This window comes from Microcaecilia unicolor, chromosome 1 (assembly GCF_901765095.1).
Source record: "Microcaecilia unicolor chromosome 1, aMicUni1.1, whole genome shotgun sequence".
In the NCBI taxonomy this organism is placed as follows: Eukaryota; Metazoa; Chordata; class Amphibia; order Gymnophiona; family Siphonopidae; genus Microcaecilia; species Microcaecilia unicolor.
The window spans coordinates 242,613,532-242,859,897 of NC_044031.1; the positions used below are offsets into that span (position 1 = coordinate 242,613,532).

At 43.9% G+C, this 246,366-nt stretch overlaps 3 protein-coding genes across 3 annotated transcripts; 2 read left to right on the forward strand and 1 right to left on the reverse strand.

Annotated features, from left to right (window-relative positions):
• Positions 1 to 72,365: 72,365 nt before the first annotated feature.
• On the reverse strand, positions 72,366 to 85,614 carry SEC61B (SEC61 translocon beta subunit). Its single transcript, XM_030205151.1, has 5 exons — positions 85,562 to 85,614; positions 85,209 to 85,395; positions 84,838 to 84,941; positions 83,780 to 83,881; positions 72,366 to 72,876 (listed from the first exon to the last, which is right to left on the reverse strand). Exons 2-5 carry the CDS (start codon positions 85,209 to 85,211, stop codon positions 72,789 to 72,791), a joined length of 297 nt encoding a protein of 98 aa, XP_030061011.1. The 5' UTR covers positions 85,212 to 85,395; positions 85,562 to 85,614; the 3' UTR covers positions 72,366 to 72,788.
• Positions 85,615 to 85,626: 12 nt separating this feature from the next.
• ALG2 (ALG2 alpha-1,3/1,6-mannosyltransferase) lies at positions 85,627 to 91,043 on the forward strand. Its single transcript, XM_030205150.1, has 2 exons — positions 85,627 to 86,028; positions 90,125 to 91,043. Exons 1-2 carry the CDS (start codon positions 85,720 to 85,722, stop codon positions 91,025 to 91,027), a joined length of 1,212 nt encoding a protein of 403 aa, XP_030061010.1. The 5' UTR covers positions 85,627 to 85,719; the 3' UTR covers positions 91,028 to 91,043.
• Positions 91,044 to 130,906: 39,863 nt separating this feature from the next.
• On the forward strand, positions 130,907 to 240,838 carry LOC115474417 (reversion-inducing cysteine-rich protein with Kazal motifs-like). The gene is made up of 7 exons (XM_030209907.1): positions 130,907 to 130,967; positions 145,429 to 145,490; positions 173,601 to 173,675; positions 199,772 to 199,808; positions 220,198 to 220,283; positions 233,431 to 233,478; positions 240,746 to 240,838. The coding sequence occupies exons 1-7, from the start codon at positions 130,907 to 130,909 to the stop codon at positions 240,836 to 240,838; spliced, it is 462 nt and encodes a 153-aa protein (XP_030065767.1).
• The last annotated feature ends 5,528 nt before the right edge of the window (positions 240,839 to 246,366 follow it).

Consider the following 246,366-nt stretch of genomic DNA (forward strand, 5'->3'; position numbering starts at 1 on the left):
AGGGCTAATACTAATCGAACCCCTTCCCATCCCCCCACCCCCCCCCCCACCTATCCACGATACTGACCCATTATCCAATTATCCTCTCATACCCTTCTACCCGAGAACCATCCAATTTTATAGTTGGGAGCCTCAAATTCTTCTAGTTGGAGCCAGCTATTGAAGGAGAACTAGTCAAAGCAGTGAGTTTGTTAAGAACATAGCTTCTTGCTTTAGGAGATATCACCTGAAGGTATCTCCTCCAGGTCAGGTAAAAATTATTTTGGGTTTTAAAGTTAAGCAAGGAGTCTTGGAGTTCCATCAAAAGCAAAGCATGAAAACGATTTCGCCATTGCCAATAAGAGGGACCGTGATCTAAGATCCAGTTCATTAAGATACATTTCATACCCACCAAGAAAGCCTTATGGACGAGTGCACTCTGGTGATTCGTGTTTCCCTCAATCGGGGGAAGACAACCCAGCAAAATACATTGAGGTAACATTCGGACCCGATGTCCCCCGATACTACCCATAAACCTAGTTATCCTGACCCAAAACGCTCTAATAGCCCCGCACTTCCAAAAGGCGTGGAAAAAGTCATTTTGGGACCCTCCACATCGCCTGCAAGCTGCCGACTCTAAATATCCCATGTGATATAGTCTAGATTGGGAGGTGTAAGCACGGTAAGTAACTCTGATCTGACATTCCCGCAGCTCTACACTTCGTGTCCATTTCAAAACTCCCCTCAACCCCTTCAGTAGGTCCCGAGACGAAATTGGTGCTTGTATATCTCCCGCCCATCTGGTTGCCAACAAGCCCAGGTCTCTTTGCGGTCTGGTCATAATCAGTCTCTTATATAACATGGAGATGGAAACAGGATCTCCCGACGGCATCTCTAACAGGGCATCCAATTTGGTGGTCAAATCAACACCCAATGCCCTGCGCGTAAGAGAAGTCACATAGTGTCGTATCTGTTCATATGCGAAACGGTTACCCCAGTCTAATGAATTTAACCCAAGGTCTTCCATGGACTTCATCTCGCCATTTGGTCCCAACACATGGTGCAGGAACAGTATCCCCCCCTCACCCCAGGACCTCACCACTTGGTTATCCATGCCCGGACGAAATGCCTCATTGCCCTGCAGGGGGAGCAAGCTACTACATCTGCAGTCGAAAGACCAGATCTTCGCCAAATCTTTCCATACTCTTCTTAAGGGCTCTATCAAGACACTAGACCGTATGTATGTGGGCAGATCTTTCATCCTTATCTTTTAATAGAGCATTTCTCTCCCAAGCCCAGCTATAACATCATTTAGACAAATTAGCAGTCTGCGCTGCTGTTGTCTGTATTTCATCTTCACAAACTTGCATCTCAGCCTCTGTACTATCTGGTTTCTGGACTCTTTCAACTAGTCTCTGCATTTGCAATGGAGTGTGCTCTAAAGCATGCTTCAGGTTTTGTTCCTCTAAAACACCTACTCATCACTTTGTCTACAACAATGCATGATGTTTTAATTCCAAATCACTCTGCAGTTTGTCAGGCAGTGACTGTGCATACAATAAAGCCTCTTGAAGCCTGTCATTAAATATGGAATTGGCCACAAATTTCAATGAAAGCATGAAGAATGTTATCCAGAGCTAGTAAATATGCATGATCTGGCAGATCACCATAATCAGATGTAATGGCACAGGTTAATATTTCCAGGTACATCTCTGCATCCCCAGGCTGACAGCATTCTAGATAGCCAATGCAAAACCAACCCTTCCAGCCTCTGTCATGGGCCATAAATCTGAACCTTCCAATATAGAAATCAAACAGCTTCCTAAGTAGCAAACAGAGCACATAAATCCCTGTGAGCTCAATCATATGTGGGGAATAATGAGGAAATGGCAGTGCTGGGGGGAAAAAATCTCCTACCCCTGGGACTGAGTCCCTGCTCTCCACTAGAAGTAAGGAAATAAATACCAAGTGCATGCACAGGGCTTTTATTATGAAAAGAAAAACAGTAGACTATCAAGCTTATTTTCAAAGCACTTAGCCTCCCAAAGTTCCATAGAAACCTATGGAACTTAGCCTCCCAAAGTGCTTTGAAAATTTGCCTCTTAGGCAATTATATATATATATATACACACACACACACATACAGAGATAGATAGATAGATAGATAGATAGATAGGCCGCCTCTGGTTCTCGAATGTAGTAGCCAAAAACGTAAGGGAAAGGAGGAGATTAGCCTTGATATAAGATAACTCAGAATGAAGAAGACAGACGAGAATACCTGGATAAGCTAAGAGAAGCTGGAAAAGCTATCAGGAAAGCGAAGAGGCAAATGGAAGAAAAGATAGCTAATACTGTAAAATTGGGGGATAAGACTTTTTCAGATATGTAAGCAACAGAAGGAAATGCCAAAATAGCATTTTGAGGCTCAAAGCAGAAGGGGAGGAATACGTGGAAGCTGATAAGGAAAAAGCTGAACCGCTTAACAATTATTTCTGTTCTGTATTCACAAATGAAAGGCCGGGGGTAGGACCGCAGAAAAAAAATGCGAAAGAGGATGGATGTATGATAGACCAAGACCTGTTCTCGGAGGACAGTGTTCATGAGGAGCTAGCTAAACTAAAAGTAGACAAAGCAATGGGGCCTGATGGGATTCATCCGAGGGTGGTCAAGGAACTCGGAGAAGTTCTGGTGGCTCCGCTGATTGACCTCTTCAATGCTTCCTTAGAGTCTGGTGTGGTCTTGGAGGACTAGAGAAGGGCAAATGTGGTCCCTTTGCAGGAGGATGGGAATTACAGACCTGTCAGTCTGACCTTGGTGGTGAGTAAACTAATGGAAACGCTTCTAAAGCAAAGAATTGTGAGATTTTCCAAACTGAACGGAATACAGGACCTGAGGCAGCATGGCTTCACTAGAGGCAGGTCAGATGAATCTGATTGATTTTTTCGACTGGGTGACCAAACAGTTGGATGTACGAGGGGCTCTGGATGGGCTAACAGTAGGCGCTGGTAGATTGCGACCTCTCATGCAGAGACTTCCACTGTACTAAGAGATTCTCTTACAAAATTCATATACAACACTAGAACATTATGAAATCAAAACTGAAATTAAGCCAAAATCCAAGACAGTAAAGGAAATCAAATTCCCAAAACACAGACAAAACATCTAAAAATAGAAAGGTCTTGCTGCTAGGGGACTCCATTTTCCAAGGCATTAAATTGGGAACAGAATCCATGGGCCCTGACAAAGTAGTATGCCTTCCAGGTTCTTCAGCTAGAAGGAATGCAAACCAAATACTGAGTGTGACCAGAGAAGAGAGAAAAGATTCTAGGGTTGATGTTGTAGTCTACTTGGGAACAAAGAACCTGGCCATGGATAGAATACCTGTAGGCTTTCCAGAAGCTAGGAGAGAGGTTGAGGTCCTTGATAATGACTGTAGCTTTTTCTGAAATACTGCCTGCTTATGGAAAGGATGAGGAAAGACTACATGATACAGAGAACTTCAATAGGTGGCTCAAAATGTGCCAAAAACAGGGTTTTAGACACATAGGAGGATGGGGCAATATATGGAAAAACTAAAGGCTATTTTGTAATGATGGCTACATCTTTCTGTGGCAGGATAAAGAATCCTTAGTGAGAAATACGGTCAGTACATTTCTAGGCATTTAAACTAGAAAATGGGAATGCTAAAACAGAAGTAGGTGAACTCAGGAAGTTATCCCCACCAAAACCATAAGCAGAGAAGCACTGGAGAAAAGATTAATATAAACCATTTCCGTAGCTCACCTATTAGCAAGAAAGTAGATGGGGAGACTAGGCAGAAAGATAAACATAGGATGAGAGAGACAACATGTAACTAGAAAGCTATGAGCACAAAAATTTGCTGTCTGTGCAACAAAGTTCATGATCTGCAAGCCCTGATGTTAAAGGCAGACTTGGATATTGTTTCTATCACAGAGATGTGGTTCAATGACTCCGACGAATGGGATGCAAACATACCAGGCTGTACTCTATTTAAGAAAAACAGAGATGGCGGAAAGGCAGAGGAGTAGCTTTATATGTGAAAAACAATATTAACACGGCTGAAATGTAGGGGGCCTGGGAATAGGAAGAGGCAATATGAATCATCCTAGAAAGAGAAGATGGAACCTCCATAGATAGTAACATAGTAGACGACGGCAGAAAAAGACCTGCATGGTCCATCCAGTCTGCCCAACAAGATAAACTCATATGTGCTACTTTTTTTGTATACCCTACTTTGATTTGTACCTGTCCTCTTCAGGGCACAGACCGTATAAGTCTGCCCAGCACTATCCCCACCTCCCAACCACCAGCCCCTCCTCCCACCACCGGCTCTGCCACCCAATCTCGGCTAAGCTCCTGAGGATCCATTCCTTCTGAACAGGATTCCTTTATGTTTATCCCATGCATGTTTGAATTCCGTTACCGTTTTCATTTCCACCACCTCCCACGGGAGGGCATTCCAAGCATCCACTACTCTCTCTGTGAAAAAATACTTCCTGACATTTTTCTTCAGTCTGCCCCCCTTCAATCTCATTTCATGTCCTCTCGTTCTACCGCCTTCGCATCTCCGGAAAAGGTTCGTTTGCGGATTAATACCTTTCAAATATTTGAACATCTGTATCATATCACCCCTGTTTCTCCTTTCCTCCAGAGTATACATGTTTAGGTCCGCAAGTCTCTCCTCATACAAGTCTCTCCATCCACACAAATGTTGTCTACAGACCTCTAAGACAAAGAAAGAAGTTGGATAAAGACTTGATCATAGATATCCAAAAGTTGGGAATGAAGAGAAAGGAAGTTCTGTCCTATCTAGATTGTAAGCTCTTTGAGCAGGGACTGTCTTTTTTGTGTATGGTGTACAGTGCTGCGTATGCCTTGTAGCTCTATAGAAATGATAATTAGTAGTAGTAGAAGTGTTGCTGGGAGATTTCAACCTGCCAAATGCAGATTGGAAGGTCCCATCTGTGGAACTGGAAAGAAATAGAGGGATTGTGAATGCTTTTCAAAGTGCACTGCTCGGACAAATGGTGTTGGAACCCTTGAGGGAAAGGGTTTGACGCTAGTTCTTTTGCTCATAAATGGAGATGGTGTGTACAACGTCCGAATGGATGCTTACCTGATCAATAGTGATTATCATAAGTACATAAGTATTGTCATACTGGGACAGACCAAAGGTCCATCAAGCCCAGCATCCTGTTTCCAACAGTAGTCAATCCAGATCACATTATATGATTTGATGTAGGAGCTAAAGTGGAGTGCAGACATACACATACAGCTCAAAATCCTGGATTGTATCATTCTGACTGAAGAAAGAGCTGATGAGATAGAAGGATATATGAATGATGGAGAATCTGTGGTTCGAGCTAAAAGGAGCTATAAAATCAGCAACATCTTTATGTAAGTGAAACTCACCTTGTGGGTGGGTTTTCAAGAGAAATAAGGAGAAAGAGAAGAAATCTGGGTAAGGTGCTTTTAAAACACAAACAGGTTAATTTTTTCTGAGGTGAACTGTCAGTTTGCTTACTTTAGTAGAGCTGCCTAAGAATGTGCTGAACTTTGTTAAATTTTGCAGGAAGGGGGATGGGTCCCACAGCTCTGGCTACATGCAACTGGGGACAATTAGGTGTATGGGAGCATTTCCACACACATTGAGGGAATTAATTAACTGAACGAAATAAATCTTGTGGGTCAAACTATGCCTACACACTGTATGGAGAGAGCTGAATCAGAATGAGGGAATTGAAAACCTGCTCCCCATGAGTTTAGGGGAGAGGGAGATTGTTGGCACATTGAGAATTCACTGAGAAAGATCATGCCTTTGGAGGGTATTTGTTTCATGCTGAACTATCTCTGATGGTTCTGGCTGGGAGATAGCCCTATAGTGGGGAAATCCTGCTACTGGTAGTTACAGAGTCTTATTAAGTGTTGGAAACTCTGAACTCAAGCAGGGAGAGTGCCTTTAGAGGCTCTCTTGAAGACAAGAAGAGCAAAAGCCCTTAGAAGCTTTGCTCAAGGCACGAGAAGTCTTTGGATGCACCTCAGGTCAAAAGCAAATGGTCTGCTGGGGCACTATTGGTGCCTAGGGCCAAGAAGAGCAGAGGAAGCCCTTTAGCAGGGAACCCTGGAACTGGCCTATGGGAGATTTTCGTGGCAAAAAGAACGCTGGACCCATGTGGGGAAAAGGGGGGTAATGCTGGACCTATGAGGGGGAGGGGCAGTGCTGGACTCGCAAGGGGGGAGGGATGGAACTGAGGGGGGGGCAGTGCTGGAGGGAGGGAGGGAGGGAGGGAAGGATGGAACAGAGGGGGTAGCGCTGGAGTGAGGACTGGAACTGAGAGGGGCAGTGCTAGAGGGAGAGCTGGAGTTGAAGGGGGCAGTGCTGAAGGGAGGGCTGGAGCTGAAGGGGACAGATATAGGGAGGGCTGGAACTGAGTGAGGGGCAGCGCTGAAGGGAGGGAGGGCTGGAGCTGAAGGGAACAGAGGCAGCGCTGGAGGGAAGGAAGGGAAGGTGAGATGCTGCATGTGGATAGTATATGGATACAGAGGGGGCAATGCCAGACATTGGAGGGGGTATATGGACACAGAGGGACAATGCTAGACATGGGGGAGTAGGAACATAAATGGGAGATTTTGGACTTGGGGGGCATAGGGACACACAAGTGATGGCTGGACACAGGGGGAGGGGATAGGGACATGGTGATGATGAATGCGGGGAGATGGTCACAGGGGAGATCCTGGACAGCGAAGAATAGGGGACATAGAGAAGGGAGATGCTGAACATGAGGAAGGATAGGTACACAGACATGGAAGATGGATGGTGAGCATGGAGAAAGAAAAAATTTCAAATGGGCAGGAATCCCTGGCGAGTGAGTTGAGAAGGCAGAAGGAGCTTAGCCGAGATTGGGTGGCAGAGCCAGCCGGTGGTGGGAGGCGAGGATAGTGCTGGGCAGACTTATACGGTCTGTGCCAGAGCCAGTGGTGGGAGGCGGGGCTGGTGGTTGGGAGGCGGGGATAGTGCTGGACAGACTTATACGGTCTGTGCCCTGAAGAGGACAGGTACAAATCAAAGTAGGGTATACACAAAAAGTAGCACATACGAGTTTGTCTTGTTGGGCAGACTGGATGGACCATGCAGGTCTTTTTCTGCCGTCATTTACTATGTTATGTTACTATGAAACAGAAACCAGAGCCTGGGACCAACATGGTTTGAAAAATAAAATGACCAGACAACAAAGATAGAAAAGAAATTTATTTTCTATTTTGTGATTAGAACATGTCAGATTTGAAATGTGTATCCTGCCAGAGCTGGTGTTAGACGTGGCTAGGGCCCAGGCAGAAATTTGGGAGGGGACCCCAAAACCCACTACCAAGCCATGCCCTCTTGAGCTTCCAGCAGGCTTAGGGCTCTCTCTGTCCAGGGGGCAGTTGTCCTAGTTGCATTCGCCTAATACCATCCCTGGCATATGTGATCTTTATATTTTGCACAGTAAAGGAGGAAATGCATCTCTCTCTATTTCTTTGGTGTGGCTTCTTGGGATTTTGGTTTAATACATGTTTATCATTTTTGGTCAGCTATTATATATTTGGCATTTGTGATCAGTGTGTGTGACCGAGTTATTCTGTTAGCATGAATTTTCTATGTAGTATTCCGTGGTAATTTGGCTTGTTCAGTTTTCCCAATAGTGGAAGGGATATTTGTGAGCTGCAGGGGATGGGGACTGGGACAAACGTTGTCCTTGCATCATTCTCTAGTTTAAGCCTCTGAAATAATTCAACTTGTTCAGTTTCTCAATAGGCATATTGATATTCTAGGTCTGACTGCAATATTTATTATGTTGCATTATCCTAGGTAGGGTCCTTGTTGTGTTACTTCTGTAAGTTAGTGGTATTATGATAAAGTAGGTTAACTCTGTAGGCTTTGTATTATAAATACAGTACAGAATATGCTTGGGACTGGAAAGGATCTATGTTTTTATTGAGATTACACCAAAATCAACTTTTTTTGTATGGCAAGTTCCTAGGGAAATACCCCTTTTCTGCTTTGCATTCATTCTTTGATAAAGAGCTATGGGGATTTCTGTGGATGCAAAATATATGTTTAAATTGCTCTTGAAAGTCCAGTGTGCAGTATTAAGGGTTGGTATTTTTATATTAGATTTCTTAAGCTACATATTTAAACTGCTACTTCAAAAGTATATACCTGTTTTATTAATACAGCTTATTAAGGTGTTTATATTTATTATAAAGCAAAGTTGAAGGATATATACCATTGTGGTAATTATTTTGCAGGATACTGTGATGTGTGTTGAGATGTTGACCAGACTCAACTCTACTTTAATGGCAAAGTTTAACTTATGGGATAATGCAAATTTATTTTGAAAATGTTATTGTTTCCAAAGGGTTCCTTTTACAAAGCCACAGTAGTGATTCCCATGCGACAAATGCAACAAAGCTCATAGGAATTGAATGGGCTTCGTCGCTTTTGCTGCACCAGGAATCACTACTGTGGTTTTGTAAAAGGAGCACAAAGTTTACATAAGTATGTATGGGGTTTATGTTTGGTACAGAGAGTAGGGTTAAATGGGTAGTATTCACAATGGAGAAGGGTAGTTAGTGGGGTTCCTCAGGGGTCTGTGCTAGGACCACTGCTTTTTAATATATTTATAAATGATTTAGAGATGGGAGTAACTAGCGAGGTAATTAAATTTGCTGATGACACAAAGTTATTCAAAGTCGTTAACTCGCGACAGGATTGTGAAAAATTACAGAAGGACCTTACGAGACTAGGAGACTGGGCGGCTAGATGGCAGATGACGTTTAATGTGAGCAAGTGCAAGGTGATGCATGTGGGAAAAAAGAACCCGAATTATAGCTACGTCATGCAAGGTTCCACGTTAGGAGTTACAGACCAAGAAAGGGATCTGGGTGTCGTCGTCGATAATACACTGAAACCTTCTGCTCAGTGTGCTGCTGCGGCTCGGAAAGCGAATAGAATGTTGGATATTATTAGGAAAGGTATGGAAAACAGGTGTGAGGATGTTATAATGCCGTTATATCGCTCCATGGTGCGACCGCACCTTGAGTATTGTGTTCAATTCTGGTCACCACATCTCAAGAAAGATATAGTGGAACTGGAAAAGGTGCAGCGAAGGGCGACTAAAATGATAGCGGGGATGGGACGACTTCCCTATGAAGAAAGACTAAGGAGGCTAGGGCTTTTCAGCTTGGAGAAGAGACGGCTGAGGGGAGACATGATAGAGGTATATAAAATAATGAGTGGAGTGGAACAGGTGGATGTGAAGTGTCTGTTCACGCTTTTCAAAAATACTAGGACTAGGGGTCATGTGATGAAACTACAGTGTAGTAAATTTAAAACAAATCGGAGAAAATGTTTCTTCACCCAACGCGTAATTAAACTCTGGAATTCGTTGCCAGAGAACATGGTGAAGGCGGTTAGCTTGGCAGAGTTTAAAAAGGGGTTAGACGGTTTCCTAAAGGACAAGTCCATAAACCGCTACTAAATGGACTTGGGAAAAATCCACAATTCCAGGAATAACATGTATAGAATGTTTGTACATTTGGGAAGCTTGCCAGGTGCCCTTGGCCTGGATTGGCCGCTGTTGTGGATAGGATGCTGGGCTCGATGGACCCTTGGTCTTTTCAGTGTGGCATTACTTATGTACTTACTTAGACATCTGTCATCAAGTGCACACTAAGGCATTATTTAGAAGTATACCAAGCACTACTCACACCTATATGCCTAGTGCCCCCTCATGTTAAGTCTGCCCCCCCCCCCAAAAAAAAATGTCAAGTCTGGCTACGCCACTGGCTTCATGTATTCAAAAGCTTGTCATTCCCTTATGAATCATAGTTGAGTGTCACTGTTATTGCAGGTAATTGAAATATCTGAGAATCTGAATAAAGATCATAAACAGTTCTAGAGGTACATCATAGAACAAATATACCTTGAATTTTAATAATTTCTGTTCTGTCAGTTACTGTAAACATTTTTGTCCACAAAGAGGGATGTATATATGCAATTAATGGAGGTTTATAAAGTCTTTTACAGTACCTGCAACAGCCAAGCAGAGAGCTGGTTACCAAGGGGACTAACAATCCTATATAAACCTTCAGTTTGCATTAGAGTACTTATAAAAGGAAAGACTTTATCATGCTTCTCTGTTATCTAACAAAAGACAGTTTTGCTTCTATCCATTCTTTCTCTCTGATGGAAACCTATTTATCCTGTCAAATTTAAAGAAGTGGTAGTCAGCATTTTATATGATACACAATTAACATATGTCACGTCTAACATCTGTTACACTCAGACACCTTTATAACGATGATTAACAATACTGAGATAATTTCTAGAATACTATAATGTTGGTTACCATGTCACTGGAGTAGAGGAGAAGCCTAGTGATTAGAGCATGGGGCTTGACATCTATGGGGTGCCTTGTTCAAATTCCACTGCTTCTCCTTGTGATATAGTTACTTAACCCTCTATTGTCTCGAGTATAAAAATGAGATTGTGAGCCTTCCAGGGACATAGGAATATCTAGTATACCTGAATGTACCTGACCTTGAGCTACTACTGAAAAAGATGTGAGCAAAATCCAAATTAATAATAACTATTAAGTGCAATGAAAGCCAATGAACATAAAAAAGATACGTGGAGGGGCATAATCGAACGCGAACGCCCATCTCCATGGGCGCCTATCTTCGAGGACGGGTCTGTGAAGGGGCAGGCCAGACCGTATTTTCGAAAAAGATGGGCGTCCATCTTTTGTTTCAATAATACGGTTTCTGCCAGGCAAATGCATCGGATTTGGGCGGATTTGAGCTGGGCGGTATCAGTTTTCAGCGATAATGGAAACTGAAGGCGCCCAGCTCAAAAACGAACAAATCCAAGCCATTTGGTCATGGGAGGGGCCAGGATTCGCAGTGCACTGGTCCCCCTCACATGCGAGGACACCAACTGGGCACCCTAGGGGGCACTTGTAACAATTAAAAAAAAATTAAAATACCTCCCAAGTCCATAGCTCCCTGAAGTCCACTGCACCCACTAACAACTGCTCCAGGGACCTGCATACTGCTGCCATGGAGCTGGGTATGACATTTGAGGCTAGCATACAGGCTGGAAAAAAAGTTTTTAAAGTTCTTTTTTTTTTGGTGGGAGGGAGTTAGTGACCACTGGGGGAGTCAGGGGAGGTCATCCCCGATTCCCTCAGGTGGTCATCTGGGCAGTTGGGCCACTTTTTGGGGACTTGTTCGTGAAAAAAAAGGGTCCAGAAAAAGTGACCCAAATTATCGCTTCTGGCGCCCTTCTTTTTTCCATTATCGGCCAAGCACGCCCATCTCTCCTCAGCCGATAAACATGCCCCCGTCCCGCATTCACCACGCCTCCGACACCCCCCGTCAACTTTGTTCATTCCCGCAACAGACTGCAGTTGGAGGCGCCCAAAATCGGCTTTCGATTATACCGATTTGGGCGCCCACGGGAGAAAGGCGCCCATCTCCTGATTTGGGTCGAAATATGGGCATCTTTCTGTTTCGAAAATAAGCTGGATAGTTTACTAATTTTAAGTTGCAGCATATTGATCACAAATAATATATACAGGGCATCTCTACTTCTGGCAGCTCCAGAAGTGATGTCATCACCCACCCACTGACTTTCCCCACAGTCCGACTTCTCTCCCCTTCCTTTTCCCTTCCCAGCCAGCGATCCAGCAACTCTCCTGGCTTCTCAAACATCCCCCCTCCTGGGTAGTATACCTTTTAAAAATTGTTTTTGCTTGTAGAGGCTGCCAGCAGTGAGCAGCACTTCATACAGGCTGCTCATGCTGTCCTCACTGCCATCTCTGATGGAACTTCCTTTTCCTGCATAGGCAAGAAGCATCAAAGAGAGAATGCTGTGGGGAGGGCACGAGCAGTGCAAATGAAGCGCTGCTCACTGCCAGCAGCCTCTACAAGCAAAAACTACTTTTTAAACGTACACTCAGGTGGGGGGGGGGAGGTGGGTGTTTGAAAGGCCAGTTGGAGAGGGGATCGCCAGCTGGGGAGGGAACAGGAAGAACAAATAGTGGACCTTGGGAGGGAGAGGAGACATGTTGCACCATTGGGGGTGGGAAGGGAGAGAAGGAGACATGCTAGACCATTTTAGGAAGTGGGGAGAGAAGGAGTCATACTGGATCTTGGGGGCAAAGAGGAGACATACTAGGCCATGGGGAATGGGGAGAGGGGAGAGGAAATCCAATATGCACACAGAAGAAACAAGTCCTCGCAGTCTAGACAGCACTCAGGAAAACAGCGAAGATGACTCAAAAATGAACAGACGATACTTCAAAAAAGTCTATGAATTTATTATACAACAGCCAAGACTCGACACAGCTGTGTTTCGGCCAATAAGGCCTGCCTCAGGAGTCTCCTGGATTGTTGGCAGTAAAATTCTCACAGAGATTAGACTGTATTATCCAATTAAAATTGGGGGGTGAAGCTGAAATGTTGGATAGGAGAAATGGGAGACAAGAGGAGGGAAGAAACAATGGGATTCTAGATGTGAAGTGGAAGATACTGACTATGAGGAGAATGGGGGAAGTGCTGACTATGAGGTGGGAAAGAGAATGGGAGGGGAAATGTTGATTATGGGGGAAGGAGAAGAATGGAAGGTGACATTCTGACTATGGGGGAAGGAGAAGAACGGGAGGGGGAGATGCTGACTATGGGAGGAGGAGAAGAATAGGAGAGGGGAGTGATCTTGACAGGGTGAAGGAGAAGAAAGGGATAGAGAGGGGATGCTAACTATGGGAGGAAGGAGAAGAATGGGAGAGGAGGCTGACTATGGGGAGAAGGAGAGAAAGAAGGAGAAGCACTGTTGGAAGAAAGGAGAGAAGCTGTACTGTTGTGGGGAAGGGACAGGAAGATGCTAGGCTACAAAGGGGGGAAGGAGAGAGAGAAGATGTTTGGATACAAGAGTGGAGGGTGGAGGGAGTGAGAAGATGGGCTATAAGGGTGGGGGTGGAAACCAATGGGGGGCTGTCAAAGAGATAGAGTGAGGATGATTGAGTACAGAGGGTAGAAATGCGGTAATGGGGAGTGAGTGACAGAAAGGAATAGGAGGCTAGGAAGGAGAGAGTGCAGAAATGGGAGAGCTAAGGACAGAGTAGGAGATGGAAAGTAGATAGGTAAGTGAAAAGTAAAGAGATGGAGAACTGGGGGGTGAAAAAGAGGGTGAAATCTGAGTAGACAGAAAGGTAGAAAAGAAAGGGAGGAAAGATCTATATGTCAGAGACAGACGTGAGGGAATAGAAGACAGGAGGAGTGATGAGAAAGGACAAATGGACAGTAGCCACTGGAAAGAGTTAACAGAAGACAGACAGGAAAGCAGAAACTCACTGGCACCAACATGATTGGAGAAATAAAATGCCCAGACAGCAAAGGAAGAAAAAAACTGGTTTTATTCTGAATTTATGAACTGCAATGTTAATGTTGGGAAATGTGCATCGTGGATATCCTTGTATTATGTTCAGTACAAGAGAAAACACATTTTTCTCTTCCCAGTGTTGTGGTAAATGTCAATTTTGACTTCTTGGGGCTACCAGTTCAATTTTGTTTTCATATTTCTATTTCTAATTTGTGATCTGTTTTTGGTGAGGGTCTATCTGTGCACCAATGTTTTAAAATGATTGGTGGTGTCAGACACAATGGGCCCAATATTCAGACTGCGGGAGGCAGCCTACATTAGTGCTGCAATTGGCGCTGATCCCGGATATTCAATGCCAGGCCATTTCCGGTGACCAGCATTGAATATCTGGAGTTCTTTTGACCAGCTCAAACTTAACAGGCTAAGTAAATATTCAGCACTGGCCAGTTAAGTTTATAGTGGCCAAAGATGGGACTGCTATTTAGACGATTTGGCTACTAAACTTAGCTGGCCAGTGCTTGAATATTCACGGATAGCCAGGTGTTTCACGTGAAATAGCCTGTTAGCTGCTATGCGCTAACTGCAAATATTCAGCTGCGGTAACCAGCTATCTTCCACTGAATATTAGCGGTTAGCTGGCTAAATGCAATTTAACCAGCCAGGAGCCATTCCTGGCTGGTTAAATAGCGCTGAATATTGGCCGGAATACAAATAACCCCTTCCTGGACACAGTGAAGGAGCTTGCTCAATATTGAGGGTACTCAGCACCCGCTGGATCCACACAGCTGGCTATTATGTGGTTGTTTTGCCTGTGACCAAGGTGCAGTATTCTGTCTGCGTGTATTTTGTGTAGAGATCCATAGCAGTCCTACTTGTTCTGTTTTACCAGTAGTAGGTGTATTGACGTTCTAGGGTCTAGTGTTATATTTGTAGCTCTGCCTATTCATAGGTAGGGTCTTGCTGTTTGAATCATAGGAAGTAGTGCTACTGTTCTATGACAGGTTTGCTACACGTATGTTGAGTTGAGATTTTTTTCAGGTTTTGTATTTCACAATGTGCTTGGCAGTGGAGAGATTTAATCCCTGTTTAATAAGCCGCGCTAGCGACTGTTAGTTAGGTAATGCCAACACAGCCCATTCACTTTGAAACGGAGGAGGTTATGTTGCTAATGCTCAGATGACATGAGAATTATAATATTTGTTGTATGTTGACTTCCAAGGAGAAATGTCTTGTCTGTTGTTGGGGGGAGGTTGGATTTTTGTGGATGCAGAGCATGTTTACATTTAATTCATATGTTTACAATATTAACAATATTTCTTTTTGTTTTCATTTTTCATGTATGTAGATATCATTATCATTAAATCAGTCCTGGATTATGCATTTACTTTAAATGTCTATGTGTTTGCAGAGAAAGATTACATTAATAAATGACAGAATGTTTTATAATACTGTGTGGTATTGCTCTATCCCCACACAGCTACTCCTTCATATCACTAGGCTGCCAAAACCTTTTGGGGAGAACACTGGGGTATCAAATGTGTAAATGTTGAGAAAAATACTGATTAGTCCAAGATTTTGTTCATAAGGTTGCAAAATTGTACTACTATTGGTGTTATTCTTTAAAAAAAATTTTGAATTAAATATATGTCTTTTCCAAGTATATGTACATATCAGCTTCCTTTCTATCCGCAAATGAAGTATCGTGTGTGTAGAAGTAAGCAGGGCCGCCAAGGGGGGGGGGGGGGGGGGGCAAAATTCCCTGGGCCTGACCTTCAAGAGGGGGCCCCGGCTCAGGCCCGGTGCCAGCAAGCTTCTTCCGGGTCTGTCCTCTCCTGATCCTACATGCCACCCAGGACCCAGATGATTGCATTAACACAATATCGTGTTAATACAATCATCTGGGTCCCGACTTCCGGCACGGACAGGAACAGTGCAGGAGAGGACAGAGCAAGGGAGCAGACAGAAAGGTGCGGGGGCGGTGGCCCAAGTGTGGGGGGATGGGGGCGGCATGGGAGGGGGGTGCATGCATGTGCGCACAGGTCCAGTCCTGCCCCGAGCCCGGCTGTGTCTCTCGGCGGCCCTGGGAGTAAGTTCACATCCAGTCCTGGCCCCACCCCCAGTTCCACTTCACTTTTGTTTACAAATCAAGTCCTGATTATATATGTTGTTTGCTGATGTTTCAACATAAAGTTCTAGACATCGCAGCTAATTTTCAGGAGAAACAGACTAAATAAATGGAAGGTAGACTAAAAACATCTTTTATTTACTGTTATATAAAACACTGGCACTGTGTTAGAAAAATTACTGTCTACTGTGTTGTCCTGGTTTATCAGCCAGAATGCAGGACTACCAGTTTCAGCATTCCAAAGCATGTGTGTGACATTTAAATGAGAATCCATGCCCACAGCCCCCCCCCCCCCTTCTACAACAGCTTGAGGTGAGATTCTATAGCAACGTTTATAAAATGTTGTAACATATCTTTGTTTATTTGTATAGCTTTCCATATTGAATCATGAATATTTTTATCAAGCAAAATAGCATTCAGCAATTTTCTGACTTCTATGTGTTCATATAATATTTTTTTAAGTTATTTGCATGGGGGAACGGATCTTGATGACTGGTGCAGAGAAAGAAGAATGAGGGATCAGCATGGGGATGGAGAACAAAAGAAGAGAGCATCTCGGTGTAACCCTTGCTTACCTGGTGAACATTGGGATGGAGTACTTTTAGCAAATTGAAGAGTTGCAGGGAGGTCAGAGCCAGGACCAGCAAAAGCTGGGAGGCCAATTGGCACAGTAATCCAGTCACTCGGCACTCTCCTATCATCCCATAAGTCAGTTCAGGCCAGAAGTTGCAGTTCTGAACCCAAAATTTTACTTAAACAGGTGATGCAGTAAAAACCATGGGACAATTTCTCAGCATTAACTATTTAGTATTATAATAAAGTAATTTGAACAAGTACCGTGCTAGTAGTTTCCTTATGAACATTATGCCTCCGTTTAGTTTCTTGGTAAAAGTACCTTACAGCTTTAATTTCTCTGGAACCTTCCTGAGCCTTCAGGTATAAAGCCCTTGTAGGTTGTCCCTTCCCCAGTGAGCACATTGTTACTGGGATTCTCTGTCCTGTTGTTTCACCTCTGGGGGGGGGACCTTCTTCTGGTCAACTCTTGTTTCATCAGTCTTGTTCTTGTTATTCTTTCTCCCTCTCCTATATCAGGATTATGGTGGAGAGCTGGTTCCCGTTTCCAGAATCCTCCCTGTGAAGATTCATCAGCTATATAGGCTCTGCTAGGAGCACTCCAAGGGCTGCTTTAACCAGCTATCACCCCCCAGCCCTTGGGGCCAGCAGCATAGCTTCCTTAGCCCCCTGCCAGCCAAATATGGCATACGGGTGTGGAGCTGCTATCTAGGTCACATCGCTGACGGCTCTACTAGTTCTGTGCTTTAAAAGAAGGAAGTCCACTTCAGAAGGGGCGGTACTGCAGAACCATCAGCTATGGAACCCAAACAGCAGCTCCACACTTTTATACTGCTTTTTAACTTCTTTCTTTCTTTCTTTGCTGGAAGCAGCAGGGCTGGTTGAGGGTGGGGATGGGGGTTAAGGAAGCTGCTGGAGCAGGAGAAGGGAGGGGAGGAAAGATCCTGGACCAGAATGCAAAGATGCCAATGGTGGCCCATCCTAAAAAGTGAGATTGAAGGCCAATGAGTGAGTTTTTTTTTCTCCTGATGCATTTGGGGTATAAATTTGGCAGTGGTGAAGGAACTGAGGCCTAAAGAAGGGCTTCTGGCTACTTTTATTGACAAGTAATGCTTTCACATGAACCTAAAAATGGATTTCTATATCATGGAATGTTACATATTGTAGCTGCTGAGCCTCAAAGGGCCCTGCAAGCTTTACCATAACCTGTGGCAAAATACCTCAAGCTCATAGCCCACCCCTGAGCTCACAGTCAATTAAACTAACCTCATCTCCAAAGTTCTAAACAATGGAGAGGAATGAAAACTAAAAGGATTTTGAGACCCAGTAACCAGACAGATGGTAAGGCTTAGTTACTTTTTATTTAAAACCCAACCTGGGATATCTACTATAATAAAACTCACCCTCAACATTCTGAAGACAACGTTCTAAAGTCACTCAGTCACTCCCTGAAGGGTTCATGGATTCATGGTGGTGAAGCCATAACACTGACCATGTCTCTCTGCCCCGCCCTCGCATGACAGACCAATCAGAAAAAACACCCTCAACATTCTGAAACACAAAGGACCATCACAAAACCGTTCCCAGGCAACGCTAGGCGACATAACACGGACCTATCAGAGGAAACTACGTGGCAATAAGGGAGGAGCATTCACCAGCAGAACGGCTCATTATCTGTGTAGCACCACCGCTTGAACGAGAGAAAAATATTCCTGCTGCGGGTATGTGCAAAAATAGACCGGGGGGGGGGGGGGAGAAATTTTTAAATGCCTAATGCTGGTACTGAAGAGTGCTGGAGGGCCTATAGCACAGACTATATTTGGGTTCGCTTGACGTGGAGTCGGTGGAGCCAGAGAACAGCGTGCCCCTCACCATCTGGGATGTGGGCGAACAGGACAAGCTGCAGCCCAGCTGAAAGGATTACCCGCGACCCAGCCAGCAGCAAACAGCAACCAAGGAAGGGGGAGGAGTAGGGAAACACGTGGAGCGTGTTTCCCTACTCCTTCCCTGCTTAGGAATCGCAGGAGACTGGCTGCCAAACTAACGAAACAACCGCACACCGACGCACCACCTCCATCATTCGAAAGGCATCCACTCTTTCTTCAACAGAAATGCAAACTAATAATACAAAACAAACAAAGAATACCCGGTTTCTCACGCGGCTGCAGGTAACTCCCCACCCCCTTCCTCTTTCCCTTTTGCCGAAGCGGCCAAGGACGTGCCCAACCATCCCCAGCCTCAGGCAAGCCATCTCCCACCTCGGAGATTCCCCGAGCACCCGGAAAAAGATGGCACTGCTTCCCGCAGCGCATAAATGTTCCAGCATTCCCCTGCAGCCGGCCTGAAATGGACCGAACATACCGGATCACCCCCTGATGGCCCGAGACCGTGCCCTTCTCCCTTCTGCCAACTTAAAACAACCATCCCCGTCCTCAGGCAAGCCGTCTCCCACCTCCAGGATGCCCAGAACCCCAGCCCAATGGAAAAAGATGGCGCTGCTTCCCACAGCACATTTCTCTTCCAGCGTTCCCCTACAGCAGCCCTGAAACGGCCAAAAAATACCGACAGACCAAGAACTTGCTCCTCTACCTTCCACCCATCTAAAACAACACTGCTGCCTCAGCACAACACAAAAAAAAAACCCCGGAAAAAACAATCCACCACTCAGCAAAGGCTGACCCCCCTACAACCACATTTACATTTCACCAACAGAAAGACCCCCCCTCCACAAACCTCCTTGACAGACAAAGCCACACACACACAATACAACAGAAACACACCCTCAAAGCCACACACCAATCCATCCCACTTTGCTAGCACAGCACAGCACATCCCCCAACCCCCCAAGCAAAAAACAAAACAAAAAAAAGACACACATCAACAACCTGCACACACACCCCAACCTCACACGCTCACACTCACACACACACACACACACACACACACACACACACACACACACACACAAAATAACTCTGTGACACATACACACAGAAAAAAAAAGCCACATGCTAGCGCCCGTTTCATTGGTTTTGGAAACGGGCCTTTTTTTACTAGTAGAAAATATGTTCCGGTTAACAAAGTTGGTTCTTTTGTTGCATAAACATATATTCAAACATTTCTTTGGGTAGACCAATTTAACCAGCAGTTTAAATTTCTTTAACAGGTACAGTAATACTGCTCTGGAACGACAGTGAAATCAGTATTGACCAAGTTATCTTACTTTTTTTTCTTTTACTCTATAGCTATACATTTCTTTTGTAGTGTGTATCTTAAGAATTTATTCTTTGTGATCTATTTTATGTTTTTCAGGTGCAGACACCTAGAACCAGTCCCCAGAAAAGGTAAGTTAGACTAAACCCAGTGACTTCTCAATGTCCTTTCCTTTGCTGTATGTGGAGGTGCAGACTTATCTTTTCTTTGGTCTCTCTTTGTGGTTCTTTTCTTCACCTTGCTTGACCATTGGCGTTCAGGTTATTTTCTTCCAGCTTTGGAACCTACTTCCTTTCACTTTAAAGCAAATCAATAAGAGAAACCTTTGTCCTGTCTAACACCAGGAACAGCCCTAGCTAGTGCATAGGGATTACTGGGGCTTTCTAGCTTAGAAAAGAAATGTTAATTTTACAACCCTAAATAATTCTCCTATACTTTTCACTGTATAACCTAACTAATGAAGGACACTCTTTATTGAACACTGTTCTCACACTGCCCACAGTAACTAGGTCTTTCCAAAAGGGTGCAAGCTCCCACACTGTCATGCTAGCAAGCCATACATAATACACAAGCTGTTTTACTTCAGGCCAAAGCTTAGGCCTTGAAGGCTAGTTTCCTTTGGGACTTAACTGGGGCTAATCTACTTAAATAAACCTGTTTCACAGTCACACAATCGTTTTCCCGCCTTCAGTCCTAATTACAAAACTTTCAGACAGCATATAGGTAATAAGAAATCGGTTTTCAGATTTTTCTAAAACAAATCCCACACCTTTCAATTCCAACTCACTTTACCTTCACTTAGTACTTAAGCCTTTGGAGAAAACTAACTTTCAAACACTTGTTGGCTCAGAAATCTATCACACTGTCAGAGCTCTCTCATACATGTCTTCACTCTTTGATGTCTTCAGCTCCTCTCCCCAATGGCAAAAATAGCTATGTGAGGACCGGCGGGGTGGGGGGGGGGGGGGGGCGGAAGAGTAAGGCATTTGATATACTGTCTTTCTGACGTACAACCAAAGCAGTTTACATACTTATATACAGGTACTTGTACATTATTGGAGAGCACATTAAAAGGGAATTTTATTATTTATTTATTTTAGATTTTGCTCACACCCTTTTCAGTAGTAGCTCAAGATAAGGTACATTCAGGTACACTGGATATTGCTCTGTCCCAGGAGGGCTCACAATCTAAGTTTGTACCTGAGGCAATGGAGGGTTAAGTGATTTGCCCAAGATCATAAGGAATAGCAGTGGGATTTGAACTGGCCACCTCTGGATTGCAAGACCAGTGCTCTAACCACTAGGCTACTCCTCCTCTAACCTTAAATTCAGAACGATATCCCAATCAATTTTTGCTTTTTGAATATACTGTTCCTCAATGTGGTTATACTCAATGGTGGGGGACTGGATATTTAAATAGTTGCAAGAAAACCATCTTCCATATGATGAGAATAGCCGTACTGTGTCAGACCAATGGTCCATCTAGCCCAGTATCCTGTTTCCTACAGTGGCCAATCCAGGTCACAAGTACCTGGCAGAAACCCCAAATAGAAGCCCAAATAGAAGCAAGATTCCAGAATCCCAAAGAGTAACAAGATTCCATGCTACCAATTACTGATCTATTCTCACAGAGCCTTCTTCTATGAGTTAGTACACTGAGCCCCACTCTACCTATATCTGTGTGAGGACTGCATGGAGGTTCCGATGAGGGTCAGCACAACAGTACACTGATTTACTCATGTTCCTAACAGTGAGAATGGCAAAGTAAGAATTTAAAGAATGTCCCTTCATAGATTCCATCAAATGTTTGAACAAAACGAGGAAACTGAACTTGTTTTTTCTTCAGACTATTTTTTCCCACTATTTCTGCTTTAATAACTGGAAAAGAACATTGAAGGAAAGAACTGCAGTTCTGACCATGATATGAGTGAAATTCAGATATTTATTCAGTCAATTTAAAGAGCATATTGAAGGTTTCAAGATTCCATATAACTATATTAATCATACTAACCAAAACCAAGTCATGTAAGGAAGAATCTGACCAACTGATTCCTTTTTTCATGATGAAGATCCCTGATGTGGCTGCGCTGACTATGGACCCCTTAGAGTACATAGAACCTAAACAAAAATACAGACAGAGTATTTTGGAAACCTGTTCTCAAGGGCTCTTAGTCTGCAAAATTCTAGAGCTACATAAATGACCAAGTATCTTACACAACTCAGCTCAGGATATTTTTAGTTTGTGTTTGTATATTGCAAAAAGACATTTTGGCTCAGCTTGACTAGAAACCCTTGGTGAACAGTCTTCAGAAGTAACACTGACGTGAAGTTTCAGTCACTATAGACCCCTGCTTCCTAGTATTTTCTCCCTTGGTAAAAGATTTACAAGATTCTATGATGATCTAATACCAAATCAATACAAAGGCAAAGACAAAAAAGACACACCATATTTTTCCCCAAAAAAATCAAGAAAAGAAAAACCACAAAAGAAAACCATTAGAATTTGTAAGTTTTTTAGCTAATGACAGTTTCACACTTACAGTCTGACTTATCTCCACCACCTCTAAAATCTTCAGTGCTGCTCAGCTGGGTACTGAGCCATGCTAACAAAGGGCTTCTTTTACAAAGCTGTGCTAGTGATTCCCATTCAGTAAATGAGAGGAAGCCCATAGGAACTGAGTGGGCTTCCTCTCATTTGCCACACTGAGATCGGCCCAAAGACAAGTATTGCAAGCTGCTACTTTATCCATTGCAGCAGTCTTGTGCAGCTCTGAATCTACTTATCTCTCCATGTACTTAGGGGGTCTTTTACTAAGGCATGCTCATGTTTTTAGCGTGCGCTAAAATTGGGCGCAAGCTAAACGTTAGAGAAGCCCATAGGAATGCATTGGTGTCTCTAGCGTTTAGCGAGTGCCCAATTTTAGCACGTGCTAAAAATGTGAGTGCGCCTTAGTAAAAGGGAATAGGTTAGTAACTTTACTATTAAGAACAAAACCTATTCCCTTGAGTCATGAATGAAAATCTTGAGAGTCACAATAGATTATTTCCTCACCCTTGAAAACCAAGTTGCTAAGTTGACCTCGAGTGTCTTTCACTCACTTTGGAAGCTAAAGAGATTGAGGATATTTTTCTCTAAATCTGTCTTTCGTACTTTGGTTCAATCCCTTGTCCTCACCAAATTCAACTATTGCAATTCCATCTATGCTGGACTTAAAGGTGGTCTTCTCAAAAAATTACAAACAGCTCAAAATACGATGGTGAGGATTAGTTATAATTAAAAACATTTTATCCATGTTAAGTTTTAGTTTGAAATTAGAAGCCCATGAAGCCATAAGTTTTATCCCTAGACTAATCATGTGAGTTATGTCAAGTAATTCCTTAGAGAAAGGGATATAAATGGTGACATCATCAGCATATATGTATGTTGAAAGACCATATTTTTCTAAAAGATGACCAAGAGGTATCATCATAATGTTAAACAAGTTGGGGGAAAGAGAGGAACCCTGAGGGATGCCACAGCCAGGAGACCAAGTGGAAGACTTGACTTGATACGACCTAGATCTTAAGAAGCCAGAAAACCATTTCAGGACAACTCCAGAGATTCCGTAGTAGTCAAGAATATTTAAAAGAATATTATGATCAACAGTATCAAAGGCACTGGATAGATCAAATTGAAGTATTAATATTTTGTTGCCAAAACTTAATTCTCTTCTAAAGTTAGCTAAGAGGGTAGTAAGCACAGTTTCTGTACTGTAAGAGGGCCTAAAGCCAGACTGTGTACTAAAATGGCATGAAGCTGGAGATACTCTGTAAGTTGGCAAATGACAAGTCCGTCCATTACTTTAACAAGAAGAGGAATTGAGGCTACTGGTCTATAGTTGGGAACTAAACTTAGGCTAGTTTGGGTATTTTGGGATATAGGAGTCAAAATAATATTGCCATTGTCAAAAGGAAAGAAACCTTGAGACAACATCAAAGTAAGGTTCACGTGTAAATGATGTAAGAATAAATCAGGAGCTGACTTGAGGAGATAAGTAGGGCACACATCAAGCAGATAATGTGAATTTGCGTAACGTGTGATTGACCTCACCAGTAGTGATTGGGTAAAAAATGGACCAGATTCTATCTGCTTGAGAATGAGGCAGTAAAGGATCATGTAAATAGAGGAAATAGTCTATAGGTGAAGGGGTTTGTTAAGTTCTAGTCTGATTTTAGCTATTTTCTATTTAAAATAAGCAGCCCAATGGTCAGCAATAGGTGTGGGATCAGTTGAATTGGTTGTTAGTTGAGTGTCCAATAAACTATTAACTAATGAGTAAAGTTTCCTTGGGTTGACTACTGTGTCACCAATGAATTTGGAATAGTAGAAAGTTTTCGCTTTGGAGATCATATCTTTGTAGATTTTCAAAATTTGTTTCCAAGTGATCCATTGTTCAGTGGATTTGTCCTTAGCCCAAATTCTCTCCTGTCTCCTGCATTTACGTTTCATTTGTAAAAGATCATCATTGAACCAAGGAGATAATCTCTTCACATGAGTTTAGACAGTTACAGATGCAATAACATCAAGGACTGCTTTACAAGTATCCAAGTATTACAAGTATTTACAAGTATTCCATTGTTGAATGAAATTCAGGGAAGGGTTTGAGGTAAGTAATGTACAGAATGATTCATTGGACCAGAATTTTAAAAAGTCAATTTTACCTCTAGTTTTAAAGGAATGTAACAAATTTTGGTATTTGGAATGACAATTAATTTCCTTCCAGTGCAATTTTAAAAAGAGGCTACTGTGATCTGACCAAGGTATTGGGGTCCAGTGAAAATCTGAGATTGAAAAAGTAGTTGGGTCTGTAAATTTCATTGCTAATATATCTAATTGACGACATTTAACATGAGAGGACATTCCGTTGAAAAGTGAGAATTGCCAAACATTAAGGAATTTTTTGGTGTATTGGTTGGTAATGTTTTCAAGATGTAAATTAACATCTCCAACCATAATAATATTATCATTATTAATATATGCATTGGAGATGAATTTGGTAAGATCAGTCTCAACTAAGTTCCAACAATTAGGAGGACAATATAACATTAGAAGGCAGATAGGTTTAAATAAAGAATCGCAAGATACAGAACAAGTAGCAATTTCCAGATTAGGAGATTGGAATTAAGAGATCGTTTTTACCTCCAATAAAGATTTATAGATGATAGCTAAACACCTCCCCCTTTTTTTTTTAGCTCTAGGGAAATGAAGAAAGGAATAAGTAGGTGGGCAAACATCTAGAATAATAGGATCATCTGTTGCATGTAGCCAAGTTTCAGAGATTGTAACAAAGTCAAATTGAGGATCAATTATTTAATCTTTAATAATTAAGCTTTGTTAACAACCAATCGAGCATTGACATAACCCCCAGACAGAAAAAAATAAAAACAAGTAAAGTTGCTCAACAGTGGGACTTTAATCAAGTGGCATTTATAACAAAAGGTTTTGGAGCCTTTTTTAATATGATGTTTAGTAGAAGGCACAATGTTCGGATCATTGTGATTCAAATAGCTAGGAGCAAAACCAGAGGCATTCCTTTGGTGATAAGTTGGTAACCAATAAGGATAATAATATCTTGTAGAATATATTACTGGGATAGCAAAATAGGAATCAAACCCATTAGTAGAATGAATTAAGTGTCTAGATAGAATGAGAAAAGAAATTAAACAATATAGCAGGACTCATAGCACTCTTTAAGGAATACTTTGAAACAAGCACTCAACGTCTGTGCGAAAGCAAATATGTGATAAGCATAATGAAAACAAAATTTAAAAAAAAGGCAGTTGTGATTTTATTATTCAGCTAGAATAATGATAACAGACCTAAAGGGTGAGAATATAGAGAAATAGCAATGATGAGAGGCCTCCAAACATCCCTTTGGCACGACGCCTCAAGGTGGGTGGTTACTATGGCCACCTCCTGCTGATGCCAGCAACTGCTCCCACTATGGAAGCAGGAGTGATGGGAAACAGCTGTGAGTTCAGTCAGCGAAACTGCAGCAATTTTAAAGCCCTACAGAGTGTGCAGGGAAGAAGCAAACCCAAATTTCTCCATTCAAATTTCACAGCACAGGGAGGATTCTGACGCCTCAGAGGTGGGCTAGTTTCTATGGCCACCTCCTGCTGATGTCAGCAACTGCTTCCGCTATGGAAGCAGGAATGACAGGAAACAGTTATGAGTTCAGTCAGTGAAACTGCGATTTTAAAGCCCTAGAGAATGTGCAGGGAAGAAGTGAATCAAAATTGCTCAGTTCAGATTTCACAGCACAGGGAGGATTCATACCCAGACAGTAAAACTCATAAGTACATAAGTATTGCCATACTGGGACACACCAAAGGTCCATCAAGCCCAATATCCTGTTTCCAACAGTGGCCAATCCAGGTCACAAATAGCTGGCAAGAGCCCAAAAAAGTACAAAACATTTTATGCTGCTGTGTAATTCCGTCCCTTAGCCCCCAAGGGAGGAAAAACACTCCCAGCCTCGTGGACTGGAAAATAAGAGGTACAATCAGACTTAGCTAGAGGCGCACCAGTACAATCTTTATTATGGTATATCACTAAGCCAAAAAATACAAAGTAGTTGTACTCTCTGGAGCAGGTTGTCAGTCAGCCACGCCAGAGGCGAATCCTGAATTACAAAGACTGCTCAGCTCACACTGTCCCGGACATTACATATATTCTGTCATAAGTTTCGTTTTCCCAGAAATCATGTGATTTCTCCCAAACTAGAATCAGAAAGTAGCCTATGCCATATATGGATATTCCTGTATTATATCACTCTCTCCTGATGTGTTTGCACATGAACAGTCGGTGGCCATTGGCTAATTAGCTATCAGTTCTGCGTGCACAGCCAGAACAATACCCTTGTGTCCTCTCTCTGTCTACCTCCCCAAATGAAACATTCTGGACATGTTAGGCTCAAAGTGTCCTCAGCCTGTCAGCAACTGCCAAGGTTACCTTATATGAAAGGCATGATCTCAGCTCCTGAGAAAAGCACTGTATGTTACAAAGATGCTAACTTGTGAGGCCTTAGTACAGGCCTTAGCCCTTAGTAATAGGCCTAACATTGGAAGGAATATACACTGCTTATCCCAGAAATAAGCAGTGGATTTTCCCCAAGTCTGTTTTAATAATGGTCTATGGACTTTTCCTTTAGGAAGCCGTCCAAACTTTTTTAAAACCCCGCTAAGCTAACCGCCTTTACCACATTCTCTGGCAACAAATTCCAGACTTTAATTACACGTTGAGTGAAGAAACTTTTCTCCATTTTAAATGTATTACTTTATAGCTTCATTGAATGCCCCCTACTCCTAGTATTTTTGGAAAGAGTAAACAGACGCTTCATATCTACCCTTTCCACTCCACTCATTATTTTATAGACCTCTATCATATCTGATATGGCCAGCTTGTTTGTACTTGTAACTGGTTGTTAACTAGTAATTTCATTTTTGGTGTTATTTGTTGTTATAACTTACCTCATAGGAAATTATTGGTAGTGTTATCTTCTGGGGAAAGGAGGCAGTAAGGATGGTTATTCAGAGATCTATGAGCTAGGCGCACCATAAGTTCCGGTGAGTTATGTGATGGAGCCATATACATCACACCCAAACATCTGCCCTGATTATAGGGCTGTAGAGGTTTTAACCACGAAGACTATTGCTTTTTAATTACTTTATATTTTTTCAAATCCTTCCTATTTTAAACTTACACTTAAACTATCTTTCTCTGCAACAATGATTCATAATTCAAAAATAAACTCTATGTTTAGATGTGTTAAAATATGTGCTTTATGGCAGACTTGTAATCATTTTCCATCTGTTGGACAGAATCTGTTTTAGAATGCGACTGACAGGGAAATAGCATCATGAGATTATATGGTTTCATAATGATTTAGAATTGTGTGACTTGTCTCTGTACTATCGTTGCCACCAATGGAAGGTTGGTACAAATGATGTCATCTGCCAGGTTCAACCTCTGACTTTAAAAGCAAAGCTAGCTGAGACTTGTAGTGAGAAGAAAAAAATGTTCATGGAGCGTACCTGCCTTGGCTTGTTCCGTTATGTTACACTGGGACTTCTATTCCACCTTTGCCTCTTAGTTCAGAGCAGATTACATCCAAAGAGACCAGATCAAAATATCCAGGAAATTATAATGCAAACAGATAACAACTAACAACTCATACTGATCATAAACAATACATCCCTATGAATTAGAAATTGAAGACAGAAGACCAACATCCTGAAACCAAATAGTTTTCATCTTTTTCCTAAATACTACGTAAAGATGACAAGTTCTCAGTGATAGAGGTAAAGAATTCCACAATGTGGCCATCTGATAATGTAACTAAGAGTAACATATGTGGAGGGGCATTTTCGAAAGAAACGTCTAAGTCAGAATTTGGACATTTTACAAAGACGACCAAATTCTGAAGCGGGGAGGTCATTTTTTAAAAAGATGGACGTCCATCTTTTGTGTTCGAAAATACTATGGACGTCCTTTGATTTGGACGTTTTGCGATTTGGACGTCTTTGATTTTCGGACATTTTCGAAACAAAAACATCCAAGTCTAAAATGTCCAAATTCAAGCCATTTGGACGTGGGAGGAGCCAGCATTTTTAGTATACTGGTCCCCCTGACATGCTAGGACAGCAATCAGGCACCCTAGGGAGCACTGCAGTGGACTTCATAAAATGCTCCCAGGTACACAGCTCCCTTACCTTGTCTGCAGAGCCCCCCCAAAACCCACTACCCCCAACTGTACACCACTACCATAGCCCTTACGGGTGAAGGGGGCACCTGTCTGAAGTCCACTAAACTACTCCAGGGACCTGCATGCTGCTGTCATGGACCTGAATATGGCATCTGAGGCTGGCATAGAGGCTGGCAAGTAAAGTTCTTCAACACACTTTTTGGGGGTGGGAGGGGGTTAGTGACCACTGGGGGAGTAAGGGGAAGTCATCCCTGATTCCCTCCAGTGGTCATTGGTCATTTGGGTCACCTTTTTGTGCCTTATTCGTAACAAAAACAGGTCTTGCTAAAAACGTCCAAGTTTTAGTGCTGGACGTTTTTGCTTTGTTCCATTATGGCTCAAAGATGTCCATGTCTTAGGAACGCCCAAGTCCCGCCTTGAATACACCTCCAATATGCCCGCTTGAGATTTGGACATCCATCCGACAGACTTCTGAGAAAGATGTCCATAATGCGGTTTCGATTATACCAATTTGGACGTTTCTGTGAGATGGACATCCAAATGCCGATTTATGTCACTTTTTGGACATCCATCTCTTTCGAAAATGAGCCCAATAGTAACATAGTAAATGACGGCAGATAAAGACCTGTATGGTCCATCCAGTCTGCCCAACAAAATAAATTTATTTTACATGGTATGTGATACTTTATATGTATACCCAAGTTTGATTTTTCTTTGCCTTTCTCAGGGCACAGACCATAAAAGTAAAGATGCTTAATCAATTTTAAATTAATTGTGTCTGAAAAATGCAATAAAAGTTGGTTTTGTGTAATGTACTTAATCATAGTACCTGTAAGAGTGTGGCCATATCTGCCATATAGAAAGGAGCTTCCCCAAATAAAATCTTAAAAATTTGTCTCTGTACCATCTTTACTGCCAATGGAAAGTTGACATCTATGATGTCATTTACTGGTTTCAACCTCTGACTTTAAAAATAAACCTAGCTGTGGTGTATAGTCACAGAGTGTGGGCAAAGGGTTGAGGCCCAAGGGGCATGCATCTCTGGAGCCCCTCTAGAACCCTAATGTAGAATGACAGTTTTGTGACCTGTGACTATAGTAAGCTTTATTTGCATACTAGTATAAAAGGCCCGTTTCAGAAAGAAATGAAACGGGCGCTAGGCAGGTTTTCCTCGTAGTGTGTATGTTTGAGTGAGTGTGTGTGTGTGAGAGTGACTGTGTGAGAGAGAGAGTGACTGTGCTATTGTGTGTCACATAGAGATTGAGATGGGGTGCTTGTGTATCTGTGAGTGAGAGAGACAGAGTTTTCTCAGAGATACAGTTTGTTTGACAGAGAGTCTGGTTTTCCCCCTTCTCCCTTCCCTCCCCATCCTACCTTTCCCTTCCGTTGACCTCCCCCCTCCTTTTCCTCCCTCCCTCTACTGAGTGAGTTAGTGTGAGCCCCTCCCCTCTCGCAGGGTCCCACCCCCATCTCTCTGGTGTGAGGACCCCCTCTCTGCCTCCTTTTCCCTCTGTTAAGCATTTCTGTCTTCCTTCCCTGACTTCCTCCTCCTCCATGCTTGCGTTATTGCAAGAGATCGGGCAGGTTTTCCATTCCGAAATACCGAGGGGGAGGGTTCCGGGATCTCCTCCAAGTCCTCTGTCGTCGCCGCTGTGTGTACCGCCCCGCCCTTGACGTCATTGTGTTGTGACGCGAGGGCGGAGCTACATTTCCCTTTTTTTGTTGTTGCCTCGCCGGTACTCCTCCGTCGGGAGTTTAGACTCCGTTTGTTTCTGTTTTTTGAAGCGCGATTCTTTTATGGCGATTGACCCGCCCTCGACATCATGACGTTTAGACGTGCTGGATGTCTTGACGTTTGGACGCGAGGGCAGAGCTTACAGAGATGGAGCCTGAGCTTCAGAGGTTACAAACTCTTCACTGAAGCCACAGAGTCAGCTTCAGAACGTTGAGGTTGGTTTTTATTATATAGGATTTCTGTAGTGATATGGATAAAAGAAGCCATAAGAGTAAGAATTCTTGTTAGTGTGACAGCAGGCCTTAAGGATTAACATGTTGTTTTAGTGAGTGGTAGAGATGTTTCCTCATACCCAGAAATAGGGACAAGTCACTTAATCCCTATGGATTGAAATTCCATATTAAAGGGGGAAAGGATAGTGATAGGGGTGTACTGCCATCCACCTGGCCAGGATGAACAGACAGGTTACTTCCTGTTCCGGGGCAGAGGGAGCATGGAACGAGCAAAGCAGACAGGCGCACGGCACCCCCCCCCCCCCAGCAGGTAAAAATGCACCTGGGGGGGTGTCCTTTCGCCGGGGGGAGGTGTGTCCTTTTGCTGGGGGGAGGTGGCCTTTCGCTGGGGGTGGGGGGTCATGCTGCACCCGGGGGGGTTGTCCTTTCGCCGGGGGGGGGCGCTGCACCCGGGGGGGGGGGGCGCATCGGCAATCTGCCCTGGGTGACAGCCACCCTAGGAACGCCACTGGTTGGGGGGATCAGGAGGGAGGAAAGAACAGTGAGAGATGCATGCCACTACTTGGAAGTTATGTGGGTGCTGGCCAATATTTAGTGCCAACACCTGCATAGCTAAGTAAATAAAGCTAAGACAGCCTTTTGTGTGGTCCCATCTGGTCTCTTAGCTAGGCAGACAGGGGCACTGCATAATTAACTCCTGGCTTCTTCCCAACTCCCCTCCTGTACCACCCCTCCAGTACCTGCTTTTGACATGGCCAAGTAGTGCAAATATTCAGCAGCACCGTTTATGTTTTATATTTAGTAGAGGGGCTTGATGTACCACATTTCTGTGCAGTATTTAAACAGCAAAATCTGAAAAATCTACACGGACGTGAAGACTTTTACAAGTGATTGTACCCTAAGTAAATGAGATCCAAAGTGTCTCAGTTTAATATGTGAAATCTAACACAAACCGTAAGAAAAGTACACAAAGTTACAGCATTTTCATCTGACAATAGTGGTAGTAGTGAGAAAATATAGGCCCTAGTTAAAGTTGTCTTTAAAAAAGGCATTTCACTATGTCTTAGCTGATTAGATCAGTGCACAAAGGAACAGTGTTTGTCTGTAACAAGCAGGATGTAAAGTCAGCCATAAATGAAGAAGTGTTGAGAGATGTAAAACAGAGACCTTACCATGAACTGTAAAAGAGAAACACCAAAGTTCAGAACTGTTGCTACATAGAACTCTAGCAGACAGACGGCTATCAGCCAATGAGAAAACTTATGGGCAGACTTAAATGTAACTATAAAGTCTGTGGAATCTTATAGAAGTGTGCATGTGTGAGTGAGCTCCAAGTTAGAGCAGAACACACACACCCTCGCGAGAATGATTTGAATAATAAATGGCTTAATTAAGCTTTGATTCATCAATCTGATTTTATGAGTCCTGTTTTTATATAGGTTCTCAGGTTATCTGGGGGCTATTTATAACAGATGGGGCCTCTCCTCCGGGATAAAATCATCAGAGATGCCGGTGCTGGCTGTTGAGAAAGGGAAAAGACGCCTCCCATTGAATCTTTCAATGGTTTCCTGAGTTAGTAGCCAGTGCTGCTGTCATATCCTGACTGATAACCCGTTTGATTGATTGATCAATCAAGATAAGGATCTAGGAGCATATCGATCGATCAGCCATGAAAATCTATGCATAGACTAAGGTAAGGAAATTTGACTATTTAAAATGCTTACTTTGGTGGCTGAGGTATTGGGAGTACTTTTTGGGTACTTACAAGGGAAATAGGCTAGCCAGCAATAACGGAAGGCAGGTGGAATTTTTGCCTTCAGATATCCCCCCCCCCCCCCCCCCCAAGTAGTCTGAAAGAAAGGGAGGGGGAAATGAATCTTGTACCAGGGAAGGAAATGAGTCACTACTGCTGTTTTGAATGGTCAAAACAGAGGATTATATATGGGCACAGCTGGTAAAAGTTCTCTTTATGGAAGAGGAAGGAGCTGTGATGAGAACTGCAGCTTTAAAGTTAAACTGTTCTGCAGGAGGGAGGGGGACACAGGGAGAAATGTACCGGCAGGGCAGAGCGGGAATACCCTATTTAGGGTGAGTGGGGAAAATGAGCAACCTAAATTGACAGAGCTTAGAAACTTGATAATAGCAAGAATAAAAGAAAGAGAGTAGAGAAAGGGTGGGGTGAAAGGAGGATTCTTAGAGATGCAAATCCCCAGTGGATGGCCTCCGGATGGATCTGAGTGTGTTGAGCTACCCGCCTAACAGGAGTTAGATTACAAGTACAGATTTAATAGCACAATTAGGTCTTGGAATGTGAGTCAGAGATAGACAAATAGCTTAGTGAAATGAGACATGTTATTGCAGGAGGTCAAAAGAGAAGGGATTTGGAAGAGAGATTAAAAAACTTCCTCCATTAAAAGTTAAACTGAAGCAGGAGAGTCAATTGATATGCCAAAGGAAATACCCTATTCCTTTTAAGGGAAGACAGGGTTTGCAACCAGTGATAGAACAATTAATAAAGGATAAGTCCCGGTTCTTAAAACCAGACGGAATATATAGGTTAGGGCAGGTTTTTGAGCAGATTCTGGAAAGGTTTAAGTTGTAACCTGAAGCCGCTGTTCTCCAGTATGTAGAAGACATTGAATACAGGAAAGAAAGAAAAATAGAGTGAAAGGAGTCACTGAGAATTTGCTGAATTCTCTGGGAAAGCAGGGGTCTGAGAGAGACCAAAATAAAATTACAATATATGGAAAAAGAGGTGAATTATCTGGGATATTTAATAAGTGAAGGACAGGGGCAAATAAATCCAGAAAGAATACAAGGACTCGTGGGTAGTCCCACTGATAGATTAAGATGGGATGCAGAGGAGAAAGAATGAATAAAATGCTTAAGGGAAGAGTTAATTCATGTCCCTGTGTTAGCCCTGCCATGCCTGGAAAAACCTTTTCACTTGTTTGTGTCAGTAAATGATGGGGTGGCTTTGGGGATTCTCACACAGATATGGGGAGGGAAGAAATACCTGGTAGAATATCTCTAAAAAAATGCTAACTGATTCTAGGTTGTTAAAGTATGAAGCCATATTAATGGAAAGGATGATTTAGTCCTGACTGCAGAGAATTGGGTCAATCTGGCTTCCTTCTTATTAAAAAGGGAACGTGGGGATCAGGATATATGGCATGACTGTTTAGACAGCATGGAATATCAGACAAAAATTGGTCAAGATTTAAGGGATATGCCCTTGTTCACAGGGAGACAATTGTTTGTGGAGGGATCTTTGTGGTCTTGGAGGAATAAAGGCATAGTGGATATACAGTAATAGATGGAAATGCTTAGGAAGTATTGGAAGCAGAAAGACTGCCCAATTCATGGTCGGTTCAGACCTGTGAGCTGTATGCCTTGAGTTAGGCATGATTTATTCTGTGGAAACAGAGGGGAAATATCTATGCTGATTCCCAATATGCCTTTGGGGTGATATATACTTTTGGGAAAATATGGAAAGACAGGGGATTAATTATAAGTAGGGAAAAGGTGGTGCATGAGAAACTAATGACAAGAATTTGCTGCTGCTGATGGAAATTGCAGTGGTGTATGTCTGGGGCATTAGGAATTATCTACCCCAGAAGCTAGGGGAGACTGGTTAGCCGAGGAAGTGGCTAAGGAGGCAGTGTTCTAGGAACAGCCCACAAAAATGTGTGTTTTATCCAGCTAGGAGCTGTACAGGCAGAGAAAGGAGGATGGCTTTGGCCTGAGGGCGGGCACATGTGTGATGCAGTACTAAGAAGATATGGAGACTTGGGAGTATATTGTGGTTAAAACAAATTTGTGAAAGACGTGAGATATATATTAGAAAATACAAAATACTCAGTTCTACATCTGTGCAGATGATGTGCAGCTACTCATAGCCACTGAACCTGGCTTACCTACAGCCTTGAATAAACTGATTACTTGTCTAACAAACTTTGCCTGAACCCAGGTAAAACCGAGCTTCGCTGGGTCCCTAACACAAGTGGATACATACCTGACATCAAAATCCCTTTGGGGAAGTATGAACTCCTTCTCAAATCACAAGTCAGGAACCTTGGAATACAGTTAGATTCAAAACTTACTATGATTCCCCAAATCCAAGCAACCTTCAAGAGCTGCTTCTACTATTTGCGACAGCTACGCTGCCTCTCTCTTTACATCGAGAAGGTAAATCTTATCCCAGTTGTGCATGCCATGGTAACATCAAGACTGGATTACTGCAATGCACTATACAATGGTCTGACTACAAAGGGCCTGCACCAGCTCCAGTTGATTCAGAATGCAGCAGCAAAACTCATAGAAGGTTGCAAGCGACGTGATCACATCACACCATTTTTGCAAAAACTTCATTGGCTACTAGTACAATACAGGGCTAAATTTAAAACTCTATGTCTGATCTTCAAGGCCCTGAAAGGAAATGGCCCCGAGTATCTGAAGAATAGGATGATCCTCCACACACTGCCAAGGACACTTAGGTCCTCCCAAGGACATTCACTAACTACACTCGCTCCAAACAACATTACATGATGTGATACCTGCAAGCGAGCCTTCTCCGGAGTAGCCCCCACACTATGGAATGCATTGCCTGAAAGGCTCCGCTTAACACAAGACTATATCTACTTCAGAAAGCATGTGAAAGCTTGGCTCTTCAACCAAACCTTTAATGGAAGAAGTAACTAACTTGTTAGTCTCACTCACACACACACACACACACACACACACACACAAGGATTGACTCGGGCTGCACATACTGCAGCGGAACATGTTTATCCACTCTTACCCTAGCTGAGATGATATTTAACCATCTCTCTGACCTCATGTGCAACTTTCTTCAAATCAGTCACCTTACTTTCTAATTCTTCCTACTTTCTTACTCATCTACAGTGGGGGAAATAAGTATTTGATCCCTTGCTGATTTTGTAAGTTTGCCCACTGACAAAGACATGAGCAGCCCATAATTGAAGGGTAGGTTATTGGTAACAGTGAGAGATAGCACATCACAAATTAAATCCGGAAAATCACATTGTGGAAAGTATATGAATTTATTTGCATTCTGCAGAGGGAAATAAGTATTTGATCCCCCACCAACCAGTAAGAGATCTGGCCCCTACAGACCAGGTAGATGCTCCAAATCAACTCGTTACCTGCATGACAGACAGCTGTCGGCAATGGTCACCTGTATGAAAGACACCTGTGCACAGACTCAGTGAATCAGTCAGACTCTAACCTCTACAAAATGGCCAAGAGCAAGGAGCTGTCTAAGGATGTCAGGGACAAGATCATACACCTGCACAAGGCTGGAATGGGCTACAAAACCATCAGTAAGACGCTGGGCGAGAAGGAGACAACTGTTGGTGCCATAGTAAGAAAATGGAAGAAGTACAAAATGACTGTCAATCGACAAAGATCTGGGGCTCCACGCAAAATCTCACCTCGTGGGGTATCCTTGATCATGAGGAAGGTTAGAAATCAGCCTACAACTACAAGGGGGGAACTTGTCAATGATCTCAAGGCAGCTGGGACCACTGTCACCACGAAAACCATTGGTAACACATTACGACATAACGGATTGCAATCCTGCAGTGCCCGCAAGTCCCCCTGCTCCGGAAGGCACATGTGACGGCCCGTCTGAAGTTTGCCAGTGAACACCTGGATGATGCCGAGAGTGATTGGGAGAAGGTGCTGTGGTCAGATGAGACAAAAATTGAGCTCTTTGGCATGAACTCAACTCGCCGTGTTTGGAGGAAGAGAAATGCTGCCTATGACCCAAAGAACACCGTCCCCACTGTCAAGCATGGAGGTGGAAATGTTATGTTTTGGGGGTGTTTCTCTGCTAAGGGCACAGGACTACTTCACCGCATCAATGGGAGAATGGATGGGGCCATGTACCGTACAATTCTGAGTGACAACCTCCTTCCCTCCGCCAGGGCCTTAAAAATGGGTCATGGCTGGGTCTTCCAGCACGACAATGACCCAAAACATACAGCCAAGGCAACAAAGGAGTGGCTCAGGAAGAAGCACATTAGGGTCATGGAGTGGCCTAGCCAGTCACCAGACCTTAATCCCATTGAAAACTTATGGAGGGAGCTGAAGCTGCGAGTTGCCAAGCGACAGCCCAGAACTCTTAATGATTTAGAGATGATCTGCAAAGAAGAGTGGACCAAAATTCCTCCTGACATGTGTGCAAACCTCATCATCAACTACAGAAGACGTCTGACCGCTGTGCTTGCCAACAAGGGTTTTGCCACCAAGTATTAGGTCTTGTTTGCCAGAGGGATTAAATACTTTTTTCCCTCTGCAGAATGCAAATAAATTCATATACTTTCCACAATGTGATTTTCCGGATTTAATTTGTGATGTGCTATCTCTCACTGTTACCAATAACCTACCCTTCAATTATGGGCTGCTCATGTCTTTGTCAGTGGGCAAACTTACAAAATCAGCAAGGGATCAAATACTTATTTCCCCCACTGTATATGTTACAACTTTGCCTTACCCTTCACTACCAATTATAATGTTCTATTACGTATTGTGTTGTCATTGCAAGTAGTATACCATGCCATATTTTGTATTGTTACTTACATATTTTTACTGCTGTAATTGCCTATTGCTCATGTTTGATCTATTCTTACTGTACACTGCCTTGAGTGAATTCCTTCAAAAAGGCGGTAAATAAATCCTAATAAATAAATAAGAAAGTGCTCAGAAAAGCTATCCCTGGGGGAAGGGAACCAGGGCTTTGACCGTTTCAAAGTATGCAGGTGTATTTTACAGAACTACCCCTGGTGCAGAGATTAAAATGTTTACTGGTAATTGGGAATCATCTGACAAGCTGAGGAGAGGCGATTCCAAGGGCTTCAGCCACTGCACAAGGGGTATTTAAAGATACTTTGGGAATAAATAATTCATATATATGGGTTGGTGGAAAATATAGATTCAGACCAAGGGAATCATTTTACTTGCAAGGTTTTGCAGGGAGTGATGGAGGGTCTCGGAATTACCTGGCACTTCCATACCCCGTGGCACCCACCCTGTTCTGGGAAGGTGGAAAGAATGAATCAAACATTGAAAAAGCAGATTTCCAAATTGATGTTAGAAACCAAATTGCCCTGGACGAAGGGCTTATCAATTGCAGTACTAGAAAATTGGGACTGCACTCAAAAGGGACTTGGGAACTTCCCCCTCTGAAATGTTGTTTGGGGTTACCTTATATGGGGGAAAGGGGGGGGTTACCCACATTTAAAACCAACAATTTGTATTTAAAGAATTATATACTGGCACAAGTTTCTTCTTAATCTCGTTTAAGGAAAAAGTGTTACTGGTCCATACTCTACCACTTGAGTTTGCTGGCCGTAAGATCCAGCTGGGAGAGGGGGTCCTGGTCAAGTCCTGGAAAGAGTCAAAGCTACAGCCCTCCTGAGAAAGTTATTATTAAGCCTGGCTGACAACTGAAACTGAAGTCATGATCATAGAGAAGGGATGGACACACTACACCAGCATAAAGGGACCAGTGAAGGCACCTGCAAATCCCTCCAGGTGGACAATGGTAAATACAGAGGATTCTTTTAAGATAAAGATTAAAAGAGAGACTGAAAATGCTGCATGAGCAATTCCTATGAGAAACATGTTTTGAGCTGGAATCCAGGCTCTGATGACAATCCTGCCTAGGATCCTGTGACTAGACTTTGTAGACTGTGTGAACCACTAATAGACACTTGGACTGTGGGGCCAGGGACATTCTTTATGAGGGAAGGGGGCATATTCTATGGGTATGCTGAAATAAGGGTTGAACAAAGGGACATATGGCTATACCGACCTAATAAGGGGAATTGGTAACATTTTGGTTCATTACATATGAAATAGCGGGAGGGGGCAACTGTGGTACTCTTAGAAAAAGGAGAATACCTGTTTAGGTTTGTTAAGATTAGGAAACTGTCTTGCTTAGCATAGGGGCTATAACCATCTCTCTCCTTTGAACAAAGTGCAATATATCTGTTCCAAAATGCAGATAGAAAAGATAGAAATAGTCTTGTTGCAATGTATAAGATTGGTTTTGTTCTGTTGCTTACATAAGAAAAGATTTTGAGACCTAAAGGGGATGGAGGAGATGATTTGGAAGTGGTTACCTTTAACTAGTCCATAGTCAAATGTGTCCCACCTGAGTGGTCTCAGCTTTTCCTTATGGGTAAGCCTGATACTGATGTTAATGGGTCATTTTAATGCTTATAGGATCACACTCCCCAAAGTCAGTTCATCCCTTTCAGAATCTGCCTGTGAAGTTTACAATAAAGATAACAGAAACCCAGGGGCGTAGCCAGACAGCAGATTTTGGGTGGGCCTAGGCAAGAAGTGGGTGGGCACCAAATGTTCTCTCCCCCACCCCCACATCAAAAAAAAATATCTCAGCTGGTGGGAAAATGCTCCTCTCCAGTCTTCACCTTGGTAGTCTGCAGCAGGCATGCGCTGAAAACTGAGCATTCGAAGGTGCCAGTATTGTGGAGAGCAGCATTTTCATTACCATGTGCTACTGTTGGATGGGCCTGAGCCCTAAGTGGGTGGGCCCCGGCCCACCTGTGGCTACGCCACTGCAGAAACCACTAAACCTCATATAGTGAGGCTTGATGTGTGCAGCTTACTTAATTGTGGGGATTTAAAAGCACAGAGAAAATATAGCAGGAAAATCAAGTATATGTGTCTGAATGCACCATGTATGACTTGGTATGTGTTGTGGACTGCACAGACACAGGGGGGTGGACTGCTACACCTAGTGGGGTAAATGTGACAATAGCTAAGCCCAGAATTTGCATTCTTAACCTTGCAGTCTGACTGTAAGGATAAGGAGAGTGATGCTGTTTTTATGACACTCACGGGTACAGAGGGGAAAGAAGAGATTGAGGGTAAGACATATAATAAGGAGATACATAATACTCTGTTTGGGATGGGTAGATGTATTAGGAGATCCAGTAGTATGCTGCTTAAAGATTGTGGTGGACAAGAAGGTTCAGGATATCCTACTTGTAACAAATTTGCCTAGGATATAGCCCCACCTCTAAATGATCCCAAGGTGGTGTAAGCAAATAGGGGTAAAGGATTTGGGACGAACATTGAGAAAGAAGATAAGGGGGGGGGGGGGGCGGAATAAATGCCTGGGTTGAATGGGTCAAATTTACAGAGGCCGGTTGAAATAAAACTGATTGCTGTGCATGTGCCTCAGGCAGACATATGACTGGAATCACCCCTTTTCCTTTGGGGTGGAATTCAAATCTCAATACCATGAAGTGTATGTTGGCTTTGTTTCAGGAGGAAGGAGCATGGGGAAATGACTCCTGTAAATCCCTAGCACTGTTATTTCTGGCACTAAGCCTAGGAGATGTGCGCTAGGCACTAAGCCTAGGAGATGGGGGGAAGGGGCGACCAGGCAGGTTAATATGACTGGGAAGCAGGCTAGGGGAAACTGTTCAAACCTGAAAATAGCCAAAGCAGATGTGTGGTGATATTGTGGGGGGAATTCTCAGGCCTACTTGGCAGACTGGAGAGGCACATGTGCATTGGCACAATTGGCTATACCATTCACTCTGGAATTGGAAGAAGGGCCCAAGTTACATAATAGACAGAAGAGAAGTGCCTCTTTTGATGATAGAATTTATATAGACAGTATATGGGTTCTTAGGGGTGTACCAGATGAGTTCAAGGCTAGGAATCAGATAGCTGCAGGATTTGAATCTGCCTTCTTTTGGTGGTCAGCAGTCAACAAGAATGTGGATTGGATAAACTATAGATATTACAACTAGCAAAGAGTCATAGGATGTTAACTGAAAGAAGGGGGGGGGGGGCTGTGTGATGTTGAAAAGGGGAATGTTGTACTTTTGTACCCAATAACAGCTCCTGAGGAGACAATCACTGAAGTCTTCTTATGACTTACAACCCTAGCAGATGAGTTGGCAGACAACTCAGGTATAGATAGTTCCTTAACAGGATGGTTAGATATATGGTTTGGAAAATGGAAGAACAGTGCAGCATCTCTGTTCACACCTCTGATAGTATTGACAGGAGTTTTAGTGGGATTAGGATGCTGTGCAATCCCATGTGTTAGAGGGTTGACACAGAAGTTGATTCAGACAGCAATTTCAAAGAAAATGCCATCCTACTCAGAGAATGTAATGCTCTTAAAAGAACTGAGGGTTAATGAAGAGTGTGCAAATATGCTAACCAGATTGAAAGAGACTTGTGGGGGGGGGGGGGATTGTAGGTGAAAATGTGATAGAGTTTAAAGAAAAAGGGGGAGGAATTGTAAGAAATGTACAAAAAGATATAGCATCTTCATGTGACAATAGTGACAAAATATAGGCCCTAGTTAAAGTTGTCTTTAAAAAAGGCATTTCACTATGTCTTAGCTGATTAGATCAGTGCACAAAGGAACAGTGTTTGTCTGTAACAAGCAGGATGTAAAGTCAGCCATAAATGAAGAAGTGTTGAGAGATGTAAAACAGAGACCTTACCATGAACTGTAAAAGAGAAACACCAAAGTTCAGAACTGTTGCTACATAGAACTCTAGCAGATAGATGGCTATCAGCCAATGAGAAAACTTAGGGGCAGACTTAAATGTAACTATAAAGTCTATGGAATATTATAAAAATATATATATGTGTGTGTGTGTGTTAGAGCGGAACACACACACCCTCACAAGAATGATTTGAATAATAAATGGCTTAATTAAGCTTTGATTCATCAATCTGATTTTATGAGTCCTATTTTTATATAGGTTCTCAGGTTATCTGGGGGCTATTTATAAAAAACTTAGAAGAAAAAGAAACCATTAATTAGAAAATATCAAAAAAAGGAAAAATAGTAATGCAGTGTAGGGCTTTCCAATGCTGTTCCATTGATCTCACAATATTTGGGTTTTCAGGATATTCACAATGACTACATATGAGAGAAATCTGCCTATGTTAGTGACCTAGGGGCCTATTTACAAAAGAGGTCAATATTCAAAAGGGTTTAGCTGGGCAGGAAAGGCTCTTGCTTGGTTAAGTACCACTGAATATCAGTGATTGGCTTGCTCAGCAGGGTTTAACTGGGCAGAAGCCTCTCCCGCCTAGGTATTCCTTTTGAATATTGACCCCTATGCTTATAAATTTATGCTTGCTTTTATTTGCCTAGACTCATGAGCTTAATTTATGATCTTAGTGCTAAAAAAAACAACGTAAAGCTTGTAACTTTTTTCCCCACACTAAACCCACCTCTATTGCCACCATCTTAAGCTATTAAATTTAGAAGTTTAATGACATTTTTAGGCTTTCAGCCCTAGTGAATTTTCAAAAGGGTCAATTTAAGAGCGTAACACTCCAACCCCCTTGTTTACTAAAATGCACTAGCAGCTTCTGGTGCACTAATGCCGACAGCTGTGTTGGCATTGCCGCACAGCTTAGTAAACGGGGGTTGGAGTGTTATGGGCTGTGTCGGTATTGCTTAGTAAACAGGAGGGCAAGATAGGAGCAAAAATCCTTTGAATATCGGTCCTTTGTAAACATTACAATATTGCTGTTGAGAATGGACCTTCAAATGACATAGCTGGACAAGGTTGCAAAATTAAGGTAAGCACTTTATTAATCCAAAACTGAGGCCTGTTACTTCACAGGGTTAGGAAAACAAAGGTGAAAGTCCCTTAGGTTCAGATGAAAAAGTCATGACATGGGCCTGTGACTGACAGGGCCCAAACTACAGTCTGTATGGTCCATCTTTCTCTCTGAGGGTTGCCAATCATGGTCTGGCTCCAGCCAGACCTCAAGAACAAGATTTCACAAATTGTCCAAATGAAAGTTTGGCTTATCTCAGACAGGTCTTAGTAGCTAGACATAGGAAGTGAAAGTGTATGCTGGGGATTCACTTCTTCCTTCCTTGAGCCTCCTCAAACCTCACTCTGGCCAGGGCCGTGCCTAGGGTCTCTGGCGCCCCCCTGCAGACTATCAGTTGGCGCCCCCCCTGCAGACTATCAGTTGACGGCGGCGGCGCCCCCCCCCCCCCCCATGAAAATGATCGCTCACCACTTGCCACACTGACAGAAATTGTCAGCAATATTCTTAGAAACAAATTGCTATACATTGCAAAATAAGATAGCAGATGTAAATTCTCAAAGTGGACATATTCCAAACACTAAAATGAAAATAAAATGATTTTTTTCTACCTTTGTTGTCTGGTGACTTTCTTTTTCTGATCATGCTGGCCCAGTATCTGATTCTGCTGCTATCTGTCCTCTTAACTCCGTTTCCAGGGCTTCCTTTCCATTTATTTCTTTCCTTTCCTCCTTTCTTCTTCATTTCTGGTCCTCAGCTTCTGCCTATTTTCTTCATCCATGTGCAGTTTTTCTCCTCTCTTCCTTTTCCCTCATTTCATCTCCTTCATCTTTCTTCCCTCCCCTCTATGTCCAGCAATTTCTCCTCTCTCCCTGAGCCCTGCCCTCCCATCCATGCTCCTCTGTCCCCTGCCCCCTCCATTCATCCTTTTCCAGCAATTCCTCTCTCTCCCTGAGCCCTGCTCTCCCATTCCATGCCCATCCATGCTCCTCTGTCCCCTGCCCCCTCCATTCATCCTTTTCCAGCAATTCCCCTCTCTCCCTGAGCCCTGCCCTCCCAATCCATGCCCATCCATGCTCCTCTGTCCCCTGCCCCCTCCATTCATCCTTTTCCAGCAATTCCCCTCTCTCCCTTCCATGACCCCCCCCCCCTCGCATCCATGCTGTCGTCTCTCCCCTGCCCTCCCGCTCCCATTGTTCAACTGCCCGCCCTCTTCTCTCCCCCCAACATCCCTTTTCTTTTTTTTTCTTTTTAAATTTACCTCCGTGGCGGTTCCGGCAGCGCAGCATCAGTGAAGGAGGCGGCAAATGACGTCAGAAGAAGACGGAACACAGCGAAGAGAAGGCTAGCGACGTCAGGAGCGCAGCCTCCTTCATTGACGCTGCGCTGCCAGAACCGCCACAGAGGTACATTTAAAAAGGAAAAAAAAAAAGAAAAGGGATGTTGGGGGGAGGGCGAGCGAGGTGAGCATGGTGCGGCGGCGCCCCCCTACCATGCTTACCTCGCTTACCGTGTTGGCACGGCCCTGACTCTGGCTGTGCCTTTTATACTTCCTGGTTCCTTCCTTTCGGCTTCACCCTTCCCATCTCACTCCCCCCCCCCCCCCCCCGGGCGGGACTACTGATTTTAAGGTGGTTCAGACTAACTAAGGGACTATCTTTAAGGGTGAGGGGCAGTGTTCTATGACCCCCCCCCCCTCACAGGTCCATATTCATTATGTCACTTTATTCAGCTTTAATATTGATTATACACATTTATTCTGATTAATTTACCATTTATGCACATTTATTTAGATCTGCTTATCATTCTGCTTTTGGTTCACATCACCCTTGTTATGTTGGATTAGCATTATACACTACTCACATATAGTTTTATACACTACCTTAGAAGTCTTTATCAATAGGATCTTTTTCCATTATTTCATTTATAAAAGTGCAATTCCGCTCTCCATTTACATTCAATCCAGGTATTCTTTATTTTTTACTATGTGTTTAACCTTGTGATACAGTTTTCTTTATGTTTTTCTTTATGTTCTTTTAAAATCATAAGTGGTTGTCAAATTGGTAGAACTTTTATATGGGTTTACGTTTTAAGAAAGTTCACAAAGTATGTTTTATGAGGTTCTATTTTTGATTGAAAAAATTGAAACTTTGTTGTTGTTTTTTTATATTACTTGGGGCTGGTATGTTTGTATCTTATATGGGTTGCCATTTTCTGTATATACAATGAATGGATTTCAGGAATGGCTTATATGTACTGTTCTACTAATGGACCTCTATATAACTGTGTTCTTTATGTATTTCCATGATGGGAATGATAGATACAGTGGGGGAAATAAGTATTTGATCCCTTGCTGATTTTGTAAGTTTGCCCACTGACAAAGACATGAGCAGCCCATAATTGAAGGGTAGGTTATTGGTAACAGTGAGAGATAGCACATCACAAATTAAATCCGGAAAATCACATTGTGGAAAGTATATGAATTTATTTGCATTCTGCAGAGGGAAATAAGTATTTAATCCCTCTGGCAAACAAGACCTAATACTTGGTGGCAAAACCCTTGTTGGCAAGCACAGCGGTCAGACGTCTTCTGTAGTTGATGATGAGGTTTGCACACATGTCAGGAGGAATTTTGGTCCACTCCTCTTTGCAGATCATCTCTAAATCATTAAGAGTTCTGGGCTGTCGCTTGGCAACTCGCAGCTTCAGCTCCCTCCATAAGTTTTCAATGGGATTAAGGTCTGGTGACTGGCTAGGCCACTCCATGACCCTAATGTGCTTCTTCCTGAGCCACTCCTTTGTTGCCTTGGCTGTATGTTTTGGGTCATTGTCATGCTGGAAGACCCAGCCACGACCCATTTTTAAGGCCCTGGCGGAGGGAAGGAGGTTGTCACTCAGAATTGTACGGTACATGGCCCCATCCATTCTCCCATTGATGCGGTGAAGTAGTCCTGTGCCCTTAGCAGAGAAACACCCCCAAAACATAACATTTCCACCTTCATGCTTGACAGTGGGGACGGTGTTCTTTGGGTCATAGGCAGCATTTCTCTTCCTCCAAACATGGCGAGTTGAGTTCATGCCAAAGAGCTCAATTTTTGTCTCATCTGACCACAGCACCTTCTCCCAATCACTCTCGGCATCATCCAGGTGTTCACTGGCAAACTTCAGACGGGCCGTCACATGTGCCTTCCGGAGCAGGGGGACCTTGCGGGCACTGCAGGATTGCAATCCGTTATGTCGTAATGTGTTACCAATGGTTTTCGTGGTGACAGTGGTCCCAGCTGCCTTGAGATCATTGACAAGTTCCCCCCTTGTAGTTGTAGGCTGATTTCTAACCTTCCTCATGATCAAGGATACCCCACGAGGTGAGATTTTGCGTGGAGCCCCAGATCTTTGTCGATTGACAGTCATTTTGTACTTCTTCCATTTTCTTACTATGGCACCAACAGTTGTCTCCTTCTCGCCCAGCGTCTTACTGATGGTTTTGTAGCCCATTCCAGCCTTGTGCAGGTGTATGATCTTGTCCCTGACATCCTTAGACAGCTCCTTGCTCTTGGCCATTTTGTAGAGGTTAGAGTCTGACTGATTCACTGAGTCTGTGGACAGGTGTCTTTCATACAGGTGACCATTGCCGACAGCTGTCTGTCATGCAGGTAACGAGTTGATTTGGAGCATCTACCTGGTCTGTAGGGGCCAGATCTCTTACTGGTTGGTGGGGGATCAAATACTTATTTCCCTCTGCAGAATGCAAATAAATTCATATACTTTCCACAATGTGATTTTCCGGATTTAATTTGTGATGTGCTATCTCTCACTGTTACCAATAACCTACCCTTCAATTATGGGCTGCTCATGTCTTTGTCAGTGGGCAAACTTACAAAATCAGCAAGGGATCAAATACTTATTTCCCCCACTGTATATGTCTGCCCTTTAATGAGGTTCTTAAATGATTTTGTGCTATATTATTTTCTCGAGGGTTATGTAATATGTAAATATAAAAAATTTGTATTTATTGTTTACATAAATGCTTATGTTGTCTTTGTCTTGTCTTTCCTTTTTAAATTGTGTACATTTCTTTTATGGTTATCTTATTTGATGTATGATTATTTAATTATTTTGATTATTTTTAACTTTTTGCTTTTGATTGGTCTATGAGTATTTGTTTTAATATTTTCTATGGTGTGTTGTGAATTGAGGGGTCCCGAGCCCCCCAAGAAGGCTGGAGTGACCTTAAATCTGACTCCATCTCTAAATAGCACTAGTACTGGGGTAATCAAGGAGTTGTGAAGTTCTAAAAGGAATTGCCACTAAGGGAGACGTTAGGTCTAAGGAAAAGGTACCAGCCTTATGACAAACTGGATTTATGTCACAGGTTATACAATGCAGTGAAACCCTGATACAGCAAAAGCATTTATACTTACAGCCTCTGATCATAAAGTGAAGTCCACAAATCATCATTTGGAATGAGGAGTTTATTTGCCAAGGTACAAGTCAAATCAGTAATTGACAACAGGCACGTACAATCAATTAGTTATAGGAATATAATAATCCAGCTGCAAACAGGTGTTAATTAGTTCCTAATCTTTTATAATTTCTTTTACCAATTAAAGGTTTTACAAGGGAAAGCAATTAGGTAATTTGTCATTTCTGCTGGACACATTGGTTTCCCTTGGAGAGAGAGAGTGCCAACCCTTCTCTCTCGCTTAAACCAGGAAATACCCTGATTTTTATAGGTGCCCTCAGGATATGGATAATATGACAGTAGATATACCTGATTGGATCTATGCTAATGTCATGGTTGTCATGGTTGTCACTGATTGGCTCATGCTAATGAGTAGCTTCTATCTTGCTAACATGGTTTTGTCTTTAGCTCGCTTGACCACAAATCTTAAGCAAGACCCTGCATCCAGCTACACCTTTCCTTTCTCACACCATGGCTGACCACAATCCTGCTCACAGGAAAGTCTCATTTCTCAACTTGTTTTTCTAACTTACATTACAGAAAATTCCACTCTGTAACAGATACGGCTTCCATTTTGTGCTGAAATCCTCCATTTTGTTTCCATATCGATTGACCAAACTTTTCCTAATTTAGCTTATTTAGGTCTCAATCTGGGCTACAAACTAGGCCATACTTTTCCAGTAAGCTCCCAGTTATGTCAGCCATCAGATTTCTGACTCAGCCAAGGTCTGTAATGGCCTGAGCTCTATGACTGGGCCCGCCACCATTCCAGTGGGGGGGGTCTCTGGCTGTACCATAATTATACAGGTGTCATTTATTATATATGGTTTTGTTTTAGACCCCTGATGCAGGCCTAGTGGCTGAAATATAGCCCGTATCGAGTTGTTGATCTTGGGAACAAAAGAACTGTTAACATAGAACACCATCTTGTGTTGGTTTGTCACCTTAGCTGAATGTGCTGTGTTCTTATGAACCCAAGAAGGCTTGTTCTTCTGTGGTTTTGTCTGTTCCTGAGGATACATCAGCATCATGAAGCCATTGTCAGCCATAACTGATATTCGGCAAGCTGAATATGACTGCTATATTGGACATGTAATCCCATGATAATGGGAGTTCAGCCAAAACTATAGGAATTAGCTGATGATGTCAATTTGGATAAGACAATGCAGCCAATAATCACAGCTCTGACAAAAGGAATTGCTTCAAGGTTTGGTCCAGTATTTGAAGATGACTACCATATTCTTGTTTTAAAAAGTTCAAGTTAAGATATCTACTAGAACAAAAATAGCACGAGAAGACACAGCTGCTCATTTGTGATGTGGCTGCAACAGAGACTGAAGTCAGAACTAATGATGTAGTTCCATTTTCATTTACACAGGAAGTGCAGTCACCCTCCAAGGAAAAGACTGCTACTGGAGGTGAAGACTTCTTGAATTTTCTGTCAGCTGCCAAAATCAACCTTCCAGCAGCAAAATCTGGAACAAAGGAAGAGGTTGAGCATTACCTGAAATGTTCAGACATTTCCACAAACAGCTTGCTTTTATTTCCAAAAGTGGCAAAAGCTTTTATCAAGTTCAGTGCTGCAGCTCCCAGCAATAGAACAGTTATTTAGCTGCTCAGGACAAATTTTATTGCCACAACAATGCTTTCTTAGTGACAATAACTTTATGAAACTAGTTTTTCTGCAGTATACAATGAAGTCTAAAAAATGACAAATCCCTGATTTCACCGGTAAAACATATGATAACAGAACAAAGAACCAAGAAAACGTACTAATACAATAACCACTAAAGATAAAAATGAGAGGAACTCCCTCAGAAAAATAAGCAACCACGTGGTAGTCTTACCACTATTGGGTGAAGTATACCACGTCATTCATGGAGAGCTCACTCTCTTAGTGATATTGTACCAATGTGCTGCATGTGCAATAGTGCCCTTAAATCTACTTTTTCATTATGCACTTTGATTCGTCACTGAAGCCAGCTTGTTTTACAGACCAGCAGCTATTTTAGCCCGCCGCGAGTAATTGTGGATTTTTGAATTACAAACAGTGACCCCGTTAGGACTTAATGAAAGCACAGAATGGAATTCAGTCATTGGATGGATTTTTGTGTGAATATTACCTTTATTGTACATCATGAGAAAGCATTTAATAATTGTTTTCTTCTACAAATATTCTTTTAACAGTTTTTCAGAACACTGTTTAGTAACATGCCTATGTCTTTTATGAGTTTTTGTCAAATTTATGACAGACTTTTACATTGCTGTTCTAATAAAGTTCTTTTCTATAGTGATGTCACTTGATTATCAACGCCTGAAGAGTTTCCGCCTCCACGGAGCCTTTATTAGTACTAGAGCAGACGAGCTTTTCATTTAAGCTGGCGACAATCCATGGGAGAGAGACAGCCCTAACCCAAGTCCCTGAGGAAAGTTGATCTGAAACCTGTGGCATCAGGCAAATTCTTATATCCAGGGGAGAGCAGTCTTTCAGCAGCAGTAATAATGGACAGTAATTACCTTCATGGAGCCCTTAGCGTCTGGAGACGCCGGTTCATAAGATACGTGCAGAGTTTATTTTTGTTTAATCTGGTCTGTAAAACAAGCTGGCTTCAATGACAAATCAAAGTGCATAGTGGTCTAGTATATTCTGAAGTGACATATTGAGAATTCTGAGAATTTAAACATAAAGCAGAGTAATCATAAGGGGCCCGATATTCAGCCAGCGGTGGGCAGTACATTTGCTGTCTGCTGCCAGCTTTAAAACCAGATATTCAATGCCGGTCCATTTCCGGTGACCGGCATGGAATATCCGGGTTTATTTGGTTGCTATAAAGTTAATCGGCTGTGCCGATATTCAGCACTAGCCAATTAAAATTTTAGCAGTCAAAGATTGGCCTGCTATTTAAGCGACTTATTTTGACCGGTCAACATAGCCAGTTTGGAGCTGAATATCCATGCCTAACTGGCTATGATGCTCAATATAGACGTTTAGCCAGTTATCTCCTGCTGAATATCCATGGCTAGGTGCTTAAGCGCTATTTAACCAGCCAGGAGCCAGTCCATAGTCTGGTATTGAGACGGACATGGGGGAAGCCATTTGTATCATGAATGTTGCTACTAATTGGGTTTCTGCCAGGTACTTGTGACCTGAATTGGCCACTGTTGGAAGTAGGATACTGGGTTAAATGAACCATTGGAAAGATAGGAAGCAGAGAGTAGGATTGCGTGGCCAGTATTCTAAGTGGAGGAGGGTAGTTAGTGGGGTCCCGCAGGGGTCTGTGCTGGGTCCGTTGCTTTTTAATGTATTTATAAATGACCTAGAGATGGGAATAACTAGTGAGGTAATTAAATTCGCCGATGACACAAAATTATTCAGGGTCGTCAAGTCGCAGGAGGAATGTGAACGATTACAGGAGGACCTTGCGAGACTGGGAGATTGGGCGTGCAAGTGGCAGATGAAGTTCAATGTTGACAAGTGCAAAGTGATGCATGTGGGTAAGAGGAACCCGAATTATAGCTACGTCTTGCAAGGTTCCGCGTTAGGAGTTACGGATCAAGAAAGGGATCTGGGTGTCGTCGTCGATGATACGCTGAAACCTTCTGCTCAGTGTGCTGCTGCGGCTAGGAAAGCGAATAGAATGTTGGGTGTTATTAGGAAGGGTATGGAGTCCAGGTGTGCGGATGTTATAATGCCGTTGTATCGCTCCATGGTGCGACCGCACCTGGAATATTGTGTTCAGTACTGGTCTCCGTATCTCAAAAAAGATATAGTAGAATTGGAAAAGGTACAGCGAAGGGCGACGAAAATGATAGTGGGGATGGGACGACTTTCCTATGAAGAGAGGCTGAGAAGGCTAGGGCTTTTTAGCTTGGAGAAGAGACGGCTGAGGGGAGATATGATAGAAGTGTATAAAATAATGAGTGGAATGGATCGGGTGGATGTGAAGCGACTGTTCACGCTATCCAAAAATACTAGGACTAGAGGGCATGAGTTGAAGCTACAGTGTGGTAAATTTAAAACGAATCGGAGAAAATTTTTCTTCACCCAACGTGTAATTAGACTCTGGAATTCGTTGCCGGAGAACGTGGTACGGGCGGTTAGCTTGACGGAGTTTAAAAAGGGGTTAGATAGATTCCTAAAGGACAAGTCCATAGACCGCTATTAAATGGACTTGGAAAAATTCCGCATTTTTAGGTATAACTTGACTGGAATGTTTTTACGTTTGGGGAGCGTGCCAGGTGCCCTTGACCTGGATTGGCCACTGTCGGTGACAGGATGCTGGGCTAGATGGACCTTTGGTCTTTCCCAGTATGGCACTACTTATGTACTTATGTACTTATGACCCAGTATAGCTGTTCTTATGCATTTGTATTTTGAAGTAGCAGTTTAAATATTATTCAGTATGCATCACCATGCACAGCAAAGTAATCATGCCTTTTTTTTGTTACTCTGATAAAACAGTGAAACACTGATATATTTTCATTTATATGTGCATATATTAAATATAGAGTGGGCTGTAGTTCTTTAGCTCTCTTTTCATTTCCATGTGACGCACATGGTCTATAATAAGCTTCTTTTACTTGGAGCCTCTGAGCTTTGTAAATTGTACGCTGAATCCTACTCTATAAGCATCCTTTCCACATGTATAGAATACTATTTTTAACTATTGTTCTACTTGGAGGAGGGGACAGGGAGCTCACCATGTCATTTAAAAAAAAACTGCTCTCAGGCATCAAGCAATTCATGCTTGTTTGTTTACTATGTCTGTGCCAACCTTGATTTTTTTTGTTTTTTTGTTAATCTAAGATGGATTAAAATCTCCAACACTCAACACATGCAACAAGCTCTTTTATATAATGCAACAAACTGCAACATGGCTAGAAATTTCATGTGTAAAGGGGAAAAGAATGCTGGTGGGGATATATTACCATCTGCCTGGCCAAAATGAATAGACAGATGATGTGCACACATCTAGTAGCACTATATAAATGATAAGTAGTAGTAGTGGAAGTAGCATGCTAATATATTTGGCAACAATTACCTCAATATTGACTGGATAAATGTCACAACTGCAAATTCTAGGAAGGTAAAGTTCCTAGAGGAGCAGTCTAGTGGTTGGAACACTAGGGTGGGGGGAGGGAGGAAGTGGCATCTCCCCTATGGATGGTCTCTGTAGTGTGAAGCTCCTAGGGGACAATGCAAGATATATGCTATAACTCCCTTTTTGCATCCCGGTCTTAAAAAATAGTGGATACCCTGTGATAGAGTGACATGTCCACTAGACAAAATCTGGAAAGCTACAAGTTTACGAGCGGCAAGACAGGGGCAGGAGCCCCATAGTTGCCAAGCACCAACGCGGGCCCTAAAATGGCAGCTGTGATGGATCATGTGAGTGCTGTAACCCTGAGAGAAGGATCTCATGATGAAGCAAGTCGCAATGCTCCTTCAAGCCTCTCAGGGGATCTTTATTAAAGTTCTCACGCAGCTCAAGGTAGAGGTACAAACAGAATTTGGCAGAAATTAAACAAGAGATTTCAGATCTCAGCCAGCGGCAGAGTAAGGTTAAATCTAAGGTGGATGCTGTAGCTGATGCCTTGGTTAATACCCAACACAAACTGGCAACCATGGAAAAAGTTGAAATTAAGTTGTGGGAGCAATTGGAAGATCTAGAAAAACGCTCGGTGGTACAGTATGATAATTCGCAGTATTCATGAAGAAAAAGCTTTTAAGGACTGCCAGGCAGTGGCGCAAGACATATACCAGGACTTACTGCAGCAAGCCTGCAGGTCCAGAGATCAGATTTTACCCATGCCTATTGAGAAAGCACATAGAGCTTTACGGAGACCAGTAGAGAATAAGTCCCAGGAAGAAATGTTTCAGTTTGCAAGAAAATGGAATAATCTCCAGTGGAAAGGAGATAAAATTGAATTGTATCAAGAACTGTCCCCGGTTATGTTGCAATGGCGCAAGGATATGCATGGTGTTACCAGATCTGCAATCGGCGGGATATCACTACAAAATGGATGTGTTGTTCCCCTTCGCTTTTGGTTACTGTTGGTGTACTGCAAAGAAAGCTAAAACCTCAGCTGAAGTGTGCGTAGCCTTGTTGGGTATGCACACAGAGAATCTTCCTGAAGAGGCTAGAGCAAAGACATGGCCCCCGGACAATGCAAGTTTGCCACCTTTGTGGCAGTTAATACGTAAATGGAAAGGAGGCACTGAAGATTAACAAGTGACTCTGCAACATTCTAATGAGTCTACTGGATTCAGAACTGGATATTTGCGCCTGTGGACTATAAAATATGGGTATAGCTAGGGGTGGAGCATGTCCATAGTCTATTTTACAGTGTGGGTAGGGATCTATGGATGTGTGTATGAAGAGGGGATGAATGGATGTTAGTTGGGTGATGCATGATTGGTAGGATAGTGGGGGGGGGGGGGATTAGGGTAATGTGTGGGATATACCATTGCAGTTGCTTAGTAGTAGAAGTTAACTACATCTTGTTTTTGCCCTGACCAATGCTCAGGTATCAGGGAGTGGGTAGCAAGGGGATTCTAGGGGGACATTGTACAAAAGGATAAAAGTAAAATAAAGGAATATAATTGCAAAATGGTATGCTATAATGTTAAAGGCCTTAATTTACCTCACAATCATGGCCTGCTGTTTAAAGAGTTACAAAGATTGAATTGCGATATAGCCTTGATTCAAGAGACACATTTGATCAGAAAAACAGAGAGACTGCCATGGGATAAAAAATATTCTCAGATGTTTTTCAGTTCCAATACTGCAGGAGTGGCCATTCTTCTTGGGAAAAATTTTCCGTTCAAGGTGCAAGCGGTTGAGCAGGACTCTGAGGGGCGGATTTTGTTCATTAACGGTGAGATTGGGGAAGAGACGTTATCCCTCATTAATATTTATTCAATCATCGATGTTGGAAAGATCTAAGTATGTTTTTGCAAAGTAAAGTTGAGGGTCACTTGACTTGATCATGGGACGAGATTTCAATTTCGGATAGACATCCCAAAGAAGGTGAGATTGGGGAAGAGAAGTTATCCCTCATTAATATTTATGCAATAATTCAGATGTTGGAAAGATCTAAGTACATTTTTGGAAAGTAAAATTGAGGGTCACTTGATCATGGGATGAGATTTCAATTTGGTGCTTGACCCGATTTGGGATAGATATCCCAAAGAAGCTGATAGTGCGAAGTACTCACATAAACACTTAGGGGCTGATATTGAGACTGCAGAAGGAAGCCCAGCTAACTCCCACGGTTGACGGTCAGCCTGGATATTCAATACCAGGCAGTTTCCAGTGATTGACATTGAATATCCAGTTTATTTGTGGACAGTTTAAACTTAACCAGCTAAGTTAATATTCAGAGATAGCCAGTTAAGTTTAAACCAGCCAAAGATATTCCAACTATTTACATGATCCGGTGTGACCACTTGCAGTAGCTGGGTATGTGCTGAATATTCGGGGATAGCCTGCTATATTGTGTGATATGGCCAGTTATCTCCTGGCCTCTAACTTGGAATATTCAGCTGGGGATAGCCGATTATCACCAACTGAATATTGCCGGATAGCCAGTTAAATGCCATTTAACCGACCAGGAGTCGTTCCCTTTTGTGCAGGTTAACGGCTCCTGAAGAGACCATCTGGTGAAATGCAGAATTGTGTCAAGTTGTTTTGAAAGACATTTACATTTGTTGGAACATTGAACTGCGTGGCATGGAGAACCAAGTAACTGCACAGTTTGAGTGCAGTGTTGACGCTATTTGTAGGTTTACTTTTAGTCAATAAAGAACTAAATGCTTTTGTGCGCGCAAGTTGGGATTGACAGGAGGTCCTTCACACAGGAGAATGAGAGACTTCAAGATCCAAGGGATTGTTTTATTTCATCACTAGTAAATAAGGCCAGTTTCTGACACAAATGAAATGGGTGCTAGCAAGGTTTTCCTCGGAGTGTGTATGTTTGAGAGAGTGTGTGTGAGAGTGACTGTGTGAGAGAGTGCTTCCACTCCACAGCTCCTCAGTACCTCTCCGCTCTCATCTCTCCCTACACTCCTCCCCGTGAACTCCGTTTGCTGGATAAATATCTCCTGTCGTCCCCCTTCTCCCCCACTGCTAACTCCAGGCTCCGTTCCTTCTATCTCACTGCTCCCTATGCCTGGAATAGACTCCCTGAGCTGGTACGTCAGGCTCAGTCTCTGGCTGTCTTCAAATCTAGGCTTAAAGCCCACCTCTTTGCTACTGCTTTTGACTCCTAACCATGACTCTCTTACTCAGTACCCTCACTTATTGCCCTATCCTTTATCCTCACCTCTTTATTCCCCTACCCTTAATTGTTCTGTCTGTCTCATGTCTTATCTAGATTGTAAGCTCTTTGAGCAGGGACTGTCTTTTTTTGTGTATGGTGTGCAGCGCTGCATATGCCTTGTAGCGCTATAGAAATGATAAGTAGTAGTAGTAGAGAGAGAATGAATGTGCGAGAGTGTGTGTGTGACAGAGAGAGAGTGAGTCTGGGTGCGAGTGTGTGTGTGAGAATGAGAGTGTGTGTGAATGCGTATGTGAGACACAGTGATTGTGAGAGTGAGTGTGTTTCACACAGATACACTGTGTGAGAGAGAGAGAGTGTGTGTGACACAGAGTGAGAGACTATTATGTGTGCGATACACAGACTCTGTGAAAGCGAGTGTGTGAGACCGAGAGTGTGTGGCACATAGAGAGTGAATGTGATACAGTGTGAGACATAGTGTGACTGTATGAGAGTGAGAGAGAGAAAGACACTGACTGTGAGAGTCTGTGTGTGTGACAGAGATACCTCCCCCCTCCCTCTGTGGTCTCAGCACCTCCTCCTCTGGTCTCAGGATCCCCTCCCCCCTCTCAGGTCTGAGGACCCCCTCCTCCCCTCTGTAGCAGAAGGTGGATTTTGAGCATGGCTTAGTTATTGTTTTGTTGGGGAGTGTGTGAGTTGCATGAGCAATCAGTGCTGCCATTTTGGTGTTGGGGGTTTGACGGGGGGACGGTACAGTTCCACATAATTGTATGTGTTTCTGTTGTTTGTGGAGGGATTGGGGAGTCAGAGGGTGTGTGTGGGTGATTGAGGTACATAGGTGTGTGTGTGAGTGAGAGAGTTGCTGTCTGTGCATGGCACAGTGTATGTGTGTGTGTGTGTGTCATAGGAGCCAACTTTTCAAAATTATTGAGGGTGCTAAGCCCAATGAAAATAACCCCTCCCTGGACACATACAAGGAATTTTCTCAATATTGGGGGTGCACAAGCACCCACAGCACCCACAGAGTCGTGTGTGTGTGTGTGTGTGTGTGTGTGTGTGAGATGTAGATTTTGCATTTGACAGTTTTGGGTATGAGGCCGTTTGTGAGGAAGGTGGCGACTGGATTTTGGGTGGGGGCGGGGTGAGTCACATGGGGCCTGTAGGTGTGTGCGGGTGTGTGAGAGAGATGTTGAACTTCTCTGTTAGACTTTCTGTATTGAGGAGGTTGGGGGAGGGAGTGTGTGTCTGTGAGTGAGAAAGAGAGATGCTGTGTGTCCATGGCAGTGTGTGTATGTTGGTGTGGGGGGTTGTGAGTTTGGTTGTGTGTATGGGTATGAGTGGCAGAAGCTGATTTTGCATATTAGATGTTGTGTATTTATTTGGGAGGGAGGGAGTCTGGTGGAGCTGGGTAACTTGTCTGCTTTTGCTCTGGGGTCTGGCATTGCAACTCAGCCTCTCCTCCTTTATAGCAAGACTTTTTTTTTTTTCATTTAAAAAGAAGGGGGCGGGGTGGGAAGAAGACACTATCAGCTCCTATACTTGCTTGACACCCATGGTGTAATATTGTAGTTGCTGTATACTACACAGAGGGAACACTGTTAAAGCAAAGTCCCTGGATGTAATTTTTTTTTCCATTCTGTACAGTTAGCAACACCTAATGATGGCTGCACTTAGGCTCCCGAAACTAAGCTGCAACCTGCTGTGCTCTCTCGGGGATGCTGCCTGGCACTTTACTTGCAACGCCGTTGTCGCCCCGGGAGACAGAACCAAGGTCATGTGCGCACTGTTGTTAGTGATGAGGACCGGCATCCGGTAACTTCTGTTTCAACACCACCTCCAACCACTCCTGCTTGCTGCGAAGCTCCGCCTTTCCTAGGCATCTCATTGGTAGCTCTCTGACCACCGAAGTTGCTGGTGGGCCTCTAAGTGGGCTGTGGCGAAGTCACTTTCGAGATCTCACAAAGAAGGGCGGAGTGGGGAGGCGGTCGGTGGTGGGCTCTGACTCCGGTTTGGCCCGCGGTGGCGAAATCTTGGGGCTTGGTTCTACAGATTCCTGGGGAGCTATGTGGTAGCCCCACGATTGGCTTACATTAATGAGGGTGCCTGCTGGAAGCGGCTGCCCTGGGGCTGGCGCACAGGGAGGCTGCGGCTGAGACCAGAGCGACGGCAATACCGAGGGAGGGTGAGACGCTGTATCTATAGGTGGCCAGCAGAGTAAATATATAGGGAGCTATACCTATAAGGTTTAAGGAGAGAGTGGTCTATGTATTCTGAGACACAGAGAGAAATGTAGTCCTCCCTTCTTTCTTGCAGGTCGTTCTCGTAGGTCCGCAATGCGTCTGACGTAACGTTTCGTCGCTTAGCAACGGGTGAGTGATGCGATTCGGTGAGTGTCAGTGCTCCGCTCTCGACGTCATCACGTTGTGACGCGAGGGCGGGGCAGACACTCATGGGCAAACAGCGATCTACACAACTACAAATTTAGAACGTTTGAACTTTTGGAGGCTTCATTAGAACGTTGGAGGTGCATTTTATATAGAGAGATAAACACAACAAAGTCACATAGAAAAAGGGTAGCTGGGATTATGTGCAGATCATATTTATTCTTCTATTTGTAGTTTCAGAATGTTTCCTAAACTGGCTGTCACTGCCTGGGATCCTTACAATATGTGCTTTCATAAATCAGCCCCTGCATGTGACCTTCTCTCTCCAATTACTGGAGGCCTGGCGGATGCCCTAATCCCAGGCACTGATCCATTGGTCCCTCTCCTCTGCCCTTTGCCTTCTGTGTATGCCTGTTCCCCCTTCCCCCGCCTTTCATGTCTATAGAGAAAGACAAGGCTCCATCTGTGCCTTAGCTCTGCAAGCAATTTCTGCTTCTTTTTCTTCTCTCTCTCTCTCTCTCTCTACAATAAGATTGGCTTTTCATCATGTCAGACATTTACCACTGTTTAGTAGCTATTCAGCAGTCTTTCTGGTCTGAAGGTCTTGAACTGAAGCAATTCACAGACTCATCCTGATTCCTGCCTAAGCAGAACTCCTCTGGTTCAACTACACCTTCATGCAGTTACTGCCTGCTTGTTTATTTGCATTAAGGAACTGTTGGAAACTAAGGGGTCCTTTCACTAAGCCATGTAAGCGTCTACGCGTGCCCAGCACGCGACAAAATGGAGTTACCGCCCGACTACCACGTGGCTCTTGCGGTACTTTCATTTTTGGCATGCGTCCGATACGTGTGTCTGGAAAATATTTTTTATTTTTGGGTGTGCGTAACGGACGCTCACCAAGCGGCAATTGGCGCACGTAGGTCACTATCGCCTAGTTACTGTGTGAGTCTTTACTGCTAGGTCAATGGCTGGCGGTAAGGTCTCAGACCCAAAATGGACACGCAGCAATTTTGATTTTGCTGCATGTCCATTTTTGGCAAAAAAAGGCCTTTTTTACAGGTGTGCTGAAAAATGGATTGGCGCGCGCCCAAAACCTGTGCCTACACTACCGCAAGCCATTTTTCAGTGCACCTTAGTAAAAGGACCCCTAAGGGGTGAGGGGGAGATGCTCAAAACTCAATACCACCAGAACAATGCTAATGACATGCAAATTTAGGCGCATTGTTAGCGTTGAGCATTAGGGACCTCTGCTGGAGGATTGTGCCTGGCCATGCAATCAAAAGCTGTGCGTTAAGCATGCCCAGAATGCCAGAGGGGGAGAAGGATGAAGAAGTGCCAGTTGCCTAGCGTCCTGGTAAGGAAGAGCGACCCGACCCAGGCCTGAATAGTTGTAAGGGCTGAAATGCTTTAATGTTTTCATCAGTCACTACTGTAGGATAGTGTGATTGGTAATATGTCCTCCCAGCACCCGGTCCCAGAGCCTCTATCAACAGCATCACGGCTGAAATAAGCTTGCACAGCCCATGATACATACAGCAATGAGCAAAGACGGCAGCTAACCCAAATTGTGCAGAGTACCTCTATTCCATCCTCATCTGCTCTTTCACTGATTAAAGCAGTACACTATAAATCCACCTATCCAGAGGTAGAGAGAATCAAAGACAGCATGCAGACCTTCAGTCTCCCTATTCCTCTCCATGGCTGGGACAACCCTAATGCCAACTATGAGCTGGCTTAGGGTTTTCCACGGCAAGAGCACCCTTGTTTGGCATACTGGCCACTGAGCACTGGAAAGGAATGGGGAGCGACCTGATTAGCATGCATTTCCATGCTCATTGTGCCGGGAGCTGGCGAGCTTGTTGATTCACACGCTTGCTGGCTCTCAGCATATAGCGCAAGCAACTGCGGGCGCTAGTCCAGTGATTGGCCTCTAGCACTCGCATTTGCTTCTGAGCATCGGGGCCTGAGAGTTTGAGCCTTCTCCTGATGAATGTTGAAGTGGTTTAACTCACTGTTCAATACTGTATTGGAGGACAGTGTGGGAACAAAACATAGCTGCTCTGAATTATAATAAAACTCTTATTTATTGGACTCTCCAAAAATGTTCAATTATATATATAAAGTGATAAGAAAACAGTGAGGCAAGTAGTCTATAAGAACAATGTAAAATAGTTACGAAAACTATTAAAAAGCTTCAAAGGATTGATAATTCTTCTCTGAGTTTTGCACTCTCTTCTAATCTCATTCATCTTTCACATCTATGTAGCAAACTGGACAGATGCTACACCCCTCACATTTCTGTAAGTGCTGTTTTCTCAGGATGGTTAGTAGCCTCTCACCTCTTTATCAGTTCTTCCAGGCAGTATTCTAGCTTTAAGGTATATTTATTTCTTTATACATCAAACATAATGATAAACCCTGCAATTTACTCCTCTTCCTCTCTTTGATTGCCAAATAAGTTTTCTGTGCTCCAATCATACTTCTCTCTCTGGCCTAGATGCTCAAAACTTTGGTGCTGTACGAAACAGCGCCGGAAGATATCGCCTCAACAGCGCCAAGGAATTACTTCCTAATGTTCGATGCTAATAGTATGCAAATGATATACACGCTATTAGCTTCGAACATTAAGAAGTAAAGCAGGAAGTTGGTGCCTGGTGCAAGCGCTGAAGAGTGGAAGAAGCGCTAACAGTGTTCAGGAGTTCAAAGGTGGGCTCAGTACTACCAATGCTCTTAAGCTAATGGACCTGAGTCATTAGAAACTGCTTTTCTTAATCAACTGTTGAAGAGATTTCACAGAGCCAGGGAGTCTAACACAGCATGATCTTATTATGTTGCCACTTTCTCAGAAGTCACAGATCAGGCTCGCACAGCTGCTCTGTCCCTGCTCACTGGTGCTGTTGGTCACGGCGCAGCAGGAACAGCAGATGTCCAGCACCCGTACAGTAAAACACCCTAATGCCAGCTCCGAGCTGGAGTACGGTTTACTGCCAGCTAAAGAAGGAGAAAGAAAGAGAAAAGAAAAAGAAGCTGAAGTCGGATAACGTTTTCAACAAGTGCACACCATGTATTCTACACAGATGGACTGAGTAAAGGAACACTTTAAAGCTTCCATTTGAGGGGAAAAGAAACTGCGTCTGAGCATCAGGGGGAATAGGAAATGAGCATATTTGCATGTGTTTGTTTACATTATCATGCTACTTGCACTGCTCCTGGGCGAGCTCGTTATTCCTCGTGGCAGGCAAATGCCGGTGCTAGTCTAGCGCTAATGACCTATAACATCCGTGTTTGCTTCTGAGCATTGGGGCCTATGTTCATACAGTGCTCTCATTGTTTTAGATCAGGCAGACCAGGTTACACTGAAAGGCTTGGGCCACACCTTCTATCTCTTTCAGGGTCTCAGCACTCACCAGATACACTGCTGCCCAGATTCCACATCCTTTCTCAATAGGGGCAGAAACAGAAGTTGATTTAGGGGGGCCCAAGGGTGGACTAAGGCAGCCAAGCATTTCCTCTCAGTCTCCACCCCTCCCCCCGCAGCCGTTGCCGCATGCCTTCTCCACTGCCATTGCCACACCCCTCCACCCGATCATACTTTTGCTGGCAGGGATGCTCAAGCCCCACCAGCTGAGGTTTCACCACCACTAGATCCCTGCCCCTGCTGTCTGAGAAGCAGGGAAGCAGGCAGGCTGCTCCAGCCTCTGACGCCAGCATTTCTGTGCATGCTCAGTTCTAATACATGAACTGAGCATGCGTGGAAGTGCCAGCATCAGCCGCAAGAGCACCCTGCCATCTTCCGGCTGCTCAGGCATCATGTGCAGTGCTCCTGCAGGGAAGCTCTTCGACTGGTGGGACTTGAACACCCCCGCCATCCATGTATTGGATGCCACAGTGTTGGAGTGGGCCTGAGCCCAAATGGGGGGGGGGGGGCAGGCCCCCAGGGCCCCTCCCATGGCTATGCCACTGTTTCCCAGTAAGGACTGTATTCTGAAGGCAGCTTCATTCTGTTTGTCTCAGTGTCTAAGGATCAGATCTCCCAGACGATCTAGCCTTCCTCCTTTCTGTGGCACTCTGTTCCTCCTCAGGGAACAGCTGTGAATTAGACTGTCCTCTCTCCCCATTCATTAAGTACCAGATGACAACTGTAGATCAGAATGGCAACCTCTGTGCTTTCTTCTTTCCTCTTAGCCCCTAGAGCAGGGAGCCAAAATTCAGTTGGGCCCCACAATGGGGTAATCAACATACGGTACTTCTATATTTATCTACCCTTGCTTGAACCCCCTCTGGGGAGGAAGACAAGGCTCCAACCAGCACTCAGACTTTTATACTTTCCTCCAGAAGCTAATCTTAATTCTTTTGGGCTACTGTCCTTGAACAGATCACCCCTTATTCAGATTTGAGTTAAACCTTTCTGGCAGGGCCGTGCCGATGCAGTAAGTGGGGTAAGCAAGGCCACTTTGCCCTCCATTGCCCTAGGTATAATATATAACTTAGATTGTGAGCTCATTAGGAACAGTGCAAAGTACCTGTAATAGAAATTGTAAACTGAGTGGAGGGGCATTTTTGATAGTGCATCTAAGTCAGACTTTGGACGTTTTGCACTAAACGTCCAAAATCCAAATAGAAAATACATCCATTTTCGAAAAAAGAAAAACATCTATCTTTTTTTTTTTTCCGAAAATACCATTTCGAACAAGGTATTGTGCTTTCGTGCATTTATCTTTTTAGGACATTTTCAAAAAAAACCAAAATGCACAAAATCAAGCTATTGGGATGTAGGAGGGGCAGCATTTTTAGCAGACTGGTCCCCCAGATATCGCAGGAGAGCAATGGGGCACCCTAGAGGGCACTTCTGTGCACTTCATGAAAATGGTTCCAGGTGTACATCTCACCTTTGCTCCCTTATCTTGTTCCCTGAGCCCACCAAAACCCACCCAAAATACAATTTCCCCCACTACACTAGCCCTTGTGGGTAAAGTGAGCACCTAAATGTGGGTACAGTAGGGTTTTGGTGACTTTGGGAGGGGTCACAGTTTCCACCACAAGTGTGATAGGTAGAGGGAGATAGGGACCTGGGTCCCAGGGCCGTGCCGATGCGGTAAGCGGGGTAAGCGCCGCAGGGGGGCGCCCACCTCTGGAGGGCGCCGCCACGGTGCTTACTCTCGCCCCGCGCCGCCGAGGCCTTTAAATCTTGGTCGCAGCAGCATCAGTGAAAGCGCTGCCGACGTCTCCCTTCCCTTGCACTCATTGGTTCCCTCAGTGTCCCGCCTTCTTCTGACGTCAGAAGAAGGCGGACACTGAGGGAACCAAGAGCGCGAAGGGAAGGTAGACGTCGGCAGCGCTCCGCTTTCACTGACGCTGCTGCGACCTCTTCATTGCCGTTGCGTCGTCCCACCCCCCACTTCACGTGATTCGCGAACCGCGCTGCCGCTTAGCACTGCTTAAAAAAAAAATTTACACGTCAGCAGGAACAGGCTGCTTCAGCCAATCCCAGGAGCCTTCCTTCAGCCCTCAGGGGCGGAATACGCTGAAGGAAGGCCCCTGGGATTGGCTGAAGCAGCCTGTTCCTGCTGACGTGTAATTTTTTTTTTTTAAAGCAGTGCTAAGCGGTTCGCGAATCGCGTGAAGGGAGAAGACAATTTGCTGGAAATGGAGGGGAGGGGAGAGAGAGGAGGATTGCTGGCTATGGATGGAGGAGGGAAGGGCAGAGAGGGACAAGGATGGACATGGGGGCCCAGGGAGAGGACAAATTGCTGGAAATGGAGGGGAGGGGAGGAGGATTGCTGGCTATGGATGGAGGAGGGAAGGGCAGAGAGGGACAAAGATGGACATGGGGGCCCAGGGAGAGGACAATTTGCTGGAAATGGAGGGAAGACAGGAGGATTGCTGGCTATGGATGGAGGAGGGAAGGGCAGAGAGGGCCCAGGGATGGACAAATTGCTGGAAATGGAGGGGAGGGGAGGAGGATTGCTGGCTATGGATGGAGGAGGAGGGAAGGGCAGAGAGGGACAAGGATGGACATGGGGGCCCAGGGAGAGGACAATTTGCTGGAAATGGAGGGGAGGGGAGAGGAGGATTGCTGGCTATGGATGGAGGAGGGAAGGGCAGAGAGGGACAAGGATGGACGTGGATGGGAGGACAGGACCCAGGGAGAGAGAAGAAATTGCTGGAAATGGATATAGAGCAAGAAATGAAGAAGAAAGGAGGAAAGTAAAGAAATAAATGGAAAGGAAGCCCTGGAAATGGAGTTAAGAGGACAGATAGCAGCAGAATCAGATACTGGCCAGCATGATCGGAAAAAGAAAGTCACCAGACAACAAAGGTAGAAAAAAAATCATTTTATTTTCATTTTAACGTTTGGAATATGTCTACTTTGAGAATTTACATCTGCTATCTTATTTTGCAATGTATAGCAATTTGTTTCTAAGAATATTGCTGACAATTCCTGTCAGTGTAGCAAGTGGTGAGCGATCATTTTCACCGGGGGGGGGGGGGCGTGATCATTTTCACTGGGGGGGGGGGGGCGCCAACTGATAGTCTGCAGGGGGGTGCCAGAGACCCTAGGCACGGCCCTGCTGGGTCCCCCATGGAGTACTGCACTGACCACTACACTACTCCAGGGACCTGCATGCCGCTCTCAGTGGTAAGTGACTTTAACATCTGAGGCTATCATAGAAGCTGGTAAGTCATATTTTTATTCACTTCTTTGGGGGATGGGAGGGGATCAGTGACCACTGAAGGAGTATTGGGAGGGTCATCCATGATTTCTTCCAGTGATCATCTAGTCATTTAGAGAACCTTTTTGTGCCTTATTCGTTCTGAAAACAGGTCTAGACCAAAACATCTTGGTTGTAGTCCTGGACATTTTGTTACATTATGGCTGTAAAACATTCAAGTGTTAGGCACACCCTAATCCTGCCTTCGAAATGCCCCCAAAACGCCCCCCCCCCCCATACACCCCCTTGTGATTTGGACGCACTGCTAACGAATTGCATAGATAAACGTCTGCAAAATAGTTTTCAAAAATACCGATTTGGACATTTTGAGAAGAAAAACATCCAAATAGTGCTTTATGACATTTTTGGGGGCATTTTGCTCTTTCGAAAATAAGCCTCATAGTCACCTCAGGGATCATTTGCAGTATATCAAGTGAAATAAATAAATATACAAGATGTGATTTTGCTAGCACCAGATCCCAGCTTGAGGAAGTCACCAGTATCCAAGTACCAGCTATTGCTAACAGTGCTGCAGTGGACACCAACCCCGAAATTATATGAATGGTGCTGAACATTGTGCATGAAATTTGATTGAGCAAATTAGCAACGATAATTGAGTGCTAATGATCAATTATTGGCACTAATTGATATTAATTGAAATTTACATGTGCATTTTTAATTGCGTGGTCTGTGTGTAAATTTTGCATATGGCTCCAAAAAAGGGGTACAGCCATGGGAAGGTCATGGGTCGATCAGGGCATTCCTACAATTTATGTGTGCTGTTATAGAATAGAGGGGATCCACACCTTATTTAGACGCAAGAATTTACACCAGGGCTTACTTGGTATAAATCCTTGCATCTAAAGTTAAGCACTGATCTCAGTGCTAAATGTATCCTATAAACAGTGCTGATCTTTCAGCGTCATAAAATAGCAGCGTGTTGTGATAAACACAGGACTGCCCTACACTGAGGAGGCCGCCAGAGGGCGCTGTCCTAGGGAAAAGACTGGAAAATGCCCTGATCTGGTCACTAGAGGGAGCCAAAAGGGGTACACCAATGGAATGGCCTGAAGGGACAGCTAGGGGGTGCTCATGGTAAAGGACCTGCCCTGCCCTGAAGAGGCCACCAGGGGGAACTCTCAGAATAGGAGATGGAAAAGTGGAGAGAGTTCTGGTCCTGGACCTTTCTGGAACCAGGGGGAGGGGCCTAAAGAGGTGGGGAGGATTATTAACCACCCTATAAACAGCACCCTCCAAGAAGAGAAAGGAAGGGAGGAGATGGGGACCTGGGAAGCCTGACGCCTGCTGGAGGAGATGCCCTGGAAGTGGAGAGAGAAAGATCCCTCTAAAAACCAAGAAGGTACTTACTTGGTATGCCTTTTGGTAGTAATGGAACTGTGTATTATTGGAAGTTGAATGATATGCTGGAAAGAAGTTGTTCCCCACAACACTGGAGCAGGGTGCTAATAAAGGGAATTTGCATCTGGTATAGAGTGAATTTGCATATTGATGAAAGCTGAGAAACCAGGGTTATATTCCCAAAAAGGGTGACAGGGGGCCCATCATGGGTACCGGAAAAGTGACCTGTTACCAGAGGATACAGCAGGGAGGCATGTCCACGAACTGGTGGTAAATGAGGGAGTCACCCTGAGTTAAGGGGAAGTCCAAACATTGAGACTGAGTTTACAGGCTGCCATAGAGGAGCCTTGTCTCTGGGCCTTTCTCAGAAGCAAAGTGCTAGTGCGCCCTTGCAGAGGGCTTGTGATGATGGACAGGAGCTACAAGAGGGCCCTCAGCACATGAGAGTACCCCTGGGGGATTACAGTGTTATTTTTTCAGCACCAATTTTCAACACTATTTATAGAATTTAGCCCTGTGTGTATATATGTACTCTTTAAAACATGCAAAACTTACAATATTTACATTTTTTGAAATAGACCAGCAGGAAATAATTTTAACTACAGTATATAAAAATGTTTGCTTGCACACACACTAAAGTTTGAATCTCAAAAAAATGATTATTAAACTTAATGAGGGCCTTCTCACATATCTATTAACTATTTCTTTCAAGCACATTAAAATCTAAGCTAGAACAGAGACAAAACTGCCTGACAAGCTAATTCTATGAATAATGCAGCTAATTATCAGCTGCTTTTCTCATTTTATTGGTAACAATCTGATCACATACAATAAACTCATACTCTGTTACCTAGGATACAAGGTGATTCTAATTTCAAACTTGCTTGAAAGTGGCAAATGAGCAAACTTAATTTTAACTAGAACAAGAACAACCACATGCAAATCAGAAGTAAAATTCAATTTACATTGTTCACAGTTTTCAGTCTTTGTTTGCATTTCACACAAAAAATAGCAAGTAGCATTTTGACTGAACAATGTACCTTGATAAAACATGTATATTTGAGGTTCTTTATGCATCAGAAACTAAAGAAATAAGCAATCTATGCCCACCACAATAGGAAAAATAAAAAAGCAGATCATGGAATAACACAAGTGATGCCATCTGATGATAGCTGTTCCAACCATCATCCATGGGCCATCAGTACAACTATGGTCTTCATAATTCTCATATCACTGAGGTCAAAAAAACAAAAGTATTTTATTTTTCTTATATAGTAAAATAGTATTAAAAGTAGATGAGAGAAATAGATGACAGCATAAAAAGACCAATCAACCCATCAAATGAGTCCACATTGCAAGGGCACATCCCAGCTACCAGCCACAGAATCTTGACTACTTGTAAGATATCATTCCTGTCCAATACCCAACAATCTACACAAGTATTAAAAATAGTAAGGCTATTGCTGGAACATCTGGTTTCCTAAGTCCCTTCAGTTTTGCTGTACAGTATACCACTACATGCCAACATCAACCAAGTTGATTTCTATTTAATTTAATTTTCTTATATACTACCTGCAAGCTATTAAAGCAGTGTACATTTAGGTACAGTGTGTGTGTGTCTGTGTGTGTTGGGGAGGGGGGTTCTGTCGCTGGAGGGCTCACAATCTGAGTTTGTACCTGAGGCAAAGGAGGGTTAAGGGCTCATTTTACTAAGGTGCGCTAACAGATTTAGCATACGCTAAATGCTAAAGCCTGCTGTTATAACTATTAGTCTACTCCTCCACTGCTGATACTTTCTGAGAAGCTGTAACCTCCAGGATCCACCTAGGCTACCATGGTATCCCCTCTGCTGCAATCGTGTAATCGGCTTCCTCTAAGAGCCAGAATATCGTTTCAGGTTCTGTGTTTTGTTCATAAACTGATATATACGGTCTTGCTCCTCTTTTTTTAATCTTTGCAAGTGAAGCATAAAAAAGGAAGAAAGAATGAAGAAAAAGCAGGCATTATGAACGAATAAACAAAGCTGAAATGCATTCTTAAAAAAACAGAAAGGTGATATATACTATGATGAAAGAAAGACATTGTGGATGTGTAGTCAAAATGGCTGCTGTGTCAAGTCCTCTTGGTGTATGTCCAATAAATACCATCTAAAGAGTATTCCGTGTCTCCCTTGTTGTTTTTGGAAGTGCCATCCCTGCCCTACTCTTGAGTTGTTTTTGCCACACTACTAGGGCTAGCTGTTCCTTCACCTGTTGTGGGTGTTTTCCTCTGCTGCTACGCATTTGGGAACATAGCCTTCCAACTCTAGGAAGATGTTCTCAGCTACAGCTACAACGATGATTACTTAAACCATCTCATGCAAGACTTCAACCTACACTGATGAAGAAGACGCCTAAACCAAGGAATTTATCGTAGACAAATGGACGGTCATTGTTGAAATTAAAAAGAATATTGTTAAAGTTTAAGGGACTTTGACAATAGCTTCAGAACTTATTACAAGAAGAGTGCTGGGCAGACTTCTACGGACTGTGCCCTGAGAATGGCAAGGGCAAATCATATAAAGTATCACATACCATGTAAAATGAGTTTATCATGTTGGGCAGACTGGATGGACCATACAGGTCTTTATATGCAGTCATTTACTGTTACTATGTTGATCCATACAGTCATTTCTCATGTTATCCGGATGATCCACTTTGGCATGACCCTTCATCTCCTTCTCATAAGCAGTCATGTCATTATTCTGAACCAAATGATCCAAGGCTAAGATTAGATCTCCATGCTTAAGTGGTTCCCTTTTGGATCACACACATTGTTGCATGACGTTTCTCTCCCTGCTCCTCCAACTGTGCATGCAGTTTTACAGATGAGTCCTTTATCTGCATAGAATTGAGAACTACATTCCATCCAGATTCTGTGATTCATGAAGTAGGCATTTTCTGACAAAACAATTTTTTTTTCTTTTTGATGGATATTTGAGTCCATTTGTTTGCTCCTGTGTCTCTTCACCTTTGGATGGATGTTTATGCTAGCTCATTATTGGCTTTTGCGTAAATTTTTAAGAAATGTTTTTTAGCCACAATCTTGGATCCTCAGGGTTTTCTTTATTGTGGAAGGTTTCTGGTCCGCCCCTGCTCGTTTGTTTTTTAGTTTCTTCTCTTCTGAGTTTAATAAGTTGACTTTCCATGTTGTGTGGGAGAGGGGGAAGGAAAGGGAGAGGAGAGGAGAAAATATTCTGGAGCAGGGGGCTGAAGGGAAGGAAAGCTGCAGAAGAGGAGAAAATATTGTGGGGCAGGGGGATGGGCGGGCGAGGGAAGGTAGAGGAGAGGAGAAAATATTATAGGGCAGGGATTGGAGAGGAAGTGAAGGTACAGAAGAGTAGAGGAGAAAATATTCAGAGGCAGGGGGATGGGAGGGGAAGGAAAGCTGGAGAAGAAAATATTTTGGGGCCGGGGGAGGAAAAGGCAGGACAAAGAATGTTACTGGGGAGGAAAGGAGAATGAATTTCTTGGGAGGAGGGAACAGTAAAGCAGAGGAAGATGCTGTATCACATTGAGGGGGAGATTATTACAGAGCAGAGGGATGGATGTTGCTATGCCGAATGGAGGTGGTAGGGGTGATGTTTCCATTCTGATCTGTTTCCTCACCTAATCCTTGAGACACTGATCAATCCAGTTTTCTGGATATCCACAGTGAGTACACATGAGAGGTTTGCATGCATTGCCTTTGTTATAAAATATGCAAACCTCCCATGTACATTCATGATAGATGTCCAGGAAACCAGAATGAGTAGCAGTGCTGAATGTATGGACTGTGTAGATACCACATTGGTATTTTCTTCTCCCCCACCCCTTTCTCTCTTCAGTCTTCCATGTCATTTGATTCGCTCTGCCACAGATGATCCAACCGAGTAAAACATTCCAGTTTTTTTATTTTATTTATATGTAGTTTTGTAGTTTACTTGTGCAGCTCATATCCCCAGATTGGCCCCAAGGTAGTGGGCAGGGCAGGATTGGGAGCATGGACTATTGCTGCTATTTGGGTTTTTGCCAGGTACTTGTGACCTGGCTTGGCCACTGTTTGGATAATTTCCTAAAAGAAAAGTCCATAAGCCATTATTAAGATGCACTTGGAGAAAATCCACTGCTTATTTCTAGGATAAGCAGCATAACATGTATTGTACTGTTCTGGGATCTTGCCAAGTACTTGTAACCTGGATTGGCAACTATTGGAAACAGGATTCTGGGCTTGATGGACCTTTGATCTTTCCCAGTTTGGCAATGCTTATGTTCTTATGTAAAATTCCACTCTGACATCACTTAGCTTTGAAGAAATGCATCAGAAGACACAATACACTGCTGTACAAAATTTTCACTTACCACTTCCTAGCTCAAGTCCACAAACCCCTACAAAGGGCCCCCTTGATTTGCATAGCTGCTTCAATAGGAGGAACAAAATACTTTCGCAATGCTTCAAGATGGTGACAAAACAGCTTAAGAACACCAACATACACCTCTTGGACTCATCTGCAATTTGGAAATCCAACATAATTCACAATGTCGCAAAAGCTTAGAAATATCTCCCCTCCGGTTGTTCATGACAACATGATCAATCCCCACGCATCAGAAAGCCATAAACTAATGATAATATTCCACACAATGTTTGACCATGGGGCTGTCATCTTTTAAAAAAGTAATACAAATGTTTATGTTCTGCCAGTTTAGTTTTTAAAGCATGTTTAGTCTGTCCTATAACAAGTTACAAGGACATCAAATCATATAGATGACACTTTTTGGCTGACATGTAATAGAACATACCTGAATTTTGCTCTGAACCATAGGCCACTACTGTTTTTTCAGTCTAGGAAAAGCTGGTGACAGTAAACCCCTTACAGCAGCGTTTTTCAACTGGTGTGCCGGGGGAGTTTGGGAATCCCCGTGACACTGCCTGGCCTGATTTCCCCCCCCCCCTCCCCCCTCATGCTAAAACTTTCTCCCTCCCTCTTCTTCCAATGCCTGTGGTGCTTCAAACATTTCTCCAGCAGCAATCAATACATACTGGTTGCAGCTGGCACTGGAACCTTTCCTCTGCCTGTTCCGCTCCCTGCTAATGCAATTTCTTGTTTATGAAGGGGCTTGAAGGGGCTGGGACGTGCAGAAAAAAGGTTCCAGCACCAGCTGTCTTGATCGCTGCAGCAGCAAAGAGAAACATTTGAAATGCCACAGGCATGGGAAGAAGCTGATGTGTGTAGACCGTCCGGGGGGTGGGGGTGGGGGGCGGGCATCAGGAGAGCTGTTGTCTTAACACTCGGGGAGGAAGGAGCAAGGAGACAGGTTAGAAGTGCCATGGGGCTATGCAGGGGAGGAAGAGCTGCTGGATTTGCAGGGTGAGGTCAGGAGAGATGCTAGACTGGAAAGAAGGGGGCAAAAGAAAATCTGGATCTGCAGGGGAGGAGGAGAAGATGAGCTTTTGGGGGGGGGGGGGGGGCGGGGGAGGGGAGATACCAAGCTAGCCAGAATTGTGAATAACTACCAGGGGGCAACTGGGGAGATGCAAAACTACCCAGAGGGGGAGATGAGATGCCAGTGGGGAGAGATGTGGGACTGTGGTCTGTGGGAGATGGAAGGAAGAGGGGGGCATGCTGGGTTGAGAAAAAGAAGCTGATGGGGAGGGATAGGGACACAGAAGGGAAATAGTGGGCATGGAGAAGCATAGGAACAGGGACAGAGGGTCAATGCTGGATAGAGGGTAGGACAAAAGGACCAATGCGGAACTTGGGGGAGGGGTGGTTACGAATACAGAGGAGTGATGCTGAAAGGGGGGGGGTAGGGATACAGATTGGAGATGTTGGGAAGGGGAAGTGAGATGCTGAACATGGGGGCAGGATATGGAAGAGGTGGAAAACATATAGGTAAGGATAGAGAAGAGGGGAGCAAGGCTGAACATGAAGGGAATAGAATGACACAAGATGTATTTAAGGAGGCAGAGAAATTGAAGAAAGCTAAATATGAAATATCAGTGCCAAACAAACACAGGGCAAGTGGTGAGAAAATAAATTGCAATTGGAAAAGAGGCCCTAGAAACCAGAGTCAAGAGCACAGGCGAGGAAAACAGAACCAAAGACTGGGAGCAAGATGATTGAAATAATAAATCACCAGACTACAAAGGTAGGAAAAATGATATTTTCAGTTTATATTAGTGCTGTAATGTATTTCAGTAGCATATTTAAATGAAATAACTTCTGAATGTTACATGTATGGGTGGGGATGGAATGGATCTTAGCAGGGACAGGCAGGTATGGGTTAGATTACAGTGGTGTGCCTCGACAATGTCTTGTAAGTGTACCACGAGATGAAAAAGGTTGAAAATCACTGCCTTTTAAAAAAAGTCTATGACTCTCCTCAGTGTAGTTGAGGCTTCTGTTTGATTTAAAATTCTAGTTAGCATAATAAATACACTGCATCCTGTTAACAGTGCCTTAGAAGCATTGGACTAAAACCTTAAATGGTACATAGTGTATTAGAGCCCATAACTGGTGACACCTGACCCCATCACTTTAAATCCCCAAAAGACTTGGCTGTGGTATTTATTTGTGCACTTGCACTGGTTGAAATAGGGCCGACTACTTGTATGTTACATGATGCACCACTGTCCTCTTGAATTCATTCAACCACTGCTTCTCCTTTCTCAGTTTGTTTTTGCAGGATTAATGCCTTCAAAAAGGCAGGAAAATATTAGAGTAATAATCTAATGAATTACATAAGTACATAAGTATTGGCATACTGGGACAGACCAAAGGTCCATCAAGCCCAGCATCCTATTTCAACAGTGGCCAATCTAGGTCACAAGTAACTGGCAAGACCCCAAAACAGTACAATACATTTTATGCTGCTTATCCTAGAAATAAGCAGTGGAATTTCTTCAAGTTCATTTTAAGTCTGTGAACTTTCCTTTAGGAAGCCATCCAAACCTTTTTTTTAAACCCCACTAAGCTAACTGCTTTTATTGCCAGAGTTTAATTACATGTTGAGTGAAGAAACTTTTTTCTCCAATTCATTTGCTACTTTGTAGCTTCATTGTGCGCCCCCTAGTCCTAGTATTTTTGGAAAGAGTAAGAAAGCAACAAAGAACTAATGAACTAAACTAACTTCATAACATTAATAAAGCAATAAAGAGTGGAATTTGAGAAAGTCCCAGTCTCATGTTTTTTTTAGCCTGTTCTAGAAATACATGACAAATGGACATCCAAGTGCTAGCTATGAACATCCATTGTACAAACTGAAACATCCAAACTATGAACTGCTGTCCACTCAAGAGCTGGATTTTGAGGTGATATGCTACACCATTAGGGAGCGGGGAGATGCTGCACTGTTGGGATAATCAAGCCATTAAAATGTTATAATAAATGGTGTGCTGCCCTAGTTTCTAGGTTATAAGAAGAAAACCATTAAAGTCACATACAACCATCCACAATTTCTATACCTAAGAAAATGAACCATGACACATTCACACAATTCAAGGTTGGTATGAAAGTCTGAAATTTTTATTATCACATAACGTAACATTTTTAATGGTACTAGAGGCGATATTCATCTACAGCAATATAAAGCTGTGATTGAAAAGTTTTACATGGCAACAGGGTGAAAGCCACCACACTTTTCTCAATAAAAGAACAGGTAAACAATTTCCAAATACTATACTGGGGGGAAAAATACATACAATAGCTGCATGAAAATCAAGTTTCAAAACGCAGATTTTTATAAAATGATCTAAAAGGAAACTTTAGTTAGGACAGAGCCAAAAGAAAACCTGGATCTTGAATAGCGAAGTTTTGTCCATATTTTACAACTATTTAAGTTTCATGTCACAGGAAATATCATTTGAAGTCCAAATATTTGGTCCATGACGACTGCTCAGGTTCAGACTAAAAGTTGGGAGGTTGTCTACGATCGAGTGTACTTGCCCCATATGTGCAGCATAAATACAGAAGCAATGAACAGCAGGCTCATAACCAATACTGGAACAGGGCCCCTAGAAATAAGAATGTAATTATAAAGTTTGCTCCTATAAAGAAACAAGCTAATTCAGTTTAGTTTGAAATACAGGAACATGCCACACAGGTCCGGGAGGGATAACAGTTGAGATCTTAGGTAATCACACCAAGCATTTTAGAAGGTTCCCTATTATTGGTTCAAATGTATGAATTCTGCGCTTCAATAATTAGTAATCATAATCATTTGCAAATTTATGTATTACAGAAAAAAAGCTAAACATTATGGAAATGTTTACTAACACTACTTTCTGGAATTATTTACAAAATGAAACAAAAGTAAATGCTGTCTCCTACCATCTGTCTGTAACCTTGTTTTAACTGTCACACCAAAAATTGCTGGCTAGATATTAGATCACAAGAATGGGAAGGTAGTACTGCACTATCAAATCTAAGTTAGTTTTTTTGGAGAGAGTAGTAGGAGTGGAAGAAGTGGATTGCCTTATGCTTGGGTCCATTTTGTTTCAGGCACATGAAAAGAGCAGATTATGAACACTAGATTTTTTTTTTTTAATTTAAATTTTTTTTTATATACCATCTGCAAGCCAGAACCCTATCAAAGCAGTGTACATTCAAGTACAGTAGGTATTTCTGTTCCTGAAGGCAGTGGACGGTTAAGTAACTTTCCCGAGATCACAAGGAGATGCAATGGGATTTGAACGGGCTCCCCCCCCCCTTTTTTTTTAAATATATAGATACACGATGTTGCATTCGGTCTCATTTACCGTGAAATTTTACTTAATCTGCAAACTCACTGCAGAACTGTAGGTTCTGTAAGGGGATGCTCTCAGGTTTTTTTTAAACAGTTGATTATACCAAGTTATGAAAAGAATCCTGTATTGCTCTTTTGAATGTGTACCTGAGTGTGGTGTTCTGCAGGATTCACCCCTTTTCCCCATACTATTTAAGTTGCTGATGGCTAAATGACTACTGGTACAATCATTAACATTATCCGAATTCGATTATTGTAATGCCATATATGCTGGCTGTAAGGAGTACAACAGCTTAAAACACTGCAGCCAGGTTCATATACAAAATCTTTCGTTTTGAAAGTGCCTTCACTTTACTAATCAAATTATACTGGCTTTCCATCAAAACAAGAATCACCTTCAAATTATGCACCTTTATCTTTCAAATCCTAAATGGCACAGCTCCAGACTATATGGTACTATTAATAAACTTACTTCAAAGAAACACTACATAACTATATAGTTTGAGGCAAGAAACTATCTCAGACTACACCTCCCAAATTACAAAAACGTGATCTACAAAACTGTCCACTCTGTAGACTTCACTTACCTAGGAACCAAATGGAACTCCTTACCATCCAAAATAAGAAATATACAGGAATATACTAGATTCTGCAAAATCCTCAAATTGTTCCTATTCAAACAAACCCTCACAAAGAACAACCATATCTCAAATAATTAATTACTACCTGAATTGGTTATTACTCTATTTACCATTAAACGTTCTCTTTGCTTCATGTACAATTTCTCATTCATAATAGATTTTGTAAATGTTAAACATCCTTAGCTATCCTAGTATGTTTATGATACTGTACTGTAAAATTGGATTATTACAATAAATTACTCTCTTATGCATTATTCTTTATGTATCCTATATTGTTTATTGTAAGCCACACTGAACTAAAAGTTGTTTGGGATAAAGTGGGATACAAATTTCATATCAAACATATAAACGGCAAGTGACCGACTCACCTGCAAATGCGCAGTAAAGTCACTCAGAACGCTAAGAGTGTAGAAGTCCAAGCCCTGCCTCCACCAGCAATACAGCCCAATAGGAAGGAGGACATGGGCGTGAAAATCGGAGGAGGAGGAGGAGGGAGCAGGGAGGGAAGGAGGGGGCGGAACTGAAGAAAACAGGCTGGGGGGAGGGCAGGGGAGAGAGCAGGGTTGGTGGACCCGGGGGGGGGGGGGGGGGGGGGGGCATAGGAAAACAAAAAACTAGCCCGTTGTTACGGGCTTAACGGCTAGTATATATATATATATATATATATATACTGTATATATATATATATATATATATATATATACTGTATATATATATATATATATGCAGTTGTGACAATTACTATACCTTTTGATACATTACTATCTTCCATCTCTCAGGTTTAACAGAGGAAAGTACTAATATTATCTATAGTTGGGCAACTGCTTTTAAACGGAAACTTAATAGTGACAGTCTATTTTTAGTACTGGGGAATTCTTACAAACTGTGCCCAGAAACTTCTATTGTGATTTATGGTATCTTAGCAATTAGAAAAACAGCAAAAGATTCTGGATGTCACCTTTTTGACGAGAATTTAACTTGGAACCTCAAATTAATTCACTGATGAATGAAAGCTTTTAATACATACAGAAATTAAGACAGATTAGGTCCTTTTTCAATCAGTCAGTGTATAGGCTACTGGTTCAATCTTTAGTTTTGTCCTGACTACTGCAACATTCTGTATGTGGGATTAAATGAGGGTCTTCTTAGACGACTTCAAAACACTACCGAACACTGCAGCACACCTAATTTATCTACGTATGTGTCTGCTTCTCCACTCTCGAGAAAGCTTCACTGGCTTCCAGTTAGGTACTTAAAACTCTTTTTTGTTTGTAATCTAGTTAAATGTTTTAAATTGATTTCTAACAGTTTGTCCTGACTTGTGCACCACATAACTTTCAGGGGCCATTACATTTTGCTGCACTACTATACTGCAATGTAAATCCTTTAGATTTGTTCCACTGAAAGTAAAACAAATAGCCTGGATCAAAGATTCCTTTAATTTTAATCCTAGCATAAAAGTGAAAACTTTCTTTATACAATTAAAAGCAATGGTGCCTCCAGCTCAAAAGTTAAACTTGCTGTGGTTAAGACAAAAATGTTAGTCAAACAAGGGAGAGGATCCACTGATCTATAAAACTATGCAACTTTATAGAGATTTTTTTTTACTTTCTGGAATAAAAAGCCTGAACCTATATTATCATCAAAACCACCTTCATTGCCAGCTGCCTGTTCTACATACAAGTTTTTCAGATCCTCACTGCACCATTTGCACTGGATTCTAATAAGAACCAGCCCTACAGCAGCCTGAAATTCATAGTGGAGTCAGCTTTCAAAAAGGGAACCAATGGTTTAAAATTTGTGTTCTCACCTGTTAATTTCCATTCCTCGAGTCCTGCTAGACCAGTTCAGACCTATGGGTTATGTCCCCTTACTAGCAGATGGGGCAGAAACAAAGATTCTGATTAAATCAATGTAACAGGTGGTGCAGCCAGGCATATTCCAGTATACTAATGCCAGCGCCACTCAGGGAAACTAAAACAAAGAGGAAAAAAATCCAAGAGAGCCAAACTGAACCCAGAACAAAGGCACCATACAGCTACCTCTATGCATTTGGCAGGATAATCACTAGATGCACTTGCTAATGACAAGCTGGATTCACTGTCTGTGATATTTGTTTTTGATTTTTTAATTAAGACAGGTTCATCACACACAGAGCCGGTAGTGGGAGGCGGGGGTAGTGCTGGGCAGACTTATACGGTCTGTGCCCTGAAAAAGACAGGTTCAAATCAAGGTAAGGTATACACAAAAAATGGCACATGTGAGTTTATCTTGTTGGGCAGACTGGGTGGACCGTGCAGGTCTTTTTCTGCCGTCATCTACTATGTTACTATCCTATATAATAAAACGCACCTCCAACATTCTGAAGCTGACTGCATGACTGAGGCATTCCTGCTCTCTGTATCTATCTCCTGAATTAACATCATGTACTTCCTGGTTCGTCACAAGCAGAAGTGACCAACCACACGAGGTTTCTCGGCTTCAGAATGTTGGAGGTGCATTCTATTAAATAGGATTGATCAGTTCCTTGAAGCACAGCCAGAGCTCAGCGTCCTGCACAGTAACGCTCAGACACCAGAGAGGCGGGGGGAGATATCTCTGTCACACACACACTCTCTCACAGTCAGTCTTTCTCTCTCTCACTCTCACACTGTCTCTCACACACTCTATGTCTCACACTGTATCACATTCACTCTCTATGTGTCACATAGAGGCATATTTTCAAAGCACTTAGCCTTCCAAAGTTCTATAGAAACCTATGGAACTTTGGGAGGCTAAGTGCTTTGAAAATATGCCTAATAGTCACTCACACACCCTCTTGGTCTCATACACTCAGTCTCACAGAGAGTCTGTGTCTCACACACACTGTATCTGTGTGAAACACACTCTCTCTCACACTGTGTCTCACATACGCACTTGCACACTCTCATTCTCACACACACACACTCTCTCTCTCTCACACAGACACACTCGCACCCAGACTCTCTCTCTCACTCTCTCTCTCTCACACACACACACTCGCACATTCACTCTCTCTCTCACACACAGTCACTCTCTCATACACTCTCTCAAACATACACTCTCCGAGGAAAACCTTGCTAGCGCCCGTTTCATTTGTGTCAGAAACGGGCCTTTTTTTACTAGTGTTATATGATATGGATCTAGATTGTCTCTAGACCTATGTTTTCAGTGTGATGATCACAGAGTCAATTTGAAGACTTATTAATAAAAGATTTCCAGCCGTTTTCATCCACTCCGCTATTGTTTTTTTCTGCTTGGTTGCCTGATGTGGAGTGTGGACTCTTGTTTGTTTTTTCCTGCCGTACCATGATAAAGATGGACTATACTACCAAAGGTACCATGCCACCTAAACCAAACATCAAGCTTGTAATGTTTGTCAAAAGAATGGAGGAAGACCATGTTGCGATTCTGCAAAATGTTTTCTGAAATAACTGCCCTTGTAGTTTGTAAGCCTTAAGGCTGACTCAATTTATCTAGTACACAACTGATGAGCGAGGCCTCTTGTCCATTACAAGGTCCATAAGACAAAAAGATTTTTTTTTTTTTGGAATGTCATAAGACAACTTCCAAGTAGAGCAGTATTCTGCAAACATCCAGCTTACAAAACGTCTGAGATAATCAAAGAGCAGAGAAACAGGTGCAAATTAAGAAAAGCGGGGGGGGGGGGGGGGGGGGGGGGGGGTGGGCGCAAGGACAACAGTAAACACCAAATAGGTCTTACAAGGTAATACCTGCAGCTCTGAAATCTTTCTAGCCAAACAGCCACAAGGAAAACCACTTAACAGATTTTACAGAGGCCTGCTGAACAGGTTCAAAATGGGGGTCCAGTAAAGGCCACTACTGCCTGAAGCAGGGGTCAAATCAACTGCCCACAATAGAAAAGTAAATAAAAGTAAGAGGAAAAGGTCACTTTGGTTCTCAAAATTAGTAGCTCAAAAGGTAGGGGAAAAGAGGTTAGCCTTCATAAATTACAAGACAACACAGAAAGAGGAAGACAGGCAAATGCTAATGGAAGCTGGAAAAAGTAGTCAGGAAAGCAAAGATGCAAATGGAAGAAAAATAACCAATACAGTAAAATAAGCGACTGGCACTTTCTCTTAAGTTGAATTGTCAGATTCAAGCATGAAGGACAGGAATATGTAGAACCTGATAAGGATAAAGCTGAACTGATTAACAAATATTTCTATTCTGTGTTTACAGATGAATGGCCAAGATTAGGACTGCAGAGAACAAATGCTAACAAGAAAGGATGTGTAGTAGACCTGGACCAATTCTCAGGAGACTGTTCGTGAGGAGCTAGATATACTAGAAGTAGACAAGCCTATGGGGCCCGATAGGATACATCTGGGGATACTCAAAGAATCTGGAAGAGTTCAGGAAGCTCCGCTGTCTGACCTTTAACGCTTTAGTCTGGAGTGGTGCTAAAGGAATGGAGTGGAGAAGGGCAGAGATGTTTTTTCTCCACAAAAGAAAAAAAAAAAAAAAGAAGATTGGGAATTACAAGCCTGTTAATCCGACATCTATGGTGGGTAAATTAATATAAATCCAGGCCCCCCTCACCTGTCCTCCTCCTATCCATGCAAACGATTCCGCGATGTCTCCAATCTTGCCTCTATTCCCCTCCTCCCCCCCTCTTCCCTCCCCTTCTCATGTGCCTTGTGGAATGCCCACTCGGTCTGCAACAAACTGCCCTTCACCCACGATCTCTTCATCTCTCGTTCCCTTCAACTGCTCGCCCTAACTGAAACCTGGCTCTACCCTGACGACTCTGCCTCAGTCCCGGCCCTTTGTCATGGAGGCTCTCTCTTCTCCCACACTCCCCGCCCAGATGGCCGCGGTGGAGGTGTCGGGCTACTTCTCTCGCTCTCCTGTAGTTTTCAACCCCTCCTCCTACCGCAGTCTCACTGCTTCTCGTCCTTTGAAGCTCACTCCATCCGGCTATTCTACCCATTACCACTCAGAGTTGCAGTCATCTACCGCTCCCCTGATAAGCCCCTCTCTTCATTCCTTACTGACTTCGACGCTTGGCTCACCGTCTTTCTTGATCCCGCATCTCCATCCCTCATTCTTGGTGATTTTAACATCCACGTTGACAACCCATCCAACTCCTACGCTTCTAAATTCCTCACTCTGATATCCTCCTTTAACCTCCGACTATGCTCTACCACCCCTACTCACCGTGATGGCCATTGTCTCGACCTCGTTCTCTTCTCTTCCTGCTCACCTTCCAATTTCTGCACCTCAGTCCTTCCTATCATCACCTAATCACCCTCACACTTCATCACCCTCCCCCTCAACCTCGCCCAACTATAACCACTGCCTTCAGGAATCTCCAAGCTGTTGACCCCCCTATCCTGTCCTCTCACATCTCCAATCTCTTCCCTTCCATTTCATCTTCTGAATCTGTCGACATGGCTGGTCTCTACCTACAATGAAATTCTCTCCACTGCTCTGGATACCCTAGCACCATCTGTCTCTAGCCCCATTAAGCGCATTAATCCTCAGCCCTGGTTAACCCCTTGCATCCGTTACCTTCGCTCCTGCACCCGATCTGCTGAACGACTCTGGAGGAAATCTCGCACCCTGTCAGAATTCACCCATTACAAATTCATGCTATCCTCCTTCCAGTCCTCCCTATTCCTTGCCAAACAAGAATATTATTCCCAATTAACCAATTCTCTTGGCTCCAACCCCCGTCGCCTCTTCGCCACCCTCAACTCCCTACTTAAAGTGCCCTCCGCTCCCACCCCCCCTCACTCTCTCCTCAAACACTAGCTGACTACTTCCGCGATAAAGTGCAGAAGATAAACCTTGAATTCACTTCCAAGCCTTCTCCTCCCTGTGACTTCTTAACCCACTCCCTCAACCAACCTAACCTGGCCTCCTTCTCCTCCTTCCCTGAGATCACCGAAGAGGAAACTGCTCGCCTTCTTTCTTCCTCTAACTGCACCACCTGTTCCTCTGACCCCATTCCCACCAATCTGCTTACCAACATCTCCCCTACAGTTAACCCCTCAATCTGTCACATCCTCAACCTCTCTCTCTCCACTGCTACTGTCCCCGACACCTTCAAGCACGCTGTAGTCACACCACTTCTCAAAAAACCAACACTTGACCCCACCTGTCCCTCCAATTACCGCTCCATCTCCCTTCTACCCTTCCTCTCCAAATTACTTGAACGCACTGTCCAGCCGCTGCCTTGATTTCCTCTCCTCTCAGGCCGTCCTTGATCCGCTTCAATCCGGCTTCCGCCCACTACACTCGACAGAAACAGCACTCTCCAAAGTCTGCAATGACCTGTTCCTGGCCAAATCCAAAGGTCACTATTCCATCATCTTCCTCGACCTATCTGCCGCCTTCGACACTGTCAATCATAATTTACTTCTTGACACACTGTCCTCATTCGGGTTCCAGGGCTCCGTCCTCTCCTGGTTCTCCTCGTATCTTTCCCAACGCACCTTCAGAGTATTTTCTAATGGCTCTTCTTCCACCCCCGTCCCGCTCTCTGTTGGGGTTCCTCAAGGATCTGTCCTTGGACTGCTTCTTTTCTCGATATACACCTCTTCCCTGGGTTCGCTGATCTCATCACATGGTTTCCAGTACCATCTCTATGCCGATGACACCCAGCTTTACCTCTCCACTCCCGACATCACAGTCGAAACCCAGGCCAAAGTTTCGGCCTGCCTCTCAGACATCGCTGCCTGGATGTCCAACTGGCATCTGAAACTGAACATGGCAAAGACTGAGCTCCTTGTCTTTCCACCCAAACCCTCCTCTTCCCCCACTTTCCGTCTCTGTTGACAACGCCCTCATCCTCCCCGTCTCTTCAGCCCGCAATCTCGGAGTCATTTTCGACTCCTCCCTCTCCTTCTCTGCCCATATCCAACAGACAGCCAAGACCTGTCGCTTCTTCCTCTATAATATTAGCAAAATTCGCCCATTCCTCTCTGAACAGACCACCCGAACCCTCGTCCACTTGCTCGTTACCTCTCGTCTTGACTATTGCAACCTTCTCCTCGCTGGTCTCCCGCTTAGCCACCTATCCCCCCTTCAATCTATCCAAAATTCCGCCGCACGTCTTATCTACCGCGTGAACCGATACTCTCATATCACCCCTCTCCTCAAGTCGCTTCACTGGCTCCCGATCCGCTACCGTATACAATTCAAGCTTCTCCTATTGACCTTCAAGTGCACTCAATCTGCAGCCCCCCATTACCTCTCTACCCTCCTCTCCCCGTATGTTCCCACCCGTAACCTCCGCTCTCTGGACAAATCACTCCTATCTGTACCCTTCTCCACCACCGCTAACTCCAGACTCCGCCCCTTCTGCCTCGCATCACCTTATGCCTGGAACAGACTTCCCGAGCCCATACGCCATGCGCCCTCCCTGCCCATTTTCAAGTCCTTACTCAAAGCCCACCTCTTCTCCCTTGCTTTTGGTGCCTAACCACCTTCCCCATTCATGATACCTACACTGACTACTTAGTTTGTTACCTTTAGATTGTAAGCTCTCTTGAGCAGGGACTGTCCTTCCCCATGTTTAAACTTGTACAGCGCTGCATAACCCTGACAGCGCTATGGAAATGCTAAGTAGTAGTAGTATAAATGCTTCTAAAGCGGAGGACTGTGAAGGTTCTGGAATCAAGTGGACTGCAAGAGCCAAGGCAGCATGGTATTACTAGAGACACGTTTTGTCAGACAAATCTAATTAGAGTGGATGACAAAACAGTTGGATTTAAGGGGAGCGCTAGATGTCACAGGCTTTGCAAAAATCTAAGTCTACCACATGGCTCCACATAGGCAACTGATAAATAAACTAAAGTGACCAACTGGGTTAGAAACTGGTTAGGTGGAAAGAGACAACGGGTAATGGTAAATGGAATTTGCTGTAAAGAAAAGGATGTTATCAGTGGTGTACCACAGGGATCAGTCCTTGGGCAGACTCTCTAACATCACTGAGTGCTATTTCAGAAGGGTTGTCTGGTAAGGTTTGCTTCTTTATAGAAGATAGCAAACTAATAGGGTAGACATCCTAGAGAGTGTAGATGACATGAGGAACTAGCGAAGACTGAAGAATGGTCCAGAAATTGGCAACTAAGATTCAATGCTAAAAATACATAAAATCAGGGTCATACACTTGCACTGCAAAACTCCAAGGGAGTAGTATAAGGGGTGAAGTACTTCTGTGTATGAAAGAATGGGACTTGGGGGCGACTGTATCTGACAATCTTAAGGTGACCAAACAGGTAGAAAAGGTGACAGCCAAACCCAGAAGGATACTCAAAGGGTTTTGGGAAAGGAATGGCCAAGAGAGGCGATAGTGGCCTTGTATAAATCTCTGGTGAGGCCCCATTTAGAATACTGTGTGCAATTCTGGAGATCGCACATTCAAAAAGATAAACATGATCGAAATGGTCCAGAACACGGCTACAAAACTGGTCAGTGGTCTCTATCATAAAGCGTACAGGGACAGACTTATAATCCTCAACATTTATACTCTGGAAGAAAGGCAGGAGAGAGGGGGTATGATAGAGACAATTAAATATCTCCGTGGCATTAATGCACAGGAGGCAGTCTATTTCAATTGAAAGAAACTCCAACTCTGGAATGAGAGGCATAGTATTAAGTTAAAAGGTTGTAGGCTCAGTTCTAATCTAAGGTGGTGGATACTACCTGAATTCAAGAAAGTGCAAGACAAGCAAATGGGATCTCTTAGAGGAAAAGATAGTGGATGGTCAAACTGGATGGGCCATTTGGCCTTTATCTGCCATCATGTTTCTATGTTTATTAGAAATTATTTTTATAGTTTTATTAAATTTCCTATACGAGTTTTAGTTTTCTGTGTTAAGTTTGAATGCTATTGCTCAGATTACCTGTTGACTAATTTTCCCAGTTGTTTTATCTTGGCTCTTGTCATCTTGATGTTTATGACAAAGGGCCTTAATCAAGTGAATCATCATACATTATATTTGTATATCTGTTTCCAGCACCAAAGATATGCACTTTAAGTTCTTAAACTATTCGACAACCTTATTCATTTCTGCAGGTTACACACAACGATTTGGTTGTTTGACTTACATATATACCCCCAGATTACATATAGCGTGACCAAAATTGTGTGCACAAATCCGGTATTCTTCTTAATTTGCACATGCAATTTAATTACTTAAGCCCATCATCACCAATTGCCACTTAGGCAATTATTGATACTAATTGGCATTAATTAGAATTTACATGCACAACTTGCTAGGCATATTTTGTAAAGTGGCATGCATAAATTCTAATGCATGGTGCCAAAAAGGGGACATGGCCATGGGCGTGGAATGGGCGGACTGTGGGCATTCAGAAAATCTACACACATTATAGAATACACCTGCTCTGCACATCAGGCACAAGTATTTGCAACAAGTTTTACTTGGCGTAAATGGACTCGTCTAGATTTTGGCGCAAGCATGGCTGCTAGGTATATTTTATAAATGATGCCCAAGTCTAGGCATCAAAATTACTTACACTTTCAATCCTGGTGAATCTTCTGTGTAAAATCTCCACATTCCACCAGTACCCGCTGAAGTAGTACGACCTGCACTCCTTGTTCCACTGCTAACATTTTTCCTATTAAAACAAGGAAAGTAAAGTCACGAGCACTGGAGAAAATAGGGTTTCAACTTTTAGTTGATAAAATGTGCTAATAGAACACTCACCATAGCTCTTCCAATGGTTCTGAACCCTGTCCATAGGACACACCTAGCCAGTTAGGTTTTCAGGATATCCACAATGAATACACATTAGATATTTGCATTCACTACCACCACCATATGCAAAATCTCTCATGCATATTCATTGTGGATATCCTGAAAACCTGACTGGCTGGGTTGAGAGCTAACTCCTCTATGCAGAAGAATTATTTTCTGTTTTACACTTTGATCCTTTCAAAACAATTCCTAACATTATATCTGCTGCCTGTTAGGCCTACTGCTAGTGTGCCCTAAGCAACGGGTGTGGGGGGGGGGGGGGGGACTGTAGAGGAAGACCTTAAACAGAAAGAGAAAACCAGAAATAACCCTAATGGAAGACAAAAATGAAGAAAGAAAGAACTCAACAAGGACTGGGATGAAACAAGAATAAATATGAGGATAGGAAATGAAAAAGGTAGTTGACGAGAAGACAGCCATGGAGGAGAACCTAGAGGACAGAGAAGGAAACAGGCGACAGACAAAACCAGCAAATTTATGAAATTCAATTAAATGTATTATTCTATTTGCCTAGCCAGATGTGAAAATAAAGAGTAAACGTGCTTTCTCTCAATTCATGAAAATATAATGTTTGCTATATAGACATGAATTATACACGCTGTGACCACTCTACAATAAGCTAAATTCTTGGAGAACACACGTCTACATAAGCAAATGCATATGACCTGGAAATTGTTCAGCATCCCCGATCATTTTAGATAGCTCTTATAAACATCCCAGAACTTTAAAGAGGAGCGAGGGGATGTCCAGATTTGTTACAAATACCACCAAAACCTGTGCTCGATTTCTTTCCCCCAGGGAAGAACTCCCTCTTACCTTTGGCGGACGGTGGATCCGCCGGCGGCCGCCGCGCGGGACACCACTTTGCTGGGAGATCGACTGGAGACGCCCACGTTCGTGGCGCTGGCAGCAGGACCCGGCTGGAATGAAACACGTAAGCAGAAACTCAGCAACACGTTAGAATTAACCGAACACAACCAAGCAACAGCATTTTCCCAAGAGCAAAATTAGAACACACTGCGATCTCCCTCCCCCCCCCTTTAAAAAAAATCTTTTTAGCAAATTACATATTCAACTCAGGAATTACATCCATTCTATTTTCCCCTTTTAAAACATAACGGGGAAATAAAAACCTTCCAGACAAGAAGAAGCAAAGGAACCCTGAACCCAGACCGACAACTACTTACCATTACGAACAGCAGTTAAAAGTCAACACAGAAGACAGAAATAAATGTGCACACTCTACACACTTCCCGTTAGAAGAACCCAAAGAAATTGCACAGCTGTTTCCCCACAGTACAGACTCGCTCCTCCCCCTCCTCACTGTAGCGCGCTGTAGGACCTCAAACTCGCTGGAGCCTGTCCAAGAATTGCCTGATTAAGAAAATCAAAAACAGTACATAAGCTATATTTAAAAAAACAGTGAATACTATAGACGAAGTACATGTTTAAAAGAATATGTACAACTAAACTTTGGTTAAAAACGTGTAGAATTGTGAAAAGAATAAGATTAAAACCACTCAAAGAAACACACAGCCACCTTAATAAGATCAAGCTACACCTCCTTGATCAAGCCGGTGACGTGGCGTCTTCGGTGTCCCTATGCGTCATTTCCTTGAGAGGCAGGACTGGAAGGAATTATGCGTGCCATAATACTACGATAGCGGAAGCGATGTGCATCTCGTTTCCGTATTCGGGATGGCACCCCCCAAAGTACTATTTTTGCACCCAGATTTAGGTCTGGGTGGCGCAGAACGATTAGTGCTGGATGCGGCGTTGGCATTACAGGCCCGAGGCTGCGATGTGCAGATCTGGACCACGCATTATGACCCTGATCGCTGCTTCGCCGACTCGCAAGATCTGCCTGTGATGTGTGCGGGTGACTGGCTCCCCCGAACGGTGTTGGGCTTCGGCGCTGCATTGTGCGCCTACCTGCGTATGATCTACTTGGTGCTCTACGTTCTCTTTCTCAGCGGCGCCGAATTCGATGTGGTGTTCTGTGACCAGGTGAGGAGGGAGTGTGGCTTCACAGTGGGAAATGGGACTTCTATACCGCCTTTCTGTGGGTTTTCCAACTACATTCAAAGCGGTTTACATATTATATACAGGTACTTATTTGTAGCTGGGACAATGGAGGGTTAAGTGACTTGCCCAGAGTCACAAGGCGCTGCAGTGGGAATCGAACCCAGTTCCGGGTAGTTAAGATTGAATGGGTGCTAGCGGAAAAATTGAGATAGATCCCTATAACACCATACGAGATCTTCTTCAGTGCTCCGGGGGGGGGGGGGGGTAGAAATTGAGGGGTATTGGGATAGAATGTGTGTGACTTTGGGGACACGCACCACCCCCTTCCCCGGCATCTCTTCTTCTCTTAGTTACCATCCCATAGTCTGACTGCCCCCCCCCCCCCAACACCGTGTCCAGCACCATTCCCTATCTCTGAGCCACTCTCCACCATGGTGTCTAGCATCTCTTTGCCCTCTCAAAATCCCCCCATCCTCCCCTTTCCACCCCCCCCCCCCCCCCCCCCCCGTGGTCTCCTGCACTTATCACCACCTTTCTTGACCCCACCCCCACAACATGTTTAGTACCTTACCTCACTTCCTTCCCCAGGGGTGGTGATACCCCAACCAGCATAGCAGCAAGGCTGGCTGGCACAGGGCCTTGAGTATTTGTACATGCTCAAGGCATGCCAGCTTCCTCTCTAGGGAGCAAGCAGACCTTGAGCATACTCAAGGCCCCACGCCCACCAGCCTCGATGCTTTTGGTGTTGTGTAGGTTTGGTATTGCCATCGCAGGGAAGGCTGAGTGAAGGAGTATTTGGAGTGGTGCCATGACACCCATCGCTCCCCTCGATCTGAGCTCTTTGGTATGTGGAAATAGGAACTACAAGTAAATTGATTACATTTGTAACTGACACAAAACTATTCAAAGTTGTTAAAACACATGTGGGCTGTGAAAAAAATTTGCAGGGAGGTCTTAGGAATTTGAAAGACTGGTCATCCAAATGGCAGATGAAATTTATTGTGGCCAAATGCAAAGTGATGCACATTGGGAGGAAGAATCTGAATCACGGTTACCTGATCCTAGGGTCCACATTGGGAATTAGTACCCTAGAAAAAGATCTAGGTGTCGTTGTAGACAATATGTGGAAATTTTCTGCCCAATGTATGTCAGTGACCAAAAAAGTAAACAGGATTTTATTTTATTTTTGTTTTGTTTTTTTGTTACATTTGTACCCCGCGCTTTCCCACTCATGGCAGGCTCAATACGGCTTAATATTGTATACAGGTTCTTATTTGTACCTGGGGCAATGGAGGGTTAAGTGACTTGCCCAGAGTCACAAGGAGCTGCCTGTGCCTGAAGTGGGAATCGAACTCAGTTCCTCAGTTCCCCAGGACCAAAGTCCACCACCCACTGGATGCTAGGAATTCTTATGAGAGGGATGATAAATAAGACCAAGAATACAACAATGTCTCTGTGTCGCACCATGGTACGACCTCACCTTGAGTATTGTGTTCAATTCTGGTTGCTGTATCTCGGTAAAGATATAGTGGAATTAGAAAAGGTTTAAAGAGTGACCAAAATGATAAAGGGGATGGAACTCCTCTCATATGAAGAATGGCTTAAAGAGGGTAGGGCTCTTCAGTTTGACTGAGGAGGAGATATATGATTTGAAGGTCTACAAAATCCTGAGTGGTGTAGAATGAGTAGAAGTGAATCAATTTTTTTTTACTCCTTCAAAAAGTACAAAGACTCTGAAATCGAATCCATGACAGAATGTAGCCAACTGAGACAAAATCTAGCCGCATAAGAACTATAAACAGAAGCTTGAAATGTCAAAGCGGCCACCTCAAAGGCATGTTTTAAAGAGGCCTCGAGCCGTCTGTCTTGCATATCCAAATGCCACACCACCTTCCACTGGAAGAGTAGTCTTCTTAGTGACCGCCGTCACCAGGGCATCCACCCTAGGTAGAGCAAACTGCTCTAAACGGTCCGCTGAAACCGGATACAGCCTGGCCATAGCCCTGGCTACTTTCAGCCCCCATCCGGATCTGCCCACTGGGCCGAAATCAACTCTTCAATAGCTTCATGTACCGGAAAGGCCTTAGAAGGTCGTTTAGTACTAGCCATCTTGGGGTTGACTGCCTGAGAAGCTGCAACCTCAGGGTCCTACATTCAGGGCTTCCAGCACCTGAGAGATAAAGGAGGACAACTCCTCCTTATGGAAAATCCTCACGGCAGAAGAGTCCTCCAGTTGGTCAGTGAGGACACCGTCCTCCACGTCCTCTACCCCGTCTGCGAGAGAGCCACTACAGAGGAAGCTGCAGGCGACCGTATGCAGGACCCCTCCTCAGACCCCAAGAAAGCCTAGGCTTTTTAAGGGAGGAGAAATCCTCTGGGGGAAAACCCAAAATCTCTTGGTTACCCCCAGACCCCCTGAGAGAATCAAAGGCCGAAGCTGTCACAGCCGCGTGGGGGGGAGCAAGGCCCTTTTCAACAAAAATGCCTGATGGAGTAGCAAAATAAACTCTGGCGAAAACCCCTCCCCCGCAATGGAGGAGGTCGCAGCCATGGCACCTGCACCACCGCCCATAGTGCCTGACAGCCCCCCCAACTCCCCTACCAGCGGAGAAGAAGCTTTGCCCAAAACCACTACCGGAGCTGGTTCCGCGACCAATCACAAAATGGACGGGAAAGCATGCTCTCGGGGGGGGGGGGGAGGGGGTTACCACTCCGTCGAGTCCCGCAAAATCAGCGCACCGCTGAACACCGTTTCCCACATCGGGAACAGTGTTTTACCGCCTCCGCTGCCATTGCCTGTCCCCGACTTACCCCGGACTGGGAATGCGCGGGAACTGACAGCAGAGCTGAAGAAAAAAACTCTCTGACTTAACTTCGAGGCAGGCTCAGACAAGCAGGCAACAGAAAACAGGACTTGGACAGCAGTAACACAAACCTGCTCTCAGCAAAAACACACTTCTGTGTTTCTCTTTTAAATAAATTCTATGGTTCTCTTTTTTTTTTTTTTTTTTGTAGTGAGGAGGCAGAAACAGGGAAGGAAAGGAACAGCAAAAGCCTGTTCAGAGGGAATTTGAGGTGCAGCAGGGACCCAGCAACTGTGTATGCTGCCAAAGGGGACACTACCAGTCCGCCACCCCCGCCTCAAACTGGCCACCGGCCCAGGAGCACCCTCAGAGGCCTTGGGCCCAGGAGCTGAAAATAAGCTGTCCACCACCTGCTGAGATAGAGACATACTAACTGAGGAAGGAGCTGACCGTCTGGCATCACTGCCTTTAGTTTGTTTGTCTCTATTTCCACCTGCTGGTAGGCAGACTTAACCCACTAGTTCCTGGATTCATCTGTTCAAGTGACAAGGAATGAGGGTTTTTTTGTTTTGTTTTTTTAAGATGTGGCTGTACTTGCTTTGAAAGTGGTTTTGAAAGTTTTTTTTTTTTTCAATAGCTTTCTATAGTCCTGTATAAGTTCTTCAGTCAGTTTCCTATTGTATATGTTGTCTTAGAGCTATTTGTATGTCCATAATCATTACAGAGCTTCCTTTATCTGCAGGTTTGATGACAATGTTTTGCTTATTTTGTAGTTTTTTTTTTAATGACAGGTTGTACAGAATTTTCTTTTGTTTGCTGCAAAATTGTGATTTCACTCTGTCTCTGAAACTTTCTGTGTAGTTGTCTAGTTTATTGTTTTGTCCATCGTGTGGGGGTGAAATACGTGTCCTTTTGTTTAAGGATGTATTCTAGTCTTTTGGGAGTCTCTCTTTTGTAGAAATATACTTTCAAGCTCAGTTTCCTAAAGAAATTTTCTAGGCTTGAGTATAATTGAATATGATCTAGTTTGCTAGAAGGACAAAAAGTCCTTTTTGACAGTACAGAGGTATCGTGCTATGATAATTGGTAGTTCAAGAGGTTTACTGTCCCCATTTGATTTGCACTTTCATCAGTGTGGTCAGTGGGAGTTTGCCTGCAGGGCATCTGCTGACTTTCATGATCATTGATTTTCATGTTATTTCTTGATACTGAAGCTTTAAAGATGATGATTATTCCATATAAATAGTAAGATGATTTTTTTTCATGTTTCCTAGGTATCTGCTTGTATTCCCTTTCTTAAACTAGCAAGAAATCCCAAGAAAGTCCTGTTCTACTGCCACTTTCCAGACTTGCTCCTCACCCAAAGACAGTCTACCCTTAAAAGGATCTACAGAGCCCCGATAGACTGGTTGGAAGAGAAGACCACAGGCTTGGCAGACTGCATTGTTGTCAACAGCTGTTTCACCGCAAAAACCTTCAAGAACACATTCACATCTTTGTCTCACATCAAACCAGATGTCCTTTATCCCTCTTTAAATTTCAGCACTTTCGACACAACAGTTGATGCAAATCTGGATGGTTTAGTTCCCAAGAAAAGAACGCTAAAATTTCTTTCAATCAATCGATATGAAAGGAAGAAAAATCTGATCCTCGCTCTAGAGGCTTTGCATGATCTGCAGGAAAGACTTTGCACTCATGAGTGGGAGAAGGTTCATTTAATTTTAGCTGGTGGGTATGACCAAAGGGTTTTGGAGAATGTGGAATACTATGAAGAATTGAACACTATTGCAAAGAAGCTTGACATTCAAGATCATGTGACTTTCCTTAGGTCTTTTACAGATGAAGAAAAGATTTTCCTTCTTTGCAGTTGTGTATGTGTGCTTTACACACCAAGCAATGAGCACTTTGGCATAGTGCCATTGGAGGCTATGTACTTGCGTTGCCCAGTTATTGCAGTGAATTCAGGTGGTCCTTTGGAGACAGTTGTTGATGATGTTACAGGGTTTCTATGTGATCCTACCCCTGCACAGTTTTCTGAAGCCATGGAGAAATTTGTAAAAGACCTATCTTTAAAGAACTCAATGGGAATGAAGGGACGAACCAGAGTTAAAGAAACATTTTCAACAGAAGCATTTTCAAACCAGCTTTACCAGTGCATTTGTAGATTAAGCCAATAAAAATTGCATGTCTTTCGTCTCGGGGATTTTTTTCTATATTATCATTTTATGATTCTTGTCCAGATTGATGCCATTGGTAAATTGTTCATCAAAACTGAAGCAGTTGCTTTTTAACCTGACATAATCTAAAACTACATATTGTTTAGTATCTTCCATTCATGGATAACCTGTGCTAAATCTTTTTGTAGTTACAGTAACATTCTAGAATAACCAGAGGATTTTGTAATATAGTATTTATATTTCTATAAGTTATTTTTTTATTTTTTTTATTCATTTCAATAATCAACTTTACAACCGCAGATTATATTGATCACAATAACACAAATTTGTTCATACTTAATAATATGCGCACAATAGTCTTCCTGTGTTAAATTCAACTGTATCCCTCCCCCCTCCCCTCACCCCCTGATTCGCTAATGTGGGGAATCTGAAATATTGCGCAAGGAAGTCCACTGCTCATACCGTTCCCATGTTTTGTTGTGAACAATCAACTGTCCCTGTCGTAGTGCAGTGAGTTTTGACATCAGAGAAATACAGTCCAACTTGTTTAAAATTGCCCGCTGGTCTGGGAGAGTGGGTTGCTTCTATTTCGCTGCCAGGACCAGTTTACTCACCACAAACAACTGTGCAGCGAACCAGTGTGTTGACACCTCCTACATCTGGAGGTCTAGCATGTAGTAGGCAGTATTCCAACTTCTGGGGATAGCGTATTTCAGTGATCTCCCACAGCAGATTCAATACATTCTTCCAATACTGCTGTGCATGGCTACAGGTCCACCAGATATGTGCCATGTCTCCTATCTGACCACACTGACGCCAGCATAGGTCAGAACCTGATTTGAACATTGTAACTAAGCGTTTTGGAGTATAATACCAACTATAAAGCATTTTGTGTCCATTCTCTACTAGCGCGTTGGACACTGATAGCTGAAGCAATGATCTGAATATCTTATTCCATTGGGAAGGAGTATGTGTCGCCCCTATGGCCTTTTCCCATTTGGATAAGTAATACTCGACTGGATTTCCATATTGTAACAACGCTCTATATATTCTTGATATACCCCCTCGGCCTCCCCCTCCCATCATTCCTTTTTCTAAGTCTGTTTCTGATAGGCGAAGATCCCCCTGTGCCCTTCAAGTAAGAAAATCCTTAACCTGATAGTATTGAAAGGCCTGTAGGGGAGACAGCCCATATTCTTGACATAATAATTCCAGCTTTACTGCTGCATTGTCTTCCCACATCTGTCCTAGCGTGCACAGTCCCATTCCCTCCCATGCCCTATAAGCCGCATCTTGGAGCCCCGGACCAAAATCAGGGCAAAGCAAACATACATGTGTTAAAATACTTCCGCCCAGGGTAGAATTTCTCTCTTAATTTAGTCCAGGTTCCCAAAGGCCCTTGGATCAGTGGGGGGCTTCTCCTTGTGATCTCCGCTAACATCTGTTTGGGAAGCCATGGGATAGCCTCCTTGTAACCAGGTTGCTAGGATTCTAAGGTGTGCTGCGTGATAGTATGTCTGAAGGGAAGGAACCCTCATACCTCCCCGCTCCCTGTCCTGGTACATTACTTCTCTACGTACCTGTGGGGGTCTTTTTTCCAGATAAAAGAAAAGATTTTGCCCTGTATCCTTTGTACAAATTTATTCGGTAATGTTATTGGTAGGGGCATAAACAGATAAAGAATCTTGGGGAGGAGCACCATTTTTACTGCATTTATCCTCCCCATCCAAGATAGGGTCAAGCCCTCCCATCTATGGAGATCCTTAATTAGCCGCCTTGTCACTTCGGGAAAGTTCACCTGGAACAGTTCTTCAATTCGCAGAGGGATGTTAACCCCCAGGTACCTAATATATCAGGGCGCCCACCTAAACAAGAAGGAGGACTGGAGAAAAGTCCTTTGTTGGTCGGGGATGTTTACAGCCAGAGCCTCTGACTTGTCAAAATTGATTTTAAAGCCTGACATTACCCCATAGGCCTTCAGCTCCTCCTGCACCAGGGGAAACGAGACCAAGGGTTCCCTCAACAGAAGCAAGATATCATCTGCAAAAAGGAGAACCCAAGTCTCCCGTCCCCCCAGTCTCGGGCCTCAGATCCCCGGATGCTGCCGAATTTTTACTGCTAGGGGTTCCATGATTATTGCGAACAGCAAAGGGGAGAGTGCACAGCCCTGTCTTGTCCCTCTATGTAGGCGAAATGGTTGGGACATAGTGCCATTGATCCCTACCGTGGCCGACGGTTCCTTGTATATCAGGTGAAGCCAGTGCACAAAGTGGGCGGAAATACCCATCTTCTCTAGCACTGCAAAAAGGAATGGCCAGCTAACGCGGTCGAAAGGCTTTTCCGCGTCAAACGAGAGGATACATAATGGGATTTTGGTTTCCTGTACATGGGATACCATCTGGAGAGCTCGGCGGATGTTGTCAAACGTCTGCCTCCCCTGGACAAAGCCCGCCTGATCCTCATGCACCAGAGACGAGCGGTACCTTTGCAGCTGGCCCGCTAATATCTTCGTAAAGATTTTATAGTCAACTCCCAAAAGAGATATGGGTCTATAGGAGCCGCACTGTTGGGGATCTTTTGCCCTGCTTGTGTATGAGCGTAATAGTAGCCAAGTTCCAAGTAGGGGGAAGCTCCAGACTCTTCAAGAGAGTTGAAAACCCTCATCAACAGTGGGGCCAAGTGTTTACCAAAAACTCTGTAGAACCGATTAGTAAATCCATCCGCTCCCGGAGCTTTACCCGCTGGTAGCTCCTTAATTGCCTGAGTTATTTCTTCTAGTGCAAATGGGGCCGATAGATACTTATTCGCACTCTCGGACAGAGAAGGGAGGTCTATATCATCTAAGTAGTTCTGTATCCCCGTCAGCGTTGGCTTGGATTCCGGGGTATATAACATCTCATAGAACTCTTTAAATGCTAGCTGTATGTTTTCTGAGTCCGAGTGGTTCCTCCCTCCTCTGTCTTGTATGCTCGTGATCATGTTTCGACTGTGTCTTTGCTTTAGTTTGTAGGCTAACAGTCTACTGGCCTTATTTCCAAATTCAAAGTGGGACTGACAGACCTGTTGTAACTTCTTAGCCAGGTCCGCCAGTTCTAGGTCGCTCAGCTGGTGCCAGAGCTTTTGGGCCTGGTCTTGTAAGGTTACGGTTGATCGGGCCCCATCACTATGTAGCTGTGCTTCTACCCGTTCTAGTTCTGCCCGTAATTTAGCTTCAGCCGCCGAACGCACTTTCCGATTGTGGGCTTTCAACGCTATGATATGGCCACGCATAACTGCTTTAAGTCCCTCCCACAGCACCGTAGGTGTTACCTCCCCGTTGTCATTAAATTGAACATATTCTTTAAGATGGAGTTCTAGGGCAGCTACATTAGACGGGTCCCGTAGGAGCCCATCGTCCAGCCTCCACCTACGCGTCTCTTTTCTGGGATTTGGGGGGGGGGGGTCAACTGGAGAAGGACCGATGAATGATCCGACCCAGTGCACGGTATTATCTGAATGCAATCCACCTGATTATTAAGCGAGCTATCCCCCAACCAGAAGTCTATTCTAGAAAAGGAGCTGTGGCTAGAACTATGCGTATAGCTTCGTGTGGTTGAGTGTCTGCACCTCCACATATCTATTAATTGCCACTGTGTCATAAATTCCTGCAGTCTGCATCTATCTCTCTTGGCATTGTCTAGAGGCAGCTGTAGCGTGAGGTTAAAATCCCCCCCCCCCCCCCCCAAAAAAAATCAACAATGAGCCCTCTAGATGCTGTCCAGATCCTCTATAAATTCTCTTTGATTTGTATTTGGCCCATATACATTCATCACCGTGTATGTCTGTCCTGCTAAAGAGAATACCACTAATATGTATCTTCCTCCTTTGTCCCTTATCATCTTAAGAATATTCCACGGTTTGGACCCGTTAAACATTATCATGACTCCCCTACTTGTGGTATTATCTACATTGGAAGCAAAGTATATCTGGGGAAAATTTTTGTGGCAACAGAGATATTCATGCTTAGGCTTAAAGTGCGTCTCCTGTATCAGGGCCACAGGGTCTCCTGTATCAGCTCGCGATAAAGGAGCTATCTCTTACGAGGGATGTTCAGACCTCTGGCATTTAAAAGCAACAGTGTTATGTCAGACATCATACATTATATGGATCCCTCTCTGCTGCTGTCCTCCTTGTCTATACCTGGCTCTCCCTGTTTTCATTTCCCCTGAGTGAGCTAAGACCCCCCCCCCCCCTTCCCTCCTGTATTCCTCCCTTATCCCCAGTTCTTGTTTCCCATAATCTGGTTTACCCATTCCCCCTCCCATTATTTTCCCCACCCCCCCTCTTTTACCCCTCGTAAATATTTTAGACTCCCCACTTCTTTAACCGGGGCGAGTCTTTAGAGGAAGTGTCGACCAGCTAGTCGCCCCGGCGACAACCCGCGGGTCAATATAGGTGCATATTTCTTATCTGATTTCTCCCTTCCTTACATCACTTAGGCTGAGTTCACCTCTCTTACATTTTCTAACCAACATTAAACATAACTTTCAACCATCATATTTGTATGCAGCTAGTGTCCGCCTAGCTGCCATGGATCCTGAGCTTATTAAGTGTAAGTCTCCATCTGAGCCCTAATGTAACATCAAAGTCATTCAGATAGTCTTAGGGATCACCTCTTACATCCGGCTGTTTCTTGCTCTCCCGCCCTCATGTGATTCGCGTTGCTGATTGTTGCCACTGTAATCTCTTAGGGCCCTTGCCCACTCGTTGCCATTTTGGCGGGTCTGCCCGAGTCAGACCCTGTGGCTCTGCTTTTGCGGGGTCTGGCGCTGCTAATACTCCTTCCTCTGGCAGTACCATTCTTGCTTCTGCTATGGTTCTGATCAGCTACTGCTTACCGTAAAAAGCAAGGGCAAACGGATGGCACCACCTGTAGCGAATTCCCAACTCTTGTAAGCGCCAGGTAACCGGTTTCAGTTCGGCCCGCCGTTTCAGCACGGCCATCGCTAAATCCTGGTAAATCTCCACCCCATAGGAGTTCCATTGAAAATGGGGGTTTTGGCGGGCTGCTTTCATAACTTGTTCTTTCAGCTTATAGTCCCGAAAGCATGCCACTATATCTTTTGGCAGATTTGTGTGTGGAGACCCCAGTGCTCTATGAGCTCTCTCCAGTTGGACCGCTCCCGGCTCCAGTACCGTGCCTTGGGCGGCAAGCAGCTCGCTTACAAGCTTTTGAATTATCTCCTCACTGTTTTGGTACTCTGGCGTATCGGGGAGACCTCTAAAGTGTAAGTTACATTGTCGGCTTCGATTCTCCAGGTCCTCCACCTTTTTGAGGACCTGCTGTTGACTGACCTGAAGCTTCCCTATTTGATGGTCCAGCGTGTCTAGCGCTCCGAGTCGGTTTCCATACGTGTTTCCGTCTCTTCCAGACGGAATCCCAGCTCCTTCAGCTCGCCACTCAAGTCTGCTCCCATTGCCGCCAGGTCTCCTCTCAGCGCTTTCAGATCAGTTCTGATTTCTTGCAGCCAGTCTCCAGTCCACTGGACCCACCGTCCCAATTTCTCCTGGGTCTGCCAACTCGGGTGAGGGGACCGCGGTCTTTTGCGGCTCCCCCTTCCCTGCTGTCGCATCTCTGTCGCCATCTTAGTTTTTCCTCTCGGCTTGTTTCCAGCTGAGAAAGCAAACTGAGACAAGTCCATCGCACTCTGCCTGCTTGTCATCTGGTGCTAGCGATCCCCTTCGCTCACGCTGTACGCTGTTTATTATTGTGGCGATGAGGGCTTGCTTAAGTTGGGGGTTTTTTAGCTTTTCTTGCGGGTCGCCTGGAGCTCCATTGCCATTTCGTCCACTGACGTCACTTCCCGATCTATATTTCTATAAGTTGAGGAACAATACGAGTTTGCGGTGTAGCGGATGGTAAAATAATATAAAATTGAAGTGATACTCAGAATAATTTAGTTAATTCCTGAAGTTTTCATATCTCTTTATTCTTCCTTGTAACAACCTTTGATTGCTGTCATCTTTTTGTTTCTCTTGTAGCAGTAAATTGGCTAAGAGCTCTCCTTTTTTATTGATAACCTCAGGGCTTTTTCAAATAGTTTGTTGCTGATGGAAAAATGTAGCAGGGAAATTTACCATTGATCCCCAACTGAAGTGGTATTTTTTTTTATTTTTTCAGTTTTTTTAAAATGTTCAAAGCCATAACCAGCAGTCTACTATGTGTTCATATTTCAATCTTTAATTCCATCTAATAGTCCCCACAACATGAGGGACAGACAATCATTTGTAAATTATATTTAGGGAGAATAATAGGAGTTTACCAGGTAAAATAATCAGTTTTAAAGTTTTTGACTTGATGGCTGGTTACATTTTGCCAAGACAGCTCAGTTAACTGCTTAAAATGAGGAGGGCTGAAAGGCATGCCAGGAGCATAGTTAAGATTAAACTAGATAATGCCAATATTTAACCCCATTATTTAGCGCTATCTGGTTAACGAGATTAAGTTGTCAGACCACAGAAACAGCAGGCATAAACAATATATGATTTGTTATCCAGTTCTAGTCAGCAGTGCTGATTTAACAGGATATCTGTTTTAAATATCTAGTTAAAGTTAAGTAGTTATCTTAAACCAGATGTATAGGGTTACCATATGGCTCCAGAAAAAGGAGGACGGATTGAGCCAGCCGGGTTTTACTTCCATTGCGAAAGCAATGGAAGTAAAACCCGGCTGGCTCAATCCGTCCTCCTTTTTCTGGAGCCATATGGTAACCCTACAGATGTAGTACTATTGAATTAGTTCACTTACAAATTTATAACCTGTCTTTTCCTCCAAAATAATGTAAAGGGCAGTTTACTTAGTAAACACCCATCAAAGACAAATCCATATAACACAAAAAATAAAATCAAATTATCATAGCTCTGCAGCTTCTACCATGCTTTTCTTAACGCTAAAGCCTGTAGTTCCAAGGTTAAATGAGAGTCCAAGATTACTTCTAAAATACCTCAACAATGGTCGTACAACTTCAAGAGTGAAATCTTTGCTGGCGTAACCTTTGTCCCCACCCAGAGAATTTGGTGTTTCCTGTATTCAGTTGTAATTATTATTTTCAAACCCCTCTTTCAAGGACTGCAGGCAGTTATTTAAGTTGTTCACTACTGTTGTTAAATTCTGCCTGACCTATTGGGATAAAAGAATAACAGGCTCATTTTCGAAAGAGATGGACATCCATCTTTTGACATAAATCGGCACTTGGACGTTCATCTCTCAGAGAAGTCCAAATTGGTATAATCGAAACCCGATTTTGGACATATCTAACGGAAGTCCGTCGCAAGGACGTCCAAATCTCAAGGGGGCGTATCGGAGGGGTGGTGGAGGCGGGACTTGGGCGTTCCTAAGACTTGGATGTCTTTGAGCCATAATGGAAAATAGAAAAGATGTCCATGACTAAAACTTGGACACTTTCACCAGGACCTGTTTTTATTACGAATAAGGCACAAAAAGGTGCCCAAAATGACCACCAGAGGGAATCGGGGATGACCTACCCTTACCCAGTGGTCACTAACCCCCTCCCACCCTCAAAAAACATCATTAAAATATTGATTGACAGCCTCAGATGTCATACTCTGGTCCATGACAGTGCATGCAGGTCACTGGAGTAGTTTCATAGTAGATGCAGTGCACTTCAAACAGGTGGTCCCAGGCCCATACACTCAATGGCTAAACATAAACATTGAGAAAACCTACAGAAGGAAAGTGCAAGAGAGACTGGGACCAGCTCATTTAGAAAAGTTAAATGCTCAGACAATAAAGGTAGAAAAGAGGATTGGGATGTGTCTGATTTGGGAAATGTACATCTATTCTTTTTGTATTTTGCAATTCTGTTTCTTTTTTTTTATTGCTATTGCACTGCTTCTAGAGTCTGACATTTTTGGGAGTCTCCATTTCAGTTTTTGTTTGCATGTCTTTGTGAGTGATATGGCTGAATGGTTATTGCTCTTTTTCCCCTTTCTACCCCCCCCCCCCTTTTTTTAAATTCCATCTGCTCTTTTAATTCTTCTCTTCTTATATTTTGGGACAGGCGATTTAATAGGTCTGTGCCTGTTCCACTTCATAATTTCTCTTAGCCTGCTCTGCTCCTCACTGCCCCTTGATCCAGCCTTTTGTTTAACTCCACAGCTCAGCAGGTTGCAGTGTAGCCCTCCCTAGCCAGATCCCCTTCTATATAGGTTTGGCTCGGTCAAACTTCACAGGTCCCGTATGGCTCACTTTCCTTTGTAGGTGAGAGTTCTTTTCAGTAGAAAATTTAACTCCTCTCTTACAGGCCAATGCTCAAACCTGCTGCAGTAAGACAACAGCACCGAAACCATACCACCGGAGCACTGAAACCTAGCTCACCAGTGCTCAAAGGAAATGATATTCAAATTATATGCATGCTGTAAAAGTGAAAACCAGGAGGGGGTGAATTAATTCAGTGTAAATGTTTAGGTCTTTTTACCACCTCTCCAAATCTTCATATACCAGTTACCCATAATTTGTAGAGATAAAAGACCAAGGCTGCCACTTATGAGAAAAGTAATTTATTTACTATCCCTTCCCAAATTAGCATGTACCAGCCATCCACAATTTTGGGCATAAAAGAAACCAGGGCTATGTGCATATGAGAAAGTCAATTGTTTATTTACTTATCAAAATACAGATATATAAAGGTACAGATATAATCAAATAGTTTCTCATGGGAGAACAGCCGCTGCTATACATAAGTATTCTCTGCCTGCTGACTCTCCGAAGTAATTCTGTGCTTCAACTGTTTATATATCCTTTATTTTAAACAATGCCCCACATATTTTTAACAGATCATCTTCCCCAGAGATCATTCTGCCTTCCCTCAACATCATCTGTCTCCCTTCAAGTTGCTAGACCACATTTTCTTGTTTATTGTAATTCCTCTTTTCCCATGTCTGCTTGCACTCAGGAATGTCTTATCAGATCATGAGTCTCTGGCTCACATGCTTATCAGTTTTTGCCCTTTGGCCCTGTTCCATGATGCATGATCTGTGCTCATTATTTACAGGGGGACTTGCTTGGCACACGCGCAAAGGAGTTTTGCAGTAAGGTGAGCTCCATGAGATGCTTATATTTAAATGCAGGAAACAGACACCAATGTGTGCTTTCACTTTTGGGGTTTACTCTGACTCGCACACATTTGTTTCTCATTACCAGCGCTTAGGGGTTTGTACTGGCTTTCTTTTGCTTCCAAATTATATAAAAAGCAGATTTTAAAGAAAGAATCATGAGCAATCCTCTCTTCAAACACCCTAACACCTGCTCCGAGCTGGCATTATTTTTGTTTTAGTGGTAAGGTGGTTTTGTTTTGTGCACTGTGCTCTGAACATTGGGAGTGAATAGGAAATGACCTCATTAACATCTGTTTGACTGGATTAGCACTACAGCCCCTGAGCATGCCTTCACAAATGTGGGTGCTAGTCCAGGCTAACGGCCTCTAGAGGCTAACTGGTTAGTCACTAAATAAGTAAAGGTGAACACGTTCACAAGTGTATCACACTAATATATATTATATCTATGAATACTGCCATATCATCTCATTACATAAAATGTAAGTAAACTGCTATAGCAAAAATCTAGCCACATCAGTAAATGTAATGGGACAAAGTACAGAATACATAAATGAACAAGCTTAAACTTAACACCATAAGTAATGTTAATGTCCATGTCAAAATGGTAACCCTAAATTTAAATCCAAGACACCCCAGTGGTATGCACATCAATTAGGCAAATAAAGAAATGATGCAATTTCATTTAATATCAGCAACCAAGTACACTAGTTACTCATCAGGACAATATCCCCTAGACGGAAATGTAAGTCCACAAGAGAAGTGCGGTGAATAACTTGTTTGTATTTTCTTGTAGCTGGAGCTGACAGCATCTTGATCCAGAGCACCGTAATGAAATGAATAATACATTGGATAAGTGTAGTACGCTGCAGAATGTCCTTATCTGGTGCATCAAAATAGTGACTGGCAAACTGTATGTTGGGTCTCTAGATAAAACAGTACAACAATATGACAGTCTCCCTCTGTCTCTCTCCCTCCCCCTTCCCTCTTCAGCAGTCATAAGTTTAAGTTCTGTGTTGTTATCTCAAACAAAGCAACTCTTGTGATTGGTGGTTGAAACGATTATTGCTGCCAAAAGATCCATTTAGGGTGACAGTGTCCATATGGTATCCACAGCACAAAGTCTCTGAAACACAGCATAACAGATGCCCATCTGGAATCTGCCCAATCTGGCTAAAGAATTTGCACTGATAATAGCTGCCTGAAGGCACCAAGTCTTAACAGCCAGATTGATCCAGTTCACAGCAGGAATAAAGTCAGTAGCATAGGGCCTTCTCGCACCTTTAAGCAATGCAGTTCCAACATTTAGTTGACACAGGCAGTATGCAAAACTCTCACACACAAACAGGATTGCAGGCCTGCATTGTCAGGAATCCATGATGATTTATAGGTTCAGCTGAGAATGGGTTCTGTACCCAGATTCCCACACAAAAGTTAACCAGGCCATTTATTTATGTTTATTCCATACTTGATATACTGCCTTGCTGTAGATATGCCCCACTTCTACATCCTGTGAGCAATAATAGGGGAATGATATTTTTTGTGAAGAAGAAGAAAATGTTACTCTCCCTTTCCCCTCAATTGCATCTTTGACCATAGCCCCTCTCAATATCACAACTGCCAAGGGAAAGCAATTTTTTAAAGATAAAATTTCAGCTCATGGCAACTCATGCTACCACAGCTTCTTCCCCTTCCCTTCTTATTGTCCCACTGGACTACTCCACACCAATGGTTTGAATTCCCCTACCAGCAGAGATGAAAATAGAGATACTGAAATATTCCGATGATATGGCTACCTCCAGCAGATGATATAGGTCTGGTCTGGTGCAGCAGGTTCCTTGATCTGGCCTGACTTCTCAACAAAAAGAACATGAGCCCTCACAATCGCAAAATGCATCCAACATAGCAAAGGTGACAATGAAATAGAAGCTAGATAGTGTTCAGATGTTAACAGTTTTGTAAAGCATCCAAAGACCCAACACAAGTTGTGTTTTGGTCACAAAGGCCCACCCAGGAGTCTAAAAATATAACAGGCTAATGTCAATACATAAATCAATAAATGAATCTCAACTTAATTAAAAATGACATCTCCATACAATATTCATTGATTAAAAAATAGTTAATGAAATTACTATGCAAATAAACCCATCTAAATGAATAAAACCATGACATATAAATATTGCTAAATTCATAAAAACATGATAAAGTACTAATACAGGTGTATATGAATAAATATATATTGAAACCATGACATGGAACACTACTAAATACATCAAAACATGATAAATCTCTAAAAAGCAATTAGAAGTATTCAGGAGAAGTTATATCCTTATCAATCTAGTAGTCAAATGGGATGTGGAAAAATGTCACTTCTTCTATAATCATCTCTAATATGGTCATATCCACAGCAGATAAAAGCATATAGTAGAGATAGGACTTAGCACTAATACAGATACATATAATAAAATTAATTACCTGTAGGATTTCAATAAACATGCTAGCTTTACAAATAAACATAAATAATATCACATCTAAAGAGAAGAAATATCATAGACAAAATTGAGTACTATATATATATATGGTGTTCAAAAGTATCATCTTAGTAAATTAAAAAAAAAAAAAACTACAAGAGGGAGGCACAAAAAATAATAATAAAGAACTATAGTGTGAATATACTGCACTGTGCAAATGACCATCATCTTTCAAAAAGTCACAGGAAAGTTAAAAGGCAGCGCAACACTCCAAAATATATATATATATATAGTACTCGCCCCAGTGAGGGAAGCTAGAAGGTCAGCAGATACACAGAACACTAAACTAAGAGTGCATAAGTAGCTCAAAATCAGTGGATAATCAATATATCAATTAAACCTAGTGGTTCTATGAAAAAGATAACAGCTGTGTGTTTATACGGAGCATATTCATGAAGAAAAGCGGCGGAAAACCCGCTTAAAGACATACAAAGTAAAACTCACTGAATCTGGACATAAAATGGAAACATCTTAAAAAGGAAAAAGGAAAATGTTGGGAAAAGTGGTTTACCTCATGTACAATGAGAATTCTGGCTTACAGCAGTCGTGTTCTCATTTGAACAAAGTAAACAAATACACATCTTACTTCTCAAGACACAGGTCAGGGTCTGCAGGCTTGAGATTTAATTCATGGGTTGGTAGTTCCTGGGGTTTAGACCACAGTCCTTACCCAGCAGAGCAGTGATTTTCAACCTTTTCATCTCGTGGCACACTTACAAGATGCAAACATTGTTGAGGCACATCACCGTAATCTAACCCATATCCCTTGCTAAAATCCATTCTATCCCCACCCATACCTGTAACCTTCAGAAGTAATTTATTTCATTTAAATATGCTACTGAAATACTTTACAGCACTAATATACCTGTTACTTGGAGACTGAAACAAGATAGACTGTTACAGATTCCTACACAGACACCAAATGCCAGCAGAATCATTTATAGAACATGACTCTCACCTGATATAAAATACAAACTGCAAAAAAAAAACATGCAAACTGAAAGCAGAGAAAACAGGACTCTGCATGTTGTGCAACACTAGCGAAACAAAGCCCCTGCCCTCCCATCACCTCCCCTCCCCTTACTTACTATCTACTGCCCTGGTGGTCGAGTGACCTCTTCGGGGCAGGAAAGAGTCCCCTCTTTCATGCCCAGAGCTCTGTCCTTGCCCTGCATCCTGTTGCTGTGACAGTCTCAGGATTCAAAATGGCCGCCGAGAGTTGAAGTCTCACAAGGCCACTTTAACTCTCGGTGGCCATTTTGAATCCCGAGACCGTCACAGCAACAGGATACAGGGCAAGGGCAGCGCTCCGGACAGGAAAGAGGAGGCTCTTTCCTGCCCCAAAGAGGTCACTAGACCACCAGGGCAGTAGATAGTAAGGGAAGGGGAGGGGAGACTAGGATAGGTCCGCCGCCCGCCCGCCCGTTTGTCCAGAAATCCGGACACAACGGGCGGACTGGCAAAACCTGTCCGGACGCCTGGACATGTCCTGAAAAAGAGGACATGTCCGGGTAAATCCAGACATATGGTAACCCTAAGCTCGAGTTATCTGCAGCAGGGTCCATAGGGATAAAATGGGCCCTGCTGCAGATAACTCGAGTTTTCCCTTCCCTTCATGTGCAGCCTGTCTCCCCTTTTCCCTTCCCTTCATGTGCAGCCTGTCACCCCTTTTCCCTTCCCTTCATCTGCATCCTGTCTCCCCTCTTTCCTTCATCTGCATCCTGTCTCCCTTTTTCCCATCCCTTCATGTGCACTCTGTCTCCCCTTTTCCTTTCCCTTCATGTGCACTCTGTCTCCCCTTTTCCTTTCCCTTCATGTGCAGCCTGTCTCCCCTTATCCCTTCCCTTCATGTGCAGCCTGCCTCCCCTTTTCTCTTCCCACCCTTCATATGCAGCCTGTCTCCCCTTTTCTCTTCCCTTCATGTGCAGCCTGTCTCCCCTTTTCCCTTCATGTGCACTCTGTCTCCCCTTTTCCTTTCCCTTCATGTGCAGCCTGTCTCCCCTTATCCCTTCCCCTCACGTGCAGCCTGCCTCCCCTTTTCTCTTCCCACCCTTCATATGCAGCCTGTCTCCCCTTTTCCTTTCCCTTCATGTGCAGCCTGTCTCCTCTTTCCTTCCCTATACAAGCAGCATGTGTCCGCTCCTCTCTTCCCTTAGTAAGCGCATGGACTTAGTAACCTATGTAACTTTGTAAGTCTATGTGCTTTGAAAATGAGCCTCTTGATCACCTGAATATGTATGCCTAGAGGAAAGGACCGATACAGGAGATATGACATAGATGTTTAAATACTTTAAAAATATTAATGTACAAACAAATCTTTTCCAGAGACGGAGACACAGTAGATCCAGAGGACATAAATTGGGGTTGCAGGTTGGTAGACATAAGAGTAACGTCAGGAAATAGTTTTTCATGGACAGGGTGGTGGATACCTAGAATGCCCTCCCAGTGGAGATAGTGGATACAAAAACAGTAACAGATTTTTAAAATGCATGGGATAAACACAGAGGCTCCCTATACAGAAAGTGAATAGAATCAAAACTAAATTGAGCAGTGCTTAGATGGAAATTCTAGTCTTTCGAAAGTAAGGCCACTGCTGGTCAGATTTCTATGGTCTCTGTCCTGAAAATAATAAAGACACATCAGGATAAAGTATGTGTATTTTTTTATCAGATTCATATTTTATGCTATGGGTGCAGGTGATGTGTATTTTGGTGGGGAGGGGAAGATCTCTTATGCCTGTCATGAAGAGACTGCATCTTCACTTCACCAACCAAATGATGAAAGAGCAGACGCTCATCATCAAAGTGCCATCAAAGATACAGAACTACAGATCATCAATGACAACTTGGCACCACCTAGGAACTTTGATACAAGACTTCCCTGGAAGACAAAAGAATGTCTTCAGTAGAGCCATCTCTGAACGAATGAGCCACACCACAAAGAGATGAGGACACCATGGACCATTGTCCACTCCAGAGACTCAAAAACTTTTCTCTTTCCTTTATGCTTATTTGTGTTGTCTGTCTCTTGGTTCAGCTCCTACAAGACTGCAAGAGAGGAGTCACCAGAGCAACAGTAAATCAAAGACAAGATGTTGCCAAGTTTAAAATCCAACAATGAATGGACTTTTGTATGCTTGTAATGTTTATAATTTTGAGAAGTTAAATAGCGGTATCTAGCGAAACCAGGTGGGGTGTGTCTGCCCCCATGTTCATGGAGGTGGTACAGTGATGTATATATTTAATATGAGTATTGTATTTTATTGCACTGTGTATTAAGATTCTTTTTCCTATAGTTTGCAGTATCCTATGGTTGACTCCTTGTGAGCTCTCCGTATTGGTTCATAGTTCTGAGCTGGTGTCAGCCCTCCCTCTCTGCCTCTGTGGGCTGTGTGAGAGAGCCCAGTCTTGCTAGTATGTCTTGGTGATCAGCAGCTGTTCTAGGAGCTGATCCCAAGTCATTCCCATTTTATTTACCCTGAGTTTCTTCCCCTTATTTCCTTTGAGAGTTACAGTTTTTCCTCTCAGCTGGGCTGAGGATCTGGTCAACTTGTTGCTGTTGAGGTGGCTAAGTGGTGCAGACTCTATGCAGAAGGCAACAATTCTGTCTAAGCAACTGAACAGTTAAGTTAGATTTTCTTTGTTTATTATGAGTACTACAATAAAGAAGATTTGCTCAAGAATCTACTGATAAAGCTCCTACTTGGGGATGGTTTAAGCCAGGGACCTAGCTACAGGGGCCTGGGCCCCCGCAAATTATGTCCGGGCCCCTGGTTTGGCTGGTGGGGGTCCGCAACCCCTGCCAGCCAAAGCCTTCTTCAGTGCCGTCTCCGGCGCAGCCGCATTCCTGCCCTGCTCTTCTTGCTCCTCCTGTCCTGTGCACGCTGATGCTCCTTTATGTGAAACGGAGCAGCATCAGCGTGCACAGGACAGGAGGAGCAAGAAAAGCAGGGCAGGAACATGGCTGCGCTGGAGATGGCACTGAAGAAGGCTTTGGCTGGCGGGGGTTGGGGACCCCCACCAGCAAAGGTATTTGCGAGGCGAGGGGAGTGCAAAGAGGCGAGGGGGTGAAAGGAAGTGCAAGAGGAGGCGCGAGGCAGTGGCAGGGGGGAGGTGAGGCGAAGCGAGGTGTGGTGGTGGGGGGGGGGGGTGGCAGCGGGGCGGCACTCAAAATGTGCCCCCAACCTCGGTCTCTGGCCCCCTGCCACCGTAAGGTCTGGCTACACCCCTGGTTTAAGCTGGCTGTTTAAGCTACACTCAGTGGTGTGCTGGTAAATGTTTAACAACAGGCTCTCTTCCCGGTCCCCCTCTGCGCCTCCCCCCCCCAAATTGCAGAGCTGGCTATAGCCGGAGAGAGAGCCTGGGGAGGGGGTGGCAATGCATTACTCCAGGAAAAAAAAATGAAATGATCCTAGGTTCCAATCTAATTCATGTTTAATGTGCGATAAAATGCCATAAATAAGTAAATAAATATAAACTTTTAATGTTGAGCACCTAATTCTCAAAGTGAACATATTCCAAACACTATAAAGAAAATAAAATGATTTTTTTCTACCTTTGTTGTCTGGTGACTGTTTTTCTGATCATGCTGGCCCAGTATCCGATTCTGCTGCTATCTGTCCTCTTAACTCTGTTTCCAGGGCTTCCTTTCCATTTATTTCTCGGCGGCCATTTTTAAAGCGCGAACCGGCAGCGCCAGCGGGGGAGAGTCAGCGCTGGCAGCGGGCAGGGAAGACTGCCTGCCCCGAAGAATTAGAAGAGTCAGGTCAGTGACGTGAGGGACCGGATCGGGAGGGAGGGAGGAGAGCCGGCTCGCACGTTTCAACAACCGGCTCGCAAAAGCCGAGCAAAGTTAACAACCGGCTCTTGCGAGCCGGTGCAAGCTGGCTCCAGCACACCACTGGCTACACTATACGTTGCCTAGAACAGCACAGTTACCCACTATGCTTACTGAATTATGTTAATTTCTGGGAATATACAACTATTCTTGCCACTTAATAGATCAGTATTCTGAGATCAGGTTGGGTGAGGGGGGCTCTGGGCGGCAGATGGGGTCCTGCTAAAAGCAGAAAAAGTCAGGATCAGATCCTTTCCAGTTAGTGATGTCTATCTTGTATACCATTTCTGATAACAGTAATGATAGATGTTTTGATAACATTTCAGAAAGTGATTGGCTGAAGAAATCACAGGAATGTCTTTGATATCATTCAAGATGCATTTCTTAGAACACTGGATCCAATAAGACCAGTAGTTGAGCTTTTGATGTCATTCTTGGTGCTTTTCCTGGAATTCAGGGCTCTGACCAGTCTTGTGACATTAGTTCTAAGGACTTTCTTAGAAATCAGGCTCCAATGAGGGATTGTAACGACCCAAAATTACTTTGTACTGTATCAGCTGATATCAGGGCACAGGTCTCATTCAGTCATGCCTGGACATGTCCTTAATTACAACACCAGTCTTTGAACTGTCTCTGTTTTGTAAAGCATCAGGCTCTACAGAATTGTTGACTTCCTTCAGGTATCCCACAGGTGTACTCAGTCTAAACTTTGTGATATGGCAGCAGGGGCTTTTACCCCTACAAGAGAATCTTGTTTCTTAGAATCCTCTGTGATTTATAAGCCACACTGAACTTATCCACCCCCCACCCCACCTGCCAAAAGTCTCTCAAAAATGAAAAATTATATATAGGATATGTGCAGGACTAGGGAACACCCCACAGAAGCACACTTACATTTTATCTAATTTATTAACTATCAAACTACAAACTCGCCCTTGAACAGATTGGATATATTTATCCCAGATCTCTGTTTTAAAGTACTAACAGCATCTTAAAGCTCCGACAACATAAGCACATGCAACCTAGTTCTCCAATGCCAATAGGACAGTAGATCAGTTTAAAGCCCACATTGAAAGTTAACCTTAAGCCCTAATACACTAGGCTCCTGAGGAAATGAATGTTCATCCATCTCCTTGACCCCTAAACAATACCAGTTGTCCCAAAAGAACACCCAAGAGGGATACCCTTATTGGTTGCCCAATTATAGTGGCCATATACTGAATGATCTTTCACCAATATATTATTTTTCGATACTCCCATAAAGCTTGGATCAAATTATTTTCTGCTGCCTCACATTTCAGACACACTGGAAAAGGCACTCTGCCAACCTTATAGGCTTGCCAGTACATAAAATAAGAAGCCCTGTGGATTACTCCAGCAAATCAGCACTCAGGATACCATTGGGGATCCCCTTGACAAAATCCATAATTTGTATCTGGGCTCCTGGCACCTCCAGTTCAACACTCCATTTCTACTGTAAGATGGTATAATCCCTCAAGGGTTTAATTTTTTGTTAGAGCCTTATAAAGGTGGGAAGTGGACAATCTCTCTTCATTTTTCTCCTCTAGAAACTTGCACAGTGCCAACCCAAGTGGGTATTCAAGCCATTCTTATCCAGCAAGTGCACAATAGTGGGGGACTTGAAGGTAAGCCAGATAGTCCCCTCAGGTTGCCCGAGTGACTGCCCGTAGGGTGTCATAACTCTTAAGTTTTCCAACAGCATCCGTTAAATGTTCAACCAGATGTACCCCACTATTAGACAAATGTGCTGTAACTATCATGGGTTTTTTTAAAGCCACAAAGCTAATATCTTAGATTTATCTTTTCAATAAAGCAAAATGAAAGAAATACAGATGCATATGACAGCAATAGTAAAAAAAAGTAGGGCTGCATTTCGATTAAAATTTTTATCGTGATTACTTGCATGTTGTTCTTTTTTTCCCCCACTGCTGCTCCTTGTGACTCTGGGCAAGTCACTTAACTCTCCATTGCCCAGAGTCACAAGGAGCTGCACTGGGAAAATAAATAAATAACATGCCTTTAATTGTGTGATTAATTGCAAGCAGCCCTAAAAAAAATAATGCATAAAAATAATGAAAACATAAGAAATACAACCTACAAATTGAAAAATTACAAATTAAAGAATGTAAAACAGCATGCAGAATAGCTATAAACAGCCTTACAGATTTCACAGCCTACTTCAGAAAAGCAAGCCTATAAAAAAGACCCGCAAAACAAGTCAAAAGATCATGTGAAACATAGATTAATGTCATAATAGGTTTAAGTAGTATCACCCCGAGTCACGGAAATAGGTTTTCTAAGAGTAAATATGATTAGAACAGTTCACATCCAGTTTCAATGCTTATGAACTTATAATACATAGCATCAGTGGTGTGCTGGAGCGGGCTCTCACAGGCTCGCGAGAGCCGTTTGTTAAGTTTTTAAGAATTTTGGGAGCCGGTTGTTAAAGTAGGCCTCCCCATGGCTACTTTAACAACTGGCTCCCAAAATGTGGGCTTGGGCTCCATCCTGAATTCTCTTTTACTTTGCTGGCAGTGATGCTGGCCCCACTAGCCAAGTAAACAGACTGCTGCTGCTCCCTGCTCCTTGTTTCTGACTCTGAGCATCAGGCTGGGACTTTTCATGCAAGCACAAGAAGGTTCCATCATGCTGCTCAAAGCCAGAAACAAGCAGCAGAGAATGGTGGCAGTCCATTTATTGGCTGGTGGGGCTCGGCAAAGGTATGCCTAGCGTGCCCGCACAAGGGAGGGGAGAGAGAGGCATGTATTTCCCCCCCCCCCCCAAAACAAAATTTCAGGGCCAGCTATGCCCGGAGAGAGAGCCTGTTAAAAATTTACCAGCACACCCCTGCATAGCATGCATGGATTAATTTCAATAACAGTACTGTTTAAAATCACAGGAGTCCCAACCCAAGCACTATATTGGTGTTCAAGCGTATGAGGTTTATATAAAGGAGTAAGAAAAGGACAGCTGGTATCAAAATGAATGAATGCACATGCAATTAGATCATATGTTCCACTGCTTGCAGAAATCTAGTTTCCTCCTATTTGGGGTACCCAGAAAGTATGTTATGGAATAATTCAGGCAGAGTAAAGAATTTACCCAGGACACTTTGATATGATTGATAAGAGTATGCAGGAAACTACCCAGTGCATTTAAAATGATGGTTAGTTCTGGAATTACAGTATGATTTTCAGATATGATAGTAGAATATACAGACAGTATGTTCTACTATCATATCAATAGAGACCAATTTAAAATAGGAAGGAAAAGCCTCAAAGAGTTCCAAATCCAAAGATTTATAGAACTAAGATCAATAAGATCTACTCTTCATCATCGGCAAAAACCTTCCATTTATGTATAAATTTTTCATTAAACTCTTCAGTGTGAGCATTCCATATTCCAAATAACACAGTTCTATTAGTGCATATAAGTACAATGTCAGTTATGGAAAATATATGCACCAATGAGAATGTAATTTTGTTGAACACCGTCTACTTTGAATATATGCACTAATAGAACTGTGTTATTTGGAATATGGAATGCTCACACTGAAGAGTTTAATGAAAAATTTATACACAAATGGAAGGTTTTTGCCGATGATGAAGAGTAGATCTTATTGATCTTAGTTCTATAAATCTTTGGATTTGGAACTCTTTGAGGCTTTTCCTATTTTAAATTGGTCTCCATTGATGTGATAGTAAAACATACTGTTCTGTGATTGCTATAAGCTATTTTTTTTATTCCACACCCTTATTTTTCCTATTATAGTTTATTCTGGAATTATTTATTGCTTTTATTTATGAATAACACAATTACAGCATGTTGTTAAATATGAAATAAAAAGGAAAATGAAGCATAAAACAATAATGAAACTGCATAGAAAAATATATACATTAACAAAGATGCCCAGAGCCAACTATGGTTATTTTGGAAAGAAAAAAATGATCTTGCAGTTACATTTGTATCTGTTCCCTTCTAGCACATCTTTGTTGGTAATCAAATAATTAGGAGTTACTGGAAGTTTGTGTTTGTAAACACTCCTCTATAGGATGCCATATTTTATCCTTTTTGATAAGGGAGCCATCAAATAATATTTATTAAAGATGTCTGGTAAGGGATCTTGTTCACTTCAAAGGAAAAGAAGAATCAATGCTCAAAACTAGTTCTGTAAACATAACAGTGTCCTGCTCCTGCAGGGCCACAGCATTCATGAGTGTCTTTCTCTCAGTTCTTACTGGTCTCTGGCCTAATCCCTGGATCCAGACATATCAGCACAGTCTGTAGCAGGCACACAAGTCTAGCCAGCAGCAGGCCAGATTAAAACACAAACTGTTTATGGCTCTAAGCTGAATTTGGCCTACCTGAATGTAATGGTTGCAGTTCTTCGGCTTCAGGGTGGGGCATCTGCAGTGGACATTGCTGCTTCCGTCTGGGCCTTCTTAACCTAGCCGTGGCCTGGCTTTTTATACTTCCTGGGTCATGTCCTCTGGCTCCACCCCTCACATGTCACTTCCCCCTTGGGCAGGACTAGGAGTTTAAGGTTGCCCTGACACTGTAAGGGAGTGTTCTTAAGGAGAAGTGGTAGCGTTTTATGGACTCCCTCACAGAGTGATGTACATATTGTCACCTCCTGCAGACAGGCTTGAGCTGGGGTACATCTCAGAGTGAATTTCAAGGTAGAAGAGATGACCCTCCTTCACTTCCGGTCTTGGACTCTAATAGAGGAATAAATCCTCCCAGACATATCAGCAGAGATGCCAAGGGTGAAACATCCCAAAGAGTGAGATTTACCATGCTAAGGAGTGAGATTTTTCAGATGGTACATCAGTGGCGTTCCTAGCCTGGATGACACCCGGGGCGTATCGCCGATGTGCCCCCCCCCCCCCCGGCGAAATGACACCCCCCCCGGGTGCACGCCGCTGGGGGGGGTGCCGTGGCGCACGCCTGTCGGCTCCAAGTTCGCTAACTTCGCTCGTTCGCTGCAGCTCCCTCTGCCCCGGAACAGGAAGTAACCTGTTCCAGGGCAGAGGGAGCTACAGCGAACGAGCGAAGTTAGCGAACTCGGAGCCGACAGGCGCGCGCCAAGGCACCCCCCAGCGGCGTGCACCCGGGGCGGACCGCCGCCCCCCCCCCTTGGTACGCCACTGTGGTACATCCAGGGTAGAAATCTAGAATGATTTATTATAGTATTGCTTTGTAAATTAATCAAGGCATCATTAAATGATATTGGCTTTTCTTAGGATTCTCTGAAAGAATACAGACAAAGTGGGGAGCAAATTGGGTAAATGTTTTGAGCTAAAAATTGTCTTTCACCCAGTAGTTAAAAGTATGTACATTGGTTTCAGAGCACATGTACTTGCAGTAAAGGGAAAAAGGACAGGGCAAAGGGAAGCAGTAGGCAGGAAGGTGGGCTCAGATTTCTTCTTACTGGTAGGACCAATTAATTTACTTCTCTAAGACTTGCCTCTCATGAAAGCACTGGTACTGAAGCTCTGATAAGTGAGAAATAGGGCTCAAAGAGTGTGAGAGTAAGAAAGCTTTCAAATGAGTGTGACACACTCCTAATGAGTGAGACTTGGCATCTCTGTATCAGTTGGTAAGCAAAGTTCAAAATACACACAAGAAAGTCTTTAATCCATGCCAAGTTTTTATTCTCCCATTGGACATTTATGTGGTAATCTATGGCTACAGTGGAACTCTCCCACCTCTGTTTCGTCCTTTAGATTGTAAGCTCTTCTGAGCAGGGACTGTCCTTATTTGTTAATTTGTACAGCGCTGCGTAACCCTAGTAACGCTCTAGAAATGTTAAGTAGTAGTAGTAGTAGTAGTAGTCTGTTAGGAGCCAATGCTCAAAACCTAACACCGGAGCTAGAGGTGATTAGCACGAGAGTAGCGCTGGCGTTAGTGCACCCCAAATGCTCTAATGGTTTCAGTGCCAGCGCAGACCACATTTAAATGCAAAAGCCCTGGTGGTCCAGTGGGACCCCTGGCCAGGCTCTCGTGAATGCTCCTCTAGCTCCTTCAGTAACTGTATCCTGGTGGTCTAGTGAAAAATTGGGCCACCCCCCTCACCCTAGACCCCCTACCTCATAGGAGACAGGAGCGATTACCACCCTTCCCTCCTGGGGCAGTGCCATCTTCAAAATGGCGACACCTCACCCCACCTGATGCATCTTGGGATACACTGGGTGGGGCCAAAGTATCGCACGAGGGAGAAATTCTCTTATATAGTATTTTGGCCCCATCCAATGTATCCCAGGAAACACCAAGCGGGCAGGATGCCACCATTTTGAAGATGGTGGCGCCCCAGGTGAGAGCGAATGAACGTGCTCACACCTCCTACCAGGTAAGGGAGGCCTGGGAAAGGGAGAGAATGGCCTAGACCACCAGACCACTTCTACTGAGGCTACTTGTGGCCTTTGGATGGGGAAGGGACCACTGGCTCACCCTGCCAAACCACACCAACAGTCTGCCCCGCCGGATGGGGAAGGGACTGCTGAGCCACCGTGGAATTTTTTCAGTTTGGGAGGAGGGGGGGCCAATGCTCAAGACAGGGCCTGGTTGTTTTCTTGGTTTTTTTTTTTAACTGAGGGAAGTGCGTTGGGGGGTAAGATGCCACACCCTGCTTTTTTTAACTAAAAACTTTCCTGTCACTGCCTGAGACAATCAGCAGTCAGGCACTGGCAGGAAAGTTAGCGCAGACTACTGAGCCGCAATTGTTATGCAGCATTTATTTGTATGCTTATTACTCTAAGAATGCCGTGGTGATATTTCTGCATTAGATTCGTGGTACAGTTTGCCTCAACCATGAATCTTTGAGCATCAAGCCCTTACTCAGGCACTATTGCTCAACTTATAGAACCAGACTCGCAAAGAACTTAACAAGCCAGATACTAAAGACAAGATTTAAATTATATAGACACTAGTAAAGAAGGCCTGTTTCTCAGAGCAATGAAACAGGCGCTAGATTGTTTTTTTTTGTGTGTGTGTGGGGGGGGGGGGGGGGGGGTGACTCACATATGGAGAGCAGTGTGTGTGTGCGCGAGTTTGAGTATGTTTGCCTCACCAGTATACAGGAGCTTTCCTATGTCCCTTGCCATCTGCCGATGTCGTGGAACCCTCTTTTGTCACGCTGCCGCCTTCTTCCGTGCGGGGTCTTCCTAAACGGACATGTCAGCGTGTAAGGTTTCCATGTTAAAGCATTGCATTGTTCTGCCGCGCTTTAAGATGGAGGCAAGTGAGGCTGACATGTCAGTGAATGCTGTCCGTGACAGAGGGAGGAGTGAGCGGCGGCGGCGGCGATGATGATGGTTACTGGACACGGGGGTAGGGCACTCGATTTTGTCCTTCACGGAGGGTTGGATGTCGTTTGTGAATGTGCCTGTAGAGTTTTGCGGGTCCGGGTGGGTGGAGGTTGTTTGTGAGGGGGCGGGATTGTTTGGTGGGTCCGGGTGGGTGGAGGTTGTTTGTGAGGGGGGTGGGATTGTTTGGTGGGTCTGGGTGGGTGAAGGTTGTTTGTGAGGGGGGCGGGATTGTTTGGTGGGTCCGGGTGGGTGGAGTTTGTTTGTGAGGGGGGCGGTATCGTTTGTTGAGTCTGGATGGGTGAAATTTGTTTTTGAGGAGGAGTGGGAGTATGGTGTCCATCACGGAGGGAGGAGTGAGCAGTGGCGAGGATAGTTTATGGTCAGGGGGGTAGGGAATGTATTTTGTCCTTCACAGAGGCTTTGCGGGTTTTTGCAGGGTTTTTTTGAGGGAGGCTGGAGTGTTTTGTGGGTGGAGGTTATTTGTGAGGGCGGTGATCTGTGCTGGAGGGTTGAGTACTGGGTGCAGCGATGCGATTCGCTGAGTGTCATAGCCCCGCCCTCGACGTCATCCCATTGTGACGCGAGGGCGGGGCAAACAGTCATGGGGAAAAATTCCGATCTACACCACCATGCAAGCGGAAGTTGGAGCTTCATTAGAATGTTGGGGTTGCAAATTATGTGCCAAAGGGGCGTGGCTGAGGGCGGGTCTATGAGTGACAGTGAGTGGTGCTGACAGCCTAACCTACCAACAGTGCAGGGCTTCAGTGTTTCCCTGCCACAGAGTGAGCTTCAGAATGTTTCAGGTGATAATTATTTATATAGATCATATGAAATATGCCAGTGCCAACCAGGATGTCACCTCAGTGGGGCAGTACTTTACAAAACCAGAACACTGTATCAATGATTTTATGGTGAGAATACTAAAAGGAAACTTTAAGACAATCCAGGAATGTAAGACCTTTGAAGTCAGAATGATTAAATATTTTGACACCCACCAGACAGGACTTAACATAGATCTGTGTGTGTGGGGGGGGGGGGGGGGGGGGGGGCTAGCCCATTATAAACCATACAATTCTACTGCTTTGTCACCCTCTTATCTACCATCCATCTCTCCCTGTCTTTCATCCACCCAGCTCCCATGTTTCACACCTTACCCACCCCACCCTCTTCCTGTGAAGACTGTTGGAATGCTTTGATGTTTCACTTATATATACTGTTATTTATCAACATTTACTTATTTCTGATCTGAAGAAGAAAGGTTACCTTCGAAAGCTAATAAAAAATGTATTATATTAGTCCAATAAAAAAGGTATCATCTTATAATCTTTTCTATGTTTTGTTTTATTTCTATGTATTACCTTAAAAGTGGCCTAACACGGTTACGTCACTCCACCCCATTCACTTAAAAAGAGAAAAAACAGAGGCATCTGCCAGCCCACAAATAAGTGAGGCCCTGGTAGCCTAGTGCCCCTCCAACCTCCCACCCAAAATAGCGACATTACATTACAGGCCCTGATGTGAGCGACCGTGCACATTGACAGCTCCTTTCAGTTCACCTTCTCTTCTGTGACCAAGGTGACCCCTGTAGTTGTGTCTCTGTGGTGGCCACTATATATGACCTACTGATGGGAGCCATTTTTACAGAGGCTGAAAGAGCCGGGGGGGGGGGGGGGGAGGTAGTGAGCCACAAACACAACACTACTGCCATGTATTAAAAAAGGAGGACAGAAGACCAAATAACAGCCGGCATGGTTAAAAAGTGAGGTGAAGGAAGCTATTAGAGCTAAAAGAAAATCCTTCAGAAAATGGAAGAAGGAACTGACTGAAAATAATAAGAAACAGCATAAGGAATGTCAAGTCAAATGCAAAGCGCTGATAAGAAAGGCAAAGAGGGACTTTGAAAAAAAGATTGTGTTGGAGGCAAAAACACATATGAGGCATATTTTCAAAGCACTTAGCCTTCCAAAGTTCCATAGGTTTCTATGGAACTTTGGAAGGCTAAGTGCTTTGAAAATATGCCTCATAGTAAATTTTTTTTAGGTATATTAAAAGCAGGAAGCCGGTAAAAGAATAATTTGGACCGCTAGATGACCGAGGGGTAAAAGGGGTGATCAGGGAAGACAAAGCTGTAGCAGAGAGATTAAATGAATTCTTTGCTTTGGTCTTCACTGAGGAGGATTTGGGAGAGATACCGGTGCCAGAAATGGTATTCAAAGCTGACAAGTTGGAGAAACTGAATGAAATCTCTATAAACCTAGAGGATGTAATAGGGCAATTTGTCAAATTGAAGAGTAGCAAATCTCCTGGACCGGATGGTATTCACCCCAGAGTACTGATAGAACTGAAAAATGAACTTGCAGAACTATTGTTAGGAATATGTAATCTACCCTTAAAATCAAGCGTAGTACCAGAAGATTGGAGGGTGGCCAATGTAACACCGATTTTTAAAAAAAGGTTCCAGAGGAGATCCGGGAAATTATAGACCGGTGAGTCTTACATTAGTGCCCGGCAAAATGGTAGAGACAATTATAAAGAACAAAATTACAGAGCATATTCAAAAGCATGGATTAATGAGGCAAAGCCAACATGGATTTAGTGAAGGGAAATCTTGCCTCACCAATCTATTACATTTCTTTGAAGGGGTGAACAAACATGTGGATAAAGGTGAGCCGGTTGACATTGTATATCTGGATTTTCAGAAGGCGTTTGACAAAGTACCTCATGAAAGACTCCAGAGGAAATTGGAGAGTCATGGGATAGGAGGTAGTGTCCTATTGTGGATTAAAAATTGGTTAAAAGATAGAAAACAGAGAGTAGGGTTAAATGGTCAGTATTCTCAATGGAGAAGGGTAGTTAGTGGGGTTCCCCAGGGGTCTGTGCTGGGACCGCTGCTTTTTAATATATTTATAAATGATCTTGAGATGGGGGTAACTAGTGAGGTAATTAAATTTTCTGACGACACAAAGTTATTCAAAGTAGTTAAATCGCGGGAGGATTGTGAAAAATTACAAGAGGACCTTACGAGACTGGGCGTCTAAATGGCAGATGACATTTAATGTGAGCAAGTGCAAAATGATGCATGTGGGAAAGAGGAACCCAAATTATAGCTATGTAATGCAAGGTTCCACGTTAGGAGTCATCGACCAAGAAAGGGATCTAGGTGTTGTCATTGATGATATGTTGAAACCTTCTGCTCAATGTGCTGCGGTGGCTAAGAAAGCAAATAGAATGTTAGGTATTATTAGGAAAGGAATAGAAAACAAAAATTAAGTCATTATAATGCCTTTGTATCGCTCCATGGTGCAACAGCAGCTTGAATAATGTGTTCAATTCTGGTCGCCGCATCTCAAAAAAGATATAGTGGAATTAGAAAAGGTGCAGAGAAGGGCGGCGAAAATGATAAAGGAGATGGGATGACTTCCCTATGAGGAAAGGCTAAAGCAGCTGGGGCTCTTCAGCTTGGAGAAAAGACAGCTGAGGGGAGATATGATAGAGGTCTATAAAATAATGAGTGGAGCGGAATGGGTAGACGTGAAGCGTCTGTTTACACTTTCCAAAAATACTAGGATTAGGGGGCATGCGATGAAGCTACAAAGTAGTAAATTTAAAACGAATTAGTGAAAATATTTCTTCAATCAACGTGTAATTCAACTCTGGAATTCATTGCCAGAAAATGTGGTAAAGGCGATTAGTTTAGCAGAATTTTAAAAAGGTTTGGACAGCTTTCTAAAGGAAAAGTCTATAGACCATTATTAAATTGGACTTGGGGAAAATATTTCTGGGATAAGCAGCATAAAACGTTTTGCACTTTTTTGGTACCTTGCCAGGTATTTGTGACCTGGATTGGCCACTGTTGGAAACAGGATGCTGGGCTTGATGGACCTTTGGTCTATCCCAGTATGGCAATACTTATGTACTTATGTATTAAAATTTATAAAATAGTAGAAGGTTTTTAAGACTAACGAGAAAGCTCACCTGACTTCTACAGCCGAAAATGTACAATTGAGAGCTGAGCATCTGAAGTCTTTTCCTCTATCGAATAGATTGAGAAGTTCAAGAGGGGAATATCCAGTTCACTTTTTCTAGTGAAAAAGGTGCCGGTACTCAAATGCTAGGCCACCCTTCAGGGGTGGGGGTAATCACTGAGGGACCCTCCCCACAATATCCAGGCCCCCTGCAACCACTCACAGAACCTATGACAAGGCAGAATTGGTGTGTAGAGCCTGAGCTCTTTCATTAAAACTTGGGGACCATGGGGCAATTTTAGCAGCCAATGGAAAAGGTGCCGGTACTCAGTACCCCCAAGTACCCCCTAAAAAAAAGCCCTGGGAATATCATACTTGTTCCTTATACAGATTTAGATTTTACTTTGGTCATCTTGGGGGGGGGGGGGGGGTTTGGGATCTTAGGCCTTATTGAGGATATTTTTCTTCACCAACTCTGTCTGGGCTTTTCTACTTCTGTTAGATATTGTTTGTTATGGTTTTATTCTGAAATGTTTAATTTTGCTGTTCCTCATATTTCAATAAAATATATTTCAACATAAAATCTCCATGCAAACTTTCCATCCCCTTCCCCAACTTTTTTGGATGCAAGTAAAAGTATCAACACTATGAACAACATGAGTACTTTTAGTCCATTGAGGGTGGGGGGCAGTTTTTAAGTACTAGTTCCATATACAGTTATGTATTTGTTATTTAGGGCCCTGTTTACTAAGCTGCGCTGTAGCATGCAAACATTTTAGTGTGTGCTAAAAATTAGCACACACTAACGCTAGAGACACCCATAGGAATATAATGGGTGTCTCTATCGTTAGCGTGCACTAATTTATAGCATGCTAAAAAGTTAGCGCGCTTACAGCGCGGCTTAGTAATCAGGGTCCGTAGTTCCTTTTCCAATTCAAACATATTAAAGTATGAATGCAAGATATAGAGCAGCCTATTTAATGATGCAAATATATTATGTTTCCCATAATTTCTAACTACATTTTTATTTCTATCATGAAATATTCACATCTAAAAATGCTAGCATGTTTGTTCCAGCTTTATGGAGCCCACTTAAGAATCCTTTTACTAAGGCACGCTAGCGTTTTTAGCGTGCGCTAACAAAATTAGCATGTGCTAAATGCTACAGACACCCATAGGAATATATGGGGTTTCTATCGTTTAGCGCATGTTAAATCTTAGCACACGCTAAAAACACTAGCTTGCCTTTGTAAAAGACCCCCTTAGTTTATACTGAATTAAGTACAAAAATAATTCTTATTATTATATAAAACCAAAACTTACTGCCAACTTTGTTAGATATGAAAAGGCTGCATTTTTTCTAACATATTTTGTCACTGAACAGAAGAAAGGATGCTTTGGATGCTGATCTGATTACTGCCAGGCGAGCTCTCAAAATCAACTGTTGGCTAGTGCCCAGTATCCATCATTGAATAATCACCACCTTATCATTTATCCCCCTCAACAGACATGCAAAACAACATTCAAATATTCATTCCACATCTGTGCAGGACAGATTATGCATTAGCAATTTAAATAAGGCAGTTTTTAAAAGGAGTCTGTTTAGGTGAGATGCCTTGTTGTCTAGGATGGATAATAAGGCAGTGCTGTCTAATCTTGGAGAACAATCAACCCATCTTGGGAAGGTGACTGACTACGTATGCTCTTGCCCTGACAGCCTTAGAACAATGGCTCCATAATGCACTTGACTCAGCTGGTAATAAAATCTACTTTTGATTAGTATCCATGGCTTATGTCAATCACTGTATGATGCATCATTGTCCTCTGGTCTTGAACACGGTTTATTTACTAGGAAACAAAAGCTTTTCTGGACATAGCTGCTATCCAGAGATTGGAAAATAGATTGAGCTGTCAACCCCAAACAGTAGATGAAGATTAATGAGTTGTAGAGACAATAAATCTGAGGCAATGACCATAAATATGCTAATAGGTATTATTTATATACACTATAATTGCTACAAAAATTAGGATGTGGTGTGAAGGAAATGGGTCAGAGGATGACAGAGATAATCTTGGAAGCTTGAAATCTTCAGCTGAGTTTGATTCTCCATAGGTCTATTTTCTCCAATTAAATTCAGTATAATACCTATTGTTAAATGCTACTAAAATAATCTATTTGTACATATAAATTAAAAATAATATATTACTAACATTGCTATTAGAATAATCAAGTTAACTAATAAGAACATTTTTGTCATTATTAACTGTAATAAACCAAATTTGTGCATCAAGTTTCAAAATGTACAAGTAGCTTATGGAGCTCTCTTCTGATAGTTAAATTAATATCCTTTTGTAATTCCTTTGTCTTTTTTTTGCAGTTTCCATAACTGATATACTTATCTAGGTTCTTTTGAGCAGGTCATAGTCTTCAACTTTTACCATAACAAGGTTGTAGTTTAAACTTTGCAAACATTATACTACATGGTTAGGGTTACAGCCTTGAGAAGTCTCATATGTTAGTACATTGGAATTTTATCTGATTAATCTGATTACTGAAGCAATCTGGAGCAAACATTTCTTAAGATTATACGTCTATGTACAGTAGAATGGTGATGTATCTCAGAACAATATGGCTTCTTGCACACCTGTTTTCTGAAAATGTTGTTTCAGTCTGGGGAAAGATAAACTGAAAACATAGAATGGTTTAAGAATAAATGGAATGCAGAAGAAAACAACCCCTCCCCCACAGGTCTTGTAAAAAGAGGTAGATTGACCCTTACTGCCAATACAAAGAGGAGAGATGAGTGCATAGCTGGAGTTAAACAGTACAACAGGTAATTTCCAAAATAAAATGATTTGATGCTGCTGCAAAGGAAGAATGCTGGATTCTGAGCAATGTTTTGGTGACATTTTGCTTATTTTCAGTTAAATGATAGGGTCTGTTCCAAATTTTCTAATGGCTTTTTTTTTTTTAGCAGGTCAGAAAGAGACACGCCATGGAGACCCCAGATCTGCTAGCAGATTTTAATGTCCCCTCCCACATTTCTGCCTTGTGTGCCAGCATGACTAACACTTGCCCTGTTATTGGGGGTGGTGATTGGTAGGGAAGTGTGTACAAGATTTAACGTATAAAATCATAACTTTCAGAGCTTACAGCCTGGTATTCTGGACTGGAGGAGTAACCTAATGGTTAGAGCAGCAAGCTTAGAGCCAGGGGAGCCCAGTTAAATCCTACTGCAGCTCCTTATCTTGGAGAAATCACAACCCTCCATTGCCTTAGGTACAAACCCAGATTATGAGCCCTCAAGGACTGAAAAATACCTACTATACCTGAATGTACACCACTTCTGTGGCTTGGAGGCAGTATATAAGAAATTAAATATATGAGCAGACCATATCAAAACATTAGCCAATGTTTGTATTGTACATTTTTTTATTACATTTTTACTAGTTCAGAGGTAGATATTTAGTTCACAGCAGTCAGTGTTTTTTAAGCTGCTTACTGCCTTCGGCTGAATTAATTCAGGATATTGAATGCCAGACACCCAGAAGTTAAATGGGCAACAGCTGATTAGGACAGCCAACCTGTGTCTCATAAGAAAGCTTGAAATCTAGATATATACCTAAATATTTGAAGGAGTCAATCAGAGCTATTGGGGCAACCTAGGAGTCAATGACATATGTAAAGGGTGGCCAGTGATCCATGAGGCAACAGTTTTCAAAGGATTTAGGATTAGGTGATATGAATGAAGCCATGATTGTTGCAGTTGTCTGGGTCTTGCCACATCCAAGTAAGTGGAACCAAAGTTTCAGCTATCATGTTGTGGTTTTATTCAGGGTATGCTGTGAGGTCTGGGGTTTGAGATGGGTGGTTTCCTCAGGGGGGAGGAGATTTCAGTGGAAAATAGAGGTGGGAAAGACGGTTGGTTACAAATTTGAATTTTGGCAGGAAATCTGTTGATCAAAAATGCGAATTTTGGATGGAAAGTTCATTCAGTGCTGATCCTTGGTTGGCTGCCACCCGGGGCGGATCGCCGCTGCGCCCCCGGGCATTAACACCCCCCCGGCATATCACCCCCCTCCCGGCATATCACCCCCCCCCCCCCCGGTGTATCACCCAATCCTCCCCTGGGTGCATTCTTACCTGCTGGAAGCAGCCGCACGGCTGTCAGGTTCCACTGGTTCCCTGCTCCCTCTGCCCCAGAACAGGAAGTAATCTGTTCCAGGGCAGAGGGAGCAGGGAACCAGCTGAGCCAATGGCCGCACAGCTACTCTCTGCACCCCTCCAGTAGCATGCACCCGGGGCGGACCACACCCACCGCTCTACCCTCGGTACGCCACTGAGTTCATTGATTACAATTTTAAATTCTGGCAGGAATGAGGCTGGAAATTCATTGGAGGGGGAGGAATTTCTGTAGGTTATATTCTAAAACTTGGGGGGGGGGGGGGGAGACATTTGTCCTCAGCACCAGTCCTTTTTGTGCTAAATTTCTTCTGAAACAGCTGTTGCCAAAGCTTTTTTTTAGGATGAGCCCTTTGTCTCCACTGAAGTTATTAGAGAGTCTTGCTATCTCTATTGCCTCTTTGATTCTTCTCGGCCACCAATGATCTTCTTTCTCCGATATTTATGTGTCCTCAAATCAAATCGTATGATCAGTTGCCTTAGCATGAAGGGTACAGCTGACTTTTCCATGTTGCATGGTGTCTCTTATGCTCTTGTAGCCTTTTCTCTATGGTGCATCTGGTTTTGCTAATGTACAACTGGCTGCAACTGCATGAGATTTTGTACACTCCAGGAGTTTGGAGCAGAGGTAGCCAGTCTTTCACATGTGTGAGTGTGGATGCCAGCTTCTGTGGTACACTGTAGGCTGTTTTGATGTCATTCTTTTTTTTTTTTTAATTTCCAAATTTTACAAGAATGAACAAAAAGATACAATATCTCATTAATAAAGAATAAGAAGTCTCATACAGGAAAAAATATAGCTAATACAAATCCAACTACCTCCTCCTTAAATATCAAACTAAGAAAAACTTCAAAAAGAGAATTGTATAAAGTCCTCAATTAGCAGACGGCAAGGCGCAATTCAAAGAAATATTTTTAACAAGCAGAAAGCTCAGTCCAAGCAAATTATACATAATGGAATAGATGTAATAGGTGCCAAAGCAAAGGGAGGGGGAGTACAGGTCGGCTTATAGTCCAAAAAGTTCACTAAATGGACCAGATCAAAGAAAACATATTTAACTGATTTTTAATCACACATTTACAGAGAAAATTAAGCCAAAATATGCCTCTTAACTGTAAAACACGTAGACATAATTTGAGGAAAGATTGACGTCTCCGCTGGGTTTGTCTGGAGACATCAGGGAAAAACTCTGATCTTATAATTAAAAAATTGGTCTTGTCTACGATGAAAAAACATCTTCAAAATCCAATCACAGTCTGGTTGCAGCACAAAATCTACAATCAAAGTAGCAGCCTGGATTCCAGTGGTTTCATCCTCTATCATCTGTGTCAAATGCAGATTATGAAAAGGTACCTCAGACCCCTCTGTTATCAACTGATCTGAAGTTTTCTTTATATAAGGCAACAAATAATATATTCTAGATGCAGGGGGGTATGATTGTTCTGGTATTTTCAATATTTCAGTAAGATATATTTTAAAAGTAATTAAAGGGGCATCAGCAGATAACTTGGAAAAATTAATAAAGCACAATTACTTCAATCTTTGCTGATTCTCCAAGTTTTCTATTTTCCTTTGCAATACTAAATTCTCCTTAATCAATGCACATTGTCCCTCCTGAAGTTTCCCAATATCAGATTTAGTAGATGAGCCAAAAGTCTCCAAGCTCTATACCTTTGACTCCAAATCCGTAACTTACCCAGGTAGTAATTGGGTTTGAGTCGCTAAAGTTGAAATCTTAGTTGACAATAGTAAAAGATTATTAGAAATAACAGACTTTCCATACGTGGTCCATCTGTAAAAAGTCAAAAGCATTTCCATTTTCATTTTATCATATTTTTATTAAGGTTTTCAAAATACAACATAAAAATACACAAAAGCAAATAGTATACAACATAAAAGGACACACAAATGCAAACAAAAAAAAAGCATTTCCAGTTGGATAGGTAGTGCCTTAAAAGGTGGAGGACAAAAGATTTTTTTTTTTACTTATTTGACAGCTTTTTAATGTATTTGAAAGCTTCCCAGCTATAGATATATCATGAAATAAAAATTGAATATCACTAAAACAGCTGGTAGAAACAGCAGTTATAAACTCTAGGGGTCTTTTCCTAAAGCTTAGTTTGACTTATCTGTAGCAGATAACTTGAGCTAAGCTTTAGTAAAAGACCTCCTCTGTATTTTATGTTCATTTTTCTACACTGTTCTACACAATACAGATGACCAAATTTCAGTGAGGATATCTGTTTCCTGATGGGTTCATCATAACTGTTGTTGTAATTTGCCTTGGGAACCCTGGTGTTATAAAGATGGAATATATTGAAATTAAATGGAAGTAAAATTAAACTGTCCTTTCACTGGGGCACATCTTTATCTGTTTTGTAGAAGTTTACATTTTAGATACACAAATGTATTATTCTGTTTTGAGCATGTTTCAGGGACAAGTGTTTTTATAAGTCAAAATACAAATAAATATTTTGTTTCATGCAGATCTCTTTTGTTCAAACATAACTAAATGGGCTCTATATGTTCTTGTGATGACTTATACTGTGCCAGAACTGAAAACTCTTATCTCTGCTATCTGATCAATAATAAGTGTTTTTTTTGTGGCTGTACATTGAGGAATTCTGATATTGAATAAATATATGTTTGTGTTCCTAGTCATGCAACCAAAGGTTATATAATCCTTTCAAGAAAGCCAGTTAATCGTTTAACTTATTAGTGTAACATAACCAAAGAGGCATTTGCAGTATGGTAATGCTAGAGCCCAGCTAAGGAATGGGTTATTTTGTGTTAGTCTTCACGGGACCAAACTTGCTTTCCTTGTGCCATCACCATCTAACTGGATAGGTACAAGAAAAGGTGAGGATAAAGGAATGTTTTTTTTTTTAATTTACATCACACATTATCCCAAGCGAGACAGAATAATAGAATTCAGTTATATCATGGGAGCAAATAGATGGATATGTCTGAAACATTTAACAAAGTTGAGATTAGCATATATACCAACTGGGCATTTAAAAGTCTGTCCTTTAATGATGCCACATGTTCAGAAATCATAGCCATCAGTATAGACAGTTATTTAAATATTATCACATGCATACACCAGAACAGGCATCCATACACACATTGCAAAAGTAAACAACAACTTCTACAGAATACATCCAAAACTTAATTTTTATTTGCTTATTTCCAGCTTCCAAAATTCCAGACAGCAGATGTACAGCTTAGCAGGATCCAAAAGCAGTCCAAAACAAGTAAAGTCTGAAACAACACAGTTTATACCTAATTGTTCCACCACCCTTAGCATTCACCTTTAGGTTTAAAAAACAAAACCATGTGAATGTAAGGACTGGATAAATGAACTAAAACAAAGTAAAGCAAAAGCCCTTAATGTGTAATGCTTGGTAGCATAATGAAACTGTGATGGAATATTCACATAGCAAGCAGCCTGAGCCAACAGATTTATTTTCCATTGAACATAATTAACTTTGTATGAACTTGGCGGCTAATAGTGTGTTGAACTGGACAATGTTGGTACATTTAGACTGACTCTGGACTTCTGCATGAAGGTAGCTACTGTTATTATTCAATATGTCTTTTAAGCTGTAGTAATAAAAATATCAAGTGCATTTTTATAATATACCACTGCAATCCACAAAACAAAAGGAGTAAGTTCCCACATGCCATCCTATTTTTTTTTTAATCTAGGCACAGGAAAAAAATATTTTAAATGCTCCCAGGTTTCAACCTAATTCATGTTTAATGTGGGATATAAACGTCATTTATGTTATTTATTTATTTATGCATTCTTGTATTCCACTGTTATCCAAAAAAACAGGTTTTGGTTCAAAGTGGCTTACAATTTACAGTAAAATTACAGTACTGTTTTACTGTTGTGACTTAAAGAGGTTGTTTGTGGCTTACGTGGTTAGCTATAGAAGTTTTGAAGAGATATGTTTTCAGTTCTTTTCTGAACTGGAGATGCTTCTTGTGGCTTTTAGTGTTGAGTTCTACCATTTTAATCCCAGGTAGCTGAATCCTGCTGTGTATATAGTTCTGTAAGTTGTGTTTCTGCATGTGGGTAGGTGAAAAATTAGGTAGCTTCTGGTTTCTGGGCTTGCATTTCTTGGTGATAGTTTCATCATATCTTGGACGTATACAGGTGCTATTCTGAATAGTATCTTGAAAATGAGAATACTAGCTTTGAATAGTAGTCTTGCTTTGATTGGCAGCCAGTGCAGAGTTTTGAGTACAGGGATAGCTCTTTCGTATTTTGACTTTTGAATATCAGTGTTGCTGCTATGTTTTGGATGGTTTGTAATGATTTTAGTGTGCTTTCCTTACACTCTACTTATGCCACATTACAGTAATCTGATTGTGATAGTATCATCGATTGTACCATTATCCAGAATGATTGGGGAAATAGTTTCTTATCCTTCTCAGTTTCCATAGTGTTCTGAAGCATTTTGATGTTACTGCTGATATTTGATTGGCCAGTGATAGATGTTTTTTTTATTATGTATTTATTAATTTCAATTTAAATATCAAGCAACACTTGTACAGAAAAGTAGTTAAATAGAATATTACTTCTATAAAGAAGAGTAACAAAGAAAAAAAGATCTTAAACTTACTATTAACATACTTGAGTCCACTATTTGATTCAAAGATTACAAAAATGGAGTTATAATAAAGTAATTACCCATAATGTGATATAAGCTAAAGGTAATAGAAATAACCCTGTGTAGTTAGAAGAGATTATAGAATTTTAAGGCTTTTAATTCCCTCCTTCAGTTCTCTTGGTCACCAGAAATTCAATGAGCTGTATAGGTAAAAAAAAAACATATTTTGCTGAATGGAATCTAACTATACATTTGCATGGATAATGAAGAAAAAATGTAGCTCCCATCTGCATCACTCCTGGTCTACTTAATAAAAATTGACGTCTTCTCTTTTGAGTCTCTTTTGTCAAATCTGGAAAGTCTTATTTTTATTTTTGAAGAAAAGTCTCATCATCCATGCCTTATCTGGTGTTACAACGACAGTTGCCATTAAAGTAGAAGAAATAACCATTTCTGAATCAGAAGATTCCAGAATTGCAGATACATCTAGAGGAGAATCTAAAATCTCTTGGCCTCCTGCTGATTTAACCGGTAAATATTACATCTGTGAAAACGGAGGTATTGACTCTTAAGGAATCTGAAGTATCTCCTTTATATACCTTTTCAACATTTCTTTTGGTGAAATTGACTTCACTTTGGGGAAATTAATAAAATGTAAGTTGTTACTTCTCTGGTTATTCTCCAGGGCTTCAATTTTTCTACACATATTCATTAAATCTTTAATCATTACAACTTCTGTTTCTTGCATTTTTCCTCTTTCTGGGAATGATAGATGTTTATTCACATAGCAAGCAGCCTGAGCCAACAGATTTATTTTCCATTGAACATAATTAACTTTGTATGAACTTGGCGGCTAATAGTGTGCTGAACTGGCCAATGTTGGTACATTTAGACTGACTCTGGACTTCTGCATGAAGGTAGCTGCCCTTATTATTCAATATGTCTTTTAGGCTGTAGTAATAAAAAATATCAAGTGCATTTTTATAATATACCACTGCAATCCACAAAACAAAAGGAGTAAGTTCCCACATGCCATCCTATTTTTTGTTTTTAAATCTAGGCACAGGAAAAAAATATTTTAAATGCTCCCAGGTTTCAACCTAATTCATGTTTAATGTGGGATATAAACGTCATTTATTTTATTTATTTATGCATTCTTGTATTCCACTGTTATCCAAAAATTATCTAAGATAATTTCCAGTACTTTCAGTTGCGTTTAAGTGTCCACTGTGTTGCAAATCTTTGTACCATCTGTAAAAAGGCAAACTTTTCCTTCTAATGGAAGAGTAGCCTAGTGGTTAGTGCAGTGGACTTTGAACCTGGTAAACTGGGTTTGATTCCCACTGCAGCTATTTGTGATTCTGTGCAAGTCACTTAACCCTCCGATTGCCCCGGGTACAAATAAGTACCTGTATATACTATGTAAACTGCTTTGAATGTAGTTATAAAAAACACAGAAAGGTGGCATATCAAGTCCCATTCCCATTCCCTTTCCCTTTCCCTTTGCAGAGGAGTAGCCTAGTGGTTAATGTAGTGAACTTTGATCCTGGGGAACTGGGTTCAATTCCCACTGCAGCTCCTTGTGACCCTGGGCAAATCACTTAACCCTCCATTACCCCAGGTACAAATAAGCACCTGTACCTGTTATCACGAAATGATTATGTTATAACTACACTCTGTAAGCCACTTTGAGCCTGCAAATGGGCGGGAAAAAGTGGGATACAAATGCAATAAATAAATAAATAAATAAATAATATATAAACCACTTTGAATGCAATTGCAAAAAAACACAGAAAGTTCCATTCCCTTTCCCTAACCCTTCAGCAATATCACTCACAAATATATTGCTGGGGCCCATTTGCAATTTTTTTTATTGGTGGTCAGTGTTTTTGGGCTGGCTCTACTGGCTCCCATGATGTTGGGACCCTTCTGGGGTCCGGAGGAGTTTGGGGGGGTCTTCAGGCCTTCCCAGGCCCATTTCCTACCTTCATTGGTGGCCAGTGGCCAAATGTGGGGCTGAGGGAGGCTCTGGGACTCTTTGGGGTGTGGTAGCACTCAGATGCATCTGTTTGCATCACCGCAGGATCGCAGAATGAGCTCCAGAGGCGGCAAGCCAGCAGGAAAATCCCCTGTAAATAAATAGATAGAAACTCTGAATGTTGAGCACCTGATTCTCATAACATGTCTGTTTTAGTGACTTTTTACCAGGAAAAAAAAAGATCTCTGCATGAATATAACATGTGCTAGGGTGTCCTTATAACTAGCCTCGCCAAATGACACACTGATTACGATTTATAACAAACAAGCAAAAAAGCCCGTTTCACTAAAAAAAGAAACGGGCTCTAGCAAGGCTTTCGTCTGTCCCCTGCCCTCTATGTCCAATGATTCTTCCCTCCCATCCCATCCATGTCCAGTGATTATCCTCTGACCTGCCCTTCCCTCCCCTCCATGTCCATCGATTGTCCTGTGCCCTGCCCTCCCATCCCATCCATGTTCAGCGATTCTCCCCTCCGCTCCTCTCCCCTCCATGGCCCGTGACTCTGTCCTTCCTGCCGCCCTGCCTTTATGCTGTTCATTTTACCTGAGGTCGCAGCGGCGGCAGGCTGGCCTTGCGTCGTCTCCACCCTTCGCTTGCCTTCCCTCTCAGTGTCCCGCCCTCCTCTGATGTCATTTCATCTTTATGCGAGGGCGGGACACTGAGAGGGAAGGGAACGCTTGAGGCGAGCTGACGTCAGCATGCTGTTATGAACCTAGCCAGCTATCCAGGGAAGCAGATTACTACTCTATCTATAGTAGAGGAGTGTGGTAGCCGTGTTAGTCCACTCTTAAGGTTATCAATAGAAATCAAACATGTATTAAGTTATGTCCAATAAAAAAAGGTATCTTATTTTCTTTTCCATGTTTTATTTTGTTTGATTTCTATTGATACTCTATCTATGAAACGTTATTCCTTTATTATAATTCCTCTGTGTACATCCATATGCTGCACAAGCTGTCATGTTTGAAAATATAAGTGGGATTAAATAAAATTGGTACCAACAGAACAACAACGTGGATGCAGCAGCTCATAACTTTGTTTGCTTGTGTGTGTGTGTGTGTGTGTGTGTGTGTGTGTGTGTGTGTGTGTGTGTGTACTGGGATGACGACTGCGCGGGGGAAGAGAAAATAGAGATTAACCTAATTGGTTTCAACCTTTTGACGTCATCCCGGTTCCTTAGTCTTTTACTCTAGACGGGTCGCTGTGTGCGACGGACCGTTATTCTGCATTGGCCAATCAGAAGGCGACAGAGTTAGGTTATGAGATGGCGCTGATTACAGAGTTTCTTCTAATGATTAGCGTTGTATTGGTACCGGGGATAGTTGGTAAGTCTGTCGCTGGTTTTTTTTTGGTGGGGGGGAGGGGGGTTGCCCTTAAACAACAAAATAGCCCTCCCCAGAATAGGTATTTAGATCAAAGTAGGAGCGGTGCTGACTTTTGGGTTGGAGGAAGAGCTTATGAAGGTTCAGTTTCCCGGGATGGTCATTCCTCGGAGCCACAGTAGAGTATTATCTGGTGGTGTTCGTGGCACGTTTCGGATGTGTGACCCCCTTTAAAATATTTACTTGTGGATGTTATATTTGCTGCGGGTGGTGGAGTTAACTTAGTTTTTCTTTGTTTTGTATGTTATAATGGAACACGAATTATTTTGATAAAATTAGATGGGACTGGCAGCTGGCTCTCCCTTTCACTTTTTCCTTTTGGAGTTGAAGAGTAGATTGCCAGCCGCTTGTTATTTTTATCACAGGGCGTTGTATTAAGAGTTCATTTGTAGTTATTAAAACTTTTTACTAAACTATTATATGGATGTGTTTTTTAGCTTGCTTAGCTCTGTTATCACTTTCTCTCCCTTATAGATTCGTGATTGTCTCTTATCCAGACCCCTATTCATATTTGTGCCACGTCCAGGAGTTTGATTCTTGGCAGCCACCACTTTTTTTTGTTTGTTTGTTTTACAGAAAAACTACATATTCTGAGCATGCTTTGTGGTTGATATATATAGTTTTAATGCACAGGCAAGAAACTATTATTTCTAAATATAGCACTTTGTTCTCATTGGTAAGGCTGCCAACTGGATCCAGATTTGCAGGACAGGGTTGATCCAGTCCTGGTTTTCCCCACTGCATGCAGGGACTTGTAGTCTTGCTTTTCTTAGGGAATTAAATCGTAATCTAAATACCTCCCACTGCTATCTGTAAGAAGAAATTTAATCTCCTGATGTGTATTTTTATTACAATTAAGTGGGGAAAAATGCCTCAAAGTGCCTGGATAAACCAGTGCACAAACAATAGACGATCCTGTTGACCAATCACTCGGTCTTAAGAGGATCTGTTCTTTATCGTCGGCAAAAAAAAAACCCAAACTGATGCCACAGCATAGGTTGATAGTGCGCATGTCAATGAGGAAATAAAGAGAGCTAAGTGCTTTTGTATTCATCAGTTGATTATAGCAATACATTAACGATTATTTCGCATTGAGTATCAACCTATTCTGTGGCATCAGTTTGGTTTTTTTTTGCCGATGATAAAGAACAGATCCTCTTAAGACCGAGTGATTGGTCAACAGGATCATCTATTGTTTGTGCACTGGTTTATCCAGGCACTTTGAGGCATTTTTCCCCACTTAATTGTAATAAAAATACACATCAGGAGATTAAATTTATTCTTACAGATAGCAGTGGGAGGTATTTGGATTACAATTTAATATCCTGCTACTTCCACCACCACTCCATATTATATTTAGTGTTTTCTTAGGGAATGCAATGGGGAAATCCAGAACTACAAGTCCCAGCTTTCACTGGGCTAAACCCAGGACTGGGTCAACTTTGCTCTATGAATCTGGATCCATTTGGCAGCCCTACTGCTTGAGTACTTAGGTATTGATATTGATTTATTTTACTAGGATTTATTTACCGCCTTTTTGAAGGAATTCACTCAAGGCGGTGTACAGTAAGAATAAATCAAACATGAGCAATAGGCAATCACAGCAGTGAAAATATTCAAATGACAATAAAAAGTAGGGCATAGTATACTACTTCAGGATAATCCGCCAAAGGCGGAGAACTTGAACGTCCCACGGAGAGAAACAGAGTAGAAGAGAAAGTGGGATGTTTGACCACTGAATCCAAACACTGGAAAGGTGGATTCTTCAAGAAATAAACGTTTATTAAATCAAGACTCGACACAAACATTGTGTTTCGGCCGCTAGGCCTGCATCAGGAGTCTACAGAAAAAACACACACATGTATATGTATTTACAGTTTAAAACAATGAAAACGTCATATAAAATGAGAATAAAAAGAACAGGAATATTAGGACATAAAAATGTATTATAACTTTAACTTAAACACAAATATTAAAAAAAAAACCATGGCGAATATATGTATATTGGAAACGACATAAATACCTCTCGACAAAATTTGTGTGCGTCAAAAAATGTATGTGCTTTCAAAAGTGTAATTAAAATAAGAAACAATTATCCTTACATATACATGTACATAATGTCATCATACAATTATATGGAAAATTGAAAATAAAATGAAAAGATAATAAAATTATTTGCTTTATGCAAATCATCCTAAGTTGAGCGAAACAAGTAATAAAAACATAATAGCAAAATTATGCCTGGTATATACCATAAAATAAAATAAAAACGCTTACTTTTTTAAAATATTAAACGCATAAAAATATATGGAGAGAAAAGTGTTTGTGCAAAGAAACTGACAAAGGATGTATACATAAATATCTCTCATGGCAATATTTGTATTCGTGAATGAAAGATGTATTTAATTCGAAAAACATAATCATAAACAAATGATAGACATGATAAAAACCAATAATCAAAGATCATAGAGACAAAAACTTGCCTTATATATGTAATTTTGATTCATATATAAAGAATGAGAAAAGAGTCAATTGTCTTAATGGTGACATAAGCTGTACTTTGTCAAAAGTCTACTGAATTAATGGTATGTGATTAGTAATAAAACAGCACCACGGGCCTTTAAAATGGAACAAAGTTCTTTAATGAATGAGCCTTGACCCGACACGGGCCGTGTTTCGGTGACTAGCACCTGCGTCAGGGGTCACAGTGATGACGTGGAAAACTTGGGGAATAACTCGAATATTTTCATCTACAATATTCCTTACCCCACGTCTCATGTAGTAAAAGCTACAAAGCACCAAGGCACTTTCACTTTCTGTATCAAAATGTGTCGGGTCAAGGCTTATTCATTAAAGAACTTTGTTCCATTTTAAAGGCCCGTGGTGCTGTTTTTTTGTTTGGACTTTAGTTTGTACTTTGTTCCCTCTCTTTTGTTATACCCAATGTGATTAGTAATAGTCTTATCATATGATACTGACCAGCAGTATTTTTTTAAATATATTTTTTATTTTATATATTGGGAAAATAATGAAAATTAAAAATGATAATGACCAAAAAATTAATAATAAAAAAATTAAAATAAAAAATAAAAAAGAATAATAAATTAAAAAGTGAAAAAGAAAAAAAGAAGAAAAGAGAAATATATATATATATATAAAGAAAAGGAAAAAACGTAGAAAAAAGTGGGAAATAAGAGAGGGGAGGAGGGAACAGGTGGGGGGGGGAGGGGGCAAAAACGATCTTAATCTAAATGGAGAATGGACGTCTGTTTGGTTGGTGTGAATGCATTATGTATGAATGACTTGAGAAAGGTTATGGTACATGAAGTATGAAAATAACTACTTTTTACTATACTAAATAGGTACTAACCTCAGTTGGTGGAGAGTGTCAGATGCACAGATGTAGTGGAATATTGAATGATGTCAAAAAAAGTTGGTCTGCAACAATATTTATGTATATTTAGATCATTTATATCCCGCTTTTTACCACAGTTTAGCAGCCTCAAAGCGGCTTACAATGAACTAATGAAACAATTACAATGACAGTAGAAAGGGTAGAAGGAACAGAGAAAGAGGGGAAGGGAATATAAATATTTAAACAAATAAATAAGCAGGGAAAAAAAGCAAGAAGAAGAGAAAGTAAGGAGTCCAAAATCAGGTCTTGACTGGCTGAGATTCATTAGGCAGGTAATCAGATCCTGTGAACAGGACAGGAATGCAGGCGGTGGCCAACGGCTGGAATCGGCAATCCAGGAGGAAACAGGGCCCCTTCAACGTGCAGCTGGAGTACTCTGCCTTTATCATGGCATTGCGCCATGGAAATGTGCAGAAGAAGGCATTGGCCAGAAGAGATGCAATTTGCTCTTGCAACATTGTGATGGAGTGATTTATTTTTTGCTTCAGCAGTGGTATCGCCTGAGTGCAGAGTTCTGGCAGGCGACACGATAGCTTTACCATGTCAGGCAGGATGGACTGGAACAGATGGTCAGCCTCAGCATCTTCAAGCACCCTTCCACAAAAATCAATGAGAGCTGTGAAGTCCCACTTCTTGGCATGAACAACGTTGTATTTCAGTATAGCATTCTTCAAGTCCACAGTGCTGTGGAACTCCTGCTGTAATGCAAATTGGATGACATCCCATCAGCTTCTAGCAGTCCTCTCCCCATTCTCATCTTCTACAGGATAAAGGTTCTCTCTTGAACAGGGCAGTTTCACATGCTTGTTGTCCCTGGCATCTTTATAAGTCGTTGGGTAAGGTTTAGGCACTTCTTCTCTCAGAAGGTCTCTCCGAATGGTGACTGTATAATTAGATGATTGTCTCAGAGGCGGAAGTGGAGCACCACACATGGGCATTCTTCTCATTTCTTCAATGGGTGTCCCAAACCATTTTTCATCTGGAGGAAGAGTAGGTGGGTCATGTTTGATGACCTTCTTTGCAGGTTTATGTTGCTGAAACTCACATTGTTCTTTTCTAACGTCTACTGAAGAATAGCATTCACCCTCTGCAAAAGCACTGGGCTGCTATTTTGCATTGATGACAAATACTGCAATGCCACTGGTAAGAACATACCTTAATATCAAAATGCTGTTTAAATTTGTATATATAAAAACAGCCAAACAGTTCAATTTCATCGGGGTTATTTGTTGTTTCCGAAAAAAAGAAGAGGTGGGGAACGAAGCAGTGTGTGAACAAGTCATTACAGCTTTTAACTGATAAATCGACAATACTCTCTCTGACTCAGCAGTTTCAACAAACCGGAACACTTTTACAAGACACACGAGTCCCCTGTACCTCGCAGGACCCCACTGGGTGATACAAGATCAGGCTGCAGCATCCGCCCACGGCCGCCACCACACCCCTGATGCGATCGCGCCAAACCACCGCCGAGCTCAAGCGGTGAGAAGGGAAACAAACGACTGCAGACAGGGGAGCCGGTGACAAGCAAAGCATATAAACATTTAAACAATAAGTCTACAGAGTTGTCGGTTTTGACCAAGATGTATATAAACAAGGAGTAATCTACTTACAATGTCAACACAATACGTAATAGAACATTTTAATTGATAGTGAAGGGTAAAGCATAGATGGAGCATATAGATAGGTAAGAGAGTAAGAAGAGTTAGAAAGTAAGGTGATTAATTTAAAGAAGGTTGCACATGAGGTCAGAGATGGTTTAATATCTCAGCTAGGCTAGGCGTGGATAAACATGTCCTGCTGCAGTATGTGCAACCTGTGTCACTCCTTGTGTATGTGTGAGTGAGACTAACAAGTTAGTTACTTCTTCCATTAAAGGCCTGGTTGAAAAGCCAATTTTTCACCTGCTTCCTGAAGTAGAGATAGTCTTGTGTTAACTGCGCCTTTCAGGCAGTGCATTCCAGAGTATGGGGGCTACTCCGGAGAAGGCTCGCTTGTGGGTATCACATTGTGTAATGTCTTTTGGAGAGGGTGTGGTTATTGATAGTCCTTGAGAGGACCTTAGTGTCCTTGGAGGTGTGTAGAGGATCATCCTATTCTTCAGGTACTCTGGGCCATTTCCTTTGAGGGCCTTGAAGATCAGACATAGAGTTTTAAATTTAGCCTTGTATTGTACAGGTAGCCAATGGTGTGATGTGGTCACATTGCTTGCAACCTTCTATGAGTCTTGCTGCTGCATTCTGAATCAATTGGAGCTAATACAGGCCCTTTGTACAAGAGAGTCCGCCAAGACGGAGAACTCGAACGTCCCACGGGAAACCACAAAAATGTAAAAGAAAAGGATGGGAGATTGACCACGGATACCAAAGACGGGAAAAAATGGACTTAAAAACAGAAAAACATTTATTAAAATGTGTTTATTAAAAATGACTAGACACAAATGATGTGTTTCGGCTGCTAGGCCTGCATCAGGAGTCTGCATGGATAGAACAGCATCCAGTGCCCTGATGTGGTTCTATACAGATTGATCTGTATGCATGAGGTGACATCCAATCCCTTAAAGTAGTGAATTGGGTGATGGTCTTGAGAAAGACCTTTGATAGAGAAAGAATATCATGACGGTGAAAGTGAATTTTTAATGTTTGTAGTCAGACCATTGTATAGTGCATTGCAGTAATCCAGTCTTGATGTTTTCATGGCATGCACAGCTAGGATAAATAAGATTTACCTTCTTGATGTAAGGAGGGAGGCAGCCTAGCTGTCGCAAATAGTAGAAACAGCTCTTAAAGGTTGCTTGGATTTGGGGACTCAAGAGTAAGTGTTGAATCTAACTGTATTCCAAGATTCCTGACTTGTGATTTGAGGGGAAGTTTGTATTTCCCAAAAGAGATTTTGATGTCTGGTATGTATCCACTTGTGTTAGGGACCCAGAGAAGCTCGGTTTTACTTGGGTTCAGGCAAAATTTGTTGTGTTTAGCTCATTCTTGAATTGATGTTAGGTAATCAGTTTATTCAAGGCTGTGGGTAAGTCAGGTTCTATGAGTATGATAGCTGCACATTATCCACGTAGATGTAGAACTGAGTGTCCATTGACTGAATCAGCTCAGCTAATGGCATGAGGTAGATATTGAACAGAATAGTTGATGGTATTGATCCTTGTGGTACCCCACAGGTCAGTGTCCATGGTGGCGATGAGTTGCTGCCAAACATTATGGATTGTTGCCTGTCTGATAGATAGGATCTAAACCAGACAAGTACTGTTACATTTATACCTGTTTGTCAGTCATTCTAGCATGATATCATGATCCACAGTGTCAAAAGCTGCTGAGAAATCTAGCAGTACTAACACCTGGCGAATTCCCTGTCTCGGTTTCTGTGAAAATCATCTAGTAGGGATACAAGGACTGTTTCTGTTCCATAACCAGGTCCGAATCCAGATTGACATGGATCTAGCCAGTTTCTCTTTCCTAGCCAATCATTAAATTGAACACAGACTGTTTGTTCTCTGAGTTTCCCTAGAAAGGGATGTTGGATACTGGCTAGTAACTTTCAGGTTTGTCCTGGTCAAGGTTGTTTTTCTTTAGCAAAGGGCAAACCACTGCCCTTTTTAATGCTGTTGGTAGCTGCCCATTAGAAAGAGAGGTGTTCACAGTTTTTTTTGTGGTGCCTTCTATGAGGCCTGCTGCACTATCTTTGATGGGCAGGGGTCGAGGCAGCAGGTAGTGGTTCAAAGGATTTTGTCAATGCTCTCCTCTGTCATTGGGTTAAAAGTGTCCCATCTGTCTCTGCCAGGAGGGGGCGAGTTTGTGCACCCCTGGTTGACTGGTTGGGGACTGGGTTGGATTGCCTGTAAATCCTGGCAGAGACATTTAATTTTGTTGAGAAAGTATGCAGCAAAATCATTACAGTTCAGTTTAGACTGGGCAGGCAGATTCAGTTGTGGGGGTTGCAGTAGGCTGTTTGCTATACTGAATAACTGCTCAGTTGAATTGGCAGCCTGTGCAATGCATTGAGAGAAATACTGTTTTTTTTGGTTGCTGTTAAAGCTTGGCGGTACTTTGTCATGTGCCTCCTACAGTTTAGCCTGTCTTTATCCAGGTAAGATTTACGCCATTTCCTTTCCAGTTTCCGCCCTTCGCGTTTAAGGATCTGAAGTTCTGGAGAAAACCAAGGTGAGTGTTTGTGAGTGGGGCATAAGACCTTTTTTTAGTGGTGACGTTTTCTCTAAGGTCTTGGCTAAGTGTATATTCCAGATGCCAACCTGTTCTGACACTGTAGTTGTCTTTTCATTCACATGTGGATAGTCCAAGATCTCTAGGAAATTCTCCACGGTCAGCTTTTTTTTGTCTGTGATCTCCTTCCAAACTCTCTGAGGTGCCATTTGTTTCAGGTTGTCACTTAGGGAAAATTTAAGTAGAAAACGATCTGACCATGATAGGGGTGTTATTTCTATACTGTTATCCCAGAATTCTGTGATAATCCACCCATTTGTAGAATACCAGGTCTAGTATGTGTCCCTTTTTGTGGAATGGAGAATTGATCACCTGCGTAAATCCTAGTGTCTAGAAAGGCAGCTGTGGTGGTATCTGGGGTTTCAATGTGTAGATTGAAATCATCCATGATTACCAGCCTAGGGTAATTCAGGATCATTTGAGTAATCAGCTCTAGGAGTTCTTGCATTGATAACGTGTTGTTACGAGGTGCTCGGTATACCATGAGCAGCCACATATAATAAGTGGTATGTTACAGCTGTGCGCTGTAGACCAGCATGATTTCCTAATGTATGTAAAAAAACAAAGCAAAACTTTTTTGTCATACAATAAACAAATTGCAAAACATGTACTGAAGGCAGTGGTGTGCTGGTAAATTTTTAACAACAGGCTCTCTCCCCGGTCCACCTCGGCGCCCCCCCACCCCACCTCTGCGCCCCCCCCCCCAAAAAAAAAATTGCAGAGCTGGCTATACCCGGGGGGGGCAGCAGCCAACACATTACTCTCTCCAGGAAAAATAAATTAAATGATCCCAGGTTCCAATCTAATTCATGTTTAATATGGGATAAAATGCCATAAATAAGTAAATAAACATAAACTTTTAATGTTCAGCACCTGATTCTCAAAGTGGACATATTCCAAACACTATAATGAAAATAAAATTATTTTTTTTTCTACCTTTGTTGTCTGGTGACTTTGTTTCTCTGATCATGCTGGTTCAGTATCTGATTCTGCTGCTCTCTATCTGTTCCCTTGACTCCGTTTCCAGGGCTTCCTTTTCATTTATTTCTTTTCTTTCCTCCTTTCTTCTTCATTTCTGGTCCTCCGCATACTTGACTGTACAGTGGATCCAGCTTCTGCCTATTTTCTCCATCCATGTGCAGTTTCTCTCCTCACTTCCTTTTCCCTCATCTAATCTCCTTCCTCTATCTTCCCTCCATGTCCAGCATTTCTTCTCTTTCCCTTCCCTCCCCTCCATCCATGTCCAGAATTTCTCTTGCTCTTCCCGCCATCCATGTCCTGAAACTCTCCTCTCTCCCCTGCCCCTCTCTATCCATCCATACCCAGCAATTCTCTTCTCTCCCCTGCCCCCTCTGCCCAGCAATTCTCTCCTCTGCCCATCCATGCCCAGCAATTCTCTCCCCTGCCCCCCTCTGCCCATCCATGCCCAGCTGTTCTCCTCCCTTGCCTCCCTCTGCCCATCCATGCCCAGCAGTTTTCTCCCCTGCCCCCCTTTACCCACCCATGCCCAGCAGGTCTCTTCCCTGCCCCCCTCTACCCACCCATGCTCAGCAGGTCTCTCCCCTGCCTCCCTCTACCCACCCATGCCCAGTAGGTCTCTCCCCTGCCCCCCTCTACCCATCCAGCGATTCTCCTCCCTCCCCTGCCGCTCCGAAGCATGTCCAACGATGTCCTTCGCCCCCACCCTCCCCTCTCGCTCCCCTCCGTCTTTTTTTAATTACCTCCGTCGAAGCGCCGCCATTTAAAGCCCTCCTGCGTGCTGGCCGTCTCCAGGGCTTCCCCTGCTTCATTCGGATGATGTTCGTGCCTTAGTCCCGCCTTCATTCTGACATCATTTCCTTTTTTCGCGAAGGCGGGACTAAGGCACGAACATCATCCGAATGAAGCAGGGGAAGCCCTGGAGACGGCCAGCACGCAGGAGGGCTTTAAATGGCGGCGCTTCGACGGAGGTAATTAAAAAAGACGGAGGGGAGCGAGAGGGGAGGGTGGGGGCGAAGGACATCGTTGGACATGCTTCGGAGCGGCAGGGGAGGTAAGCATGGCCTGTGATGGCGCCCTCCTGCCATGCTTACCTCCCCTAATGGAGCCGGCTCGCCCCCAACAACAACCGGCTCGCAAGAGCTGTCAAAATTTAACAAGCGGCTCTTGCGAGCCGGTGCGAGCCGGCTCCAGCACACCACTGACTGAAGGAAAACATGGAAACACACTGAACTAGAAAGTGCATATGGTAGCAGAAGAAATATTTTAGTCTGTTTTGTGGAGACTGTGCCAGGACCTGAAGAATTCTGAATGCATATATTAAATAATTTATTTAATACATTTATACCCCACATTTTCCCACTACATGTAGGCTTACACAAAACTGTAGTAGGGCTACAGTACAAAAACTACATTTATACAGTATAACAGTAGTATAATAAACAAATTGGCATCATTTAAACTACAAGATAGTAAAGAAAATCTAAGGTATTAGTGTCCATGAATTATTTGAAACCAGAAGTAAATCTAATTATGTTGCGCCTGGATAGTAGACCGTTTTGAACAAGATGGACTTCAGCAATTTTCTAAAATTTGGATAGTTCTGAGTTGATTTTACTAATTTGGGTAAAGCATTCCACAGTTGAGTTCCTATGAAGGAAAAGTTGGAGGCATATGTAGATTTATATTTAAGGCCAATACTATCTGGATATTCTTAAGTTTAAGTAAGATCGGGAGAAACTGGATCTGTTTCTGGGTGGTAAGTCAACCAGGTCAAGCATGTATTCGGGAACTACACCATAAATGATCCTGTGAATCAAGGTGCAGACCTTGAAGGCAACTCGTTCTCTAATGGGAAGCCAATGCTGCAATTTTTCACGAATTAGATGTTTGTGTCTGTATGCCAAATATATTGTGCACAGAATTATTGATATTATGATTATAAATGTTTGCTGGTTTTTTTTCGCTATCATTTTACAACCCTGACTCCTCCCCAATAGTCTTTTTTTTTTTTCTAATTCTTTTCGACCCAAAGAAAGATGGATAAAGGAGGATGATTGCCTCGTTAGTCCATTTTGAAGGTGATAAAGAGGCATATTTTTAAAGCACTTAGCCTTCCAAAGTTCCATAGGTTTCTATGGAACTTTGGAAGGCTAAGTGCTTTGAAAATATGCCTCTTTAAAATCTTTTTGTTGTTGATAAAATCTTTTTGTTGTTGTATTTCTATCATCGTCCCACTGGACCAGTTAAAACCACTGAGTTGTCACTTTCTGACCCACAGATATAGAGAGAGATACTTGAGGCTTTTTTTCAGGGAGTGTTCAAGAGTACTAAGTACGGGCACCTTTTCCATTGTATGATAAAACTGACACATGGTTTCCAAGTATTTATTTTTGTTACATTTGTACCCCGCACTTTCCCACTCATGGCAGGCTCAATGTGGCTTACATGGGGCAATGGAGGGTTAAGTGACTTGCCCAGAATCACAAGGAGCTGCCTGTGCCTGAAGTGGGAATTGAACTCAGTTCCTCAGTTCCCCAGGACCAAAGTCCACCACCCTAACCACTAGGCCACTCCTCCAGGTTTTGCACAGCTAGTGATGCCTTTTCATAGATCCTGTGGCTAGAGGCTAGATGCTGGATGTCTGGCTGTTGTTGGTTGGTTACTGCAATGATCATCCTACTCCGAAAGATGGCCTAGCATTTGAGTACCGGCACCTTTTTTTTGCTAGGCAATCTGGACTGTTCCCCAAAGGTTCCTCCCCCCCATGTGGGCACTCTGCGGAGTATTTTTTTTTTTTTTTTAAATTAAATAAGTGCTTGCTGCATCAGTCTGAACAGATGGAGGGTACAGAAATGTATTTTTTTCCCAGTGACATTATCAGTATAAGGTATAAGTATACAGAGGGACTCTAAAACAGCCATTCCGGTCCCATTGGGTTTTCAGGATATCCACAATGAATATGCATGAGAGAGATTTGCATACACTGCCTGAATTGCATGCAAATCTAACTCATGAATATTCATTGTAAATATCATGAAAACCTGATGGGACTCTAGGTGTGCCCCGAGAACTGGATTGGGAAAAGCTGCTCTACTACTACTACTTAACATTTCTAGAGCGCTACTAGGGTTATGCAGCGCTGTATAATTTAGAAGGTATAGCAGGTCCTAGTTCATTCTTTATAAAGTTTGCTTTGCTTTTATATGAACTAGTTTCCATAGTGTACAACTCTTTCCCCCCCCCCCCCCCCCCCCCCGTTATTTTCTGCCAGAGGTAGAAATTTAACTGCTGATGCTCAGAACTCTTCGGTAAAGCCAACTGCGTAGCACCCATACTGCCAGAATGGTGCAGAAAACTAGCTTGCCAAAGCTCAAAGGAAATGGTATTCAATTTATATGTGTGCTGTAAAAGCAAAAGTAAGGGAGGGAGAATGTGCTTGGTGCATGCGCAGAAGTTTTGCGGTAAGCTCAGCTCTTCTGCACGTGCGCCAGGCAAACCCAAAAGCGAGGCACACATTAGTGTCTGTTTTCTGCATCTTTAAATATTAGCTCTTTTTTTTAATTTTTATTTGGTAGGCTTATATTTAAGCGCAGGCAACAGGCACCAATGTGTGCTGTCACTTTTAGGGTTTGCTCGGACTTGCACACATTTATTTAGTACTGGCACATAAGGGCTTGCACGGGTTTCTTCCACTTCCAAAAGAAATCAAAACTAGCACAATTTTAAAGAGAGAATCGTGAGAAATCCTCATTTCAAACACCAGAATGCCTGCTCTGAACTGGTGTTAGGTTTTTAGCAGTAAGGACAGCTTTGTTTTGTGTGCTGTTCTTTGTGCATTGGAAGAGAATAGCAAATGATATCATTGACATCCGTTTGAATATATTTGCATGCTATTTGTTCTAATCTTGGCGTGCACATTGTCTCTCACACTAGAGCCCTCTGAGCATTCTGGTGTTAAGTTTTGAGCATTGGCCCCCTAGAGCATTAAAAAGGATAGTAGCAGAACAGGACTCAAACTTTGGCCCCAATGCACAAAATTTACTAAAATTTAGTGAATGCTAACAGCCAGCAATGCACAAAGGTGATCGCATGCAAATGAGCTGCACAGATCCCCCTTTGTGCATCTTCACTGTTTGCGAGTTCGAGCTGTCAAATGAATTTGACAGCTCTGATGCCCTGGACCTGCCCGACCCCACACTTTAAAAAAAAGATTTACCCTGGTAGTCCAGTGGACTCTGAACACCCCAATCTTTTTCCAGTGGACCACGACCTCCCCCTGTGATCCCACAAACCTTTTTTTTTTTTAAATTTCCATGGTGGTCCCCCTTGCCCTGCCTGTGCACATACACTCCCTCCCGTACCCAACCCCCACCCTGCCCCTCCCTGTTCCTTTACAACAAGGTAGAGGCAGGAGCAACGGCCTAGGGAGGAGCTTTTTTCCCTTATATGGTGTTTAGCCCTGCCCAGTGCATCCCAGAATGCACTGGGCAGGGCCTGGGCGCCGCCATTTTGTCCGGGCAGGCCCAAGGCAGGAGGGAGGAGCCGTTGCTCTTGCCAAGCTGCTTCTACCTTGTTGTTGAGGTACAGGGAGGAGCGGGGGTGTGGGTTGGGTATGGGAGGGAGGGGTTTGGTCCACTCCAGAGAAAATTAAAAAAAAAAGGTTCCAGGGTTGCAAGGGGGGGGGGGGGGGGTTCGTGGTCCACTGGACCACCAGGGAAAGTTTAAAAAAAAGATTGGGGGGGTCAGGGTCCACTTGACTACCAGGGAAATAAAGAAAACAAGATGCGGGGGGGGGGGGGTGGGGGGTTGTGGTCCATTGGACCACCAGGGAAACTTTTTTAAAACATTTGGGGGGAGGGGATGCTGGGAGGTGAGAGGTAGGAAGCACAAGCAGGCAGCCTTTATAGCTCCTTGCTTTTGCTTCTCTCCAATAGCTCCAGAGCAGCCATTAAATTTGCTCGTTAAATTAGGGCTTCTCTGGAGCTGTGCATCCCCTGGAATACACATTAGACTACGAATGAGCTCATTAGAATACATTTGCATGGGGTTCTCGATTTTTTTTTTTTTTTTTTTAAACGTTTGGTTGATGCATCTTGCCCTCTATGTTGCCCTGCTCAGTAGTTCTGCTTGGGGTTACATCCCACTTCTTCAGAACGGTGCAGTCAGATGACAAGGATGGTAGAATTATATCTTACCTGATAATTTCCTTTCTTTTAGTTGACTGCACTGTTCTGAGCTCACCCTTAAAAGACTAAGGCCTGGAGCTCTACTCTCTGCATTAAGGGAGGGGGGGGGGGGGGTTAAAGGGAATGATTCAAAAGCAAGCAATCCTTGCCTATACAGGGTACTGAGTGCCACTTTGTGTGGTGCTGTGCTTGTTTAATTTTTGCAGCAGTAGTGGTTGATGGGTTATGGATATGTGTTACAAAGGGACCTTTTGCTGCTCTGGCAGATTCTTACTGGAGATTTCCACTAAGCACCAGCAGTTTATTCTGCTGAGTTAACTGGAAAAGACCAATTTTTTTTTCTGTATTTGCTGGTAGGAGGGGATGACACCCACTTGGTTAGAACGGTACATTTGACTAAAGGTAAGAAAATTTTATCAGTTAAGACTTATTGTTTGGATATGGACACTTTTATAGGGCCACTTGTTTGTGCCATTGATTTTTCATCTGTGTCCAAATAAAGATTAAGAAAGTAAGAAATACACATTCTTAAATTAAGTGTGTCTTTAATAATTTCAAAGACTTTATGAAATCTGTTTTTGCCCCTTTAGAGACATCGCCATGCTGTGACCATGCAAAGGACAACTTAATGTGTCGTGATGCTTGTGAACAGGTGAGCATTTGCAATATAATATGTAAGATGTGTCTAGGTCATTATTATATAGGTAAAATCTGAATCCTACCTCTGAAACTTCTTTAAAAAAAACATGTATAAAATTTGTTATTTAATGGATGCATTTTGACTGGGCTGTAAAATTCCCAATTATCCTTGTGTCTGAAATTCAGTAATCCAGTGCTTGCAATTATGGCCCAGGACAGCCCCATGCTGCAGTCTTGTGTAATAAGGCCATATAAAGAGTAATTTATATAACTGAGTGGCTTCATTTAAACACCCTTTGCAAGTGCAAATGTAAAAAATATTCTCAGAGGAAAAGCAGGATATAATTTCCCATTTATGGGTGATGTCTTTTGACGGAGCCTGGGACAGACACTACCCAGCGTTCTGGATCTTTTTGAAGCCTTTGGCTGCGCTGCCTTGCACATGCACGGGTGCCTTCCTGCCCAACTTGAGCATCTGGGACCAGCAGTTATTGTTTTTCTGTGGAGCAGAGCAATTGTGTCTTGTTGGTTTTACTCAGTGCATCTGTTTTGAGATTTTTGTGCCTTGCTTAGCAGCAAGTGGGACTTTTTTGTTCATTTTCTTCATTTCTTAGAGGGTCTTATACTAAACCGTGGTAGCGTTTTTAGCTGGCGGTAAATGCTGAGACCCTGTGGGGCCTTGCTTGAGGGGTATGGGTCCCCATCCTCCACCTCTCTTGCCTGTTCACCCTGTTTGGGTGTATTCCCCACAGGTTTCCCCTGCATCTTCCAAGCTTTCCAAAAGTGCTCACTTGGATGCACATATACAACCCCCCCCCCAAAAAAAAAACAAAAAAAAACCCAACAAACTAATTCAATTGGCCTGGCAAGCTTTATGCCCTTTATCAGGGGCTAATGCTATTGTAAAGTATTAAGTAGGGGATTTCCCTCTAGGTGCACCCAGAGAAAGCTGGGGGCAGCAGAGATGCTGGAGCCCCAGGCCAATAAGTTAGGCCAAGGTAGCCAAGCAGGGCAGCGCACGTCTGCCATGGGGTAGGGCATGCTGACAGCACACACTGTTAGCCTTCAGAGCCAGCAGCTGAGCAGGGCTAATGGATTATTCCATAGCATCCCACAGATCAGTCCAGAGTCTTGTGGGTTATGTCCCTCTACCAACAGGTGGAAATAGAGAGAACTTCAGAGGTTTACTAGATGTGGTCTCGTGCAGCCACCTTAACTTCAGTATTCTCTCTATCTAGCAGGTGGATGGTCATATATGTGCAGCTCTGGATCGATTGGCTCCTGACCTGGTCCCCTGGGTCTAGTTGAGCTTTTGGGGTCTGAGGTGTCCCAGTTATGGGACTTGGGTGCACACCTGGTGGTGCCAGGTCCCTCCCTTCCTCTTCCATCACCCCCTCCTCTCTGCCTGACTGGTTTGTGGTTCTCACTCTCCTGACTTTGAAAAGAAACAACTCCTCAGACTGAGGGGTGTGAGGACTGACTAGGCATGTGACAGCGATTCCCGAGGAGGTGAGTAGTCATTACCCTACCTGCGCTGGTATGGGAGCTGCTGGACTGCTGCTCCGGTTTTCCTGTGCTGGAGCTCCACTGTAAAGCCCAACTCCATGGAGTGTTGTGCTCCTTCCCGGCTTGTTTTGGTGGGTGCAGGGCAGCTGTTTTCATAGACATGCGCCATCTTTCCTCCCACGCCACATTGCAAGGCTGAAGCGCTGGTGCTCCCTTGGGACCTGATTCGCCTGTGATTCTGGCAGTTTATGTGCAGGCCTTTCAGAAGATGTGACTGGGGAACTGGGGGTGGATCACTCCCAGTTTCTTCATATTTGGTATTTAAGGGCTTCTGAGGAGGTCTGGGACTGTTTGTAGACTCCTGTGGGAGTCCTTGGGTCTCCCACAGCTTTGAGTCTCCCGCAGCTTCCCAAGGGCGAGGTCAGAGGCTCAGCAGACCCGTGCGGCTGTTCTGTGGCAGGAAGAGCCTTAAGCTGCAGCTTAGAAAGTACTGACTATCTGAAAGTCTTCTGGTGGACATGCCTGTGCCTCGCTAGGTGATTTATGGTTTGGTTGAGGTTCAGGGTGTGTGTACATCATTAATGGAGGGGAGAAAGGGATCAGGATTAGGGATCCTACTCTAGGTTTTTCACTTTTTCCCTTTCTCACAGCATGGCAGTACAGATGGGGTTTAGTTAGTCCGGCTTAGGTCTGTTGACTCCATGTTTCGGTGAGAAATGTTACATTTTGAGGCTAATACAGTCCTCTCAGGTTTCTCTCGGTCTTCATGTTAATCCTGCATTCTCTGTGCTGCCCTGGTGGCATTTTCTCTGTGTGCACTGTTTACATCAAATTAGTTTTATTCAGGAAGGTGGCTGGCCTTTCTGCCTGAAGGTTACAGGTTCAAGGCTTGGTGTATCCATCATATTAGAAACTGTGGACTCAGCTATGTTTTCAGTGGGGCATATTTTATTTCATTCTCTCTTACTGCAAGCAATTCTTGCGTGGCTGGAATAGTTATCACTACACTACTGTACTAAAGATTGCCCTCCTCTCTCTTTTTGCGCAATGATACTGGCCACACCTTTGCATACAAGTCCCAGCCACCTCGGTATCTGCAGCGTACCTGGTACCTCAGATTGCTGCTATGGCATTTTTGGCATTTTTTCATGGTATGGGGCACCTAGATTTCATGAGGCGTGGTCCAGGAACTACTTCAGAGTAGAGGTAGCTTAATAGTTGTTGCAACCAACTGAGAGTGAGCACAGAGCTCTAGAGGTGCTGCTTTACGACCCGCTGCAGCTTGCTACCTATAGTGTGCAATGGTTCAACAGCCATATTCTGCTACGCCATCTGGCTCTTGTTCTCAGCCGCACTTTTTAACTTCAGTGCGCAGCAGTTCTAGTGCATAGTTGCACCAGCCAATTCTTGACCTTCTCAAGAAGTTAACACTGGCTTAGGCACCGGACCACTGATGTGGCCTCCAAGTCACATTTGGCAACCTTCCTTTTAGAAGTAATCTTGGGCCTGGAGAAAGATCTACGGCAGTTGGGTAAAGACCCGAGGGACTCCCAAGTCTCAGAGATTGCCAGGGGACAAGTCTAAGGATGATTTTTAATCCTCTCGGTTTTGTTGTAGATTTTGTGGAGCCAGGAAAACCACTTTCAGGGTTTCAGCTTCCACTACAAGCCACCTGGCTGCTGGTAGAGTGAGCTTGGTTTCAACTCCAGATCTACCTATGCCTGCTGCATCTCCCAATGATGGAGTCTCAGTTCACTCCTCAGGCAGGACTCTTCTATGGGTTTCAGGAGGAGTTGACCAAGATTGCCTTAGCTCAATGTGTCTTAGTTTTTCTTTCGCATGGTTACAACCTGGACTTCACTACAGATTTTTCTTGGAGTCTACATGCAAGCTCAGACGCAAATATCAGGCAATTCTTGCCACCTTGCCAACATTTCTGCCTTTAGGCACAGTTGAGTCTGTCCCCAGTAGCATTTGGGGGAATGGGAAGGTCCCTTTGCTTTTTAGTTCCAACCAGGGAACTTCCCTGTAGCTGAGTTTGGACGTCATAAGAGTCCATGGTGTTTACGGTTCAACTTTTCACAATGGGAACCTTGCAGTGTGTAATTGTTCAGGCTGGCAGGGAGTTTCTAGCCTCCATGGACCTCTAGGAAGCGTATTTTCATATTCCCAGTGCTCCTTCCCGCAGAGGGACCTTAGTGATTTATGACCATGTCATTCATCCTTTCCATGTTACCAAAGACATTTTTTTCAAGGTGGTGGTGGCATCAGCTTTCCTTCGTGAGGATGGATTGCAGGGTTCATCCATACCTTGCGACTGGCTGATTTGCGATTCTCTTCTATCAAGAGAGTCTGCAAATTTCATCCAAGATACATACCCTTCCGTCCTTAGGATTGGTAATCTATGTCACCAAGAGTCAGTTGTTTACAGCACAAATCTTGGCTTATCAGGGAGTGATGTTCCATATAAGCTTGGGAAGTCCTTTCTTCCTTTTGCCCCTCAGCAACAGGTGCCAATCCAAGTCAGGTTCTACAGATCTAGGGATATGGGAATAGGTTCAAGTTTTGGGCACAAGGGCCTCTTTTTCTTGGACATTCCCCCATGGGCCTGATTCCATATGAGACCACTTCAGTGGTTCCTTCTCTGCTTTGGTCCCCATCTCTGTGGTTCCCTTCATGCCAACTTAGTCTCAATGGGTGATTTCAGCACAGCCTTCTGTTGACATTTCAGAAGTTCTCTCTCTGGAGGTGGCTATCTGCAACTTGTAGGCTTCTAGGGTGTGCCATAGCTGGCGGCAACAGATTTCAGATCCCTTCCAGAAGGCAGTCGACTGCCTCCTCACTTGCCAGATGTGGAGTCGAGTCTGGCTTAGTTGACAGTTTTCTTCTATGATTTGTTTTGGACATCGAATAAGTAGATGTTTTTGGTGGTCACAGCATGTCGTTTGATGTGGTTGTGCTGCTGGGTGGCAGATGCAGCTTCTAACAGCGGCTGGTTCAGCTCCCTTTTCAGGGCAAGGTATTGTTTGAGAACTCGGTGAAGTTGGTGGAAGATCTGGGTGACATGAGGACGTTCTTTTTGGTCGGGTCAAGCTTGCCTTTACCTTTAGGACACCAGGACTATCGTCTAGGGCAGCCTAGTTTTCTTCACTGATCCAGTCCAGGCAGGGTCTCAGAACTCCCAACCTCATTCGTTTGAGATCCTCCGGATTTCTACTGAAGGGGTGATGAGGCGCACGGTCCTGTCTCTTCTGCATACAGAGGTTTCTGCCTTCCATCCCATTCCACCTTTGTGTCTTCCTGCTTCTTGAACGTTCACCATGTACTCCTATACTATTTAGAAGTGACCAACGAGTTCCGTTGGTCAAATCTTTGCTTTATGCTTTGCTCATGATCTTAGGAAGGTAATGCTGTTTCCAAAGCTACGCTGGCTCACCATCTTTAGATTGGCAGATGTGGGCATAGCGGTTTTGATGTCAGGGGGAGCAGACTTTTTCTAAAATAGGCGTAAGTGTGAAGCTGAAGGGCTGCTCCGCATAGATGCTATTCAAAATCCATTTAGGGGAGTGGCCGCTTCCCTTGTGCCCCACCTAGCTATTCCTCTGCATAGTGGGGCAATGTCTGGGATGACCCACTGAGCAGAAGTGACTTCCTACATAGTTTCATGCATGGCTAAAGACTAACTCGGTCTTCTAGTGCTCTACATTTTAAGGTTAGCAGATGAAGTGGTGGCAGGATCAGAAGCAGACATGTTCAGAACCTAGAGAGCCTTAGGTATATAGGAAGGTAACTCCTCCTTCCATATCATCAAGCTGATCAATCCATAGACTGGTGGGTTGTGTCCATCTACCAGCAGGTGGAGATAGAGAGCAAACTTTTGCCTCCCTATATGTGGTCATGTGCTGCCGGAAACTCCCCAGTATGTTCTCTATCTCAGCAGGTGGTGGTCACACACAGCAGCAGCTCTGGCTAGGCCTCCAAGCCTAATTTTTAGGTTTTGTTGAGTGCCTGGGGTTGAGGGCTCTTCTTGAGCAATTGCAAACCTGGTGGCGCCAGGTCCTTCCTTTTCTCCCCCCTCCCGCTGGCTCCGTTAAAAAAAAAAAAAAAAAAATTTTGAACGTCCTTAAAGGCGTTTATTTCGACGTTTATTTAAACGTTTATTGCAGCTACTCACTGGGACACCAGGTCGTTACAGCTCGGAGCGGAAAGCAGGTAATTTTTACCTATTTATAGCGGGCAGGGGGGTTCCCCGATTGATCTCCACGTGGCCTATGGCGTCGGAGGGCGAGGGCGCAAAGTGTCGCTCCCCTGATCGCTTGGGCGCTTCTAGAGGGGATGTGGGGGTCCTAAAGTCTGATTCGCCCTTGTTGGGTGACAGTTTCGTGACCGATGAGTGTCCCGGTCCTTCCTCCGGTGTGGCGGTTTTTCCCGCCATAAACGCCCATCCCCCGCGGCTCGCCTCCGCCATATTGGCCGGCCACGCGGCTCGGACGGCTTCTTCTTGGGCCGCCCTTGAGGTGGGAGACATTGATGCCATGAACGCCCTTAATTTGGGCGACGGCACAAAAGTGGCTAAAGTTAAGCGCCGTTTTTCCCACGCGGCTCCTTCGCGGAGTGTCGCGCCGGACGCCATCTTGAATGCGCAGCATGTCTCTCCCCCGCTCTTGCGAGAGCCGGTTGAGGGTGCATCTAGGGCTGTAGCCCAGGCTGCGGAAGTGCACAGTCTGGGGGGTTTCTCCCCCGAGTTTGTTTTGCTGCTGCATCAGGCCTTCCTTCTGCAAAACGCTGCCCCTGCTCCCTCGTCTGGTAAAGAGGTTGAGGCCCCCGGAGGTAAACGCCCTCGGGTTGATTCCCAGGCCTTGGAGGACTTTGTCTCCTCCGATGTAGATGAGGGCAGCGTATCTGAGTTCTCCCAACGGTCCTTTGCGGATTCCTTGGAGGAGACGGATCCCCGCTCGGATGGAGCGGATGACCCCTCTGCAGCGCGGCTCTTTAGCTCAGAGGATTTGCCCAACCTGTTAGTGCAGGCCATGGGCATTTTGAAGATTTCCTCTCCGGAGGACGTCTCTCCCTCAGCCCCTGTTGGCTCTGCCATTATGCTGGGGACGAAGCGCCCGCCTAGAACCTTCCACGTGCATGATGCCATGCACACCTTAATTTCGGCTCAATGGGATGTCCCGGAAGCGAGCCTTAAAGTGGCTAGGGCTATGTCCCGCCTCTATCCTTTGCCTGAAAGTGAACGTGAGGCCTATCTGTGGCCTACCGTGGATTCTTTAATCACTGCGGTGACTAAGAAAACGGCGTTGCCGGTGGAAGGTGGCACGGCCCTAAAGGACGCCCAAGACAGAAGATTGGAGGCGGCCTTAAGGTCGTCCTTTTGAGGCGGCTGCTTTAAGTTTGCAGGCCTCAGTTTGCGGCTCCTATGTGGCCAGGGCGTGCCTGTCTATGGTGCAGCGGGCTTCCCCCTCGGATCATTCCTTGAGGGCTGATTGGCCGGCCCTGGAATCGGGCTTGGCCTATTTGGCAGACTTGCTGTATGATGTCTTGAGGGCCTCAGCTAAAGGCATGGCTCAGACAATCTCTGCGCGGCGGTGGCTTTGGCTGAAGCATTGGTCTGCTGACCACGCCTCTAAATCCCGCCTGGCTAAATTGCCTTTTAAAGGCAAGCTGCTCTTTGGGGTCGAGCTGGACAAAATCGTGACCGATCTCGGCACGTCTAAGGGCAAGAAGTTACCAGAGGTCAGGGCTCGGGCTAGTACTCGTCCCGGTACCTCCAGAGGACGGTTTCAGGAAGCCCGTCGGTACCGCCCGGGCAGGTCGGGCTCTTCTGCCTCCTCTTCCTTCAAAAGGAACTTCTCCCCCAAGCAGCATTCCTTTCGCAGAGACCGCCGTCCCGGAGGTGCTCCCTCCGGTCCTCCCCCAGGGTCTCGTACCCAATGACGGGGCCTTGGTCCACCCCCCAGCGCAGATTGGAGGACGGCTGTCCTCGTTTCTGGGCGAGTAGACCACAATAACTTCAGACGCTTGGGTGCTGGAAGTCATCAAAGACGGCTACAAGCTAGAGTTCTGCCGACCCTTACGAGACGGGTTTGTACTCTCTCCCTGCAAGTCTCCGGTCAAAGCTGTGGCAGTGCAGCAGACCTTGGACAATCTGATCCTGCCTGGGTGCGGTCGTTCCGGTGCCAGAAAATCAGCTTGGCAAGGGACGTTACTTCATTTACTTTGTGGTACCAAAGAAAGGAGGTTCTGTACGGCCTATCTCGACCTCAAAGGGGTCAATCGGGCCTTGAAAGTTCGGCACTTTCGCATGGAGACTCTCCGCTCTGTTATAGCGGCAGTGAAGGCAGGGGAGTACCTGGCATCCTTGGACATCAAGGAAGCGTACTTGCATATTCCCATCTGGCCTCCTCATCAACGCTTTCTGCGTTTTGCAGTCCTGGGCCGACACTTCCAGTTCAGAGCCCTCCCGTTCGGGTTGGCTACTGCTCCGCGGTCCTTCTCCAAAGTAATGGTGGTCATCGCGGCCTTCCTGAGGAAGGAAGGAGTACAAGTCCATCCTTATCTGGACGACTGGTTGATCCGAGCCCCCTCTTATGCAGAGTGCGGCAAAGCTGTGAACCGGGTGGTTGCTCTTTTGAGCTCCCTGGGGTGGATCATCAACTGGGAGAAAAGCCAGCTGCGCCCAACTCAGTCCCTGGAGTATCTGGGAGTTCGATTCGACACCCAAGTGGGCAGAGTGTTCCTGCCAGACAATCGGATTGTCAAGCTTCAGGCTCAGGTGGACCAGTTCCTAGTAGCCTCTCCTCTTCGGGCTTGGGACTATGTGCAGCTGTTGGGCTCTATGACGGCCACGATGGAAGTAGTGCCCTGGGCCAGGGCTCATATGAGACCACTTCAACTCTCTCTGCTGCAGCGCTGGACTCCGATGTCGGAGGATTATGCTGTGCGCCTTCCCTTGGACCCAGCAGTGCGCAAGGCGCTGAGCTGGTGGACGCAGACAGACAAGTTGTCTGCAGGAATGCCTCTGGTGACCCCGGAGTGGATTGTCGTCACGACGGACGCCTCTTTGTCGGGCTGGGGAGCCCATTGCTTGGGAAGGACAGCGCAGGGGCTCTGGTCTCCTGCAGAGGCAAAGTGGTCTATCAACCTCCTGGAACTCAGAGCCATTCGGTTGGCGCTTTTGGAGTTCATCCCGGTACTGGCGTTGAAGCCTGTACGGGTCCTGTCGGACAATGCCACGGCTGTGGCCTATGTCAACTGCCAGGGAGGTACCAAGAGCGCCCCTCTAGCCAAGGAGGCCATGAATCTATGCCAGTGGGCGGAAGCGAACCTGGAACAGCTGTCAGCGGCCCACATTGCCGGAGTCATGAATGTCAAGGCGGACTTTCTCAGTCGCCATACCTTGGAGCCCGGAGAGTGGCAGCTATCTGCTCAGGCGTTCTTGGACATCACGAAGCGCTGGGGCCTGCCGAGCCTAGATTTGATGGCGTCATCGGCCAATTGCCAAGTGCCGCGCTTTTTCAGCAGAGGACGGGACCCTCGATCCCTGGGAGTAGATGCTCTTCTCCAACAGTGGCCGACACAAGAGCTTCTCTATGTGTTCCCGCCCTGGCCCATGTTGGGCAGGGTACTAGACCGGGTGGCAAAGCATCCGGGCCGGATAATTCTGGTGGGTCCGGATTGGCCCAGACGTCCCTGGTATGCGGACTTGATCAGGCTCTCAGTCGACGATCCTCTGCGGCTGCCAGTGGAGCAGGGTCTGTTACATCAGGGTCCCGTGGTGATGGAGGATCCCTCCCCCTTTGGTCTTACGGCCTGGCTATTGAGCGGCAGCGGCTGAGGAAGAAGGGCTTCTCAGACAAGGTCATCGCCACTATGCTGAGAGCGAGGAAGCGCTCTACTTCTACTGCTTACGCCAGGGTTTGGCGTACCTTTGCAGCGTGGTGTGAAGCAGGATCATTTTCTCCATTCACTGCTCCAATTTCTTCAGTGTTGGCATTCCTGCAAGAAGGTCTGCAGAAAGGCCTGTCGCTCAGTTCCCTTAAAGTCCAGGTAGCGGCCCTGGCTTGCTTCAGGGGCCGCCTGAAGGGTGCTTCCCTGGCTTCGCAGCCAGATGTGGTGCGTTTTCTCAAGGGAGTTAATCACCTGCGCCCTCCTCTGCACTCGGTGGTGCCTGCGTGGAATCTCAATCTGGTGCTAAGAGCATTACAGAAGCCGCCTTTTGAACCCTTGTCGAGGGCATCTCTGAAAGACCTGACGTTGAAAGCAGTCTTTTTGGTGGCTATCACTTCAGCCAGAAGAGTTTCCGAGCTCCAGGCGCTCTCATGTCGAGAGCCTTTTCTGCAGTTCACTGAGGCAGGAGTGACTATTCGCACAGTGCCTTCCTTCCTGCCCAAGATTGTTTCTCGCTTCCATGTGAATCAGCAGCTCTGTCTCCCTTCCTTTCGTAGGGAGGACTACCCAGAGGAATACTCTGCTCTTAAATATCTGGATGTGAGACGAGTCATCATCAGATACTTGGAAGTGACCAATGATTTCCGGAAATCGGATCATCTGTTTGTCCTGTTTGCAGGTCCTCGTAAGGGTCTGCAGGCTGCTAAGCCTACAGTGGCAAGATGGGTCAAGGAAGCCATTGCAGCGGCTTATGTGGCCGCAGGGAAGGTGCCGCCTATCCAGCTGAAGGCTCACTCCACTAGAGCTCAGGCGGCCTCGATGGCACAGGCCGGGTCCGTCTCCTTGGAAGAGATATGCAAGGCGGCAACTTGGGCATCGGCCCATACATTCTCCAAGCATTACCGCTTGACTGTGGCGGCACGGGCGGAGGCCCGGTTTGGAGCTTCAGTGTTGAGGTCAGGGATTTCAATGTCCCGTAATAGCCAGAACAAAACGCAGTGTGCTGTAGTAAAAACGTATGAAGCAATACTAAATGAATACTACAGCCTAAATTGTTAGTGTTGTGTCGGTATTGGCAGAGAAAAAGCCCTCAGAAACCGCTGGCAAAAAATGTCTGCGGTTTAGTGCAAGGTTATATATGATTCAATTCATAACTCATGCAGCGTTTCTATCATTGGGCAAAAAACTCTGTCACCACAGGGCTATATATTTACAAGCCTCAACTGAAATTAAGCTGACTGACAGCAATGGTTTTTAGATTATCAGGCCCTATTCATGACCCGAAACAAATCAGCAAAAAAAGACTTAGCTTTTGAACTGAAATCGAGCACTCGTCTTTATCCGTTCGACGGGGATCACCGTTTCACCTAAGAACGCGGCTTCATCAGGAACGGAGTGCTAATGTGCTGAAATCTGAAACAAACATTGCATATAATCATAAATGTTGTCAAAGGAAAAAATGTAAGAATATAAAACACAAAGAAAATCACACCACGGACAGACATACTAGATTGAAGGCGTGAACTTTTTCAAAATGGCGCCTCAGCGTTCACGTTCAAACAGCTGATTGAAATACTATCGTCACCATGACGTGTTAGACGTCAGTAGAAATTAAACCAATCAATTGAATTGTTAAGCCCATTGGGCTCTAAAGTGTCCCATTCAAAAATCAGCTTTGCTTCTTTCCTTGCTAATGTTAGCTTGCCGTTACCACCTCGATGTGGCAATTTGATCCAATCAATTGCGACGCATCGCAAATCCTCAAATTTATGTTTGTGCTGGATACAATGTTCAACAATGGGTTCCTTGATCGCTGACCTTCTGAGATTAGACCGGTGTTCAAGAATTCTAACCTTTAAAGGTCTCGTGGTCATCCCTATATATTTTTTATTACAGGGGCACGTCAGACAATATACTACATGGTCAGAAAGGCAATTGGTGAAATGCATTAAATCATAGATTTTTTTAGTCTTAGGATTCATAATTTGTTTGGTTTGAGTGGTGATACTGCAGATCTGACAGTGGCCACATTTAAAGTGGCCACGTATTTTAGTTGAATCTTTGTGAATTGATAGTCTAATGTCTGCAGGACTGAGGATCTCTTTAATATTTCTCGTCCTCGAGAAGGCTACCCGCAAGTCTAAATTTTCAAAGGTGTGTGTGGTCTTCATGATTTCCCATCTCTTTTTAATCATTGTTGCTAGATATTCACTGTGCTCACTATGTTGCATTACCATGGTAAATTTACCATCTTCTTGATGTTTCATGTACTTAGAAAGAAGCAAACTCCTATTGTTATATCTTGCCCTCCGATATGCTTTCTTCAATATAGATCTGCTGTAGCCTCTGTCCAATAAGTTTGACATGAGGTTGTTGGCTTGAATTTTGAAAGTGTGGAAATCCGAACAAATGCGTCTGATCCTAAGCATTTGTGAGAAAGGAAGGCTCTCTTTCAAATGTGTAGGGTGACAGCTGGAGCTGTGTAGAAAAGTGTTCTTGTCTGTCTCCTTTTTATACACTCTGGTGACAAATCCATCTGATGTGCTGTTAACTTCTACATCTAAATAATGGATGCATTCAAATGAATGTTGTTCGGTGAACTGAATATTGTCATCACAGCTGTTGAGCCATAACATGAATTTATGTAGGTCTGTTACGGTACCTGTCCAAATCATGAAGATATCATCGATATATCTCCACCACTGTGCAATAACCTCCTGAAATGGAGATTTATCAATCCATGTTGACTCAAACTGGGACATATATAAATTGGCAATGGATGGGGCGAATGTAGCCCCCATCGCTACCCCGCTCGTTTGCAGGTAGAATTTATCCAGAAAAAGAAAATAATTCTCTTTCATTGCAATTCTTGCAAGCGTGAGAAGAAAATCTGTGGGTATGCAATGTGGTCTTGTTCTATTGTCAAGAATATTCCTGATGTTGTTCAATGCTTCATCCTGAGGAATGGACGTGTATAATGAACACACGTCCAATGTGACCATAAGGGCATCTCGATATTCAGATTCAAACTCCCCGATTTTTTCAAGAAAGTGAGTAGTGTCTCTGATGTATGATGGATATTTGGACACTTCAGGTCTTAAGAAAGTGTCAATGAAGGAGGATAATGGTTCTAAAACCGAATTTCTTCCCGAAAGAATGGGTCTTTTTTTGCTGATTTGTTTCGGGTCATGAATAGGGCCTGATAATCTAAAAACCATTGCTGTCAGTCAGCTTAATTTCAGTTGAGGCTTGTAAATATATAGCCCTGTGGTGACAGAGTTTTTTGCCCAATGATAGAAACGCTGCATGAGTTATGAATTGAATCATATATAACCTTGCACTAAACCGCAGACATTTTTTGCCAGCGGTTTCTGAGGGCTTTTTCTCTGCCAATACCGACACAACACTAACAATTTAGGCTGTAGTATTCATTTAGTATTATTTCAATGTCCCGCCCTGGGTGAGTACTGCTTCGGTACATCCCACCAGTCTATGGATTGATCAGCTTGATGATATGGAAGGTAAAATTATGTATCATACCTGATAATTTTCTTTCCATTAATCATAGCTGATCAATCCATAGCCCCTCCCAGATATCTGTACTGTTTATATTCTGGTTGAATTTTAGGTTCAAGTTTAGTCTTCAGTTACTTCAGGAGGACTTCGTGTTAAAGTTTTTTCACTTGGATTCTTCAAGAGTTGAGACGAGTTTGTGTTACAGTGAGCTGCTGCATTCCTCTCCCCTCCGTTTTACGGGGCTGGATTGAGACTTAAATTCTGCCGGCACTCCCTCCCGCTTCGTGCGGCTGTAGGGCAGCTTTGTACCCCTCCCGCTTTGGCGGTGTTAGGGTCAGTCAGCTCCTCCCGCGGTTGCGGTTGCAGGATAAGCCAGATCCCCCCGCATTGGCGGGTGTGGTGTCCCTCCCCCGTTCCGCGGGGATGAGCTGGACGGATTCCCCTCCCCCACTTGTGTGGGGATGAGCTGGGTTAATTCCCCTCCCCCGTTTCGGCGGTGGTGAGCTGGGCAGAGTGTCCCTTTGTGGGTGTAATTCTCTAAGTGCTGAGTCCTGCGGATGGAGCTTTGATATCGACATACTGAGGAGTTTCCGGCAGCACATGACCACATATAGGGAGGCAAAAGTTTGCTCTCTATCTCCACCTGCTGGTAGATGGACACAACCCACCAGTCTATGGATTGATCAGCTATGATTAATGGAAAGAAAATTATCAGGTATGATACATAATTTTACCTTACGAAACACCCACATTGTGGTGGGACAATCAGATTCCTGACCTGCTGAGCAGAAATGCCTCCCGCCATAGCCTCATGCTGTCCTGTGGCTGGTCACAAGAAAGGGGATCTGGTTTTGAGAGCGACAGTGGCCATTGGCTGAGAGAGGCAATTTCTTCGGCTGGCCTCTATATAGGATAGTCTTTCCCGTTGTGGATGGCAGTACTCTCTTCCAGATCGCAGTTGACTTCCTTTTCTGAGTCCCGTCTGACTTCTGTGGCTGACCTTTGCAGTTCGGCCACTTTGTCCTCTGTCCTGCCGTGGATGGCTTTTGCAGATCGTCCACTTGATCTGTTGGTCTTCCCTTGCTAGGCTTTGCAGGCTTGACGTTGCAGTGATACAAAGGCATTATAGTATTTTCTGTCTTATTCACCATCCCTTTCCTAATAATTTCTTGCATCCTGTTTGCTTTTTTGGTCGCTGCCACACACTGGGCAGATTTCAGCGTATTATCTACAATGCCACCCAGATCTTTTTCTTCAGCTCTGATCAACCCCCTCCCCCCCAAGTTGGACCCTTGCATCAGGTAACTGATTATTCAGATTATGCTATAACCCACAAGAGGGTCTTTTACAAAGGCGTGGTAGCTTTTTAGCGCGTGCTAATGATTAGCATGTGCTAAATGCTAGAGGTGCCCATAGGAATATATAGGCGTCTGTAGTGTTTAGCACACGCTTATTTTTTAGTGCATCTTTGTAAAAGGACTCCTAAGTTAATGATTAGTCCAGCTCAAAGGAATACTAAAGAGCTGAGTTAGCACAATTTCTTTATAATATAGGATCAAGGCAATGACCAGCTTTGTGTGTAGGATCAATAGAAAGAGAGAAATCCTGGTCATCTAGGGCAGTGTTTTCCAACCTTTTTGCACTCACAGATAACTACCTAGTCCCAGAGAAGGCTGCAATATTCTTCCCTTTTATCCTTCCACTTGTCATAAGGAATATAATAATTTGGACAGGTGAGGCAATAGGGTTTTTGTCTCCTAACACTTACCCCAAGATACAGTGGACCAGCCATTCCCCAAAATAGAGTGTAACAGAATTGACAGAACAAAGAAATTAGAAAAGATATAGACTATGTTTCTTCAGAAGGAAGGTCTTTATTACTTACCAATAACAAGGCAATATGGCAATACAGCAGTTAGGCAAAGTAATTAGAGTAATCGAATAGAGTAATTAGGTAAAATAATTAGACAGTGTAATTAGGCAGAACAATTAGAAAGCAATTAGACAATAGCTGCAAAGGCTTACGCTCTGTCGATCATCTCGCCCCTCTGACTAGATACAGTACCACAGTGGCTTTATATGCACTGGACAGAGCATCAATCCCTCTCCCATCCAGTCTACAATTTGCAACTTCAGCTAATTGTATTGTAACATCAGCTAAATTCTGTCTTACGTTATTGTTTACATTAAATGGAACACACTATCTGAATGTTTACAGAATACAGAACTTATAGAATATAGAACTTCAGCACCTCCAAGGTTTTTACAAAATATTGCAGTTGCCATCTTGTTATAGGAATTTCTCTAGTACCCATGTTTATTATAATGTTATCTCAAAACCTCAACACATCTTAACCTTCAAACTGCAAATACATTCTCAGTGTCTTTGTGTATGTAGAATTAGTGGCACCTTTTCTGCCAGGACGGGGGAAGAGCTCTCCTTGCTGGAACAGCATGACCTCGAAGTACAGAAAGATGAAACTGTCAGGCTTTCTAAGTTTGAGCCTTTAGACAGAAAGATGCAGCTTTAAGCATAAAGTACAGAAAATGCAGTGCTCAGACACTTTAAGTCTGAGCTTTTAACTTATGCATTTCATGGGTCACTACTGACCTGTCAGTGGTCAGAAAAAGAGCAAATCAATTCACTTATCCATTCCCCCTCCCCCCCCCCCTCAACTTAAAAATAAATACTTGAGCTGGTGGGGGTCCCAGGCTTCTTCCTGTGAAGACACCACCTTAATAGTGCCAAAAGCACTGCTCTCCACCTCGGCAGTCTGTGGCAGTTCTTCAAGCCTCTGACACAGGTACATGCTTAGTTTTTGCATATGCATTGAAAAAGAGCATGCGCAGGTGCCAGTTTCAGGAGCTCAAGGAGTTGCCCTAGACTGCCGAGGTGGAGTGCAGTGTTTTTGGCACCATTTAGGGTAGGACTGCGCTAGGTGGGAGAGAGAATCTCTGTGATATGGATATTCAAATTTTCCTGAATTGTCATGGATCCCAGGTGGAAACAAAAAGTCCATGAGCAGTCCAAAGTTCAACGGAAGTAGAGAAGACAGGAGGAACTTGGTAACAGACCAAATAGTACAGGGATATGGGGCTTTTGATGGTAATAGATAATACTTCAAGGGCATCAGAAGTATAGTGAAACAGCTCATGATATTTCCATTTATTCCACAAACCAAAGATGCCACACCTGACATGCCTTGTGAAGAATGAAAAATTATTCGGACATGGCTGCCTTTGATAGAAGGTCTCTCCCTCCCTCCTGAAGTCAGGGTCTGTGTCTCCCTCCCTCCTGCAGTCTGGTCTCTGTTATAGCTAGTACTAGCCGTTAAGCCTGTTAAAACGGGCGAGATTTCCAGCTACCCTCCTCGCCGCCACTCCCTCACCCCTCCGTGCCGGGCCCCTGCACTGACCTGACAGCGCCTCTCACCTCCGTGTGAAAGCGCTGCAGGCAGCAGCAGATCTCCTGCCTGCAGCGCTTTCACACGGAGGTGAGAGGCGCTGTCAGGTCAGTGCAGGGGGCCCGATACGGAGGAGGGCGGGAGCGGCGGCGGGGATGGGGGGGGGAGGGTAGAAGTTGGTGCGCGCGATGTTTGTTTCCAGGCGGCAGTGTCCGACAGTGACTCCGACTCCGTTTCCCTCTCTGTTCCGCCCTCTCACATCATCACGTCTTGACGCGAGGGCGGGACAGAGAGGGAAGTCTCTACTGCGCATTTGCAGGTGAGTCGGTCACTTGCTGTTTATATGTTTGATATTGAAATGATGCTTAGCAGGAAGGTCACAAATCAGAGAAGACTTGTTCCTCATGCTCTGTACATTTATCAGGCCTACTGTGAGATTTGTAGTAGAGAGACCTGGTGGGCATGGGAGATTAGATTTCTGGGCAGCAGGAATATTAAAGCTGCAAGAATGCACAAGGTCTGTGTCCCAGGTGTACTGGGACTAGATTAAAAGAAATCATAGTGGGAAAGCTTTTAAACATATAATGGCAAGATATAACAAATGAAAGTAAAAGCATTATGGTTGGTACATGCCACAGCAAAACTGTAATTTATTGGGAAAACTTTCCCTAATGTCACCTCCTACAATAATCTATGGGTAGAGCTTAACAACGTCACCGAGGGCAGATTGGAGTACACAATAGACATATTCTACAAAGAAAATACAAATACGCAATAAGACAGACCAAAAGATCATACTATAAAACTAAAATAGGGACAGATTACAAAGACACGAAGAAATTATACCAACTCGTGAACAAACTCCTAGGCACCAACTGCGGTCTGGGCATGGCTGAGTGGGAGCAATAGCGACTGGCCTTGGTGCCAGTGTAAAAAAAAAAAAAGAGTTCAGGACGCACAGTGCAATGGCAGCTCCAGCAGAGGGAGTGAAGCATTGCTTCCATTGGGGCAGCCGCTGCACGATGTCAGGCCAGCGTTCCCGAGGGGTGCGAGGGAGTTGGAGGCTGAGGCTGCTCCGTGTGAGGTGAGTCAGCCGGCGTCAGAGCAGCGTTGTTCCCCTCTGGGTGAGGTGGGAAAGGCGGCTGTGTTGTGGCATGTGGCAGCAGGAGCTGCATAGTGTCAGGCTGTTTCTGCTTGTGATGGGGCTTCACAGAGTGGGTCTTTAAACTTGGTGCTGGTGCAGGGACCTCACTTTTTTTTTTCTGGAGTTCGTCTTGCTATTGCACCAGGCTTTTCTGCTTAAGCAAGGAGCTCAGGAGCCCTTTGCTGGTGGGGCTTTGGCTGCTTCTTCAGCCCCTAAGAGATCTCAGTTGGATTTCCAAGAGGAAACTGAGGAGTTTATCTCAGTCAACCCCATGGTTGGAGGTTGCCTCTCTGTGCTCAGAAGGGCCCTCTCTGAGGGAGCCCTTGGAGGAGGGCGAGTTCCCTCCTGAAGAAGAGGATGGCTTGAGGGTGCTCCGGTTATTTTATGAGGAGGAATTGAGCTCATTTATTTCTGAAGCGCTCATGGCCTTCTCGATTTGAGGAGCCCTCGCTGACACCGGCAGGGGGGTCAGTCCTAGACTATTGTGAGGGGGCTTAGACGACTGTTGAAGGCATTCCTCCATGCACCCAGACATTAAAGAATTAGTTTTGGCGAGTGGATCGCTCAGGACACCAGCCTAAGGGTCGGCAGAGCCATGGCATGCCTTTATCTTTTTGTGCCAGAGGAGAAAGACAAGCTGGGACTACCTAAGGTGGATTCCTTGGTGACAGCAGTCACCAAGAAGTCTACTCTGCCAGTTGAAGGGTGCATTGCCCTTCGGGTTCTGCAAGACAAAGTTGAAGTGCCTCGAAACAGGTTTGAGGCAGCGGCCCTGCAGTTACAGGTGGCAGTTTGCTCCTCCTTTGTGGCTAAGGCCTGTATGCAGTGGCACCAGTGGGCAGGTTTACAGGAGACTATCCATGCTGCGCAATTGGAGTCTGATATGGCCTATCTGGTGGATGCTATGTATGACGTTGCAGGCATTCACCAAGAGCATGTTGTTGGGAGTGACTGGAAGGAGGCAGCTCTGGTTGAGGATCTGGGCGGGGGATGCTGCTTCTAAGATTGCCTGGTGAAATTGCTCCTCAGGGGCAAGTGGCTGTTTGGAGAGGCCCTTAGCAATTTGGTTAAGGAACTGGATGAGTCTAAACTTCAAAGGTTGCTTGAGGAGGGCACCTTGTGGAGTTCCACACGGCTCCACCCCCCTCCCCAGTGCTTTTTAACCTATTAATGGGATCTCTAGGTAGATTACTAGATCATTTTGAATTTATTTTTATATATGTGGATGACTGCCGTATTTTTGCTATGCTTGCCAACATGGGAAGGAACTCTCTCAGATTAAACTCTGCATGGAACGGATAGAATCATGGTTTCTAACCATTGTTTAAAGCTTAATACTGAGACATTTCTTTAGATAGGTACTACTAATGATATACGATACCAACAAATATTTACTATCAGGAATAATTAATTCCTTTTAGATCTAAATTCAGAAAATTTGGGTTTGGAGCTTGACAGTTTATCTCTTCATCATCATGTATTCTCCATGATAAAGAAATCTTATGTTCTTAGGAAGATCTATAAGAAAATTTTTTAACTGGGCTACGTTTAGAATTTGGTTCAAGCTCTGTTATCTTGATTGGATTATTGCAACCTTGTGTTGATCTGTTGTTCTAAAACTATTAATCATTTGCAATTAATACAGAACACAACAGTCAGGTTGACTTATGGTTTGTCTAAATATGATTTAGTAAATTTGTTTTGTTATCTGAAACTACATTGGCTACCAATTATAGCCTATGTATATTTTAAACTGAATATTACAGTTTTAAAGTTTTGTCTGGCATGGTTCCTTCCTATATGGTAAATCTAGCTATATTCCTACAGAGTGATGGGTCAAAACAAAATACTCAAAATCAATTTTTACTACATTTTCCTAATAAGCACTTTTCTGCTTTGTTACATTATCAGATGGCCAAACAGTGGAGCTCTTTACCACTATCACTGAGAACCTGTTGACACTACGTAACATTTAGGTAAACGTTGAAAGCTTTTCTATTTCATTATACTGGCTTTGTACCTCCAGATACTAATTAATAGGATGGTTTAGTTATGTTTTTGAGTTAATTCCTGGGTGTTTGATCTGGCTTCTTTTAGTGTAATCTGACATTGAACAGCAGAGGTAAAGGCAGAATAGAAGTTCTGGTGTAACATAATAGAACATGCCGAAGCCCTTGGCTCGCTCTGTGGGGCTGCCATGAGCGAGGTTTTGGTACAGCAGAAAATATCATCCGGGACAGCAGGCATATGGTCAGAAGTCCCACTTCAATCCCGCCAGTCTTCCTTTCGGGGGAGACAGGTAGTCCACCTTGCAGGCTACGAGAGGTTCTAGCTCTGCTTGGTATGCACAATGATGCCAGGCTGGCCCTCTGTTCCCTTCAGTTGTGGGGGCACCTTCAGGTGTCTCTGGCAGAGTGGGCTGCGGTCACCACAGACCAGTGGGTGCTGGATATTCTGCAAGATGGGTACTTTAGAATTCTCCTATCTGGTCACTCCTCTGAGTCCCCATGTTGAGGGGGAGCCAAGGCAGCTTAGGTATTAGGAACAGTCGCCTCGTTGGAGCTTCGGGAGATTGTGTCCGTTCCTTCCGGAGAATGGGGACGGGACAGGACATGTACTCAGTCTACTTCGTGGTACCAAAGAAAGAGAGTACGGTGTGACCAGTTTTGTTTCTAAAGAGTCTGAACCGCTGCCTCTGTGCATCCCACTTTCGATTGGAAATGCTGTGGTCTGTCATCACTTAAGTTCAGGTGGGAGTTTCTCACTACTCTCAAACTTGGGGAGGCTTATTTGCTCATGGTCTGGGCAAAAGAGAATCTTCTTTGCCTCTTGGCTGCATACATTGTGAGGTCTTTGAATGTGGAGGCCAACTTCCTCAGCAGGCACTATCTCAATCTGGGGATGTGGGAGTTGTCCCATTAAAGCATTTCAGCTTGTGTTGGCGCTCTGGGGGATTCTGTGCGAGATCTTATGGTGACAAGGGCGTCTGCCAAAGTTCTGTGGTTTTTCAGTCATCAGAGGCAGCTAGGGTCTCTGGGCCTAGATGTACTCCTTCAGCAGTGACTGGACGCCAGGCTGCTTTATGTCTTCCCGCCATGACTGTGACAAGGCACCGTGGCCAGGTGATCTTGGTCACCCCAGATTGGTTACACAGGCCTTGGTACACAGACATGGTGAGGCTGCTGGACAGGAACCTGCTGTGCTTTCCGCAGGTCGAGGGTACTCTCACTCTGTCATTTCAGTTTTGCTTCAGGCATGCAAACGATCGACCTCTGCTGCTTACGCCTGAATATGGCACATGTTTGACAGTTAGTGTACAGAGAGTGGTGGACCCTTTCTCCTCTTTGCTTTCCACATCTTGGCATTTCTGCAGGCATATGTTCAGAAAGGATTGGCTTTGGACTTGAAGGTGCAAGTGGCTATCTTGGCTTGTTTCAGGGGCCATCTACAGGGCACGTCGTTGGTTTCTTATCTGGATGTGGTCCACTTCTTAAGGGGAGGGGTAGGCCACCCTTCGGCCGCCCTTCAGTGCTCTGTGCTCAGAATGGAATCTCAACCTAGTTCTGCGGGCTCTTCGGAAGGCCACCTTGAAAGATATCACCCTGGTGGTGGTAGTCTCAATGCGTCGGATTTTGGAACTCCAAGTGCTGTCATGTCAGGAGCCCTTACTCCGCTTCTGGAGGCTGGGGTCTCAGTTCGGATAGTTACTTTTTGCTAAAAGTGGTATTGGCATTTCATGTTAATCAGCCGGTAGAGCTCCCAGTGTTCCACAGGGAAGAAGGGGAGACTCACTTCACTTCGCTTCCCTGAAGCTTCTGGACGTCCACAGGGTTCTGCTTCATTATCTCAAGGCCACAAATGACTGCCAGATATTGGATCACTTTTTTGCCCTTTTTGGTTTGCAGAAATTGGACCTGATGGCGTCTCATCCCACCATTGCAAGGTGGTTGAAGGAGACAATCGCCTCTGTGTTTCCATATCATCATGCTGATCAATCCATAGACTGGTGGGTTGTGTCCATCTACCAGCAGGTGGAGATAGAGAGCAATCCTTTTGCCTCCCTATATGTGGTCATGTGCTGCCGGAAACTCCTCAGTATGTTCTCTATCTCAGCAGGTGGTGGTCACACACAGCAGCAGCAGCTCTGGCTAGGCCTCCAAGCCTAATTTTTAGGTTTTGTTGAGTGCCTGGGGTTGAGGGCTCTTCTTGAGCAAGTGCAAACCTGGTGGCGCCAGGTCCCTCCTTTTCTCCCCCCTCCCGCTGGCTCCGTTAAAAAAAAAAATAAATAAATTTTGGACGTCCTTAAGGGCGTTTATTTCGACGTTTATTTAAACGTTTATTGCAGCTACTCACTGGTACACCAGGTCGTTACAGCTTGGAGTGAGAAGCAGGTAATTTTTACCTTTTTATAGCGGGCAGGGGGTTCCCCGATTGATCTCCACGTGGCCTATGGCGTCGGAGGGCGAGGGCGCGAAGAATCGCTCCCCGGACCGCGTGTGCGCTTCTAGCGGGGATGCGGGGGTCTTAAAGTCTGATTCGCCCTTGTTGGGTGTCAGTTTGGAGGCCGGTCAGTGTCCCGGGTCTTCCTCCGGCGCGGCGGTTTTTCCCGCCATAAACGCCCATCCCCCGCTGCTCGCCTCCGCCATCTTGGCCGGCCACTCTGCTCGGACGGCTTCTTCTTGGGCCGCCCTTGAGCTGGGAGACGTTCATGCCATGGCCGCCCTTGATTTGGGCGACGGCAAAAAAGCGGCTAAAAGTTAAGCGCCGTTCTTCCCGCGCGGCTCCTTCGCGGAGTGTCGCGCCGGACGCCATCTTGGATGCGCAGCATGTTGCTCCCCCGCTCTTGCGAGCACCGGTTGAGGGTGCGTCTAGGGCTGTGGCCCAGGCTGCTGAAATACAGTCTGGGGGGTTTCTCCCCCGAGTTTATTTTGCTGCTGCATCAGGCCTTCCTTATGCAAAACGCTGCCCCTTCTCCCTTGTCCGATAACGGGGTTGAGGCCCCCGGAAGTAAACGCCCTCGGGTGGATTCCCAGGCCTTAGAGGACGCTGTTTCCTCTGATGTAGATGAGGGCAGCGTATCTGAGTTCTCCCAACGGTCCTTTGGGGATTCCTTGGAGGAGACGGATTCCCGCTCGGATGGAGCAGATGACCCCTCTGCAGCGTGGATCTTTCGCTCAGAGGATTTGCCCAACCTGTTACTGCAGGCCATGAGCATTTTGAAGATTTCCTCGCCAGAGGACGTCTCTCCCTCAGCCCCTGTTGGCTCTGCCATTATGCTGGGGACGAAGCGCCCGCCTAGAACCTTCCACGTGCATGATGCCATGCACACCTTAATTTCGGCTCAATGGGATGTCCCGGAAGCGAGCCTCAAAGTGGCTAGGGCTATGTCCCGCCTCTATCCTTTGCCTGAAAGTGAACGTGAGGCCTATCTGTGGCCTACCGTGGATTCTTTAATCACTGCGGTGACTAAGAAAACGGCGTTGCCGGTGGAAGGTGGCACGGCCCTAAAGGACGCCCAAGACAGAAGATTGGAGGCGGCCTTAAGGTCGTCCTTTGAGGCGGCTGCTTTAAGTTTGCAGGCCTCAGTTTGCGGCTCCTATGTGGCCAGGGCGTGCCTGTCTATGGTGCAGCGGGCTTCCCCCTCGGATCCTTCCTTGAGGGCTGACTGGCCGGCCCTGGAATCGGGCTTGGCTTATTTGGCAGACTTACTGTATGATGTCTTGAGAGCCTCGGCTAAAGGTATGGCTCAGACAGTCTCTGTGCGGCGCTGGCTTTTGGCTGAAACATTGGTCTGCGGACCACGCCTCTAAGTCCCGCCTGGCTAAGTTGCCTTTTAAAGGCAAGCTGCTCTTTGGGGTCGAGCTGGACAAAATCGTGACCGATCTCGGCACGTCTAAGGGCAAGAGGTTACCAGAGGTCAGGGCTCGGGCCAGTGCTCGCCCCGGTATCTCCAGAGGACAGTTTCAAGAAGCCCGTCGGTACCGCCCGGGCAAGTCGGGCTCCTCTGCCCCCTCTTCCTTCAAAAGGAACTTCTCCCCCAAGCAGCATTCCTTTCGCAGAGACCGCCGTCCCGGAGGTACGCCCTCCGGTCCTCCCCCAGGGTCTCGTACCCAATGACGGGGTCCTGGTCCATGGCCCAGTGCAGATTGGAGGACGCCTGTCCTCGTTTCTGGGCGAGTGGACCAAAGTAACTTCAGACGCTTGGGTGCTGGAAGTCATCAGAGACGGCTACATGTTAGAGTTCTGCCGACCCTTAAGAGACGGGTTTGTACTCTCTCCCTGCAAGTCTCCGGTCAAAGCTGTGGCAGTGCAGCAGACCTTGGACAACCTGATCCGCCTGGGTGCGGTCGTTCCGGTGCCAGAAAATCAGCTTGGCAAGGGACGTTACTCCATTTACTTTGTGGTACCAAAGAAAGGAGGTTCTGTCCGGCCTATCCTCGACCTCAAAGGGGTCAATCGGGCCTTGAAAGTGCGGCACTTTCGCATGGAGACTCTCCGCTCTGTTATAGCGGCAGTGAAGGCAGGAGAGTTCTTGGCTTCCTTGGACATCAAGGAAGCATACCTGCATATTCCCATCTGGCCTCCTCATCAACGCTTTCTGCGTTTTGCAGTCCTGGGCCGACACTTCCAGTTCAGAGCCCTCCCTTTCGGGTTGGCTACTGCTCCGCGGACCTTCTCCAAAGTAATGGTGGTCATCACGGCCTTCCTGCGAAAGGAAGGAGTACAAGTCCATCCTTATCTGGACGACTGGTTGATCCGAGCCCCCTCTTATGCAGAGTGCGGCAAAGCTGTGGACCGGGTGGTTGCTCTTTTGAGCTCCCTGGGGTGGATCATCAACTGGGAGAAGAGCCAGCTGCGCCCGACTCAGTCCCTGGAGTATCTGGGAGTTCGATTCGACACCCAAGTGGGCAGAGTGTTCCTGCCAGACAATCGGATTGTCAAGCTTCAGGCTCAGGTGGACCAGTTCCTAGTAGCCTCTCCTCTTCGGGCTTGGGACTATGTGCAGCTGTTGGGCTCTATGACGGCCACGATGGAAGTAGTGCCCTGGGCCAGGGCTCATATGAGACCACTACAACACTCTCTGCTGCAGCGCTGGACTCCGATGTTGGAGGATTATGCTGTGCGCCTTCCCTTGGACCCAGCAGTGCGCAAGGCGCTGAGCTGGTGGATGCAGACAGACAGGTTGTCTGCGGGAATGCCTCTGGTGACCCCGGAGTGGATTGTCGTCACGACGGACGCCTATTTGTCGGGCTGGGGAGCCCACTGCTTGGGAAGGACAGCGCAGGGGCTCTGGTCTCCTGCAGAGGCAAAGTGGTCTATCAACCTCCTGGAACTCAGAGCCATTCGGTTGGCGCTTTTGGAGTTCATCCCGGTACTGGCGTTGAAGCCATGTACGGGTCCTGTCGGACAATGCCACGGCTGTGGCCTATGTCAACCTGCCAGGGAGGTACCAAGAGCGCCCCTCTAGCCAAGGAGGCCATGAATCTATGCCAGTGGGCGGAAGCGAACCTGGAACAGCTGTCAGCGGCCCACATTGCCGGAGTCATGAATGTCAAGGCGGACTTTCTCAGTCGCCATACCTTGGAGCCCGGAGAGTGGCAGCTATCTGCTCAGGCGTTCTTGGACATCACGAAGCGCTGGGGCCTGCCGAGCCTAGATTTGATGGCGTCATCGGCCAATTGCCAAGTGCCGCGCTTTTTCAGCAGAGGACGGGACCCTCGATCCCTGGGAGTAGATGCTCTTCTCCAACAGTGGCCGACACAAGAGCTTCTCTATGTGTTCCCGCCCTGGCCCATGTTGGGCAGGGTGCTAGACCGGGTGGCAAAGCATCCGGGCCGGATAATCCTGGTGGGTCCGGACTGGCCCAGACGTCCCTGGTATGTGGACTTGATCAGGCTCTCAGTCGACGATCCTCTGCGGCTGCCAGTGGAGCAGGGCCTGTTACATCAGGGTCCCGTGGTGATGGAGGATCCCTCCCCCTTTGGTCTTACGGCCTGGCTATTGAGCGGCAGCGTCTGAGAAAGAAGGGCTTCTCAGACAAGGTCATCGCCACTATGCTGAGAGCGAGGAAGCGCTCTACTTCTACTGCTTACGCCAGGGTTTGGCGTATCTTTGCAGCGTGGTGTGAAGCAGGCTCACTTTCTCCCTTCACTGCTCCAATTTCTTCAGTGTTGGCGTTCCTGCAAGAAGGTCTGGAGAAAGGCCTGTCGCTCAGTTCCCTTAAAGTCCAGGTAGCGGCTCTGGCTTGCTTCAGGGGCCGCCTGAAGGGTGCTTCCCTGGCTTCGCAGCCAGATGTGGTGCGCTTTCTCAAGGGAGTTAATCACCTGCGCCCTCCTCTGCACTCAGTGGTGCCTGCGTGGAATCTCAACCTGGTGCTAAGAGCCTTGCAGAAGCCGCCTTTTGAACCCTTGTCGAGGACATCTCTGAAAGACCTGACGTTGAAAGCAGTCTTTTTGGTGGCTATCACTTCAGCCAGAAGAGTTTCCGAGCTCCAGGCGCTCTCATGTCGAGAGCCTTTTCTGCAGTTCACTGAGGCAGGAGTGACTATTCGCACAGTGCCTTCCTTCCTGCCCAAGATTGTTTCTCGCTTCCATGTGAATCAGCAGCTCTGTCTCCCTTCCTTTCGTAGGGAGGACTACCCAGAGGAATACTCTGCTCTCAAATATCTGGATGTGAGACGTGTCATCATCAGATACTTGGAAGTGACCAATGATTTCCGGAAATCGGATCATCTGTTTGTCCTGTTTGCAGGTCCTCATAAGGGTCTGCAGGCTGCTAAGCCTACAGTGGCAAGATGGGTCAAGGAAGCCATTGCAGCGGCTTATGTGGCCGCGGGGAAGGTGCCGCCTATCCAGTTGAAGGCTCACTCCACTAGAGCTCAGGCGGCCTCGATGGCAGAGGCCGGGTCCGTCTCCTTGGAAGAGATTTGCAAGGCGGCAACTTGGGCTTCGGCCCATACCTTCTCCAGGCATTACCGCTTGACTGTGGCTGCTCGGGCGGAGGCCCGGTTTGGAGCTTCAGTGTTGCGGTCAGGGATTTCAATGTCCCGCCCTGGGTGAGTACTGCTTCGGTACATCCCACCAGTCTATGGATTGATCAGCATGATGATATGGAAGGTAAAATTATGTATCATACCTGATAATTTTCTTTCCATTAATCATAGCTGATCAATCCATAGCCCCTCCCAGATATCTGTACTGTTTATATTCTGGTTGCATTTCAGGTTCAAGTTTAGTCTTCAGTTCCTGTTCAGGAGGACTTCGTGTTCAAGTTTTTCAATGAATTCTTCAAGAGTTGAGACGAGTTTGTGTTACAGTGAGCTGCTGCATTCCTCTCCCCTCCGTTTTACGGGGCTGGATTGAGACTTAAATTCTGCCGGCGCTCCCTCCCGCTTCGTGCGGCAGTAGGGCAGCTTTGTACCCCTCCCGCTTCGGTGGTGTTAGGGTCAGTCAGCTCCTCCCGCGGTTGCAGGATAAGCCAGATCCCCCCGCATCGGCGGGTGTGGTGTCTCTCCTCCGCTCCGCGGGTATGAGCTGGACGGATTCCCCTCCCCCACTTGTGTGGGGATGAGCTGGGTTAATTCCCCTCCCCCGTTTCGGCGGTGGTGAGCTGGACAGAGTGTCCCTTTGTGGGTGTAATTCTCTAAGTGCTGAGTCCTGCGGATGGAGCTTGGATATCGACATACTGAGGAGTTTCCGGCAGCACATGACCACATATAGGGAGGCAAAAGGATTGCTCTCTATCTCCACCTGCTGGTAGATGGACACAACCCACCAGTTGATGGATTGATCAGCTATGATTAATGGAAAGAAAATTATCAGGTATGATACATAATTTTACCATTTGCTGGTTGGTAAGCAGAACCCTTTGGTACTGAAGGCTCATTCTATGAGGCAGACAGTGACATCTTGGGCGGAGTCCAGGTCTTTGGCCCTGGCAGATCTCTGCAAGGCAGTGACATGGTCTATGCTGCATACATTTGCGAAGCATTATTGAATACATAATGCGGCCTGTATGGAGGCTGTGTTTGGGGCATCAGTGCTGGGGTCCCACCTTGTTTAGGAATTGCTTTTGGACATACCTCACATCATGGAATAGTGCGAAATAATGTAATAGAAGGAGAAATTAGGGCTTACCTGATAATTTTCTTTACATTAGTTCTTCACACTATTCAGGAGCCCACCCGAGATTCTGTGAATAGGGTCAGGTGATGTTGAATAGTGCAATGCCTGCGATTCTCTTGTCTTTTCAGGGGTTCTGGAGAGTCATGCTTTGTTTGATTTGTTATTGCTTGTGTTTATTAAAGTTGTTGTTTAGGTTCTTGTCCTTGTTTCTTCTGCTTGACTGTGTAAATACTGGAGAACTGGGCTGGCTGACTGGGACTATACGGGGAGTACTGTGTTCTCTATCTCCATCTGCTGGTTGACGGACATGACTATTCCATTCCCACACTTCCTGGAATAGTGTGAAAAAATAATAGAAAATTATCAGTTAAGTCCTAATTTCTCCTTGTCTTCCTCTGCCCATTGAATTCTGCTTGTGTGTACATCCCATTAGGACTCTAAAGAAGGTGAAATTTAGTCATACTTGCTAATTTCCTACATTTTAACATGGTACATCTTGTCTCAGAGTAGTTAACCTGCTGTTTTCATTTTAACAGATTTTATCAACGAAGAGTGAATCGCATTTAAAACATCTCTTACAGCTTGCTCCACAATATTGTCCCGAGTCTATGGTAAGATTGGAAATAAAGTGCTTACTTTTGTCAAACAGGAAAGAAGAAAATAATATTAAGCCAGTTAGACCAACAAATCAATAGGCTAATGGTGCATCTGCCCAACTCTCCTGCCAGTCAGGAATGCAGGGAGATTATAGTATGGTTAAAACTGAAAACCACTGTAAACAAATATATTTTAAGATGATTTAAACTTAGTAATGATGATTTCTTTCAGTCTGTTGTTGGAAGAGTTCCAAAGATGATGTGCACGAAAAAAAAACTTGAGCACCTCGTTGAGTTGAAGTGAACATAGGACACTGAGGGAATAGTAAGAAAGTTCTCTGTTGAAAAGAATGGGTAGGAATATAAGGGATAAAAAGTGTAGAAAAATGAGATACTGCAATAAAACACTTAGGGGTGAAATAGAGCGTTATGAACTTGATAAAATAAACATAACCAATAATTTTGTATGAGGTCAGAGCAAAGATGTTGACTCGTTAGGCAAACCTTCAGGCTTTAACATCCCTGCTTCCTGCAGGTTCTTTGGCTGTCAGGATCTATTTTGCTTTCATTTCAGCTGTTCTTTGCTGCTGCTGCTGCTCCCCCCCCCCCCCCCCCCCCCCCAGGTTGCCTAGTCCTGCCTAATGATTAGACTGGCCCTGAAAAGACATATCACATGATCAAACCAATGAGCATTAGATAAAATCTTTCTCCAAGGACAAGCAGGACAAAAGATTCTCACTGATGGGTGATGTCATTGATGGAGAACTCCAGTGCAGAGAACTTCTCAGCACCTTCTAGAAGCTTTTAGAAGGCTGCACTGTGTACACACCTGTGCCTTCCTGCCTACCGCGTGGGACTAGACAACCTGTTTTTATCTTCGAAGCAGTGAAGACATGCTTGCTCTCTCTCTCTCTGCCAGCCCATGCATGATCTTCCTGAGGTATTTTGCTGCTTTTTCTTTTTTTGCAAATGCTGGTCAGGACCAGTTTCTCCCCTTCTCCTTTTCCTTTTCTGGGTCTTAGTTTTCCAGCTCCTTTGTTTTTCTATGACTCATCTGCTCCCTTAGGCCTTAGTGCTCTGGTTGTGGGATTTTTTTTTCATCATTGAGACATTTGATTTCACTTCAGCGGTCTTCCCTGACGTGTTCCAGAAAACTCCCAGTGGCTTTGAAAAGTGCTGTTGGTGTGCCAGGACCATGTCATTTACTTACATTCACAACAGGTGCCTGTCATCATGTCTGTGACCCGACCATGATGTTCCTTCTTGTAACTTCTGTCTCCAGATATCAAGAAGAACCATCAGAAATTGTGAGGAGCAGTGCAAAAATAATTTTGGTGCTGAGAAGTCCGGTCCATCAACTTCAGCATCAGAAGCATTGGTTGCTATGGTCCCCGGAGCTGCATCGAGTTCTCCACCTGCCTTGACATGGAGCATCTGTAGTGCCTATTGGGGTTCAACATCCTTGGACCCTGCACTGAGGATCTATAAGGATTTGATGTCAGTATTATCAGTGCCAAAAGATTCTGACGCTGGGCGGAGTCCAAGAAGCATCAGTATTGGTCCCTTTTGTATCATGGTGCCAGGAGCACCGGGGCATTGGCATTACTAGTACCCGAGAAGTATCCATGTTGTGAGGGTAGCTTCCCTCCTTAGATACAGTGCTGACATGCCAGCCTTTAACAGGCCAGGACCAGCTTTCTGATTTTGGTCTCAGTTACCTTCTGTGGACCTGACCACTCTGACACTGCCCCTGCCTTTACTGGTGCCTGTCTCTGAGGAGCAGTTCTGAGCCATGCTTTGGGAAAAGCTGTGGTGGTTTTTCACCAGACATAATGCCAAGGCATCGAGGGCATCCAGTGTTGAGCATGTCAGTCCCACCCTTCTTATACACCCATATTTTCCTTGTTGGTTGTGTGTCTCTGTGAGTCCAGTTATCTGAGGTGGGTGCAGGCTTGGACAGACAGAGGGCTACTACTCTGATATGGATAGCTCTTAGGATTCTGAGATAGAGCCCCAAGCTCTTTTGTTAAATGGGATGGTCTGAGCCATTTCCATAAATTGGAGGTTGAAGATGAGCTCAGGTCAGAAATAATGACATTGCCTCTGCTAAGGACTCTGTGACAGTGCCTGTTCAAAACATCCTTAAGATTTTACACATGATGCACTGGGAGACCCCCCCCCCCGTCTTGCCTAATCACAAGAAGCCCGACTATATATATAGTCGGGCTTCTTGTGATAAAGCCGTAGAGAGTGAGTCCTTGCCAGGACTTGATACATATCCAGAAGACTCCTGGTTTCAAGAAGTTCCAGCTTCCACACAACTCTGATGGTTGAATCCGCTCTCAAAAGAGTTCAAAGCTCCAAGACTTGCTCCTGGGTGCCTATGGAGTTTGGAATAATTTAGGAAGAAAGTGTTTTAGAATGCTATTCTGCTCTCCCACATACATTCTTACTAGAGAATGACATGGGGATAAAATTTGTCCCTGTCCCCCGCCCCGTCCCCTGGGCTCTGTCTTCATCCCCACCCCATCCCTGCAGGCCCCGTCTCCATCCCCGTCGCTGTCCTGTCCCCATGGGCTCTGTTCTCATCTGCAGAAGCCTTGAACACTTATGATTTTATATTTAAATCTTTTTATTAAAGTATAAAAAGGAACAACATGCTGTGCACCTGTTGTGTATAAATTACAAATAGAAAACAGTAATAACAATGAGCAACTATAATAAACCCACCACCACCATCCTCTACCCTTCCAACCCCAGCAATAGCTGACTTCTGCTACCCCAAGGAATCCTAATCCACCCTGTTAAAATGTCCAGGGGTCCAAAATACAACCTGTTCTGTATGCCCTAGAGGGGAGAAATATGCCCTATGAAGCATTTTTAATCTGTGGATGAAGAAGAAGTCATCAGCAATCTCAGGATTCAGTCTATCTCTCCTGTCTTCCACAGTCCCTCCTGCAATATAAGATTTCTTCTTAGAAGGTGTGCTGGTAGCAGGATATACAGGATCCCCAATGCAAATTTTGCTAGCTGTGGCCAGCTTGTTTGCTTGTTTTTCCAAAAAAATAAAAATATTGTCGTCTGCATCAATCAAACATAGATAACAGTCCAGTTCATTAACAGGCTTCAAAGAAGAAAGTGACATGGGGACAAAGTTTGTCCCCACCCTCATGGGCTTTGTCCCCACCCCATCCCTGTAGGTTCTGTCCCGTTCCTGTTACTGCGGGTCCCCGTCACCGTGTCATTCTTAATAGCTCTTAGTGAGTGGTGCGGTGCAACTTGCAGACACTCTACCACCTGAACAGGCTTCAGAGCTCCACCAGTTAGTAACCAAGCAGTGTACATGTTGAAAGCCCATGACATGGGTAGCCTGTGATGCTTTCGATGTGGCATCCAGGGCCTCTGCTGTGGGTGTATGGATGCACAGACTTGCCTGGCTGCGCACCTCAGACCTTAGAGCTAGTAGTTTAGGAGAAGCTGGCAGACGTCCCCTTCTGGGGTGATAGTCTTTTCAGTGACAAGTTGTAGAAGGTTGCTGACCTCCTCAAGAACTGCCACCATCAAGTCACTATCCTGGCTCTCTGCTCTCGCGCATTGCAACCTCCTCTTCCAGGAGGTACTGAGGCATAGGTCCCAGGAGGTCCTTTTACTCTCAAAAGTGTAGGGGCCCAACTTCTACCCACCCTTCCCAGGCAGCCCAGAGCTCTCCCAACCGAGGCAGCAGAGAAAGATATCCCAGCCAACTCTCCAGTTAAAGCCAGGGATGGGCTTTTGACTGGCTCCAAGAAGGCATAGCTGCAGTGAAAGTAACCGTACTAGATGACCTACCATTAGAAGGGAGGCAGAAATTTTTCTAGGAAAGGTGGCCCCTTGTAACCTCAGAACAGGGTGTTTTCAAAATAGGCCTATTGGGTACGAATAGTCCTTAATTTCCAAAGACTTCCTCCAAATTGCCCACTGAGAGCGCCAAGAATTACTTCTACAGGAGCTCTTCTCTTTTACAGGCCAATGCAGTCAAGCCCGTTACACTGTGGGGAAAAAGGGAAGGGATTTTTCTCCAAGTACTTCTGGTCCCCTAGAAGACGGGAAGATTCCATCCCATCCTAGACCTAAGGGCCTTGAACGAATATTGGCCTGGCACTGGAATTCCCCATGATTCAGGAAGATGATTGATCAGGCTCTCTTAACTTAAAGGATGCCTGTACCCATGTTCAGATACATTCCAGCAACAGAAAGTATCTTAAGATTCAAAGTCAGGAAATGCCACTACTGTTATGGTGTTTGTTTTATTTATTTATTTGCACAATTTGTATACCACCTGTATGAATATCAAAGCGGTTTACAATAATTCAATAAAAATTCCAACACTTAACAGACAAATAATACAAAGGAAAGGAAATTGAATTGCACAACCATTCTTTCCATAGATGCTTTTTAACCAGAACACACAAGGGATAATACACAAGGTGTTCTGCCTTTTGGCCTCATGTCTGCTCCAAAGGGTTTTTATAAAATGTCTCTCAGTAGTCGCAGTGTTGCTACGTAGACTGGGAGTTCACAAGTTTTGCTACATGGAGGATTGGCTGGTTAAAGAGCACATCAAAGGAAGGAGCTCAAGAATCCCATGTCCAGAACTAACTGGGTTCTGGAGCCACTAGATTTCATTGTCAACTTTCCAAAGTCCCATTTACTCTCCTGCAAAAGAGTGGAATTCATAGGTGCCCTGATAGAGATGGCCCTTCCTCCCAGACCAGCATGTGAACACCCTAGTATGCATTGTGCTTCTGGTCTGTCGGAGCCAGCAGGTCACGGCTCAGCAAATGTTGAAATTGTTGGGCCATATGGCGTCCACCATCCTTGTGATACCATGGCATATCTCTATTTGAGACCGGCCTAATGGATTCTAGTTTCCCGATGGTCACAAGCCTTTGGGAATTTGTGTGACACTGGAGGAGTCTCTTTTGTGGTGGATAGTTTTGGCCCAATTTGACACAGGGACTTCCATTCCAAATTCCTTTGCCGCACAAGACATTGTTGACAGATGCATCTGATCTGTGGTGGAGAGCTCCTGAAGATGGGTGCCACATTTGGTTGGTGGTCCACCCAGGAGACTCAGTTGCACATCAATCTTCTGGAACTGCTGGCATTATGAAATGCTCTAAAGGCTTTTCAGGGATTGGCTCACGCACAAAACTGTCCTCATACATACAGACAGACACAAGCAGGGAGGCACAGAATCATAATTATTGTGTGAAGAAGCACTCTGGTTGTGGCTTGGGCTTCAGACCTCAGCATTGAGCTCAGAGCCATATGCCTGGCAGGAAGAAAAGCAGTCTGAGTAGGATAATGCAACCACATACATGGTCATTTAACATGGTTGAAATCCTGAAGACCTTCTGAGAGCGGGGCACCACCTCGGTGGATCTCTTTGCCACTCCCTTGAACAAGTCCCTCTGTAATTCTCCAGACTGAGGTCACATGGCAGACTAACCTTGGATGCCTTCCTCCTCCACTGGTGGTCAGATCTTTTGTATGCACATTCTCCTGTACCTCTATTAGCAAAAACTTTGCTGAAACTCAAGCAGGACAGAGGAGCCATGATACTCTTAGCCAAGGCAGATCTGGTTCCCTGTACTTCTGGAGTTAGCCTCCAGGGGTCCGTGGAAAGTGGACTTTTTTCCGACATCACCGAAAACGAGAGGGCACGTCTGCATTCCAGTCTGCAGTTCCTAGCCCTCATGGCTTGGATGTTGATATGTTGAAGAGACTCTATTTCTAACTGCATGCTTATCATCAGAAAAAAGTAATTGTAGTGTCCAATTGATTTTGATTGATGGAATAGCAAGTCCAGTGCTATGAGATGAGGGATCTTGGAATGCAATTAGATACATCTTTGACTATGAAATTGCAACTAAAAAAAAAATGATTAAAACACTGTTCTTCAAACTGAGGATACTCATTTGGTTAACAAGTTTGGTAAATGCTGTAAATTTTTGAACTTTTGTCCAAAGTTTGGTGATGCCTTACTTTGACTATTGTAATGCTTTGTATTTGGGCTTATTGCAATATCTTCTGTGTGCTCTTCAGATAGTACAAAATGCTAGGGCAAGAGTGATAACGGATATTCTGCACACTGCTCATTTCTCCAGCTTTAAAAGGATTATATTGGTTACCCATCATTTTGCATATTAGTTTTGAACTAACTTTGCCGAGATGGGGGAATTTCTCAAGGAACAGTTAGCGGGATGGGAACAGCTGAAGGATGTAAGAACAGCAATGGACAAGACTGAAAGGAGCTATATTAAAGGCAACTAACCTTTATGTTAGAAAATTACATAAAAGTAAGAGGAAAAGAAGGCCTCTCTGGTACTCGAATGTAGTAGCTGAAAAGATAAGGGTAAGGAGGCTAGCCTTTGCACATTCTGACTCAGAAAGATGAAGACAGGAGAGAATACCTAAATAAGCGAAGAGAAGCTGGAAAAGCTATCAGGAAAGCGAAGCGGCAAATGGAGGAAAAGATAGCTTATACGGTAAAATTGGGGGAATAAGACCTTTTTCAGATATGTAAGTGACAAGAGGAAGTGCCATAATAGCATTATGAGGCTCAAAGCTGAGGCAGAGAAATATGTGGAAGATAAGGATAAAGCTGAACTGCTTAACAATTATTTTAGCTCTGTGTTCACGAATGAAAGACCGGGGGTAGGGCTGCAGAAAACAAGTCTAAAGGGAATGAATGTATGGTAGACTAAGACCCGTTTACAGAGGACTGTGTTTGTGAGGAGCTTGCCAAACTAAAAGTAGACAGAGCGATAGGGCCTGATGGGATACACCCGAGGGTGCTTAAGGAACTTGGAGAAGTTCTGTCGGCTCCGCTGACAGACCTCTTCAGTGCTTCCTTAGAAATTGGAGTGGTCCCGGTGGACTGGAGAAGAGCGGATGTGGTTCCTTTGCACAAGAGTGGAAGTGAGGAGGAGGTTGGGAATTACAGACCTGTCAGTCTGACCTCGGTGGTGAGTAAGCTAATAGAAACACTTCTAAAGAGGAGGATTGTGAGATTTCTTGAACTAAATGGAATGCGGGACCTGAGGCAGCTTGGCTTCACTAGTGGCAGGTCATGTCAGATGAATCTGACTGTCTTCTTCGACTGGGTGACCAAACAGTTGGATGTGGGAGGGGCGCTTGATGTGGTATACTTAGATTTCAGCAAAGTCTTTGACACGGTTTTGCACACGCGACTGATAAATAAATTGAGTGCCCTCGGTATGGGACCTAGAGTAACTGATTGAGTTAAAAATTGGTTGAATGGTAGGAGACAGAGGGTGGTGGTAAATGGAGCTTGCTCTGAAGAAAAAGATGTCGTTAGTGGAGTACCGCAGGGATCGGTCCTAGGGCCGGCTCTTTTTAACGTCTTTGTGAGCGATATTGCGGAAGGGCTGTCTGGTAAGGTTTGTCTCTTTGCAGATGATACTGAACTCTGCAACAGGGTGGACACCCTGGAGGGTGTGAATGACATGAGGAATGGGCCGATATTTGGCAACTAAGGTTTAATCCCAAAAAATGCAGGGTCATGCACTTGGGTCGCAAAAATCCGAGGGAACAGTACAGTATAGGGGGTGAAGTGCTTCAGTGTACGAAGGAAGAGCGGGACTTGGGGGTGATTGTGTCTGATGACCTTAAAGCTTCCAAACAGGTAGAAAAAGCGACGATCAAAGCCAGAAGGATGCTTGGGTGCATAAAGAGAGGCATGACCAGCAGAAAAAAGGAGGTGATAGTGCCGTTGTATAAGTCTCTCTCTAGTGAGGCCCCATTTGGAGTACTGCGTGCAGTTCTGGAGACCGCACTTATGGAAAGATATAAACAGGATCGAGTCGGTCCAGAGGGCTGCTACAAAATTATTAAGCAGTCTTGAATGCAAAAATTATAGGGACAGGCTTATGCACCTCAACATGTATATGCTGGAAGAGAGAGAGGAGACATGATAGAAACGTTTAAGTATCTCAAGGGCATATATGTACAGGAAGAGAGCCTTTTTCAAATGAAGGAGAGCTCTGGAATGAGGGGGCATATGACAAAGTTAAGAGGGAAGAAGCTTAGGAGTAACCCAAGGAAGTACTATTTCACAGAAAGGATGGTGGAGGTGTGGAATGGCCTCCCGGTGGAGGTGGTGGAGTCTAGGACTGTTCCAGAATTTAAAAAGGCATGGGATAAGCATGTGGGATTGCTTAGGAACAGGAAGAATTAGGGATTACAGAGGATGGGCAGACTGGATGGGTCATATGGCCTTTATCTGCTGTTATGTTTCTATATATAAGGCATTGAATAATGATGCTCCTCAAAACATCATTTCTGCATTGAAAATATGTAGACCTTCCCACCAATTGAGATCCTTTAATAAAGGATTACTTGATATTCCATCATTTTGAAAGAATGTTTTCAGAAACTGGGTCCATTTTATGATATTCACTCCCTGAAGAGTTAAAAACAATTCCTAACTTATCTTTTCACAAGAGTCATAAGTTGTATTTGTTTTTGCAAGCATTTGATAAATAGTTACTACTACTTAACATTTCTAAAGCGCTACCAGTGTTACGCAGTTCTGTACAATTTAACACAGAGGACAGTCCCTGCTCAAAGGAGCTTACAATCTAAAGGACAAAAAGTGCAGTCAATCAAATTGGGGCAGTCTAGATTTCCTGAATAGAAGTATAATGGTTAGGTGCCGAAGGCGACATTGAAGAGGTGGGCTTGAGCAAGGATTTGAAGATGGGCAGGGAGGGGGCTTGGCGTATGGGCTCTTTTAAATAGTTGATGCATTGATTTTTAATGCTGTTTTTAAAAAAAATTTAACCCTTTAGTGTCCAGTGTTCCCATCAACCTGTTCCCATATGGTTTATTACGGGAACATTGGACACTAATTAATGCCTTGTTATTTTAGTACTATGTATGTGTCATTGTAAACCACATAGACCTTTGGATATAGTGGTATATACATAAACTCATGAAAGTGTCTCCCATGTTCTGCTTGCTTCCAGAAAAGATTCCTCTAAGAGGTCATACAATTTTAAATGGAAGAGGTTTGCTGTATGGTGTGGGGGAAAGGCCTTAGATCCCTTTTCCTATCCTACACAAAAACTGCTTGAGTACCTTCTGCACTTGTCGAAGTCTGGCCTCAAGACCAACGGATAGGGTTCTCCTTGCTGTATGGTGCTTTTATCGGTTCGTGGAAGGGTAAGCCCATCTCTGTACAGCATCTAGTTGTCTGCTTCATGAGAGGTTTGCTGCTATTCAGTCCATTAAAATCAAACCTCCCACAGTGTCATGGGATCTCAACATTGTTCTCACCCAGCTTTTGAATCTCCATTTGAGCCACTTGATACCTGTAACCTGAAGTTTTTGACCGGGAAGATTCTATTCTTGGTTGCAGTCCATCTTATACTGATCCATCTTATACTAGATCTCATCACAACAAAGTAGTCATTTGCATGCATTCCAAGTTCCTTACTAAGAAGGTGTCAGAGTTCCATCTTAATTAATCAATTGTGCTGCCAGTATTCTTCCCAAAACCTCATGTCCATCCAGGCGAAAGCACTTTCACACTTTGTACTGCTTCCCACTATTCCAGAACATGTGAGATAGTTGTATCCATCAAAGAGCAGGTAGAGATAGAGAACTGAAAGCTGAGCTGAGACATTTCTCTTGGCATCAAGTCTAGCTCCTCAGTATTTTCTGTCTCCACAGGTGGATAGACACACTTCTCAGCCTCTGGTTCTGAGTTCTTTGCTCTTTGTCCAGTTGGTCAATTGGTTCCCAGTTGAGCTTTGTGGGTGGCTTGAGTCTGCAGAGTGATATCTGGAGGTCTTCAGATCCCTGTCTCTTTGTGCCCCTTGAATTTACTTCTTCTCTCCCTTCACCTCTCCCATGTTTCCTGTGGAACTCTGCTTTTACAGCACAACCACCCTTAAAAAAAAAAAAAAGTAGGAAAGCGGTTTGCTGGAAGAGCATGGGACAGAGTATGTCGTGAGCCTTTCTCATCTGTGGTAAAACTTGTGGAGACTGAGAGCTTGAGGGAAACAGCCGGCAGTAGTAAGTCTGACTAAAGTTTGACTCGGAACCACTTGATGCAGGGGAGGGATCCTGGCTCACCGCTTGAGACATGTGCTGTTTGACAGGGTGAATGGCAACTCCCACGGAGGCACATAAACAGTTCCAGCTCTGGGACCTGCCAATTGGTATCAGGGCATTGCAGTGTGTGCAAGCCAGGAATCCTGTGTGACACAGAGGAAACAGTTGGCGGGAGCACATCTTTGGATTTTGCGCAGCATCCAAATAAGATAAATATTCTGGGGACTTCGGGCTCGCCGATGGTGCCAGTGTGCAGTTTGATATAGGAGAGCATGGGAACGGGCTGTATTTTGTTGAGACTCTGGCAGTGAGGAATAGCTTCTGTCTTATCATGTGTGGAGCACAGCTGCCATTTTACAGCCTCAGGGCCTGACAGAGCATTCAGCTGCCTAAGGATCTTCGGTTTATATTGCCCTGACACCAGGCCTATTTACTGAGGCAGGGACAGTCAGAGTTGCTGCAAGGTGCTTCAGTTTCTCGTCCCTCTGACTTTTAAGAGATCTCATTTAGACCTCTAAGAGTAGGCAGATGAGGCTGTTTCTGCTTCTCCCTCCATCGGTCTGTTCAGAGGAGCTGTTATAGGAGGAAGAGCTCCCTCCTGAGAAAGGGGATGATCCGAAAGTACTATCATAAAAAGGAGCTCAGTGCTCTTATTCTCCGAGGACAAAGAGGCTGTCGTATTCTCACATGTGGGTGATGTCACCCGACACTGACTAGCGAGTTCAAGAATTTTCTAGTAGCATTCCCTGTGATGATAAATATTCAGCCTCCCTCCGATTGGAAGGCCATCTGGGACAGTTACTTGGAGCGTGGCTATGCACTCCTGGAGCCAGTCAAAAGCTTGTCCCTGGCTTTGACTAGGGCGCCCGACTGGGACTTCCTGCCTGACACGCGAGCTTGTCCTTTGTTTTTCCACAGAGCTTGGACATGTCACTGTTCTCATGGTGCATATTTTTGTTGTCTTTCGCCGTGCCTTCTGTGCAGTTCTTTTTACCTTCTTATTTTTATGGTATTTTTCTTTATAATTCCTTCTACCTTGTATTTCTTTTTATTTTAGCAGTTTTTCTGGCACTTTAAGATTCTTTTAGTTTTTGCGACTTTTAGCTAGAGCCTGACCTCAGTTTGAGCTCTGCCCCTTTTTCTGTTCAAAATTGAGGAGTTTAATTTGGTAGCACTTCTTTTTTTGATATCTCAGAAAACCCCCAGTGGCTTCAAGAGGTGCACCCAATGCAATTGGGTGATTTTGGTGATGGACTCATGGTTTTGGTGTATGGGGTGCCTTGGGCTTAACCATGAACCTAATTATTGTTCTCTGTGTTTAAAAATGCAACTGAGCACACAGAGAGGGCATGGTAGGCCCAACAGGAGAAAATTTTGGTTCCTCAAAGAATGGCGCATTGACATCAGCACTAGAAGCATCAACCTCGATTCTTTCAAAGGCTTCCAAGAAAAACTCATAAAATTACAGAGTACTCTTCCAAGGAACAATTCCAGCATTAATGATTTTATTAGTTGCCTGGATCCGGGGTCCGGTGAGCATCCAGCTGACCATTCGTTTTCACGCTTCTCACCGCAGATTTTCCAGGAAATATTGCAAGCTGGATGTTTGCCCTAACTACTTGCTCCAATGTGCCCCTACCTGCTTTCTAACTGACTTGACGCTACATTTCAACTTCATGCTTGGTAATGGCAAGTTCCCAGTAAGCTATGGAAACAACTTACTTACCCCAGTACCCAAAGATGCCAAGAAAAACAGCAATGACCTGTTCAATTATTGGCCGATTGCATCTATTCCACTTTTTGTGAAACTAATGGAGAGCATGGTGAATAAACAACTCAATGAGTATTTGGAGAAGTTCAATATTTTGCATCACTCACAGTCAGGATTCAGTCCACTCCATAGTACTGAGTCCGTGCTCGTCACTCTCCTGACCAACTTTAAGAGGGAAATAGCTGTTGGAAAGAGTATTTTGCTTTTACAGTTCGACATGTCTAGTGCCTTTGATATGGTGAACCATAACATCCTACTGAGGCTCATTGATTATTTTGGAGCCAGTGGAAATGTATTAGCCTGTTTGAAAGGCTTTCTAACATCAAGAACCTACCAAATTAATTCCAGCTCTAGTTTATCACCTCTTTGGAAAGCAGACTGTGGTGTGCCGCAGGGTTCCCCACTTTCGCCAACTCTCTTCAACATGATGTTGATTCCTTTGGCCACAGCCCTTTCCAAACTTGGTCTCAACCCGTTTATTTATGCAGATGACATCACTATCTTTATCCCTTTTAAAAAAGACCTAAGCGAAATTACCAACGACTAGGATTACACACCATGCTTGATTGGGCCAACTCATTTAAGTTCAAACTCAGTACTGAGAAAACTCATTGTCTTCTTCTCTCCTCTCCCTATAACAAATTCATGCCCCCAACATTAATCACTCCTGAGCTAGTCTTGCCAGTCTCGGAGTCCCTAAAAATATTAGGTGTCATTGTTGATAGAAACTTAACCCTGGAGCAACAAGCGAACTCTACAACCAGGCAAATGTTCTTTTCTCTTCGGGAGCTAAAACGTATATGACCTTATTTCCCTGGAGAGGTATTCCGCAAATTAGTTCAATCACTAGTCATAAGCCGCCTTTATTACTGCAATGGTATTTATGGGGGGGGGGGGGGGGTGCACAGATGTGCTCCTAAAAAACTACAAACTGCCCAGAACTCAGCGGCTAGGCTCATCTTTGCAAAATTGAGATTCGATAGTTCAAGGCCACTGCGTGAGAAGCTGCACTGGCTTCCTGTGAAGGACCGAATCGCTTTTAAAATTTGCACTCTGGTGCACAAAATCATCTACGGTGAAGCCCCTGCTTATATGGACACCCTAATTAACCTGCCGCCTAGGAACTCTCACAAATCAGCTCGTTCGTACTTAAATTTCCATTACCCAGTTTTTTGTGGCCTCAAGTATAAGACCACCTATGCATCCATCTTCTCCTATCTTAGCACTCAATTGTGGAATGGGCTGCCTCAGTTGGTCAAACTTACTCCTGATCACCCGACCTTCAAGAAGCGCCTCAAAACCTTCCTTTTTGGTAGAGCATATGCTCCAAACCCACCTGGCATCTCTTCCTTCTGACTTACAACTGTCGTAGCGACATACTGATCACTGCTACTCTTTCCCCTTTTCCCTCCTTGCTATTTCCCTTTTCTCTTACGACATTGATTGCTTGTTTGCTGAATTGTTGTATGTTTTTATAGACTGCTGTAAGCCACATTGAGCCTGCCCATGGGTGGGAATATTGTGGGGTATAAATGCTATAAATAAATAAATCAGTCCCCTTTGATGCATGGTGCCAGGAGCACTGGGCATCAGCATCCCTGTTACCTGAGAAGCGCTGGCACAGAGGGGAGCTCACCCCTTTTTTGGAAGAGGTACCGATGAGTGAACCCCTGCTACCAGTTTGACAGACACCTTCTCAGGCTACCTCCTGTCCCAGCGCTCTCGCCTTTGCCGAAGCCTACCTTTGATGAGTGGTTCTGAGCTATGCTAAGGAAGTAGCTGATGCACATGCTGCGTCAGCAGTCTTCTCAGGCATTGAGGGCGGGCACTTGTGCCAGTTGTGGATCAGCCCCAGCTTCTCCCTGAGTCTCCTTCCATGTCTGTGCAGACATCTTCGGCACCAGCACCTCGACTGGTGTTGACATTGACGCATACGGTGCCACTCTCGGTGTCGGGGGAGGAAGCTTCTCCAGAGTCGAAGAGTAGAGCTGTACCTTGGCACTGTTTGGGGCATGGACATGGTTCCACTGAGCTGAGGCAGACACAGACTTAGCCTGCTTTGATTATGGTGGCAAGTCTAAATGGAACTGCTCATGGGACTGAGAGGAAGACCCACATTACTTCTCAGTGGAAAAGTCATATGGCATTCCTTTGATCCCTTCCTTCCTAAAGAGAGATGAAAGTCTCCACCTAAGGGTCTCCCATTGGTTTTCTGATGGAGATGGCCTCTGCCAGTAGAGATCGAGGAAGAACCCAGGGCAGAGATGTTAACTGTGATGGTCTATGAGTCTCCTCCTGTCCTCAAGATGCACTGACAAAGAGCTGGGAATCTCCCCTCTCAATAAGGCGGCACCAAAGATCGTATTCAGAAGGCTCCCAGATTTGAGAAAGCTCGATTGCCACACCATTCTCTGGTTGTTGAATCTACCCTTAAATGAGCTAGGAGCTCCAGGACTCATGCCTCGGTGCCACCAGGTAGGGAAGCTTGGACACTAGACTTGCTGGGGAGGAAAACCTTTCAGGCCTCCATGCTCATTGCCCACATCCAGTCATACCAGTTCTACATAAGCCGGTGCTTGCAGTCCCTGGTCCATAGTACTCTGTCTAGCAGATTGTTTCCCCACAGGAGCAGGGTGCTGAGCTTCGCTAGTTGGCCAGTAAACTACTGGATTGTCAAATACCTGCACCGAGGGGCTTATGACTCTCTTGATATGGCGTCCAGACTCTCAGTCACGGGTCTGGGGATGTGCAGACTCTCATGGCTGTGTATTATACCTGGAACTGGGTGGTTCAGGAGAGGTTACCAGACAGTCTGTCCCAGGGTGACAACTTGTTTGATGATAAAAGTGGAAGAGGTTGCTGACTTCATAAAGAAACACACAGAAACCATCCAAACTCTGTACTTCATCCTCCACCTCCTGGAAGTTTTCCAGTGGGCCTAGGTGACGACCCTACTACTCTCAAAGGCATATGTTCCCGCAGCCATTCTGCCCTCTTCCTCTGCCTTGTGAACCCTGTTGTCAGAAGTCCCAGTCGGGCCCCCCAGTGAAAGCCAGGGACGAGCTTTTCACTGGCTCCAGGAGTGCATAGCCATGCTCCAAGTAACTGCCCCGGATGACCTTCCAATCGGGGGGAGGCTGAATTTTTATCATCACAGGTAGCTCCTTGTAACCTCTGACTGGTGGGTTTTGCAGATAGTCCATCTCTGTTACTCCCTCCGTTGGGAGAAGAAACCACCAAATTGCCCACCAAAAGCATCATCACTCAGCTCTCAGCACAAGCAGGTACTTGTAGAGGAAATCTCTGCTCTTTTCCAGACCAATGCGATCAAGCTCATGCCACCAGGGGAAGAAGGGAAGGGATTCTACTCCAGGTACTTTCTTGTGCCCAAAACAGGGAGATTTTATCCTATCCTAGACCTAAGGGCCCTGAACAAATTCCTGGTCAAAGAAAAGTTCAGAATGATTTCCCTGGGCACCCTTCTCCACATGATTTAGACAAGTGGCTGACTATGTTCTCTGGACCAAAAAGACCGCCTACACCTACATTACCAGTCACAGGAAGTATCTCAGATTTTGCCTATGAAAACACCACTACCAGTACAGCATCATGCCATTTGTCTGTGGGTTTGTCTTCCAAGGTATTCACAAGTTGTCTAGCGATAGTAGCGGCATTTCTTCACAGGCTGAGAGTTTGTGTTTCCCTATTTGGATAATTGGCTAGTCAAGAGCACATTACAGGAGGGGGGCATCGGAATCGGTGAACCTAAATATTTGGGTTGTGGAGTACCGGATGATTGGAGGGTGGCCAATGTAACACCGATTTTTAAAAATGGCTCCAGAGGTGATCCAGGATATTATAGACCAGTGAGCCTGATGTCAGTGCCGGGCAAAATGGTAGAGACTGTTATAAAAAGTAGAATTACAGAATATGTGTATAATAATGGATTAATGAGACATGGAGGGGCATAATCGAACGGGGCACCCACGTTTTCCTGAGGGCGTCCTCGCAGGATGTCCCTACGAAGGGGCGGGGAAACCCGTATTATTGAAACAAGATGGGCGGCCATCTTTCGTTTCGCTAATATGGTCAGGGATGCCCAAATCTCCACATTTAGGTCGACCTTAGAGATGGCCGTTCCTAGAAATGGTCGTCCCCGATTTTCGGCGATAATGGAACTTGAGGACGCCCATCTCAGAAACGACCAAATCCAAGCCCTTTGGTCATGGGAGGAGCCAGCATTCGTAGAGCACTGGTCCCCCCTGACATGCCAGGACACCAACCGGGCACCCTAGGGGGCACTGCAGTGGACTTCAGAAAAAGCTCCCAGGTGCATAGCTCCCTTACCTTGTGTGCTGAGCCCCCCAAAACCCACTACAAACCCACTGTACACCACTACCATAGCCCTTAGGGATGAAGGGGGGCATCTAGATGTGGGTACAGTGGGTTTTGGAGGGCTCACATTTACTACCACAAGTTTAACTGGTGGGGGGGGGGGGGGGGGATGGGCCTGAGTCCGCCTGCCTGAAGAGCACTGCAGTACCCACTAAAACTGCTCCAGGGACCTGCATACTGTTGTCATGGAGCTGGGTATGATATTTGAGGCTGGCATAGAGGCTGGAAAAATATTTTAATATTTTTTTTTAGGGTGGGAGGGGGTTAGTGACCACTGGGGGAGTAGGGGGAGGTCATCCCCGATTCCCTCCGGTGGTCATCTGGTCATTTAGGGCACATTTTTGTGGCTTGGTTGTAAAAAAAAAAAATGAAAGGACTAAGTAAAGTCGTTCAAGTGTTCGTCAGGGACACCCTTTTTTCCATTATCGGCCGAGGACGCCCATGTCTTAAGCACGCCCCAGTCCCGCCTTTGCTATGCGTCCGACACGATCCCAGGAACTTTGGTCTTCCCCGCGACGGAAAGCAGTTGAGGGCGCCCAAAATCGGCTTTCGATTATGCCGATTTGGGTGACCCTGAGAGAAGGACGCCCATCTCCCGATTTGTGTTGAAAGATGGGTGCCCTTCTCTTTCGAAAATGAGCCCAAAAGCCAACATTAATTTAGTCAAGAGAAATCTTGCCTCATCAATCTACTACTTTTCTTTGAAGAGGTGAATAAGCATTTGGATAAAGGTGAGCCGGTCGATATTGTGTATCTGGATTTTCTAAAGTCATTTGACAAAGAACCTCATGAAAGACTTCAGAAGAAATTAAAAAGTCATGGGCTAGGAGGCAATGTCCTATTGTGGATTAAAAGCTGGTTAAAAGATAGAAAACAAAGAATAGAGTTAAATGGTTAGTACTCTCAATGGAGAAGGGTAGATAGCGGGGTTCCCCAGGGGTCTGTTCTGGGACCACTGCTTTTTAACATATTTATAAATGATCTAGAGATGGGAATAACTAGTGAGGTAATTAAATTTGCTTATGCGTAAAGTTGTTAAATTGCAAGAGGACCTCACAAGACTGGGAGACTGGGCAGCCAAATGGCAGATGACATTTAATGAGAGCAAGTGCAAAGTGATGCATGTGGGAAAGAGGAACCCAAACCATAGTTACATAATGCAAGGTTCCACGTTAGGAGTCACCTCCCAGGAAAAGGATTTAGGTGTCATCGTTGATACGTTGAAACCCTCTGCTCAATGTGCAACGGTGGCTAAGAAAGCAAATAGAATATTTGGAATTATTAGGAAAGGAATGGAAAGCAAAACTGAGAATATTATAATGTCTTTATATCGCTCCACGGTGCGACCGCACTTCGAATGCTGTGTGCAGTTCTGGTCACCGCATCTCAAAAAAGACATAGTGGAATTAGAAATGTTACAGAGGAGGGCGACAAAAATGATAAAGGGGATGGGACAACTTCTCTGTTGAAAGGCTAAAGTGGCTAGGGCTCTTTAGCTTGGAGAAGATACAGCTGAGGGGAGATTTGATAAAGGTATATAAAATACTGAGTGGAGTGGAACAGGTAGATGTGAATCGCTTGTTTGCACTTTCCAAAAATATTAAGGCTAGGGGGCACACAAAGAAGCTACTAAGTAGTAAATTTAAAATGAATCAGAGAAAATGTTTCTGAACTCAACAAGTAATTCAACTCTGGAATTCGTTGCCAAAGAATGTGTTAAAAGCAGTTAGCTTAGCAGGGTTTAAAAAAGGTTTTGGATAATTTCCTAAAGAAAAGTCCATAGTCCATTATTAAGCTGTAGTTATGAATGTCCACTGCATATTGTAGGATAAGCAGCAAAAAAAATCTGTTTTGCTGTTCTGGGATCTTGCCAGGTACTTGTGACCTGGATTGGCCACTGTTGGAAACAGGATACTGGGCTTGATGGACCTTCGGTCTGTCCCAGTATGGCAATGCTTATGTCCTTATACTATTTTCTTATTGACTAGTGGTTTCTATACCATTTTTCAGTCAGAACACACCTGATGGACCGCGCTTGCATCTGTAACACGTATACATGATCCTCATGGACCTTTTGGTCTGATACAGTATGTCAGGTCTTATTCATTAAATGTAAACTACTCTGCATCCACAAAAACCCTATCTCCCACCAACAGGAGCAGCTCATAACTAGCACATTTTCTCCATGGAGTTCACCATTCAAAAAAAAAAAAAAATGATTCTCGTGTCATCTCAGTAATAGCAACAAAAATCACTCCACTATCAGGCACATTGTGAAATAACACAGAACCTGAAAAAAAAAATCCTTACTCAAAATACATGTAGCAGATCTACTGTAGAGCAGTATCACTAATTTCAATGATTCAACAAGAACTTTACTTAAGGACAGGCAGCATTACAAATATTACACTGGGCCCTAGAACACCAATACATTTACTACTGGTAAAACAAAACAAGTGGGTCTGTTACTGAGTTCTACTCAGAAACTATATGCATACAGAATGCAACACCTCAGTCACATGCAAAATACAGAACAAGGGATCACAAATTAGAAATAGAAATACGAAAACAAAAGTTAAACTGGGAACCCCAAGAAGTCAAACTAGTTAGGTACCACAACATAGGAGAAATAAAAACAAATGCATTTCCTCGGCATCGCCATCGAGACTGTAGGTCTTTAGTGTCGAGGTGGGTTCGGTTTCAGAGGTCACTGAGGGAAGTGCTTTCAGACACCAAGGAGGAACGCTAGTGCGAGTCAGAGGAAGATCCCAGGTACTTCTCAGATGAGTCATTTGGGATTCCCTCTGAACCTTCCCCTCCGCCTGAAAGGAGATTGTCTCCCCAAGAGAGCTTCTCCTACTCCTCTTTTGTGCGGGAAATGGCTCAGACCATTCCATTCCCCATAGATGTGGAGGATGAGCCCAGGGCTGAGATGCTCAATTTCCTGGACTACACCTCTCCACCTAAAGAGGCAGTGACAGCTCCTTTGAATACGGTACTCAGAGAAGTCCTACTGGGAATCTGTCATCTTAGGGGTCACAGGATCAGACAGAAGGGATGCCCAGTTTCGCATAAGTCCTTAGGCGAAACTGGGCATCCCTTCTGTCTGGTCCTGTGATCCCTAAGAAGACAGATTCCCAGTATCGGATCCACAGTGAGCCTTGGTTGATGAGATCTCAGTTACCCCATAACTCCATGGTAGTGGACTCCGCCCTCAAAAGAGCCAAGAGTTCTAGAGACTATGCTTCAGTGCCCCCAGGCAGAGAAGGTAGAACCTTGGCCTCTTTTGGGAGGAAGATGTATCAGGCCGCTATGCTCGCTGCCTGTATACAATCCTACCAGCTCTTCACGAGCATCCACTTGCAGAACTCAGTGCGGCAGCTGTGTAGTTTGGTTGATGCTGTACCTCCAGAGTAGACCGAACCTTTTCACCAGTTGGCCAGACAGCAGAAGGCGTGTTGTAAATTTCTGGCTAGTAGGGACTTTGATGTAGCATCCAGAATCTCTGCTCAAGGTATAGTGATGCGTAGAGTCTCATGGCTGCATGTTTCTGACCTAGACCATTCGGTCCAGTAGAGGATAGCGGATGTTCCTTGCCGGGGGGATAATCTTTTCGGAGAGAAGGTGGAAGATCTGGTTGACCAGATCAAGAAACATACTGGTTCTATAACTTCTCTCTCCCGCTGGGCGCCTTCTGCTACCACCTCCTCATGTAGGAGGTATTTTGGTGGGTCATGGAGTGCTCCCTATTTCTATTCTAGGCGTAGGTACACTCCCATGTCTCACCAGCCTATTCAGTCTGAGCCCCAGTGTGCTCGTTCCCGTCAACAGCGTGCGTCCAAGGCCCACACTGCTCCCCAGCAAAAGCAAGGGATGGGCTTTTGACTGGCTCCATGAAAGCATAGCCACAGTAAAAGTGTCTGTGCCAGGCGACTTGGCGTTTGGAGGGAGGTTAATGTTTTTTTCACCAAAGGTAACCTCTTGTAACCTCCGACCAGTGGGTTCTTCAAGTAGTCCGGTTAGGATACACCCTCAGTCTGGAATCCAAACCTCCAAATTGCCCACCGGGAGCTCATTCATACAGTTCTAGCACAGGCAGGTACATTAAGAGGAACTCTCTGCCCTTCTAAAGGCCCACGTGGTCAAACCCATTTCACCAGGGGAAGAAGGGCTGGGATTCTATTCCAGGTACTTCCTTGTGCAAAAGAAAATAGGAGGGATACGTGCCATCCTAGTCCTAAGGGCCCTGAACAAATTCCTCGCCTGAGAAAAGTTCAGGATGGTTTCCCTGGGTACCCTTCTTCCTATGATTCAGGAAAATGATTGACTATGCTCTCAGGACTTAAAGGATGCTTACACACACATCTCTATACTTCTAGCTTACAGGAAGTATCTTCGATTTTGGCTGGGAACGCAGCACTTCCAGTACCGCGTACTGCCATTTGGCCTAGCGTTAGCTCCCAGAGTGTTCACAAATGCCTTGCAGTAGTTGCAGCGTCGCTACACAGACTGGGGGTGCATGCGTTCCCTTATCTTGATGATTTGCTTGTGAAGAGCACCTCTGAGGACGGTGCTCGGGAGTCCATGTGGAGAACTGTTCAGGTGTTGGAACTACTAGGGTTTGTAATAAATTACCCCAAGTCCCATCTCCCCCTGTTCAAAAATTGGAGTTCATTGGAGCACTGCTGGACAAAAGGACAGTCCGGGCCTATCTCTTCAAGGCACGGGCGGACAACCTTCTGTCCCTGGTGTCTAAGGTTTGGGTATCTCAGCAGCTCACAGCTTGGCAGATGTTGAGACTTCTGGGGCACATGGCCTCCACAGTTCACGTTACTCCCATGGCACGTTTGCATATGAGATCTGCTCAATGGACCCTAGCTTCTCAGTGGCATCAGGTCATGGGGGATCTAGAGGATGTCATCTAGCTCTTCACTGACTTTTGAAATTCCATACAGTGGTGGACAATTTGATCCAATCTGACTATGGGATGTCCATTCCAAATCCCTCAGCTGCAGAAAGTGCTGACAACAGATGCATCTCTCCTGGGGTGGGGGGGCTCATGTAGATGGGCTTCACACTCAGAGAGCCTGGTCCACCCAGGAAACAGGTCTTGAGATCAACCTCCTGGAGCTTCGAACGATCTGGAATGATCTAAAGGTTTTCAGAGATTGGCTGTCCAACCAAATTATCTTAATTCAAACAGACAATCAGGTTGTGATATACTACACCAACAAGCAAGGGGGCACGCCTAGTTAAACTGCCCTTTTGGGGAAAGTGGCTATTTGAAGAAGATCTCAGTAACCTGGTGAAAGAACTGGGGAAAACTAAGCCACAGCAGTTGCTGGAGGATAAGCCGAAAGCCTCTGGTTGCCCGTCTTCTGGGGCTCTTGATCTCGATTTTAGTTTGCTTTCCTATCTATTCGATGGAGTTCTTTGATGATTGTTTTCTATTATGATTTATGTTACTATGTAGTTGTTTGTAACTACAATTTGAAACGATATAGCAAGATAAATAAATGACAACGATTTCTAGACAGCAAAGGGTACAGACCTAGTCATCGTCAGTATGGTCATGTCATGCTTTCAGGCATGCTAATCTTCCTTTTATGCCAACAGGTAGTCCTCTTCTCGGTCAGCTAGAGCGCCCAATGCCTCCCGAGCTTCGCAATGATATGAGGCTGGTCCATTCTTTTTCTCCGGTGGGAGAACGTCTTAAGGAGTTTCGGAAGGAGTGAGCCAAAATCACATCAAACCGGTGGGTTCTGGATATTCATACAGTTTACAAGTAGGAGTTTTTTTTGCTTGGTCACTCCGCTCTTTTTGCAGTCTCCTTGTTGAAGGCGCTCTGGGCTTTTGTTCCAGTTCTCCAGGCCGAATAGGGACAAGGCAGATACTCTACTTCATTGCCCCAAAGAAGGAGGGCACTTTTCTTCCAGTCTTAGATCTCAAAGGTCTAAACCGCTGCTTCTGCTTTTGCATGGAAATACACTAAGGGCAGTCATAGCCTTGGTTCAAGTGGGAACATTTCTCATCACTCTCGCTCTCAAGGATGCTTACTTGCATATACCCATATAGCCGCTGCATCAGAGGTTTCTACGTTTTTGCGGCTTTCGCTTCCAGTTCAAGGCTTTGCCATTTGGTCTTACCACAAGACCTAGAATGTTTGCCAAAACTGTGGTAGTGGTGGTGACCTTTCCTTTGCCAAGCCAAATGCAAAGCGGAGATAAGGAGGGCAAAAAAGGACTTTGAGAAGAAATTAGCGTTGGAAGCAAAAATACATAGTAAAAATTTTTTTAGATACATTAAAAGCAGGAAACCGGCCAAAGAGTCGGTTGGGCCGCTGGACGAAAATGGTGTTAAAGGGGCGATCAAGGAGGACAAAGCCGTAGCGGAGAAATTAAATGAATTCTTTGCTTCGGTCTTCACCGAGGAGGATTTGGGGGGGGACACCGGTGCCGGAAAGAATATTTGAAGCGGGGGAGTCGGAGAAACTAAACAAATTCTCTGTAACCTTGGAGGATGTAATGGGTCAGTTCAGCAAGCTGAAGAGTAGTAAATCACCGGGACCTGATGGTATTCATCCCAGAGTATTAATAGAACTAAAAAATGAACTTGCGGAGCTACTGTTAGAAATATGCAATCTGTCCCTAAAATCGAGTGTAGTACCGGAAGACTGGAGGGTAGCCAATGTTACTCCGATTTTTAAGAAGGGTTCCAGAGGAGATCCGGGAAATTATAGACCGGTGAGTCTGACGTCGGTGCCGGGCAAGATGGTGGAGGCTATTATTAAGAATAAAATTGCAGAGCATATACAAAAACATGGACTGATGAGACAAAGTCAGCACGGATTTAGTGAAGGGAAGTCTTGCCTCACCAATCTAATGCATTTTTTTGAGGGGGTAAGCAAACATGTGGACAATGGGGAGCCGGTTGATATTGTATATCTGGATTTTCAGAAGGCGTTTGACAAAGTGCCGCACGAAAGACTCCTGAAGAAATTGCAGAGTCATGGAATCGGAGGTAGGGTATTATTATGGATTAAGAACTGGTTGAAAGATAGGAAGCAGAGAGTAGGATTGCGTGGCCAGTATTCTCAGTGGAGGAGGGTAGTTAGTGGGGTCCCGCAGGGGTCTGTGCTGGGTCCGTTGCTTTTTAATGTATTTATAAATGACCTAGAGATGGGAATAACTAGTGAGGTAATTAAATTCGCCGATGACACAAAATTATTCAGGGTCGTCAAGTCGCAGGAGGAATGTGAACAATTACAGGAGAACCTTGCGAGACTGGGAGAATGGGCGTGCAAGTGGCAGATGAAGTTCAATGTTGACAAGTGCAAAGTGATGCATGTGGGTAAGAGGAACCCGAATTATAGCTACGTCTTGCAAGGTTCCGCGTTAGGAGTTACGGATCAAGAAAGGGATCTGGGTGTCGTCGTCGATGATACGCTGAAACCTTCTGCTCAGTGTGCTGCTGCGGCTAGGAAAGCGAATAGAATGTTGGGTGTTATTAGGAAGGGTATGGAGTCCAGGTGTGCGGATGTTATAATGCCGTTGTATCGCTCCATGGTGCGACCGCACCTGGAGTATTGTGTTCAGTACTGGTCTCCGTATCTCAAAAAAGATATAGTAGAATTGGAAAAGGTACAGCGAAGGGCAACGAAAATGATAGTGGGGATGGGACGACTTTCCTATGAAGAGAGGCTGAGAAGGCTAGGGCTTTTCAGCTTGGAGAAGAGACGGCTGAGGGGAGATATGATAGAAGTGTATAAAATAATGAGTGGAATGGATCGGGTGGATGTGAAGCGACTGTTCACGCTATCCAAAAATACTAGGACTAGAGGGCATGAGTTGAAGCTACAGTGTGGTAAATTTAAAACGAATCGGAGAAAATTTTTCTTCACCCAACGTGTAATTAGACTCTGGAATTCGTTGCCGGAGAACGTGGTACGGGCGGTTAGCTTGACGGAGTTTAAAAAGGGGTTAGATAGATTCCTAAAGGACAAGTCCATAGACCGCTATTAAATGGACTTGGAAAAATTCCGCATTTTTAGGTATAACTTGTCTGGAATGTTTTTACGTTTGGGGAGCGTGCCAGGTGCCCTTGACCTGGATTGGCCACTGTCGGTGACAGGATGCTGGGCTAGATGGACCTTTGGTCTTTCCCAGTATGGCACTACTTATGTACTTATGTACTTGTGTCGATGACTGGCTCATTTGTGTGTCATCCTGTTTGGACAGTGGTGTGGCATCAGACAGATTTATCTGTTTTCTGCCGTCATTGGGTTGGGTGATCAATTTTGAGAAGAGCAGACTAACAGGAGTGGAGGAGTGGCCAAGTGGTTAGAGCACCGGTCTTGCAATCATAGAGGTGGCCGGTTCAAATCTCACTGCTGCTCCTTGTGATCTTGGGCAAGTCACTTAACCCTCCATTGCCTCAGGTACAAACTTAGTTTGTGAGCCCTCCTGGGACAGAGAAACATCCAAAGTACCTGAATGTAACTCACCTTGAGCTGCTACTGAAAAAGGTGTGAGCAAAATCTAAATAAATAAAATAAATAACTCTATTACAGACACTGGAGTATCTGGGCATTCTGTTCGACACAGCCAGGGATTTGATCATCCGAGTTCCCTTTCCAGTGACAATGGACTCCAAAAAGTCGAGTTGGGGAACTCTTTATTAGTTCCATCTGACACAGGGCACCTGGATGAGACAGGAGCCTTGGTGGTCGATAAATTGCTTGGAGCTGAAGGCAGTGCAGAATGGCTTATGCGAGTTCACTCCTTTCTGGCGCTGATCCTGGTCTGAGCTTTCTCTGACAATGTGATGGCGGTGGCTTATATCAACAAGCAAGGTGGGACCACAGTCTGGTGGAGGTGGCCTTCCTCATGAGTTGGACGGAGAACTCTGCTTGTTGGCATCTCTCGTCACTAGGTCCTTGATGCTGCATATTTTAGATTGTAAGTCCACTAGGGACAGAGAAAGTACCTGTATATAACATGTAAACCACTTTGGTTGGAACACAGAAAGGCGGTATATCAAATGCTTTAACCTTACCTTTCTTTTGCTGAGCATTACAGGATGGACTTTGTGGCGTGCTCAGAAGCCGGTTTTGGGACTTCAGTCCTCAGAGCAAACGACGCCAGGATCCCATCCATTCTAGGGATTGCTTTTAAACATTCCATATGTTCTGGAATAGTGGGAAGCTATGTAATAGAAGGAAAAATACATTTTTTTTTTCATCAGTCCTTTCCAGTATTCCAGTGTTCCAGAGGCCCACCAAAGGTTTCTGAGATGTTTAGTTGGTGCGAAGTAATGGGTCAAATAATGACTGTAACCTTACATGGTGCTTCTTGCATATATCTTGTTCCCTACAAGTTGTCCAGAGATGAGCGGTCCACACATTTGCTTGAATGGTTATTGTTAGGTTAGCAAGTTGTTTAAGGTTGTTGTGTTTATTCTGAGTTTTTACTTACTACTTGTCTATGTAAATACTGAAGAGCTGGACTGGATGCTAAGAGATATGTCTCGGCTCAGTTTTCAATCTCCATCTGGTGGTTGATGGACGCAACTATTCCCACAGGTTCTAGAATAGTGGGATGGACTAATGGAAAGAAAATTATCAGGTAAGATTTAATTTCTCTATATGCTGGGTCCTGGGTTGTCTGATTAAAAAACATTTCCAGATAGGAGGCATAAACATTGGTGCTTAACTTTCAGTCAACCAGCCTAAAGTAGTCAAGATAATAGAGTCAGAGATCACTAAAGATACAGTAAAGAAGCTAATCAAGCCACACTTTCATGGAATGCTGTTTTCATTTTTCAGGTTGAAGTGTGGAGCTGTGTGAATTCCTCGCTGCCAGGTGAGTAGTGGTTACACATGTTTGCCATATATTTATTTTATTTTTTTTCAACATGAGTGGAAGAATAGGCAAGTTCCTTCCCGGACTAAACTCCATCAAGAAAGCACAGAATAGTGTGCTAGTTATTTTTTTTTAAGTGAAACATTTGTATGTTGTTGCCCACTGCTGGTTGCACAACATTGGGATCTGGCTGAGCAGGTCCGATGAAAGATGAACTGGATGGAGTTTTCCTGAGACATGCCCTAGGACAGGGGTGGGCAGCTTCTATACAGAGGGCCACGTGAATGTCAGTACTATCCTTGGCAGGCTGCAACATTATTTAATGTCAGAACCAGAAGTGTACAGACCTCGATAGACCTGTGATAAATACATAAGTAAAAATCTAGCTAAAAACAATGGAAGCAAATTCCTAGAGTGGCTATTCTGAAAATATTTGTGAAATAAAGTATTTAAAATTGCCAAAACTCTGGTTAATGATGTTTTTGTGTATAAAATTCAGTGGCCTGCCACCCCTGCCCTAGGGGTTCTTATATAGTGCAAACAACCTCTTAGGATTACCTTCCTGAAATACTCTTGAAAGTTCAAAATATCTACTCCGAAGCAAAAAATACAAGTTTGAGAATAAACACAGTGTTTCCCTTTTAATTAACACTATTCCTAGAAAACTCGGGGGTCCTTTTACTAAGGTACACTAACGGATTTAGCACGCGCTAAATGCCATGCAGCCCGTTGTATACCTATGGGGTGCATGGCACTTAATGCACACTAATTCGTTATTAGCGCACTGTAGTAAAATGACCCCTCAGTTAGTAGGGTTCCAAACAGTAAGGCCACTGCCAGTTCTGTCCTGTTCAGACACTGTTCCTGAGAGCTTTGAACCCTTTTCTTCAGTTCAGTTTGTACCAAAATCCTGCCACAGCACTGTTCCAGTTCAAATGAACAGAACTTTTCTGCTGCTCTGAAGGTCCTGGCTGCAACATCTTTCCCCAAGTCCTTGTTGGCCTGCAGTAAAAATCATAAACAACTTTCCTCAAGTTGTCCTTTGTAATCCCAAAGCATTCATAAGGAAACCTTTTACATTCTTGCAAACATTTTGTCATTAATATAGAAACTATGTTTACTATGAAACTTTGTAAATATTAGTGCTTTGAAAATGAGCCCCATAATCTCCCATGATTCCAAGGACTCATGGGAGAAGGACTTCTCAGAGAGATCGAGATGTCCTGGCTCTGTACTGATCTCTCCAGCTGCCCCTCTCCCTGAGACACTTGACTGTTTCTCTTTTCCATCTTAGCCAGGAATACTGCTACCTCTCATCACAGGTAGGTGTTTTAATGTGCCTTTCCTTTGCTAAATGGCACATGTCCTTCCCTGAGCCCCTATGTATGGGCTTTTCTTTCTTCCTATTCTTGGTGTCTGACCTCTGTTCCTACAAGGATTCTAAGGTTGGGGAGTGGGGTTTGCACTATTCTGCTCCTCCCCTTCTGACTAGGACTGTCCCCTTCCCAGAGTTTCTCTACAGATACCCATAACCCCCCTTCCTCTGTCTCTTTCCCCTGGGATCTGGCTGCTGCTTCTTTGGGTAACTAAGCTTTCCTTAATTAAGAACATAAGAATAGCCATACTGGGTCAGATCAACTGGCCCAGTATCCTGCTTCCAACAGTGGCCAATCCTGGTCATAAGTACCTGGCAGAAACCCAAATAGTAGCAACATTCCATATTACTAATTCCAGGGCAAGCAGTGGCTTTTTCCATATCTATCTCAATAACTATTGACTTTTCCTCACTTGTCGAAACCTTTTTTAAACCCAGATATGCTAACCACTGTTACCACTTCCTCTGGCAATGAGTTCCACAGCTTAACTATTTGAGTGAAAAAAACACATTTCCTCCTATGTTTTAAAATGATTTCCGTGTAATTTCATTGTGTCCCCTGGTCTTTGTACTTTTTGAAAGAGTGAAAAATTGATTCACTTTTACCTGTTCTACACCACTCAGAATTTTGTAGACTTCAGTCATATCTCCCCTCAGCCATCTGTTTTCCAAGCTGAAGAGCCCCAACCTCTTTAGCCTTTTTCTCATATGAGAGAAGTACCATCCCCTTTATCATTTTGGTCACTCTTCTTTGAACCATTTCTAATTCCACTATATCTTTTTTGAGACACGGCTACCAGAATTGAACACCATGCTCAAGGTGAGGTTGCACCATGGAGTGATACAGAGACATTATAATATTCTTGATCTTATTTATCATCCCTATCCGAATAATTCCTAGCATCCTGTTTGCTTTTTTAGCTGCCGCCTTGCACTGGGCAGAAAATTTCAGTGTGTTGTCTACAATGACTCCCAGATCTTTTTCTTGGGTACTTACTCCTAAGGTGGAACCTAGCATCAGGTAACTATGATTTGTTCTTCCCAATGTGCATCACTTAGTATTTGTCCACATTAAATTTCATCTGCGATTTGAATGCCTAGCCTTCTAGTTTCCTAAGGTCTTCCCTTCAGTTTTTCACAGTCTGCATGTGTTTCAACAACTTTGAATAGTTTTGTGTCATCTGCAAATTTAATCACTTCACTTGTTGCTCCAATTTCCAAATCATTTATGACTATGTTAAATAGCACCCGTCCCAGTACAGATCTTTTCGGCAGATCTCTGTGTCCTGTGACTGTGTTTCACAGGTTATCTTGAGAAGGGAACAAGCTGCCCTAACCACTTCTCTAGACTGATCACTTGGTTACAATACCTAGAATTAAGAATACAACTCTTCGTGTCGACAAGTGGGATTGAGTCAAGCACACAAGTGATAAAAACATCGCATATCACTGGCACAGAACAACTCTGAGCACGTGTGGCTCTTCCCAAATGCAGTGGTTTGTTTAGTGCCTCAGTTTAGTGTTCTCCTTTAAAAAAAAAAAGTTATTGTTTATTGAGAAAATATCATATATAAGCCATTGCTTCAATCAGTATTCAAAAACTTTCTTTGTGTAGACCTCTTTAGCCCTCTACCCCCTCCTTTCCTTACTGGCCATTTTTATTTATCTCCAGCAAACCTTGTTTCTTTTTTACATGAATTCTTCACATGGTGATCAGAATTTGGGGTTATAAATAATGACATTGAAAACAAAAAAATCCTCCCCATGGATTTTGATGCTTGTATCTCCTTAGAAGTTTGGAGCAAAGTGGTGGTTGAGCAATAGATCTTAGTCCCTGAAGCAGAATTTAAAACAGGGAGCCTTGTTGGGCCTTCGCCTGAATAGTGTTGCATATATTAAATTGCATCTAAGCTAAGTGTTGATGGTTTCATTATTGTATTTGCACTATTGAGCTTTAATTATGAAATTTATGTTTGTCACACATTGAGGTATTATCACAGTGTGTTTTGACACTTTCTACTGAGTTTGCTCAGCGTATATGTGGGTGGTAGACAGATGTTGCTTAAGACACCAGTGGCTGCACACCGAGATTAGCTGCCCTATGATGCATTAGCATTTTCTGGCACTTTATACAAAAGTGTTTCAGTGCCCGTTTGGATAAAGTAGAAAACTACCAGTTAAATCAAACATTGGTACATATACATGCACATACAGTACCTAAATATAATCCTGTGAGGACTGTTAGATGTATTTTTGCTACGTAATCATACTAAAAAGGTCAGTTTTATAGGTGGAATTTTTTGCTTTCAATTTAATTAGATATTTTGGAAAGCGTTTATCTTTGATTTTAAAATGTATTTATTTGATTAATTCTGTAAATTATATCATTTGTTGAAATACATTCTCCCTCTCCGGGAGCCGGTTCTCATTCCAATGCAATGCTATATCCATTCGGGTGCCAAAACCTATGTTGTAGGCAACCTTCCCAGTATATCTTCTATTTACTAGGATTTTAAGTCTTTTTATTTATTTATTATTGCATAATACATGAAACAAATGAAACTGAGCATGCGCAAAGTGTCTTGCATGCTCAGTTTCACTAAAACCGAACATGCACGTTACGAGAGGGAAGCATGCCAAGCAATGTAAGGAGAACAGCACTGTAGAAATGCTTCAGCTGGCAGGTGTTGAGGATGCCCACCAGCTAAACCAGGGGCCTTGGATCCATTTGGGGGGGGGGGGGGCAGGCCCCCGTGACCCCCCGTAGCTACACCACTGAGCAGAATAGGAGTAGTAGTTAGTATAGCGGACTTGGGACCTGGGTTAAATTCCCACTGCAGCTGCTTGTGACTCTGGGCAAGTCACTTAATCCTCCGTTGCCCCAGGTACAAATAAAGTACCTGTATATAATATGTAAACTGCTTTGACTATAGTTGCAAAAACCACAGAAAGGCAGTATATCAAGTCCCACAATGTTTTTCTGTGCTCGTTGGGGTATGTGTTGGAAAGCAATTTTTGTTTTTGTTATAGGTATGCAGATGATATTTCTGTACTTACTCCATCAAGATCTGCTATAGAGATTGATCTTTCTAGGGTTAATAAGTGTGTACATTTGCTATGAGAATAGATGCTTAACCCTAAGTTAAAACTCAGGGGGGGATGCACTAAAGTTGTCGTTAGAGCCGTTCCGTACCGAATTCCATAGCGAATCGGTAGGGAACGGCTATGCATCAAGGAAAGGGAATGCAAATGAGCTACTCGTTGTAGCTCACTTGCATTCTCTATTCCCTCGTAAAACAGTCGGAGAATCAGCTGGTCAAGCATGCGCAGAGCAGCAAAGCGTTATGCTGGCTGCTCTGCTCATACCAAATACGCCTCAAGTGCCAAGTGCTCGTCAGGAGTGTCCTTTATGGATGTTCTTCACTGTGTAGTGTATTATAAAAAAAAATCACAGGCTCCGATGCTGCAGGCATCCACTGCACCTACCATGGTACAAATAGAAGCAATTCTGGAGACTGTCATTAGGATTTCCATCCGCCCAGCGCCATCTTCCACCCAAGCACAGCGAAGAAAGCATTGAGCCGAGCTGAGCTAAACGCTTTTCCCCCCTCCTGTGAGGTAACCCTGGCTCTGATGCTGCAGGCTCTCAGTTGAGAGACCTGGAAGTCTCTGAACCAATCACAGCGTGTTTAGCTGAGCTAAACGCGTTGTGATTGACTCAGAGACTTCCGGGTCTCTGAGCCAATCACTATTACTCAATAATGCCTGCAGCATCGGAGCCAGGGCTTCTGCTAATGTGTTGACTGAATTTCACTCATAGCAAGCAAGTGCAGTTTGGAAGTTGTTAGTCTTGAAAAGGTTCATGAATGGCAGAATAACAAATGTTCAAATAAATAAAAACGGGGATTACACCTCTGGATTACAAGACCAGTGCTCTAACCACTCGGCCACAATTGTACTTGCTTGGATGTCCCTCCCTTACTTCCAGGTCTCTCAGCTGAGTGAAGCACGGGCAAAAAGGACGTTTTTATTATTGCGGGGGGGGGGGGGGGGGGGGGGGGGGGGGGGAGAGGATGCACAAAATGGACGTTTTTTTTTTTAAAGCGAAGCTTTATTTAAAAAAATCGGGCTCAGATGCTGCAGGCTCTTTTTTGGACATCATTCAACCCCGGAATAATAAAAACGTCCTTTTTGCCCATATTCTCTGAGCCAATCACAGCGCGTTTAGCTCGGCTGAACACGTTGTGATTGGCTCAGGGACTTCCAGGTCTCAGCTGAGTGAAGCACTGCCAAAAAAGACGTTTTTATTATTCCGGGGTTGAATGATGTCCAAAAAAGAGCCTGCAACATTGGAGCCTGTTTGATTTTTTTAAAATAAAGCTTCACTTAAAAAAAAAAACGTCCATTTTGGCCGTGCTTTACTCAGCTGAGAGACCTGGAAGTAAAGGAGGGACATCCAAGCAAGTATAGTTGTGGCCGAGTGGTTAGAGCAGGCGAGTTCAAATCCCACTAATAATTTTGTTTAAAAAAAAAAAAAAAGGCGAGCACTTTTTTTCCACTTTTTTAAGTTATATGAAGTCTTTATTGAACATTTATCAAAACAGCATCGGAGACTGTTTGATTTTTTTTTTTATATAGTGAAGAACGTCCATAAAGGACGCTCCTGACGAGCACTTGGCCGTTTCTGCTCCCCGATTTTTTTTTTTTTTACATTTTAATAATTTTTCCAATCCCGTGCAGCCCCAACGAGAGGTACAGACCTCTCGTTAGATTTTCCAGCGTTTTCCAGCGTTAAGGCAATCGGAAAGGGTTAGTGCATCTCATTACAGTAGGGTTTCTACACGATTTGCTCATCTGCATTAAGTTTTTGTTAGCTGCTACCATCCTTGGAAAAAAGTCTTTAGTGCATGCCAGGGTTTACTACTTGCTTGTTAATGGCTCTTTAAGGGCTCATTAAGTTTAGTGCATCTGGCCATGAGTACTGATAAGACCAAATTTCTGTGATTTAGACAATAAATTAGAATGTATTCCCTGTTCTATTTGTATTAAAGTAGATTACAAACTGTCTACACTGATAAAGGTCTTGGGTGGCTTAGCTGAGAGTTCAGCTGCTATAGAAGCCCAAATCTCCTTCCTAGTACAGAGATAATGTTTTCTGATGAGGAAATTTCACTGCATCCAAACTGCTTTGAGAAAGATCAACCCAGACTCTGGTACAGGCACTCTTAACTCTTGCAGTTGGATTACTGCAGTCTTGGTTAATTGGGCTGTACTGAGAGTCAACTGAAATGACCACAGTCAGACAGTACAGAATGCAGAAGTACACCTGATTTTTGGTTTAATTAAATACAACAGAATTTCTTTATTTTATGTTAAACTTCATTGGTTGCCCATTGAGGCTAGAGTTCTTTTTAAATTGGCCTGTTTTTAAAAATATAATTTTATTTATTTGTTTGTTACATTTATAGCCCACATTTTCCCACCTATTTGTAGGCTCAATGTGGCTTACATAGTACCGGAGAGGCGTTACAGACTCCGGTGTAAACAAATACAAAGTGATGTTGTGGTAAGATAAAGTTCATAGTTCAAAGTATTTATACTCCCATCTCCCATTTGGTGTCTTCTTAAGAGTCAGAAAGCTAAATTATCCAGTTGTGTGCTTCTTTCCTTCACCAAGAGGAAGGAAAAGACTTAAAAATGTTTGAGATGACACTGGAATTTCAAGCTGCCAGTCACTGGAGAGTTTGCCAGGACATTTTGGTTATCTCATTCTTATGTGTTGCCTAGGAAAAATATTAACTCTGCTGTTTCAGAAATTTGTACTACAAAAAGATTTTTAACCATAATTTTAATTGTCACTCGCTGTTTTTTTAAACTGTCCTCCCAGAAGTTTGTTTGTTCTGGCTCTTGATGTTACTGTTACCTGCTTTGAACTGCAAGGTGTTAAGCAGGGTATAAGACCAGAACGTATGACTAAGATTGGCTTCAGGGGTTCCACATTTTATACAAGTAGCAAATTGAGCTATTCTCATCAAAGAGACCCTCTCTAGAGATATATAAGCTGTATGAAGGAACACATAATGCTGTTCTCCGAGGACAAGCAGGCTGCTTGTTCTCACGACTGGGTTGACGTCCACGGCAGCCCCCACCAACCGTAACAAAACTTTGCGGGCGGTCCCGCACGCAGGGCACGCCCACCGCGCATGCGCGGCCGTCTTCCACCCGTGCGTGACCGTTCCCGCTCAGTCTTTTCTTTTCCGCACTGGAGAGAGCCGCGTTCGTCTCTCTCTCTGTCAGCCCCGGAAACCGGATCGCGTGTTCGTCGCGAGATTTTTCTTCGTTCTGTTTTATTCGCGTCTCTGTTTTATTTTGGTTAAAAAAAAAAAAAAGAGAACTTTGTTTTCCCTCGTCTTTTTAGAGGGGGCGTCTCGTTGCGGCCTTGTGGCCGCGCGGTCGAGTTATTTTTCGAGGTGTGAATTTTACCGCCACCATCGACGACTTTGACTTCGCTGACGCGATTTTTCCGTCGATGTCCTCGAAGGTCCCGAGTGGATTTAAGAAGTGTGGTCGGTACGGCCGGCATATCTCGCAGACCGACACTCACGCTTGGTGCCTCCAGTGCCTCGGGCTGGAGCACGATACCAAGACGTGCACCTTGTGTCTCGGTTTACGGAAACGGACACAGGTGGCGAGGCAAGTTCTATGGGACCGTCTTTTTGGAACTTGTGCCGGCCCCTCAACGTCGACTTCGATGGCATCGGTGTTGACGGCTGGATCTTCGGTACCGATGTCCACGAAATCGGCACCGAAGGCACCGACCCCAGGAGCACAGGTTCCGTCGGCCTGCCGGTCTTCCGGAGACAGCAGGGGTGAGCAGCCGCGTGGGCAATCGGCCCCAGTCACTCCCTCTACCCAGGGCTCTTGGGACCAAACCCTGTCGGACCCGATCCCTCGAGGCCGAGGGGGATCTACTTCGTCCTCTTCAATACCACCGAGCGCCGATGACGGGCACCGGAAAAAGACAAAAAAGCACCGTCATCGGTCGCCCACGGTGCATATAGCTCCCGGCGCCAGAGATGATTCGACGCCGAGGAAGCGGCAGCGCCGGGAGGAGCAGTCCCCCTCTGTAGTAGAGGTATTGTCACGCCAGGGTGCCAGCACTTCGGTGCTGTCTCCTGGACCCGAACAGCTTCCGGCACCGACACCTCTACTGGCCCCCTCGCCTTTCCCGACAGCGGGCCTGGACGAGTGCCTCCGAGCCATCCTTCCTGGGATCCTGGAAGGGCTGATGCGCCAGACTGTGCCCCTCGGCACCGTTGATGGAGGCGCCTGCGTGCTCTAGCCCGGTGCCGAGGCCTTCGACGCCGACGCTGCTTGCGGCGCCGGTCTCAACCGCCATACAGGTGGAGTCCCCGTCGATGGAGGGAGCTTCATCCCCGCCGGCGCGGGAGTCCACCGCTCGACGACGCCACCGAGGCCTCGGTGCCTCGAAGTCGAGCCGGGCCCGGTTGAGGACTGAGCTACAGGAGCTCATGTCCGACACCGAGGAAGAGGCCTCGTGGGGAGAGGAGGAGGAGGACCCCAGATATTTCTCCTCAGCGGAGTCTGTGGGCCTTCCCTCCGACCCCACTCCTTCACCAGAGAGAAAGCTGTCGCCACCTGAGAGCCTCTCCTTTGCCTCCTTCATCAGGGATATGTCTATTTGCATTCCCTTCCCCGTGGTCTCTGTGGATGAGCCGAGGGCTGAGATGCTCGAGGTCCTCGACTATCCATCACCACCTAGAGAGTCCTCCACGGTGCCGTTGCACAATATCCTCAAAGAAACACTGCTTCGGAACTGGTTGAGACCATTATCTAATCCCACCATCCCCAAGAAAGCGGAGTCCCAATACAGGATCCACTCGGACCCAGAGTTAATGCGGCCTCAATTGCCTCATGACTCGGCGGTCGTGGACTCTGCTCTCAAGAGGGCACGGAGTTCGAGGGATACCGCCTCGGCGCCCCCGGGGCGGGAGTCTCGCACTCTGGACTCGTTTGGGAGGAAGGCCTACCAATCTTCAATGCTCGTGACCCGCATCCAGTCCTACCAGCTCTACACGAGCATACACATGCGGAATAATGTGAAGCAACTGGCGGACCTGGTTGACAAGCTCCCGCCGGAGCAGTCCAGGCCTTTTCAGGAGGCGGTCAGGCAGCTGAAGGCGTGCAGAAAGTTCCTGTCCAGGGGTATATATGACACCTGTGATGTGGCATCTTGTGCTGCGGCCCAAGGTATAGTGATGCGCAGGCTCTCATGGCTGCGTGCCTCTGACCTGGACAACCGCACCCAGCAGAGGCTGGCTGATGACCCTTGACGGGGGGATAATATTTTTGGTGAGAAAGTCGAGCAGTTGGTGGACCAACTACATCAGCGGGAAACCGCCCTCGACAAACTCTCCCACCGGGCGCCTTCAGCATCCACCTCAGCAGGTGGACGTTTTTCCCGGGCCAGGCAGGCTGCGCCCTACGCCTACAACAAGCGTAGGTACACCCAGCCAGCCCGAAGGCCTCATCAGGCACAGGGACAGCCCCAGCGCGCTCGTTCCCGTCAACAGTGTGCGCCTAAGCAGCCCCCTGCGCCTCCACAGCAAAAGCCGGGGACGGGCTTTTGACTGGATCCATGGGAACATAGCCGCCATCAAAGTGTCCGTACCGGACGATCTGCCAGTCGGGGGGAGGTTAACATTTTTTCACCAAAGGTGGCCTCTTATAACCTCCGACCAGTGGGTTCTTCAAATAGTGCGGTGCGGATACGCCCTAAATTTGGCCTCCCCTCCACCAAATTGTCCTCCGGGAGCCCAATCCTTCAGCTCCCATCACAAGCAGGTACTTGCAGAGGAACTCTCCGTCCTTCTCAGCGCCAATGCGGTCGAGCCCGTGCCACCCGGGCAGGAAGGGCAGGGATTCTATTCCAGGTACTTCCTTGTGGAAAAGAAAACAGGGGGAATGCGTCCCATCCTAGACCTGAGAGGCCTGAACAAATACCTGATCAAAGAGAAGTTCAGGATGCTTTCCTTGGGCACCCTTCTGCCAATGATTCAGAAAAACGATTGGCTATGTTCCCTGGATTTAAAGGACGCATACACTCACATCCCGATACTGCCAGCTCACAGACAGTATCTCAGATTCCGCCTGGGCACACGGCACTTTCAGTATTGTGTGCTGCCCTTTGGGCTCGCCTCTGCCCCACGGGTGTTCACGAAGTGCCTCATGGTGGTCGCGGCGTATCTACGCAAGCTGGGAGTGCACGTGTTCCCATATCTCGACGATTGGCTGGTCAAGAACACCTCGGAGGCAGGAGCTCTCCGGTCCATGCAGTGCACTATTCACCTCCTGGAGCTGCTGGGGTTTGTGATAAATTACCCAAAGTCCCATCTCCAGCCAGTCCAATCTCTGGAATTCATAGGAGCTCTGCTGAATACTCAGACGGCTCAGGTCTTTCTTCCCGAAGCGAGGGCCAACAACCTCCTGTCCCTTGCTTCCCAGACCAGAGCGTCTCAGCAGGTCACAGCTCGGCAGATGTTGAGACTCCTAGGTCATATGGCCTCTACAGTTCATGTGACTCCCATGGCTCGTCTTCACATGAGATCTGCTCAATGGACCCTAGCTTCCCAGTGGTACCAAGCCACCGGGAATCTAGAAGATGTCATCCACCTCTCCACCAGTTGCCGCACTTCACTGCACTGGTGGACCATTCGGACCAATTTGACCCTGGGACGCCCATTCCAAATTCCACAGCCCATGAAAGTGCTAACGACGGATGCATCTCGCCTGGGGTGGGGAGCTCATGTCGATGGGCTTCACACCCAGGGACTGTGGTCCCTCCAGGAACAAGATCTTCAGATCAACCTCCTGGAGCTCCGAGCGGTCTGGAACGCACTGAAGGCCTTCAGAGATCGGCTGTCCTGTCAAATTATCCAAATTCGGACAGACAATCAGGTTGCAATGTATTACATCAACAAGCAGGGGGGCACCGGATCTCGCCCCCTGTGTCAGGAAGCCGTCGGGATGTGGCGTTGGGCTTGCCAGTTCGGCATGCTTCTCCAAGCCACATACCTGGCAGGTGTAAACAACAGTCTGGCCGACAGACTGAGCAGAGTCATGCAACCGCACGAGTGGTCGCTCCATTCCAGAGTGGTACGCAAGATCTTCCGAGAGTGGGGCACCCCCTCGGTGGACCTTTTCGCCTCTCAGACCAACCACAAGCTGCCTCTGTTCTGTTCCAGACTACAGGCACTCGGCAGACTAGCGTCGGATGCCTTTCTCCTTCAATGGGGGACCGGCCTCCTGTATGCTTATCCTCCCATACCTTTGGTGGGGAAGACCTTACTGAAGCTCAAGCAAGACTACGGCACCATGATTCTGATAGCGCCTTTTTGGCCCCGCCAGATCTGGTTCCCTCTTCTTCTGGAGTTGTCCTCCGAAGAACCGTGGAGATTGGAGTGTTTTCTGACTCTCATTTCGCAGAACGACGGAGCACTTCTGCACCCCAACCTTCAGTCTCTGCCTCTCACGGCCTGGATGTTGAGGGCATAGACTTCGCTTCGTTGGGTTTGTCTGAGGGTGTCTCCCGTGTCTTGCTTGCCTCTAGGAAGGATTCCACTAAAGAGTTACTTTTTCAAGTGGAGGAGGTTTGTCGTTTGGTGTGAGAGCAAGGCCCTAGAACCTCGTTCTTGCCCTGCACAGAACCTGCTTGAATACCTTCTGCACTTATCAGAGTCTGGCCTCAAGACCAACTCAGTAAGGAATCACCTTAGTGCAATTAGTGCTTACCATCTTCGTGTAGAGGGTAAAGCCATCTCTGGAGAGCCTTTGGTCGTTCGATTCATGAGAGGCTTGCTTTTGTCAAAGCCCCCTGTCAAGCCTCCTGCAGTGTCATGGAATCTCAACGTCGTCCTCACCCAGCTGATGAAACCTCCTTTTGAGCCACTGAATTCATGCCATCTGAAGTACTTGACCTGGAAGGTCATTTTCTTGGTGGCAGTTACTTCAGCTCGTAGGGTCAGTGAGCTTCAGGCCCTGGTAGCTCATGCTCCGTATACTAAATTTCATCATAACAGAGTAGTGCTCCGCACTCACCCTACGTTCCTGCCGAAGGTGGTGTCGGAGTTCCATCTTAACCAGTCAATTGTCTTGCCAACATTCTTTCCCAGACCGCATACCCGCCCTGCTGAACGTCAGTTGCACACATTGGACTGCAAGCGAGCGTTGGCCTTCTATTTGGAGCGGACACAGCCCCACAGACAGTCCGCCCTATTGTTTGTTTCTTTCGACCCCAATAGGAAAGGGGTCGCTGTCGGGAAACGCACCATCTCCAATTGGCTAGCAGATTGCATTTCCTTCACTTACGCCCAGGCTGGGCTGACTCTTGAGGGTCATGTCACGGCTCATAGTGTCAGAGCCATGGCAGCGTCGGTGGCCCACTTGAAGTCAGCCACTATTGAAGAGATCTGCAAGGCTGCGACGTGTTCATCTGTCCACACATTCACATCGCATTACTGCCTCCAGCAGGATACCCGACGCGACAGTCGGTTCGGGCAGTCGGTGCTGCAGAATCTGTTTGGGGTGTAAATCCAACTCCACCCTCCAGGACCCGAATTTATTCTGGTCAGGCTGCACTCTCAGTTAGTTGTTCTTCGTAGGTCAATTTTATGTTGTATCCTCGCCGTTGCGAGGTTCCATTGACCTGGGTTCTTGTTTTGAGTGAGCCTGAGAGCTAGGGATACCCCAGTCGTGAGAACAAGCTGCCTGCTTGTCCTCGGAGAAAGCGAATGATACATACCTGTAGCAGGTGTTCTCCGAGGACAGCAGGCTGATTGTTCTCACCTACCCTCCCTCCTCCCCTTTGGAGTTGCGTTTTACTCATTTTTGCTTGTCATTCAACTGAGCGGGAACAGTCGTGCACGGGCGGGAAGACGGCCGGGCATGCGCGGTGGGCGTGCCCTGTGTGCGGGACCGCCCGCAAAGTTTTGTTCCGGTTGGTGGGGGCTGCCGTGGACGTCAACCCAGTCGTGAGAACAATCAGCCTGCTGTCCTCGGAGAACACCTGCTACAGGTATGTACCATTCGCTTTCTCTATAAAGCACAAAAGTCAATCGGGTTTTCTAATCTTTATACAAAATATATTATATAAAGGGAAACTGAGTAAACATTTTAATTGATTACTTTATTTAAGGAACAATGTTATCCAACATCCGTATCACCCATGTGAAAAAGGTAACTGCCCTCTTAGTTATCAACCAGTTGACCAAATTTTAATTAATTAGGTTCAGCTGATTGAACAGAGCCGGGCTTGATTGCAGCTAGCCCTGTTGAATCTAAACCTCACTATATATTGAAACTTATGAGAGTGAAGTAGTCACCACAAAGTTTCAAGAAGAATGCTATGCCATGATCAAAGGAAAATTTAGAATAGAAAAGATATATCAGTCTGGAAAGGGTTACAATGTTATTTCCAAAGCTCTGGGACTCCACTGAACCACAGAGAGAGCCATTATCTCCATATGGAACGGTGGTGCTTATTCCCAGAATTGGCCTGCCCAAATTACTCCAAGGGTGTAGTGACAACTCATCCAGGAAAGTCCTAAACCATTCCAGAAGAACAACAAAAGAACTGCAGGCCTATCTAGCCATAGGTAAGGTGTCAGACTGGTCGTGAGGCCTAGTATAGCCTTTAGGCCAAGGCCTAGGATGGACCGAACAGGTACTATACACCACCCCAGCTACCGAGCCCTGCACACACACACAGCAACCAACTTGCACCTCCAGAAAAGGGAATATAGGGCAATCAGGTGGGCCTCACGGCTTATCGGGAACCGACTCATACTTAGGAAGGGGAGAAAGAGACTAAACGAGGGATCCCCCATGGGGACCGGAGCACCAGCAACACCGTCTGTGCTGGTAATCAAGGAGAAAGGGAAGCATGCACAGAAACATGTCAAGCCATAGCCCACCACACACAAACAAGATGAGGGACTGTAATATAAGATACTGTAGGCAGAGACCCTCAGCAGACAGGGAAGGGAAAAGTCCGCAAAACAGAGTGCGGAGCCTAACACACACACCCAGCACAGAAAAGGATAGTGCTCTGTAATACAGGAGGTAGTACAGCAAAAGAATAAAAAGTCACAAGGGAAAGACTTCTCCAAACACTCAGCTGCCAGAGGCAGGCAATATACTGCAGTCAAAGGGTTAACTAGGCTCTGAACATACAGCTGCCGGAGGCAGGAACACTGCAGACAAGGGTTAATCGTAAACCCAAGGAAGAACAAACAACAAACACCACGGAGAGAAACAAAGGGTCCCAGGGCTGCTACAAGAGCAGAGCAGAATACAACCACAGCACAATGGGAACTCCAAAGAAAAGGGAAGCTAAACAAACAGGAACGGGACGAGGTAGGAACTCACCATACAGCACCATGACCAAACAGACAAGGAATCCCAGGTGCAGAGTAGAGACAGGTAATTAGACACACACTAAGAGCAGCAGGCAGACAGAGACAGAGCAACAGAAAACTACAAGCAAGAAAAGGAGTAACAAACTCCACGAGAGCACAGAGCTAACAGCTCAGACAGAACGCAGGTAAGGCTTCAGCAAGATAGGGAAAACGTCAAAGCAGGGATGGTAGGGAAAAGTAACTTAAGTAGATCAGACTGACATCAGCTCCGCCCCTGACGGACCAATCAGGAGTGATTCCAAGCATTCCCCTGTCTGTCTAGCAGAATTCTAACAGAATCATAGCATAAGGTCAGTGTTCATGACTCCACAATAAGAAAAAGGCTGGGTAAAAAATAGGATTTATGAGAAAGAAGCAAGGTGGAAGCCACTGTTATCTAAGAGTAACATGGGTACTCATCTCAGATTTGCAAACACACACTTGGATGATTCTCATTATGTCTGGTGTAAAGCATTCCAGAGTAAGAACATCATAAAAACAGTCAAATGTGGTGGTAGTGTGGGCATGAGTTGCTGCCTCAGGACTTGTTTTATACCAGAAAATTCTTGAAGTGAATGTCTGGCCATCTGTCAGTGAGCTATAGCTGAAGTGTAATTGGGTTATGCAGCACAAAAATTATCTTAAACACAAAAGCAAGTCTACAGGGTTAGGCAAAACAAAAGGTAACCCCCTAGAGTTTTTTACTGTTTTCTCAGCAACCATTTTCAATTTCAGTGAGTGATTTTACTTAATTATTCATAAAACTTATGTATTGCTATTAAACATCTAGGGGCTCATTTTTGAAACAGAAAAACATCCAAAAAGCGGCAGATGGTCTTTTTTTGCCAAAATGTCTGCTATTTTTTAAACTTATTTTAAAGATGTTTTTCTATGCAGTGCGACCAAATCACAAGGGGGCATGTTTGGGGGTGTGTTGGGGCGGGATTTGGGCATTCCCAAAACATGGACCTTTTTCTGCCATAATGGAACAAAGCAAAAATATCCAGGGATAGAAGATGTTTTGGTCTAGACCTGTTGCAATCACAACTAAGTTACAAAAAGATGCCCCAAATGACCACTGAAGGGATTTAAGGCATGACCCCTCCCCCACTTACTCCCCAGTGGTCACTGAACCCCTCCTACCCCCCAAAGATGTGAAGGAAACAGTACATACCATCCTCTGACAGCTTCAGATGGTATGGCCAGGCCTATTAGAGCATCAAGCAGGTCCCTGGAGCAGCCTAGTGGTCAGTGCAGTGGACTGTGGAGAAGGGAACCCAGGCCCATATCCTGCTCTTACACTTGTGGTAGAAAATGTGAGCTGTATAAAACCCACCAAAAATCTAATGTACCTACATATAGATGAAACCTGCAGCCATAAGGGCTATTGTAGTGGTGTACAGTTAGGTAAAGTAGTTTTTTGGTGGGATTTGGAGGGTTCCCCATGCAATATAAGGGGGTAATGGTGAGATGTGTACCTGGGACCTTTTATGTGAAGCTCACTGCAATGCCTCCTAGGGTGCCCCTTTGGTCTGCTGGGGATGTCTGTGTGGCCAGTTTACTAAGAATGCTGTACCCCCATACATCCCAGTGGCTTGTTTTTCTGCGTTTTTCTCTTTGATATATATATATATTTTTGAAAATGGTCCAAAAAGATAGATGCACAAAAACATGGCCATTTTCAGAACAAAAAGATGTTTTTCTGGTTCGAAAATTGCTATGTTCACCACTTGATTTTTGGATGTTTTCAGCAAAACATCCAAAATTGGATTTAGATGTCATATTGAAAATACCCCTCTTAATTATCTTAAGCTATGTTGATGTTACTGACATTTTAACGCTACTCCCTTGCAATTTTTGTGCGCAAAAAGTGTTCAAGCTAAAACACAGTAAAATAACAGCATTCAAACGATACAATTAACAATGTGTCAGAATTTCACAGTCACTGTGAATGCTCAAAGTGTCTACGCCCAGATTTAACACAGGCCTTCAGTTGCTTTGGGAAGTTAAGTCTTGTCGATTGGTTTCTGTAGCAGGTTCTCCTATATCATTTGCAGTGCTTCCTTGAGTTCAATGATTGTTTTTGGCTGTGGGTGGAGCTCCCCAGACAAAAATCTCTATCACTGTGATGTCATTATCAGTAAGCTGGTACCCCACTTTTTTTTTCTTTTTCAAATAATGGTTTACAGTGCAAACATTTTTGAACACATGAAAATTGCTGGGTGGTCACGCTAAAAAGTCTGTAACTGCCATTTTTAAAGATATCATTCTACGTAGCACATAAACATAGTAACAACAAATAAAGCTGTAAAATTTCACATTTAAATTCCAAGTGGTTGCTGAGAGAACAACAACAAACTTTAGGGGGTTACCATTTTTGTGTTTCACCCTGTACATCTGAATGGCTGAGGAGAAACAAAATTAGTTTTGGATTGGTCTAGTCAAAGTCTTGACTTGAACACAATAGAGATGCTATGGTAGGACCTGAAAAAAGCAGTTTATGTATAAAAAAAACTATGAATGTGTGTTAATTAAAGCATGTCAGCAAAAAAGAATAGGCAAAGATTTCCTCAACAGCGATGTGAAAGACTTAAATTATAGGAAGTATTTGGTTGCAATTATTTGGCTGCTAAATTGGTGTTAAATTTAGGGGGTAGCTACTTTTCCACATGAGAGATTTGTTATTTAAGCAAATATTTAAAAAAAAACGTGTTGTTTACTCAAGTTTCCTTTGTTTAAAGATCAGAAACCAGTGTGACATATATGCAATGGAGAAAATCAAAAGTGTGGTAAATAGTTTTTCACATTACTGTATGCAGATTTACACCTTCAAGGCAGATGTAAATTTGTCCAGCATTTGTGCGCCATTGGGGCTGAATCTTGTAGTCTAGTTTTTAAAGGAATAGAAGCAGCAATATTGCTTATTTAAAGTATGAACAATGAGCTAGCTGTTTACCAGATATTATTAACCAAATCTGTTGTGACGACTTTATAAGAAACTAGTAAAAAAGGCCCGTTTCTGACACAAATGAAATGGGCGCTAGCAAGGTTTTCCTTGGAGTGTGTATGTTTGGGAGAGTGTATGTGAGAGTGACTGTTTGAGAGTCAGAGTGAAAGTGTGAGTGTGTGAGAGAGAGAGTGAGTCTGGGTGTGAGTGTGTTTGTGAGTGTGAGAATGAGAGTGTGTGCAAGTGTGTATGTGAGACACAGTGTGAGAGAGAGTGTGTGTGTGTGGGCAAGAGAGAGAGTGTGTGTGAGACACAGATTCTCTGTGAGAGTGAGTGTATGACACCAAGCGAGTGTGTGAGTGACTGTGTGGCACATAGAGAGTGAATGTGATACAGTGTGAGACAGAGTGTGTGAGAGTGAGAGTCAGAAAGACATTGTATATGAGAGAGAGTGAGCCGTGCCCTCCCAATCCATGGCCATCTGTCCCCTGCCCCTCCATTCATCCTTTTCCAGCAATTCCCCTCTGTCCCTGAGCCCTGCCCTCCCAATCCATGGCCATCCATGTTTGTCTGTCACCTGCCCCCTCCATTCATCCCTATCCAGCATTTCCCCTCTCTGCCTGAGGCCTGCCCTGCAATCCATATCCATCCATGCCCATCTGTCCCCCTCCATTCATCCCTATGCAGCAATTCCCCTCTCCCTGAGTCCTGCCCTTCCAATCCATGCCCATCCATGCTCCTCTGTCACCTGGCCCCTCCATTTTTCCCTATCCAGCATTTCCCCTCTCTGCCTGAGGCCTGCTCTGCAATCCATATCCATCCATGCCCATCTGTCCCCTCCATTCATCCCTATGCAGCAATTCCCCTCTCCCTGAGTCCTGCCCTTCCAATCCATGCCCATCCATGCTCCTCTATCACCTGGCCCCTCCATTTTTCCCTATCCAGCATTTCCCCTCTCTGCCTGAGGCCTGCTCTGCAATCCATATCCATCCATGCCCATCTGTCCCCTCCATTCATCCCTATCCAGCAATTCCCCTCTCCCTGAGTCCTGCCCTTCCAATCCATGGCCATCCATGCTCCTCTGTCACCTGGCCCCTCCATTTTTCCCTATCCAGCATTTCCCCTCTCTGCCTGAGGCCTGCTCTGCAATCCATATCCATCCATGCCCATCTGTCCCCTCCATTCATCCCTATCCAGCAATTCCCCTCTCCCTGAGTCCTGCCCTTCCAATCCATGCCCATCCATGCTCATCTGTCACCTGGCCCCTCCATTTTTCCCTATCCAGCAATTTCCCTCTCTCCCTGAGTCCTGCCCTCCCAATCCATGCCCATCCATGCTCCTCTGTCCCCTGCCCCCTCCATTCATCCATTTCCAGTAATTCCCCTCTCTCCCTGTGCCCTGTCCTCCTAATCCATACCCATCCATGCTCCTCTGTCCCCTGCCGCCTCCATTCATCCTTTTCCAGCAAGTCCCCTCTCGCCCTTCCATGACCCCCCCCTCGCATCCATGCTACTCTCTCTCCCATGTCCCAGCCTGGCCCGCCCTCTTCTCCCCCCCCCCCTTCGCATCCATGCCTCGCATCCATGCCCCCCCACCCCTTCGCATCCATGCATCCCTTTTTTTTTTTTTTTTATTCTTTTTAAATTTACCTCCGTGGCGGTTCGTGCAGCGAAGCGTCAGGGAAGGAGGCGGCGCTCCCGACGTCTAGCTTTCCCTTCGCTGTGTTCCGCCTTGTTTTGAAGGCGGAACACAGCGAAGGGAAGGCTAGACGTCGGGAGCGCCGCCTCCTTCCCTGACGTTTCGCTTCCCGATTTGTTTGTTTTTTTCGCGAGGGCGGGGCAGAGACGGCTGGCTGGCTTGAAGGCTTCACACCACGAATCCACGAACCCTACAGCTTCAGTGACGTCAGATGGCTTCAGGGCTTCACAGAACGTTGTCCTCATTAGAACGTTCACGGTGCGTTTTATTATATTAGATGATGAAGTGAGTGTATAAATCTTAAAGGTCAAAGATTGTATACCTTGATTAGCACTGCTGAGGTTCTTCTGAGGAAGCCACAACAGATTTGATTGGTAATATCAGGTGAAGGACTGGTTCATTGTTCGTTCATTGAAACCTTGATATATAGACTTTTTTGCTATTAGGTGATTTGCTTACATAAAGTATGCATCTCTTTCAACTTCATGTAGGCTTCTGTTTATACAATCAAGCATATAAGTAGCAAAATCAGCACTTAATATATGAATGTAGATGTTCCAACTTTCCATAATGGTTGAGCTCTTTGATGTTTTGGAACACACAGACTAGACATCTGTTTTTCTACCTAGACCTATACAAAGTTATCCTCTTAATTTTGGTAATTTTGATCTACTGATGATTATTTAAATCAGAAGTTAATTGGTCTAGTGGAGCAGTTTGAGCTGATGTAAATGATGAGATTATACTAGCATTCAGATTATTTTACTTTAATGGACATCACTAGTATGGTGCTTGTTTGGGCATTATAAGACAGTTCAGTATTCTTCAAGCATTGAATATATTAATGGAGGCTTTAGATTTCTCTATCTCATTAGAATATTTTTTCTTTTAAAGGTGTATCCAAAAAGTCAGATGGTTGGGTTGGCTTAGGTTGCTGTGAACTAAGCATTGTTGTAGATTGCCGTCGTGCTTGTAAGCAGGTAAGACCCTTTTTTCTACTTCGAGGACATCTTCATTTTTTTCTTTTCTGCCTGAGAGTTTCTTCCTTCTCCTTTTGGATTCTTGGTCAGTTGGAACTAGGATGGGATATAGTAATATGAAAGGTCATTTGCAATGACCTTGGATTTTTTTCCCCTTATTTAAAATTTGAATTTTCTTATTCAAGTCATGTCTAGTCATGAACAAAAATTCGATTATGTCGATAAATCCTTACAAAATGACAATGACTCTTAAAACCCTTTAGTGTCCAATGTTCCCATCAATCTGTTCCCATATGGCTTATTACGTGAACATTGGACACTAAAGGGTTATTCATTTCCCTGTATCATCCTTCCCAATGATTGTTGAAGTTCATGGCAGTCTGTTATCTAATATATAACATTAGCTAAAGCCTTAAATCAGTGGTTCCCAAACCTGGTCCTGGAGGCCCCCCAACCAGTCAGGTTTTCAGGATATCCACAATGAATATTCATGAGAGAGAGCTGCATGTACTGCTTCCACTGCATGCAAACCTCTCATGAATATTCATTGTGGATATTCTGAAAACCTGACTGGCTGGGGTGCCTCCAGGACCAGGTTTGGGAACCACTGCCTAAAATTGTTCGTTTTCAACTTTGCTCAATCGCTGTCTGTTTTTCCATGCTTAATAGTGTGTGCTTTTGAGTTTTAGATATTGTTGTAGTGGAGTCTCCTCTAGCCATCAGAGTAGTATGCATCCTTTTGGTATGAGTTGAGATTTCCTCAGAAAACTATAACCAACTCTAATCATATCCAAAAGGCAACATTCTATCATACAGGCAACAATCCATAATATTTGGCAGCAACTCATCGCCACCATGGGCACTGACCTGCAGGGTACCACAAGAATCGATACCGTCACCTATTCTGTTCAATATCTACCTCAAACCACTAGCTGAGCTGGTTCGGTCAATGGACATTCAGTTCTACATCTACGTGGATGATGTGCAGCTACTCATACCCATTAATCCTGACTTGCCTACATCCTTGAATAAACTGATTACCTGTATAACATCTATGCAAGAATGGGCTAAACACAATAAAATTTGCCTGAACCCAAGTAAAACTGAGCCTCTCTGGGCCCCTATCACAAGTGGATACATACTTGACATCAAAATCTCTTTTGGGAAGTACGAATTCCCCCCTCAAATCACAAGTCAGGAACCTTTTAATACAGTTATATTCAACATTTACTCTGATTCCCCAAATCCAAGCAGCCTTCAAAAGCTGCTTTTACTATTTGCGACAGCTACGCTGCCTCTCTCCATACATCGAGAAGGTAATTCTTATCCCAGTTGTGCATGCCATGATAATATCAAGACTGGATTACTGCAATGCGCTATATAACGGTCTGACTACTAAGGGCCTGCACCAGCTCCAGTTGATTCAGAATGCTACAGCAAGACTCATAGACGGTTGCAAGTGACGTGACCACTTCACACTATTTTTGCAAAAACTTCCTTGGCTACCAGTACAATACAGGGCTAAATTTAAAACTCTGTCTGATCTTCAAGGCCCTTAAAGGAAATGGCCCCGAGTACCTGAAGAATAGAATGGTCCTCTTCACACCTCCAAGGACACTAAGAGGCATATTTTCAAAGCACTTTGGGAGGCTAAGTTCCATAGGTTTCTATGGAACTTTGGGAGGCTAAGTGCTTTGAAAATGAGCCCCTAAGGTCCTTTCAAGGACTATTACTAACCACACCCTCTCCAAAAGACATTACACGATGTGATACCTGCAAGAGAGCCTTCTCCGGAGTAGCCCCCACACTCTGGAATGCACTCCCTGAAAGGCTCTGCTTAAAACAAGACTATCTCTAGTTCAGGAAGCAGGTGAAAGCTTGGCTCTTCAAACAAGCCTTTAATAGAAGACGTAACTAACTTGTTAGTCGCACCCACACACACAAGGAGTGACAACGGGCTGCACATACTGCAGCAGGACATGTTTATCCACTCCTACCCTAGCTGGGATAATATTTAACCTTCTCTCTGACCTCATGTTCTGTAAATTAGTCACCTTATTGTCTAACTCCTCTTACTCTCTTACCTATCTATATGTTTCCTCTTTGCTTATACCCTTCACTATCAATTAAAATTTCTATTACTTATTGTGTTGACATTGTAAGTAGTATACGCCATACTTTGTATTGTTGTTTGAATATTTTTGCTGCTGTGATTGTCTATTGCTCATGTTTGATTTATTCTTAGTGTACATCCCTTTGACTGGATTCCTTCAAAAAGGTGGTAAATAAATCCTAATAAATAAATACCTCTGCAAGCTTGTTCACTTGATCCCCTATGAGAACTGAAATAGGTGCAAATATTATTCTAGAAGTTTGTAATATAGTGGTAATTTTATTAGAGACTTGGGCATGTAAATCATTTTAATACCCAGGTGTTTATATATATTTAAATCTGTTTATTGAGGGTTTTCAAATATATACATGGCACACAGCAATATGCATGATACAGAAGTCAACCTGCATAACGACAAAATATTGAAAAAGAAGCCAGCAGATCAATATAACATCAGAAAGATTTTACTGAAGATACTGCATGTAAACAAATTGGGCAATTTGTTTACATGCGGTATCTTCAATAAAATCTTTCTGATGTTATATTGATCTGCTGGCTTCTTTTTCCATATTGGATTTTGCAGATCGTTTGCTTTGCTGTTTTTTGTAATGACAAAATATAGCACCAGTGGCCTGGACTTTTATGGCCCCTGGCGCGAAAACCAACACCTCCGTCATGCACTTAGGTACATAACACCCGCAAATCCTCATGAAGTGCTTAGTACAAATTCTCTAAATTGCCACTCCACTATGAACACAATGGAATGCTCCGAAACGTATAAACCAACCAATTGTCTAATAACACACAGAATACCAACCCCACTCGCATAAAGCCAACTTAACGCTGCCCCCCTCCCTCCCCCCCTTTTTAACTCCATGATAGACACTTTAGGAATTTAATATTCTACTGCATGCTACTGGGGTCAAAGAGTCCCAAAATGGTGACCACCTCTGACAGTACACATCCCCTTTCTTCGATGCAAGATCTCCCACCCCTCTACGTTCCAAAGCACACAAATGTATCATTCTGGACCGCCACTGCTGAAAAGTGGGCGGCTCTATTCCTACCCAGTGCTGAAGAATTACTTTTTCCCCCATTAGAACTGCCCGCTTCAAAAAGGGTTTTAAACCATTTACCCCCTGTACAGAGAGTTTAAATTGATCAAATAATAGCAAAGCATTGGGTGACCAGGTAACTCCCCAGAGATCCGATACATGGCCACACACCCGCCTCCAGAACTGGAAGACCAACGGGCAAAGCCAGAACATATGGCCAAGGTCTGCTGGGGAGTGACCACATTTGGCACAAATATCATCTTCTCGCATAGTCGCCTTCATAGCCCTATGTGGCGAAATATACATTCTCGTTACAAACTTGTAAAGAGTTTCCCTCAGTGTCACATTCTCGGTTATCCTAGGAATATTCAAGATGTATGTCTTCAGGGTCTCACCCCAAAGGCCAACTGACAGCTCCCTATTCCACTGCTCTGCCAGCTTTGCATAATCCACCTCTCCCAATTGCTCCCACAGACACAGGTGAAAATATTTAAGGGGGAACTTCCAGTTGCGCCTCCAGGGCAAATATATTGAGCAGCTTCTCCCACACCCCCGGGGTCAAAGAAGCCGCTGGAAGCGACCCAATGTACCCAGGTGTTTATAAAATTGTCTTAGCATATATGTATATAAAAATAGGCACTTAGAAAACACAGCTCCAACTTCTTTTCCTATTTCATTTTAAACAGAAAATAAACAAGCACCTTTAGCAAAAAAAAAAAAAAAAATCACTTTCTCTGGGAAAATCACCCCCCCCCCCCCCCCAAAAATAGTACTAAATAGACCTCAAAAGTGTGGATAGGCAAAAGGAAAATATCCCCAGGAGCAAGAGAAAAAAACTTTAAAGGCAAAAAGAAAATCAGGAAAACTTTAAGAAGGGAGCCTATAACAAAACACAAGCCCAGCACATCTCATCATTCACCATCCTGAATAGGATTGGGAATCTCTAGCCATCAGGATCAAATAATATATATTTTTGTATAAGAAATAATCACCATACATTTACAAGGAAAATTCAATAGGAGTTTACTTTGATCTGATATGGGTTTAGTTAAGTGTAGAAAAATGCATTCTTTTTGTTCAACAGCTTTTGTTTGTTACAGGGGGGAAAAAAAGTCTCAAAACATGGTCATGATCTTGAGGAAATACAGAAGTCAGTTTGAGGGTTGCTTGACCAAAAATTTTAATTTTCAGATCTTCTCAAAGGCCTGTCAGGTCCAAGCTGTCTTGATATTCTTCCAAAACCAGTGGAGCTGCATGTCCTTGATCTCTTCCCTGCATAGGAGGTTGTGCAGGTCTTGAGGATATATAATAAGCTTTAGAAACTGAAGGAGTAGCATCTTTAGGTACTAGAAGAACTTCTAAATATTTCTTAAATTAGGCTGTGGAGTTGGAGTCGATAAAAGTGTACTGATTCTGACTCCATCTTATAAAAATAACATTTATAATATATGGTTAAATTTATCATTTTATACTTGCATATCTTTTTGTCCTGTTAAAGCCTAATATCAATCCAGGGCCATTAATAGAAATTCACCAACCCCATGTGACATTCTCTCTGATTAGTTGATGGTTGGTATTTAAGACCATCGTCTACCTCAGTCAGTCATTAGCTGCTTCAGCTTGTAACTGAAAGGAAGGGAAGGAAACACATTTGGAATTTTGTCAATTTAAAAAATATATAAATTCATAATGTCAAAGAAGTGTCCCATGAAGTCAGCTGTATTTGAACATTTCACCATAATTCAAGATGGAAAATATTTTGTGTGTGTGTATGACACAGATGCTATGATACCAAGATAAGCACATTCTCAGGCAGTGATGATAATGCTCCTTCAAGAGCTTCCAATCTCAAAAGACATTTGCAGCACTTCCATCCAGAAGTATTCAAAGCTGTGAGAGACTCCTAACCACTACTCACTTGCCCTGTACCCTTTTATCCCCACCTCTTTAATTCCCTTACTTCTTAGTTGTTCTGTCTGTTTGTCTGTCCTATTTAGATTGTAAGCTCTTTGAGCAGGTGTCTTTCATGTATGGTGTGCAGCGCTGCGTATGCCTTGTAGCGCTATAGAAGTGATTAGTAGTAGTAGGCTGTAATGGACTCTTACTTCATATTTTAAGCATGCTGGCTGACGTTTTCTCTTCTTTCCACCTTTGCAAATGCATGGAAAGCATCTGGACTGGGCTTCCAAGATGGTATTTTTGAATAATGTCCACACTTGATTTAGTGTCCCAACCTTTGTAGCCGATCCTTCTAGTTTCTTTTTAACCATTTTCCTCATTTTGTTATAGTCGCCCTTTTGAAAATTAAATTCAGCTACAGTTGAATTCCTTTGCGGGTTCATCCCAGATAATAGCTCAAACTTGATCATGTTATGTTCGCTGTTATCCATGGTAGTCTTATTAGATATCAATTTGCTTTTTTCAGGTTTACTTCATCTATTGTATTTGTTTATATTTGGTCATTTTTACTATTATGCTGTTAACAAAATTGTAAGTTTTATGTTAAATTGTAACTGCTGTACACCACCTTGGGTGAATCTCTTCATAAAGGCAGTTAATAAATCTCAATAAATAAGTAAACATATCAGAACTAAATGAAAGCATAGAACATATGCAACTTATGCAAAATATTGTCAGTTCACACATTCCAAAGCGTATTGGGAATTGTTTTAACTATGCTGTACATGCCAAACACTTTCTGTAAAAAAATAAACTTAAAGTGCAGGAACATATTAACAGTATCTTTAAAAAAACTGCCATATGTGAATGAGCTTTGTGTGTGGTAGCAGTTCTTAGCAGTGTCATAAAAAGAAGAACCCGCCCCCCCCCCCCAAAAAAAAAACCTCACGTACTAACTGAAACACTGCCTGATATAAACAAAGTGCAATGTGGAAACATTCCCCCCCCCCCACTTCCCCAGTAAAGTGTGCCCTACCATTAATATGTTCAGGGCAGCTTTTGTTTAGGTTTGTTATGTTTAGGTTTTATATTCATATTTTTAAAGTTCATTTAGCATGTATAATTTGCAAGTTTGTGTGCTGCTTATAAAGTGGAACCCTGTTATAATGTGCCCTGCTATAATGCATATCTGATTATAATGCAATCTTATCATGGTTCTTTTATTTTGTTAACTTGCGTTTCATTTAACAGCAATGCCCTTCCCCCGCGCATGTTTGAAAACTACTTCAGCCAATGTCTAGCTATGCTGGGATGGTGCCCACCCCCTTTCCTGCATGAAAACCATTCTTGCCAATGTCTAGCTACACTGGCCAGAGAGACCACCTCTCTGGAGTTCATAAGATTTAACATGTAGAGGCAACTTTTCCAGGTACTTTTGAAAATTATTTTTGCTCAGACCTATGGCATCCAAAATAATGGGAAATATTTCTGTATCTTTCTGCCACATTGTCTTGGTCTGAGTGCATTTCTTGGTTCTTCAGAATCTTCTCCCGCTCTACGCAATTCACAGAATAATTGCCTGGGACTGACACCTCATAATGACTCAAATGATTCGGGATTCTAGGCTAAAAACTGGGATAGTAGTTGAAAGCAGCGTACAAGTTACCAGTTTATACTGTTGATGTGTTTCTATCATAGCTGGACAGGTTGGGAATAACCCTGATAAACCTAATAGATATGTTGGTCAGTATCAGAGTGGCTTATGATTTGTCTGTTTCACATGAACCTCATTCTACCACAACATCAGGTGACTTCATCATTTGTGGTGGACCTGCCCAGTGGTCACCTGTGTTTGGCAAAATGTACATGATGAGAGGGCAATATTCTAGAAATTTTTCTCTCTCGCTCGGATATATTACTTGCTAAGATATTGGTGGAATATGGAGCTTAAGGGACGAGACAGAGAAATGACAGGTCACCGTATCCACATGGCTATTTTTTGAAAGACATCCCTAATCCATGACATGCTTGTCTTTCCAAGTGGTAGAGATTATATCTGTTGAGAAACTGTCTTCAGGGACAATCAGATGACTATGACCAAGTGTGGGGTAAACATTGGAAATTCTGGGAGAGACATATGAGGTTTAAATGAAAAGTAATTCATTAGCAGATGGCATCACTAACATGCTGCACATGTTCAAGCATGGTACTATAAGAATGGAGGGTAGCCAATGTAACGCTAGTTTTTAAAAAGGTTTCTAGAGTCTTGATGGACCATTGGTCTGCCCCAGTATGGCAATGCTTATGTTCCTTGTTCATTGAAATCTGTTCCTTCAACTTAGTTGGCAAGAAGTGTCTCTGTGAAGTGGCTGTTTTGCTTGCCTGGTCTGAGGTGTGTTGTCTCTGGTGTGCTGCTGAAGGTGCACACATATAAAGGGCATGTCATGCACCTTAGTGTTCACCTTTGTGTGCAACTTTGGAGCATCTTGAATTCATTTTTTAAAGAGCTGTTTCATTGGAAAGGGGAGTTGTAATTATTTAATTATTGATTTTGAGCAAACATTTACAGTGCATTGATTGCTTTGTTTATTAGTAGTCCTTTTAGGCTTTTTTTTTCACAGTCTGAGGATTTATGAACTCCTACTCTGGTTTGGATGACTGCATCATGTAAGCAAACGTTAAAGCTTCCGTGTTATTCATCATATAGATGGCTGATCAATTGTAATGATTGCTGTACACATAGGATTGAAGTAATAACCAGAATCAGACCATTTTGTCTTGAGATTCAATGGGGATTATTTAAAATCCAATTCCGGCCTGAACAGGGATTGTTCATTAATTCATCCTTTTAATGGAAAGAAGCAGAGACAGATACCTAATTTTTATTCTCAACCTATTCCTGTGAAATGTATACCATTGGAAAGATCAGCTACTGGACGCAGAGGAACGCTCAATCCCTACGAACGTAGTGTGCATAGACCAAAGACTAGGGTAGGTAGGCTCATCCAAAATACGCAAGGGAGACGCAGTTCTTGTTCGTAATAGTTATTGAAAACATTTTTAAAGCTTTTTCAACTCTTTTCCTTTGAAATTGCATACTGTATAAACCTGTACACATTGTTTAATATTTTTCAATGTTTCTAGGTTTCAGCATCATTTGAAGTGGCATTGTACTCTTTGGTTTTTAATAGTTGCACACTTTAGAAATATTGTATTTTGATTTATATACTTTTTATCAAATGTGAATCACGTTGAGTGCTCTTATCTACTGGATTTCATCACAGTAGCAAATTAAATTATTTATGTACACTTGCATTTTGTGGAGATTTTCGATGTACAATTTTTATGATACCATATATTGAAATTCGCTCTCACTCCTACTGATATATGTTGTTTACATACTTCTTATCTTGCATTGCTATTTATGATCATTGGTTTTTTTATTTTACTTTTTCTCAGATTGTCTATCTTTTTATTATGTTTTAATGTTGTAATTTTTATATCTGATATGTTTATGTTTGATATTATGTAGTGTTTTATGCACATGTATTCCTTTTAGACTCCTGAGGCAGGTGTCTAAGCGCTAAGCTGCTGTGTTGCAGTTTTCTTTGGAATTGAAGCCATTTTTGATTTGTTATATGGTTGCTTAGCAAAGCTTCCATTTTCCTGTGTACAGAATTGGATGGACAGTAGCAAATAGTATACACCAGTTTCAGACTCCTGAGGCAGGCACCTAAGCATCGAAACAAGTCCATTGTGTTGAGTCTTTTGGTGTTATTTTCAATATATATCACATACAAGAACTTTTGCGCTACCTACCCTAATGTTTGGTCTGTGCAAATGTATTCCATCATTATATGATAATTTAGATCTAATCCAGTTCCTCTATTTTCTCCAAGGACAAGCAGGCTCTATTAGTCTCACAAGTGGGTAGACGCCATCCTGCGTCTCCCGGTTTGGCAAAATTGCCAGAGGAAAGATCTAGAGCTTTCAGGAGCACGAGCCACGCTCCAGCGTTCATGCTTGAGTGCCTTCCCGCCCGCTGCTTCAGTTTCATTTTTCTGAGTGAGAAGCAGCTGTTTATCTTCTTGCTTCTCACATGCCTGGGAGAGCAATTTATTTTGAATGCCTTTCGACTGTTTTCTCATACCTGCTTGTGTTTTAAAAAATATTTTTTTTCCTTTTTTCCTAGTTTTTGCCCCTTGTCTAAGTTTCCTTTTGTTTTTAACATGGGCCATTTTTAGGTCTGCCTGGTCGCGTCTCTGTTTTTGTGATTTGCCCCTTTTTAGGCACCATCACGACTTTTAATTTCCACAAGGCCATTTTTCTTATATGTCCACGAAGACTCCCAGTGGCTTCAAGCGTTGTACCCGGTGCAAACAGACCATCTTGGGAAAAGACACCCATTCTTGGTGTCTTCAGTGCCTTGGGCCCAACCATAGCCTTGCCAACTGTGTCTTTTGTCTTCTTATGAAGAAGAGGACCCAGGTTTCCTGGGAGGCTCAACGTGAGAAGAGTTTTGGAGCCCGGTCTGGTTGGACACGACCCTGAGGTGACGGGAGGATTCAACGTTATGCTCAGCACCGAGGAGCATGGGTGATGGGCATTGGGCAAAAGCCAAGAAGCACCGTCACCGATCTCCACTGACACTTGGTGTCGGAAGCACCGAGGGATTTGGTACCCAAGCGTCAACGCCGGGAGGACCACTTCCCCCTCCATCCAGGAGGTGCCAATGTGTTTGTCTCCTAGCAGCTGAGATCCTTCTCCTGCACTGGCCCCGGCAGTTTTGCAGCCTGTGCCCCAGCCGGCCCCACAGCCTTTCCCGATGATGGCCCTCGATGAGCGCAATCCGGGCCTTGCTCCTTGAACTTTTGGACGGCCTCATGCAGCCTCACCGGGGATAATCTTTTTGGAGAGAAGGTTGAGGAGGTTGCTGACCAAATCAAGAAGCATACCGATGCTATGTCTTCTCTCCTGCCGAGCGTCTTCTGCAACTGCCTCCTCATTCAGGAGGTATTTTGGCAAGTTGCAGAGTGCTCCCTATTACTATTCTAGGCATATGTACACTCCTGCGGCCTGCCAGCCTGCTCAGGCTCAGCCCCAGTGCACTCATTCTCGTCAACAGCGTGCACCCAAGGCCTCTGTACTCCCCAGCAAAAGCAAGGGATGAGCTTTTGACTGGCTCCAGCAGAGCATAGCTGCAGTAAAAGTGTCTATCCCGCCCCTCCGAAGGGACACCACCTTTTAGTGGTGGAGGGGCTTCCGTGTTTCAATGACTCAGAGGGTTATGCTGAAGGGCTACCCATATCAGACAGGCCTCTGAGGAGAAACCAGACAAAGAGTGTCCCAAACTGGGAGAGTGGTGAGATGGTGACCTGGAGTTCGTATGCCCAACGGCCCAGCTGCCCTCTGAGGTTCTGTCTTCTTTATGTAAATTTCCTCTCTGCAATTGCATTTTCCTTAACTGAGAGGAAGGGAACAGCCGGCGGACAGCTGCTGATGGCCAGCGTTTTGTCCCCTGAGCAGCAAGTGCGGGACTGCTGCGCATCGAACTGCCCACAGATGAAAGGGTTGGCGAGTCCTTTGATTAGCGCCAGCGAAGGAGCGTCAACACTCTTGGACCTGGAAAAACAACTCCATCACTCCTGAATTATTCAACCACCATGTCCAAAGGAGTGAAGGAGTGAGTTAGAGGCATATGCTGAAATGGAGGACGTTTACAGCAGAACCCGAATCGGCGGAACCACTCCTAAACACCTCAAGAGACATCGTCTTGGAGTTTTTGGCTTTTTTGAGTTGCGGTGACTAGAATTGCACACTATATTTGAGGTGCAGTTGCACCATGGAGTGATACAAAGGCATTATAATGTCCCCATTTTTGGTTTCCATTTCGTTCCTGGTCGGTGACTCCTAATGTGGAACCTAATGTAATTATAGTTCTTATGTTCTCTGTTGCCTTCCACTCAACCAGTTCCTAACCCAGTCAGTCACTTTAAGGCCCATACTGAGGGCATTCAGTTTATTATAAGTCATCTGTGTGGAACTGTGTAAAAAAACGTTGCTAAAATCTAAGTATTCCACATCTGACTCTCTCCCTTGATCCAACAGTCTGGTCACTTAGGTTGTCTGACAAGACCAACCTCTAGTAAAACCATGCTTCCTCGGGTGCTGCAATCCGTTGGATTCTGAAATCTCACTATTCTGTTTTAGAATCATTTCCATGAATTTACTTACCACAGAGGTCTGACTAACTGGCCTCTGTTTCCCAACCTCCTTTTCTCTCTCTTTTCCTCCTGAGACCTTCCAGACCTCTGGTGTCTATAAGGTGTCTCAGTGCATCTTATGCCCAAGAAAACATCCTGGGTCCAGGTAATTTTATAAATAAGGGTTGGTCATCCATGAGGGCTTGTTGCTCCTTTACTTCTATCAAACTATATAACAAAACCATGACGACCTCTTAATTTGAACTCCATAGCACAGCCACCTATCTAGTCTTATGCTGTCATACAACGAGACTGTAGAATAGGTCAGCCAAGTCTTGATCTCTGCTAAAGCCAGAATTGCACTTGATACCACATCTGCATAGTTTTGGTGTGTAGATGAATCTTTCAGAGGCTTTACAGTCTAGATGAAATAGACAACTTATATATGCAATATAGAGAAATAAGGGAACAATTTTACTTGCAACATATACCTCAATTTATAGGTCTATTTGGCCAAGTTGAAGATCTTATGAAAGGGAGAGCATGTCCTGTTTTCTTGTCAATGTGAGGCACAAGAGTTTTTTGCATTTCCATTTTGGTCTTTGAGATCCTGATTCTTGTGAGCATGCTGAAGCAAAAGTTCTTTGTCTGGAGTTGAGTTAAATAGCTTACAGTGGATAGTTGTTGGGCCTTCCTGATGTTCCTGAGCACTAGGAGGAGTGACTAAAAAGTGCCCTCTACAAGAAAAAGAACCTCCTGAAACACCTGTTTCAAAAACCTATCAGTCTTGATTTGCTTCCTCTGGCACTCTAACTAAGCAAGCAACAAAAAGCGGAGAGGAAAATCCTCACGCAAATCAAAGACAATGAAAACAAAGTGAGGACAGATGTTGAGGAAATTCGGGTCGTCATCTGATTATTAATAGTTGTTTGGATTTCCTCAACGTCTGTCCTCACTTTTTTGTTTTCATTCATTCTAACTAAGCAAACATTAGTGAAAGATGACCCCCTCCACCAGTTTATCCTCCGCTGATGATGTATGCTGTTCAGCGTGCTACATGTGGCTTACCACCTCTTGCAACTCAGCCTGCAGAGTGCCCGTCTCACTTTTTCCTGTGATATTGGCATTGCCCGACCAGATCTCCATGAGTACCGTATCCAGCCGTTGTCCTTTAAGATTGCTCATTGTGGGTACAGTATCGCCATTCATGTCTGGAGGTTCCCCAATCCCCAGAGGCTCAAATCCAGCTCTGTCTTGATGGACCATGCCCTTCATCACAGTCAGCTGCCAGGAACACTTACTGCTTTGGGCTGTTCCCCTCAATTTTACTCATACCTTGCTCAGTTCACTTTATGCAGCGATTTTGGTTAGAAAAAGCACAGGGAGCCATATAGTATTTTCATTAGTAAAGCTTATGGTCTGGGAGCTTCGCAAGATGCATTTCCACTTTAGGCAGCTATGACTGTTTCTATGACTTTTTTGGATATATGTGATCATCACTAACTTGCCAGCATGAACCTGTTTGACTTCTGGCTTTCTCACTTGGCTTCCATATGGCCTGCAGTGCGATGTCATATTCTTCCTTTATCTGTGCCTTGTTTCCTTATCACCACACCCTTTTGCTTTTGAGTAAAGGCTGGGTTGTTTGCAATACTGAATCTCCTAAAGCTTTTCCCAACATTGTCCCAGATGTGCTTGAGCTGTTTGACTGCTTGTCCTTGAATGTTGTTTGCTATGGAAAATTTCACCTTCCCATATTTTGTTGAAATCTGTTAATTAAGATGAAAAAACAAAAACAATGCATAGGTGTAATCTATTTTGGCCTTCATTATTAGATTTATATATTTATTATATTTATTTATTAACTTACTGTGTAGGCTTCTTCAAAGAATGAAATTTTGAAAATCTGCAGAAGAGAATATGAGGTATGTTTAATAATATATCATAAATGTCTTACCTGGGACTTGTGCTGTGTATTTTTCTTATGTTGGACTATTATAGTCGCTGCTGTTTCATGACTTGGCTTTTCTATGTTAAAAAAAAAAAAAAACAACAAAAAAAAACTGCTCAAACTTACTATTTCTTTTTATTGAGTGAAGATATTGGGTGAGAAAATCTGAATTGGCAGGTGTTGGTTTTGTGAACATGACTTAAGATTTCTAGCCTTAATTTTGGTGCAGGTCCCCTTGCCACATATTTAAAACAAATTTGGAGCAGGTATACAAAATATTCCATTTATTTGATTCTGATTTTAGAAAAGGAAAGTATTTAATATAAGCTTATTTAAAAAGTCTAAAATAGTTTCAGCTTTCATGCCAAATTCCTTATTGTCATCCTCTTGATCTAAAAGATTTTTTAAAATGCTTTGAGTTGAATTTCTATGAAACATCTGCTAAAATGGGAGTTAATCCAAAATTGGGCTGCCAGGATAATATTGGGTAAACATATGTTTAATAATTCATCTCCCCACTTATAGCATGTATAGAATTTAAGTTACTTTATTTGTCCTTTAAAATGTTACTTGGTATTACAGCCAAATCCGACATAACTCATACTTCCTTAGCACTAGCAGCAGATGAATCCAGAGACTTGTGGATTGTGACCATCTACCAGCAGGTGGAGATAGGGAGCACTGAACACTGTCTTATGCTTTCGGCAAGAGGCAACTATTTCATCTTTTAAGAGACAGTTGAAAGCTTTATTTACGGTAGCTTTTGACCCCTAAAATCGGTCTTTTACTTTCCCTCAAGTTGCTGTGTCTGGGATCCTGTTCTCCGGCATTTGTAGGATTTGCTCTGTATGTGTGTATATGTATATATACACAGAGAGAGGGGGGGGGGGGGAAACATTAGAAGAATGGACGATGGCCTGGCAGTAAAAATTTTATGCTAAGAAGTGCAGATGATGCACTTGGGGTACAGAAACCCAAAAGACAGATAACGGATAGGAGGAGAGAGATTATTAAGTTTTACTAGACACTTTACTGCAATGGTGTCCAATGATCTGAAGGTGAAGAAGCAATGCAACAAGGTGGCGGCCATGGGCAGAAAGGTTCTAGGCTGCATAGAGAGGGGTATAACCAGCAGAGGAAGGGCGGCTTTGATTCCCCTCTACAGTTCATTGGTGAGCCCCACTTGGAGTATTGTGTTTAGTTTTGGAGGCCGTATCTTGCTAAACATGTAACAAGACTGAAAGCGGTGCAAAGAAAGCTACAAAAATGGTATGGGATTTGCATTGCAAACCGTACGAGGAGAGACTAACCTGACTTGAGCATGTATACTGTGCAGATAAGAAGAAACAGGGATGACATGATACAGATGTTCAAATATTTGAAAGGTATTAATTCGCAAACAAACTTTTTCCGGAGGTGGGAAGGTGGTAGAACTAGAGGACATGAATTGATGTTGAAGGGGGGTAGACTCAGGAATAATGTCAGGAAGCATTTTTTCACGGAGAGGGTGGTGGATATATGGAATAAACTCCTGCGGGAGGTGGTGGAGATGAAAACGGTAACGGAATTCAAAAATGCATGGGATAAACACAAAAGAATCCTGTTTAAAAAGAATGGATCCACAGGGTCTTAGCAGAGATTAGGTGGCAACACCGATAATTGGGAAGCAAAATCAGTGCTGTGCAGACTTTTGTGGTCTGTGCCCTGATCGTGACTGAATAGATATGGATGGGCTACAGTGTAAATTTTAAGGGGCTTCAACGTTAATGTCAGAATTTTTAGTAGAAGAAGAGTGCTGGGCAGACTTCTACGGTCTGTGCCCTCAAATGGCAAGGACAAATCAAACTTGAATATACATATAAAGTATCGCATACCATGTATAATGAGTTTATCTTGTTGGGCAGACTGGATGGACCGTTCAGTCTTTATCTGCCGTCATAGACTATGTTACTGTGCTATATCTCTATCTATCTATCTATCTATCTATCTATCTATCTATCTATCTATCTATCTATCTATCTATCTATCTATCTATCTATCTATCTATCTATCTATCTATCTATCTATCTATCTAATCTTTGCTTGCTGTGCTGTTCATTGTTGGTGTTCTTTTCTGGGGTTTTATATTGTAAACTACCTAGAACTTTGAGTGGTATATCAAATTTTAGTATGTCTGATGGCAGCTCCTGGTTTTCAATACACCCTCTCCTGAATTCTCTTACCCCGTATTTTCTCCACAATTAATACTCCACCCACATATAAAATTGTCATACTCTAAGGTTTTCGTGCTATTGTTCTATCGCCCTATCTTTTTCCCATTGTAACATTCCATTGTTTCTACGCTCCAAATGATGTTTTTACTTGACTTTGTCTTCCCATAACTCCTCATAATGTAACCCATTATTGTACTGTAACACATTGTATTGCCATCATTCACAATGTATTGTAAGCCACACTGAGCCCGCAAATAGGTGGGAAAATGTGGGATACAAATGCAATAAAATAAAATAAATAAATAAATCTGTGTTGTGGCTTCTGTTCTGGATTTCCCGGTTCGGTTAAGCTTGAGGGTGCTTAGGCTAAGTGCTTTAGGGGTATATCTGGTGTGCCAGGTCTCTCCCCCACCCACCTCTCTCCAACCACTTTCTCCTTACTCACAGAGTTAATTTAAAAAAAGTAGAGAGAGAAAAAGGATTGCAGCAGTTTTGCCTGTTTATATGGCTACTTGGATGGGGTTGGATGAGCTTGACTGCTCTGCCAGTATACCCTGGGCCAGAGTGGTGAGTCAGAACTTGTTCCTGAAGATTTGGTGAGTATTTCTTTACATTTTTCTCCCTTTTCAGGCTTACTCGTGGTATCGCTTCTTTTTCCTTGCATTGGCTGCAGAGAGTAGCATTGGGGAAATGGGGTGTTCCAAGGGCATTTCGATGGGAACTGCCTTTTTGGCAGGCGAACTGTTGTCTTCCCATGCTGTGCAATCATGGCCTCTCTCTCTCCCCAGCTGACGTGGTTTTTCAGGCTCCCGTGGCCTTTTTAAATCAGCATGATTGGCTCCCGTGGTTGCGGGATCCATGCTGCCTCTTCAAGCTGGGCATATTTCTGGACGTTATACATGTGTTGGTAAGGTTTTTGATGGTATTGTAACCCCTGGGGCCCTGGGTGCCTTTTTTGCCAGCATTTGTTCTTTCAGTGCATTGAGCCTGTATTCTGCAAAGATCTCTTGAGCATATACAGTCTTCTGCCTGATTCTTTCAGCGGCAGTTGAAGGTTTCTGGGTCCTTGCAAGCTTCTTAGCCTCTGCAAATGGATTCTGTGAGTGAAGAGAGACGTTTGGAACCTGTCTCTGAGGCAGGTTCTTTGGCTCCTCCATCTTCCATTCAGTGTGAATCAGGTTTGGCAACATCATCACTACCTGAGTGAATTGAGAGAGAAGAGAGGATTGCCATGGCAGGAACAGTGTGTGAGAGCAATGTATCTATACTTGTGCTGAGGGGGGGGGGGGGGGGGGGGGGAGGGAACAGAATGTGTAAAACGCTCACAGCAGGAACTCCCTGGATCCAGTGGAATGAGAGCTGGCGTTGGACACCTTCCAGCTGGTAACCTGGAGGTGGGACACTCTCCTAATAGATGTCATGGTGACACGTCACACGGTCAGAGTTTCCAGGTTCTTCAGCAGAAGATAGGAGGTTGGTTCAGAAGGCATAGATACTCTTCTTCAATCTTGACTGGAGTCAGCCCTGCTTTGAGTTCCCACTGTGGCCTTTAATAGGACAAGTTCTTCACAGTCTTTTGTCATTGGGGGTTGGACATTCGATTTGCTCGGGATTGGCCCAGGAGGCCGGGGTATGTGGGCTTGATGTCTTTTTTTGCCTTTCTCCATGTCACAGACTCCTTCAGGGTACAATTTGGCTGGAGGATCCCTCCCTCTTTGGTTTTGTGGCCTGGCCCTTGAAAGGCCAAAATAGAGAAGGAATGGATATGCTGATGATATCATTGCAACATTATTTCTGGCAAGAAAATGCTCAACTTTACCGTGTATGCTGGTGTCTGATGAATTTGAAACATATTGCTCCGAACTGGCGTGGTCATCGTTTTCGGGCCTTTTTTTCCACACATATTAGCCTTTTTTTCAGGATGGCCTTAGCAAGGTCTCACTTACAAGGTTTATAGTGACAGCTCATGCCTGTATTGGGGTTGAATTCCAGATTCCTCTTTCGCTTTTCTCACCATATGTGGCTCTTTTCTTGAAAGGGACTAGTTGTCTCTGGCCTCCTCTTTGTTGTTCCTTGTCTCAGGTGGAACCATGGTGTGGTTCTGCGGGCTCTATTGGAAAAAAAAGCTACCTTGAACATCTTCCTCTCAAGTCTCTCCTTCTAGTAGCTGTTGCCTGGGCTTCGGGGAGTTTGAGGTTACTGGGCATCGGGCAGTGATCCATTTTTTTCCTTTCTCAGATTCAGGATGTGACTGTTCGCACCTTTCCTTCTTGTCGTCCCAGGGTGGTTTCGGCTTTTCATCTTAGCCAGCCTCTTCTTTCTGCCTCCTTTTAAGGAAAGGGATTGCAAGATGGATTTTTGCTTGCTCCGTTGCCTTGATGTTCATTGAGTACTTCTCTGGTATTTGCAAGCTACCATATGTTCTCAAGCTGTTCAATCACCTTTTTATTCTTTGTTCGAGCCTGCACCAAGGGTCATGCAGTGTGTAAGGCGACCTATTTCTCACTGGGTTAAGGAGGCTGTTGCCTCTGTGTACCTTCTTTGTGGCAAGCAGCTGCTGACTTACTCTTGAAACACATTCTGCTAGGGCCCTAGCAACTTCTTGGGCAGAATTGTGAGGTCTTTTTTTCTCCCTTGAAGACATATGTATTGTGGCTACTTGGTCCCTCATTGTATACCTTTCCAAGCATTATCATCTGGATGTTGTGTCTTAAGCAGACTGTTCTTTTGGCGGTTTGGGGCTCTCCGCAGGAGTTTTGGATTTCCACCCTACATGAGGACTGCTTTGCTGCATCCCAGAAGTCCTCTGCATTCATCTGCTGTGCTAAGGAAGGAGGAAATTATGATTTACCTGATAATTTTCTTTACTTTAACCGCAGCAGATGTATCCAGAACTCTGTCCTCCTTCACTGCTCTGTTCTCGTGGTTTGTTCATTTCTCTGTTTAGGGTAATGGCTCATTTTTGGTGTTAAATTTTGCTGTTTTCTAATATTCATTCTTCTCCTCTGTGAGGAAGGGGATCTATTAAGCCTCTTTATTCCTTCTGCTTTGTTATAATAAATACTGCCTAACCAAGGCACATATAATTTTATAAGACAGAGTTAAGTGCTCTCTGTTTCCACCTGCTGGTAGATGGTCACAACCCACAAGTCTCTGGATTCATCTGCTGCGGTTAAAGGAAAGAAAATTATCAGGTAAGCCATAATTTCTCTTTAACATCTAAAAATCGGGTGGGTTGTTCCATCTGCTAGTAGTGTTGTTAAGCAATTATTTTTGGAGGTTACCTATGGAATTAAGGATAGAGTATGATTTGTTACAATTTAGAAAACATCTTAAGACCTTTTTATTTCAGAAATATACTGATTACTGGATGTTATAATTTTATTGTATTTCTTTTTTTTATGTTTTAAATCGGAGCTCCTGGGTTGCATGGTATATAAATAACCTGTTACTGTTGCTTTCTAGAGTCTTTGACTGTAGTTTTACCATTTCCTGAGCTCAAAAGAAATTCTTACCAACAGTTAACCATGGTGTTTGAAATTTTAGGTAATTTTAAATATGGATTAAGCTTTTTAGCTTATATATTGGTTTAATTTCAAGAAATATATGAAGGAAGATGTAAATGGGTGATGTTGAGAGAGGTCATTAATAATGTCAGTTTTTGCTGTCTTGTGCCTTCCTCGATGAGAGCCCTGTATATGTGCTGTCCAGAGAACTTGAAATAGTTTCCTAGACACAATCCTATTTCACAGGACTGGTTGAAGCTATGAGTATTTTAAAGTGAGCTTTCGAGCTATAGTTAAGGGAGGTTAGGCATCACTGATCAGTGACCCATACAGACTATGTTCTCGGAAGAAGTTAGTCCTATGGCAGAGAGATAATTTTAAAGGAACTATAGAGGACAACAATTAGAGAAATACGTGGCCAGCTGCACATCAAAGGGTTTTGGTATCTTGGACACTTCAAAATAGTGGCAAGTGAGGCTGGGGGCTGTTAAGCTAGAAGCTTGAAAGGAGACTTGCCAGTTTGCATGCAGGTTTCTTGGTGTTCTCTAAAATATAATTATAGTTTTAAATATTTTTCTAGGATGTTGTGGTGTGGTGATATTAGTATTAGCAATTAGGAACCTGTTGTTAGTGGAGCTTCTCCCCCCTCCCCCCAGAAGATCTTTATAGTTCAGAAGTATATCTAGTCATTAAAATGAAGACCAAAAATTCTATGATGATGTAGTTTTAAAAAAAATTGACTAGTGCGAAAGGCTTCAACATCTCTTTGCCGCCTAAAATCAATTATTTATTTATTGCATTTCTATCCCACATTTTCCCACCATATGGCAGGTTCAATGTGGCTTACATAGTGCTAAAAAGGCGGTTACAAAATTTAGATTTGTAGAAGTCTAGTATACAGAAGTATCTAAAATCTACAATACAGTCTTCCCTTCAAACTTAACCACCTAATGTTGAAGACTACCCTTTAAGTCTCTATTTTGTTTTTTAAAATAGAAATGAATGTTATCTTTAACTTCCTTGTTTTCTTTTTTGTCATTGAAGACTTGATTTCTTAATCTCTTTAGGAAAACATGTATAGAATCAATACAGGCAAATAATTTTATAGGGAAAATTACTTTTAAGAGGAAACAATAGGCACAGTTTTACTTTTGGTAGATTTCTTCTTTATAAAGAGTAACTTTTTCTCTTTCTGTGGTAAAGGATATTCTTGAGGGAAACTTATGGGAGTGTAACTTGGACCATAAAGCTTTTACTCGATCTCCTATGCTGCTCTCTACACATTTCTAAACTTTTCTCTATTCTGCTAGTTTGTCTTCTTCTTTTTTTTCTGGATTCTTGCATTACTGTGGGAGAGCTACTAATGGTTGGTGGAGCACTGGAAAGGAAAGGTAAGAGCTTAAAAAAACATTAGTCCCATGTCTTTTATGGGCAGTGTATCTTACATAGTTCCTTTTCTTTAGTTTAGTATTACTTATTCACCATGCTATTACTTATAACTATTTTGTATTATCACATGCAGAGAAGCCAAGAGAACAATGTGAGGTCAGACAGTGGCATCATGTTGATGCTTTGGCTATCAGTTAGCTCCTTAAGCATCAACACTGGCAATTAGTGTTATGGAGGCTTCCCCTGTTAAAACTTGTAGGCAAGAGATGATCTTTTTGATGCCAAGAGCATTGACAAAGTCCATTATTTCTCCAGATTTATTGATCTTTATCTGTATATACAGGGACAATTTTATAATGACTTTTCTTCATATAAAGAGAAAAAAGTGTATGTGTGTGTGGGGGGAACCAATCTAATTCCAGCACTAGGGTTAGGCAAAAAGGAGAATTTATTGACAGATCCTTAAAATACAGCTTCTTTCAGATAAACTTTTCTTAAGTCCTTGAAATACAAAATAGACTCAATGCAGATCTACATTTTGGCACAAAAATATCTGCTTCGGGAGTCAACAATTCTGTCTATCAGATTGAGAACAATATTCACAATTCCATGGGAGTAAAGTGCTGGGTAAAATAGAGGAAACTATTATAAAGAATGAAATCATGGAACACATAAAACATGGTTTAATGGGACAGAGTCAACGTAGATTCAGCCAAGGGAGGTCTTGTCTCACCAATTTGCTTAATTTCTTTGAAGGCGACAATAAACATTTCTATAAAGGTGAGCCAGTTGATGTAGATTTTCAGAAAGCTTTTGACAGTTCCTCATGAGAGACTCCTGAGAATATTAAAAAGTCATGGGATAGGAGGCATACCATAATGATCCATCCTAAATACCTACATAAGCACGCAACTACGTAATGCACTACCAATGGTCATAAAAAACAATGCACGGACCTAACAAACTTCCGGAAAATCACTAAAAACCAACCTGTACAAAAGGCATACCATAATGATCGTCCTAAATATCAGACAACAAAACTTATACCAGAACTGGTCCAAGTCCGAACTCTCTGTACCTGACTGCTCATTTACTTTGTCACTAAGGAACTTTAACGCAGTACCACTGTATTTCTCATTCGGAAATGAACTCTCTATACCTGACTTTTAACTTAATGCAATACCATTTTGTATTTCTCACTCTGGATAAGGGTTGATTGCCATTACGGCATAATGTAAGCCACATTGAGCCTGCAAATAGGTGGGAAAATGTGGGATACAAATGTCAACAAATAAATAAATAAAACAGAGGGTAGGGTTAAATGGCCATTTCTCTCAAAGGAGGAGGGTGAATAGTGGAGTGCTGCAGGGATCTGTATTGTGACAGGTGTTTTATTTATTTATAAATGATCTGGAAAATCAAAACAAGTGAGGTTATTACATTTTCAGATGACACAGAACTATTTGAGGTTGTTAAACAGATGCGAACTGTGAAATATTGCAGAAGGACCATAGGAAATTGGAAAGGTTGGCATCCAAATGGCAGATGAAATTTAATGTTAAATTTAATTAAAAGTGATGCACATGGTTAAAAATAACCCAAAATGACAAAAAAGGAAAAGCAGGACATACCCTTCCATGGAACACACAACAGGAAAAGCCAACAGGAGCAGAGTGCGACAAACTGATTCCTGCCCAGTAGAGAATGCTCAAAGATTCTTTATTTTAAAGGCACAAGAGAGAAATGATCTGACATGGTCTGTGTTTTGGCAGACTCAGATGCAGCCGTCTGCCTCTGAGGTCACACGAGACAACTATACAGAAAATGAAATATTATGTCAAAACCATACTTTAAAATATATAAAACTTAAATATACTGAATTAAATTAAACAAAGTGGACTGTATACAACAATATAGCAAACGTTATTAAAATATAAACTTTAACAAATAACGTCATAAAACATCATAAAAACAGAAGCAATGGCTGATAACTAAGAGATGGATATGCAAAATAAAAACATACAAAAAGTATGTGAATAAATATGTTAAAAATATGCTAATGATACACGCAGGAGATATGGTTAAAAACAAACATGCACTAAGGGGATATCAAACTGCATTCCTGCCTTTAATGTATATGTCACAGAATTTGAACCTGGTGCAATAGATTAATGTAGATTCCAGGATAAAAGACTGTACTGGATATACTGCAAGACAAATGTGGGGATAAGTTCACATTGATGGCCGATGTAAAACATGAAATAAACCAACATACACCGCTAAAAATTGCTAATAACGATTATCTATACCAGCACTTCTGAAAAGAACTGATCATGAATAAATGTATAATAACTGTCCAAAACCTATATTTAAAACTGGATATTAAAAACCGGTTAAGATTAACTGGTAAATAATAATAAAAAATCAAAGACGTCATGAGTGAATAATGGTGCAGTGTGTCAGGAAGGCAAAAAATATCTTCCTGTAGAAAGGCAGTGAGGTTGGATTTCAAAACTAATATAAATTGTGTGTTAGGATCATTTAAATGTGTGGTGTCATCAGGTTGTTTCCTGTTTGCCCTTCCTTGCGCTTGCTTTGAGAACCGGATTTTTGTTTCTCGTTTTAAATTCTTAATCTGTCATGAAGATTGGTGCTTGTGGGATGAATTAGGAGATTCCAAGGATCTGGTACATGTTAATACAGGACATATTTAATACTCAGATACCACTAGGGAACATGCAGTCAGAGAGCTGTTTTGAGAGACTGCACACTGGTTAGTACACCACATTTTATCATTGTATCTTTATTTTTCTTTTGCCATGGTAAGGAATTTTACAGAAGCACTTTAAGTTGTTATTACACTTGAATGTTACAGCATCTCTGACAGCTAATTTTTGGCACCTTTGCCTATAGTCAGGAAAATGGATGAAAAAACAGTAATAGAAAGCACACCCCTCTACATCAAAATCAAAAATAGAAATAAGTGTACAATATGGCAGATGTTAGAAGACTTCCATAATATACAGTATTTTTATTTATTTTTTTACTTATTACTCATTGTAACAACAGATCTAAATGAGAAAAAGCTATAAGACCTCTTATAGCGCCCAGCTGTTTCAGGTCAAAGCTTATATTGTGACATCAATCATTATTATCTTTTATTCAATATCAAAATCTTGTCAAACATCAAAGTTTATAAAATATCAGCAACAGTGTAAACAAAATCAAAAAGCGACCTCTTATCTTAGAAGTGCTGTCTGCACTATATGCTAGCAACCGCAAAATGAAACATCCGATGCCCACTCAGAATGATGGTGTTTCGTTAAGTAAAAGACCTGCATCTGGGGTTATGAACATACAGTTGCCATAAACTAAATTAAAAACAAGCAAAGAATGAGAAAAGAAGGTTTAAATATCAATTGGAGCTGCCACTAACATAGAAACATATGTTACATGAAAATGTACTTACTATTTTAGGCTTGGCAGGAGAAAATCACCCACCAGTGACAAAAGCTTATTATATAAAAAGAAAAGTAAGAAATACTGATCAGCCACCTCAAGAGGATGTGAATCTTACAGAATTTTTGGAAACATCTATTGAGAAAGAACGTGCAACTTTACTGGTTTCCTTTGTTCTTGAATTAGACAAGATAAATGTGTTGCAGTTATATTTTCACCATATAAATGACCTTTTCATGGGGGAGAAAATTAGTATTAGTATTTTTCCAGACTTGGCTAAGGAGACCCAATTGAGAAGGAAGGAGCTCTTCACATTTCGGACAAGGGTATTAGCCCTAGGGGCTACCTTCTTCATAAAGTTTCCTAGCAGATGTTGTATTTCCTTTGAATCTAATAATTACATTTTCTCTGACCCAAGAAGTTGCAAGATGATAGAACGATGATAGGCCCTGTTGGTGTAGCTTCCCAAACTAGAACTGCTGCCTGATTGTTACCGCTGAAGGAACTTCTGCTCTTGATTTAATTATGTAATGCATGTTATGATATTAGATTTATAGTTCCTTGATCTTGAATCCGGTTTTGTGGATGGAGAATGAAAGTATAATTTCTTTGTTATTTTGTAATTCTATTTGATTAGAATATTTCTACGATTTCTGTAATGTTTCTATATGGTTTTGTAATATGGAAATAAATAAAGAAAATTAAACATAAAAAAATGTACTTACATACAAAGTCTCTAAAGAGCGACAACGGTGAAAAACGCGCTACTGTCAAAATTAGGATGCAGTGCGCCTGCAGCTGTGAGGATCTTTAAATCCCGATGTTCGAACATAATGACATTTTGTCAGTTAGTAAGAAATGCGGGAAAACCATACTGCCAAAGAAAATTTCTTTAAAAATTACAAAAAGTTTTGTGAAAAAAATGTTCTCACTGCAACCCAACTGAGGAGGAACAATGTAACATGATTGCAATACATGTATAAAAAAATAAATACATGAAACATAATAATGGAAACAAAAGAAAGAAGTGTTTTATTTGAAAAAAAACCCCAGAAAATAAAATATTAATATCACCTATCATAAATTCTGTTGAGACTGCATGGAATCGGTGTACCCAAAAGTGAATCCAACGCTGCGCTTTGCATCGTAGACAGGCACCCAGGTAACCTCCTCTTGGTGAAGTATGCCCCCGAGATAAACAATGCTGTACCAAAGGCACATCCAGTCCTTGGCATTTAAGGCGACTTTCAAGTATCCTTGCTTTAACAGCCTGCAAAGTCTTGCCAATATAAACTAGTTCACAAGGGCACCAAATTGCGTAGACCACCCCTTTTGAGGAACAGGAAGTTAGCGCCTTTAAATCTAAATAAATAATTTGACTGGCTGATGGTTTAAAATGACTTCAGAACCAGAAAAAGATCTTGCAAACACTGTAACAGGAGCATGGAAAATGTCCCATGGGCATCTCAGTGACAGGCTGAATTGACAGCTGTTTCAAATGAGAGGATACCAATAAATCCTTGAGGTTTTGTCCTTGTCGGAAAGCAAATAATGGTGGCTTCTTGAGTCTGAAGATGTGCCAATGTTTCAGAATTGTGGACCTAACAATAGACAACCCTGCAGAATAAGACAGCACACAAGTGGTTCGTTCCGAAGACTCCACAATAGTTGGGAGAAGAAGATAATTCTTGTTGCCCAACGTGCTCTTCTATAAGCCTTTTTAATCACTGAATTAGGATAACCCCTCTGCAGGAACTGTATGTACATTTCAGAGGCTTTGTGTTTAAAATCTGCAGTTGTAGAAGAGATCCGGCAAAGTCTTCAAAATTGGTCTAGGAATGCTTTCTCTTAGTTTATGTGGGTGAGCACTCTGAAAATGTAATATTGTTGTGGTCAGTAGCTTTCTGAAACACTGAGTAATCAAAACCAGCAGCAGATTGTGAAACATGTACATCAAAAAAAATAGATGGTACTAGCATCAAAATGATATACAAATTTGAAATTACGGTCACAATCATTCAACCAATTGAAGAAATGAGCCAAAGTGGAACCGTCTCCCATCCATAACAAAAAAAAAAGTCATCTATGAAATGTTTCCAGAATAAAATGTGTGTGGCAAAGGGAGAACTTGACAAAAACTGCTTCTCAAATGCAGAAATATATAAATTAGCCACATCAGGTGCTACTGTGGCACTCAGTGCTATACCCTCAATTTAAAAAAAATATAACTCTGTTGAAACATTAAAAACATTTTTGCAAGTACCATCCATAATAAACCAATCAGAAACTCTATTG

What these genes read in the sequence shown, in the direction of transcription:
- ALG2 (XM_030205150.1), top strand. Translation starts at nt 85,720, where the DNA reads ATGGCACCCCCCAAAGTACTATTTTTGCACCCAGATTTAGGTCTGGGT. An exon ending in ATGTGGTGTTCTGTGACCAG is followed by an intron (nt 86,029 to 90,124) that starts GTGAGGAGGGAG and finishes CATGTTTCCTAG; the next exon opens with GTATCTGCTTGTATTCCCTT.
- SEC61B (XM_030205151.1), bottom strand. An exon ending in GGATCCACCGTCCGCCAAAG is followed by an intron (nt 83,882 to 84,837) that starts GTAAGAGGGAGT and finishes TTGTTTTAATAG; the next exon opens with GAAAAATGTTAGCAGTGGAA. An exon ending in GATTCACCAGGATTGAAAGT is followed by an intron (nt 72,877 to 83,779) that starts GTAAGTAATTTT and finishes TCTTATTTCTAG; the next exon opens with GGGCCCTGTTCCAGTATTGG.
- LOC115474417 (XM_030209907.1), top strand. Translation starts at nt 130,907, where the DNA reads ATGGCGCTGATTACAGAGTTTCTTCTAATGATTAGCGTTGTATTGGTA. An exon ending in GTCGTGATGCTTGTGAACAG is followed by an intron (nt 145,491 to 173,600) that starts GTGAGCATTTGC and finishes TCATTTTAACAG; the next exon opens with ATTTTATCAACGAAGAGTGA. An exon ending in AATATTGTCCCGAGTCTATG is followed by an intron (nt 173,676 to 199,771) that starts GTAAGATTGGAA and finishes TTCATTTTTCAG; the next exon opens with GTTGAAGTGTGGAGCTGTGT.